Here is a 288358-nt window from a genome sequence, read left to right as displayed (position 1 = left end):
CACCACCGCAGGATGATGAGGCAGGTCACCACCGCAGGACGATGAGGCAGGTCACCACCGCAGGACGATGAGGCAGGTCACCACCGCCAGGCGATGAGGCAGGTCACCACCGCAGGACGATGAGGCAGGTCACCACCGCAGGACGATGAGGCAGGTCGAAGCCGGCCGAGTGCTCCGGCCGAACTCGCAGCAGCGTTGCCAGGCCTGTCCAGGTTCTAGCCTGGTTCTGGTGGGCTTCACGCCTCAGAGCCAGCCAAAGAACTGTCGCTGGTGCTCCGCGGCTCGAGGTCTACCGCCGAGGGAGCCCTGGACGTTGCTGGGAACTGCACAGCCTGTGCAAACCCAGAAAGCCACTGGGCCACGTGCGCACACGCGAGCCAAATAGCAAGGAAATAGAGCCCCACTATTTGACTCCTTCAGGTCTGAGAGCGGGCTCCACTGCCTCAGACGCTGGTAGAGTCTTTAGGTATGCAGACTGAGCTCAGGCGGAAAAGCCGCGGCCTAAACTAAACTTCCTAAACTATAAAAAACTATAAGCCGTGCAAGCTAGCTCAAGCGGAAAAACCGCTGATCTACCTCAAAACTGTGCCGTCCGCCGGACAATAAAAAACTATAAAACTGAAACGTGCTGTCCTTTATCCGGGCGAACTGCAAATCCCTATAAGCTGTCCTATAGATATTGAACGACTGAGTCTGGATAACTTCAAAAAAGGATGTTTATTCATACAAGGTTGTAAACCTGGCACAGATCTTAAAGTTGCAGAAAATGAAACAAATTTCCATAGGTTTTAGTTGCAGAATTATCCCTGGTTCCAGAAGGCAAAGGTGATTATAAAACCACTATACCCTAATCACGCTGTCTATATTAGAAGGAGAAACTCTTTCCTTCCCTATCTTTACAGCAAAGATTAGTTCTAGAAGCGATGGAATAACCCTGCTCCTCTAACTAGATTTCCTATTCCAGATCAGTATAATTCAATACTTATCTAATTTGGATAGGCTTAGATTGGCCTGGTTTTGAGGATGATTTGTCCCAGTTAGCCTTGCACAGCTCCAGCACGTTGGAAGACTATAGCCAGAATGAAGCTCCAAAATGGAGACTAGACCCTGGTAAAAAGGGCGGTCCTAAGATGTTGCATTCTTTGACCAATCACTGCAAAGAAAACTGCAGCCAGCTCTTGCAGATTCCAAGCCACTTTTCCTAGGCTTTTGCAGCCAGAGGCTCAAACAAAATGTAAAGGAGGGAAAACAAACAAACGACCAATAGGTAAGGCAAACCATCGTCCTGGGGGACGGAACAGTAACATTAGAAAATGTTGACTATTTCCACTACCTTGGCAGCCACCTCTCCACAAAAATTAATATCAACATTGAAATACAACACTGTCTGAGTTCTGCAAGTGCAGTATTTTTTCAAACGAAGCAGAGAGTGTTTGAGGCTCGGGACATGTGTAAGGATACCAAGATGCTTGTCTATCAGAAGACGTCAGGAGAGAATGCTTCTGGAACATGGCCATACATCCTGGAAAACTCACAGTAACCCAAAACAAACTCAGATGTTGTGCTTTGAAGCTGAAGAACATCTGTTTGCAGCCTATCTCAACTTCACAGATTCAAAAATTAGATTTGGAAATGCCAAAGATCTTGTGGTTGCAATTTCCCCTGAGTATGCAACTATAAGGTTGCAGACTGCAAACTTATGGTCCTATTGTACTGTGTAGAATGGGGAATTACTTGTCTCCATAAAACTACACACATGATTCTTTTGCACATGGAAATGGAACTTCTGAATAAATATGTACAGTTTGTTGTCTATCAGTCATGAAATAATGACTTTGGGACTAGATTCCAAGTTTTCAGTTTTTGTGGATTCTCTGCAGGCAAGAGAAGATAGTACAGATTCTCCATTTTGATGGGCTTAGATTTTCATAAAAGGAAAGCGCTTTATGCAAGTCTCCTGCTCAACTAGTAGAGGTGCTACTTTCTACAGTTTGCAAGACTTCATTTATTTATTACTACAATGTTGAACATGGTCTTATACCCCGTCTCTGATGCCCTTTGCATACTGGGTCCTATGGGTCCTATCACATCAAAAATAGTCTATTTCATCAGAAACCCATAGGCACTGGTATTTAAAAAAAATCTGCAGCATGTAAGATGGGATTCCAAGCGTCTTGACTCATCCTTATTTCTCTGCATGCGTTTTTTGTGCATGTGAATGTACCCTGTCTGTAGCTTGTGAATGTACCCTGTCTGTACATTTAATGTACCTTAGGAAGTGAGAGAGAACAAGCCCCTCATTTCACCCAGTTAATTTTAAACCATGAATTCAAATTTGCATTCTTTTGCTATTATACGAATTTATAGTAATGTGTTTTGTAATGTTTTAAAATATGCATTTTATTGTATGTATTTTATGGTGTTGTGTTTTGACTGTGTTGTGCCCCACCTTGAGCTATGAGGAGAAGAGAGTAACAAATACATTTATTATTATTATTGTAATCATTATAATTATGGATCAAGGAATTGCCCTTTTAACTAAGGCCCCTTTAACACTTCTAGATAAAATCCAGATTATCTGTTCTGAGCTGAATTGTATGGCAGTGTAGACTCAAATAATCCAGTTCAAAGCAGATAATGTGGATTGTCTGATTTGATCATCTGAATTTTATGGCAGTGTAGAAGAGTCCTAAGATTTTTGTCTTCATTTCCAAACACTCAATAAAATGATGCTTGTTCCTTATAATAAGAGTAGTCTGATGAAATGGACTACCGCTGAAAACAATGGACTCCCACTGATGGCTTTTAAATGGAGATTGGAGGCTCACCTTTCAGGGACTATGATTCTATGTGTGTTTTTGTTGTTTTTGTTGTTTTGTTTTTTACAGGAATTATAACATTAAAATGTAATAAAGAGAACCATAGCTGGTTTCTGCTGTGATGTTGACACTAGGCTGAAAAAAGCCTTGATGCAATACATGGTACACTATCTGAATCACTTTTGTTGGGTCAGTTTTTGCTCATTCAACCAGAAAATGTAGATCAGTGATTTGCTGCAATGTGTCCAGCCACATATCTTATTGATCCTTGCCAATCCTGGTTTGTTAAGACTAGTGATTGTGATAGGAAACTGGACAGGTGGATCTAGGGAATGGTCAGTTTGTCTTTACATAAGGGTTTTTTGTCGGCTGCTTTTAAAATTTCACATTCCTTCTCCTTAAAAAAAAAACTACCTAAACCCAGAGATTTGTAAAAGATTTGTAAGAATTAGCTGTCAAAACCAGTTTTGAATATTCCTTAAAAAAACCAATAAACTCATGAAGTCGCCGTAAGTTGATAGGTGACTTGAAGGCACATAAACACATACATTGCTCATTTACAAGTTCTCCCTTTTTACACTAAGTGTTTGAGAGTAGGATGGCCACAACTGCAAAGAATCTTGGAAGATATAAATTTTCTAAATCCCCATTTGTGTCTGAACTCAGACCACGTTTGGGCATGTAGTTAGTCTTGGTCAACTCCTTTATGGGACAGAAGCATTATAACCCCTTTGCTCCCCCTCAGTCTCTCAGCAGCTTTTGATACCATCAGCCATGATATCTTCCTAGGCTAGCTCCAAGAGGTTATCATAGAGGTGACTCTTAATGTAATCCTGATCCAACATCCAGTTTGATTTCCTGACGGTAGCACTGGATCACCGTGTTTCTGCCACCTTGACAATTTGATTATGTGGGGTGCCAAGTCTACTCAACACTATTTAAGATCCAGTTCTGGGCACCACACTTCAAGAAGGATATTGACAAACTGGAATGTGTCTAGAAGGGGGCTGCCAAGTCACCCAGTCTGGTTATTGGCAGGATGAGAGTTAAGTCAGGCTTTCCATCACTATATCCTGTACAATGAGCCCATGGTATCCATTAAGGTTTGGTTCCAGGACACCTGTGGATACTAAAGTCCATAGATGCCCAAGTCCCATTGTGTACAGTGGCAAATAAATAAATAAATGGCAGGCCTCATATAAAAAGGAAAAATCAAGATTTATTTTGTGGCTTAAAAAATCCCAGCAACATTCAAGCTGTGGATGTTTGAATCCGTGGATGAAGAATCCATGGGTATAGCGGGCAAACTGTACTGACTCATTTACTGTAGTTCTGGTATAACATTCTTGTTTTCAAGGATTGTGTAAACCATCTTCCTACCTTCTCTTTCTGTGTATTGATTGCAGAGAGGACACAGAACTTCTTTTCCCAATAAAGTTAACTTTCCTTTGTTGTGGCAAAGTGAATTTTTAAACTCTGAATATTTTTGTAAGCAACAAAATCCTTCAAACTTGCTCTAAGAGGGTTAAAAAATCCCTTTCCCATCATTTCTCCTGCCCCCCTCCCTTAAGGACGCCATGGTTAAAATAAGTCTATACCCAGAGTAACCCTAATTTCCATATGCAGATTTCTCTCTCCACTAGCAGCCTCTTTCTCCAGTCTCCCCCTCTCTCTCATTGTGTCTGTCTGATTTTTCAGACCATCTTTATTCCATCTTCTCTCTTTCCCAGCCTAGTCTTTTCTGCAGGACAAAGCTATAATATCCTCCAAGCAAAGATTTTAAGGTGGTTGTTCCAGGCATGAAACAATGAAGCAGCAGGGGAGTAAGAGTAGAAGTAATACTCTTAATTTGGGCTTCCTCTGCCTCCCTTCCCAGTAAAGTTGCCCAGGACAAAGTACCTAGACAAAAGAGACTCTATAGTGGACCCCTCAGAGGAAGCAGATGTCCTGGACTTTTGATTATCTTTGGCATGAAAAATACAACAAGCAGAGGAAACACATCGGCACAAAAGCCTGCAGTCCGGCAGCTACATTTTCTCTGTGGGAGCAGATTCTCAGTGTCTTCCAAGAAGGCGCAACATGCTGCATGCCCAGTGAGTTGGATTTAGTAGCAAAAGAGGTTGGAGTTCTCCGGAATGACAAAGAGACCAGAGGTAAGGAATCTGCTTCAATCTTGTTGGTCCTGTTTTGTTGTTTTAAATGGCTGTCCTTTCAAGGTTTGAAGCCCAAAGGAACAGAGATGAAATGTGCCTTAGCTGTGCTTCCTGAGCCTCAGAAGTTAATGTACAGCCTTGCATCCATTTGTGCGGCTTGTAAACATTACTTTGCTGGTTGCATCTTTTCAAAATGAAATGAATCTATTAAGAGTTGCTGGTTTCCATCAGTGACATCATGCTTAGAGCTAAAAGCAGGTATGTAAAGTCTCACTCACACAGATGGAATTTGCTTGAAATGATTTGATCTGTAGTAGATTTCTCTTAGGTGTGCTTTGATTTAAATCCATACATTTAGAAGAAGAGAATCTCTCTCTGTTTCTTTGTATATGTGTTTTTTTTAAGAGACACACTTTTAGTGCAGAAGCTGCAAATGGTGGATAATTAAATACAGTATTTAGCCTGACTGTTTTGAAGCCAAGGAATAAGGTAATAAATTTTATTGTACTAATCAGACACAAGATGTTCCCTGTGTTAATTGGGTTAAAAATTGCAGCACTTATTAGAAATTCTAATTTCACAATGCAGCACTGACAATAAGCTCAGCCAGTGAATTATTCACATCTCTAATTTGCTCACTTAATGAGAGTGTGCTGTAATCAGAGTGCAGAGAAGCCTTCCTATGCATTATGTATGATGCTCAGGACTTAAATGCAGGACATTATGAAGCTCTCAGTGGTTCCATAATTAGTTTTCCATAAGATAGGTCCTAGATACTCACAGATAAAAGTTATACAGTTGAAATACTATCAAGGTGTCAACACACACTTGTAAAAAAATAATACTGAGTCTTGTTTTAGTTTTTTCAGACATGCTTCTTTTTATTCAATTTGTTAACAGAAGGGGGGAGAAAGTAGTCCAGCTATTGTTGGAAAATGGCCCCACAAAAAGTTCCTTTGATTTTACTTCCCAAAGAAGTTTGTGCTTGAAGTTTTTGTGGGATGTTCTGTTAGCTATTTGTCTATATTTTACATGTGTTTCATCTGTTATGATGCTAATAGTTGATGATTCAACAAGTGTTGGCAGCTGTATATTGTACATTTTATCATGTAATATGTATAATGTTGATGATAACAAAGGATTAAATATTAGCTGTTAGAACAGTTAGTTACAGATCTCACTGGAAACCTAAAACAATTTTAGTTGTAAGGATGCAGTTTCTTGACAAATACCTCAAAGACATGATAGCAGTCCAAGCAGCTGGGCCTACCAGTACTTAACATTTCCCACGATGCCCTATAGTAATGCTATCTATCTATCTATCTATCTATCTATCTATCTATCTATCTATCTATCTAGGTATTATGAGATATCCAAATAGTGGCACCATGGAATTTCCATAGCATTTTCTGAGTTAAGGAATGCTCAGAACTATTTTTGCCAGTTCTTTCATTTGAAATATAGCCTCCAGCATCTGCTATTCACCAACCAATTCATGGGGTTGCCATAAATTGACAGGTGACATGAAGGCACATATGCACTCACACATCCATATGGGAATGCAACTCGGGGAAATATCAAGTATCAACCTCTGATTTCTTTGCTCAGTCTCACTCTTGATGCCTTGTTTTTGATCCCTTTTAAAAACCAAAGTGAATAGATCATTTGAACAGGGTTGAGTGACTGGGTCTATCTGCCATTTGAATTTTCTGAAAAATCCTGATGTAGCATTGGTACAGGGCATTGTGGGAAATGTTAAATTGTGGTAGGCCCAGTTACTTGGACTGCACAGCTATCCCTTAACATTTCACAGAAGAATAGTTGAATTGCAGATAATTCCTAAAAGTCTCAGTTTTCAACTGATTAGATCCATTTTCTAAATTTCCATTAAGAACTGATTGATATATTAATTGTTAAGTCTGCTTATGCTAATCATTCCTTCATATCCTATCATGTTCACATAAAAGAACATTGAATTTCAAATATCTATGATGATGATGATGATGATGATGATGATGATGATAATGATGAGAAGAATAAGAATAAGAATATATTTTATGTATTACCCGCCTCTCCTAATGGCTCGAGGCAAGGTACAACAATTCAAATAGAAATGAACATAAAAATACAATACATTAAAAAATTCTATGGATTAAAAAAAACACACTCACCCACACATATATGAAAACTTATACCAAACACGGCTACAGAATTGACATATATTGGTAATAGAATGCAAATCAAAATTCATGATTAAAAGTTGATTGTGTAGGCCTACCAGAAGAGTTGGGTTTTAAATTCCTACACCTTGTTTAGCTGTTAGATCTCTACTGGCAAGTCAATCCACAGTCATGGGACAGCCGTTGAAAAGGTCTTCTGGGTGACAGTCGCCAGTCGAGTTCTAGCTGGTTAGAGTAGATGCCCCCAAGAGAACCTCAGTGTCCTAAAGGACGGATTGTTCAGGAGAAGATGATCCTTTACGTAACCTGGACACAAACATGTAGGGTCTTTAAGATCAAAACCAACATTTGTACTTTGCCTGGATATGAATTGGCAGCCAGTGGAGTTACTTTTTAGGTCCTCCAGTTCTAGGAAGGAGTGCAGCTGACGTATCAGCCGAAGCTGGTAGTAAACACTACTCATGGTTGTATCTACCTGGGATGACATTTAGAGAGATGGATCCAAGAGCATTTCCATGCTGCGATCATAGTATTTCAGGGGGTTGACACACACAGAATTGGTTGACACACCTGCATTCCTAGGTTAGGACTCTTGATGGCAAGCACTTCTATTTTGTCTGGATTCAGTTTCAATTTGTTTTTCCTGATCCAGTCCATTACCTCATCCAGGCATTCATTCAGAGGATACATGTTATCCTTAGCTGAAGTTGTTTTCAAAGACATGGAGAAACATATTTGGGTGTCATCAGCATACTGATCTCTCTCAGTGGTTTCATATAAATGTTAAAAATGATATGTTGAACATGCATCCAGTTCCCCAAATATCTCTCTCTGTTTCAAAAGAGCATATGACATCGCTAAAAAAAATCATTGAATCCTGAATTAGCAATATATGTAAATTTACCCCAGAAGTTCTGATGACTCTCTTTCAGGAGAAATAAAGTGGGGTATATTATTATTATTATTATTATTATTATTATTATTATTATTATTATTATTATTATTATAAGGAGCAGACCTGGCTATGGCTCACGAATGGGACCTTGAAGGAGGAAACAGAAGGCCTGATCCTTGCAGCCCAGGAGCAAGCCATCAGGACAAATGCAATTAAGGCCAAGATTGAAAACTCAGCTGATGACCCAAAATGCAGACTGTGCAAGGAAGCTGACGGAACCACTGATCATATCCTCAGCTGCTGTAAGAAAATCGCACAGACAGACTACAAACAGGCACAACTATGTGGCCCAAATGATTCATTGGAACTTATGCCTAAAGTACCACCTCCCAGCAGCAAAGAACTGTTGGGATCACAAACGTGCAAAAGTATTGGAAAATGAGCACGCAAAGATACTGTGGGACTTCTGAATCCAGACTGACAAAATTCTGGAACAGAACACACCAGACATCACAGTTGTGGAAAAGAAAAAGGTTTGGATCATTGACGTTGCCATCCCAGGTGACAGTCGCATTGACGAAAAACAACAGGAAAAACTCAGCTGCTATCAGGACCTCAAGATTGAACTTCAAAGACTCTGGCAGAAACCAGTGCAGGTGGTCCCAGTGGTGATGGGCACATTGGGTGCCGTGCCAAAAGATCTCAGCCGGCATTGGGAAACAATAGACATTGACAAAATTACGATCTGTCAACTGCAAAAGGCCACCCTACTGGGATCTGCACGCATCATCCGAAAATACATCACACAGTCCTAGACACTTGGGAAATATTCGACTTGTGATTTTGTGAAACGAAATCCAGCATATCTATCTTGTTTGCTGTGTCATACAATAAAATAATAATTTAACTGCTCCTACTATAAATGGAAGAAGGAATTAAGAAGGAAAACCCTTTAGGTCAATCAGGGCCCTCAGCGAAGGCCACATGCAGGCATAGATTGGATCTGCGCTGACTATATAATGCACTTCCAAACTGCATTGTATGACAGTGTAGATACAGCCTTAGCTAGTTGAGAGCCTTTCCTAACTGTTCCAAAAGCTAATTCACCTGGAAGCCATGGAATCACTCAGGGTGCATCTGCATTGTAGAATTAATGTAGTCTGACACCACTTTAACTGCCATGGCTCTTTATATTCTAAAATCCCATAAAATATATTAAAGGAAAAGCATGCTATCAGTCTCCAGGCTCACGGTATATGGTTAAAACAACAAAGACAATACTCTGGCAAGTATGGTAGCCATATTTTACTACCACCAGTTGAGGACTTCAGCTCATGCTGAAGGCATCTCCCTCCAGTATCAAATGAATATAAATTGTTCTGATGGGAGAGGAAGTGACCTAAAATGATCTTCAGTGGAATTCCACTTCAGTGGAATTCTACACATTTGAACAGGACTAGAAGTTGGTTCACATGGCTATTGGTCTACCTGACCTATGGCGAAATAAGTACTATATCTGAGGTGGAAGCAATTGCTGCAGATACAGGAACCACACTTCTCCTGATGTGATCTTATAAGGGCTGCATGCACTGCCAAAATATGTGCCCCTTTCCAACCCAAACTCCAGCCAGTGCTACCTTTGTTCACTTCTGGTCCTACTGAAAAAGAGGTGTACAAATAAATTCAGAGGCTTTGAAGATGGATACAACTAGATGTTAGTGTGTGAGAGAGGATGGCCTATGAGGAGGTGACAGAGAAAAAAAGAAAAAGAAAAGATGCAGAAGAAAGGACAAGAAAAGAAGGGCAGAGAGGGAAATTTACTTTGTCACAGTATTCTTAAATGAAAATAGATTTCATGGGCAAGGAAAAGAGTGTCAAGCGAGCTCTGAGATCAGCTGGGGAGGCTCTCTACTTGGTCCCACCTCTGTCTCAAGTACAGTCGGTGGGGACGAGGGAGAGGGCCTTCTCGGTGGTGGCCCCCCGGCTCTGGAATGCCCTCCCCAGGGAGATCAGGCAAGCCCCCACACTGTCCTATTTCCATTGGGACCTGAAGACCTGGCTGTTCAAATAAGCTTTTGAGAACGCCTAGGCCCCAATCAAACAAGTTTCTGAGAACACCTAGGTCCCCAGTTGACCAACATCATTTTTATAGAGCCTTACACTTCATCCCTTGTCCCATGGTTGTAGTTTTGTACTTACCCCTTGCCCTTGCACTAGTGTTACAGCCTGGCTATGTTTACCACAGCTAATTGTTATTGGATTGTTGAATGCCGTTTAAACAGAGCTTTAAGTCATGGTTTTATATGCTTGTTTTATTCAATTTGTGTTTTTATTTTAGATGTGGCGGGCTACAAGAATAAATTTATTATTTATTATATTAATAATGAGAACTGATATGGCAGTCTTTACAGCTGCTGGGGAAAAGAAGTGGTGCCAGTCTGAATTAGGACAAGGGAAGTGTGTGGCTATCAATAACATTTCAGTGTGGTATATTACAAGTAGGGAAGAATCCATGGCAGAATTCTCTGAATTGCAGCTGGATTATTTTGCTGATGTGGACAGCCCCTTATCTCACTGGAGAAAGTAACAGATGCATGATCTTCTAGGTGTGCCTCCATGTATATGTTGTATCTCTCTACAATTAATATTTACACAAATATTATTATTTACGGATTTAAAATATATGAGGTATTGGTTTTCCTTCTCTCCTTAAGGTATCTATGAGAATTGGGGGAGGGGGGAGGAGTATTAAAACACTATACATGTTAAATCAAAAAGAGAATAACCTGAATTAAATTGGTAGTGACAATTAAAGTGGACCCATTGTAGAATAGTGATCCAACATTTATGTGAATACAGTTAGTCTAATGCACTTATTCTAGTAATAGTTGTATTCAAGTCAGTCTAGTAGCATTCATCTAAGTCTAGCCAGAAACCTAATCTGAAAACCATGATAATAGTAGAGCATTGTGAACATGCAGCTTAATGTGATCAAATATCAGTGTTGGTCAACATTCAACAGAAGTCTCCAGTGGAAACTCATGTGTTGGGAGTGCATGCAGGATTCTCACTATTTAATATGCCTGTTCCTTTTCTTCTCCTTCCAGTCTGGAAAATGTTCTGATTGTTGCCCTGGATTGAGATTAAGGGATGCAATGCTCTAAAAAAGATCAAACTCTGCTTTCAGTAGACTTTAATAGAATGCTTTTGTATGTATGTCAGACTTCAATATTTTGGAACAAATATTCCTAATTATATATTTGCATAAGACAATGAACATATATAGCAGTTCCTGTTGACTCAGTTAATGCTACATTTAGAATAGAAATGACATGTTTTAGAATGGAAAAATGAAGATATATCTGCCCCAAGTTGTTTCCAGAGTTGGATTACTGTGAGTGCACTAGTTAAATTTCAATCTCTGCAACAGATTTTCTTTATAAATTTAGACATTCTTGGCCTTTTAAAAATGTAATATGTGTGTCGTCTTTTGTTCTCTTGAGATTTTATTGCATTCTCACAATGACATCTTTTCATCCTTTTTTCTTTTGAAATAAAGATAGCTTTGTCCCCGAGGATTGCTTTTAGAGAGCCCTGGGAAATTGCTGGTGTTTCTTTCTATTGTTATTAATTTTAAGGAAATATTTCATTTCTTCTTTATGAAACACTTGAATTGTACATATCCAGACATAAGACCTATGATGTAGAGTTAGTGCTCAATTTAAATCTTAGTGGAAACAATGGTGAGATTCTGTTCAGACTGTTCCAGGCATGGATATTTACTTTATATTGTGAAAGAAGATGTGCTAATACTTATATCAAGGTTTGTAGATGTTCAATGCAAAACTTTGAAAACTTACATTTGTTCAATCACAGATACAGAACTTCTGGCTAGCATGACTGTTGACCATGCTAGTTGAGGGAATCTGGTACTTTGTCTCTCCAAAAAGTTACTTTTCAAATGTTTAGTATAATGTGGCACCATCTCTATACACAGTGTTTTCTTGAGTTACATACGGAGTATAGGCAGGTACTATAGGCAGGTACATAGGTGGGTACAAGGAATTTCTTTATAGAACACTGAAGAAACAGCAGAAACAAGTAGGAAGATTGAAAATAAATACTGTTGCGTCAGATTGGAGAACGCTTGGACCATCATCTTCTACCACCTCCATGGTAGCAGATTCCTTCACACTCCTAACTCATGAAATGAAATATAATCATTACAAATGATGGTGTCTAGTCATGTTTAACTGCTTCAGGGATCTTCAGTAGAACTTTATCGAAAAGGTAAAGTACAGATGCTAAATAGAGAAACGAAGAATTATCTGAAATAATGTGCTGTCTTGGCTATACACCTGGGCACCCATTATCTATAAATCCAAAATATTCCTTAGTATGAGTGGCTGAGAGGGTGACACTTTGTTTTCTGGTGGATCAATGCAAATGAAACTTGTACTTCACACACAAAATTATTAAAACCATTGTATACAATTACCTTCAAGCTATGTATGTACATAAGATGTGTACGAGACATACATAAATTTCATGTTTAAACTCAGGTCCCATTTCCAAGATTATGTATTTATATGCAAATACAGATATTCTACATTTTAAAAAACAAAACAAAAACGAACCTAAACCCCTTCTGATCTTAAGCCTTTTGGATATCAGAAATGAAACTTATGCCTAAAGGAGACTGTAGTGTAACATAGATGTGAACTGCACATAGTACAATCCAGGCTTGGCTAACGTCCTGTGTCTGGAAGCATCAAGTGTCGGGAAAGGCAGATCATAGAAGAGGGAAGCAATTACAGGGGAGTCATGCTAGTCCAGGCCATAGTCTAAGGATTTCACTAGAGATAGATGTGCACTAGGAAGGCTTCAGCCATTCCAGAATCAGTCATGAAAATAATCCAAAAGGGAAAAATAATAAGACATGTCACTTAAGACAGGAATCAGAAATCCAAGAAAATCCAAGAGCATAAGAATACTGTGAGGCAGGTAGAATAAACTGTTTCATATAACAAGAGCACATTGGGAGCTCTCCAAGGTCCTGCTAGGATATGTACTGCTGCCTGACCTTGAGGTGTGAGGTGTTTAATCCCTCCGTGTTTCTGATACAAGCTTGAACAAAAGACACTGATTCTTTTTGGTGATGATGCTTTTTTGGCCAGTGCATGCAAATGAAGTGAGTGGTCGCTTGTTGCCCACTAATTCCAGCTGAGCTGGTAGCTTACCTTGCTGGATGCCCTCATCAGCCGTATGTGCCACCAGCTGTTCAGATTCTGGGAAGAAGTCATCATGTGGAACCAGAAGCCCTTCTGACTTACATACACCAGACTCCACAGGATGAGCCATGATAAAAGCAGCTATTTGAGAGAACCTGAAAGCCTTCCAATCCCTATTTTTTATTTGTTACTTCAAATGATCTTAGATAATAAGGAAAGAGAAGTTCATGGGCTTCATGTGGCTCTGGGGGTTATTTCTGTGGCTTCCAGGAGCCTCCTTTGCTTTGCTTTGCTTTGTTTTGCTTTGCTTTGCTTTTCTGTCCCCAGACACCACCTTCCCACATTCTACCATGTGGCCTGGTCAGTGGAGGCCAAGAACTGCCTTTTTCTCAAAAGGAAGGTATCCCCTGTCCCTAAACGTTAAGAATGGACATTTGGATCATTTTTATTCAGGCAATGCAATAAGTGTGATGACTCATGGGCCATGTAGTCCCGTTCCTAACGCTGTTGTGGCAGATGAAGAGGAAAACTTGGGTTTTCCACCATTTCAGCCAGAATTGGAACTTTCCCAGCCTGATTTGGAGCCCTTGCACCTGCAAGAGGTTTGCCTTCCAGAAATCTGCCAAACAAGCCCTGAGTCAGAATCTCCCCCATTTTCTCGCCGTAGTTATTATCAACAACAAAAAGGAGTTCAGCAGGCTAATCGCAGAAGCCTGAGAATCGCAGCCAAGCATTCAGCTGATTAAGACTGCTTCCATGAGAAATTCTAGGGAGTCATGCATCTGGACACAGAGATTGACTTTCGGTTCTGATTCCCCAGAGAAGTGTTCTTTGGTGGGAAAACGAGACCCTATTTAGGTTCCTTGCCCCAAAGGAATCTTGCGGAGTCAATTCGTCAGCAACTGGAGTAGATTGTGTGTGGACAGCGCTACTCCCGTTCCTGTTTCCAAGCCTTCGTTCCTGTTTCCAAGCCTCGTTCCTATTTCCAAGCCTTCGTTCACGTTTCCAACCTTGCCTTGCTTCCTGGACCTTGCCAAGTATTTTACCACGGATCTTGTCCTTGTTCCTCGTTCCTTGCTGCCTTGTATCAAGCCTTGTGTTCCAAGAATCAAGTTTACTTCCTAGCCTTGCCTCAAGTTCCTTGGACTAAGAACCTTGTCATCTCCCCTCACTTTGCTTGGCAAAGTGAGTGTTTCGGTTATTGGATTACCACTTTGGACCTTAATATTTTATATTGGACATTGTTTTCCTGGACTATAATTGACCTTTCCTGAAAGGTCTTCTTCTGAACTACATTCTACACTTATTTTATTGACTTTATATATTTCCTTAATAAAGATATTAGATAGATTCTGGCCTCTGTGTATGGTTATTGGTGCTCTGCAGCCTGGGTCATGACAGTTTGACTCCGCCACCCTAAGCACCAATTAACCTAGGCCAGAATGTCTACCGGAGCCGGACCGGGGGCCCAGCCACTCAGCTACACCATCGACAAGGATGAAGTGGACCGCATCCGTGATAAGCTCAATGCGCAGGAAGGAGAAATAAGGGGATTGAAGGAACGCGTAATCCGTCTCCCGGCCCTGGCGTTGCCAACCAAGTTTTCTGGAGAAGCTTCTAAGGTTCATGTTTTCCGTCGCCAATGCCAGGCTTATATAGAGGCCCGTAATGCCGAGTTTCCCCAAGAAGACATCAAGGTGGCGTGGATCTACAGTCTCCTAGACGGGCCAGCGGCCAACTGGGCGACGGCACTGTTCGACCAAGTCTCCCCACATCTAAGATCAGCGCAACACTTCTTGGATCACATTAAGGCGACTTGGGGGATCGAAGACAATTTGGAGGCAGCCGGCCACAAACTCCGGCGCCTCTCCCAAGGGGACAGACCCTTGTCCCAGTACATAGCCGAGTTCCGAGTGCTGGCCCATAACACCGGCAGGAACGACATAGCCCTCAGAGGACAATTTCGGGAGGGTCTCAACATCGAGATGCTGGAGGAAATCTCCAAGGTGGATCCTCCACACTCCCTTGAAGGACTCATTGAACAATGTTTACGGGCTGAAGTCATGCTTGCCAACAGAAAGCAATGGATCCGAGGCCAGAGCGGCAGGGCTGGAGCGAAACCTCCCGCTCCCACCGGCGTCCAGCCGCGTCCAGTGTGGAGAACCCCGCCACCAGCCCCATACCCCAGAGGAAGCGAGGAGGTGCCGATGCAGCTGGGCAATGTGCGACCCAGATTAGATGCTGCCGAGAAGGCCCGCCGCCAACGCCTAAATCTCTGTTGGTACTGCGGGAACGGGGGCCACTTTGCCAGAGAGTGCCCAGCCAAGGGGAAGCCCGCCGCCCGTCTGGCGGCGGCGTCCTCCACGGAGACGAAGGCGTCTGAGGCGGCTGGCGTGAAGCCGGCGGGGGAAGCCAGCGACCGGGCGTAGAGAGGCTCGCCAACCCGGTCAAAAACCCCACTCAAGAGCCGCCAACCGGGGTCCTATTTCTCCTAGTGGTCACCTTGTGGTCAGCGAAAAAAGGACCCGTCATGATCCATGCCATGATAGACTCAGGAGCCACAAACAATTTCATTGATAGAGAGTATGCCGACTCTCTGGGATTACAATATCACGATTTCAAGAACGCCCGTGTGGTGCAGGCCATAGACGGCCGCCCCCTCAAGACAGGTCCAGTAAGCCAGTGGTCAGAACCCACCAGAATGTGGATAAGGGAACACATGGAAGAGATTTCCGTCTTTGTTACCGAGGTTCCCCACTTCCCTGTGATTTTGGGAATCCCATGGCTGACACTCCACGACCCAAACATCTCCTGGTCCAACAGAGAACTGCAGTTTGCTTCAAAATATTGCCAAAACCATTGTCTTGTAGCCAAGGTCTGCCATGCCACAGACGCTGAACCCATCATCACCTTGCCCAAGAAGTACTCAGAGTATTGGGACGTATTCAATGAAAAAGAAGCCGAGAGACTACCCCCGCATAGACCTTATGACTGTGCCATTGACTTGGTGGAGGGGGCCCCGATCCCGCGAGGACACCTCTACTCCCTGACTGAACCGGAGCAAGAAGCTCTCAGGGAGTTTTTAGAGACAAACCTCCGCAAGGGGTTTATTAGACCCTCTCAATCCCCAGCCGCTTCCCCAGTGATGTTTGTAAAAAAGAAGTCAGGGGACCTACGCTTGGTGGTGGACTATAGAGCATTGAACAATATCACTAAGCGAAACCGGTATCCCCTGCCCTTGATCTCGGACCTATTAGACCGGCTTCGAGGGGCCAAGGTTTACACCAAACTGGATCTTCGAGGAGCTTATAATCTAGTTCGCATCAGGGAAGGGGACGAGTGGAAGACCGCCTTCCAGACTAAATTCGGTTTATTCGAAACCCTGGTCATGAATTTCGGTTTGTGTGGAGCTCCCGCAACGTTTCAACATTTTGTCAATGATATCTTTCAGGATTATCTAGACCGGTTCTTGATTATCTACCTGGATGATTTTTTGGTGTTTTCTAGATCACAATCAGAACATGAGAACCACGTTAGAATGGTGTTACAACGATTGCGGGATCATGGACTTTATGCCAAGCTGGAAAAATGCGCTTTTGATCTACAAGAGGTAGATTTCCTGGGATATCGTGTCTCGCCACTAGGGCTCACCATGGACCCGGCAAAAGTTTCAGCAGTATTGGAATGGCAGGCGCCAACCAACAAGAAAGAGGTGCAACGCTTCTTGGGGTTCGCGAACTACTACCGCAAGTTCATTCCAGACTTTGCCCGCTGGTCTGATCCAATCACCAGCTGCATCCGTGGGAAGCAGCCTTTCCGCTGGACAGAGCAAGCAGAGAAAGGATTCCAGCAGCTAAAGAAATTATTCACGTCCCAGCCAATCCTTCAACACCCAGATCCTGAAACCCCTTTTGTCGTACAGGCGGACGCCTCCGATGTGGCAATTGGGGCTGTACTCTTACAACCAGTGGGAGATCATCTTCACCCTTGTGCCTTTTACTCCCGTCAACTGACCGCACCAGAGAGAAATTATACTATTTGGGAAAAGGAACTTTTGGCCATAAAGGCAGCCTTTGAAACTTGGAGACATTGGTTAGAAGGGGCCAAATTTCCCATTGAGGTCCATACTGATCATCGGAATCTAGAGCATCTAAGAACTGCCCGCAAGCTAAATCAGAGGCAACAACGCTGGGCTTTATTCTTTGAGCGTTTCAACTTCCAAATCCACTATGTAACCCCAGCCCAGACCAAGCAAGCAGATGCACTGTCACGGAAACCGGAATATGCTGCAGGGCGCAAAGAGACCTTTGAATCCCAACTGCTGCAGCCCGAGAACTTTGCCACGCTCACTGTGGGAAATACCAAATCCACTCTAATTGATTCAGCTCCTCTACTCCAGGGCCCCTTTGTGCTCAGGAAATCAGGGCCAGTCAACAAACAGATGCCTGGGCTCAGGACCAACTTCGCCAAGGACTACAGTTTCCCTTCTCGCTTAAGGATGGGTTACTTTGCTATAGAAACCATGTCTACATCCCTCCAGGACCGGGCAGGGAAAAGGCACTTCGTCTGTGTCACGACTGCAAGCCAGCAGGGCATTTCGGACTATTTAAAACCATGCATTTGATCCTAAGAGATTTCTGGTGGCCCAAGATCCGCAAGGATGTGGAAAAATATGTCAATTCCTGCCCAGTATGCCAGCGCTCCAAGACAAGAAGAGAGAAGCCCTCAGGGCTTCTGCAACCCCTTCCTACCCCATCTGGCCCATGGGAAATAATCTCTGCGGATTTTATCACTGATCTACCACCTTCCTGTGGATTCACCACGATCCTAGTGGTGGTGGATCTTTTTACCAAGCTAGCCCATTTCATTCCCTGCGATGGCCTCCCCACGGCCAAGGAGACTGCAGATTATTTCCTTCAGCATATTTTCAGATTGCATGGTTTGCCCAAGAGTTTGGTCACAGACCGTGGGTCTCAATTCACCTCTCGTTTCTGGAAAGCACTACAAAAACTATTGGGCATAGACTCTCGTTTATCTTCGGCTCACCATCCCCAAACGGATGGGCAAACTGAGCGCACCAATGCCACTCTGGAACAATACCTTCGCTGTTATGTAAACTATCAGCAGGACAATTGGGCTTCCCTGTTACCGCTGTCAGAGTTTGCCTATAACAATGGTGTCCAGGCTTCAACTAAAGAAACCCCGTTCTTTGCAAACTACGGCTTCCATCCACGTTTCTTCCCTTCTATTGTTGAAACCTCAGAAGTTCCCGCAGCAGAGGACTGGCTGCAGGAACTCACAGCGGTGCAACAACTTTTGCTCCAGCAACTAGACCAAGCCAAGGAGGACTATAAACGCCACGCTGACAAACATCGCCAGCCGGGCCCCGAAATCAAGGTAGGAGACCGGGTTCTTCTGTCCACTCGCTTTTTGCCCTCCCATCGCCCTTGCCGGAAGTTAGATGCCCGCTTCATTGGTCCCTATCCGGTGGTGGCGCAACTTAACCCCGTGACTTTTAAACTCCAACTTCCGCGATCTATGCGCATTCATCCAGTGTTCCATCGCTCCCTGATCCTTCCGGCGGATGGTGTGCGCCCTGATGCAGACCGGCCGGCCCCCCCTCCTGTTTTGGTGGATGGGGAGGAGGAGTTCGAGGTTCAGGACATTTTGGATTCTCGCTTCCACCGCCGCCGCCTGCAATATCTCATTGACTGGGTGGGTTTTGGCCCCGAGGAACGCTCATGGGAAGACGCTTCCACAGTCCATGCCCCCGATTTAACCCGCCGCTTCCATCAGACCTACCCCACCAAGCCGCGGCCTCGCGCCTCGGGGAGAGAGCCCTATTTTGAGAGGGGGCTTGAGGAGGGGGATAGTGTGATGACTCATGGGCCATGTAGTCCCGTTCCTAGTGCTGTTGTGGCAGATGAAGAGGAAAACTTGGGTTTTCCACCATTTCAGCCAGAATTGGAACTTTCCCAGCCTGATTTGGAGCCCTTGCACCTGCAAGAGGTTTGCCTTCCAGAAATCTGCCAAACAAGCCCTGAGTCAGAATCTCCCCCATTTTCTCGCCGTAGTTATTATCAACAACAAAAAGGAGTTCAGCAGGCTAATCGCAGAAGCCTGAGAATTGCAGCCAAGCATTCAGCTGATTAAGACTGCTTCCATGAGAAATTCTAGGGAGTCATGCATCTGGACACAGAGATTGACTTTCGGTTCTGATTCCCCAGAGAAGTGTTCTTTGGTGGGAAAACGAGACCCTATTTAGGTTCCTTGCCCCAAAGGAATCTTGCGGAGTCAATTCGTCAGCAACTGGAGTAGATTGTGTGTGGACAGCGCTACTCCCGTTCCTGTTTCCAAGCCTTCGTTCCTGTTTCCAAGCCTCGTTCCTATTTCCAAGCCTTCTTTCACGTTTCCAACCTTGCCTTGCTTCCTGGACCTTGCCAAGTATTTTACCACGGATCTTGTCCTTGTTCCTCGTTCCTTGCTGCCTTGTATCAAGCCTTGTGTTCCAAGAATCAAGTTTACTTCCTAGCCTTGCCTCAAGTTCCTTGGACTAAGAACCTTGTCATCTCCCCTCACTTTGCTTGGCAAAGTGAGTGTTTCGGTTATTGGATTACCACTTTGGACCTTAATATTTTATATTGGACATTGTTTTCCTGGACTATAATTGACCTTTCCTGAAAGGTCTTCTTCTGAACTACATTCTACACTTATTTTTATTGACTTTATATATTTCCTTAATAAAGATATTAGATAGATTCTGGCCTCTGTGTATGGTTATTGGTGCTCTGCAGCCTGGGTCGTGACAATAAGAGATTGCAGCTCTCCCAGGTCCTGCAAATATCAACCTGCTTGATAATGTAGCCTTCTCAGTCATAACAAGGTTCCGCCCCTAAAATTTGTGGGGACAATTTTGCCATGTTTTGCTATTCCAAGCTCTTTTTTTAGTTTTAAATTTTTGTTAAGGTTTTGCCATACGATACATATTGGGGGAAGAAAACAAACCAAAACATAAAACAAAATTTGGGAAGGGGGCAAGGAAGGACGGGAAAAAACGGTTTGGGGACTGGACGGTTTAGACATGGGGAAGGGAGGAAGGGGTATGTCAAAAGGCTGGAGGGGTAGGGGGTAGGAAGGGGGGGAGTACCTGGGAACTAATGGGTGAGGGTAAGGTAGGGGGTAGGAAAGGGAGGGAGGGGTAGTGAAGACTTCCGATCTTTATTCTTCTGCATTCTTTCTCTTTTTTCTTCGCCTGTCTCCATTTATTTCCATTGTCTCTGCTTCTTTAAATAGTCCTCAAAACTAGACCAATCCGTCTCTCTCACTCTTCTACCCTCATTCTTCTTTAATAAAAATGTTAATTTGTCCATGTCTTTTATATCAATCACTTTATCAATCCACCAGTCTTTCGTCAGTGTTTTTTTTGGATTTCCAGTGTTTGGCGATCACCATTCTGGCTGCCGTGATAAAAAAGGTGAAATGTTTGTCTGTGTTAACATCTATTTTATCCTGTTGATCATAGAGCCCTAGCAGGAGAAGCTCGGGTTTTAGTTCAAATTGTGTTTTCAGTATTCTATTACATTCCCCTAAAATCATTTCCCAATATTTTTTAATTTTCCTACAGCTCCACCACATATGGGTGAAGGAACTTGTTTGTTCTTTACATCTCCAGCAGTTTGTATTGGCATTTTTATACATCTGTCCTAATTTTTTTGGTGCAAGGTACCATCTATGTATAGTTTTCAACTAGTTTTCCTTCATGTCTGTAGAATAGGTGTCTACTCCAAGCTCTTTTGATTCAGCAAGTTCTTTTTAAAAGTAGCCTTTAGTTTACTTTCTTTTTCTTTTCTAAAAATCTTCTGCCCCTCAATCAGCAGAGAAGGGGAGAACATGGCAAAAAAAACCAAACAAAACAAAAACAAAAAAAAAGAGGTTCAGGAAGGGTGAGATTTTGTTGTGGATTGTTTTTGATAAGAATTTATCAATAGTTACACATTTCTTTACGTTCTAAATGAAAAGCACTTGAGTTTTTTGCGGGGAAGGGGTTAAAATGAAAATGGGAGAAATCAAAGCTGACATTTTTTTTCTGGATACGTGACACTGAGCTTTAGTTCCTGAAAGTCTGGGTTTGAATCTGTATATATTTAACCACATTTGTGATCCCAGCTCTAATTGACCAATAGATTGTACTCAGCACTTTACTCCCAGCCCTGGCCCTATAGTCTGCTTTTTGCATAAGTCCATGTCCAGCCCTCTCTAATTTCTGATTATACCCACTATATTACTTTTTACTGGTTGTTGAGGTTTGCTTTTGATACATTTTAATAATGTTTTTATACCCTGCTGTTTTAAATTGTTTTATTAGATTGTGATATGTTATTATGTTTTTAACTGTGTTTTAGCTGGTAAACTCTTTTGTTTGCTCTGGGCTTGGTCCCGCATGTAAAAAGCTCCGAATCCCTTCGGTAAGATTTTGGCAGGATATAAAAATAAAGTAGTAGTAGTAGTAGTAGTAGTAGTTATTATATTATCCTGAATAACTCCCTTTAGTCTTTGAGACCATCATCTTTAGGACATCTATAGCAGGTCAGTATAGCATTTTATAATCATGCTATTCCAATCTATCAGTAGAATTGGGCTGCTGCAGAGAGGGGAGAATTTTATTTCACTTTATTTTGTGATGACTTTACCAAAATTCACAGACCTATCCATATTTAAGACAAAAGTAACTTTTAAAAGCTGGATCTCAAACTTCCTTGAATCAGGAGAAAGATAGGTTGTACATTCATTCATTCAATCAATCAATAAACAAACAAATCAAACATGCGAAATGAAAGAGAATGTAAAATGGATAGAGTATTCTATTCCTAGTGGAGATTCTTGAAGCATTCAGGATCTACATGAAGAAATTCATAATCATTCATATTTGAGCTAAATGAATCTTTAATTTAGAGATTTGAAATTAAGATCTGTGCTAATTGCCAGGAATGGTAGTGGAAGAGAAAGTTTAGGCTGACTGTGCAAGTCAGGTATTGATGGAAGACATGGCTGAGGGACCTAGTAGTTATGCTGCATTGAAGCTTAACAGTTCTACTTCTTGTTGTTAATCTTTTATTTCTTTAAAATATTTTTGTATCGATTGGTGGCATTGTGGGTTTCCTTAAAAAAATGTTTGAAGCAAATACAGTTTTGAAAGTTTATTTGCACCACTTTGTGGAAAAGAGAATCAAATTCATGATAAGGCTTATTTAAGACAGGCTGACCTTGGCAATTATGGAAAAGAGTTCCCACTCAGCACATTCAGTAAAGGCATAAAGGGAGTTGAAGGGATTCATAGGCAAGTCCCAGCCAGTAACATTATGCAATCCCACTGCCCTGATGGCAGTCTGTAAAAAGTTTGTGAATAGGATTTATCTATGTCCACAGAGGTATATATGAACATCTCAGATGCATCCGTCAGGGCAAGAGAGGAGCCAGAAGTTGGAGAGATGATGGGAAAACCCATTACTTTTTGAAAAAAGGTAATTTTTAATTCTTGTATGCCTTATATCCCTTCACAGCATCCAGGTGTCATTACCATGGCAAAAATATTAATGAAGAAGAACATAGAAGTTAGGAAAGTCTACAGTAGTGTCAGTAGTGACCTTTTGCCTGAGCCGTCTGGAAAGAGCAATATTTTGCCTCTCTCTCTCTGTCCTTGTTGAGTTAATAAAATGTAAATAGTGTTCAGTTTGCAGTAATTGAAGTAAGCTGATGATATAGGGTGAAAGTGGGAGGAAGAGAGAGAAACTGGGACATTTTAAAAGCAACTGAAAAGTGGGATGACACGGGATTGAATGGGACATTTGGAGAGTATGTTGTGGTTAAAGATGATGTATTAAGAAAGTTCTTCACTGCCCTGGTTTCTTTCTTTAAAACAATACATAAAATTCCTAAATAGATATTATTATGAATCATCCAACTTCAGTAAAATGTGTCTATCTTTACCCTTCTACCATGTAAGGGGACACTTGGATAAATCACCATAGCTTGAAATCATTAAAGCATTTCCCTTTTTCCACTTTGATCTTGACAATAAAATAAAGATGCGGCAATGAAATAATCAAGTTAATATATTTAAAGAGCCAACAAAAATTTGGATAATGACTCTGAATACACAATGGCCAGCTTTTAGATAAGATCATGTCTAGACTGAAGCTGTAAGTACTTTCAGTTATGGAAGCAAGCCAGAGATCTTTTAATAGATCTGTGAGGTTACAGGAAAAGTGAATGTCTTCTGTTATTCTCTGGATGGAACATGTTTTTCCCTTTGAGGTTATCTTTGGATGGGTTTTTTTTTTGGATTCTGTCCAATGATGGAAAAGAGAAAGAAAAAGATTTGTTCACCTATGATAAAGTGAATAGCTACCTTGTTCTGATGAAAGACAATTCACTTCCTGTTTTAGATGCTTACTTTTATGTAAAACAAATAATGAAGAATATTTTTTAGTTTTAAAGTGGGCCTTTTGGTTCCAGGTCCCCTGTGGATCCTAAAGTCTGTGGATGCTCAAATCCCATTATATGTAATGGAGTAGTTATATAAAATGACTGTATCAAGGTTTTTTTTGGAATTATTTTGAATATTTTCAAGCTGTAAATGGTTGAATCTGTGGTTATGAGGGGTCATTTGTATTTATTTATATGTTTAATTCATATGTCATTGCTTTGAATAAACTTAAGATTTTGCTTCTTGCATCCACCTTCTCCTCTCCAAGTGAAGTTGATCAGTTTCCGAATTATTGCTCCAACATCAAGCCAGTTTCATGGGTCAATGGGGACTTAAGCCTTTACGCCCCAAGTTCCATTTCAGTGTGAGATGAATACTTGTTTAGTTTGCACATTTAAAATAGGTGTTGGCAGTGGATCAATGACAATTTTTTAAACCAATTGTATGGATACATACACAAGTCGAAAAATGACTTCTCACACAACTATTTTGCACATCTTAAGATTTTGTTGGAATTTATAGAATGAAGCTTAATCTTTCAGATGAAAATGGTCTGAACATCTCAGTGCCAGACTTTATGCAATAAAATAACTGTGGCATTTGAGGATCACAAGATTCAGAGGGTCCTAAGATAAAAGTTAAAATTTGGGTTTTACATACTGTAACTGTTAGATAAATACCAATATAGTGATAATTCTATGGGTCCTCTTAAACTAGCATGCCTTTCAACATTTAACAGATGAAAGCTGGGACATGTGTGGCCAAGCTACTTGAGAACATGTTCAAAATAGCAGCAAGATTTGAATGAAGAAGAACACAATCAGAAAGTCTGTCAAGAAGAGAGTGAAAACTGAGATGTTTTGAAAGGAGCAGAGAGAACTGGATGATAAATGATGAATCAGTACTATCCCTCTCCTATTAGGACAGTTAGAGGGTATGGAAACTTAGGTCATTGTTAAACTTGTTACAATTTATGTCTCGTATCATAAGCAGAGTTAAGGAAGAAACCAAAGACTGGATGATAACTATGAAGACTGTAGGCTCAACTTGTAGCTTTTATTCTTTAAAGCTTTCTTGTTGTATTTTTCTCCCCCCCCCCCTTTTAATAATGTGATGACCAAAAAATGAAATCCATTTTCAAGGAGGAAATGTACTATTAATTCTTAATGTAATAGTGTCATCGTTTTTCATCCTTTAATTACAGGAAGTTTAAAACTTGGCACTATAAACTATTTGCAACATGAATTAATAATGCTAAAAATGATAAAGTCATTTAAACAACTTTAAGAGAACACTTTCCTTTCCCTGATTTTTAATAGTGCATATGACCTGTGAAGCCATTTCACAGGTTGCCTGGTTAATGGAGAATTGTTTTAATTAAAATAAAATCAGGAAGCTGATATGGAAACATGACTCTTAGTTCTTCCACCAATATAATGAGAAATAAAACTATTTTTGAGAATGGCAGCAGAAAATAACATTTAAAAATGTCTTGTCTGTAATGCATGCAGTAGGAAAGACAATTCTATTTCATTATTTCACACCAATATAAAATAGGACTTTTCAATTTTCTAAAAGATCTGGTTGAGGAGACCAACAAGAGAAGAATAATTTTAAATTCAGGCCATTTTTTGTTTTTCTCTGTTTCATATTGATCATCATTGGACTGATGATTCCTTGGAGTTGCCTGTTACTAAAGCCTTCTTGTATATTCACATGGTAGTATGTACCACTGGGTTCAAGTGCAGACACATGTCTGTAGACTGTATATTATGATCAGTAAGCCAGCAGAGCCATCATTTATTTGCTTAAGACTTTATTTTTAGTTTATTAGTAGTTACTTGGTTATCTTTTTGCACCAACCAAAGATTTACCTGAACATTAGAAATCTGACATCATATGATAATTAAGAATATAATGGAAAGACATCTTCATTAAGCCAGGAAGGTGGGCAAGGATAACTGCTGTCCCCTAAATGGATCTTCTGGGAGCAAAGCAAAGTTGTGGCATTTTAGGGAATTTGACACCATAATCTTCTTTGTGAAGGCTAATGAGTCATCCTAGTATGGTTCATCAATGACAAATGTGTTAGAGTTGTGGATTTTATTTAGCATGTACATCATGCCCTTCCATTGTCCTGACTGATTTGGTAGAGACAGTCCTAATTCATCCTCTGTCATCCCACCTTTTCAGGTGTTTTTAAAATGTCCTTGTTTCCCTCTTCCTCCCACATTACCTCTTTTCCTCGGCTTACTTCAGTCATTGCAAACTGAGCTGAAAGTGCAGAAGTAATTTGCACACAATTTACTCAATAGGAGAGAAAGAAGAGAAGGAGATGAAATCTTGCTTTTTCAAAAAGATCCAGATAAAAACAACCTACAACAGTGTGTCATAGTTTGTGTGTTCTTATTAATCACTTGTGCAATCTTGACCACACCTTAATGTTGCTTAGCCACACATGTCCGTTTTTGTCTCTGAAATGTCAGAGGCTATGAGATACTGTTACAGTAGAGTCTCACTAATCCAAGCTAAACAGGCCGGCAGAAGCTTGGATAAGCGAATATCTTGGATTATAAGGACTGATCAAGGAAAAGCCTATTAAACATCAAATTAGGTTATGATTTTACAAATTAAGCACCAAAACTTCATGTTATACAACAAATTTGACAGAAAAAGTAGTTCAATACGCAGTAATGTTATGTTGTAATTACTGTATTTACGAATTTAGCACCAAAATATCACGATATATTGGAAACATTGACTACAAAAATGGCTTGGATTATCCAGAGGCTTGGATAAGCGAGGCTTGGATTAGTGAGACTCTACTGTACTTTTATATCTTAGTGATCAATCATTCAGTAATTGAACAATATTCTACACAGTTTTTGTCCAAATCCTATTTTTCTGCATTGCAACTTAAGATCTTATAAATTGAGTCCCTAGGAAGCCTGTCATTCAGCTGTTGTTCAAGTTGAGCACTACTTAGCTTTAGCCACTGATAATGCATCATGTGCATCTTTATACATACCTCCTTTGCTTGTTGAACATCCATCTTGTCTCGTGGCAAGTTGTACACCATCTTGGTGTCAATACTTTTAGTGTAATTTTTAAGAGTTTTAAAAGCTTATCAAGTTGTAAATGTTTGGGATGTATCATGTCTGTTTATTTAAGTTGTTATTTTATAATTTTACTAGCTGTGCCCGGCCATGCGTTGCTGTGGCGAAGTATGGTGGTATGGGAAATAAAGTACTGAGGAATTGGTGGTAGTTAAGGTAAAGGGTAAAGGTTTACCCCTGACATTAAGTTGAGTCGTGTCTGACTTTGGGGGTTGGTGGTCATCTCCATTTCTAAGCCGAAGAGGTGGCGTTGTCCGTAGACTCCTCCAAGGTCATGTGGCATGACTGCATGGAGCGCCGTTACCTTCCCGCTGAAGGAGTACCTATTCATCTACTCTCATTTGCATGTTTTTGAACTTTAGGGTTGGCAGAAGCTGGGGCTAACAGTGGGGGCTCTGTCCGCTCCCCCAATTCAAACTTCAATGAATGTTGTAATTAGGGAAAATGATTAGCATGTAATGGTCTTGCAGCTTTAAAGCCTGGCTCTTTCCTCCCTGAGTGAATTTTTTGTTGGGAGGTGTTAGCTGGCCCTGATTGATTCCTGTCTTGTTTTCAGAGTGGTGTTGTTTGCGATATTTTATGTGCTTCTACTGTCTGTGGCTCTCAGAAAACAGAGGATTTGCCAGACTTTGGTGATGGGAAGACTTTGTTGGGAGGTGTTAGCTGGCCCTGATTGTTTCCTGTGTGGAATTCCCCTGTTTTCAGAGTGTTGTTCTTTATTTAGTGTTCTGATTTTAGAGATTGTATTGTTCTGTTTTATTATACCACAGTAATTTTTATATATTCTGATTTTAGTGTTTTTGAATACTTGGAGGCAGATTGTATTCATTTTCACGGTTCACAGCAACACAATAATAATAATAATAATAATAATAATAATAATAATAATAATAATGACAATGACTTTGGTAATACACACTGCTTCACTCCATTGTCAGCTTCCTTTCTGGAAGAATCCTTCCTTGGGTTAGCTGGCCCTGATTGTTTCCTTTGTGGAATTTCCAATTTTCCTGCTTTCAGAGTGTTACTCTTTATTTACTGTCCTGGTTTTAGATATTATATTGTTCTGTATTATTCTATCACAGTAATTATTTCATATTACAGTAGAATCTCACTTATCCAACATTCACTTATCCAATGTTCTGGATTATCCAATGCAGTCTGCCTTTTAGTAGTCAATGTTTTTGTAGTCAGTGTTTTAAATTCATTGTGATATTTTGGTGGTAAATTTGTAAATACAGTAATTACTACATAGCATTACTGCACATGGAACTACTTTTTCTGTCAAATTTGTTGTATAACATGATGTTTTGATGCTTAGTTTGTATAATGATTACCTAATTTGATGTTTAATCGGCTTTTCCTGAATCCCGTCTTATTATCCAACATATTCACTTATCCAACGTTCTGCCGGCCTGTTTATGTTGGATAAGAGAGACTGTACTGTATATTTATAATATTATATTATCTGCTTAGAACTGGATTATATGAGGCCCCTTCTACCCAGCTCAGGGGTCCCCAAACTAAGGCCCGGGGGCCGGATGCGGCCCATCGAAGCCATTTATCCGGCCCCCACAGCACAAGGGCAGAAGGGGGTTGGGCTAAATGACCGAAGGGGTCTCTTCTTCTCTTACAACCCTTATTATTATTATTAACATTGAGGCTGGGTGGCCATCTGTCAGGGGTGCTTTGCTTGTGCTTTTGGTGCACAAAGGCAGAAGGGGGTTGGACTAAATGGCCCAAGGGGTCTCTTCCAGCCCTCTTTATTAATATTATTATTATTATTATTATTATTATTATTATTATTATTATTATTATTGACATTGAGGCTGGGTGGCCATCTGTCAGGGGTGCTTTGCTTGTGCTTTCGGTGCACAAAGACAGAGGGGGAATGGACTCAATGGCCCAAAGGGTCTCTTTCAACTCTCTTTGTTGTTGTTGTTGTTGTTATTGCTCGGTGGCCAATTATAGTCCGGCCCTCCAACGGTCCGAAGGATCGTGAACTGGCCCCCTGTTTAAAAAGTTTGGGGACCCCTGACCCAGCTGGATAAAATGCACACTGAAGTGGATTATATGGCAGTGTGGAGTCAATATAATCCAGTTCAAAGTAGATAATATAAGATTATAAATGGGTTATATAGCTCTGTGGAAGGGCTTTGAGTCTACACTGCCATATAATAAAATCTGATAATCTGTATTTTATAGGCAGTGTGAAAGAGGCCTAACTCTGCCTGTCTCCTGCACTGAGTAGGTTGCTAGGATACCAAGTGGGCAGAGCTTAGTCTTCTAAATGGCAGAAATTGGATAAAAACAATTATTCCTTTCCCTCTAATTAGGACTTTATTTTTCTTTTCTTTTTGTCGTATCAACCTAGAGGTGTGGATGATGGATTGTGTTGTCAAATTTTGAGGTTAGGGGGTCTGTAGTTTTGTTGTTTTGTTGGTCGCCAGGATTCCATCACTCTTTTATATATATAGATTGAGTCTGTTTTTACCTGTTGGTTTGATCTGTCATTTGTTGTTTGGCACTGAATGTTTATCATTGTGTTTATTTTATTGGAAACCACCCTGAGTCCCCTCGGGGAAATAAGGTGGGTTATAAATAAACTATTATTATTATTGTTAGTATTGTTGTTGCTGCTGCTGCTGTTGTTGTTATTATTATTATTATTATTATTATTATTATTATTATTATTATTATTTTAATGCCATGATCTCAGCATTGTTTCTAATAACTCTTCCCACCTCTCCTCCATAATTCAAAAATATGAAATAATACAAAACAGCTGCTCCAAAAGAAGGCACAATGTACTGCTGATGTGGTGATGTCATATTTAACGGGAGATGGACTGATATGTCTGACTCTTTACGAAAAACCATAAATAAAGGTACCTGATATATAGACTGGTGCAGAAAATACAGAGCACAAAGCCATTTATCTTGTTATTTTGACACTATTGTTAGGGGATTAGGAAATGAGTAGACTAATTTCATTGGCAAGAAAGCACACAGGAAGGAACAGTCAATGATGCCCCTAGTTTTGTTCAAGGACACTTGAATAAAGTAGAATGACTGAGATTATCCAGTGGACCTTCATTAATCCACTAACTGTGCAAAATATTTATGGTCAATCACAAATACATACTGATATATATATTTGTCAGCCCAATATGCTTTTTATTTGCTTTGGCTTTTCTCCCTTAAACACTGTACATGTCAGGACTTGGATGTGTTGCTATTTTTTGTTATCTGTTTCCAAAAGGCAGCATTTTTCCTAACATTATCAAGATGTATTAGCTGATACTAAGCTATCTTAGACTAAAAGGTAGCAGTTCTTTAGACGTTACTGAAGTAGCCCGTGTAAATTAATGCTACTGAAGAATGCATCAGGTGTAAGATCAAGGAACTTCAAGGATGATTTGGAATCTTCCAGTTGTCCTTACGTCATAATCCTAGTTCTAAGACTTTAAACATGCCAATTATTAAGACTTAAGGGAGATAAGAACTCAGCTTCGTGCTAAATGTGGTACATTCTTTAAAAATTTTTTAAAGGAATAATCCTCCTCTACAAGTATAAATGTCAACACTAGCTTAACCTTCAAGTTACTACAGTTATTTCTAGTAACCTTACAGAAGACTGTTTATAATATTATTCCTAGGAATCTTGGGAACATGTAGGAACTATTTCTTTGAGGAAATAGCTATAGAAAGTGATTTATTCTTCTTACTTCCAACCCAGCCTGCTGAATGTGAAAGAACAGAATTCTGAATACTTATTCATTTCCCTAATGAAGAGGAACAAAAATACCCCATGCAAAGGATTGTTACCTTGACGTGGTCCTGGGGCCTGCGCACCTCGATGATGCCATGAGCTATATCGTGCAGGGCCACCCAAGACGGGAAGGTCATGGCAGAGAGGTCAGACTAAATATGATCCCTGGGGAAGGTAACGGTAACCCACCGCAGTATTCTTGCCATGAAAACTAAATGGATCAGTACAACCAGATAAATGTTGGTATACCATCGGAAGATAGAACTCCCAGGTTGGTAGATGATAAAATGCTACTGGGGAGGAACAGAGGACTAGTTCAACTAGCCCCAGATGTGACGACGCAGTTAGCTCAAAGCTGAAAGGAAGGCTAACGGCCGACAGTGCTGGAGGTGAACGACAAATCCGATGTTCTAAAGATCAACACATTATAGCAACCTGGAATGTAAAATCTATGAGCCAGAGAAAACTGGACGTGGTTATTGGTGAGATGTCAAGATTAAAGATAGACATTCTGGGAGTCAGTGAACTGAAATGGACTGGAATGGGCCACTTCACAACAGATGACCACCAGAACTACTACTGCGGACAAGAGGAACACCGAAGAAATGGAGTAGCCTTCATAATTTACAATAAAGTTGCTAAAGCAGTGCTTGGATACAACCCAAAAAATGATAGAATGATCTCAATTCAAATTCAAGGCAAGCCATTTAACATCACAGTGATCCAAATATACACCCCAACCATAGCTGCTGAAGAAGCAGAATTAGATCAGTTCTATGAGGCTCTGCAGCACCGACTGGCTAATACACCTAAACGAGACATTATTTTCATTACAGGAGATTGGAATGCTAAGGTGGGCAGTCAAATGACAACTGGGATCACAGGCAAGCATGGTCTGGGACAACAAAATGAAGTGGGATGTAGGCTGATAGAATTTTGCCAGGAAACTCACTGTGCATAACAAACACCCTCTTCCAACAACCTAAAAGACGGCTTTACACATGGACTTCACCAGATGGTCAACACCAAAATCAGATTGACTACATCCTTTGCAGCAAAAGGTGGCGGACATCCATCCAGTCGGTGAAAACAAGACCTGGAGCTGACTGTAGTTCAGATCACGAACTTCTTATTGCAAAATTTAGAATCAAATTAAAGAGAATGGGGAAAATACACAGACCAATTAGATATGATCTCACAAATATTCCTAGTGAAATGCAGTGGAGGTGAAGAATAGATTTCAGGGACTAGATTTAATAAATAGAGTCCCAGAAGAACTATGGACAGAAGTTCACAACATTGTTCAGGAGGCGGCAACAAAGTACGTCCCAAAGAAAAAGAAAACCAAGAAGGCAAGATGGTTGTCTGCTGAGACACTGGAAGTAGCCCAAGAAAGAAGGAAGGCAAAAGGAAACAGTGACAGGGGGAGTTATGCCCAATTAAATGCACAATTCCAGAGGTTAGCCAGGAGAGACAAGGAACTATTTTTAAACAAGAAATGCATGGAAGTGGAAAAAGACAATAGAACAGGAAGGACAAGAGACCTCTTCCAGAAAATCAGAAACATTGGAGGTAAATTTCAGGCAAAAATGGGCATGATCAAAAACAAAGATGGCAGGGACCTAACAGAAGCTGAAGAGATCAAGAAAAGGTGGCAAGAATATACAGAAGATCTGTATAGAAAGGATAATAATATCGAGGATAACTTTGACTGTGTGGTGAGTGAATTAGAACCAGACATCCTGAGAAGTGAGGTTGAATGGGCCTTAAGAAACACTGCTAATAACAAGGCAGCAGGAGACGACGGGATCCCAGCTGAGTTGTTTAAAATCTTGGAAGAGGATGATGTCAAGATGATGCATGCCATATGCCAGCAAATATGGAAAACACAAGAATGGCCATCAGATTGGAAAAAAAATCTATTTATATCCCCATACCCAAAAAGGGAAATGCTAAAGAATGCTCAAACTTCTGTACAGTGGCACTTATTTCCCATGCCAGTAAGGTAATGCTCAAGATCCTGCAAGGTAGACTCCAGCAATACATGGAGCGAGAGTTGCCAGATGTACAAGATGGGTTTAGAAAAGGCAGAGGAACAAGAGACCAAATTGCCAATATCCGTTGGATAATGGAGGAAGCTAGAGAGTTAAAAAAAACAACAAAACATCTTTTTCTGCTTTATTGACTATTCTAAAGCCTTCAACTGTGTGGATCATAACAAATTGTAGCAAGTTCTTGGTGGTATGGGGATACCAAGTCACCTTGTCTGTCTCCTGAGAAATCTGTATAAAGACCAAGTAGCCACAGTAAGATCAGACCACGGAACAACAGACTGGTTCAAGATTGGGAAAGGAGTACGGCAGGGCTGTGTACTGTCACCCTACCTATTCAACTTGTACGCAGAACACATCATGCGATGTGCAGGGCTTGACGAACCCAAGGTGGGAGTTAAAATTGCTGGAAGAAACATTAACAACCTTAGGTATGCAGCTGATACCACTCTGATGGCTGAAAGTGAGGAGGAGCTGAGGAGCCTTATCAACAAAGTGAAAGAAGAAAGCGCAAAAGCCGGGCTGCAGTTAAACACCAAGAAAACCAAGATCATGGCAACCAGACCAATTGACAACTGGCAAATAGCGGGAGAAAACGTGGAGGCAGTGACAGACTTTATATTTCTAGGCGCAAAGATCACTGCAGATGCAGACTGCAGCCAGGAAATCAGAAGACGTTTATTTCTTGGGAGGAGAGCAATGGCCAACCTCGACAAAATAGTGAAAAGCACAGACATCACACTGGCAACAAAGGCCCGCATAGTCAAAGCAATGGTATTCCCTATAGTAACCTATGAATGTGAGAGCTGGACCAAAAGGAAGGCTGAGCGAAGGAAGATAGATGCTTTTGAACTTTGATGCTGGAGGAAAATCCTGAGAAGACAGGAAAGCTTGGAAAAGATCATGATGCTGGGGAAAATGGAAGGAAAAAAGAAGAGAGGCCAACCAAGGGCAAGATGGATGGACGGTATCCTTGAAGTGACTGGCATGAGCTTGAAGGAACTGGGGGTGGTGACGACCGACAGGGAGCTCTGATGTGGACTGATCTATGAGGTCACGCAGAGTCAGAAATGACTGTGCGAATGAAGAAGAAGATTCATTTCATTCGTACCCCACTTTTTCCTAATCTGGGACTAAAGGTAGTTTACAAAACATATAGTCTTAAAGTTTGTATAACTACATGGAATATTCCCATACCTTTCTATCCAAAATAAACATACACATACACACTGGCCATTGATTTTTTAATATTTTTTATGTTTTCATGTATCACTTTAGAAGAATTTGATAGAATCCCTAATTAATACAGTATGTAATGTGAGAAAAAATCCTTCTCCTTCTTGAAACCACAATTGGAAAACAGATGCAACCATTTGAAAAAATGGTTGGGGTACGTTTTGGACTTGGATGGACAAAGTGATTTTGACCCATTTAGATTTTTTAATGAAAAATCACCCTCATTAAGTTTTCTTTGGGATGGGGTGTCTTTGGGAAACATCAGCAGGCACCCATTGTGACCCCCAGATTTAGTTATGGCATCCCAAATGGATTCGGGATCCCAGGTTTAAGAAGCTCTGGTCTAGAGCAGAGCTTTCCAAACTGTATGTTGCAACACATTAGTAAGGTCTGACTAACTGCATATAAAACCTTGCATTCTTCATTCTTATGTTAGTCTGACCTTAATGATTGAAATAAACAGATATTAAAAGAAGCTTTTCTTTCCCTTTTATGCTTTCTGCTGTAAGCAGAATGCCTGAACTTTTAAAAGATCATTTATCTATAAGCAAATTATTTATTCCAGATTGTAATACCAATAGTAAAGCTGGCCTTTTATAGTTTACAATAAATTAGAATTATTCTGAGTTTGATTGGTCATCTCCTTCACTCCAGAGGCATCATTTAAGGTCATTATTGCTCCAGTAAAAGAAGTTACAGCTGCGGCTTGTATCTATAAATTACAGGACTTTGCCTGTGCCTCTAAAAGATTCATTGACAATACCAGGGCCATATTTAAGTTGGCTTCCCTTTACTACTTAATGCATGCAAGTGCAGTTATAATTATTATGTGTACTTATGTAAATGGACTTTAATAAATGATTTTAGTGCCAAACTCCTGTTTTGTATTGTATGATATTAACTGTTTGGGAGAAATGTTATCACTGCCTCAGTCTTCACTATGTATTAACACAATGAAATTAAAATTAGAATATAGTGAAAATATATATTTGGCATGGAAAATATATGGGTCCCTTCATGAAGTAAGCCCAAGATGATACAGTTATTGGTTGATTTTTGGGGCTAATGCCTGGCATTACTGTGGAAATTAATCTTAGTCAAGGATTGTAGCTGCAGTTGTGTTTGAAAGAACTATGATTAAACCCCAAACTTGCTAGGTAGAGAGCTACCAGGGTTTAAATCCCCACTTGGCCATGGAAACCTACTGGGTGACTCTGGGCAAGTCACACCCTCTCAGCCTCAAAGGAAGACATGGACAAACCCCCTCTGTACAAATCGTGTCTGGAAAACCCTATAATAGATTCGCTTAGGATCATCATAAGTTGGAAAAAACTTGAAGGCACACAACAACAATAACAACAACTTGCTAGTAGATGGCCATTATAGTGTCCTCCCACTCAGGTTGGGACAAAGTCTTTGAGTTCCTATAGGACAATAGTTCTTATAAGGGAGCCCTGCTACCACCAGCATGATCTACGGGGCCTCTCCACCGCCACGACTGTGTTGACTGTGCTTTTCCTGCATGGCAGAAATAGGTTGGACTGGGTGGCCCCTGGAATTGCTCCTATTATGATTATGATTATGATTATTATTATTGCAAAGGCTGGATGGCCCCCGGGGTCTTCCACTGAAATAGTGTTAAGTTTATGTTGGTTAAAATTGTTCTTCATTTTAAATATTGAATTCTTTCTTTTGCACTACAAACAGGATATGTGTAGTGTGCATAGGGATTTGTCCATGTTTTTTTCAATTGGTTCACACCAATATTCTCCATCCATTTGCCACTGGCCTGGCCCATCGGTCAAATTTTAAAATGCAGTGTGGCCCCTGTGTCCAAAAGTTTCTTGGGGCTCCACGAGAAACTTTTCCTTCAAAAAGGGCTCTCGGGCTGGAAAGGATTGAGAACCTCTGTTATAGGTCATCCCTAGGCTCCAAAATAACAAAGAGCAAAATCCTGCACCCTTCATTTTTACATGAGACAAAACAATAAACAATACACTCCATAAACTTGACAGCAGTGATCAAGTTGTGCTGATTAAAAGACAGCTGTCTTTCTAATAACATGCATGCACGCACGTGCACATACAAGTGCTAAAAGAAGTAGATTTTTTTACAAGGTGTAGAGAATTCAGAATGCATACATTAGACTATTTGGGGATGCACACATCAGATGATAATAAAGAGGCTCACCAACCAAAGCACAAACTTCATAAAGGAAAAATGTTGGAACTAAAGTAAGAAAATATAAATCACAGTCAAAACAAGATGGATTGCAGGGGCAAAAGATTAGATCCACTCTTATGGCCAAACCCAATAATAATTTATGTGGGCTTTGTCAGGGGGCATAAAAAATCAAACTGTCTAACATCCTGGTTTATGTGTTGGCTCCTATTTGAATGCCGATAAAGTCATACCTTCTCCCATGAGAAATTGAAAACAAGAGTTAGCTCAGGTGATCTGAGAGCATGATGTGAGGTCTGGAAGCTAGAAATTACTTCCTCAGGATGACCCAGAGAAGGAGCATAATTCCTGTTCAACCATCATCATAATGATTGTTACCATCATCTTCATATATATCATTTTCAGCCCTGAATTCTTAAAAAGGACACTATATATATGCATACATAAGCCTAGAAGTCTTAGTTTTAAAAATTGACCCAAAAGCCCTGATTCAACTTATTTACAGATCAATATAAACCATGTACCTTAACTTTTATCGAAAAGGAACCATCCCTTTATCTGAGAGGTAAAAGGCGAGAGCTTAGTTTGTCCCAGGAGAACCCAAAAAGAGCACTGATCCTTTCTACTCTTTAGGTGCTTATTTGAGGCAAAGCACCAAAGAGCTCCCGCCATTGTTGCCATTTTACTGCCCAAGCATTCAAAAGAGGCAGAAGCCGTGCTATGGCAGAGAGCGTAGAGGAGATCAGTGTTTCTTTTTAGGTTCTCCTGGGGCAAAGTAAGCTCTCTCCTTTCACCATTATACTCAGAAAAGGAGATGGCTCATTTTTTGATCAGAGATAATACAATACTTTAACTTTTATCAAAAAGAAACCATCTCTTTCTCTGAGTAGAGTTGCCTCTGAGTAGAGTTGTCATTTTTGAATGCCTGGGTGGGAAATGGCAGCGGCCAGGGGTTGCTGGTCTTTCAGGCAGCACTGGCACTTTCCTGTCTTTGCAAAACGACCATTGACTTATCCATGGGTCATATCAAAATCCATATTTTTGGCCCCAAAACCTGACCTCAACTTTAGACATGAAGTTGATTTATATACATTATTATATATGGAACATATTCCCAGTTTCCCAGCTTCTATTATTTTCTTATTGGTATGTTTTGAGAATTCCTTGCCTAGGAAAACCCTATGAAATTCATGGGGTTACTATAAGTTGACAGGCAATTTGAAGGCACGTATGTGTACACATTCAGTTGGTATTCATGTTGGGAGAGAGAAAACTACTTCTCCTCCTCTTGTTGGCAGAGCACACAGTAATAATACATCATCTTAAATGTTATATGTTACATGCACTGGTAGAGAGTTGTTATCCAAGTGTGTTTGTTATGGAAGAACTATTGGGGAAGGAAATTTTGCAATTAGCTGATCCCAGCACTGAACAGTCAAAACCAAAACAGAGGTGATAAGATCCCTGTTTGTCAGCTAGGCTGAAATCTTATCATGCAGAAAAAAATTATACTGATATATGGAAATATTTCAGTAGAAACTACCTTGTTGGTGCCTTTGATTTCCTTAATCACAGATGCAAAGCTGAGCCAGAACCTAACACTCAGCTGGAGGCTGTCTGGAGCTTTCATTAGCTTCCTTGCCCCTCTTGATAAGAAGTGATGTATCCCTGAGCATAAGATACAGATGACCTTGAGTTATCCTGGAATGTGGTTAATGCTTTCAAAATGCACCCAACAACAAGAATTACTGGGCTACCCCGGTTGTTGCTATTCTTGTGTTCTCATCAGGCATCTTTGTGGAGTGAAGGTCAGAATGGGAAAGGCAGCAATGAATGGAACAGTGAATGTAAAATCAAATTATTTTCCAACCCTTTTATTCCTGCCTGCAAAATATTTTGTATACCTTGCCCCTCTCTATCAGTCTGATCTGCGCTGACAGAAAGATGAAGTATGTTAACAAGTAATAATCAAGTACCAGGACTCGTTCACACAAACAGGAAGCTTAAAAGCACATAGGTAATTGTTTGAGCCATTGTTGTCATCACAGCAAGTATAAAGTCAGAATTACTTTTTCACATTTAATAGTATAAAGGTCTCTCTGCTTGAAAACATGTACCAGATGCTGGATTTCCTCAAGGTTAACTGTGATTATAACGCGCACACACACATTGCAGGCGGAGATTAAATCACAAAATAATGAGATCCCCTCACAAGGTAGTGTACTACTGTGATTATCCTCCTTATGCCTCTAAGATATGCTTCTGTTTTAAATTCTTTCTACAGAATATTGGAAAGCAGTATTTAAGGGAAATCTGTGGAACTCCTTTTGAACATTGATCAGATGAGGTCAACCTGAGAGGGTTTCTCAGCATTATCTATCTGCCAGTTGTTTTAATTTTCACCTTTATATACATACTCATATACTTTAGTGACCGCAAATAATTACTCAGTTAAAAATTATTATAGTACAACAGGTTAAGTGCAACTTGTTATTCAATCAGATTTGGTTAATTTATGCAAAAATATCTGGTCACAGTTTCAAACAGTATTCTATTAAACCAGGAAATGCAATTTTGAGTTAAGAAGGACTGGTTGCATTTGAAGGTTTAAACTGTATCTTGGGAAGTTGAGCGAAAGGTCAGACTTAAGGAAATCAGAAATGATTAAGCAGGTGGGTGAGTATTATAAGGCTACTAATCACTGCTTTTGCTATAATTAATTTTGATAGAAATATGTATCAAATACAGTGTTGTAACATTTTTTCAGTAGCTGAAATTGACAAATCACAGTGCTGAGGTTTGTTTCATGGACTTTCTGTCGATGCCAAAATCTGTGGATACTAGGTCCCATTTTATACAATGACATAGTAAAATGGTTTCCTTTATATAAAATGGCAACATCAAGGTTTATTTTTGGAATAATTTCAAGCCATGGATGGTTGAATCCATCAATAATTGAATCTGTGTGTACAGAGGGCTGGCTGTATTTCTTATTTCCTATTGCTCTTTTAAAATTGGCAGTAATGACAATATTTTTGGCATTTTTGCATATTAAACTTTAGTTTGGTATAGAAATAAGCAAGATGTGGCTTAGTGCCACACATAGTCCTCCCACCTCTATTTGTGTCCAACACTGCGCTCTCTTATCTGTGACACAAAGATTTCCTCCCATCTCTTTCCTTTAGGCAGCAAAACAGGCATTTCTGTGATGTCTTATAGGACTCTTGTATAACAGAAATGAGCCACAGTCTTCCTGTACCATAGAAAGCTGCCAATGATTTTGTAGCTTACAGCAAGGAGGTATGGGTTGCTCTGAATTAAGAATTCTGTACCTTCCAAGAAATTTTCTGTTAGTCCTCAAATTTATAGCATTGAGGTAGTTTCTATTTCAATTAAGACATTAAAATGGGTTAGAAATACTAACAAGTGAATCCAAATACAGGAAAAATAGAGTTATGGATTCAGTTTTCTCTCTGAAATGATAGAAATTTGGGGGATGAACAGATTTTTTTTGGGAGGGGGGGGGAGGGCAGAGTTCCCATGGAGGGAATATCCTGTCTGCTACTTCCTTCATAGTTACACTTCTGGTTGCTGTCTTTAAAATTTGTAAGCAAGACATCCTGATATGATGCTGCTTCTGAGAAAGAATGGAAGACCAATGTTTTCAGAATGGCACTCATGCATGATTTAACTAAACAAAACAACAACGAAAGAAAAACCCTTCAAGAGCCTTATATTTCCAAATATTTCTGGTCCTCCTTGGTCTCTTGCAATGAAGAAATGATAAAATTCTGCTTCCATTTCAAACTGTTTGTGTCACCCAGACTGGGGAAAATGGAAGGAAAAAGGAAGAGGGGCCAACCAAGGGCATGATGGATGGATGGATGGAATCCTTGAAGGGACTGGCTTGACCTTGAAGGAACTGGGGGTGGCGACAGCTGACTAGGAGCTCTGGTGTGGACTGGTTGATGAGGTCACAAACAGTCGGAAGCGACTGAACAAATAAACAACAACAAATAGTAGTTTTATTTTTTTCTATTCTCAGCTTTTTATGTATTATCATATATAGATAAGATGGATATCCACATGTTTGCACTACTCTGGTGGATTTGCATTTTTTTTAAAAACACCAAATTTCCAGCTCTCACTCCTATTTTTCTTACAAGCAGCCCTTGTCCTTTAATTCACTCATTCCTTACCCTTTTTGGTCCCAGTGAATCATGGATTTGTAGTTATAATTATTTCATGAAACACTTGGGTATAAAGAAATGTCTATGCTGTATGTTTATAATTTGACAGTTGGTATAATACCTGTATCTGGAGACATATAATTTTAGTGATGCACATCTGTTGGTTACTCTGTGAATTCTAGAGAAAACATATTAACCAATTAATGTATGCAAAAGCCTTTGAAGATGTAAAGCCCAATTAAAGAGCTGAGGGATACTAGCAGCTAAGCAACATGCATTTTATTAACTTATATTGCTAAATATTTTTAGTAGTAGTCTCTTGAATGTACACAGCTGAATTTATGTGAGAAAGAAAACATCAACTAATAAGTTTATGAATGGGAATCAAAGAAAGAGTGGTCATTTACTATTTGAAAACCATCCTTTATTGCACTATAATGTTTTTAGGCAGAGCTATAAATGTCAGTCACAAAATTCTTAATAACCAGTTGTTGACTGCATGTCCTGGTCAGATGTGTGTATATAAAGCTGCATGTGCTGTACAGGATGACTATCCCTTACAGAAATTGCTTAGGAACAAAAGTGTTTTGGCTTTTTCAAATTGTTGTACACCTGTATTTCCATATACATAAATAATGAGTTATGTCAGAGATAAGTTCAGAGTCTAAACCTGAAATTCATTTATGTTTTATATACACTATACACATATAGCTTTAAAAGTAATTTTATGTAATTTTGTACATTCCAGTGTGCCTTCGAATAATTACGCCCCATGACAGGCCCCCTCCTAAGGAATATTGATTTATTTTGCACTTTATTCTGCTCCTGTATTGGAGAAAAATTTGATCTCATACTCCACTCCAAATTCTCACACAGAATATTTCAGCACTTCAGTCTTGACCGCTCCCTCCTCATTTTAACCACTAGTGGTGGTGTTGTTGTATGTAATTTTATCATATTATTTTCACTATGCCTGAATTATATTGTTATTATTGTGTCTTAATTTGCTTTATTGTGTTTAATCTGCTTATTGTGTTTTAATGTGCTTTTTTATCTGTTGTTGAGATTGTTTACATATGTTTTTAATCTTGTTTATGTTTGGTTTTTGGGCTTGGCCCCATGTTAGCCACCCCGAGTCCCTTCAGGGAGATGGTGGCAGGATACAAAAATAAAGTATTATTATTATTATTATTATTATTATTATTATTATTATTGACACAACAACATTGTATGACACAGCAAACAAAATAGATATGCTGGATTTTGTATCACAAAATCACAAGTCAAACACTTCCCAAGCGTTTAGGACCGTGTGATGTATTTTCGGATGATGCGCGCAGATCCCAGTAGGGTAGCCTTTGGCAGATTGTAATTTTGTCAATGTCTATTGTTTCCAAATGTCGGCTGAGATCTTTTGGCACAGCACCCAATGTGCCGATCACCACCGGGACCACCTGTACTGGTTTCTGCCAGAGTCTTTGAAGTTCAGTCTTGAGGTCCTGATAGCAGCTGAGTTTTTCCTGTTGTTTTTCGTCAATGCGACTGTCACCTGGGAGGGCGACATCAATGATCCAAACCTTTTTCTTTTCCACAACTGTGAGGTCTGGTGTGTTGTGTTCCAGAACTTTGTCAGTCTGGATTTGGAAGTCCCACAGTATCTTTGCGTGTTCATTTTCCACGACCTTTGCAGGTTTGTGATCCTGCCAGTTCTTTACTGCTGGGAGGTGGTACTTGGGCCACATAGTTGTGTCTCTGTTGTAGTCAGTCTGTGCGATTTTCTTACAGCAGCTGAGGATATGATCAATGGTTTCGTCAGCTTCCTTGCACAGTGCATTTTGGGTCATCAGCTGATTATTTTTAATTATTATTATTATTATCATCATTATTATTACATTTGTGTACATTTATGTCACTAGTTCAGTCAACCATATAGGCAACTTAAGATTTTATAGTATTTCAGATTATGGAATTCAGGGTAAGTGGTGTTCAACATGTAAAACTTTCATTTACCCAAAAAAATATGTGGTAAAATTACCAATTTCTCATAAGCTCATTTGATTGATGGGGCTGAGAATTGGATCTGGGTCATAGATCTTGAATGTAGGCTGCAATGCTATGTTTCTAGGAATACATCCTAGGAAAAATAAGGAAAACACAGACTCCCCCTCCAAGCTTTTTGATGATATTCTGACTCCTATGAATATGATCTGATGTCACAGTCCTTCCTTCTGACCTCAGCTGCACCCACCTCGTTTCATCCCTGCTAAAGTTTCGGCTTCAGGAAGAGACAAAGGCAGATCCATCTGCGCATGATGATGGGCAGGGAAAACAAGGACCTAGGTCTGCTGGAGCCCCATTCCTATCAGTCCCTGTAATGAAGATAAACATTCAGTCTAATTCCTTCACATTAAGGCAATAGGAAAATGTCTTCACCACCCCACCCCACCTGCATAATTTGGGAAAAACCAAACCTTGTGAAAGGAGGAGAAAGCTGAAAAATTGATTTCACCAACACTTCACTCTGTTGGCTAGAGCTTGGCAGCACATTGGACATATTGGAAACTCCAGTGTGAGATGCCCCCTCCCTTCTGGAACTAATAATATTGAACATTGATAGTATCATATTAATATGTTGTCACATAGTATTAGAATAAAATGTTATTTGAAGCACCTTTAGTTAGCACTTTGGCATTTATTTAAACAGAAATCTCCACCATCTAAACCTAACATCATGGTTGTCTTTATTTTTTGAAATTAGCTTTCTCAGTGCAGTGGTATGAGTTAGTAGGTTGCAGAAATCACTGTGGAGTGATATGAAGCAGATTGATTCATTCTCCTCTATTTATTCTGAAACAAGAACAGATCCTTGATCCTTTTTGTTAACATTGCATCAATGGGACTGGTGGCCTTGATGTCAATTTGTTGGCATATCTCCTTCAAATTGTAATGTCAATTTTAAAGGACCTATACAGGATTCTAAATCTATTTAGAGTTCAGCAGCTTGGGTATCTCCTTTAAAGTCTGAATTAAAACTTGGAGAAGATTTACCAGTCCTGATAGAATTACCGTAGTATATTTTAAAAAGGGACTGGACAAATGCTGCTCTTTTATTATGTAAGAGTGATGATGTATACTGTACAATTATTATTGCATTTTATTTCCTAAGATTGTAGCCCTTAATGGATATGATAAGGCACAGCAAAATGCTTACCAAAATTTCTGTTAAGTGGAGGCAAGTTACACTACAATACAGAGTACTCACTATACCCGAGCTTTCCAAACATTTCATGTTGGTCACACACCATTTTTATACACATATTTTACTACTCAGTACAGTGTTCCCTCACTTATCATGGGGGTTACGTTCCAGGACCACCCACGAAAAGTGAAAATCCGCGAAGTAAGGACACTATATTTGTGTTGTTTACAATCTCACTGATGCTGTCCGACTGTGTTGTTTACAATCTCACAAAGCTGCTTCAGCCACCTTTTCTCTCCCTTCAGCTTCTCCTTCCTTCCTTCCTTAGGCTTCTCCTTAGGAAGGAAGGAGAAAGAGAGAGGAAGGAAGAAAAAACCTTATTTTTTATGGTTTATTATATTCTTTTAGTGTTTATTGAAAAACCACAAAACAGCGAATCCGCGAAAAGTGAACTGTGAAGTATTGAGGGAACACTGTAATTCAATTTTATTAGCAAACTGGAAGTTAAAACTACCCCTTATAAGAGATACAAACACACACACATATATTGTAATAACAAAATTTCTAGAGCCATAACATATTGATATTTTAAAATATATGACTTATTGCTTATTCAATATAAACTCAGAAGTTTCTTGTTATGTTTGTGTGACACACTTACACACTGTAGGCGACACAAAAACATGTTATGACACACAGTTTGGAAAGCTCTGCTCTATACATTGGGTTTGATCAGCAGTTCTCAAACTTTGACATCCCAACAGTTTTGGAGGTCAACTCCCAAAAGCCCTCGTTACCTTGGCCAACAGTTAGCTAGGAGCTGGAGACCAAAACAACTGGAAGATCAAAGTTTGGGAAACATTGGGTAAGATGGTGTGCACAGTCTCATCCAGTGTTTAGAAAGTTACTGTAAAACAGAAATTAGTTAAATTCGCAGTACCAAGCAACTCTAATGTGTCCATGTCAATCCATAATATTGACAGGTAAGCAATGTCTTTGTTAGCATCAACTTCAGTGGATGCAGAAATCTTTATTTTTTTTTTCAGCCTATACATTTGAATATTATTAGTTTTTTAAAAAAAATCTCATTGTGAGATTTTAGAATCTGTCCCTGGCAAGAATATTTCAGCTTTGGAACATTCCACAACTTGAGTATATAAATAATAGCATGAAATAATTGGAGAAGTTGTGTCTTCCACATTCAAAAATAATCAGGAGCTGGAAAATAGTTGAAAGTCAGAGCACAATGGCAGTTTAATAAAGTTATAATTTGTAATATGAGAACCCCCCCATGCATGTAATAGTGTAGGGTTTTAATGGGGGCAGAACATATTTAGCCACAGGTACTTTTCACCTGTGTTACTAAAGAATAGTTCTTTATGATCCTTTTGTTATCATTTGGTATAAAGATGTCTTCTGCTGTTTATGTCTGGAGAACACATAGCTTGATAACAGAAATATCTCCACATTTGCTGGGGTTAGAGGCACAGGACTCCTTTGAAAGTGGAAAACTATAAATTAAATATATGAACCACAGTTGCATTTCTGAATGGTATAAATAAGGGGAACAAAAGCACCACACTTGTAAAACAAACAAAAAGTTTCCAGAAAGGTAACTTCATCATCCAAACATGACAGAACTAGTTAGGGGGCAATATTACCATCTTGGAATCAGAACAACTATATTAGGTTATCTTGAAAACAATTTCAGTGTGGTGCAAATCTTCACAGGCTTCTAATAAACTGAAGTTCAGATTTGCAAAGTTGCATTTAAGAGGTAGCTTTTTTCACTTTTAGGATAAAAGTGAAATTTGGTTGTTTATAAGTTATATTGTGCTTATTTTATTTTTGTTTTGCCGTGATTGTTGTTATTTGTTGGGCATTGAATGTTTGCCAATTTTGTTATTTTTTGTAAACTGCCCTGAGTTCCTTCAGGGAGAGAGGGTGGGTTATAAATAAAGTTTTATTGTTATTATGATAAAGGTATGGATATTTTCTTGATATTATGACTATCTTAATAAATGGCTAAGTGGCATTGCAATAACCTTTGGAAGCCAGTGGTAGGAATTAGCTTTAATCTAGGTTAGATTGTTATCAGAGTATCATTTACAAAGCAGACCTCATATTGACTGGCAGTGAGCATCCATGCTTTATTTTTTAATGTGGAAATGGCAGTTTACATCCACAGAATAAATTATCTCTGTAGCAAATGCTAAATCATTATCAGGCATAGACTCATCAAGTTGTAAGGGGACCAGCTTTTTTTTTTTTTTTTTTAGCAATGTAGGAATCCCTAACTGAAGCCCTTTTGATAGATGGCCACCCAGACTGTTTTAAACACTCCAACCAAGGAGAGCTCACCCACCACCTTTCAAGATAGCCTATCCACCATTAAGTATCTCTGAACATCAAGGCATTCCCTCTAATGTTTCATTAGAATCTCCTTTCTTATAATTTGCATCTGTCGGTGCTGGCCATACCCTTTGCTGTAGCAGAAAAAAGCTGGTTCCATCTTCTACATGACAATGGCTATCATATCACTTTTCAAGTCTTCCCCAAGCAAAATATTTCCGGCTACTCAAAATATTATTTATAGGGCTGGGTTTCAGGCCTTTTGTTATATTTATCGCCCCTTTGGCTCTTCAGCTTGTTGATAATCTTAAACTATTATGCCCAGAGCTGGACACAATTCTGCCTACCTACCATTGTATTGGAGGTTTTTTTTTTTGCTATCAATCACACTGTCAGCTTCTGTTATATTTGTGGTCTACTAAAACTATGTATCTTTCATGTGTACTGTATCAAATCAAGTATCACCCATTATATATTTGTGTACCTGAGTTTTTTCTTATTGGGGTTGCCACATTGAAAACTGGAGCACACTCCTATATCGTTAATGGTTGTGTAGAAGAAAGAGTTTCAGCAGATGTTGCATTTTATCTGGTTGCCGAAATTCCCTCTTCTGTATAACTATTAAAAGTACAGGAGCATGCTCCCATTTTTACTCTGGCACTTCTGTGTGTGATATAGAACATTACATTTTTCTCTGTTCAAATACATGTTGTAAGGTTTGATCCAGTTCTCCGGTGTATTAGAATAATTCTGATCTGGTCCTCTGGTGTACTAGCCACCACACACACAAACACAGTTTGGTGTCACCAGCTTGCTATCCACATAATTTATAAACATTTATCAATACTGGACCCAGGAAAATAGTTACAGATCCACCTAATAGTAATGTAATAATGAACATGTCTTTTTTTGCCTGGTAGTGTCATAATGTGAGTTTCCATTTTATATATTTATTTCAACTTGCTTCTTCTCAATACCATCAGTGATAACTGCAGCACTAAGTTGAACTTTCTCTGTGTAGGTGTCTCTTTCTGTCTCCCTCCCTCCCTCCTCTCTTTGGTGTGTGTGTGTGTGTGTGTGAGAGAGAGAGAGACAGAGACAGAGACAGAGAGAGATCATACAGACATCCTGATGTGGTGGGACTATAGTTCCCAGTGGCCCTAGCCAAGACAGCCAATTGTGAATTATGTTTGGAGCTGCAGTCCAAAAGCATCTGGGGGGCTTCATAATTTCCACCCCTGCATGAAGCAGTGTGAGCCGATTGCCTCAGGTAGAATTTGCCAGTAAGCAGTGGCAGAGGAGAGGCAGAAGACCAGAGGAAAAGCATTAGAGGAAATAGCCAAGGGCCATGCAGCCGAGACTATATTCCTAAATTAAGTTGCTGATAATGGAGAAGATGAGACACATTATTTTTCTTTCTCTTTTTCTTTGTGTAGGGGAATCTGAGTATTTAATTTATTGCACTGTGACTAAATGGCCACTAAAACCTATTTATTAAGAGGAACAAGTTAAGTACTGTATAATGAAAAGGATGTGATAATTTTAATTGCCAAGTACAGCTCCTTTTAATTACAGGATACAGGTACTCAGCATCTTATTGTTTTCTAAGATGCTAAGACAACTTTACCCAACCATCCCCACTGTCACAGATATTTGGGATGCAAATTCCTCTAGCTGGCTTGACCAATGATCAGGAGGACTGGGAACTTTAGTCCAGAACTTCTGGAAGACATCAATTCAGGCCAGGCTATGTAAAACAAATTGTTTTACAATCTGAAAAAAAATGATATTTTGGTTTTTTAAGCACTGTATTTCTTTTTATTATTTCCTCCTCTGGACTGTTTTAATACTGGACTTGTGTTTTGGTAACAATTATCATTGTATGCCTTCAAGTCATTTCTGACTTATGGCGACCCTGTCACAGGATTTTCTTGGCCAGATTTGTTCAGAAGGCATTTGCCTTCTTCTGGGTCTGAGAGAATGTGATGTGCCCAAGGTCACTCAGTGGGTTTTCATGGCTGAGTTTGGATTTGAACCTTGGTCTCCAGGGATGTAGTCCAACACTCAAAGCACTACACCTTGCTGACTCTGCCTTGTGTAAAAAAGGTGGGGGTGAAAATATCCTCTCTGTGGGGGCAGGACCCTTATCACTTCCAGAAACTACTCTTCAGCATGTTTTTGAATGCTTGGGAATATGTGCAAAATTCCTGACACTACCACCAGTGTCACATTGCAGAGGGACAGGGCCTTCTCGGTGGTGGCTCCCCGGCTGTGGAACATCCTCCCCACAAATATGCGACAAGCCCCAACTCTTCTGGGTTTCAGAAAGGCTGTGGAAACATGGCTGTGTGCACAAGCTTTTAACGAGTAATATGATAACGTCGACATGGTCCGATTGAAGGCTGAAGCATGAGGTTTTTAGACAAATGGATCTAATTTACTTATGTTTTAATTTTTATAATGTATTTTAATGATGTATTTTTATAGTTTTAATTGATTATATGTACTGTTTTTTGTTTTATTATTATGTTCTTGGCATTAAATGTTGCCAACTGTGTAAGCCGCCCTGAGTCCCCCCGGTTGAGAAGGGCGAGGTATAAATTCTGGAAATAAATAAATAATTAAATTTACCATATATACCCGTGTCTATATCGACCTCATGTACAAGTTGAGAGCAGGTTTTGGATCCAAAATGAAAGATTTTGACATGATTGGTGAATAAGTCCTGGGTCATTTCACAAAGAGGGGAAAGTGCCAGCACTGCTTCAGGGGAATAGGTGCCGCTAGTTGCCATCACTGCCATTGTTTTTGCTCAAGCATTCAGAAAGGCCAGAAGCAATGACACATTGAAGATAATAGATGGGCTGGGTGTTTTTGGTCTCCCAGGACAGACTAAACATTCGCTGCTCAGGTCAGAGAAGGATATGGTTCCTTTTTTGGAACAGTGAAAGTATAATACTTACATTGACCTGTGGATAAGTTGAACCAGGTTTTTTGGATCCATTTTTGACTAACATTTCTAGACTTATACATGAGTAAGTCTATCTTTCCTCTTTCCCCTTTTCATAAGACAAATGTTCTTTTAGTATTCCCCCCCTTTCTCATACACAATACCATACTATATCATAAAAACTATTGCTTACATTTTTATAAACAAGATATTATGCCTGATGGGCTCTTTGTTTTACATTTCAGAGCACCGAACCTATGGCTGCTTTTGCCTTTGCTCCTCTCTGTGTAGCGATGCCTGTCAACATCCACCAGAGAGCAGAGCAGCTCTGAAGACCCAGGCCTTTTATGCTTTGGAAATCAATGGAGACAACTACACAGCCAGATCTCGGCCAAACAACATGGATTGCAGTTCATTTCAAAGGTCAGCGCATATTTAAACTTGCTTCATTACTTCCACCTTTATGCCTGAGATTTTCATTTTTTGAAAATCAGTTTACCTAGGTTCCTTTAGAGACAGAAAAAAAATGAAAGTGCTGAGTCCTATTTTCATTTGGAGATATCAAGCTTTTTATCAAATTATAGTGGTGGCGTTTCAGAATATTTCATATCTGATCAGAAAGAAAATCCAAAAATAATTTTCTCTTTATTCAGGAGTCTTTCAAGCTCTAGGACTGTTTTATTTATTACTTGATATCTGTGCACTAGTCAATCATTTTTGAATTCAGACTAGAAAATAGAATTTTTTATTTTTAACTGACTAAATATATAAATAAATAAACAAACAAATCATAAGAGGTGTAGTATTGAAATGCTGTAGGTTGTATTTCTAGAATAAAGTGGGAGCTTTGCTTCCCAGTCTTGCCAAACACCTAATGTTGGTTTTAACCACAATAGATGGTAATGAAGCTGTACTTTTAGTGAAACATCTTGCATTAGTTAATTATGGGCACTATATACCTCCTGTGTATTTACACAGCAACATTTATCTTTTAGCTTTCAGACTCCTGGATGCCTTGTATCATTCCGAACACTTCCATGTATCTTTGCAGCAAAACACTGGTGCTTTCACATTGTGTGCCCATGCATATGCCAAGCAGGTTTTTTAAAAAATATATGTTAATGCTTCATCTGAATATGACTCAAAATAATGGATCATCTCTTTTGTTTGTTAACTCAATAGAACCACTGCACTGCTACATAACTCAAAAACATTGACTTGAGGGGCTTCAAGTCAAGTAGGGACTTCAGGGACATGATTTCAGATCTTGCAGTCCTTTTGTTTTCTATGAATATATGAAACAAACCTAAACATAAGTCTTCACATAGTAATTTCCCTTTCTGTGGTTACCTTCCCTTGGATGTGTTCTGCAACCAATGCTTCCTTCAGTCCCCACAGCCCTCCTTTCAGATTTCTCATCTCTCATGCTTTTCAATGGACTCTGCATTAAGAACATGATGAGAAGGATGCTGATACTGATCCTATGATAAGGAGAAAATGTGGTGCTGATAGTCTTTTCATTCTACTACTGTCTGGAGTAATAATACCGTTGCTTCATTGGGGATCCTATAACCCACCAGAGTTCATTCAGCACAGAAGTGCCAATTTCAGCATCTCTATGGGTACATAGGTTAAACCGCTGAGCTGCTGAACTTGCTGACTGAAAGGTCAGTGGTTCGAATCCCGGGAGTGGGGTGAGCTCCTGCTTTTAGCCCCAGCTTCTGCCAACTCAGCAGTTTGAAAACATGCAAATATAAGTAGATCAATAGGTACCACTTTGGCAGGAAGGTAATGGCGCTCCATGCAGTCATGCCGACCTCATGGCCTTGTAGGCATCTACGGACAACGCCGTCTCTTCGGCTTAGAAATGGAGATGAGCACCAACCCCCAGAATTGGACATGACTAGACTTAATATCAGGGGAAAACCTTTACCTTTACCTATGGGTACATCTACATCATAGAATACAACTTGATGCCACTTTAACTGCCATGACTCAAAGATGTGGGATTTGTAGTTTGGTGAGGCACCAGCTCTCTTTGGCAGACTTTGTAAAGTAATTCTTATGATTCCATAGTATTGAGCTATGGTAGTGTAAATTCTGTCAAACTGCATTGATTCTACAGTATAGCTCAGGCTTGGATAAACTTTGGCCCTCCAGGTGTTTTGGACTTCAACTGCCAGAAATCTCAGCCAGCTTACCAGCTTTTAGGAACTGTGGGGGTTGAAGTACAAAGCACCTGGAGGGCTGAAGTTTGTCCATGCTTGGTATGTACCTCTGAAGCTGTTCTTTACTAATGCTCTTCCTTCATACACAACAAAGAGGAAGCTACCACAGATATCTGAGAAGCTTTAGATGCTTTTAATTGGACCATCAGATGGAAATAAATTACCATATTGCTGGGAATTTCCCTTTCAAAGGACACACAACTGTTGGCTAACCACAAACTCCAATATTTGATGTTCCTTCTGGGAACTTTGTCCAAGATTTTGTGTGAGGCGGAAAAAAAATGTATCCTGGAAACATCTATTTAACTATTAATTATAGTAGTGATTCAGAACACAAAAAGTGCACTGTATTTGATGAATAATAGGACCAGAGCAGTTGGGGTTATTACACTAGTATTTTATGTTAGTAAGGAGGATTTTCTGAGATGACAACATTCAAGAAAGGGGTATCCTTTGCTCCTGTTTTAGACATAATATTTACATGAAAGGATAGAGTTTCTTAAATATGAATTTACTAAGTACAAACATATCAGCAAATTATATCATTTCCTTTAAGAAAAGGTGCTATAGTAGAATCTATAGCAAACACTTTTGCAGTTCATATAAGCATTATCTTGTTCAAAGCCTAGTTATTGTAAGCAATACGCACACTAGAAAATGAAATGGAGAAAAGCAAAAGCTAAAAGAGTTACTAGTTCTTAAAAATATCACTGCCTTCATGGCTTTTAGTATGTGGTATAAGCAGCAGATACCTTCCTTAGTATTCTTATTTCAAATACAAAGCAGCAGCCGTTGTGGAATTGAGGGCTTATGGACTTTAAGCCACCAGGAGCATTGATGCAGACTTAAAGATTCAAATATGATTAAGCTTATTTTTTTTTCAAAATTTCTTGTGGGTTTGCAAGAAGCTTACTCTGTATGTACTACACAATAAGACAGGAGGATGCAAGAATGTACAGTTGACAAAATACCTTCCCCAAAAAGATTTGGCAAAACCTTGCTGCTCATAAGAGCTAACATAAGTTTGACTGTGTTTTTAAAGGCTGCACAAAGTCACACACTTACCATTGTTAGAATGCATGGGAATTGTTCATAATTTCTGGAAAAACTGGGATGGGGGGTATTTATTGATTCTATTCAAGAATAACAGTAGACAGAAAGAGTTCTGCTAATGTCTGACAGATCTTTTAGATTATTATTATTATTATTATTATTATTATTATTATTATTATTATTATTATTAACAACTGCATTTCTATACCGCTTTTCTCACCCCTGGGGGGACTCAAAGTGGTTTACAACATAATAAATGGCAAAATTCAATGCCTTACAAATATATAAAAATATATAACATATCTAAATAAGATACATACAACTGTAGATTAAATCCATTAAAACTATAAAAACATCAAACAAAGACATATGCATAAAAACATGCTATTACAGCAATTAACATAGATCCCTTCTCTTCCCCCACCACCATCTCCCTCTCCATAGAGTTTCACCCTTTCTTTATATACCCTCCCTGCTCCCCCAGGGAGCAAGATGATGGAGGCCTTCGATGTTAGCACTTGATGAATAATTGTACAATACATAGCTAAAGGATCATGGGGGCATCTACACTGTATAATTAATGCAATTTGATATTATCTTAACTGGCTCAATGCTATGGCATCCTGGGAGTTTTAGTTTGGAGAGGCAACAGAACTCTTTGGCAGGGAAGGCTAAGACCCTGCAAAACTAGTATTCCCATGATTGAACCAAGACAGTTAAAGTTGTGCTAAACTGCATTAATTGTAGTATAGATGCATCCCAGAACTTCCCTTTTCAGTACATAACCACCTCTTAGAGAGGTATGTTGAAAATCAAACAGGATCACAGGGAGACAGATCACTGCAGTCTATGTTGTGGAACTAGAATAGATCACGTAACACATCAGTTTGAGGCTTTGAATTCATACTAGTTATTTTTTCCTCATTTTCTGTCTGCCAGTTAGCTTAGAAAGGTAGGTTTGCTCTAGCCAGAAGGGAAAGGGTTGCTGAAAGTGGAGCTACAAAAAACAGAGGCTGGGGACTTGTCTACATGAGCCCCAAACCCCAGACTTAACCCAATGGACCACTGGATGTCTGCAAAATGCACAGTGACTTCTAAGTATGAGCAAATTCTCGATTTGTCTCTAATTTTGGATTAAAATCGTTTTGTTCTCACTTTTTGATCTGCTATCTGACACGTGTTATCACTGCGCATCAAGCATTGTAATATGAAGCAACGTTGGCCCTCTCTCGGAATGTCTCTTAATATGTATCTTTTTTCCCCAAAAACAATGTTTAATATATTTTAAAAAATATTTTTAATTTTTTTGCTACTGCAACCTATCTTGAATGGGAGAGCAGCCCAGCTTAACATGGCTGCTGCTCTCCGACCAATCAAAGGAGTGCACATAGACGCAAAGGTGGGGGCAAACGTCCTCTGCATGTCCATGCAGCACTCCTCTATAAAATCCCGTGTTGGTGCTGGCTGGAGCCATTCGGGGGTTGGCGAGCATGCGGGAAGGGTGGCTAAGGGTGGCTCTTGGGCAGGGAAGCAGCGGTAGGTTGCAGAAGGCGAGAGCAAGGGGAAGTGATGCGAAGCTGCAAGCAAGCCTAATAGAAGGGAGAGAGAAGGGTGGACAAGACTTGCTCTGGGCAAGTCAAGCAAATAGAAGGGAGAGCAGACGTCAAACCCCCAGTCTTGGGTGCCCCACTGCTGCAGAAGGGAGAGGGAGGTTATTGTCAAGGCTCAGCTGTGACAGGGTCTAGTTCGCTGTGGAGCTGCTGGCCCGTTTTTTTGGGTGTTTTTTTTGCAAAAATATCCAAAAAGGAACATATAGTTTTCCAAGTTACATTGCCTTCAAACAGTGATCCATTTCCAAGCCAAGGGATTTGGGTTATCAAATCTGGTAGCGCTTGGCGAGAACCACTATAGATTTCCAGGGTTCTTTAGGCAAAAATATCCAAAAAGGAACATATAGTTTTCCAAGTTACATTGCTTCGCCTTCTTCAAACAGTGAACCATTTCCAAACCAAGGGATTTGGGTTATCAAATCTGGGAGCGCTTTGTGAGAACCACTATAGATTTCCAGGGTTCTTTAGACAAGAATATCCAAAAATGATGGTGGGTGTAGGGTTGCTGCTGGCTTGGTTTCTGTCCATAACAGACTGACCTTTTTTTTTTGTAACCCCCAGTTCTGAAGACATAAGCTCAGTTGAATGTTTTGAATAGTTTTTTATTATTTTCAAGATGCAAAGTTAGTTACCTAAGTAGAAGAAGAACTTTCACATTGAAGAAAACTCAATGGAAAAGGAAATAAGTCTTTCAATGCTGGAATAAAAGGGTTCTTTGAAAATTCGCCAAAAATGAGAGGATAAAGGTAACGTTCTGCAATTTTGTGAGCTGGCAGGGTTGAATGTGTTCTCCCACTGTACCAAATTTGATCAGAATAGCTCAAAAATTTAGGGTGGGAGAGCCCTGTAAAGCCCCCCCCGGCGTTGTTTTTTGGTGATTGTGCATGCGCGTCCGCCATTAACGAAACAATTTAGAGCATTACGAATTTTCAGAAATATCAGAAATGTTTTGGGGGGAAAATCGGAAATAGTAAGCATTTCCCTGCTTACAGCAAAGTTGGGGGATACTACCAAGCTTGCTTGAAACTCCAAAGTATATTGTGGTTTCAGGGCCACTCTGGAAAACAGGTTTGTGTTAGATTTGACCAGTTCCGCTGCCCAGATTGGACACCTGCATTGATCAGCAGAGGGAAAGGGTATAAAAGGGAAAGAGAATGGATTGTGCCTGTGTAACATGAAGGAGGGAAAAATGACCTCCTCCTTCTTGCTGGTAATAACATCAGCATATAATAATAATAATAACCGGGATGGCATCTAGACACCCCCCTGGGAAAGCCCAGGTTTTTGGGAGTGGGGGTGGGGATTTAAATTTGTGCCAAAGTGGCTTTTAAAAACCTACTTTGGCATGGATTTGGGTGCTGCCTGGAAGCATCCCCAGTCCTTGTGTGATCCAATGTCTCTCTTGCACCCCCATTGTGCCCTTAGTCACTTCCCAGATTGGTCATTTATGTCCAGAATGTATCAAAATGTGTAGTGGGGGGCATGAAAAATCTCCCAGCCTTAAATGGGCCCCAAAGCCAATCAGGAGTGATGTGACATTGCTTCCACTTGCCCTATGGTGTACTATGGCTCTCCAGACCTCTGGGAAAGTTCAAAATTGGTTAGCAGCCATTCAGGCTGTGGAGTTGTTAGAGGATGTAGCCATTTTGGACTGCTGTGAGCCATACAGCTGCCCTCAGCTACTATTACCAGTGAAAGAGGGTGGTGTCAGCTACCAGATAATATGACTATAACTTAACAGCTTTTGGATATATGTTGCATACCTACTTTTTGGAGTGAAAATATAAAAATGCCCAGTTCTCACTCCCCTGTCCTCTTTATCACTGCATATTAGAACGAACTGCTGTTGGTCTGGAATATGAAGATAGAAACTTGCCTCTTGAGTAAAATTGAAACAGATTACAAAATTCTGTACCAAGCTTTCTCTCCAAGAAAACATGTGTTATGATAGTTTCAGGTTCCTCCTGAGGCTAACATGCAGGTACTGAAGTACCATCACACTTCTTAATTCCATTAAGGTTGGCAGGCATCATACTTATCCACTGCTTCCATGGATTTGAGGATTTTTTTTCCAGATGTGCAGTTATGAACCTGTTGGTGTGAAAAGCTCTTCTGATTTGTGGTGGGCAAACATTACTGCATAATAGAAGAAAATAAATTATTTTAGCATTACAACCTAGTTGGATTACTCCCAGTTATTTCCTGGGTTCAGTCCTATGTCACTTACCAGAAAGAAACTATTTCTTGCAGTCAGTGAATAAGAGGCAAATAATTAATTATATAGTGATTTCAAGTTATGATAGATAAATAAGACTTGTAAGCAAACATTCAGGCAGGGAGCTGCTCCTTGCCAGAAATATGAAAAATAAGAGGCAGGGTAGGGAATGATATCCTGAATTCTTTGCCATTTTGGAAGAACACAAACCTCATTTTAAAGTATGAACTGGAATTTTCCTTTGAAACCCTTCCATCCTGCTGACAAGAAAATGGTTCCACTGTTGCATTCAAGAGAGCAATCAGTGATTATCTCTCTTGTTTATTTCTATTGAATCGGTGATTTCACTTAGACACCTCCCTATTGAACAGCTTCCAGAGTTGTGCAATCCTGTTTGTATCTGGAATACTGTAAATGTCAATAATTGATTGGCCTTGGCAACGGGGCAAAGCAAAGGCAGGGGCAAGAGAGGATTTTGCAAGAGTGTCCAGAGAAAGGGAAGCAGGTTCTCCAGAAGCAGTCTCCAGACAATTTGTCAGTAAGAGAAGTAGAAATCTCCAAAGATTCCATAGAAGAAAACAGATTCAGTAAAAGCAAATAGGAATCTGAACATGGACAAAGAAAAGCAGAAGATCTTCTTTATTCCCCCTCATCCAATACCTGTGTCCCTGCCTTTTTTGGACTTTTCTTAACAGGCTGAGAAAATTCACATGTGTTTTAGTTTGAAGCCCCTTTAAGCTTAGCTGCATCCCATAGTCCCCTGAGATTCTCAGTGGTAGGGTTTTTATCATACATCTTTTTGCTTTGAGAAACAAATTTGAATTAAACATAGAATATTTTGTTGGGTGTCTACTGATATCTCTTTCTGCACTTTGGATAAAAAAAATGTTTTTGCTTAATATCAGCTTGTCCTTGATCATTCCATTCATTCATTCATTTTAACTACTCTGGATAACCTTTAGCTGCAAGATCCTACAGAACAGTGGTTCTCAACCTGTTGCTGCCCAGGTGTTTTGGCCTACAACTGCCAGAAATCCCAGACAGTTTACCAGCTGTTAGGATTTCTGGGAGTTGAACCCACAGGTTGAGAACTGCTACTACTTTGAGTTTTCCCCAAATGAAAATTCAACACACTGATCTTATCATAGTTGAACTGTTGAATTTATGGTCAAATACCTAAAGGGCCACCTCTGTTCTACTCTCACCAACCCTGTTTGTTGACCATCCTGGAAAGTTGAGAAATGTTTGGAGATTTGCAAGTTCCACACTTTTGATACAGTTGAAAGTTGAAGGACTATTCTATTTTTATTATATTCATTATGAATTTTGGATATTTGCTGCTTTTGGAGAACTTTTAATTCGCATTTCCTCCTTAAAAACACACAGAGAGACAAACTTCTGGTTCTGTATTATGTGATTTAAACCTTTCGGTTCATTGCTCTTTCTTCATACTTGAGAGTTTAAAGGATATTCTTGTTTTCCTATTAGAACAAGATCAAAGGGCAAAAATTAATTAGTTAATAAATAAAACCATATTTTTTGCAGTTGACGAGCACTGGTTTCTATATGAAACAGATAAATGTAACAAAAAAGTATTGTTGTTGCTTTAGTAAAGAAATGCTTTGCATATAGAAAGCGCAAAGAATATCTAGTTGAAAAGATCATATTGTGAGGAGCCACTGATTGTCACAGTAGATAACACTGGTTGTCTTACTATCAGTCTAAGCCTAACATACATTTATAGCCTTTCTCACACATTTGTGACAACATTGGAAGCTACTATAGGGAGGTGAAAATGAGGATATACCCATTGTGGTTGTGTGTCTTCAAGTAATTTCCAACTTATATGGATCCTGAGGAAAAGCTATCACAGGGTTTGTGAACAAACTTGTGGAGAAGTCTTGGGCAGATTTGTTCATAAGGGGTTTACTTCTGTCTTCTAAGCTTGAAAGTGTGATTTACCCACGTTTCAAGGGGTTTCCATGGCCAAATGGGGCGCAAGGCTTAGCATGCAATAGAAGCTTGAAGCCACAATTTCATGCCTATCTCCAGACCAAGCCATTGCACATTCTTAGGAACTTATGAAGAATATATATGTTGTTGTTGAAGGCTTTCATATGTATGTTTTCAGATATATATTCAAAGTACCCCTCCACTGCTAGGTGAGCACAGCGTTGGTAACCCCATAATTGCTTCTGCTTATTGTTCATCCATAAATTAGGTCACTATATCTCATATGGAATACAATGTGAGCTTATTCTGATGCTTTCATTTTTGAATTACAACAAAACTCCCGTATCCATAGGACAGTATATATAGCTTCTTTTATCTACATCAAATAAAATATGCCTGGTAGGTATTTTCTAAGGTCTCTTCTCCACTGCCATATAACCAATTCAATGCCAATAATCTAGATTTTATATGCCATTGTAGAAGAGGCCTATGTCCTGCCTCTAGCATGACCCTATGATATTTATGGGCCAGAAATACTTCCTTTTGATAGTGTTCACAATTATCAGTGAAGTCTGGGGACTTTTCCCCTGTAGATATGGGGTTATAGTGTACTTTGGTTTTTTTAAAATCTTATTTAACTTGGTAGTCACCCTTCTTGGCATACATACCATCTGTTCTCTTCCAGTCCTTTGACTCTGAAGTAATCCTACTGTTTTTCAGTGAGCCCTATAGCCCCAAAATGTCTTTTGGATCGGCACTGCCTTGGCTTGAGAGCTTTCCTAAACAAAAAACAGCCTAGGGCAACTCCTCATTACAAAACCAACCTTGTCTTTATTTGTATCTTACTGCACAGCATGAATCCTTGATGGTGGCCCTGGGTGGGTGAGCAGTGCATTCCTAACTGATGACTCTGGATGAAAGTCAGTAATACTGAATCTATCCTTCTACCCCAGAGCACCAGATTATTAAATATATTTGGTCAGTGTCTGTATATCTCTTTTAGTGCGTTTGTGTGCACTGGTGCCACTCTCTCACACACCTGTCCATTTGGTGGCTGGCACTTGGTTTGGCGGCTAGCACAGCTTCATCTACCCTCTGTACATGTGATTAAATATTAATTAGGCTTCTAATATAAGCAAGTGAGTTCACAGGCCCAAGTGCCCCATGAATAATGCATGAGGTACCCGAAGGCTCAGCCTGGAAAGCTGATTGGCCACCTTGGATTTGTATAATTATGAAGTTTCATTATTAACAGTGGAGGCAGTGGAGAGATTTGCCTAGCTTGAGGGACTTTGAAAGCATAAGCTGTCTCATTAGGGAAAAAGGGAATAAGGCATAATATGCAAACTTGTTAGCAGGAGGGAAAAGGGGGAAAATATATAAAAAAATTAAGCCTAGTTCTCCAGCAGGAGCGATGTGTGTATATGTGTGCGCACGCATATGAAATAATTTAGGCGTGTGGGGGGAAAATGAAATTCAAATATGAGATTCCGTGGCTCTGCCTTTCATCACTTTCCTTTTATTTGGAAGGCTCTTTTTGCTTCAAAGCATTTATGCTCCATATATATATATATAACAATCTTTAATATTTTACGGAAAAATCCACAGGTAGCTTAATGGGTTCAGCAAAGTGAAAGGTATAGAGGTGTGAGGGAATGAAGACCATCCAGGGTTCTTGCTAGAATGTGTGTTGTGCATGCAATTAAATCTCAAGGTCAAACAATTTACAGACAATTACTTTTCTAACATCTCCAGAAATGCCTGCTTACACATCTTTAATTTTAAATGATACTGATATTCCAATTCTCCCCAAAGGTTAATGCTGACTAAATCCAGCTGTGACCTGACACGATGCGACAGCATACTGCCTAATTATCCTCTGGATAGTCATTTACTTTAAACCATTAAAGGAATAGGCTGAGAGGATGATTTAGAACTCGGCAGAAAAAGAAATGTTTCCCTGACTTCTATCCTGAAACTAAGATGGACTGAAAAATAAAAATAAAAATATCACTAAATGTTATCCATTTGCTTGTGATGGCTGAAGATTTTCAACCAACTCTTCACATTTTTTTTCCTTCTCTCCTTTGAGAAAAAAAACAGGTTAAATTGCTAACTAGTTCATTTTATCTATTGCTGGTGGCTTAGCGCTAAATGTCAGTGACAAATTTGGTACTTGTCTTGAAAAATGAATTAAGTTATGCACAAAAGCTGTGGTTCTCCTTTTAAGATGAGTGAATTGCAAAGAAAGAAAGGAGGGTTGGACTTATATCAATTAAAGGCCTTTTTATTGTAATGGAAAATAAGTCGTGGTTTTAGATAATTCCAAGAGTTACTCCCAATGGAGGCTATAGTCCTTTGCTAGAAATTTTTAAGAGCTCTCATGTCACTTCATATAGCATAGTTATTATTATACAGACATTTGTGATGATACCATAAGAGCAAAACCCTTACAAAAAGAGACAACTGTTATTTATTAACTAAAGTTAACACTTGCTTTGTCTGCCGATCCCTCCAATGGGACAGTTTTTTATTTCAATTGTGTACATTGTCTGTTCTTGTGTTCCTTCAAGTCATTTCTGACTTATGGAGAGCCTAGATTGACCCTTTCTTGGGGTTTTCTTGACAAGACTTGAGATTTGCCATTGACTTCTTTTGAATTTGAGACTGAAAAGATGCAACTTGACTAAGATCACTTAGTAGGTTTCCAAGGCTGAGCAGAGATTTGAACCTTAGGCATGCTGGACTTCTAATCTAACATTCAAACTACTGTTGGGAGTAATTTCCAAAAAGGAAAAAGCATTTGAAAATGTAAAGCAGCAACAACAGCAGCATTAGCAGCAGTTCCGCGACTTCCACAGCTTAGCAATAGAGTAATTGGGTTTGAGCAATTTAGAAGCAAAGTCAAAAGTTATAAAAATGTTTTTCAAAGAACTACATATCTAGATAGGAAAGTTAATACAGGGCCTAACTATCTAACTAACTAATTCACGGCAGACGTGTTGTCTCTCTCTCTCCATGCTCACAAGAGAAGAACAAAAATGGAAGACTCGGGGCTTGCAATTTGCTTGGAAAAATAGACTTTTCAGTCCCTGAGAAGTATCAGGCCCCAGTGGAGACTCATATAATCCAGTGTAAAGTAGATAATATGGAATCAGATCCTGGAATATAAGGCAATGTGGAAGGAATCTCAGGGCCCTTCCACACAACCCTATATCCCAGAATATCAAGGCAGGAAATCCCACAGTATCTGCTTTGAACTGGGTTATCTGAGTTCACACTGCCATATATTCCAGTTCAAAGCATATAAGGTGGGATTGTATTCAACTCTGTGGAAGGGTCCTCAGTCTAACAAGAAAGGTGATAGGAGAGAACAGAGTGACAGGCAGACAAAGGGCCCTTCCACACTGTCATATAATCCAGATTATCAGATCAGATAACCTACATCACCTACTTTGAACTGGGTTATCTGAGTCTACACTGTCATAGAATCCAGTTCAAAGCAAATAATCTGGATTTTATATGGCAGTGTAGAAGGGGCCAGAGAGGCCAATGGGAGAAGGGCTTTTCCCTGCCAGCTAACTCATCTGCCTATCTACGTCCATGATGTGGTTGAGTTCCAACAACTATTGCACCATGGTGATTTGAATGTATATACTTTGGGTTATATCAAATGATTGTCTTAGCTAACATTAATACATGGGACTTGTTAATCACAAGTAACCTAAGTCCTGTTGGTTTCATTTCATCTACTTTAGTTCTACCATGCTTATTGTATTGAGCTCCTTGGAGGTACACAAACACAATGTAACAGCACTTTTAAAAGCAGTAGTAACAGTATTGTTACGCCACTGTGCCCCTTCCTAGAACCAAGGGATTAATAAATAGTAATGCATGTTCTACTAAGTTCATGGCTTGATTTCTCCAGTGTGCGAACCTTGGGCTACTCCTGTATCAAGTTTGGAAACTTCAATTAGTTTAAAACATGGCAGCCAGATTGCCTAGTGGCCAATGGTCATCTAGAGCAGAGATTCATAAACCTTTTCCACTTGTAGCCCCTTTTAGCCCAATACGGTTTTACTTGACCCCAAGTATATAGGTGCATATGTAAAATAGGTATAAAAATCAAACATTTACTGATAATAAATAATAAAGAAATCTATTTTAAAACAATTTTGGTGTATATATAATTTTAGCATTTATGAAAGATTAAAACAAATTTGCATACTAATAAGATGGATCTGCTTGTTTATTTTTACATAAAGAATGATATCTTGATTGAATATTTGAAACTGCAGGATATACGACCTTATTTATTTATTTATTTATTTATTTATTGGACTTGTATACCACTACTCCCAATTTGGCTCGGAGCGGTTTACAGAAATAAATTAAAACAATACAATTTGCTTTAAAATAACAATAAGAACAGACATCACAAAGGCCATGAGAAGTGTCCTGCTTTGCAGAGGAAAGAGAATGGCTGTGGGGCAAATCTGTCACATCCTATATGCAGCTCCCTCTTGGCGACGCTTTGTCATCACTCTTCTGGGGAGGATCCGTGAAAAGCCTCCTGTGTTGTGAGGGGTGCATCCAAGGATGCTTGGGTGCGGGGCCTCACCAGAAGTCATATGACACCCTGTGATGGCCAGCAGGGGCTCCATCCCCCAAACAGGCTGGAAGCATCCTAGGATGCTGAATTTGGTGCGAGTGCAAAAGCTGGGTTGCAGTTAAACGTCAAGAAAACCAAGAACATGGCAACTACACCTATTGATAACTGGCAAATAGAAGGAGAAAACGTGGAGGCAGTGACAGACTTTATATTTCTAGGCGCGAAGATCACTGCAGATGCAGACTGTAGCCAGGAAATCAGAAGACGTTTACTTCTTGGGAGGAGAGCAATGGCCAACCTTGACAAAATAGTGAAGAGCAGAGACATCACACTGGCAACAAAGGTCCGCATAGTCAAAGCAATGGTATTCCCCATAGTAACCTATGGTTGCGAGAGCTGGACCATAAGGAAGGCTGAGCAAAGGAAGATAGACGCTTTTGAACTCTGGTGCTGGAGGAAAATCCTGAGAGTGCCTTGGACCGCAAGAAGATCCAACCAGTCCATCCTCCAGGAAATAATGCCCAGCTGCTCACTGGAGGGAAGGATATTGGAGGCAAAGCTGAAGTATTTTGGCCACATCATAAGGAGACAGGAAAGCTTGGGAAAGATCACGATGCTGGGGAAAATGGAAGGAAAAAGGAAGAGAGGCTGACCAAGGCCAAGATGGATGGACGGTATCCTTGAAGTAACTGGCTTGACCTTGAAGGAACTGGGGGCGTCGATGGCCAACAGGAAGCTCTGGCGTGGACTGGTCCATGAGGTCACGAAGAGTCGGAGATGACTAAACGACTGAGCAGCAGCAGATGAGGTCAATAGAGCATCTTCCTGCCAAGCTTGGTTTGCAGCCTCAAATGGCAGAATATACCCAGTTAGCTCTCTTTTTTGGGGGATTTTATACAGCTGCGTGGAAGGGGCCTTAGAGCAACCCTAAACTGTGAAATGGCCTAGATGAGATTTGATAGATGAATAAACTGTCTGAATTTAAAACAACATTAAAGACCACCCCCATCCCGCAGGCCTAATCCATTGGTTTTAAAATTATGCATTTAAAATTACAAGTTTTAAATTACATACTAATTGTGTGGAAATCGGTGCCTGCGTTTTAACTGGTTAATGTGTTTTATTGTCACCCTCCCTGGATTCATGGGGGAAGATGGACAATTCTACTACTACTATTACTACTACTAGGATATGATGGGTTTTACAATCCACCTGGCTCTTGGTTGTTTTGCAGTGGCTCTGCTTTCTCATTTCAACATAGGCAAACTTTCAAAGAATTATTTTAAATATGATATTGTTTGAAATGACGTGTAATATGATCATGTGCTTTATCCCCAATGGTGGTAAATGTTTTGTACTGTAGTGCCATGGGTGACCAACAACTCAAAATATAATAATGATGGGAAACCTGTAACCTGTAAGTCACTAGTTTTTCATGGCCTCATCCTATTTATTATTAGTATTAGTATTCATATTATATTTATTTATTCCCCGCTTTATCTCCCCTGAAAGGGACACAAAGCGGCTTAACATAAAAGCATCAGCACAATCAAAATATATACTAATATATGAACATTAAAACAGGATTAAATGTAACCAGTATTAAAAATATTTTAAAATTTCCTTCTCCCCATGAGATATGCAGAAAATGAGTTAAGGCAAACCCATACTAAAACTCACAAATTCCTGGGTCCTTCTAGGCACAGTGTCTTTTTAGAGGAAATCCCAGAAAAATATAAACCAGGGTATCAGAAGCACACTGGGTATCTCTTACCTACTTGTCACATAGATAGCTTAAAGTATATATCAGAAGGAAGGTATGTCTCTGCATGAGTTGCTCCCTTTTTGTCTTAAGGCAACATCACATGAGTTCTGCGTAATAAGATACCTGCTTTGTTTTTTGTCTCTAAAGTCACCATAAAGTCCCAGTGACATGTCCCTGTGAGTATGTTTGGTTATTGTTGCTTTTACTGTACAAATTTAAAATGCTTTCCTAAATATAAGGCCCCCTGATGGTACAGCGGGTTAAACCGCTGAGCTGCTGAACTTGCTGACCAAAAGGTTAGCAGTTTGAATCCAGGGAGCGGGGTGAGCTCCCGCTAGTTAGCCCAGCTTCTGCCAACCTAGCAGTTTGAAAACATGCAAATGTGAGTAGATCAATAGGAACAGCTTCTGTGGGAAGGTAATGGCATTCAATGCAGTCATGCCAGCCACATGACCTTGGAGGTGTCTTTGGACGATGCCAGCTCTTCAGCTTAGAAATGGAGATGAGCACCAACTCCCAGAGTCAGATATGTCAGCAGAAACCTTTACTTCCCTAAAAATCCTTTCCCCTATTTTCATAGGCTATCAAGCTTCCAGAATTCTCTCAGCATTTTAAGGTCTGTTTCCTCACACATGGACTGTCCTTGGGTTATCTTTAGGGATATAGGGAGCTGACAGTGATTGGATGTTGCATTATTATAAAATTGAGAGCTGCTCTGAATTTCCTCCATATCTTTTGGACTACATATCCCAATGGCTCCAACTAGCATTTCCAGTGGTCAAAGGATGATAGGGGCTGCAAGCAAAAGAAACATTTCAAAGAAAAAGGCTATAGACCATGAATGGCCATTCTAGTTTAAGCCTATATTATATAGTAATTTTACATTATAGTGAGCAAACTACTCTTTCAGTAAACTAAACACTCCTACTTTCTACAAATTGAAATTGAGTATTTTTTTTTAAATAGTTAACAGTAACAATTCTAATGTTACCAAATGGAACACATGGTTTGGGGATAAAAGTATGGAGGTTGCAAAATGATTGAAGCAGCAATGGCCCTTCTTACAAAAAGGAAAACAAAAGTCTTGGTGACAATGGTTTTCTTTCATATCCTCCATATTTAATATCTTTCCAGCTACTGCATTAGGTTTTTGCAGTGAGCATGTCTATTAAGTCAAATACTCTGAGAGTGAATTACTTATTACTGGAAATAAACTGTTTTCATCCAAACCAGCAGCCATGTATTGTTTCTCCACTCTCTGCTATAATATCTAATTCTTCCTATTGAGGAATCCTCAAGAAATGCATCCCCCTCCCCTCCTGAATTCGGAAGTAAATTGACCTAGCTGTTTCTAATGTGGGAGTGAAGCTCAGCCCCCCAGCAGCTTTTCTGTTTTCCAGTGCAGTTCTTGACTCAGTTCTTGACTTCTCAATCCTTTTAGTTAAACTGTTGTTTTCAGTTTGTGTCAGTCATGGAAGAAGGTGAACTAAATTTTCTACTATTGTGTGTGACTTCTAATGTTTTTTACATCATTAGGCGATTTGGGGGTGTTCTGTAAAGGTTTGCTGGAAATGAAATCACATACACTTAAAGAGGCCAAGCTTTTACGGTTAAAAGGAATTCACAAGTGCCAATGCCATGGGGAATGTTTTTGTTTTGAGTAAGTTTCCTCCATTTAGTGGGTGGTTGAATTCTGGAAACTCTTATTATGTTTTACCCATAAAATGTGTCATGTTCATCCTGTAATTGTTTCCAATTGTAACTGGCCTCTTTGCAATGAAGTCAAGCTACCTGTGAGAGATATTTGTTTGGTCATGAACTATCAGATGCTTTTGTCATCATTTGATATCATTGCTGAGTTGGCAAATAAAAATATTTGTACAATTTTCATAATCTGTTTCCTGGTTAGATATAAATGTTAATGGCCTGTGTTCTCCATCTATATATATAAAAGAGTGATGGCATCAGGGCAGTGGACAAAACAACAAAACTACAGGCCCCCCAACCTCGAAATTTGACAACACAACCCATCATCCACGCCTCTAGGTTGATACAACAAAAAGAAAAGAAAAATAAAGTCCTAATTAGAGGGAGAGCAATAATTGTTTTTATCCAATTGCTGCCAGTTTAGAGGGCTAATCTCTGCCCACTTGGTTGCCTAGCAACCAAGGGACAGCCAGGTTTCAGTTAGGGGACAGGCAAATTTAGGCCTCACTTAGGCTTCTTCCACAGATTATCTAATTTGCACTGGATTATATGGCAGTGTAGACTCAAGGACCTTCCACACAGCTATATAACCCATTTATAATCTTACATTATCTGCTTTGCACTGGATTATCTTGACTCCACACTGCCATATAATCCACTTCAGTGTGCATTTTATACAACTGTGAAGAAGGGGCCTCATATAATCCAGTTCTAAGCAGATAATATAAGATGATCAATATACAGTAGACTCTCACTTATCCAACATAAACAGGCCGGCAGGATAAGTAAATATATTGGATAATAAGAAGGGATTCAGGAAAAGCTGATTAAACATCAAATTAGGTTATCGTTATACAAATTAAGCACCAAAACATCATATTATACAACAAATTTGATAGAAAAGGTAGTTCCATGCGCAGTAATGCTATGTAGTAATTACAGTAGAGTTTCACTTATCCAACACTCGCTTATCCAACGTTCTGGATTATCCAACGCATTTTTGTAGTCAATGTTTTCAATATATCGTGATATTTTGGTGCTAAATTCATAAATACAGTAATTACTACATAGCATTACTGCGTATTGAACTACTTTTTCTGCCAAATTTGTTGTCTAACATGATGTTTTGGTGTTTCATTTGTAAAATCATAACCTAATTTGATATTTAATAGGCTTTTCCTTAACGCCTCCTTATTATCCAACATATTCGGTTATCCAACATTTTGCCAGCCCACTTATGTTGGATAAGTGAGACTCTACTGTACTGTATTTACAAATTTACCAGTAAAATATCACAATGAATTTGAAACACTGACTATAAAAACATTGATTATGAAAAGGCAGACTGTGTTGGATAATCCAGAACATTGTATAAGCGAATGTTGGATAAGTGAGATTCTACTTTGATATGAAATAATTTCTAGGATAGAATAATGCAGAACAATATAATCTCTAAAACCAGGACAGTAATAAAGAAATAAAGAAATAAAGAAAGTAAATAAAGCAAGGAAATTGGAAATTCCACAAAGGAAACAATCAGGGCCAGCTAACACCTCCCAAGAAAGGATTCTTCCAGAAAGGAAGCTGAGAAGGCAGTGAAACACTATGTATTACCAAAGTCATTATTATTACTATCATTACTATCCTTACTATTATTATTATTATTATTATTATTATTATTATTATTATTATTATTGTGTTGCGGTCAACCGTGAAAATGAATACAATCTGGCTCCAAGTATTCAAAAACACTAAAATCAGAATATATAAAAATTAATGTGGTATAATAAAACAGAACAATACAATCTCTAAAATCAGAACACTAAATAAAGAACAACACTCTGAAAATAGGGGAATTCCACACAGAAAACAATCAGGGCCAGCTAACACCTCCCAACAAAGGATTCCCATCATCAAAGTCTGGCCAATCCTCTGTTTTCTCAGGGCCACAGACAGTAGAAGCATATAAAATATTGCAAACACCACCACTCTGAAAACAAGGTAATTCCAGACAGGAAACAATCAGGGCCAGCTAACACCTCCCAACAAAAAAATCACTCAGGGAGGAAACAGCCAGGCTTTAAATCTGCAAGGCCATTACATCCTAATCATTTTTCCTAATTGCAGCATTCATACTTGCCTCCAACAGACAAAAAAAAAAAACAATCAGAAATATTGTATATTCACAACCTTTAGGAAATAATGTCCCCTGATGGCACAGCATGTTAAAGCGCTGAGCTGCTGAACTTCTGGACCGAAAGGCCGCAGGTTTGAATTGGGGGAACTGACAGAGCCCCCACTGTTAGCCCCAGCTTCTGCCAACCCAGAAGTTCAAAAACATGTAAATGTGAGTGCATCAATAGGTACTGCTCCGGTGGAAAGGTAACGCCGCTCCATGCAGTCATCCCACATGACCTTGGAGGAGTCTATGGACAACGATGGCTCTTCGGCTTAGAAATGGAGATGAGCACCAACCCCCAGAATCAGACACGACTGGACTTAACGTCAGGGGAAAACGTTTACCCTTTACCTTAACTACCACCAATTCCTCAATACTTTATTTCCCATACCACCATTCTTCGCCACAGCAACGCGTGGCCGGGCACAGCTAGTATTCTATATAATGTTTAAATGGGGGAGCAAAATGGATGAAGCTATGTTAAGGTGGGAATGAATACTATATGCCATTGTTTCATCAATTTTCAAAGAAAAAACAATTACAGGCTGAGTTTCCCTTTTCTGGAAATCTGAAATAATCTGAAATTATCAACATGATACAAACGGTTTATTTTATGGAAAAATATTTAAAATAGTGTATTAAATTATCTTCATGCTTCTTATACAAGATGTTTAGGAAACACTTGTTTCATGTTCACACTTGGGCTCCATCTCTAAGATATCTGTGTGTGTGTGCGCGTGTGTGCATGTGCGTGTGTGTGCGCGCACACACACACACATGTATAAGTAAATACTGGTATTCTAAAATTTGAAAAGAAAATCCAAAACACTTCTGGCCCTGAACATTTTGAATAAGGGATGTTTAACCTGTAATAAAAGGCAATCTTGAACCATTGATTTCTTTGTTCCCCTCCTTTCACCCGCAATGCGTAGTATTCTTGGAGAAATCTCTCCAAGGAGTTGGTGTGACCTACAGAAAATTGTGATTTCTGCTCTGTCAGGTTGCAGTGGGATAGAGGACCTCATACAAAGATTTTGAGTACTTCCCCTCTTCTCCTGCACATCAGTAAGACATGCTCACCATGTTCTGTAAGTTTTCTCCAGGCTCTTAAAGAGGAGGGGAAAAGGAGGTCCGTGGGGAAGCTCCTTTTTGCTCATTTGCCCAGCGCATTCAGGTAAAGAAAGATCAGGTCTTTAGATAAACTATTGATGTCTCCTGGGTGTTGTTCTATGTGCTTTTTAGATTGGAGCAAAGGCAAAATATGAGATGCTCTGAGATTAACTTACGTTTGCTGTTATTTCAAATTGTCTATGTACAACAATTTTAGACAGGCTTTTTTATTCTTTTTTTTAGCAGAGAATCCAAAAGGGACTACAGCAAGAGAAAAAAACAAAAACAAAACAAAAGCTGAGATTTCTTTAATTTGGCTTTTTCAAGTGCTATTTTGGCACATGAAGTATTCTGACTCTGAGGGCATTGTATAAATAGAATCTGCATTATGTTATGGTATTTACCAAAATCCTCCTTGTCTCAGGTCCCTGTAAACCTTTGATGGTTTTATTATGGGGGGGGGGGGGGGGAGGAAGGAGGGAGTGGGCTGAATGCAATGGAAACTACAGAATGATTTAGCACTGTGGGAACCTAATCAATAAGGCTGTTGCAGAGAGCTCCCAGGAAAGAGAGCCGTTTTCCATCCAGATGATAATGAGGCAGACTAGCAGCAACCTCTAGAGATAAATACTGAAGCTGCAATTTTTGTGGTGCTGCTTTCCTAGCTACTAATTAATAGTTTTGAGGCCAGAAAGACACCTTTGGCCTCCCTGATACCTGCAACTTTCTTATGGTAAGTCTCACTTGGCTCTTCTACCATAAGGGGTCACTCTAGGCTGATGAAATCCTGCCAAATCTTAACAGAATTTATGCATATTCAGGCAATTAGCTCAGAGTGCAAAGCCCACACAGGCTTATTTAATTTCTATTAAGCAAATTACTTAATTTTAATTCTGATCCTAGGATGACTGAGGTGGTGCATCTTTATGTTCCTATTTATCATTAATCACAAAGTGTATTATCACAAAGGGAGGAGAGGAAGTGGTATCAAATCTGTGAATAGGATAGGGAATTTAAATACTGCACTCAATCTCCAAATTGTCTCCTTTTTGGTGAACAAATATTTAAAACCCAGCCAGAGGTGCTAAAATAATGTTGGTGTTATATTGTCAGCGATTGACTCTATCCTCCATCCCACAATCAAGCTTCAGAGGCTCTTTCCACACAGATGAATAAAATCCCACATCATCTACTTTGAACTGGAATATATGGCAGTGTGGACTCAGATAACCCAATTCAAAGCAGATATTGTGGGATTTTCTGCCTTGATATTCTGGGTTATATGGCTGTGCGGAAGGGCCCTGAGAAGATTTTCAAAGGCACTATTATTTAAGGAATCAGTTGCTTTCTTGGCCAATGACTCCCATGTCAGTGGGAAAGCGAACTCAGGTTTTAGTTGAAACATCAAAAAAGCCAGGACTTTGTTTTAGGGATAGAGTTTTAGTACTTCAGATGGCTTTTTAAAATTCCATGCTAAAACCTAGATGCTGCCAACTACTATTGACCAGCAGTCTGTATTTTGATACATTCCGAGATAGATGGCATTGTTCTGGAACTTCTCAGACACATAAGACCTACTGTCAGTGCAGTGTCTACTAGGCTTGCTCAAATAATTCGTTTTCCCCGTTTACCGTTATTGATTCGTTTTTTTCGATTGTTTTGAAGCAATATCGAACCTTGGTTGTCCACACGTGTGGATATCGCGGTTTCGAATCGCGAGAGGCCGTTTTTTCTTATTTCTTCGTTTTTTTCGAAAAGAAAAAAAAGCTTTTGCAAAGCACCCAAACTCCTTTCCTTTTGCCCCTCAGCCAATGGGAGGCTCAGCCAATGGGAGGGGGCGAGGGGGAAGGAGGCCGAGGAGGAGGAGGAAGACGGAGGGGGGAAATGGCCGCCGCCGCCGCCTCGCCTCAGCTCAGTGCATTAATTAATTGGGCCTTAATGAGCCCCCTTCCAAGCCAAACCCACCAGAGAAACACCCTCAATGCAAACCTTGCAACGTCCTTCTCTCCTTCTTGGACACAAAGGCAAAGGGAGGAGGCACTTCGGGTTCCCAAGCGACCTGAAAAGAGCCATAGAGAAAGGGAGAGCCAGTGCGCATGCTCCACCCTCCAAGGCACACAAGGGGGGAGTTCGCATGGGAGCCGGAAGTGTTGGGGCCTCCGTCCCTCCCTTGCTTTTCCTCTTTGGTCTCCCTATCTTGAACACAGAACACGCATGAAAAAAAACACACCATAATTTCACAATATATAGTTTAAATAACAAAAGGAAGAGGAAGGAAGAGGCCCGGGATGCGAGGGGGTGTGGGCCAGGCCCGTCCTCGGCTGCTCCCAGGGGCCCAGATTCGCACCCTCCCTCCCCCCAATACAGGTCTCCAGTCCATACTACGCTACATGAACTTGAATGGATACTGTGGTTGTGTTGTCGAAAGCTTTCATGGCCGGGATCACACTGTTGTGGTATGTATTCCGGGCTCTATGGCCATGTGCCAGAAGCATTCTCTCCTGACGTTTCACCCACATCTGTGGCAGACATAGAGGTTTTGACGTCTGTGCGAAGCTAGGCAAGTGGGGTTTATATATCTGTGGAAGGTCCAGGGTGGGAGAAAGAACTCTTGTCTGTGGGAGGCAAGTGTGAATGTTGCAATTGGTCACCTTGATTAGCATTGAATAGCCTTGCAGCTTCAAAGCCTGGCTGCTTCCTACCTGGGGGAATCCTTTGTTGGGAGGTATTAGCTGGCCCTGATTGTTTCCTGTCTGGAATTCCCATTTTCTGGGTGTTTCTGGGAAGGTAATGGCACTCCATGTAGTCATGCCGGCCACATGACCTTGGAGGTGTCTATGGACAACACTGGCTCTTGGGCTTAGAAATGGAGATGAGCACCAACCCCCAGAGTCAGACATGACTGAACTTAACGTCAAGGGAAACCTTTACCTTTACCTATACACACACACACACACACACACACACACACACACAAGCAGGGACTATATATATATATATACACAATATATATCACACACACACCAATTTAACAAAGTTTCAGCCACAAAAACAAAGTTTCTGAAGTAGAACAATGACTTTCACAGTAAAGACAACCCAATTTAACAGGAAATAAGACTTTCAAACCAGGAACAGATTACTGCAATTATTAAAAAAAGGTTTATTATAAAAGCTATGAAAATTTGCCAAAAATCAGAGGATAAGGGAAACGTTCCACATTTTGGTGAGCTATCAGTGTTAAATGTGTTCTACCACTGTACCAAGTTTGAAGAAGATCACTCAAAAAATGAGGGCGGGAGAGCCCCCTAAGTCCCCCCCCCCTTCGGGCTGTTTTTGGGCCACCGCGCATGCGCGTCCGCCATTAACGAATTAATTTAGAAAATAACGAATTTTCGTTAATTTCGAAAAATTTTGGGGGCCAAATTCGTTATTAGCAACAAAAACGAAAAAACTGCCCCCTCTAGTATTGAAACGAGTTTAGAATCAAATTTTTCATGGATCGATCAAGCCTAGTGTCTACCATGGATGAGTTAAAAGTTGCATCATATACTATGAGCATAGGGGCTCAGGAAGGTTTACTTTCATAGTGCTTTCCCTTTAGAAAGCCACAGAATGCTCAACAACTGTATTTGTGGGAGAATCGGCATTCTCTCTGAGTGCTGTCCAAGGTTCTGACCAGGCCTGGCCTTGCCTTGCTTTGCCTTGCTTTACCTGACATGACTCTGGTTCAAATTATGTTACTCAGATCACTACGTATATGCCTCTGATGCATTCAGTTTCTCCTGTGCCTTGTGCCAAGACAGAATAGGACTTACTGGTTGGCATCATATTGCATAGACTAACAAGGTTTCACAGATGGATATTACCATCTTAAAATAATTATATGCTGGTGCTATTGTAAACTTCCATCAAGCTCAGTTTGACTTACGGTGATCTTGTGAATAAGAGATTTCCAAGTCATGCTATCATCAACAGCCATGATCAAGTCTTGCAGACTCTGGATTGTGGATTCCTTGACTGAAGGTTCGTCTACACTGTATAATTAATGCAGCTTGGCACCACTTTAACAGCCATGGCTCAATACTATGGAGTCATAGCTCTTGTAGTTTTGCAAGGCCTGTAACCTTCTCTGCCAAAGAGTGCTGGTTCCTCACTAAACTTCAGCTCCCAGGATTCCACAGCATTGAGCCATGGCAGTTAAAGTTGTGTGAAACTGCATTAATTCTACATTGTAGATGCTAGGCATGTGCAAAAAAACATGGCTCTAAACTGTGTTCAAAAGTAGGGGGCACTGGCGCTTCATTTCTAAAGTCCTTTCAGAATTTTAGGGGTAAACATTTTGAAACTTTACAAAACTCCCAAATCTTTGTAAGTACCTCATTAATGGTAGTCACACATGCGCATTAAGGAAAGCATTATTGTCAGTGGGGAAACTTGAGGGGCTTATTTCTCCCTCATTTTTAGCTATCCTGAGCTATATAGCTGTTAGAATTGTGGGAGTTGAAGTCCAAAACACCTGGAGGGCAGAAGTTTGCCCATACCTGATCTAGATTGACTCCTTTCTTCCAGGCAGAAAGGCACAATCCAAACTCTCCTGATGTCCAATTAATATGCTTCCCCTATTGACACACAACCAAATAACTTCAATTTAGCACAGATTTATACTATTACTTACTTACTTTAACCCTCTTTGCAGTTTCCATGATTTTATTTATTATAGATTGCCTAAAAATGTGCTTACAAATAATAGTTTAGCCCCAACCATGGCTGCCTAGTTCTATTGTTGTTTTGGTTCTTCCTGAAGTTTATTCCCAGCCCCAGCCCTATTGTTTTGCGTTTTGCACAAGCCTCGCCCACCTCTCTCAAATCTGAAGATGCCCACCTTTTCGAGTTCTTAGTTATGATGCTGATGTTTTTACTTTTCTGGTTTTAATTGTTTTAATTATACTCTTTTACTGTTATAATTATGTAATTTGTATCACTTGTTTATGCTGGGAGTGGTCCCCATGTAAGCTGCCCTGAGTCCCTTCGGGGAGATGGAAGCGGGTTATAAGAACAAATTATTATTATTATTATTATTATTATTAAAAACCCTGGCTTGCTGCTGCTGCAGCCCAATGCATTCTGGGAAATGTAGTTTAGCGCAGCATATGGCTTAAATCTATATATATAAAAGGATAAAGTTGTGGGCGCAGTGACTATAACAACAAAACTAAACATCCCAGAAATACGAAACTTGGCAACACAATGCAAAAGCCTTGCCTCCCGGTTACAACAACACAACCACACCACAAAACCACAATCTGGACCCACAAAACTCACAACAACAAATCATGACTATAACAACATAACTAAAGGCCCTAGAAATACAAAACTTGGCAACACAACGCAAAAGCCTTCCCTCCTGGTTGTAACAACACAATCACACCACAAAACCACACTGGACCGACAAAACTCACAACAACGTATTGTGACTATAACAACACAACTAAACGCTCCAGAAATACGAAACTTGGCAACACAACGCAAAAGCCTTCCCTCCCAGTTGTAACAACACAACCACACCACAAAACCACAATCGGACTCATAAAACTCACAACAATGCATCGTGACTATAACAACACAACTAAACGCCCTAGAAATACAAAACTTGGCACACAACTAAATGCCCCAGAAATACAAAACTTGACAACACAACACAAAAGCCTTGCCTCATGGTTGTAACAACACAAACACACCACAAAACCACAATCCGGACGCACAAAACTCACAACAAAGCATCGTGACTATAACAACACAAGTAAAAGCCCCAGAAATACGAAACTTGGCAACAAAACGCAAAAGCCTTCCCTCCCGGTTGTTAACAACACAACCACACCACAAAACCACAATCCGGACCCATAAAACTCACAACAATGCATCATGACTATAACAACACAACTAAATGCCCCAGAAATACGAAACTTGGCACACAACTAAATGCCCCAGAAATACAAAACTTGACAACACAACGCAAAAGCCTTTCCTCCCAGATGTAACAACACAACCACACCACAAAACCACAATCCTGACCTACAAAACTCACAACAACGCATCACCTTCATGACCACTACAACAACAATAATAATAAACACCTACACAGGCAAAACAAAAAAAAGACTATTGTACCACAATAAGATATAAACCGCACTCAGCAGAATCAGACGTCACGATTAACAACAAACCAAAGACAACAGGGATCTCAAGCAATTATCAATCAACACAAAAATTGAAGAAGGTAACAGACTTCAAATACTACTACTAATGTGAGTATAAAGAAGGTGGAGGTCACAGCATAAATACAACCTAATGTAGACTGAACAACACCACCAGACTCAGACACAGCAACGCGTGGCCGGGCACAGCTAGTCTATATATATAAAAGGATAAAGTTGTTTGCACAGTGACTATAACAACAAAACTAAACGTCCCAGAAATATGAAACTTGGCAGCATAACGCAAAAGCCTTGCCTCCCGGTTATAACAACACAACCACACCACAAAACCACAATCCGGACCCACAAAACTCACAACAACACATCGTGACTATAACAACATAACTAAACGCCCCAGAAATACGAAACTTGACAACACAATGCAAAAGCCTTCCCTCTCGGTTGTAACACAACCACACTACAAAACCACAATCCGGACCCACAAAACTCACAACAACGCATTGTGACGATAACAACACAACTAAACGCCCGAGAAATACAAAACTTGACAACACAATGCAAAGGCCTTGCCTTCCAGTTGTAATAACACAACTACACCACAAAACCACAATCCGGACCCACAAAACTCACAATGATGCATTGTGACTATAACAACACAACTAAATGCCCCAGAAATACGAAACTTGGCACAGAACTAAATGCCCCAGAAATACAAAACTTGACAACACAATGCAAAAACCTTGCCTCCTGGTTGTAACAACACAACCACACCACAAAACCACAATCCAGACCCACAAAACTCACAACAATGCATTGTGACTATAACAACACAACTAAATGCCCCAGAAATACGAAACTTGGCAACACAATGCAAAAGCCTTCCCTCTCAGTTGTAACAACACAACCACACCACAAAACCACAATCCAGACCCACAAAACTCAGAACAACGCATCGTGATTATAACAACACAACTAAACCAGATGGCCATCTGTCTCAGGGGTTTGGGTGGGGTCTTCCTCCATGACAAAAAGAAAGAAAGGGGTTGGACTGGATGCAAACTACAAATCCCATCACCCTATGGCATGGAGTCCATGCATTTCAATTAGAGGCCTCTTCCTTCTCCCTTTCCCCACCATCCAACCCACTGACCCAGTTCCATGGCTCTGCAGGCAGGAAAGGCTGGGACGGATAGAACGAAGGAAGGAGGGAGGGAAGGGAAGTGAAGGAACGCCAAGGACAAGAGCCCTCCCTCTCTGCCCGGAAGGCCAAGAGCAAAAGGGAAAGAAAGACCATTGATCCAGTTACAGTTACCCTCCTTTCTGACCAGTGTGTTCTTACCAGCGAGCTCAGGATCAGAGCAGAGAAAGGGAACAGCATAGGAATAAAGGAAACAAGGAGGGCGACTAAAATGATTAAGGGTCTGGAGAACAAGCCCTATGAGGAGCGGCTTAAAGAGCTGGGCATGTTTAGCCTGCAGAAGAGAAGGCTGAGAGGAGACATGATAGCCATGTACAAATACGTGAAGGGAAGTCATAGGGAAGAGGGAGCAAGCTTGTTTTCTGCTGCCCTGCAGACTAGGACACAGAACAATGGCTTCAAACTACAGGAAAGGAGATTCCACCTGAACATCAGGAAGAACTTCCTCACTGTGAGAGCTGTTCGACAGTGGAACTCTCTCCCCGGGGCCGTGGTGGAGGCTCCTTCCTTGGAGGCTTTTAAGCAGAGGCTGGATGGCCATCTGTCGGGGGTGCTTTGAATGCGATTTCCTGCTTCTTAGCAGGGGGTTGGACTAGATGGCCCATGTGGTCTCTTCCAACTCTTCTATTCTATGATTCTATGATTCTATGAAGGAGAGCACCCACTCTATCTATCCATCCACTCATCTATCCATCCACTCACCCACTAATAATAAACACCTACACAGGCTAGAATCAGCCATGCACTGAGGCTACAAGGCCATTCAGTGCTCATCCACCTCCCCAATCCCTACATTCACACTTGGCCTCCAAAAACACAAATACAATAATAACAATGACAGCAACAACAATAAGAATGAACACCATCACAGGCAGGAAGCAACCAGGCACTAAGGCTGAGAGGCCAGTCAGTGCTACACTGACCCTCCAAAAAAAAAAAAAAACAATACAGTACATCTAACTTATCCAACCTTCATGACCACTACAACAACAATAATAATAAACACCTACACAGGCAAAAAAATATATATATTGTACCACAATAAAAATATAAACCGCACTCAGCAGAATCAGACATAACGATTAACAACAAACCAAAGACAACAGGGATCTCAAGCAATTATCAATCAACACAAAAATTGAAGAATGTAACAGACATCAAATACTACTACTAATGTGAGTATAAAGAAGGGTGGAGGTCACAGCATAAATACAACCTAATGTAGACTGACCCACACCACCAGACTAAGCCACAGCAACATGTGGCCGGGCACAGCTAGTAAAATTACTAAAAATGGGACTCCTATCTCCCTCATTTTAAAAGCTACTGGGGTGAACCTTGCTATAATGATAGTGTTGCACCCCTAGGCTGCATAGGCACCTCAAACCACACTGAAGCCTCAGAATATAGCAATCAAGCTGTTTTATTATATGCAAGCAATAGCAACATCAAAGTTCAAAGTCAATAAAATGGGTTTGAGTCCACAAAAACAAAGCACTTGAAAATCTTGAAGCAAGAGTCTATAAAAGTCACTCAAAAAACATAGTCCAAACCGGATATCAAAGTAAGTCCCAAGAAAGGTATCAAGAATCATCCAAACAAGATATCAAGGATTAATTCCAAAGCATGAGACAAACTGGAAACACAGAAAACAAGGCTAGAATGCAGGATCAAACTCCAAGGTAGTCCAAGGTACAAAGTCAATGCGAAACACAAGGCCACAGTCTTGGCTAGAATAGAAATCCAAATGGCAAAGTCACTGGAACATTCAACTGGAATCAGAGGCAGAAGCGAGGCTGGAACTTGAAGCAAGATACAAGGCTGCACAGGAACACAGAGCAAGGATCTTTCTCTCTTGGGTTAGCAATGTTATTCGCCTCTCAGAAGGGTTTGGTTGCCCTGTGAATTTTAGCTCTATCACAGCTACGTCCGAACACATCAGAGGCTTAACAATTGAAGGCTCCTTTTGATTCAAATTCTTAATATTGGGGGGGGGGGGGCAGAAAGCAGTCGTATTGGAACTCACTTCAAATGTGCTAAACGTCCGAACACAATTCCAAATATTTCTGCATCATATGCACAAGTTTAATAGATGCACCCAAAGTCTGTCCATCTGTAGTGACCATGTAATGTATTTCCCTGCTGGTCATGTAGATCAATTCTTGGCTTAAATTTCCATGTGATTTCTTGTATCTTCTTGAATAGGGCTCTTGTTCCTTTTTCTTGTTGTTCTTTGTTGTTGTTATCTATTTCTTAGCATTGATTAGACTAGTTCTTACTTGTCCTTGCACATAAATCACCGAATGATTGCATTTAGGGTTTTGTCCCTACTTCAGTCACCTTTAGTTTTTATCTGTCTGTAACTGCTTGTAGAATCTGTCACTCATTGAGGCTTCTCCTTCTTTTTGGCTGCAGATAGTATCTTTTTGCATTCTTCCCTGTCACCCTCTCTGGTCTTCTGGGTCCAAGTCAAGTAGACCTAATCAGTTACTAGTTCAAATCCATTTTTACATTCTTTTAAAATTTTATGGGAATGTTCTTCTGGTTGTTTTTTTAGCATGGCAGTTGGTTTAGTGTTCTTTAGTTTTACTCTGTTTTTTATATTAAGATTTCATGGTCTGTGCCACAACTTTCTTTGTCTTGTTTTTGCAGAGAGAGTAGAGCTTCTCCAACTTCTGCTTCCATTTATATAGTCTATTTGATTAGTATATTGGCCATCAATCACTTCTTCCATTGCCTGAAGAATGTGTTTGCAACGAATACTGTTGGCTTCAAAATATTCAATCAGTCACTCTCCTGCTTTTCTGTATCCTAGGCCACTGTTTCCTACAATGTTTAGTTCTTCTCAGTTTTCTACTTTTCATTCCAATCAATTGCCTTGTATAATTAACAAGAAAAGTCCAGTTTTGGTATGTGATCAATTTCCTCCTGAACTCCTGTACAGAGTCTTTCAGTACCTTCTTTTTCTGCTTCTGTACTTGAAGCATATACTTTGATTAAGATTAAATTGATGGTTTTACCCCTCACGTCTTATTGATAGTTTTGATCAGTTATATCCCTTTACTTCATTACAGGCTGTCCCAAGTTATTAACAAAATAGGTTGTGTAGGTTTGTTCTTGAGTTTAATTTGTTTGTAAGTTGGAACAGGTATATTCTTTAAGTGTAACTTCAGTCAAACACACACATGCACACGCGCACGTGTGCGCGCGCGCGCACACACACACACACACTTTGGATAGAACAGGGAATGGTTAACACCCCTGTGGAGTTTGTTTTGCTGTCTGTGCTCCTGTTCAGAAGATTTCACCTCATTATCTGTCCCTGTAACAATTGGAGTTTGAAAAAATTGCCTTGTTGTGGAAACAAGGATTGATGATAAAGCTTCAGTAGAGACCCCCTTTCCCAATTTCAGGAGTTAATTTTTCTTCCAAGGATAGGTTTCTCTCACATCCTGTTTTCTCACCCTTGTTGTTAACTATGACTTCTTTATAAGTTGGATGTTTGCAACTCGGGAACTGCCTGTATATCCTTTTTCTGCTTTTGCAACATCGCTCCTCACTATTAATGTCTCCCCATTTCTTCTTTTTAGAGTTTTAGTTCCTGAGTAAAACACTGTAATTTTCTTATTCAAAATGCCTCGCCCTTGTCCTTTTTAGCAATATGCCCCAAGAATTGCAATGTTTACATGTTCCATTTCTTGTTTTACAAATGCCTAGCTTCCCCTGATTCATGATTCCTACATTCTAAGTTCCTATAATATGTTTTGTGCAGTTTTGAGCTTTCCCTTTTTACCATTCACAGCCTTTCAACTTGAGTCCAGTTGGGTCATTAGTCATTTTGGATAAGCTCCTCATAAGGTATGCCATTCTACATTTAATTTTATCCAAAAGGCAGAGAAGCAATTTGAAATGTGGTGCTGGAAAAGAGTTCTACAGATAACATAGACTATTAAAACAAGAAATGAATGTATCTTCACCAACTTTCATTAGAAGCCAGGATGGCTAAAACTGGAAAAGATAATAATGCTTGATAAAGTGGAAGACAGTAGGCAAAGGGGAAGACTATAACTCTGAGATGAGTCTGCAAATTCTCAGCAGGAGGTTGATGACCAGGATTATTGGAGGTCTCCCATTCATTCATAGGGGTACATAAGTTGAAGTCAATTTGATAGTACCACCACCACCTATAATAACAACAGAAACAATTCCATAGCTGTGCTGAAAGAGAGATGTTAGAAACACCATACTAAATGTATTAGAAGTGTGTATATGTGAAACACCTGCATGACAAATGCATGTTTGGAAACACAGCACACATAGATATACACACCATGGTTCTGGAGTTGCTTGTCAGTCCTTGTCTGGTGTGTCATAAATCTGGGCCTGTTGCTGAAAGAGAATGTGTGCCATGACACTTAAAAAGGAAATGCTCAAACACATTTCTCTGTGCAGGAGAAGATCCATGAATTCTAGATTCTTACAAGCACTGACTTTATACTGTAGGTAGATTTATGCATTTCTAATTCTCACATTAATTTGTCACTTATCTTCAGACAAAGAGGAAAATAGAGAGAGTGCCTCTATACTTTTAGCATAAACAGCCTTCAAGTGTGAAAAATAATAGGATTTCAGTCTAAAAATAATTTCCCCCCAACATATCCTGTAAATTTGGCTTGTAAATATGTCTGTAGAAGTAAGATAGCAATAAATCAAACTACACCTATATGTCAGCGTAATCTCCCCCACCCCAGTTTCACAACAAAAGTCCCTTGAGAGTGTAAGCATTCATTTGATTTTTGTGATCTTAGATACCTGTGTCATTTTTGATAATTCACCACAGCAGATCAAACTTTACTGCAGCGTGCACTGAAAACATCACATTAACTAGGTCTTTAAAGGCTCTGTTTTTAAAAGACACATAAAAAGTATGTGTTTTGATGTAATGTAAATTGGTAACAAATCTGTGCACTGGCATTCAAGGAAGCACAGTTTCTGTTTTTATACATTTCTAAGACATTGCGTGTGTGCATGCATTATATCTTAAACATATGGGTTACAACCCAGGAAGTCTCAAAAATTACTTTACATCTTTTACCTATATTTTAAATAGGGCCTCGCAAGTCAAGTAATCTGAGGCATGAAGATAATTCTTTGAGCCATGGCCTTTATTATACAGACTGGTAAAGAGACTTTCCCTTTAAGCCAGGGCTGGGGAGCTCTGTCCCTTTAGGAGTGCAATTAATGCAGTTTGACACCACTTTAACTGTCATGGCTCATTGCTATGGAATCCTGAGAGTTATAGTTTTACAATGTCATTCACCTTTTCTACCAAAGAATGTTTGTTCCTCACTAAACTTTAAATCCCAGGTCTCCATAGCTTTGAGTTATGACAATTAAATTGGTGTCGAACTGCAAAGATACACCCTAGATGCAGTTGACAGTAGCTTCCACTAGAATTAGTCAACATAGGATGATGTGAGTTACCATCTGACAACATCTGCAAGGGGCCAAAGATTCCCATTGGGGTTTGAGTAGGAGCTCTTTCAATGGAAGAGAATTGAAGTAAAGTATTTGCAGGTTGCAGCATGAAATTTTCTGTTCTAGACATCTTGATTTTACTGATCAGAAAAGATGAAACTGGTTACTATGATTGTTGTTGTTGTTGTTGTTGTTGAAAATGAGTTTGGATTTGTCTGGGAGTAGTCTCCTCTTCCCTCCCATTTTCAAATCTGAGATTGGCTCTTGAGTTTTTCCTTTTCTTTGAAATGTCTTCAGCTCTGTGCTTTTATTTAGAATTGCAAACTGACCCTTTGTGCATGTAAGGTTTTCAGATGGATATGTGGACCTTGCCTGGGACCAGTGGGCTTGAACTTCTGTTTCCCATAATATTATTTCTGTATGTAGAAATGAATGTACTCCACGCGTGCAGGCTCACGCACTAACTCCAAGAGTTTTGCTTACTTGTTTCAAATGAATTAAATGAACCTCCTCTTCTAGGTACTAAAAACACAGACAAAGCCTAAAACTTTTAAAAAGGCTGTGAAAATTCTTCAATTTGAATTGTTATTGCATTTCCCCGGAAATAACCTAAGGACCTCATCACACTAGAGCTTGGATCCACTTGTAATCAACTTTAGAGAGGGGGCTTTAAAGAGCTCAGCCAGACAGGTCCTGAGCCTCACCAAACTGCAAACCCCAGAATTCTGCAGGAGGCAGAAACCGGATTTAAAGTGGATTCGTGCTCTAGTATGATGAGGAAGAAAGCTGTGCTAGTTGCTGATTTGATAAACTAAGAGTGACCATGAGTCCTACTTAATGGAGGATGATTGGAAGAGCTGTCAATCAACACTCTCCCTTTTAATTTGTGACTTGTGTCCAACTTGGGTTCCATAGTATTCAGACAAGAAACAATTCTTGGATTTCTTGGAGTGCTGTTCCATGAGGCAGGTGACTGAGAAACCTCTAACACACAGCATGAAGAAAATCTGAAGCAGCAAGCAAAGCCAAATTTGTACAGTGCTACCCAGTTTCTGGTGATATTAATGAGATTCAAACATTACTGCAGAAACACTATATTGCTTCAGCAAGTTGACATTTAGGAACAGCAGTTTAAAAGACAATACTGAGCACATCTAGAAAAGTGGTTTGATATTTTGTTGGCTTTGTTTCCACTGGGAAAATTACTGTATTTACAGTAGTCTATAAATAACTTAAATATCACTGAATTTGGTCAGGTTCAAAACAAGTTGCCACTTTAAGCAGATGAATCACTTCAACCAGATCCAGGTCTTAATTGTAATTAAATTGCATGTCTGTTCATCCAGATTAGTGACAGCATATTGGTACTCCACAAGATTCACCAACATTATCTCCAAAGCAATCACTAATGCAAATTATAAAGGCATTTGTATATGTGTATGTGTGGGGCTGGGGCTGGGGAGAGGGATGAAGTATATGCTCTATCCATCAAGAAGAAATAAATCAGGAATATAAACTAGATTGGATCTTAAAATGCAATCTAAAACTCAACACTTGCTCTTATTATGACTGAACTTCTAAGACATGAGGCCCAGAGCCTTACCTAATTCTTTACACTACTGACCAATATTGGTTTGGTGTTACCTACCTGAAAGGTTTTTTCTGAATATTGTTACTTCAAATATATGATCTCCAGGTAACTGATAGAAACCCAAGCTATTGGAGTGGTGATTAATATCATTAGAAGAATGCTAAAATGTGAATCAAATCCTGATATATTGAGTTATCTTGAGGATAGGACACAAGTCTAATCACAGCATTTATGTTTCCTATGCATATTATACACATAGCCTGAAGTTAATTTTATACACAACGTTTTTAATAATTTTATATATGAAATAAAGTTAGTGTACACAGAATTTGTACCTTGAGTCGTATGAAGGGTTGCTCAAAAAAGGTTTTTCAACCAAATGTTTATATTGTTATATAATTGCTATGATAAGATGTGTTAGCTTACAATAGTGGGGATGTTTGCCAACAGCCCAGATAAAACTATAATGGACTGGAATTGCAAGCCCCACAACTTGTGTTCAGAATTTGAATACCTCCCACCTTCCCACAGCCTCTATGGCTTTTCTAATATAATTTTGTGACAGACACTAATGAAACTATAGTATTTTCAGATAAGGCTTATATTTCATACACAGGTACAAGAAGTAATTTCCTTATCTAACTCCTTAATGAGTCTAAATGTTGGATGTTAGCTTTTCCTCATCTGTAAAGTTTCTTTTTCTATTAGGTTGGTTAACAGCATTAAATGATCCAACTACATTTTAGGTTAGCTCAGTACTTCATATTAGCTTGAAATTGCTTTGACAATATGAAAGAGAGGTTTGAGTGTCACATCTCAAGTGTAGTTCCTGCTGGAAAAAGCCTAATATACAGTAGTTTGTCTCTTTGCTTTGCACTTTTAGTTCTCAAGGAAGAAGTGAATTTTTATTTTGGTATGAACACTATATACCATGTTTTCCCTCACTCGATTTACTTTCTTTTATGTTGTATCTTTTTAGATTGGATACCTCAGCGTAGTTTTGTCCTTTTTATGGATATGTTGTTTTTGTCTAAACAAATATTTTAAAATAAATATTACTCCAGTCAAAAACTGATGACTAGTATTGTTTGGTATGTGTGGACAGAAGAGGAAAAGAATTTTGTTAAGGACTCAGACTAGTTAAATCTGTGATAAACTGGGCAGCTATCAACTTTCTAAGAGCAGTTCTACAGAAACACTAAATATGAATTAAGAAGTGGATTAAACCGAACTAGTTCTGCTGAGGAGTACCTACACAAACTCTCCAGGAATGGGTTTGAGGCTGTGGTCGTGTCCACAATATCCACTGATTGAGGATCAGAACTGATCCCAGGAATGTTTTTGTCTTAACTAGGCCACTGAGATGCACCGATGCACCTCACCATGTCCCTGTGGGATCAGTGGCAGGTCACAGGAAATGAGAACAAGAGGCAGAAAGCGAGAATTCCCAAGGGAATGATGTGGCTTCTCTCTTGGGGGAGTAATTATTTGTCTTCTGGCCAGATGAGTTTCGGCACTTTTTAAAGTGTGTTAGTGCTAGAGGTGTCCTGAGTAGTGTTAGTGCTAGCGGTCTCCGCATTTTCCCATCCCAGTTTCAAACCCTGCACATGGGATATACTCTGGTCAGCTGCAGCACATTATCTGCCTTATTCTGGACATTCTGGTGAGGTTTTTTTTTAATGTGCTGTTTCATGCTTATTATGATAAGTGATGAATTATATCCCTAACTCTGTGTCCTGACATCATCTCATTGAGTGCTTACTTGTAGTGACTAACAATGTTAAATGTGGAAAGGGAGGAGCAGATGCTATGATGACATCATATAAATAATCATGTAAAACATGATTTATTTTTAGAGAAGAAGAGAAAATTTAATACCAGAACATTGTTCTCATACATTAGAATAATATTTCATAACTTCAAAAGGACAAGTGTTTCTTAAAACAACAACAACTGAGAAACACAGGTATAGTTCAGTTTACTTTTTTATTAGTGCACTTTTTCTTTTATACAGCTTCTAATTTAGGCCACCGACAAAAGGAAAATGTATCTTGAATATGCATCACAGGTTCCAAAAATGAAAAGAAATTGCATTTGGATAGCACTTACTCAATAGACAGAAATGATACATGGTAAGAAGGTGCACTGTCTGCCCTGTGATAGATTAAACTACTTTGTAAGAAAATTACTGTGAGACAGTCACCACCACCACCAGCACCGTGGCTAAATCTTTAATAAAATTCTCTTCCATATTCAGGAGCAAGGTATGAAGTACACAATAAGCAGAGTGAAGTAGAGTGCCATTTATCAAACACGGCAAGGTCTGTAATCTCCTGCTTTATCTTCTTCTCCCCCCTCCTCATCCCACCCCTTTGGTACTTTATTGTTACAACAAGTCACATTTTCCCATGCATGGGACATGCAGCCATAAACCACTACCTATGTATTGCTGCTCTCTGTGTGTAGTTAGATGTGTGTGTGGTCACTATATTACACTTCAAAAGAAACTCACCTGTTGTTTGTGTTTTTATATGTTGGTGGGGAAAGGAGTGGCCAACAGGCATATGCAATCACGTGTCTCAAGGACAGAAGGACTACACAGGACAACTGTCATGACTGTCTTCTGTATCATGTTCCAGAGAAGTGGAAACATGAAACAATGTTGCATTCAGCCCCTTGGTGGCACTACGTGGCTAGAGCTGATGAGAACCACCTAAAGCATTTCAGCTTTCAAAGCCAGCAAGTGCCCCAGGACTGTTTTCCAACTTGCTTGAGTGCAGTAATGATAGCGAGATAACAACTTGCTTTTTTTGGAAGGCTTACCACATCTTAGTATATGCTGCTTTTAAGAGATGCCTGAACAGCTTTTAGAACCACACTGCTGTTAGTGTTTACATACAGATCTGAAAGTTGAGAAGGTTTATTATGGGGAGGAGATGCCTGAGACTTTGTTCAGTCAGTGCAGTGTTATATTTAGTAATATTTATTGTCTGAATAACAAGCATTTGGACAAAATATGTCTAAATATCATTCTTGCCTCTCTCTCCTTGCCTAAAAACAGTGATCTGTGATGAGAGAAGGCAATAATGTTAGTAATACAGATTGACTATACCTTATCTGAAATTATGAAATATGAAATACTCCACGGTCTGAAATTGTATACAGTCCTTTGATGGCTAAGACAGAGATACCTTTGCTGTCAGATAGTTCAATGTACACATACTTTATCTCATGCACTAAATTATTACAATATTGTGTATAAAATTACCTTTGAGTTATGTACATAAATTGTATATCAAACACAAATAAATGTTGTGTTTAGACTTGGGTCCCATTTCCAAGATAACTGAAATATTCCAAAATCCAATAAATCCAAGATTTTGGGTAAGGAATGCTTACCATTTGTGGAAGCTTTTGGGCTGTTCATGAGAGGTAGAAGGCAAAATGTGGATTTCCCCTCCAAATAAGAATTCTGCTTGCAAATGAAATTCACTTTCTTTCCAAATTTCTAGCATTGCAATTACTTAAGCATCAGTTAAGTATTTAAAATTACAGTTTGGACAACTAAAGAATATGGGCAGGCAAGGTTTTATTTATTTTATTTATTATGGAGATTTCTATGCTGCTTTTCTCCAGGACAGACCCAAGGCGGCTTACATCATGTTGAAAATTTACATACAAGTAATTGCAAACTATAACTAGACAAATATTAGAGATTCAATAATCCTTAAAACCTTCCATATTATTAAACAAAACCAGTCTAAAATTCCCATTCTATTGTATCCATAAGTGCCTATCAAGGAAATGCAAACATGACAAATATTAAGAGTTCTAGTTGTGGACAATTTTCAGTGTCTCATCTGCTGGACTGTTAGAAATTTGGGAACTAAAGAAAAATGACATTGAGGAGAAGAATTCTTTCTTAGAAGAATGTTTTTATTCACCCCTGCAATTATACTAGCAATGAAGAGCTGCCCAGAAATTGACCTCTCTGTAATTTTCTGCCTGAGCCTAGTATGGGTTGGCCAAAAACATGTAACAGGATAGGAATTTTTGTAACTTCCAAATGTGAGGGGCACATTTTAAAGTTGTGTTCCTCAGAATGTGAGCAGGTTGTATTTTGGTCATTAGCGAAGCTAGAAAATGTGGCCGATGTAAAGCTATGTTTGGTGTAATCATAATCTCATTTAGTACATAACCTTGAAATGCATAGTTCATTTTGAGGAAAGTTTGGCGGTAATTCCATCTTGTAATTTAAAAATAAATAAATAAATAGAGGATATATTTTGTACTGGGGCCCAGAGCCCCAGGAATGTTTTTAAAGGGTGAGGTCTCAACATTGACAGGAAGGCTGTTATCAGTTTTGTTTACTTGCAGATATGTTTTTACAAAACAATGAAACATTATCCATTCTACTAAAACAATCATCATCATCATCAACATCATCATCCAGGTGAAGGTTGCAATAATATTCATACCTTGAAAGCAATTGCAAAATAAGGCTCATTTGGTACATTTCTGATTGAACATTCCTGAGGAGGCTCAGAGGAGTTTGGTGGTTCAATTTTGTCTGATCATTTTGATCATCCCATCAACCTAGACTGAGGGAGGACCCTGATACCAAACCTACTCTACCCTTCCATGGGGTAGGCTGCAAAAAAAAGAAAGACAAAAAAAGAAAAAAAAAGGTAAGACATGGATTTAGTTAATGTGACTCTTTATTTGTGAATATATAGTATTCATTATTACTTTCCTGTATGTATGTTTGTTGGTTGTTATATTTAGTATCTGGTTTTATTTCTGTTCTCACAGACTCAGGGCCCTTCTACACAGCTATATAAAATCCAGATTATCTGCTTTGAACTGAATTATCTGGCAGTGTAGACTTAGGGCCCTTCCACACAGCCATATAACCCAGAATATCCAGGCAGAAAATTCCACAATATCTTTTTTGAACTTGGTTATCTGAGTCCACACTGCCAGATATTTCAGTTCAAAGCAAAAAATGAGGGATTTTTTTCATCTGTGTGGAAGGGGCCTCAAAACAAAAGCAGATAGTGTGCAATATCTGCCTTGATATTTTGGATTATATGACAGTGTAGAAGGGCCCTCTGTCTAGGTTTTTTTGTATGTAGATCGTATTTTTTGTTTCTGTGTAATAATCCCTCAATGGCCTAAGGCAGTGATTCGGTGGTGATGGCCACAGGTGCATTTGGGGGTGATGAATAACTGTAAGGGGGAGATGAAAGCATAAAAGAAAGAAGATTTAGAAAAATCAATTTATGTATTCCGCTCATAATGCTTAATTTTTCTTTGAACAACATACTGGAAGTTTAATTGATATTAAAAAATTTTAAAAATTAATTTCCAGGGGGCGCTGAGTAATATTTTTTCTGGAAAGGGGGCGGTAGGCCAAATAAGTTTGGGAACCACTGGCCTAAGGCCTTAATTGTTATATGCCATCAAGTCAAATTCAATGTACAGTAACCCTATGAATAAGAGATCTCCAAGAGCCTCAGACATCAACTGCCCTGCGGAGGCCCCAGAAACTGAGGGCTATAGGACTCATGATTAAATCAATCCACTTATAATGCAGTCTTTCTCATTACTCGCTGCCTTCCACTTTTCTGGACATTTTCCTCTTTTCTAATAAGTCATGTTGTGTTATTATATATCTAAAGTATGACAGCATCAGCTTAATGATTTTGTCTTATAATAAGATTCCAAGGACCATTCACATTAAATTATTATAACATCATTACTCTGTTTAACTGCCATGGTTTCATTTTATGGAACAATGGGCTTTATAGTTTGGAGAAGCTCTGAATGAGAACTATAAATACCCCTTACTGAGCTGCAAATCCACACCACAATCCAAATATATTACTATTAAAAGAAACAACATTTTTAAAGTATGTCAAATGTGATTTTGGCTGCAGAATTCAACTTGAGAAGAATCCAAGTATTCTTTCAAGACATTTCTAGCCATTATAGCTTGGAATATATACCTGGCAGTGTCTGTGCATTGCCTGGTACAATCTCAGAAGCCAGAACATTTGCTAAATATGATTTCAGCATTAACCTTTCTATGGTCCATATGAACTTGGTACCGAGGTAGCTCAATGTATAGCGTATTGCAGTGGTCTATCCTTGAGGCTACCAATATATGCACTACCGTTTTAGATACTTCCGCTTTAATAAAAGATACAAACCCACTGAACAACTTTCTGACCAAATTAGTGAAAAGGTGATTGGCCTTTTTTCAGAGAAAGGGACAAGAGATGCTCTCTTGACAAGATATTCACTTGTCTGGGAGCAGCCATTGAGAAAGCTCTCATCCTGTGTCCCACCATATAAGGCTGTGAGGGTTGTAGAACTACAAAGATTTTGCAAAGATTGTAGACTCAGGCTGGTACATATGAAGAGAAGAAAGCCTTCAGATTGCATGGTGCAAAATCCTGCATACTTGAATATTAATATTGTCAGAATGAAATTTTAAAATTTACTTTTAAATAAAAAAAACATTGAATGTATTTATCAATAAATGTTCTTAAGTATTTGCATAGTTTTGGAATTAAGTGCAAGGAGAGAATGCAATTTTAAAAAATACGGAAGGCTAACATGAAAGAAAATGCTCAGTAAAACTACTCCAGGTTGTGCACTTAATATAAGTATATGCATGCTTTATTTTACTGTTTCCAAAAGGCACAAATATAAGAAAATGTATCTGTAGAATTGTGAATATACAACTAGATATCCATGTTATGATTTTTAGTGCTTTCTTGGGCTATCATTTGGTTTTCAAAGTACTTTTAAAATACATAACATTCTTTTTGCCAAAAGGAATGCATGTGACAAGGAGAGGTGGGTGAGTGGGAGAATCGTGTGCTGTGCTCCCAGCATTTTATTGAAATAACAGATGCAAAGATAAGTCATTTTCTACGAAATGTCTTTCTAATTCTTTTTGGATAAGGTATTTTTCCTCCACTTTCTCCCCTTGTCCCATTACCTATTATGGAAGACACTTTTCCTTTTGAGATCTGGGAGGAGGGGAGTGCAGCAACATTTAATGTACATTTTTAAAACTGTGGATGGACTACTTACGAATATGCATGCTGAATATTAAACAAACACCTGAACTTCCTGGTGCTGTTGCCTAGAACCAGCACTTTGTTATCTCCTACGTGCAGTGACTTTAAATTACTTATTAGGCTCTGGTCTCTTGGTCTAGGCAGCTTCGGCATGATGTATGTGAGAAGGACTTCCAGCAGAGATACTTATCGCACATCCACCTAAAAACTGATGTGTAGAATTCTTTTTTTTCATTCATGCATCCAAGGCACATACTGATAATAAGAGATCTGAATTAAACACTGAGTGAAATAGTCTTGTGTCTTGCTTGAAGTCTTTTTCCATACATTTCAGGCAAAACTTCTGTGCACTTCATAGGTACACAGTCATAACAATGATGTCCAGTATCCTATGCTTACACCACTGTACATGTTAGAAGCAAACCCCACATGTTATTAATGGGTGGATCTCCAGATACTGGAGTGCTACTCCCAATATACCCCACCTTTGGCTATTGTGTGATATTCTCATATGGGATCGTGTGTAAAGAGGCACATAGCCAGAAAAGAAAAATCAAGAGTGGGGGTTTGAAATACTTTTTAATTTTTTTTGGTAAATGATGAAGAGTAAGTCCGTAACACAAAATAATTTAAATTCTCTTACTCATTATATATAAACATAATTACATCAAATTTCTATTTTATGTATAAAGTTTCAGATCTAGAAACCCTGAAAATGACTCTTTAACTGGTAATTTAGGGTTTACAAAAGACTACCACAACGCCTGTTGGAAACACTTGAAAACAGTGCCAATACACTTTGACAGAAATCAAGTTCCATCAATAAACTCAAGAGTGCAAGCCCAGTCAGTCTTTCTTGCTGCATAGTGCTTCTTATGTATGTTTTCCAATGTTTCAGAGTTTCATTTGTAGTTGTTGACATTGGTAATGTTGCAGAAATCTGAAGAAGTTTTTTAACATTCAGAAAAAAAGGTCTATCACAGATAAGATATGCTTCCAGTGCATTTGATGGTTTTCTGCAGATGTAATTTTTTTTCCATTTTCTACACCACAGGTCAAACTCTTCCATCAGTGTGTCAGTATCTTGAAGGCATTCATTGCAAAGTTTTGTGCTCTAGGGAAGAATACTTGCAATTTCTGAACTACTTCCCTGTGCCTTGTAAACTTTTCTTGAAGTTATCTGCAGAAAAAGTCCAGAAATGGAATGTACACACACGTTTACAGCCTTATCACACAGGGCAGAAGAAGCATCCCAGGATGCTTCTGCTCCAATTCACCCATGGAACCCCAAGCTTTCCATCATACGACATAGGATGACTTCTGGTGGGGCTCTGTGGATGAACTGGGGTGGCAGCATGATGGGATGCTGCTGCTGCCAACACAGAAGCTACCCCGTGTTCCGTTAGGAACAATGACTTCAGCGGAGTGGCGACACTTTCTCACATAGGATAGGAAAACATCAGCCGGTCGCTGGCATTGCCCAGATACCACCCAGATTTGCCACGGAGGCTGGCGAATCACTACATTAGACCTCATCAATGTGATGAGGTCCTTAGCCTATAATATTCCATTGGTGTTGGAGAAGTTGCCTGGATGTTGCTTTTACAAGTCTGCCTTGAATAGATATTTGGAATTCTAACTTCTTCGGCCATAGACTCCACCACTGTTCTTGCTGTGTCAAAGATCTCCTGAAATTCTTTCACAGATTCTATGTACATCTCCCTGGGTTTTTTTCCTAAGAGACTGTTGACGTGTTGCGGATTATAGAAAATTTCCATATCTACTTCTTGTAACATTTTGCTAAGTTGAAGGGATGATGATTACTACAAATGTAGTACTCAGAACAGCTAAAAGAAGATGTCCCGTTTGGGGAAAAGCCTCACTGTTGTACAGAGGACTCTCTTTTAGTTCTTCAAGTGTTCTCACCTCCACACTGTAAAAAACATAAAACTGCATCATGTTGCTCAACCCAATGGGTTTTACAGAGAAACAACAGGTTGTTTGCTCCTGATTCAGATAAAAAGTCTTTTATATATTTTCTTGAATAGTTTCAGTCTGAAGGATGATGATCTGAAGAAAATGCACACAGATGATATTATTCCTTGGCAGTTTCTTACAGATGGAATGCTTCAAGTTTTTGCTGGACTAGAATTAGTGAGTGAACACTGCAGTGGATGTAGACAGTGATTGAATACTTTTGCAATATATTGCCTGTACACAACTAATATGACCACTCAGTGTCTCTGATACAGATTAAAATGTGTATATTCATAAGACAGTATGCTAGTATTGCTGAGTATTTTCTTTACAGTCCCAATTGGGTACTATCTTATTATGTAACACATACATCAATCTCGAATGGAAAACAGTCCACAAATGTGTATATACAAACACAACTATACAACATTCATAAGACTGGGACTGTAAAGTAAATACTCAGCAATACTAGCATACTGTCTTATGAGCTGAGATGTTGAACTTGCTGACAGAAAGGTTGGTGGTTTGAATCCGGGGAGAAGAGTGAGCTCCCACTATTAGCCCCAGCTTCTGCCTACCTAGCAGTTCAAAAACATGCAAATGTGAGTAGATCAATAGGTACCACTTCTGCAGGAAGGTAGCAGCGCTCCATGCAGTCATGCTGGCCACGTGATCTAGGAGGTGTCTACGGACAACACTGGCTCTTCGGCTTAGAAATGGAGATGAGCAGCAACCCCCAGAGTCGGACACGACTGGACTTAATGTCAAGGGGAAACCTTTACGTTCATCTTTACACATATAACTTTTATACATATATTTTCACTTTATATTAGAATATCTAAAAATCAAGATCTGTGACCCACACATATTTATTATATTTTAAGAAATAGCATAAAAATACCTTTAATCCAGTACTTAATTATTAAAAAATACTTGATAGTTTAGGAGAAATTAAGGTATAAACATTTAAAGCAAGCACAAATGATCATAGTTATTATATACCTGGAAACATTGTAAATTGTATTTAATAAGTTTTTCTTATTTAACCTGGGGAGTCTGATTCTGATGTCAGTTTCAGTGGATTATATCATCTTCACATCAAAAATGTTGATTAAACAGTTGTTCCACCAAATTACTGTTAAACTGTTGTATCATAGTCCAAAGCAACCTGAGCTCATCTACAGCAGTCAGCCAAAATTAGAGTGAGGCTTTAGTCCAAAGTCCTTTCCAAAATGTTCAAAGCTAAGTAATCTCATCAGCACAGAGGCTGCAGGCCAAAACGTGTTGTTGTTAAATGGCTAGATCTATTTTCCTATAGATATCTGAAGAGATAAACTTGTCCTTTGCTCTCAGTGTAAATATCTTTCTTTAGACATACTAATAATCTAATGACTTAGCTCTTTCACTCTATATACTACTCGGAGTTTAGTCTACAAGTGTAAATCTACATCATACAGTTATGGTTTGATGACACTTTACCTGTCATGATTCCTTCCTCATATGTATGGAGTTTGATTCAATACAATTATCTGCTAGTAAACTTTACTGTAATCCCTACCCATAAAACCTCTCTAGCAGAGAAGTCCAAGAACTAGCAACCCCAGAATTAAAAAGATGGTTGTGTGGCAGTAAAAGCAGTATTAAAACTGTGATTTTTGGGTAATATAGATGCTCTTTCTTTTAATAAATACTTTTATTAAATATTCAATAAAGGGTAACCATTGTATTTATTACAAGAGGATTTCCCCCCTTTAGGTTCTGCTTGATGAAAATGCCAGTGGGTGACATGCTGGTGATATTAATGAGTAAAAGTTGCCCCCTCACCTATTTGTTTTTTTCTGGTAATCCACTTTTTTAGTAGCAGATGTATTTGATTGGGTAAACCAGGTCTTAGAAGATATTTCTTGTAATATGGTTAGTGTGGCTGGTTACCCAGTTTAGATCGATGTCTGAATTCATGAGTTTGTTATTGTTATCTGACTTTTTATATAGGTCAGTGGTTATTTTTTTCTGCAGAGATAGGGACATTAAAGAGAGGGATATGTGGATTTTTAATAGTGTTGCCTGACTAGAAATATAACAGTTTGAAGTGCTCTAAGGTTTTTTTGTGCTTTGTTCAGACTATAATATCATCAAAGTATTGTCACCATCTAAGCAGATAGTTAGTGGGTTCTTTTTAAATGTCCTCCTCATATTTTCTCATGAATGGCTTTACATAAGATGAAGTCATGTGAGTGCCATGTGAAAATTGTATATCCCACTAAAGTTATTACAAGCGAAGATCTAGTGCTAACCTCTGTGGGAGGATTATTGCAAGTTCTAGAGTTGAGAAATTAGGTATGATAGAGCTATGCCTCTCGGTTCTTCTTCCCTTCCAGGATCACCAGTAGTGGCAATAGTACAAATATTTATTTATTTATTACATCACTTCTACCCCGCCCTTCTCACCCATCAGGGGACTCAGGGCAGCTTACAATATAAACATACACATAAAAAAACAGATTTCATCCAATTTAAAAATCCATCGAGATTAAAAATTGCAATAAAATTAAGAATATACATTAAAAATATACATAATTATACATTAAGGCACTTTCCATGTCCAGGTGGGGTCTGTCAGTAGGTCATATATTCATATCTCATTTTTGCTGCTACTCATGCTCAAATGCCTGGTCCCATAACCACGTTTCTGTTCTCTTTACAAAATACAAGAAAACTGTATTGAGGAGAATGTTTGCAGGTCAGGACTTATTCTGCACAAAATTTCCCAGGGACTTTGCAGAAAACTGCATTTCATCCAGGAAACATTTTCTGTGCAGAAAATATTTTTGCATAGAAATATTTCTGAAACACACAATGGTACTTTCTTTGCAGATAAATACCATTTTTAGGCAAAGGGTCCCTCTATGCATTTTGTGTAGAACAAGTCCTGAATTGTGTAATTTTCAATTTGTTTATCACAATAGGAAGAACATTTCTCAAATTACTTTCTTTGATAATAGATTTAATTACAACGTACATCTCTATGTTAGTGGTGTCCAAAACAACATTTAAATAATCAAAAATTATCTGGGTAAAATAGATAAACAAAAAATAAATTAATAGAACTGGCAATCTGTATTGCATGTTACAGATCTGTCACTGATCCATATTCAGCAACACTATGTAGTCACATTTGTGATACTGTTGCAGCTCTCATGAATACTAGCCAACAGCTGCATTGAGCAAAGATGGTCTTTTTGGTTGCTAACTGGACCCCCACGTGCCAGCAATACTTCAACAACCAGAAGCCGGACTCCTCTTACAATTTCTAATTTATAGTTGGGAGGGAACTGGAAATATCATTCTCTTTGCATTCTAATCAAAAACGGAACAGACCTTCTTTCCTCAGTGTGGCTGCTGGCTATAAAGGCGGATTTGGGGAAAACATTTACAATTTTATCAAAATCATTAAGACAGGCTGGGAGAGGTCATGTTAAGAGCCATTACTGAGTTATGCATTCATAAACATATACCTAAGGTAGGATATCAGCATTGGATAAAACAAAAGTTTTTTTTTTCTGGTTTCATGCACTCATCACAGAAGTTGCCAGGCTAAAGTTAGAATCCCACCACATAAGAGGTCCAACTTGGAAAATGACCATTTGTTGCATCTCAGATGATGAGAGACCCACAGAAAGACTATTTCTGCTAGAGATGTTTTCAAAAGACAGGCAAGGACATACAGCACCAAGTATTTCTTCATGTCAAATGGAAAGTGCTAAAATGAGATACCATTCAAAGCATGAGTCCGGCATATTGAAGTTTCAACTAAAGTTCAGATTAGATGTGTTGCCTCACTGACATGGGAACTATCAGTTGCTGTTTTTTAATTATTTTCATTTGCATGTGTACATGTATGCAGGGGAGGGCAAGGAAGAAGCAGCATGGATGGATAATGACATTAAATGTTTTGAAGTGAAACAAAAGAGTGAAATCTGAAGGGATTGTTTTCTAATATGCTTAGAATTAATAGAAAGACCATTCAAATCCATGGTTTGGGAGCACATAAAAACATATTTAAGACATTTAAAACTTTCTGCAGTATTGCTTTGTAATTCTCCTTCCTCATAGCAATTAGACCTTAGGTTTCCTCTCAAATCTGTCTTTCCCCGTTCTACATAGCTTTGACATGGTTGGCATTCCTCCTTTGATCACAGCAGGGAGGGTTACTGTGTATCTTGTGGCATGAACCAGTTTTCCATATACAATATGAAGGCTGCTTGAAATTGTCTGCTTATGTGCACCAGTTAGCAATTATTTTGGGGACTGCTAAATGCTATGGTCGCCAAACAACTCAATCTCCACAACCTGTAAAACAAGCTCAAATGAACTACAGGTAAGTTTTCGGACATCAGTCATTTCCCCATTTTTAGATATACATCAAGACAGGATGACAAAAAGCAACAGCTGGCCTCAACAAACTGCATAATACAAAGTTGCCCATCTTGCATATAATCAGATTGCTTTCTGCCTTTCACAAAAGCAAAGGTGACTCTGTTCTTGAAAACTTCTAACTGACCCCTGACTAATGTAATACAGGTCTTCATTCATAATAGACAGCATAAATTACCACTTTAAATTATCGCTTTGACCTTTCCTAGACTATGGCTAGTTGCTTGTGATAGATAACTTGGGATAAGAATTGTAATGCATGTTGTATACAAAAAAATGCAATAGAAAATGTAATCGGAAGCGGAGAATACTTTTGGTTCTGAGTGTTATGTTCCATAAACCTTGCCCTTTTCTCATGTGAAATATGATTCCTCCACCATTACGCATGCTGCTTTCTGCTCTCATTACAAAATCGGGTGTACATTCATTTGCAGTTCTTTACATGGAAGACAGCCATAAACATTTGTTTGCCAAGAGGTGACCTTAACATTTCGGATACTGACCATGTGCTTTGAAAAGAATCCAGACGTGTCCAGGAGACAACCATGGACACTTTCTTTTGCACACAGAAAGGTACCTGTCCTGTCAGGGGGTCATAGTTTTGAGAGAAGAGTTACATTTCACATCATGACATTTTATGAACTCTTCTGTGCCAAAGGCACTTTCCAGTTGGGCAACGTATATGTGGAATTAATGAATAAATTCTCGAAACACCAGTTTTCTCTGTAGCCTGATCTCTATCTGCTACTTCTCCTCCCCTTTTGCTGCTATTTGCAATTTACAAATGTGCATATTAATTGCTTTAATGACCAGTTTGGTTTGCAATATTCTCACTGCTAAATTACATGCTATATTGAATAATCAGCATGAATTTTAAAAACATTCCCCCTTTAACTTTTGATAAGTATGTGCTATCCCAGTCTGAATTTGGACCATTGGAAGATAGGTTAACATTCCCTCCTCTCCAACATTTTTATTTCAAAATCCCCATATATATACAGGTTTCTCTCTGTGTTTTAAATTATTTTTGGTTCTAATAGGTTTTTTTTTCTTTTCTTTTAACCCCTTGCAGTGATGGCAGAGGAGATTGCGAAAACACTTGACCGTAAACCTCTCTCAAACACTCATGCATTTCTTGACAGCTAAAAATTCTCCTTTAAGATCTGCACTCTATATGTATAATGTAGTGTTCAGTTTAGCTCAGGGCTCATCCAGACAGAGCCAAAAAACAGGACCCAAGATCTGCAGGGGAGGATCCTTCTCTCTCTTCAACCACCGTCTCAAGCGTGTTTGGTGGGGATGAAGGAGAGGGGCTTCTCTGTGGTGCTCCCGTCCCAGCTCTGGAACTCTCTCCCCAGGGAGATTAGACTTGTCCATGTTCCACAAAGATCTAAAAACGTGGGTGTTCCATTGTGTTTTTGATTAAACAGTCACAGGAAATTTGGCCCCAACTATAACTACCGTCAGTCCTCACACTTTATCCTTGTCCTTCATCCTATAGGTTTAGCATTAAATGACATTGCTCCTTCCTTTCTAATTTATTATTCTCCTTTATTTTGTTCTCCAGTCCTTTTCTGGAAGTATATTGCACAAGTCCCTTTTCTCGTATTTCAGTACTCATTACGGGATAGATTTTTGGTTGTTGACGAGGCTGTTTTATGTTATATTATTGTCTTTTGTAATGTTATTGATTTTATTGAGTTATATTTTAATCTATGGTTGATTTTAATTGCTGTTGGATTGAGCTTGCTCCCCATGTAAGCTGCCCTGAGTCCCTTTGGGGAGATGGAGACAGGATATAAAAATAAAGTTATTATTATTATTATTGACACAACAACATAGTATGACACAGCAAACAAGATAGATATGCTGGATTTTGTATCACAAAATCACAAGTCGAACACTTTCCAAGTGTTTAGGACTGTGTGATGTATTTTTGGATGATGCGTACAGATACCAGTAAGGTAGCCTTTTGCAGTTGACAGATCGCAATTTTGTCAATGTTTATTGTTTCCAAATGCCGGCTGAGATTTTTTGGCACAGCACCCAGTGTGCCAATTACCACCGGGACCACCTGTACTGGTTTCTGCCAGAGTCTTTGCAGTTCGATCTTGAGGTCCTGATAGTGGCTGATTTTTTTCCTGTTGTTTTCATCAATCCAACTATAACCTGGTATGGTGACATCAATAATCCAACACTTTTTCTTTTCCATGACTGTGAGGTCTGGTGTGTTGTGTTCCAGAAGTTTGTCAGTCTGGATTCGAAAGTCCCACAATATCTTTGCATGTTCATTTTCCAATACCTTTGCAGGTTTGTGATCCCACCAGTTCTTTGCTGCTGGGAATTGGTACTTGTGGCATAAATTCCAATGAATCATTTAGGCCACATAGTTGTGCCTCTTTTTGTAGTCTGTCTGTGTGATTTTCTTACAGCAGCTGAGGATATGATAAATGGTTTCGTCAGCTTCCTTGCGCAGTCTGCATTTTGGGTCATCAGCTGATTTTTCGATCTTGGCCTTAATTGCATTTGTTCTGATGGCTTGCTCCTGGGCTGCAAGAATCAGGCCTTCTGTCTCCTTCTTCAGGGTCCCATTCGTGAGCCATAGCCAGGTTTTCTCCTTATCAGCTTTTCCTTCAATTTTGTCAAGGAACTTTCCATGCAATGTTTTGTTGTGCCAGCTGTCAGCTCTAGTTTTTAGTGCAGTTTTCTTGTACTGATTCTTTGTCTGTTGTGCTTTGAGGAGTTTCTGATTTTTGACTTCAATCAAAGCAGGTTCTTCACTTTGCTTTACATATTCTGCCAGGGCATGTTCTTCTTCTTCTGCCACCAGATCTTTTAGGCAGATATAACTTATCAACATCACTGCAGGGGTATAGTGAATGATGAATGGCCATGAGTTTTCTTGTTTTTCTGACCAAATTGTCCAGTTCCGCCTGTGTCCAGTTTATGATGCCAGCAGTAGTATATCTTATGACAGGTATGTGCCAGGTGTTTATGGCCTTAATGGTGTTGCCTCCATGGAGCTTGCTTTTGAGAATTTTTCTGACCCTTTGTGTGTATTCTTTGCTGACCACAGTTTTCACATGTTCATGCTTGATGTTGTCCAGCTGTAATATGCCCAGATATTAATAGGCCTCTGGCTGATGACACTTTATCGTTTGGCCATTAGGCATATTTATGCCCTCACTTTCAATGATTTTTCCCTTCTTCAATGCCACTGTTGAACATTTGTCCAAACCAAACTTCATGCTGATATCAGTGCTAAAAATTCGGACAGTGTTAGTTAGAGACTGGATTTCAGTTTTCCCATACAGCTTCAGGTCATCCATGTACATCAGATGTGAAATTTTGTGAGATTTCTTGGAGGTTTGATAGCCGAGGTTTTTTTGTGTAAGATTGTTGTCAGAGGGATCATGGCAATAATGAAAAGCAGAGGGGACAATGAGTCTCCCTGGAAAATTCCTCTTCTGATATTCAAGGGTCAACATGTGGCTCAATAAAAAAAATCAACGGTCTAGTTTTTAAATAGACTCTTCATTGTGAGACTTTGTTTTAATGCTGTGATCATTGTGATTTGTGATGGGCTGCATATCACAAAAGTAGGAAGTAATGTTTTTGCACAGAGACTGGCAGTCCTGATCAGGCGGACTTTAAACTAGATTGTTTGGGGGAGGGTGACATTCTCCTTGGGAATAGTTGTTTATCAAGGCCAGGAGTGAGGCTTGGAGGCTCCTCCAAAGAAGGTAGAGGCTCCTTCTTTGGAGGCTTTTAAACAGAGGCTGGATGGCCATCTGTTGGGGGTGCTCTGAATGTGATTTTCCTGCTTCTTGGCAGAGGGTTGGACTGGATGGCCCATAAGGTGTCTTCCAACTCTAGTATTCTATGATTCTATGAACAGACAGAAGGCTAAAGACAGGGTTGCACAAACACAAGTACCAAGCAGCGAGGGGACAATCTCAAATATACAGATAAGGGGAATGTCCCTTGGGCTTAGATGTCTTTACACTAATGCCCGGAGCATGGGAAATAAACAAGATAAGCTGGAATTCCTAGCACAAAAAAGTTACAATGTAATAGGCATAACTGAAACCAGGGGGGACGAGTCCTATGATTGGAATGTAGCAATGGAGGGGTACAACCTATTTCAGAGAAATAGACCAAACAGGAGAGGAGGTGAAGTAGCACTGCCTGTCAAAAATATTTACACCTTTGAAAAGATGCAAGACTTCAATTCTGGAAACCAGGTTGAAAGCATCTGGGTAAGAATTAAGGGAACAAGAACGGAAAAAGATGTAGTTGTGGGGGTCTATTACAGACCTCCAAGCCAGACAGAAGAACTGGATGAAACCTTCCTTGACCAGATGACCAATCATGCAGAAAGAAGAGATTTAGTATTAATGTGGGAGTTCAACTACTCTGATATATTTTGGAAAACAAATTTTGCCAAGAGTACAAACTCTAACAAATTCTTCACTTGCCTTACAGACAATTTTATTGTCCAGAAGGTAAAAGAAGCAACAAGGGGATCAGGTATGCTGGATCTAATCCTAAAAAACAATAGGATCTGGTCAACAGAGTGGAAATGGTAGGATCCTTAGGTGGGAGTGACCATGTGCTTTTAGAATTTGTGATACAAAGGAAGGGTGAAACTAAGAGAAGTCAAACACACATTCTAGATTTCAAGAGAGCTGACTTCAGGAAATTTAAGGAAATACTGAGCATGATTCCATGGACAGGAATACTATAAAAGAAGGGAGTTAATGATGGATGGGAGTTTCTTAAAAGTGAGATGTTGAGGACACAATTGCAAACAATGCTAGCAAGGAGAAAAAATAGGAGAAGTGTAAAACAATCAGAATGGATGTCCAAAGAACTTTTAACTGAGCTAAGATTTAAAAGAGAGTGTTGTGACTCAGCTTGAATCTAGGATTGACTCTGATGAGAAAGAGGGGTTCAGGTTCAGAATCTCCCTGAAAGGCCTGTAACTTTGGAAGATGAGGAACAGAGAGTGCAGATTCAGTTTCCGACAGGGGAGGGTTGGAGTTGATGACCCTGAAACTACTGAAGCCAGCCAGGTGCACACTGACATGGGAATGGAGAAAGGGAGGATAGAAGGTTCCCAGCTTAATAATGAGTCTCAGTGAAATAACGAGCAAGCTGACCTTGATGGGATGGGCTCCTTAGATAGAGCCGAGCGTTTGGAATTGAGGGTACAGCATAGTGTAAGAATTGCAAACAGACAGGGGGAGGCGAGAAGGCAGAGAAATGCTTTCATGTTTTGCAAAGAGTGTTAAAAGGGGTGCGTTTGGGGAAAAGCTTTTATCAAAGCAACTTTCTCGCTACTGGAGAAGCAAGCTCCAGTTTTCCTGCTGTGCTTTGGATTATATTGCAGCCATGTATCCATGTTCCTTGGACTCTGTCATGCTCTCCTTGGATGTTGTTTATTCCTTGTAAGCTCTGGACTTATATGTCAAGACTATATTTGTAACTGACTTTTGATGCTTTACTTTTGCTTTTTGAAGAACTTTTACTATCTATCTTTAATAAACTAAGAAGACTCAAACCTGCTGTGGAGTTTGTGTGCTAGAGCAAGGTGAATCAAGGCTGAGATATGACAGAGACATGCAGAAGAAATGGAAAAGGGAAGAAATCACCAAAGAGGATTTCAAACAAATAACCAGCGTATATAGGTGAAAAGTTCATAAGGCGAAGACACAAGATGAACTCAGGCTTGCCAAAGAGATTAAAACCAATGAAAAGAGGTTATTTGATGATGTCAGTAGAAAAAAAGAAGAAAAAGGAAATGGTAGAGTCTCTGCATGGAGAAGGTGATGAAATGCTAACAGGGGATACAGAAAAGGCATAGCTGCTCAACACTTTCTTTGCCTCAGTCTTCTCCGAAAAGGAAATTGTTGTTCAACCTGAGCAATACAAAGCAGATGAGGTAATAGGAGAAATGCAACCCAAAGTAAGTAAATAAGTAATCCAGGAATACCTGGCAACTCTAAATGAATTCAAGTCTCCAGGGCCAGAAGAACTAAATCCAAGAGTATTGAAGGAACTAGCAGAGGTCATTTCAGGACCACTGGCAATAATCTTTGAGAATTCTTGGAGAACAGGAAAAGTACCAGCAGATTGGAGAAGGCAAATGTCCCAATCTTCAAGAAAGGAAAAAAGAGGACCCAAACAATTACCATCCAGTTAGCCTGACATCAATACCAGGAAAAATACTGGACCAGATCATTAAGGAGGCAGTCTGCAATCATTTAGAAAAGAATGCTGTGATTACTAAAAGTCAACATGAATTTCACAAAAATAAATCATGCCAGACTAATCTTAACTTCTTTTTGATAGAGCTATGAGCTTGGTAGATGCAGGAAATGCTGTGGGTGTAGTATATCTTGATTTCAGTAAGGTCTTCGACAAAGTCCCTCATAACATTCTTGAAGGCAAACTAGTCAAATGTAGGCTAGGCAATACTACTATTAGGTGGATTGGTAATTGGTTAAGTGACCAAACCCAAAGATTGCTCACCAATGTTTCCGCTTCATCCTGGAAAGAAGTGACAAATGGAATGCCACAGGGTTTGGTCCTGGGTCCAGTATCATTCAACATCTTTAGTAACGACTTGGATGAAGGTTTAGAGGTCATGTTTATCAAGTTTGCAGATGGCACCAAATTAGGCACGATAGATAATACTCCAGAGACAGGATCAGAATTCAAAATGACCTTAACAGATTAAAGAGCTGGGCCAAAACTAACAAAATGAATTTCAACAAGGACAAATGTAAGATACCACACTTAACTGAAATGCAAAGATGCAAAATGGTTGATGCCTGTCTCAACAACAGTCCATTTTTTAAAATTTTTATTACATTCCAACAATTAACAAAATTTTAGCGATGCATGTCTTATTTCAATATACATAATACCAAAAGTAACTAATGCTTAAATGACATTTTAAACGATCCTTTGGAATGTAACACCCACCCCCCTACCCTCCCCCGTTCCCCTCCCCCCTGGAACAGCAATTCAATATATTATCATTGTATCATTTTAACTGTGTGGAACGCCTGGTTCAAGGTAGTGTATCTTTCATCTCCATCTATTTTGTTAATTAGGATTGACCATTTCCTGAACCAGTCAGGTTCTTTTAGACTATTTGTATATTTTCTTTTCCTTTGATTAATGAAATCATTAATTATATATTCTGATATATAAGACCACCAAGTTTCTACGTCCCATTTTGTCTCATCCCTCCATCCTTGGGCTATTGTGGCTTGTATTGTGGCTGTCATATATTTTAGAATCTCGGTCCAATTATTGTTATCGTCACTTACCTTTATTGTGAGGGACATAAATCTGGCTTTGTCCCATATTAATTCTTTCCCTATTATTTCTTCCATTTCTTTTCTTATTTTACTATAAAAGATTTGAATTTTTCTACAGTCCCACCACATGTGGGAGAATGAACCTATTCCCCCACATTTATGCCAACATTTGTTCGAGGTACTTCCCGTTATATGAACTAACTAGCTGTGCCCGACCACGCGTTGCTGTGGCAAAGTATGGTGGTATGGGAAATAAAGTATTGAGGAATTGGTGGTAGTTAAGGTAAAGGGTAAAGGTTTTCCCCTGACATTAAGTCCATTATAAATGCATTATATAGCTGTGTGGAAGGGTCTTGAGTCTGCACTGCCATATAATCCAGTTAAAATCAGATAATTTGTATTTTATAGGCAGTGTGGAAGAGGCCTAAGTGAGGCCTAACTCTGCCTGTCCCCTGGGCTGAGTGGGTTGCTAGGAGACCAAGTGGGCAGAGCTTAGCCTTCTAACTGGCAGCAATTGGATAAAACCAACTCTTCATCTCCCTCTAATTAGGACTTTATTTTTGTTTTCTTTTTGTTGTATGAACGTAGAGGCATGGATGAGGGGTTGTGCTGCCAAGTTTAGTGTTTCTGGGATGTGTAGTTTTGTTGTTTTGTCCTAGGCCGAAATTTCATTAACCTTTTATAGATATAGATTTATAATGTTATATTAGGTGGTTAGAATTGGATTATATGAGGTCAGTTGTACATAGTTGTATAAAATGTAGACTGAACTGGATTAGATGGCAGTGTAGAGTGAAGGCGATGTCATAGAGGAATATTATTTAGAATGCCAAGGTAGATAATCCAGTTTAAAGGAGATATTGGCAGATGTGCCTTGGTATTCTGGGTAATATTGTTGTGTGGCAGGGGTTTGAGTGTAGACTGCCACATAATGGAGTTGAAATCAGATAATCTGTATTTTCTAGGGACAGTAGTATGGATGAGGTCTAAATGCAATTTGTCTGTGCCCTGGGATACAGGCATGGGCCAACTTGGGCCTTTCCTGCAGGTGGTTTGGACTTCAACTGCCAGCATTCGTAACAGCCTGAGTCCCTTTTGTTTTTTCTCTCAGAAGCTTAAGGTGTTAGGAATGTTGAGAGTTGAAGTTGAAAACAGCTGGAGGGAAGGCTCAAGGGTGGGTGAAGAGTACCTGGTCGCCTGTTGTGGTTGTTGCTGTTGTGATTGTGTTTTTAGTGTAATTGTGTTGTATCTTACTTGAGGTGGGGATGATTGATTGTGTTGGCAATTTTTGAGTTTGGGGGTTTTGGGGTTTTGTTGTTTTGTGAGTCGCCGTGATGCCAAAAGCCTTTTATATATATAGATTGTAGGAGGGTTCTATACCATTTTGAGATTATTTTCCTTTGTGTTTCTTTGATCCTTATATGATTAATTTTATGAATATTATCGAGCCAAGACCCAATTAGTTTCTCAGTAAAGTTTTTTTTTCCTGTTTCCAGATCTCTGTGTTTCTTTCTTATTATAAGTTAAGGTAATTAGTTCATCATACCATAGCCCAGTCATTCCTTTATCTATTTCTAATTTCCTTCTAATTATTCTATCCAGTGGGGTTTCACCTGATTCTCTTCTTTTCATGGCCTGGGCTTTACTGGACAAACCTAACCATGCTATCCAGTTCCCTTGGCCACATTTATCTTTTATTTTATCCCACTTTAATATTTCTCCATTGGGGTCCATAAGGTCCCCAATCCTTTTAATACCATTTTCCTTCAGTGCCTTAATTATATTCCTAAATGTCTTGTCCTTATTTTCCAATAAACTGAAATGCAAAGATGCAAAATGGTTGATGCCTGTCTCAACAACAGTCCATGTGAGAAAGATATTGGAATCTTCATGGATAACAAGTTGAACATGAGCCAACAGTGTCATGCACCAGCTAAAAAAGCCAATGGGATTTTGGGCTGCATCAAAAGAAGTATAGTCTCTAGATCGAAGAAAGTCATGGTGCCTTTGTATTTTTTCTTTGGTTAGACCTCACCTGGAATATTGTGTCCAATTCTGAGCACCACAATTCAAAAGAGATATTGATAAGCTGGAAGGTATCCAGAGGAGGGTGACTAAAATGATCAAAGTCTGGAGACCATGCCTTATGAAGAACATCTTAAAGAACTGAATATGTTTAGCTTGCAGAAGAGAAGGTTGAGAGGAGACATGATAGCCATGTTTAAATATGTGAAAGGGTGTCATAAGGAAGCGGGAGCAGATTTGTTTTCTCCTGCCCTTGAAACTCGGACTAGGAGCAATGGCTTCAAATTACAGGAAAGGAAATTTCACCTGAACTTTAGGAAGAACTTCCTAACCGTACAAGCTGTTCAACAGTTGAACTCTCTACCTTGCAGTGCAGTGGAAGCCCCTTCCTTGGAAACTTTTAAACAGAGGGTATATGGCCGTCTGTCAGGGATACTTAGTGCTTTTTCTGCATGTCAGGGGGTTGGACTAGATGGCCCATGTAGTCTCTTCCAACGCTATTATTCTATGATTCTATGATTCTTCATCCAGCAGCTTGTATGTTTTTTCATCACTGAATTATCTTTAACTTATGCTCTGTAGACTGCCATACGTAGTACTATGGTAGTGCTCATATCATAAGGCTCTCCCAGATTCTCAGTGGACCTTCTTTCTTTTTGAAAACCTTATAGAGTCATAGTTGGAAGAGACTTCATGGACCAGAAAAAAACACAATCAAAGCACCCCCAGGAGATGGCCATCTAGCTTCGGTTTAAAAGCCTCCAAAGAAGGAGCTTCCATGACACTCCAAGGCAGAGAGTTCCACTGTTGAGCAGCTCTTATGGTCAGGAAGAAAAGGTATAGCTACACGGTTTCATTCTTGTAACTGGTCAACAGAAAGCTTCCTAACTGAATATGTACACTACACAGTTTCAGAATGTTCATACCATTGTGACTATTGTGGCCCATCTGTGGCATATTGGGATTTGAAGAGTGTCAAGTGACTTAAAATTATCTGCTAGATAATTCTAATTCAGTCTCCTGAATTAAAACATTAGAACTATATCAATTTACAAGAATCTTGGCCAATTAAATATCCCAAGAAGCTATTGGATGTTTCAATGGCAGTTACATACATATCTAAATAACTTGATCTAAACTTGATCTGCAAATATAGTCTAATGTTCATGTTATGTTCATGTTAAATATGTTTTCAATGGCAGAAAGCTGTAGCAAAGAATCCCTAGAATCATAATTTGGGGGCGGGGAGGGAACTAATCTACATGTGGCTTCAGGTGCTTTGATTTCAGTCTTCCTTTGTGTTGCATTGTGTTCTACTGTTGTTGGGCAGAAGTTGAGTCCATTAAATAGAAGCTTAATTTCATTATGTGATATTCTGTCTGTAGCAAGATGCATGTGCATATGCAAAACTCTATAGAAGATGTAATGTGTGAGACCCCCTAAGTTGAAATGCATCAGCCAGAAGAATGAAACATGACAATGTCTTGGAATAAAATGTCAATAACTGATAACATTTATGCTACTTGTTTTCATTTTTAACCTTCACATTTGTATAACATATTAGGAAAAATGAAACTAACATTATTACATCTCTGTAAAATAGAAAAAATGGCTAGGCTGAAGAAACAGCACTTGGGTCAAAGGGATAGGCCACCATATCAATAGATATATAAAACATTTTTTTCCAATATACATAATGAAGGAATGAAAGTTTGTTAAGAGTATATATTTATCCCTGTCCTGAATTCTCCCTTTATTTAAATCACTCAAACCAGCCAACCAGCCAAGGATACAATCCTGGCAGCATTAAGCAACTTTAGTCCTGATAGTTACAGCAGTAAAGATAAACTGACAATGCTCTGTTACTGAAAAACTAGAATTAAAACTAGAAATCTAAATGTTAGTCCAAATTACAGAAGACCTACTGAATCAATTTTAAGCAATTTCATAGTTTTACTGGGTCTGTTTCAAGTGGGACTAATGCTGAATTTAGTCCAGAGGTTGGATAATATTTTAATTTATTAATGTTATAGAAAGAAGACTGTTTTCTTTAAAACATTAATTATAATGTTAGTTTTCTATTTTATAATTTTATGAGGGGGATTTGTTGTGATAAGTTTGATTTAACTGTCCTGGACTCTTTATAAGACAGAACCCTGTGACACAGCACAGCCATGGGTATGTCCCCAATAACACTTGCTGGAACCAGCTGTCCAGGTAGGAGCAAAACTACTGTAGAAAAGTGTCTCCTCCCCCCATCCCACACAGCCAGTTCATTAAGATACAGGCAACCCCCAAATTATAAACTAAATGGGTTCTGTAGGTTTGTTCTTAAGTTGAATTTGTATGTCAGTCAGAATACGTACATTTTAAGTGTAGTTCCAGCACTATATATATATATACACACACACACACACACACACACACACACACACACACATACATACACACACACACACACACACACACACACATATATATATATATATATATATATATATATATATATATATATATGTGTGTGTGTGTGTGTGTGTGTGTGTGTGTGTGTGTGTGTGTGTGTATATATATATATAGTGCTGGAACTACACTTAAAATGTACGTATTCTGACTGACATACAAATTCAACTTAAGAACAAATATATATGTGTGTGTGTGTGTGTGTGTGTGTGTGTGTGCGCGTGCGCAAAGATGAAGTACTGGCCACATAATGAGAAGACAGGAAAGCTTAGAGAAGAGAATGATGCAGGGGAAAAAGGAAGGAAAAAGGAAGAGGGGTTGACCAAAGGCAAGGTGGATGGAGCTGGAGGTGGTGACAGCCGACAGGGAATTCTGGCATGGGCTGGTCCATGAGATCACGAAGAGTTGGAAGCAACTGAATGAATAAACAACAACACACACACATATATTAAAGCTTTAGATAGTATAGGGAAGGGATAACACCTCTATGGTGTTTGTTTTGCTGTCTGTACCCCTGTTCAGAAGATTTCACCTCACTTTCTGCCCCTGTGATCATTGGAATTTGACTTGTTTTGGAAACAAGGATTGGTGCTAAAGCTTCAATTGCAATGCCTTCCCCCAATGATAACTCTTCCAGGAGTGAATTTCTATTCTGATGAGTAGATTTCTTCTCATTTCCTGTTGTCTGAGCCCCATTCTTAGCCATGGGTTGTTTGCAAGTCAGATGTTTGTAACTCAGGGAATGCTTGTAATCGATGGTATCAAAAGTCACTCAGAGCAAACCCTGGCTTTGCCCAGACACCACACGCTCAAGCATCCTGCCCCAAAAGGGGATATTTGCAATAGGGTAGTAGTTCTTATATACGTTTGGGTTCTGGGTGACCTTTTTATGGGAAGTTATCACCACTGCCCACTTCCAGGCAGCAGGCCCTTCCCTCTGACATAGTGAAACAAACATTTACCATCCTCTGGACTCACCTGGTCAATTAATTCCTGGTTAGGCTAAACATCTTCAAGCATCTTGTCCACATCATCAGGCTTCAATAATTGAAACTGATCTTTTAAAACTGACCAGACAGTGTACATTCCCTAGGCTCAGTAAGTGTGGTGTTGAGCTAAGCAAATGCAAGAAACTTTTTTTTCCACAAGTAACTAGCAAATTTTTTACAGCAGGAAATGTGGGTTGCATACTTGAGCTCCCTGGGCCCATATCCAAAATAATCTTTTTTGCAATTTTTGTTTTTGTTTTTCCCTGCTTTGGTAATCTTGTGTTTCAAAACACTGGAAGAATAAACATTTTGGGGGAAAATAAATTATTGCTACCTGAAATGTTGAAATGTCTGTGTTTATTACTTGTCATGAAGACTATCATTTGGTTTGATAAGCAGATTAGATCTTACAAAAATTAAAAAGGATTATGAAGTCTTATCTATTTTAAGAACCGTTGTTTCCCATTCCTGTCAGGTGAATGAAACCAAGAACTTATATTAATAAGAAAATCTTGGAGTGAAGAATTGGAAAACTGCCCAGTTTTGTAATAAGCTGCTGAATTAATTGTTTCCAGTTTCACAGAGTAAATTCTACCTGATAGAATTTATCCTCATATTAAGACACATTTCTATTAAGAGTCAGAGGTGTTGTGAATGAGCCTTCTGGGGTCAACGATACTACTGATAGTAGCAGGAAGAGGAGAAAGACTCCTCAGGAGCAAGACTCATTTGAGGAGTTACAGAGAAAGAGGCTTAAAGAGATATTTGAGGAATCAACAGAGGAGGATTCATTTGAGGGTTTTGAAGGAGAGGATGGGCTTGAAATGGACGTTGGGGATGTGGTACGGGCAGAAGAGGATGACATGGAATGGACACTTGCTCCAGAGGGTTGTGATGGGGAGACTGGGCTCACTGGTAATGGAGATGCTGAGGAAACATGGGGTCCTTCAGGATCAGACCCAAGGTGGTCTAATTGAAGGAGTGGGGATAGTTCCACAGCTGCAGGTAGGTCTGGGCGTTGGTAGGATGGTTCCACCTCGGATGAAGAATGGGAGCAACCTGTGGGAAGGGCAGTGCCCGACTCGAGTTCTGAAGACTTGTAAATAAATTGAGGGCCATTGGGCCCTTGCATGTGGCAAGGTGGTTGTTGGGCACCATTGGGTTTCGTGTTCGTGTTCCTGAAGACTGACTTGGGACTGTGCAACCGACTTCGCCTCCATAGTTTTGGCTACTTGTGTCAACCCATTGACGAGGACTTTGCTGTGACGACTTCTCATCTTGAACCTTGGACTGGACATAGTTTTGGCATTACTCTTCACTCCCTATTCCGGCTTGGCTTCATTCTCAACCCTGTAACTACTCTCCGTTACCGACCGTTGGCTTCATTCCTGACCCTGAAGTAACGCTCCGCTCCCAATTCCAGTTTGACTCCTGGTTCTGCAGTTACTCTCCATTACCGACCGTTGGCTTTGTTCCTGACCCTGAAGTAACGCTCCGCTCCCAATTCCAGTTTGACTCCTGGTTCTGCAATTACTTTCCATTACCGACCGTTGGCTTCATTCCTGACCCTGAAGTAACGCTCTGCTCCCAATTCCAGTTTGACTTCTGGTTCTGCAGTTACTCTCCGTTACTGGTCACTGGCTTGGCTTCTGACCCTGCAGTAACTCTTTGCCCTTCGTTGCCTTGTTTTTGGCACCGGTTTGTTTGCGCTGCTTCTGGTGGCAAAGTTTGGCCTGGTTTGGGACATTGTTTTGAACCTTAAAACTCTATTTTGTAACCCAGTTGGGATTCTGTTTATTTTGGACCCTTGGGAATTTGGCCCATAGTTTGTTTTGCCTTCTCCAAGTTGTCCTGCAATTTTGAGCTGAATCTAAGCAGTTTTGTTTTAATCCGGATTATATCTCTGGTTTGGTTATTTGGAGTTTTTTCAGTTTTAATGTCTTTTTCACACTGAAGTTTAAGTGTTGCAAGTTCCTGTGTTTGTTTTATGAGCTTTTTTGAGTTGTTTATACAATAAACTATATTTCCATCCATTGGCTGGCATCTTACCTTGACAAGAGGTCTATAATTTTTATAGGAATGTGGTTTTACATCCAGATTAGTAACACCATGCCTTATAAAAATATGTAATACTTTTCCTACTGTCTAAATAGAATAAGTAGTTATGATATTAACCCTCCCCAAATATACATAATAATAGATATCTGTGAACACCAGTAAGCAGAACTTGGGAATTTAGTTTTCAGGTACAATTCAAAGGACCTACAGTAGTTGTTTGATATTATAATTTTAATAAAAAACATTCCCAGTCTTCAAAAGTGACTAACATACTTCTCATATTAGGGCATACCTGCCAGTATTTCTGTTAGGAAAACTTGGACCCATGTCAAAACAAAGTCAGATTATAGTCCAGTTGGAAAAAGTTATTAAGAACAAACAGGTTAGGAAAGGCTGCAGTCATTTGCTCTTGCTTGAGTCTACTGAGAGGAAAATACATCACTCCTCCTCCCCCACCCCCAGCCATTTGTTACCTGACTACTTTGAACTTCATTTGCAGCAACAAAGTAATTCAAAAAAGAGGTAATCTGGGGGAAGAGAGAGAAACTGGGACATTTCAAAGCACTGAAAAAGGAAGAGGTGACAGTAAGTGTTATTTGGCATGCTTTTCCTGCATCGCAGGAGGTTGGACTGAATGGCTCTTGTGTTCCCTTCCAATACTTTGACTATGATTCTAAGTAGAGTGACAGAGGATTAATCAGGACTATCCCTGCCAAATTAGAATAGTTGGGGGGTATCTTAGGACACATCTGCACTGACCACAGGTGATTGGAGGGTCTGATTAACTCCATGGTGACTAAACGCTGCACAAAGCTGATCTGGGATGATGCAGGGCAAGGCTACCTTAACACAGCCTTGTCCCATGTTAACCAACAGAATCCAGACTATTCCCCCAGCTTCTGGGCTATTGGAACAGTTGGGCTAGTTCCAGAGCAGAAGTGGATGCAGCAGTCCCCATTGCCACCCTGTGCTTACCAACTCAGGCAGCCTGAGGGCATGGGATGGCATTCACTGTCCTCTCCTCGCCTTCTGTGTTACAGTGGTCTCTAGCTTCTACCTATTGGCCATTTCTTGCAGTGATGTTGGACAGGATGATGGGGGGGGGGGTTCTGGGAAAGGTGAGGGAGAGCAGCAGGGTTTCCTTCTCTTTCCCTCCCTCCTCGCCCATTGCCCTGGCCAATATCATTGCAGACAATGGCAGACAGAAAGGACACATGTTGTGGCCAGAAACCACTATGACATGGAGGGCAGGGAGAGACAGGAAGGTTGGCTATCCAGTAGTGTTGAGCTGTGTTTATCATTTCTGGGCAGTGGAGACTCCTTCCCTCATCTGCAGCAACTAAGGGACTCTGTGTAACTCATATTCAGGGCCTGTTCAACATGCAGCACACCAGGTTGGCCCCAGAGTATAAACTGGTGTAGATCCACCATTTAAAAAGCAAACACCCCAATGCTGTAAGGCATATGCTTTCTAAAAGACGCTCTAATCCTCTCCATATTTTTGTGGCCTCATCACCCACTACAAAGAATGTCATAGCGACATAAGTAAACAGTTGAACAAAATACTTATTGTTCCAGCATTTTGCGAGGCCACACTCTAGTAACTATTTTTTTTAAAAAAAACACACAACAACAACTAAAAGGTGGAGTTATACCCCAAAGGGTATTTTTTATCTAGGTCAAATTACAGTCATAATGTATATCACTAAGGTTGATTCTTGTGCTTTCTCACTGGTCCTCTACAAGAGTCTGCCAGAAAGAGAAAGGGCAGCCCACTGCAAATTATTTTTATTGGCTTAGAAATTCTGCATCATTTTGTTTTGTTCCTGTTAAAATGGTGTCGCTGAATTACTTTCTCCTTTAGCGCAGCACACGGTTTGGTATATGCAAGACACTTCTACAAGGAGTTAAAGCAATACAATATGAACAAAGAAGATAAGAAGACTACATAATTATTAGTGATAATGATGATCTCTTTATATGTTATCACAGTTTCTCTTAATAGAAAAATGAAATATGTAAAACATAATGAGGAACCTTTAATATTAGGGCAAATATTAAGCATTGGTAGACAACTAATTCACATTTGCTTTTGAAACAAAACAAAAATAAGCAAACTTGGTTCAACAGAACTACAGGAACTGCTCAATAAAGGTATCTTAATAAAGGTTCTATTATGCACATGAAAGGACTCAGCTGACTTTAAAATCTTTCAGATTTTTCTAATGCAATTTTTGTTGAAGTTTGTGATAAATATAAAAACAGCTTTATATACCATCAAAAGTACTCTTGATAACAAATGAAATCAAAATTGATGATAGAAATCAAACCAGAAAGAAATGTTTTAAAAGTTCAAAAAACTTTTAGCAATTCACAATTATACCAGTAATTGCTATTTTAAAATGTTGTGCTTATTTTAAAAGAAAGCATGTGCTATTAAATGAAATTCTAGGCATTTTCAATCACACAAAATCCTTTTTCTAGTTGTTGAAAGTTAAATATACAGGCAATCAAAACAACCTATTATCTACATATTTTAGTTGATTTTTTAAAAGGTACTTTTTGGCACTACAAGAAATCGTTTTACTGTGTAATATCACCTAATTAAAATATATTTTAATAAGGCAAAAACATTATGATTGTGTACTTCACAGGTAAGGAGCTTTATAGCTGATCTGAAGTTTAATATTTATTCAAAATTGCTATTCCTGTATTTTTCCCCTTTATGGGCATTGCTTTAAATTTCGGTTTACTTTCTGGTTTTTCAATATTGAAATAAAAGTAAATAGATATATCTGTAGCTGGAAAGAAAGAAAAGCATCGATAGATGACAGATGAAAATCTTCAAGCAGTTAACGGCGGAAAAGAAGCAAAAGTAAAAGGTGACTGAACGAGTCAGATTCCTGAATGCAAATGTTCAGCGAATTATGCAAACTATTTTAATAGTCACTGCAGAGAAATAGAAGATAACAGAAAAGTAGGAATAGGAGACCTCTTCCAAAAGATCTGAGAAAAACAGAAATTTAAACCAAAACGGGTCCCCAAAGGCCATCTGCTCCCATTCAGGAATTTACAGATAAACCACTCCTGAGAAATGGCCATCCAACCATAAAGATTACCAAACAAGCAGCAAACAGTCCATCCACCTCTAAAATACACCCTTAATATCTTTAATATCGTGGGGACACTATCCTGGATCCCACTACACCAACATGGGGGGGGGGGGGGTGATCTGAATCCTAGAGTAGGATTTGAATGTTCCCCAGTGTTTTTATAATCTGGGGTGCAGCTGCATTAAGCATTTTACCCCAGGTTAAATCGCATTAATCTCTGTGTGTTGTATCGATGCACACTGGCTAATGCAACTCTACACTGCATTATTTGGCAGTGTAGATGCAGGTCCCATCTATGATGTGATATAAATGGGCTCAGTTATGCACTTCTCTGAACTCCAGCATCGCTGTACATCCAAATACATATATACATTTGCAAACACAAGAATGTGTATGAGTGATTCCATAACATTTCTTTAATTTAGAGGTCAGTACTTTAAAAGCAGCAATGTCTGGATACAAACTCCAAAAGAAAGAAAGACCTAGAAATTTTCCAGAGATCAAAACCCCCACCCCAACATGGTTGGGCAGCAAACAGTTTCAACTTGCTAGGCTGGTCAAAGAGCACAACCACAGAAAGCAACATTATGAACTCCATAAATTTAAAATACACATTCAAGTGCAATGTATTTTAATGTTAAGTTTGATGTTCAGTTGGTATACATTATATTCAAATTAGGTTTTAAGACAGTGATACTTCAGCAGTTTTCCTTACAAAACCTCCCTTTCCCCCTTAACCACCGAGTCATGTCTGCTTCATATGCAGTGGAGTGGAGCATTGGTGGCAACCAGTGATTAATTAGTTCAAAAAGTGTGCATTCCCTCGAGACATCCTTGGAGATGCTTTCCAGGCCTTGTTTAAAAGAAACATATTGCTTGCATTTACAGGTGTTGGTAGGCTGAATTTAGATTGGCTATCAACTATGCTTTGAGTTTATTACAGCTCCTGTACTTATTTTTCTTATCCTGTTACAGTGCAATGCATTAATTGGGTTTAATGATCCATTTGTCAAAACCCACAGTGTGTGTATGTATTCTAACTGTAATGTGACCATTGCTAAATTGCTTTGCCTTCTCTATATAAAGTGGAAACAATTTAGGGGTGTATGCAGTTGTGTCCCTCTACTGACATACTCTCATAGGTCCTCTTTTGGCATGGAAAGTCCTATTAATCCTCTGTTGTCCCATTTTTTTGGCTCTTTTAAAAATATGCTAGTTGCTCTCTCTTTCTTCCACTTTCCTCCTTTGTCCTCAATTTTTTTTCTGTTGCTACAAGTTGAGGTCAAAGTAAAAAAAAAACTAGTTTGCATCCAATTTAGGAGAGAGAGAGAGAGAGAGAGAGAGAGAGAGAGAGAGAGAGAGAGAGAGAGAGAGAGGAGTAGAGGACAGAATTTTGTTCTTTCCTGTAGACTCAGGCAAAAGCAAATTGCTGAAGCCTCTATCTTGTCCATCTTGATCATTAATAATATTTATCATCTGTTGTGACTCAGCTGGAGACTCAGAGTGACTCTGATGGGGATTATGGGATTCAGGTTCAAGATGATGGGGTTCAGGTTCAAGATGACTCTGATGGGAATGATGGGATTCAGGTTCCCATGCTGGGAAGACAGAAAAGGTCCCAGAAATATCTATTGGTGTCTGAGATTCCAGCGATCATTGTCTCTACAGTCAAGACCCAGTATCTGCATAATACTATCATTCATCTTTTCAGAATCTCATTGTCTTCAGCATTCCATTGCTACACACCCAGGGTGGACACAACCCCCTGAAGACCTCTCCGCCCCAGAGACACCTTCTTTGACTCATTGGAAACTTCCATGTCCAGCTGGGAGAAGATCCTCAGCAGTGTCATCAACTCCTCAACCAATCAGCGTGCGCACCGGCTAAGGCCTGCTTCTCAACCAATTAGAGGCCTGAGAAATGCCGGTTGGCTTTCTGGCACTGGCCAATCAGGGAAATAGGAGGGAATTTCAAATTGTAGCAATGTTACTGCATGAACATTCTTATGTATAAAGATGACTGCTTTTTACATATAATTTGTGTTTGTATCCTTTTACCACTCATTGCTGTACAAATGTCCCTTCTGTGCAGACTGAATAAACACTTCTGTCATTTGCCTTCAACCTGGTGAGATTCCTGATTCCTGATTTGAAATATTCGCAGTTAGTGAAGCTTGCCCGGCATCCCTTGGTATCTGCTGGTCCTTGAAAAACCTCCAATTTCCGGCATCGTGTGTGTGAATGAGAGAGAGAGGGAGGGAGGGAGGGATATGGGTTGGTTGTTATTGATTCAAACTCTCCTTTTCTTCTCTACTTCTGCCTGATTTTTCAAGAGCTCCCTAATATTGGTTTAGAAACATAAATATACAAGAAGAGCCATGTTGGATCAGATGAAAGAACTACTTCATTTTACATTTTGTTCACGCAGGTTTCTCTTTTAAGATTTCTAACTTATGCAACACAACCCACCGCTTAATATATAGAATAACATCATCTTCAGTATGCCTGTCCCTGTCACTGCTATGGAGTTAGTATCCAGAGAGAACAGTATTTCATTGGTTCTCTCTGTTTTGCCTGCCATACCCAAGTTTCCCTTTAAAACAAAGCACTCAACTCCCTCTTTGTGGTTCAGAGATGTCTGGCATAAGCATAGAAACAGCCATGCATCACATCCATATTTAGATGTCTCTGTCACATTCATTTTCCATTTGGACCCTAGACCTCTTTGATTGGCTGTCATGTTCTACTACATGTTCATGGCCCATTTCTATCCAGTCCCTATTTTGCCAATCACAAGCATTTTCATTTTAATCCATTTGGAATGGATAAACCAAAACCAGATCTCGTTGGTGTTCCTCTAGTGTCCAGTCTAGATTGTTTAAATCTTACACTCCGACAGTAGTATTTCTTTGCGATTATGCTGCCTTGGCAATCCCAAGCTTTCATTCTCCATCCTAATAAACTAAATTTTGCTCTTTGAACTTCACAACTATGGCCCTTTCTGCATTGCCATATAATTCAGATTATCAAAGTAGATAATCCACTTTATCTGCTTTGAACTGGATTATATGTGTCTACACTACTATATAATCCAGTTCAAAGTAGATAACCTGGATTTTATATGGCACTGTAGAAAGGGCATATATTGTCCCATATTGTTCACAACCAATGTGCAACATCACAACTAATTCCTTCTGGATGCTTTCTAGCAAGGTATATACAGTGCATGGCTTCTCCTCATGGATTCCAATGGCAACACGGGAGCCGTCCGTGTTGCTGTGGCAGTGGCATGCACCAGATCCATTTTCCTTCACCTTTGGAGTTGCACTGACATCGTTTGATGGGAGCCAGCGGGCTCTGTGGGTGACTTGAGCTAAAGTGGTACATGGTGCTGATTTTAGCCCTGTGTGAAGAGGTCATCAGTCTACGCTGCAATACAATTCAAAGCAGATAATGTAGATTTTATATGGCAGTGTAGAAGGGACCCCTGTCTTCACATCACAAAGAATTCACCATACAATCCACAGCCCCCCCCCCCCCAAACCCTGTTTATCTGTGTTTCTAATGATTAATCTACTCTTTAATACAAGCCTTCCACATCCCACCCAGGAAGTTGAGAAGCGGTGACAAGGACACCTGACAGGGATCAGCCTCATTCATTGGTGGGAAGTGTCATTTTCCTTGGAAGCATTTTTACCCAATCCAGCTGGTGGTTCTTAAGGTGGCCAAGATTGCTATTTATGTACACGTAGACTACATGCTTTATTGCAAGAGGCAGGTAAACTGGCATTGCAGCTATCACATGACATCATGTGCATCCTGCTGCTGGTCTGCTTCCTCCCTTTGGTTCTCTTGTGATTAGCTATTAACAGGTAAAACCTACCAATAGCTCCCAATCCTGCAATGTGCCCATAACTTATCTTGATGTAATGGGTTCCTTCCATGTCTGTGCCAGCATATCTGTAGTAAAGAGAATTATTGGTTGCTCTCTCCCCTCTTTGGAAGAACTTTATAATTCCCGCTGACCTAAGAAAGCTCAAAATATTCTTAAGGATACATTTCACCCTGGATATTTTTTTTAATCATTACCATCTGGCAGACAGTATACTTTACTTACTTACTTACTTAGGCGATCCCTCGTAGTTCGAGGATGATGGTCTTCCATCTTCACTATCTTGGGGATGGATCCGTAGATGGCTGAAGAGACCTATTCTTGATCTGCATGTTCTCCCGCAGTGAGGATATCGGTTTCCAGGTGGAAGGTGGTCTCGGTCAGGGTTGGCTTGACGGGCCTTCATCTTGGCACTTTTCTCCCTTAAGCCCTCCATTTGTGCCTCTTCGAACTCTGCAGCACTGCTGGTCACAGCTGACCTCCAATTAGAGTGCTCAAGGGCCAGGGCTTACCAGTTCTCAGTGTCTATGCCACAGTTTTTAAGGTTGGCTTTAAGCCCATCTTTAAATCTCTTTTCCTGCCCACCAACATTCCGTTTCCCGTTCTTGAGTTCGGAGTAGAGTAGCTGCTTTTGGAGACGGTGATCGGGCATTCGGACAATGTGGCCAGCCCAGCAAAGTTGATGGCATAGGAGCATCGCTTCAATGCTGGTGGTCTTTGCTTCCTCAAGCACGCTGACATTTGGATGATATGTATAGGATGATAAAAAACAAGGACAAATAGGCTAAGAGATAGCTTTTATCCTAGAACTATGACTATATTGAACTCTATGGTTTCACACTGATATGGCCATTAGGAGTTGAACAATAGTGAATAGAATGCAGGAGGATGGATGTTTTGTTTTGTAATTTTGCATATATAATGTGATTGGGGATGACATTTAATTTCATTGTATGAAGTACAATGACAATAAAGTTATTCTATTCTGAAGGGACATCAGTGAACAGGATTCTCTTTCTTTCTACTCTCTTTCCTCATTATTCCTGAAGGCTCTTTCAGACAGGCCAATATCCCAGGACCTGCCTCAGTTTTACCTGAGGTGTCAAAATGACGGCTCAGGTAAAACCAAATTAATCCATAGAAAACTGGGATATCCTAATTTGCTCTGGATTAATAAAACACATGGAAAGGTCTGGACCTTAAGCTAAAGTCTGAATCTTTCCAGGTGAGGGCCCTTTGGAGATTGACTCCTGTGACTGCTTCCACAGTCTAAGGGGGCCACAGCTATCCTGGTTCTTTGGGCTCCTGGAGTCTGAAGGAGCAGGGTGGCACACACCACTAACCCCCAGTCTCCCATTTTTCCCAAGGGGCTTGCCGGCAGGAGACCCCTCTGCAGAGGACTCCTAACATTTTATTTATTTATTTATTTTTCAAACTTATATGCTGCCACTCCCCTAGGGCTCGGAGTGGCTTACAAGAACCGGCTAAAATCAACAATAAAAAAAATCTTAAAAACATCTTTAAAAAACATCTTAAAAACATCCTAAAAGCACCTTTTAAAACATCAACAACGGAACTCAAAAGCCTGTCGAAACAGATGTGTCTTACATGCCCTGCAGAAGACATGTGAAAATGATGTGTCAGGAGGTGGGGGATAGCATCTAGCCACTCCCTGAGGAAAACCCAGGGTTTCAGTTGGGTGTGAGGACAGAAGCCCAGGAGGAACTGGGTTAAAATAACCCAGTTCCTCCCAGATTTTTGGCCTGTCTGGAAGAGCCTTTAGATGGCTATTTTCCTTTTATTTTATTTTTTATAGTTAAAATTCCTACCTTTTGTTTTTAAATGCTGGAATTGCACAATTGTGTTAAAATAAAACAGCAGAACTACAGGGAAGTCAGTTTATGAGGCTATTCAGAAGTCCAATTATGTGATCACTAACTGACAAATTGGTGCAATTGCTCAACTGAAGAGAAGTGAAATATTGAAGGTGCTCAATTTGGTTTTTATTCGTTATCAGTGATAGTAAAATAACAAATTCATTTGATAAAGTTCTACATAGGCTCCTCTCACACTGCTCCTAAATCCCAGGATCTGATCCCAGATTATTTTCTGATCCCAGATTATCTGGCAGTGGAGACTCATATAAGGCAGTTTAAAGCAGATAATCCAGGATCAGATCCTGGAATATTGGGCAGTGTTGAAGGGGCCATAGTCTTACTGAATAACTTGAGATTACAGATATGTAACAGCAAATCTGAATGACAAGCAGTGTATGCTTTGATTCACTTCAGGCATGATGGTGTGATAAGGTAGATAAAGATAAGATGCTAAGATAAATCATGTGACAAACCATACTATTTCTATTCATGTACCATACTAAAGCAAAGAGACCATCACGACTAGGCCTCTGTCTATAACTCTGGGTTTACTAGTAAAGTACAATGAAACTTGTAAACAGCTGTTTTGTTAATATGTGAACTCATCTCATGTTACCACTGTGACAGAGAAGCTTCAAGCAACACACAATCTCTTCCATCTAATGTATATTGTATATTTTACTGAGGCTATATGACTGTAGCCATGAAAGAGTAAAACATATAAGAAAAACTGCTTCCAAATATTTTTGTCTCCCCCCCCCTTCCTTGAACTTTACGATTGATTTGTCTGCAAATAGAAGCAGCCACATTGTATATTTTATAATGAAAGCTCACAATCAACAAACCTGTATGAAGCATGGAGTCAAGAAGAGTAGTCAGTAAGAAAGACGAGGTGCATGACTTTTGGTTTCAATACAACATGGTGACATTTAAGGTAGAGAGCGAGTGTCAAACGGGAGTCAGAAACAAACCCCAAACCCAACTTCCGTGCCTCCTCCTCAGTGCAGAAGCCCGCACAAGGTTGTACAAACTGGCTTCCTCCCAGTGGACTGGCTTCGACCATTACAATTTTGCATAGCCTTCTGTTCTGCAGCAGACAGATGGAGATTTTATTAAATCAGGCCTTAAGCACACAGAGATGATTCTTGCTAACAGCAGGCCATGTGTCTGGAGAAGACTGAAATATTTATCTGCTAATATTAAAGTCACTGTTACAGTATACAGTGACAACTTGGAAGCAGATGCTTCTTTAAAACCTGTGGGAAAATAAAGGCTAAAAGGTAAAGCAAACATTCCAGTAAAAATACTAGATTTGTAAATGGCCTAAACAAGTGTGCATGTACTTCCAGAAAGTGATTCACTGTTGAGAAAATAAGTTGACAATTTGTTTTTGCGCTGCTTTAACAGTTGTGGGATGTGTGTTTTTCATCATTTTCCATCTTTTTTTTAAAGTTTCAGTGTTATTAGGTATGATGCACAGAAGCAGGCTGAGAAAGCGATTTCATGCTCTATTTATTCGGATGAAGTTTGGAGGTTTGCTGATGAATACTGTCATGTAAACCCAAAGAGAAAACCCCAAGTCGTACCAATGGTACAGAAACAAACAAACAAAAAAAAGGTGTCTATTCTGCTTATACAATTTGTCACAAGTTTCACAAAATTGTTTAACTTGGCTTATGTAGTGCAGTGCATCGCTGGCTGGCTGGAGGGGGAAAAGAGTACCCCTGCCAACATCTCTTTAACAGTGTCAGCTGTGAACTTAATCAGGTTAAATTGGTCGATGAATTATCCCCCCAAATGACCTTTTCCCCCTTCCCCCCTCCACTGCTGTGGCTGGTGCCTAGCAGTATCATGGGAACTGGAGCGATCCCTGGATAGAGGGAGGTGAGTACACACCTTGCTGTCTCTACAATCCCAATATGTTGTGGTGTGCAGCAACAGCAAGCAGGAAAGGCAAGTGGAGTGAGATAGTTCATTGAGGACTGCGCTGTTCATCATCACTGTAAAAAAGATTTATTAATTGTATTTATATGCCACCTTGTTCCTTCTGTGGTACAAACCTAAAGCAGGCAGGGGCAACTGTGACAGGGAAAGGGACCATTCTCTCCCATCTCCCGCCCCCCAAAATGGCACTCGCATTTCAGTCTACCAGAGGTAATGTAATGTCACTTCTGGCTGCTGATTTTTTTTCCCTTTTGGGGAATGAAGGGTTGGATAAGCTCTGGGGAGTGAAGGAAGTAAACCCAATTGCATTGGTAGGCCTTTTCTTCAAATGTTGTCCCGGTTTCCGTTGTATGATACTGAGAGCACACTTCCTGGATGGAGCACCTCCGGAAGAAGCTGTGTGTCATGTGAAGGGATCTGGTGGGTTCTGTCCAGAAACTGTGCTCTCAGTGTGCTGCGACAGGCCTAAAAGTTCATATGATTAAGTGGTAAGTCTTTCTTATGAGTGTTCTATGTTTATATTAACTGGTCCAATTTATTGGTGACTACATGACATTCCTGACATGTGTTTCTGGATTATGATGTCATCAACGTAACTCAGGTAGAAGAGATATATTGTGATCAGCAGGATTATCTTAAAATTATCATATCTCTGTTATGGTTATAGCACCATATGATTTCCTGTAGTAACGCCACCAATCTGTAGATATGGGCTTATCTGGAACCCTTTTTCATGAATACAATTAGAGCAATTCAATTCCACTTTAAGTGTCATGGGTCCGTCCTATGGAATCATGGGATTGCCAGCTTATGGAGGGCCATTGAGAATTCTCAGACAAAAAGCTTTAATGTTTACCAACTACAAACCCCATCTATATATATAAAATGATAAAGTTGTTTGCGCAGTGACTATAACAACAAAACTAAACATCCCAGAAATACGAAATTTGGCAACACAATGCAAAATGCTTGCCTCCAGGTTACAACAACACAACCACACCACAAAACCACAATCCGGACGCACAAAACTCACAACAATGCATCATGCGATAACAACACAACTAAACGCCCCAGAAATACAAAACTTGGCAACACAATGCAAAAGCCTTGCCTCCCAGTTGTAACAACACAACCACACCACAAAACCACAATCCGGACGCATAAAACTCACAACAACGCATCGTGACTATAACAACACAACTAAACACCCCAGAAATACGAAACTTGGCACACAACTAAACGTCCCAGAAATACAAAACTTGACAACACAACACAAAAGCCTTTTCTCCCGGTTGTAACAACACAACTACACCACAAAACCACAATCCGGACCCACAAAACTCACAACAACGCATAGTGACTATAACACAACTAAACGCCCCAGAAATACAAAATTTGACAACACAACGCAAAAACCTTGCCTCCCAGTTGTAAGAACACAACCACAACACAAAACCACAATCCGGACCCACAAAACTCACAACAATGCATCATGACTATAACAACACAACTAAACGCCCCAGAAACACAAAACTTGGCAAAACAATGCAAAAGCCTTGCCTCCCAGTTGTAACAACACAACCACAACACAAAACCACAATCCGGACCCACAAAACTCACAACAACGCATCATGACTATAGCAACACAACTAAATGCCCCAGAAATACGAAACTTGGCACACAACTAAACGTCCCAGAAATACAAAACTTGACAACACAACACAAAAGCATTTTCTCCCGGTTGTAACAACACAACTACACCACAAAACCACAATCCGGACCCACAAAACTCACAACAACGCATAGTGACTATAACACAACTAAACGCCCCAGAAATACAAAATTTGACAACGCAACGCAAAAGCCTTGCCTCCCAGTTGTAAGAACACAACCACAACACAAAACCACAATCCGGACCCACAAAACTCACAACAATGCATCATGACTATAACAACACAACTAAACGCCCCAGAAACACAAAACTTAGCAAAACAATGCAAAAGCCTTGCCTCCCAGTTGTAACAACACAATCACAACACAAAACCACAATCCGGACCCACAAAACTCACAACAACGCATCATGACTATAGCAACACAACTAAATGCCCCAGAAATATGAAACTTGGCAACACAACATAAAAGCATTCCCTCCCGATTGTAACAACACAACCACACCACAAAACCACAATCCGGACCCACAAAACTCACAACAGTGCATCGTGACTATAACAACACAACTAAACGCCCCAGAAATACAAAACTTGACAACACAACACAAAAGCCTTTTCTCCCGGTTGTAACAACACAACTACACCACAAAACCACAATCCGGACCCACAAAACTCACAACAACGCATTGTGACTATAACAAATGCAAAATTTGACAACACAACTCATCCACCTCCCCAATCACTACATTCACACTTGGCCTCCCAAAAAACAATTACAATAATAACAATGACAACAACAACAACAATAAGAATCAACACCATCACAGGCAAGAAACAGCCAGGCACTGAGGCTGAGAGGCCAGTCAGTGCTACACTGGGCCTCCAAAAAACAATACAGTAGCATCTAACTTATCCAACCTTCATGACCACAACAACAACAATAATAATAAACACCTACACAGGCAAAACAAAAAAAAGGACTATTGTACCACAATAAAAATATAAACCGCACTCAGCAGAATCAGACATTACAACTAACAACAAACCAAAGACAACAGGGATCTCAACCAATTATCAATCAACACAAAAATTGAAGGTAACAGACTTCAAATACTACTACTAATGTGAGTATAAAGAAGGTGGAGGTCACAGCATAAATACAACCTAATGTAGACTGACCAACACCACCAGACTCAGCCACAGCAACGCGTGGCCGGGCACAGCTAGTTATCATATAAGATGTAACCATGGCAATTCATGAGGACTCCTATTGCCATAACTAGATGCTGTGAAAGGACCTCTGATTTGGAGCAGGCCATGTAAGGCAAAACTCAGTGCCATAAATATGTATTGTTGTCTGTTGTAAAGAGTACATGGATGTATTGTCTTTCCATTTGGTTTATTTTAATGGGATGAGTGCCATGTAATACCTATCTGTACCCATCATAATATAGGTTATCTTTATCCAGGTGCAAAATGAAACCATTCCTTAGTAGTCCTTATCTGAATTAGAATTATGGGTAAAGGATCTGGTCCTTTTTTGCAAGTGAATGTTGTTGAGGTATAATTCTTCACATTGGCTGGTTGCTCCCAGCGAGATGGTTATTTAACAAAAACACTCCACCTTACTGAATTATCCACACATACTGTACCTCATCTTGCTTACTTCTCCATGAAATGTCAGAAGTACCTCCTACCGTGCTATGTCGGCAACTCCTGCAATACTGATTAAATTTCTATATAATATCAAATTGCTGAGTTCTGCGAACCATAAATTATAAAATCTGCCTTGTACTTCATAAGCCGCCTCCTAAATGTGCATTTTTCGGCTTAGCGAGGTCGAGTTATCTTTTTATTTACAGGTAAAAAAGCGTATCCCTGTGTTTTAAGCTTTAAAATCTAGAATAGTTTTAAAACTGTATTTCTTTTAATGAAAGAAGTAAACAGAACAATGTTGTCACCTATTATTGTGTTTCAAGTCGCTTGAGGGAGGAAAATTACATTGCTGCATTTGAATGCAGTGTCTCTGGTGAAAGAAAGAGTAGAATATGAAGAATATGTATAGAAGAGAGTCCTTACTTAGATTCTATCTGCTGTGAAATATGATCTGTAGAACTGTAATCAGGAGCTGAGCATTATAGTAGATATTGCTGCATACGAGGAGATAAGTATTAAAAGGGCTTGTGGTCATTTCACACATCAAATGAATATGTGTGGTCTCTCTAACCCAGGCTGCACATTTTAAATCACATTCACCGCTACTGACCTTTTGGCCCCAGACACTAAGAGCGTAATGTGAACAGTCCATTCCTGTTAGTTTAAAGGCTGTGGCTGAAACTTCCTATGCAGAGCGTTCACTCTTGCTCGCTCCCTTTCTTTCCTTCAGTCTCCCTCTCCCTCCCTCTCTTTCTCCCCATCTCCCTCCCCCCTTCTCTTTTTAATTAGCAGGGAGGGGTCAATAGAAATAGAAACTGAATTTTCCTTCAATGTGCTTTTATAGCTCTATTCTCCATATGACCTGTATTAGCAGGATAGATGTATGCTCACCTAGTAGTTTAAAGGCACCATAGAGCAGGAGAGCATGGCTGGCATCCTGCACTGCAAATATGTATTTGTAATTTAGGGCCCTTCCAGACTGGCCTTTAATGCAAAACCTGTCTCTCTTTTACCGAAGGCATCCAAATGATGCCACTGGTAAAAGTGAACCGAGTGTTATTAGATTATTTCGCATTAATTAAACACCTGGCAAGATTTGGACCTTAAGTGTAGGTCCAAATCTTACCAGCTGTTGGCCCTGTGTGGATTGACTCTCAGGACCCCATCATGTGATCTCGGGGGTCAATCTACACAACCATCTCAGACTTTTGGGCTCCTGGAGTCCAAAGATGCAAGAGGGCACCCACCCGTTCCCCTCCAGCCCCCATTTGGGCCCCAAAATGTACAAGAGATGGCAGTCACAGTACCTCTCCAGAGAGTCCTCCTGAGTGGAAGAAATGGCGTGCCAGGAGGGGGGGAGTGGGAGGAGGGATTTCCCTCTGCATCCCTCCCATCTCCTGAGGTGCCATTTCCTCCACCCAGGAGAACTCTCCAGAGAGCCTCTGTTCCTGTCAAGCCATCTCTTGTATATTTTACGAGTGAAATTGGGGGCTGGAGGGGAGTTGTATGACATCCCAAATCAACCTTTACTTGATCCAGATGCCATGTAGCCACCTTCTGAGGAAAATCCCAGGATTTGGGTTGGGAGTGGGGACACCAAACCGACTGGAAGTGGATTATTTTAATCTGCTTCCACTTGGTTTTTCCACATGTCTGAAAGCACCCTTAGACTCATTTATTATTTATTTTATTTTCAGCATTTTTATTCCTCCCTTCTCACCCCGAAGGGGACTCAGGGCGATCACATTGCACACATAAAGCCAAACATTCAGTGCCATAACATAGAACAGAGACAGAGACAAGACGCAGGCACAGGCTGGCCTCGAACTCATGACCTCTTGGTCAGAGTGATTTGTTGCAGCTGGCTGCTATCCAGCCTGCGCCACAGCCCAGCCTGCGCCACGTGCATCTGTAAGCACTCTCTATTCAATATTTTCACAGTTGGGACACTGTTAGCACAATCCTAAATTCCCGTACAACCTATCATAACCAATTGCCACATTGAGCAAAGGAAGTCTGGTCATCTAGAAATTTTTAATAGCTGTATGTATGGTAGAGGGCCAGGAAAGGCAATATTTTAATACATTTTTATTTATTTCTTGAATTTTTATCCCTCCTTTCTCTCAAAGTGAGATAAAACATGGCACCTGTTGATAATACCCAAATTCATACAGTGGTAGCGGATGGCTTCCCTGTTAAAGGGGTAGTAAATCTACCCCAAATTTTAAGACAAACTTTGAAAAAGATTCCATTCCTTGTATAGGTAAAGGTAAAGGTTTCCCCTGACATTAAGTCCAGTCATGTCTGACTCTGGGGGTTGGTGCTCATCTCCATTTCTAAGCCGAAGAGCCGGTGTTGTCCATAGACACCTCCAAGGTCATGTGGCCGGCATGACTGCATGGAGCGCCCTTACCTTCCCGCTGGAGTGGTACCTATTGATCTACTCACATTTGCATGTTTTCGAACTGCTAGGTTGGCAGGAGCTGGAGCTAACAGTGGCTGCTCATGCCGCTCCCTGGGTTTGAACCTGGGACCTTTTGGTCTCCAGCTCAGTGCTTTAACGCACTTCACCACCAGGGCTCCTCCTTGTATAGTGTGGAGAAAAACCTGGAGTGGATTCACTACAGCACTGACATAGCATCTGATATTGGCTTCACTGCACGGTAGAACACATAACATACACAATACTGACTTCTAAGCTCTTACAGTAATTCCCGTTCTACAGTATTTGCTGTGGGAAACAGATTTTACACTCAAGGGAAAGATGGGCACAATAGCCATGGTGATAAGAGGATAGTAAGCAGTACTGAAACAAAACAAAAAAAAGCTATCAAGAAAAGTATTTTTAAAAGGCTAAATATTGGGGTAGGGACTCTTTCTGAAACACTGCTGAGTAAGTAATTTTGGTTCAGCTGAGACATAAGACTGCAGGGGAAATACATTGTAATCATTGTATGAAAAAGCCAGAAACTGTGCTATTGGTTTCTATGACTGATTCACTTCCTTTGTGGCTCAGCAGAAATTGTCTCTAAAGAGTTGTGTCTTTATGGCCAGACCTTTGATCCAAAGACCTTAACAAGAATTGAAATCCTGACTACAGTTCTAAGTATCTGTCTCAAGTGAAAATGAATATGTTTCTACAAGCAAAATAATAGAAATTGGGGAAGGAATTACAACAGCACTCCTGCTGCCTGCCTTCTGGACCACAAGAACTGCAGAAACTGCTACTGAGTAGGCCTACTTGCAAACTGGGCGTGGCTCCCTGCACCTGCTGTGGCCTCCACCTGGGGGCTGCTGCTCTTGGGTGTGGGTCATTGGACCCTTTAAGAGCCCCCTGACTCCAGTGGCAGAAAGAGTCCAGAAGGTAAGAGCCTCTACAACAGCACTCCTGCTGCCTGCCTTCTAGACCACAAGAACTGCAGAAACTGCTGCTGCTGCTGCCTATTAAATATTCTGCTGGACTGGCACTTTTGAGCACTGGAGCACCTTACTGGAAAAACTTTGATTGATGGAATTGAGTTGAACCACCTTATCTTATACATCGTTCAACTCCTGCTGACCTGTAAACTGCCCTGTAAACTAACTATTAGACTATATGCGAGCACTGAAGCACTTTAGTTTATATGTGCTGCTGTCTCTACCATCTGTTATGAGTTCCATCTGTGCTATTAATTAAGGCATTAATTTTAAGGGGCAGGGAAGGTGGGTAGGAGGGTGGGAAAAAAATGGATTCCTTCTGATCTTATCTCGTAAGTACATTTTAGCCTTAGAACTAACTTGAGTACCTTACTAAAGGCTGTGGAATCATCCCCTTTATTTAGCACATGTCACGTTAGCGGTATGATAAAATCTTGTTCATATTTAACTACTAGCATTACCGCTGTGATGGACCATGGAGAGAGGGGGGCATGTATCGGCTGGGGGGCCCCTATTGAAGTAATTCAGGGAAGGGGGAGATACGGGAAAGGGAGGCATAATTTAATTCGGCCTAGGGTGAGTAACAGAGTGCTTGTAGATTTAAAACGGCCTCCTGACACAGTAAATTTGGGTGCCCAGGGTGGCGGGTCCTCCGATCTGAAGGTGGTGCTGCTGAACGCCAGGTCTGTCAATGGTAAAGCTGCAATCATCCAGGATCTTATCCTGGATGAGCGGGCAGACCTGGCGTGCATAACGGAGACCTGGTTGGATGAGGCTGGGGGTGTCAATCTCACCCAGCTTTGTCCACCAGGTTATGCCGTGCAGCATCAACCAAGATCTGGAGGCAGGGGAGGAGGGGTTGCAGTGGTCTATAAGGAGTCCATCCCCCTGACCAGGTGCCCCATCCCGCAGTCTACCTTGTTTGAGTGTGCTCATCTGAGGGTAGGGGGCCGGGACAGTTTAGGGATTCTGTTAGTGTACCGACCACCCCGCTGCACTACAGTCTCCCTGCCTGAGCTAGCAGGGATGGTCTCTGGCCTGGCATTGGCGTCCGAACGGCTCATTGTGCTGGGGGACTTCAATGTCCATGCCGAGACCACTCCTTCTGGTGCAGCTCAGGACTTCATGGCCGCCATGGCAACCATGGGGCTGTCCCAATTAGTATCTGGCCCTACCCACAGAGCAGGGCACACACTTGACTTGGTTTTCTGCCAGGGAGGGGAAGAAGGTGGCGGTGTGGAGGAGCTCACCATCGCTCCTTTGCCATGGACCGACCATCACCTGATCAGGTTTAGAACCACTGTGCCCCCCAACCTCCGCAGGGGTGGAGGACTCAAAATGGTCTGCCCCAGGAGGCTTATGGATCCGGACGGATTCCTGACGGCTCTTGGGGAGTTTCCCGCCACCTTGGCTGGTGATTCTGTCGATGCTCTGGTCACTCTCTGGAACAAGGCGGCGACTAGGGCAATAGACACGATCACTCCAGAACGTCCCCTCTCGAGTACCCGAGCTAAACCATCTCCTTGGTTCACTGAGGAGCTGGCAGCGATGAAGCGAAAGAAGAGGGAACTAGAGGGCGTGTGGCGTTCTGAGCTGAGCGGGCCAAACCGAACACGGCTGTGTTCCTATCTTAGGGCATACGCCGCGGCAATAGATGCTGCAAAGAATGTTTTCTTTGCAGCTAATGCATCTGCAAAGAACCGTCCGGCGGAGCTGTTCCGAGTTGTCAGAGGTTTGTTATATCCCGTCCCTCAAGACGGGATCCCTGATAACTCGGCAGCCCGCTGTGAAGCATTTGCTCGGTTCTTTGCGGACAAAGTCGCTTTGATCTGTTCTGGCTTTGACACCATATTAATGGCAGCTTCTGAGGATGTAACACGAGCACCTGCTTGTCCCATTTTGATGGATTCTTTTCAATTGGTTGAGCTCGAGGATGTGGACAAGGTGCTTGGAGAGGTGAGGGCTACCACATGCATCCTAGACCCCTGCCCATCCTGGCTGGTGAGAGAAGCCAGAGGGGGGTTGGCCGAGTGGGTGAAGGTGGTGGTGAATGCCTCCCTTCGGGAAGGCATTTTTCCAGCGAGCCTCAAAGTGGCTGGGATCAAACTGCTGTTGAAGAAGCCATCACTGGACCCCACTCATTTGGAGAACTTTCGGCCTATTTCCAATCTCCCCTTTTTGGGCAAGGTCGTGGAATGTGTGGTGGCCGCACAACTCCAGGCATTCTTGGTTGACACTGATTTTCTAGATCCGGCACAGTCTGGTTTCAGGCCGGGGCATGGTACCGAGACAGCCTTGGTCGCCTTAGTCGATGATCTACGCCGGGAACTGGACAGGGGGAGTGTGTCCCTGCTGGTTCTGCTGGACCTCTCAGCGGCCTTCGATACCATCGATCACGGTATCCTTCTGGGGCGCCTTGCCGGGATGGGTCTCGGAGGTACTGTTTTGCAGTGGCTCCGGTCCTTCCTGGAGGGTCGTTCCCAGATGGTGTCATTGGGGGACACCTGCTCGACCCCACAACTATTGTCTTGTGGGGTCCCGCAGGGGTCAGTACTGTCCCCCATGTTGTTTAACATCTACATGAAGCCGCTGGGAGAGATCATCCAGAGTTTCGGGGTTCGGTGTCATCTGTACGCAGATGATGTCCAGCTCTGTCACTCCTTCCCACCTGTCACTAAAGAGGCTGTTCAGGTCCTGAACCGGTGTCTGGCCGCTGTGTCGGACTGGATGTGGGCCAACAAATTGAAATTGAATCCAGACAAGACAGATGTCCTCCAGTCGTAAGGCTGAACAGGGAATAAGGTTACAGCCTGTGTTGGACGGGGTCACACTCCCCCTGAAGACGCAGGTTCGCAGTCTGGGTGTGATCCTGGACTCATCGCTGAGCCTGGAGCCCCAGGTCTCAGCGGTGGCCAGGGGAGCCTTCGCGCAACTGAGACTTTTGCGCCAGCTGCGCCCGTTCCTTGGGAGGTCTGACTTGGCCATGGTGGTCCACGCTCTGGTTACAGCTCGTTTGGATTACTGCAACGCTCTCTACGTGGGGTTGCCTTTGAAGACGGCCCGGAAGCTCCAACTAGTACAACGGGCGGCAGCCAGATTAATAACTGGGGCGGCATACAGGGAGCGTACCACCCCCCTGCTAAGCCAGCTCCACTGGCTGCCGATATGTTACCGAGCCCAATTCAAAGTGCTGGTTTTGACCTATAAAGCCCTAAACGGTTCTGGCCCAATTTACTTATCCGAACGTCTCTCCTCATATGAGCCAGCTAGATCCCTAAGATCATCTGCTCTCGGTCCCACCTGCCTCGCAGGCGCGCCTGGTGGGAACGAGGGACAGGGCCTTCTCGGTGGTGGCTCCCCGGCTGTGGAACACCCTCCCCACAAATATCCGACAAGCCCCAACTCTTCTGGGTTTCAGAAAGGCTGTGAAAATATGGCTGTGTGCACAAGCTTTTAACGAGTAATATGATAACGTTGACATGGTCCGATTGAAGGCTGAAGCATGAGGTTTTTAGACAAATGGATCTAATTTACTTATGTTTTAATTTTTATAATGTATTTTAATGATGTATTTTATAGTTTTAATTGATTATATGTACTGTTTTTGTTTTATTATTATGTTCTTGGCATTAAATGTTGCCAACTGTGTAAGCCGCCCTGAGTCCCCCCGGGTGAGAAGGGCGGGGTATAAATTCTGGAAATAAATAAATAAATAAATAAATAAGGAATATGAAAGTGTAAAGGAATAGCAACAAGTTCCTTTGTGTCCTAACTTACTAAAAAAAATAAGGTATTTTCAAACAGAATTATGTTGTAGCTGCATAATTAACAAATCCACATTGTCATGCCCCCTCTCACAGAGGCTTTTATTGTTTTATTTGTCAAGCTTCAGTAGTCCTCTTAGTTACAATGGATTTAGTCCTCTTTTGTATAGTTCTCTTTCTCTCTCTCTCTCCCTCTGTGTGTGTGTGTGGGGGGGGGAGGAACCTTATTTAGACCCTGTCCCTTTAACCTCCCCCCTCCCAAGAGGTGCAGATTGCAGTCCTCCTTAGCAACTCCTTTGCAGCAATTTAGTTAGTCAAAGAGTGCCAGAAGTCTAGAGGCTGCAACATATTTCACATTTAAGCTTGAGGAAACAAAGTTTAAGAAGACAAAGCCAGATAAAGGACACAGGAAAGAGGCCAGAAAGGAAAATATCTTTGTAAGTAATAAAGAGAATATCAGTTAAGTTCTGAGCTCCCATCCATTCCTTCAAAGTATTCGTTTATCCGTCAGAGGAGTTAGGGCATGTTATTATTTTTGTTTATTGCACCTTTTTGTTGTGAGTTTCCAACTCTGCTCTCACTGAGAACTGGGCACCTGAAAGTTAGCTCAAGGGACAGAACACACATATTAGAACTTCTTTGGGAGCTATTTTTCATGCTATTTTGTTAGGTATCTAGAAAACATATTACATGGTTCCTTCATTATTGTTCTCATCCTGTGTTTCTGAGGCATGGTTGTTTGCATGAGAAAGAATCACAATGCAGACCTCTAAGATTTCCTAGAGAGCTGATGCAACCCCCTGACCGAACATGATCCAGTTGCTCATTCCTGAGTTAGATAAATGGGAGATTTGTTTACTTCATTCAGCTTACTTTTTTATCAAGTAAGGCCTATCACATTTTGGGATAGCATGGAACAATGTTTTGAGAAAATGACTCCATTCCTCAATGGCCATTTTATTATTACCTGCTTTTTTGTTCCCAGCTCAGAACTTCCATTGACCTATTTCTCTAATGTAATTTACAGATGTTTGGAAAAAAATTGTTTGGTCTGGAAGACTAGTTTGATTTGGAAGACTAAGACCTGCATTGAATTACATTCCATGGCTGTGTAGATTAATATAAAGCAGTTCAATGCACTGAAATTGCATTATATGGCAGGGTAGATGGGGCCAAAAACTCCATTGTTGTTTTGTGTCAGCCAGAGAATGCTTGGTTGGGCTGAAGGAGAGAGCAAACCAAAAGTTACAGAATCATAAAGTTGGAAGAGACCTCATGGGCCATCCAGTCCAACCCCCCCTGCCAAGAAGCAGGAAAACAGCCATCCAACCTCTGTTTAAAAGCCTCCAAAGAAGGAGCCTCCACCACACTCAGGGGCAGAGAGTTCCACTGCTGAACAGCTCTCACAGTTAGGAAGCTCTTCCTAATGTTCAGGTGGAATCTCCTTTCCTGTAGTTTGAAGCTGTTTTTCCACGTCCTATTCTCCAGGGCAGTAGAAACTTGCTCCCTCCTCCCTATAACTTCCCCATTATTTATACATGGCAATCATGTCTCTTTTCAGCCTTCTCTTCTGCAGGCTAAACATGCCCAGCTCTTTAAGCCGCTCCTCATGGGGCTTGTTCTCCAGACCCTTGATCATTTTAGTGGTCCTCCTCTGGACACATTCCAACTTGTCAACATCTCCCTTAAATTTCAGTGCCCAGAATTGGACACAGTATTATAGGTGTGGTCTGACCAAGACACAATAGAAGTGCAGCTTCTGAGCTAGCAAGCAGGAAATGCATCTATACCAACTGGGACATAGAAAACATTGATGTCCTTTCCGTGGCTATAGCTGAAACTGACATTTTCTATCTCGCCCTCATTGCCTATTCTTGCTGATCTCAACATCTGCAGTGAATACCAATCTTTGTCCACCATTAAATTTATTTATTTATTTATTTATTTGTGGTACTTTTACCCTGCCTTTGTCAACCCAGGAGGAGACTCAAGGCAGCTTCACAACATGGCAACAATTCAATGCCTTTAAAAACATAGTACAAAAACAACCATTTAAAAGTAAAACATTAAAATTCAATTAAAAGCATTAACCTTTTGACTCTGAGCAACAGAGTAAATCACATGATCCATAGTCGTAGTTCAGGCTGTTCCACCTGTCTGTTCTGTATCTTCATATCTATTACTGCACCAGATTTCCAAAGGCTTGGTCAAAGAGCCATGTCTTCACCTTTTTGCAGAAGATCAGGCGGGAGGGGGCTGATCTAATCTCCCTTGGGAGGGAGTTTGATAGCCGAAGGGCCACCACTGAGAAGGCCCTGTCTCTCGTCCCCGCCAATCATGTGGAAAGAAGGTGGGACTGAGAGCAGGGCCTCCCCAAACGATCTTAGACTCTGAGATGGTTCATAGAGGGAGATACACTCGGACAGGTAAACTGGGACAGAACCATTTAGGCCTTTTTAGGCTAAAGCCAGCACTTTGAATTGTGCTCGGTAGCAAAAATGTTTATAGGGACATAGAGTAAAGGCCTCAAGCTCAGGCAGCAGAAATCAAAATGCATTCCGTTTTGCCCCATTGCTACCACTATTCCAAGAAGGACATCTTGATATCTTTCCTCCCTTGCTTGCCCCTTGAGAGAGAGAGAGAAAAAAGAGACAGACGTTTTGTCTGCATATGTGGGCCATTAGAGCCACCTCCATATCGCTTGTTCCTTTCTCATCTCATAGTAAGGACTGCAGATCAGGCAGGAATAGCCCTGATTGACTTTTTTGCTACTTTTATTAACTTTGACTCATGTTTAAGCAATGCATATGAATACATAGGTTAATAAGGTTGATTGAAGCAGCAAGGATTAATTAAAATGCACATACATTTTTCAGTTGAGGCTGCATCCAAATAAACTTGCATAGGACTTAGCTGTAAATATGACAGCCAGAACCACCTTCCCTTTATGTGCTTGTTTGGAATATTGCTGGAAATCCCGGATGCTGCTTTTCTCAAAAACAATCCTCTTAGAAGCATAATTTTATTTGCCAAAGCATACAAAGCCACAGCCCTATCATCCCTGCTAATTGGGGTTTTTTGTAGTTATGAAAGGGACTTTTTAAATCTATACAATGTCATTAGTTATATTCCAGTTAGCTATATCCAAATATGGCTTTCAGTGTAAGCTTGTATCTATGTGAGAAGGTGCAAATATATAAAGAGCTTGTAGCAATTGCTGAAGATTTTCTGTACACCTATGGGACATAGAGGGTGTTGATGCCATTGAACCTCCATGAATTAATTAGCCCTTAGTTCTTACTTTACTGTGAATACCCTCTCCTATGGGTTTCTGAATTTACTCCCAAGGCTGTGTCAGGCAGGCGACTGTTTAGCTGAGCTTCTATACCAGCTGGCAGCCAATGGTACTCTTCGGGGACTTGAGAACGGGAAAGGCAGCCAATCATGCATGGTGCAATTTACATCTGATTGATGAAGATCTTAGAATCACAGAAACAATTAATTTGTACCAGGGCTCCTGTGGGTCCAAATTTGAAAGATTTTGCCACTGGTAGAAACATTAATTTTCATCTTGATCAATCTTCCATCTTTTCATATGTCACATTTGTTCAAGAGGCACCTTTAAAATCATGCATGTTAAGCAGCAACTTGGCCACAGTATGTGTATGTATGTGTTTCAGGATTAAATAATCTAGTTAAAAGGATTAATTGATTGAACACATTTGTGGCTAGTCAAAGGGAATATTTTAGCCAGCTTCTGTGAAATTTTGAGGTGAAAGTTTGCTTTTTGTATCCTGCCCAACAGATAAGGTTGTTTTTATTTACAATCAGAAAAGTGACAAGGATTCATAAAAGGGCAAAACCTAAGTGATTAAAATAAAACCCAATGATTGTAGTTAAATAGAACTCTTAGGAAATTGAGTGAGGACAAGGGAAGCCATACATATAAGTTGCTTTGAAAGCAAACCCCATTGCACTTAGTGGGATTTAATAACTGTTGAAATGCTGACAGTCAATACAACACATCTTCCTTCCCACTTGTTCTAATAGAAACAAAAAGGAAAACCTCTTGCTTTCCAAGAAGTGTCAAAGATTCCCCCCCCCCCCAACCAATATAGTATGGGATTTATTGTGGAATTTATTGGACCGATTAGGACTTACCTTGTCAAAATCCATTAAACATATTCAAATGATTGTTTCAAGATTAGCTGCTAGGGCTAAATTGGAGAGGGAAAATGCATGCAAATTCTTCCCCCAGTTTTCCCATGTATCTGGCTGCTCTAGAAATGTCCATGATTTGAAGGGGAAATTGGCAACAAGGAAACAAGAGTATTGTGTATCATTGATATAATACCTGCCATTCAGGGAACGTGGATTGTTTTGTTGAACAGTTTTGACTGTGGATCCACCAGAGGTGGATCTAACAATTTATGGACTAAAAGATAAATGTCCATGCTGTTAGTAGATGACAAATATATAAGATTAATATAGTAGTGATGTGTGGTGCTGCAATGCTAAGACATAATATTCTGTGACCCACTTAACTGTTTAAGCAGCCTGGTACAACCAAGGGGATTCCAGTTTGGCCATAGTATGGTGATAATAGTAGCTGAACTATATTTATATGTTGGATGAAGTGTAGTGGGAGACTCTTTTTCACCACCGTAGAGTTGGTAGATAATCTAAACAAAAATGTAATGAGCATTGGAATCATTTGATATGATGCACCATAAACTCCCCCTTATCATTAGGGTAGTGGATAAAATGTATGACAGACAATATTTGACTGGGTATATGCCTTCTGTGAAGGAATAGTGGCTTTGGATCTTACAAACAACCCTAGTTACCAAGTACATTATTTTGCAAAATCCTTGATCACACCACATGTAGAATGCCAGGGAGAAGACTAAATTCATGTTTAATTGTATGGTTTAAATTATCCTTAAAGTCTTTGATAGTTTAATTTTATTTTACCTTTGAATGCTTTAACTGCATTTATTTTAATCTGTAAGCTACTTTCCCTTCTGGTTCTGGTGAAGAGGCAGAATATGGATTGAAATCTACCATGAAGAAGAGAATAGCATTGCATAGGAGGGAGGTTAAAATGTTTAATATATAGTTCATCGTTTCAGAATAAACACTGAAAAAAAACCCCAAACTATTTGCTAAGAGTGACAATCCTCAGATTTGACAGTGAGGCCAATGGGTGAGAAAATTAGTCTGGATGATTTTGATGGAAAATAGAATAAGTAAAACCAGGTTTAATTTGAGATGATAAAAAAATGCAGAAAGAAGGGAGGCAAAAGATAAGAGGGAAATAGCAGATAATAAAATAAGAGGGAGGAAAAAAGGATCAATAGAAAGAACTCCAAGTAAAGATAAAACACGAAATTAAACTGTGAGGGAGAAAACAAAGAGTAAAGCATGGTGGGGGGATAGAAAAAAAGTGAATGAGACACCCAAATGAAGACCATCTTGTTTTAATTAAGAATGAAGATGGATGACAGCCTGTTTTCAGGAGTGTCTCCTGGCATGAGAGTTGTTTTGTAATTCAATGAACATGTTTTGGGTGACAATGACACATATTTGTGTCATAGGATGGAAAGCAAATACATGGAGCAAATGAGGTCCTACCCATTGATAGTCCAACCCTCTATTGTTTGTGCAGGACAGCAGAAGGGATCATTTAATCTATAGGCCCAATTCACCCCACAAATGGCCCCGGTTTGGCTTGTAAGAAATCTCAGGATGTCCCTCTGTTACATCTCCAAACCCCCTCTCTCCCAAATAGAGTCAGATTGTGGAGAGGGAAACTTCATCTGGTATCTCCACTTGGAAATAACAGTGGGTCTCCTTTCCTCCCACAATGCTCCTAACCTAGACTATTTGCTGTCATCTCTGATTATTTCTTGTGGAAGCTTTTCCTGACTTGCCTTTCCCCAGTGGGGGAAAGTGCAAAATAGGCAAAGCTTTCCAGGCACAAGCAACCATGTTGTACACCGCTCTGAGTCCCCCTTGGGATGAGAAAGAGAGGTATAGAAATAAATAAATAAATAACATTTGCAGGAGCACTTCCTCAAAAGCTACAAAACCCAGTTTCATCTATTGCATCCTTCCTGCATTGAGAGAAAGGATGAAATGGACCAGCTTACCCAAACACAAACACAAGGTGTGGAAATGCTCTCACAGCTGATGCCTGAGTCCCAGTGCATATTTACCCTTTCCTTACTTTTCCCCATTGGGGAGAATATGAGGGAACTAAAGGTGAGGCAAAACCCTCACAGAACCAGGATGAAAAATTTACTGAGAGCTCTGAGCCAGTTCACCAAATGCTGTCTGAATGCATATGGCCTGTTTCCCCTCTTGTCTTTCATTGCTTTGGGAAGGTGAGGCGGGAGTACAGCTAGGTGTCTGGCCACAGTGCCACCTAGTAATGTAGTCAGAGCACTTGTGACATCAGGGAGTGTCAGACCTTATAACATACCCCTGAGCTCATGTAATCTGAATAGATTTGGAGAGCTAGTGTTTGACTCAGGACTTGCCGACATAGGACCATGGCATCCTTGATTGAGTCTGTTCGCCTTTTAAAAAGATAATTCAACTACAAAAAACCAAAGCCAGTTAAAATGTAAACTATTACAATAACAAAAGCCAATAAAAGTTCACATCCAGGCACAATCCTTGATTGAGTCTATATATCTTTTTAAAAAGTAATTCAATTATCAAAAAAATAAAACCAGTTAAAAAGTAAACTATTGTAACAGCAAAAAGAATAAATCTCCAGCACATTGTCTAAGATATATTTTATACATTGTTTTTTCAAAAGCTTGCCATTATAAAAAGACCTATACCTTCTGGTGGCAAGATGCTATGGAAGGTACCAGTCTAGCCTGTCTGGCAAGGGAGTTCCAAAGTCTAGGCCCACTCTTGGATTCCCACCAGGTGTATCTATGAGATTGGATGGGCAGAAAGAAGGGCCTCCCCAGATCTCATGAAACCAATAGACTCAATATTGGAGTACTTTGGGGGAGGAGACTGCTTCCTTCAAACCATTTCATGGAGAGGGAAGCACTCTGTTTTTTTTCCAGTTTTGTGAAATATTATTTATTTATTCATTTATTTATTTACACTATTTCCATCCTCGAAGGGGATTCAAGGCGGCTTCACATAATGGCAGCTATTTGATGCCTTAACAAACAATACAGAATTAAAATAGACATTTAAAATAGTATAATAAAATACAATTAAAACAGTTTAAAACATTTAAAAACCATACAATCATAATATTTTCACAACAGCTACTTTGTCTCCCGCTTGGTAACTGGTCATGAAATTCCTTTACAGAAAGAGCGTAATCTTGCAGGCTCTTTTATAAAATAGCAGTAAATGAGATCCTTGCATAGAAAAATCTAGTGTTAAAATGTTAATGTACTATAGAGAAGAAGCAAATAAATTGCTATCAAAATAACAAAATTAAAGAATTGCCTTAGTGAATATCTTTCTTCAATGTTTGATGTGAGTGTTCCATGGCCCAAGATCAGATCTTCTGAAAGCCCTTTGCTTCAAGACATTTCAGAGGGCACAAGATGCCATTAGATATCTGGTTTCTTGGGCAGGAGGAACTCCAGCTAAATCATGTATCCTTGGGCAGGCATCAGGCAGAATGAGAGACAAATCAATGTCTTGGGAAACTACAGTGCCATTTTGTTCACTTCGAGGTCTTTAGATTACTGAGCCAATTACAGAAGGTGAAATTAGAAATGACATCATATGCTAGAGGCTGGTAAATGCAAGGCATATTTCATAGCATCTAAATTAGGATTTCCAAGAATAACAAAATGGTTAGAAGACACCCTCCCCCTTCCACCATGGCCAATTCCTTTTGGTCATGACAGATGATTCACTTATTTGTTGGACTGGCTGTTTTGCAAGTTTCCAAAATCAAGCTGGGGAGATAGCAAAAATGGTAGTAGTTATGCCAAGCAGGCCGTATTAATCCCAATTCAACAAAACTATTATCAGTCCTCATTGAAATTCTCCATCAAGCAAGATATAATTTCAACACACAACATACGAATGGCATTTTTTGTTTACAAATTCTATCTCTATCATCTATGCCCATAAGAGCCATTCAATCAATTTTTCAAAATATAATTACTCTTATGGGCAGATCTATGAACAGCCATGCTATCTACACTATAGTTCACTAATTGCACTTCTGGGCCATTATAATGAATTATTCTTCCACGTTCTTTAAGAAGATCAGTTAAAGCTAATCACTTCCATCACATATATCACTTCTAAGAGATCCATCTATAGCAGCCTTTTCATTTTCACAGCTTCATTTCTTTTTAATTTTCTAGCATTCCAGGATATGGCCATAAATACATACATCATAATCTGTTAGTACAGTAGATTTAGTAACTAAGAAAGAACAGAGTGTATAGATTAACCAATGAGATATGTAAAGCTATGGTACATACTGGAATAATAATCCACCCCCCCCCCCCCCCGACCTGACTGAAGTTGTAGCCAAAGATCTGGCATATTAAAAATGAAGGCTGACATAGGGATAGTTGCTTCATTGTATGAATATTTTGGTGAAGGATTAGGTTTTTAAAAGCCAATTTCTTCATTATAATGATAGTTTGGGTAGTTTTCTTGTAGAAAGGCCAAAATTAGATGTCATGATTTTCAGACCTTATAGAGTGGGACAATCTGAAGACAAGGCTGACACTGCTTCCTCAATGGAAAAAGCACAAATAATTTTTAGAGGTCTTCTCTGTCTATGGACACCCTCTGCTACTTTGCTTGCATTCAGAGAAAGTATCTCTGCAGTACTTATGCCTCTTTAATACTATAGATAACAAAGGCTGCAAACTGAAGCAAGAGCCTTTAACCAATGCAGCAAATTCTCTGTGGAGTTGAGGAAAGTACCAATCACACCACAGTGTCTTGAGTGCCTTCTTAAGATGTCAGTTAGTTTTTAACGTCTTTTTGAGATGGATTTATTTATTTATTTATTTATTTGCAGTATTTATATTCCGCCCTTCTCACCCCTAAGGGGACTCAGGGTGGCTCACATTACACACATAAGGCAAACATTCAATGCCTTAACATAGAACAAAGACAAGACAAACATGGGGCTCCGAGCTGGCCTCGAACTCATGACCTCTTGGTCAGAGTGATTTGTTGCAGCTGGTTGCTCAACAGCCTGCGCCACAGCCCGGTGCTGTTTTTACTTTCTTTAGTAAAAACACCTTTTAAAAACCCTATGTAGCCTGGCTCCAGACTATTTGAAAAAATCTTCATATATAAGCCTGCCTGTGTTCTAACCACCATCTTAGGAACATCTGGAAAGGATATGAAAGAGGACTGCATCTGAATTATGGGACTCCCTTCCTGGGAGGCTCAGTTGGCCCACTCCCTGCTTAAATGTGTTTTTTAAATGGGCAGGCAGGCAGGAGATAAGACAGAACCTCAGCTTCACTTAGACCTATCCAAGGTCCTGTTTCTACTTTATTTACTGCATAAAAGAAACTTGTCTTTGTCTTTGTAGTTTTCCTGGGTCTTAACCTTTCCTAGCGTGACCTCCCTTTACCTACATTGACTGAACTTACCTGTCTGTATTTGACAGTGCCAGCTTCCTCCATAGGCTTCAAGTGCCCACTACATAATATTAACTCATTTCACCTAAGAGACATATCTACTACCTAGTTTCTGTGCTATGTGAAAAGTATAACTCATAAATACTTTATCTTGAAATTCCATTTGTAATATTGTATTGTGCAAAGAGGAAGAATAGTAAAGTGTACAAATCCATGAACTAAGCCAACAACCTATACATTTTCACAGCCACATAAGATTTTTGATGTTCCTCATTTGCACTAAACATTGCAAAGTGACATACAACTGAAGTTTTCCACCAGTGTGTCACCACTCAAAATTATCACTGCGATTGCATATGCAAAGGTGCTCCATGGCTTTATTCATCCAATCTTGTTTGTATTACTGTATGAGCCCCAGAAGTTCTCTCACGTGTACAAGTTATTCTTCTAGCGGAAGTCACTTGCATGCCATAAGACTCAAAACATATTGGCACTGAGTTGATGCCAGAAACACTCATCTTTTGCTCCTCCATTGTTATTACTTTTGCTTATGCACACCAAATGTGGAAATAAGAATTTGGAGATACAGCAACACTCTTTCCTTGTCTTCTGCTCAGCATAGATTGATTGTGCATGTTAGGCTCAGGATGAGAGGCTGGCTAAATGGATAACCTAAATGGATAAGTCTATGATTGAAAGAATTTGTTTAGAAAAATGGATCACTAGTAAAGCACAAAATGTGTTTTGCAGGCATCAAGAGACCCTAATTAGGCAAATTCTCTAGTGTCAAGAATCTTTGCATTTGGGGACATTTTTGAACCAGAATGGCACTTCTAATGAAGTGTAATATTTTTTGCATCATTTTGTTATGGAAGACTAACAAAGTCAATGCAAATAAGTGAGTAGCATATGTACAGAGAAAATGGAATATATATATACCTGATCCTTGCTTCACACTTTGAATAATTGATTGACATGAATCCAAGTTTGCCTGGGTTACTCTTTTCTGCACATGAATCTTGTTTTCTGTGGGGAAAACACTGGTTTTGTACATAAAATGTGATTTTTGTGTGCAGAAAACAATATTTATGTGATGAAAATACACAAAAGACCATGAATCATAGTGGTATGGAAATAGCTAAAATTACTCATTCCTCCCTTCAAGAATGAAATTAGCAAAGATTGTCATCCACAGCAGTGTTACGGGTAAATAAAAGGGCAGGGCTCAGAGAAATGCAAGTAAAGGCATCTTGTCCAAGGGCATCCAAAACATGAAGCTGACACTTCATCTGATGCTAAACCTCTGAAGTCCCACAACCTTCAGGAGCAGCTTGCCGGGTGGTGCAAAGAGCTGAGCTGAAGAAATGGAAATGCCATATTCAGCACTTTGGATCCTCACCTATGTTAAAAGCAATGCTTAAATTATATTTTCTGTTGAAGACCTGTCAGGTTATGAGCAAAGTCTCAGGTCAAAGAGGAAAAAACTTAAGAATACATTTGTTATGGAAGACTGACAAGGTCAATACAAATAAGTTAGGAGCATATTTACAGAGTAAATTCAGAGCATGCATACTCCTTGCTTCAGAGTTTGAGCAATTGAATCAGAGGGGTGCTAATCTTCATTTGCTCAGATTCAATTTGGATTTCATATTTGGTTTCATCCCATCTTTTTCTGACTCTTGTACATTTTCCTATCTAAACTACATACTGTTACCACTTCTCTCTTCTTATCTCCTCTCAGAATGATCACCCAAAAGGTGCCTCTTTATCCTTTGCTCCCCTAATTGGCTTTATTTATTACTTTCGACCCACCTTATACTTCATGCAAACTGTCAGGTTTTATCAGCAAATCTCTCCTTTTCACACTCTCTTTGTTTGTCTTTCCTGTTGGGCTGATTAGTGAACTTTTCAGGAAACCTTCAACCTTTGGTGAAATTAAAAGTGTTCTGCTTGGCTGCAGGATGAGTTATTTCAGCAAGGTGCTAAAAATGTCAGCTTAGGGAAAATATGCACTGCTGTGGTCTGCTTTTTGCTCACTAATCTTTATTGGTTGTGGAGGCACCCTGAGTGAGATGGGGTAGTGTTTTATACATGACATGGTATTATATGATAGATATGCGTCTCAGAGACTGATGATATTTTTATAGATTCATAGTAAGGCTCCCTGATATTATTTGCTCAAGGAAAGGCAGACTACAGAAAGTTTAGAACAAATGTAGAGTGACAGAGAATGGCCTCAAAACACCTGATTTTTAGAATTCACCTCCTTTTTAGAAATCACATAAAATTTATGTATGCATTTCTGATTTATATTCTGCTCTTGATTCAAGGTGCCCAGGATACCATATGTTGTTTCTATTCCCTTTTATCCTTACAACACACTTGTGCAACTTGAATTGGGAAATAGCACCTTTGGACTGGCCCACATTCACCTAGTGAGCCTAGCAACTGGATTTTTTTGTGTGTCAGGAGTGACTTGAGAAACTGCAAGTCACTTCTGGTGTGAGAGAATTGGCAGTCTGCAAGGACATTGCCCAGGGAACACCTGGATGTTTGATGTTTTATCATCCTATGGGAGGCTTCTCTCATCTCCCCACATAGGGAGCTGGAGCTGACAGAGGGACCTCACCCATATCTTTCCGGATTCGAACCACCAACCTGTTGGTTAGCAGTTCTACTGGCACAAGGGTTTAACCCATTGTGCCACTGGGGGCTCCAGCAACCAGATAGGTATTGGGGGATTGAATCTGGGCCTCCCCAACCCTAGAATCTCTAAGAAATGGAACTATAAATAAATAATCAATAAATATGATGATGATGATAATCATCTCAACCTTTTCCCAGTTCAGTATTCAAAGTGACTTACAAAATTTAAAACAGATATATAAGTTCCATCATACAAAGCTTTAAAAGGTAATTAAGCTATCAATAAAATTAAAAGCAGTTAAAACCATAACACTGGCCAATACACACTTTGAGTCTCAAATGTTAGCCCTGTTTCTGGGTATATTGACACCAGTTTCTCCCTATCAGTTCTAGTTTTTGAGATACAGAAGATAAACCATCTATCAGTTGCCCAGCTGCTTGCCCATAGAAAATTGTGAGAACGTAGCTAAGAAACTAGAGCTGATGTGGTCTATCCAATGCAATTTTCTGAATCAGCACCCCAAATAACCCCAGGAACAGGCCTAAAAACCAAGATACAAAGAAATTTGTTTTGTTGGGCTTGTAATCATTATTATTACAACTACCACTAACATTATTTCTTACACCACCTCTTCTTGTCGAGAACAAACATAAACAATACAGCACATGAAAAACCCTCTCGCCCCAAGTAGTCAGACTTCAAAAGAAAAAGGTCTTCACCTGCATAGAGTTTCAAGGAGGGTGCTAATCTGACTTATAGGAAAGGCTGTTGGATTTGCCTCCCAGTGACCAATTAGTAGGAGCATGAAACATAGCCTGTATGCATACAGAGGTACTTGTGTGGGTTCCTGAATGTGTGGAAGAGCCCTGTGTAACCTTCCTTCTACACCAATGCCAGCTGCATCACCTCCACATGATCAGAAAACTCAAGTTCTCTTCATGCATGAATATGGGTATTTACTATTTGCCAGCTGCTGTTTTGTCATTAGGTTTCTTTTTTTTACTGTATATAAGACATATAGATTGACTTACATATATTGACATATATTATGCAGCTGATCTCACTGTTTCTGTCACTAGTAACCTACTGGTTTTAGTTCTTTAATCTGGATTTGAAAGATCCAGGTTTTAGGGTGCATCTACACTGTAAAATTAATGCAGTTTGTCACCACTTTAACTGCCATGGCTCAATGCTATGGAATTCTGGGAGTTGTAGTTTCCTGAGGTACCAGCACTCTTTGGCAGTGTGTGTCATCTTGAGCTCCACTGAAAAGTGGTATATGAGTTTAATGAATGAATACTCAGTAATTCTGCTTTCTAGATGTGTCACCGGATCAACTATGATGACTTAGGGCCTCATCGCAGGAAAGCAGGGAGAAACAGTCTTACCTCATTCCCTTTTTTCTTTCTTTGTCTTTGAGATGGCTAGCCATCTTACATCTTTACCGTGTCAATGCCCATCTTTCCTCCACTTTCTGCTATTTTGAGTCAGGTAACATGCAACTCATCCCACCGGAAGTGCCCTTACATCATGTGATGGTCTCCGTGGGACTCTTGTGTGGCTCCATTTCCGAAGCACATGGAAACTTTGGGATGAAGTCTTTAATCACTGTCTAGCATATCACCGAATGCACTAGTATCACTCCATGTTGTCCTACTCTACAGCACAACCCCTCTACTGATGTCTTTATTTTGCTGCATTACAATTTTGGAAGGAGTGTAATTTTGGAAGGTCACTGTATACAGATCATTCTGCTATCAGTATTATTTGTCCCCCCCCCCTCATTTACACCCAAAATCAAATTCTCATGCCCCCCAGCCGAAGTCAGCTCTTTAAATAAACACACCTTTTACGAAATGATTCTGTGCTGCCTACATCACATCTTCTAGTGTTTGCATGCAAACAATGTCTTTTTGTATTTTTCATTTGTAATTACTAGCATTACCGTTGCTAAAAAACTCTCTAATCTTTGCAATGTAGATTATAAAGGAAATATGAACTCTACTGCTTGAAATCAATGCGATAAGTTTATTTCATACAAACACACATAGAAAGTTCTCGTGACAGTCTGAAAAAATATCAAATTGCCTGAAGAGGATATGAGTGTATTGAATTTTACCACTTTACTGTTTCATAGACTCTCTCCTAACTAGATGGTATAATCTGATTGCATCAACTTAGAAGGATATAGGATTTTATTTTAATGTTAAAAAGGTCACTAGCATTGGATCTTAATTTCTTTCTGTCTTCTATACTGCACTAGAATTGCAGCAGTGAAGGCAATGCAAGATAACTTTAATAAAAAAGAACTTGAATTTTATGGACTTAAATTTACTTATTCATTCCCTTCATATACTGTTAAATTCTATAGGTGCTTTCTAAGTAAGTGCCAAAGCAATATATATTTTATTGAATGATGGGTGAAATTCATATTAATGCAGTTGATGTGGGTATAAGATTTCTGCTAAAGCATTTTACAGATTCAATGTTACGTTTTACCCTTTTAAAAACATTTCAAGCTTCCTCCTTTTTTGAAGTTTATTCTTAAAGTGAGCATTACTTGCCATGTTCTGGGAACTTTTAAACATAACCACTTTATCTTTTTATGTATTTAGCACTGCATAATCCACACAGTCCAAAAAACAGGTTCAAGTTTATATATATATATATATATATATATATATATATATATATATATATATATATAAAAATGATAAAAAAAATGAATAAAAGCTTTATTTTAAATGAGTGCTGTTTTTAATAGGATACCTCACTTAGCTGGACCTCTTTTTAAAAAGTTTATATTACAATCTTGTAAAATGATATCTTACTAGAATTTATGTTGTGCGCTGCCTTGAGCTTCACATTGGGGGAAAGTGGTATGTATAATGAAGGAACCAATACATCAGAGAAATTACTGTAAAAATCTATATGAAATGACATAATATTACTCACAATGTGATGTCATATTCTGTGATGTCATTAAATATGACACTGAAACAGTACTATGGAACCAGAGTATACCATACTTCAGTCGAAATTATACTGTACTTCAAAAACCAATTTTGAAAAATGTTGCCTGTTGATAAAGCTTCATTGGAAACACTTTTCCCTCATGATAACGCTTTCAAAAATGAATTCTTCTTCCTATGGGTATATTTCTCTCATTGCCTATTGTCTCAGCCCTGTTCTTAATTATGAGTCATATGTACATTGGATGTTTATAACTCGGGGATTTCATGTCCCAGAATAATGAGGTATGGGCACAGTATAATGGGATATAACACTGAAGGTGACCTTGATAAAAGTATGGCACATGCGTTTGTCAAAACTAGGCTACCCAATTGTCTTACACAAAGTATGTTTTTCTCTAAGGCAAAGCCAATATTAGATGCAGCTAACAGAACAAAAAGTTATTGCCAAAACCCAGTATTATCTACATGATAGTACTGGGGCTTTCTTCCTCACTCAGTTGTAGTGATCAGAAGTCCTAAACCAGATCTGAAAGGCTTAGGTAATTGCCATCCACAGGCACAAGCATCTCATCAAGGTGAACTAAACCACCTAAACTGGGCTCTACAGGCCAATGGATACTCCACCACAGACATCAGAAGAGCTGTAAGGTCAAGAACAAGCCACGAGAGGAAAGACAAAGATCCACCCAGAGGAAAAGTGTTCTTACCATACATCAAGGGAACCACTGACCGTATAGGAAAGCTGATGAAGAAATACAACCTACAAACTATCTACATACCCACTAAGAAAATCCAACAAATGCTATGTTCAACGAAGGACAAGAGGGATCCTCTCACCTCTGCAGGAGTCTACCTTATAGCATGCAGCTGTGGACAAATCTACATAGGGACCACCAAACGCAGCATTGCCCAAACACGAGTCAAGAACATGAAAGGCACCGCAGACTAACTCAACCAGAGAAATCAGCAAATCAGCCATAGCAGAGCACTTGATGAACCAACCTGCACATAGTATATTATTTGATAACACAGAAATGCTGGACCACTCTAACAACTATCATGTCAGACTACACAGAGAAGCCATTGAAACCCACAACCGTGTGGACAATTTCAACAGAAAGGAGGAAACCATGAAAATGAACAAAATCTGGCTACGGTATTTTAAAAAAACTCTAAAATCAGAACAGTAAATAAGGAGCAACACTCTGAAAACAGAGGAATTCCAGACATGTATCAATCAGGGACAGCTAACATTTCTGAACAAAAAGATTCCCCCCAGGCAGGAAGAAGTCAGGAAATAAATCTGGCAAGGCCATTAATGCTAATCAGGGTGATTAATTACAACATTCATACTGGCCTCCAACAGACCAGAGTTCCTTTTCCCACCCTGGACCTTTCACAGATAGATAAACCTCCCTTGCTCAGTTTTTTCCAATATACCTCACAACCCCTGAGGATCCCTGCCATAGATGTGGGTGAAACGTCAGCAGAGAATGCTTCTGGAACATGGCCATACAGCCCGGAAAATGCACAACAACCCTGTGATTCTGGCCATGAAAGCCTTCTATGCTTTTTATATGGAAATAATGGGAAAAATGAAATGGCAAGCAGACTTTTGTTTTGGTTAGCTCATTTTCAGACAGGATTTTAAAAAGTACTGTTGGATGATAAATCCCTTAAGAGATTTTTAGATCCCCTGGACCCTCCAAGGGAGCGTTCCCTATTTTTTTTTCAGGGGGAGGAGAAGGTTATCACTGCATCTTTTATATTAGAGAGAGGAGCAAAAGAGATTTACATCACCAGGGGAGGATGAAGTTTACATTCATTTTCTGTTATACGAATGGGCTTATTCAGAGCTTTTGCTATAGAAAAGGTTCTGCAATAATAATGCTACTATTATAATACAATTCCTGTAATAATAGCACTTCTGTTATAAAATACCATTATTATAGAAATGCTATTATGAGGCAAGCACGGTTGTTTAGTATTGCTCCTGCAATAAAGGTGCTAAAAAGTCGGCGTGTGTTATAGGAAATTATAGCAAATTTTTCTTGTCTGGCATGGAAAATTTTTCATCCTGAATTTTGTCTGCTGCAGTCTCTGGAAAGCTACCCTCATACCTCACCATGATGTTTCTTTGAATTACAGTAAACATTGTGCATTTGTAGCAGGAAATTATTGGACAGGCGGAAGGCGAGTCTGCCCCCCTTCCCCATTCACTCTCTGCTTATCTTAATTCCCCTTCTTTTTGAATATATATATTTCATATTGAAAAAAAAACTTGCATAGATTTATCACATTTGCATAGTCCCCTGTTAGTGCTTTGAGGGAGGGAATAAAACAAAAAAGATACTATCTTTTTTCTCTGAGCAGCATCCCCTTTAACAGACTGCATTATTTTTGTATGCCTATTGTAGTTTTTCTGTGGTTGTGGTAGCTACATTAGATTTCTCTTCGTTTAAAATTATTTTCCATTTTAATACAATAGTTTGCCTTGCTTGAATCTTAAAGGGATCAGAAAAATCCAAGTCCAGTGCAAGTTTTTAAATAACTTTTTAAAAGTTTTTAAAGAATTTGGTAGTTAAACATTTCAGTGAAATCAGGAATTACCAACATAATTAGTACTCTCTAAATTATGGAAAGGCCCACAAATGCATGTGGGTCTTAAGAGCCTTCATGAAGATCTTTAAATTAGAAACTTCAACACCCCCAGCATTCCAGAAGCTGATTTCAGAAATTCAGATCCATCCAGTTGGAGCAAGTTGTTCTGATATGATTGAAATAGTGAGTCATTTTGTGTTTTAGTCTGAATTCCAAAGGAATTATCCAAGGTGCTGAATCGTACCTCTCCCTACCCCTCCAAAGAGTTGGATGGCTTGGACGTCTCTTTTAAAATGTGTTCTAAAATGAAAAATGAACTTACCATCACACTGTCATTGGAACCACCAAATTCCATTGGAGCCACCCCTGAACAGGCTTTCTACTCTTGTACTACTACGCTTTTAAAAATGTTAAGCTAGAAAGGATGTGGCCCCAGACCCACACAGTGAAACTGCCTTTATTGGCATTCAGCAGAGACAGGTCAAGTAGTGTTATATCAGGCACAATTGCACCTGGATGTTGGTGTGAAGCTGGAGGGCATTTAAGGTCCTCCAGATCTTTTTGTGGTTAACCCTTGTATTTCTAGTGTACTGTGTGGTTTGCACTCTTTTGGTGAGCCAGAGGGTTCTGAAACTCCCTCCTTGTGTCCTGAGACCCAGAAAGTGGGGATGGAAACTATTGGTGTCAGCCTGATGATTTTTTCTTACTTTAAGTCCTGTGACCATGTGTGTGTGTGTGTTCCCCTGTATTGCCTTCCAGTAGAATCATAGAACCAAGTTTCCCTGACAGATGGCTATCCAGCCTCTGTTTAAAAGCCTCCAAAGTAGAAGCATCCACTACACTCCGAGGCAGAGAATTCAACTGCTGAACAGTTCTTACAGTCAGGAAGTTCTTCCTAATGTTCAAGTGGAATCTCCTTTCCTGGATTTTGAACCCATTGTTCCGAGTCCTAGTCTCCAGGGCTGCAGAAGACAAGCTTGCTCCCTCCTCTTTATGACATCCATTCACATATTTAAACATGGCTATCACGTCTCCTTTCAACCTTCTCTTCTGCAGGCTAAACATACCCAGCTCTTTAAGACACTCCTCATAGGACACGGTCTCCAGACCTTGGATGCTTTAGTCACATTCCTCTGGACTAAAATGATGACTGGAAGGAGTCAACATAGCTATTGGGTTGTTCTTGAGGCTCAGGCGTTTTGTCCAGGAGAAGACTGAAGAGGAAGTCAAAGATTGATGCCTGCTTCAGTTTATCTTGCATTAAATTGCTCTCCTGTCTTACTCCTTTCCAGGTTCAATGCAGTTAAATAGGTATCTGGACTCATTATTCTATGGTAGGTCAGCTATGAACTATGTGTATGGGGTAGAGTTTGGAAATGTTGCTATTCTGGTCCACAGTGCTCAAATTCTCCCAACTAGCACTGGACGTGTTGGTTGGAGGATTTTTTGGAAGTTTTTCTGCAATATACATTCTTCCAATGTTGTAACCCACCTTGAGCTGTGAGAATAGGCAGGTAAGAAATTAAATATTAAAATAATAATAATAATAATAATAATAATAATAATAATAATAATAGAATCATTTTTAGTTATTGATTCACAAAATGATTCTATTATTATTTTATTGTATGATCCAGCATATCTATCTTGTTTGCTGTATCATACAATAAAATAATAATAATAGAATCATTTTTTTAAAGTTATTGATTGACAAAATGATTCTGGAGAACTGTAAAAGCCGAAAAGTTAATCTTCACATGATGTGGATTGACTACAAAAAGGCCCTTGACTCACTCCCACACAGCTGGATCATCAAGTGCCTGGACGCCTTTGGGATTTGTAAAACATTGGCACCTTTATTGAAAACATGATGGAGCACTGGAAAACTGAACTTTTGTTGGAAATGAAAGCTATGGACTTGTCAACATCAGAAGAGGAATTTTCCAGGGAGATTCTTTGTCCCCTCTGCTTTTCATTATTGCCATGATCCCTCTGTCAACAATCTTACAAAAAACAAATCTCGGCTATTAAACATTAACAAATCTCACAAAATCTCACATCTGATGTACATGGATGACCTGAAGCTGTATGGGAAAACGGAAAATGAAATTGAGTCTCTGACCAACACTGTCCGAATTTTTAGTACTGATATCAGCATGGAGTTTGGATTGGACAAATGTTCGACAGTAGCAATGAAGAAGGGAAAAATCATTGAAAGTGAGGGCATAAATATGCCTAATGGGCAAACAATAAAGTGTCACCAGCCAGAGGCCTATAAATATCTGGGCATATTACAGCTGGACAACATCAAGCATGAACATGTGAAGACTGTGGTCAGTAAAGAATACACACAAAGGGTCAGAAAAATTCTCAAAAGCAAGCTCCATGGAGGCAACACCATCAAGGCCATGAACACCTGGGCCATACCTGTCATAAGATATACTGCTGGCATTATAAATTGGACACAGGCAGAATTGGACAATTTGGACATAAAAACAAGAAAACCCATGACCATTCATCATTCACTGCACCCTCGCGGTGATGTTGACCGGCTGTATCTGCCTAGAAGATCAGGGGGCAGAGGACTCTTACAAGTAAAACAAGCAGTCAAAGAAGTACAACATGCCCTGGCAGAATATGTAAAGCAAAGTGAAGAACCTGCTTTGATTGAAGTCAAAATCAGAAACTCCTCAAAGCACAGCAGACAAAAAACCAGTACAAGAAAACCACACTACAGACTGAGCTGACAGCTGGCACAACAAAACATTGCATGGAAAGTTCCTTGACAAAATTGAAGGAAAAGCTGATAAGGAGAAGACCTAGCTCTGGCTCACGAATGGGACCCTGAAGAAGGAGACAGAAGGCCTGATCCTTGCAGCCCAGGAGCAAGCCATCAGAACAAATGCAATTAAGGCCAAGATCGAAAAACCAGCTGATAACCCAAAATGCAGACTGTGCAAGGAAACTGATGAAACCATTGATCATATCCTCAGCTGCTGTAAGAAAATCACACAGACAGACTACAAACAGAGGCACAACTATGTGGCCCAAATGATTCATTGGAACTTATGCCTCAAGTACCACCTCCCAGCAGCAAAGAACTGATGGGATCACAAACCTGCAAAGGTATTGGAAAATGAGCACACAAAGATACTGTGGGACTTCCGAATCCAGACTGACAAAGTTCTGGAACACAACACACCAGCCATCACAGTTGTGGAAAAGAAAAAGGTTTGGATCATTGATGTCGTCATCCCAGGTGACAGTCGCATTGACGAAAAACAACAGGAAAAACTCAGCTGCTATCAGGACCTCAAGATTGAACTTCAAAGACTCTGGCAGAAACCAGTGCAGATGGTCCCGGTGGTGATGGGCACACTGGGTGCCGTGCCAAAAGATCTCAGCCGGCATTTGGAAACAATAGACATTTACAAAATTGCGATCTGTCAACTGCAAAAGGCCACCTTACTGGGATCTGCGCGCATCATCCGAAAATACATCACACAGTCCTAGACACTTGGGAAGTGTTCGACTTGTGATTTTGTGAAACGAAATCCAGCCTATCTATCTTGTTTGCTGTGTCATACAATAAAATAATAATAATAATAAAAATATGTGTCCTATGGAGGCAGAAATTATTGCCATCTGATGAAATGGATGTCAGTCTTACATTTACACTTTGAATTGAGTCATCCAGTCCATTGATGGACCTGATCTGTGCCCACATCAGCTTCCCAAGTTGTTATTACTTTATATTATCACAGAAAATATAACCTAAGGAAGAGAATGTTTGTGGAAAGATTGGCCTTTTGCATAAAATAGTAAGTGTATAGACATTTTTTTAAAAGCCAAAGCTCTATTTAAAAGGGACATCACTTTCCATTTCATGTTCAAGTGCCAGCTCAGACCCCACAGTCAATTTGAAAAAGAGAAGCAAAACACAAAATACAAATACAAGGCCCTACTCTATTCCTTCACACAGACAGTGGGTGGAAGTATCCAGCTTCAAGGCAACACTTCACAGTGCCTGCAATGCGTTGAAACATACAACCTTTTTCAAAATTCAAAGAAAGATGTAAAATGTAATGTATATTTCATCATGATGAATATTTAGGAGGGAAAGCAGGTATTCACATTAATATTACTGTATGGTTCATATTTCCCTTTTCTGAAATATACAGAAAAAATCTTTGTTGGCACTAGCAATGATAGGGAGCTCAATTGGATTGAGTCTGGATCCCCATATATTGTTGTTGTTATGTGCCTTCAAATTGACTCTGATTTAGGAATGTATTCTCATAATGTGTCCTTGGCAACATTTATCCATAGGAAGTTTGCCATTGTCTTCATCTATGGCTGAGACAGCATGGCCTATCCAAGATTTCCATGGACGGGTGGGGATTTGAACATTAATGTCTAATGATGATGATAATGATCAATTTGTTACCCGCCCCTCCTTTTGGGTCTTAAGAGTCTTAAACCAGTACTCAGCTACTACACGATGTTGGCTCCCTCATCAATCCCTGTCCTGGTTCTCTCATTGAGCCTTGTGTCTTCCCACCAATTCTCTTGATGCCCAATGCCATGAAACTCCCTGAAACAATTGTGAGGAAATCAATAAATAACGACAACTATTATGCTGCTGATGCTGATGTAGTAATTTCAAAAAGTAATAGTGCCTGGAGTATGCCACACTATTCAGTGATATTCCTGAATGGAATTATGATGTTCTAAAACACTAGTGAATAACGCCTGGGAACAACAAGACCAGAAGAAAACAGATGTACAAGCACCAAAACAATGCTCCTCCTCCTTTGCATGTACACCTCAGATGGATCTCAGCAGGGAGTTAAGCAAAACTTTTTTCTCTATTTCTCCCATGCTGTTTTGTTATAGATTAAAGGACCTTCATTGCCAATACATCTGTGATGTGCATTGCTTTTAAAGAGGCCCTTCATCCTACATTTTGCTGAACAGGTTTGAGAAAATGTATGTATTTGTGATTGTTGAGGCTTTGTTTTTCCTGCCTGTCCTGTGAGCTGCAATGATCTTTGTAATCCTTGTGTGGCAGAAAGTGGGTAAATACCTCATGCTTAAATATAAACTCATTTATTCAGTTAGTCAAAAAGGCTTTACACTTTTATTTTATTTTAAGAACCAATGTACGATTAAGTAAGGAATAAATTACCTGTGTGTGAGCCTGGAAGTTAGGAAAAGCAGCCAACATTTGGAAAACATAAGAAAATGAGCATGTCAGGCAGAAGGCTCTGAGGATGCCTGCCATAGATGTGGGCGAAACTTCTGGAGAGAACACTTCCGGAACATGGCCATACAGTCCGGAAAACATACAACAACCCTAGATTCAGATAATGTCACTTTGACTTTCCATATGCAGGAAGCCCCTCTCCCCTAAGCAGCCTTCAGAAATCAGCCAAGCAAACTGCTTCCTTTACAACAAAGGCATACAATCAAGGGAAGACTATAACTACTAAGTTATAGTAGTTTACCATGTTGCATGTGGACCCCTGAGCTTTAGCTTCAAATGCATTCTGAGTTATGAACTCATAGAAATGCTTAGAAGTGTCACAAGTTCTCAGCCTCATTTCACAGCCTCTACAACGGGAATAACAACTACCCTTCAAAAAGTGTTTTACGTGATGAACAGGATAGATTACAAATTTCTTTGCATGGTTGCATGGTAAATATAAGTAAAGTGTTCTGTCTATTCAGGAAAATGTTCTGTTCCATCTTTGACCCACGCAAAGCCATGACAGATGCCCTGATGACTCCCAGATGTATTTCACAACTCTGACCTTTCACCTTGTGTTCACTTCAATATCTCTAATGTTCTTGCTGACATCTCCCTCTGGATGTTTAAATGACATATCACACTGAATACTGTGAAGTTAGAACTCTCGTAAACCCTCCCATTTCATATACTTCTGTGTTACTGTCAGAGTTATAGTATTTCTCCCCTTCTTGCTGGACATTGTTATTAGTCCTCTGACTCTCCCATTCCTTCTCAGCCCACATCCACATTGCTGTCAAATTCTGCAATGTTCTTCTTTGCACAGTATAACAAATCCTTAATCCATTATATTGGCTGTTTCATTGCTACATTGCTACATTGAAGCTTTTCTTGCTATACCTGTTCCAAATCCATTCATCCAATGCTTTTGGGTTGCTTGTGATTTTTTTTTTTAAATTTCCATTATTTGAAATGTACAATGCTTTTGACACAAAATAAATAAATAACCTGTTCCAAAGCCAATTGCTTCTCCCAGCTAGAGTAGACCCATTAAATTGATGGGATTTATGTAAGCACTGACTCACTGTATTCCCATTGATCTAAAGGGTCTTTTCCAGTTGAGACTAGCAACCTACTTTGGGGCCAAATAGGTTTGCCTGAACATTTAGCATAATGTCAGGATCCTAGAGAGTGGGGATCACTGGTATAACATTGCTGAAATCAGTCTCTATGACATTTCAGTAGTAGCTGATTATTGCCACTGCCGACTAAAACAGCATTACTCTACTTCAGTAATTAAAGCCATTTATTTAACTGTTGACATTCATCTCCAAGGGTCAACACAATGCAATTGTATGGGGCTGGAAGCCCATAAAATCTCTCCATCTCCCAGTACCTCCCCGAAGAAAGCTACATGATTAGCTTTCCCTTTGGCTAACCTCCAGGGTGAGGCCTTCCTTTAAGTGGTTCAAGAAGAGGAACCCCATTCTGTGATTTCCAGAAAAAGTCCTCTCCCTGACCCATGGCCCCCAAAAGACAGACCAGAGGTTAAACCTTCTCTTGTGATTAAACCCTTTTGGGTACTTGCTGATGTATTCTGGGCTGCAGTTTCTCCTAAAAGTTCCTACTAAATGGCTGCATTTTTTTTTTAAAAAACTATACCTTCCAAGCAAATAGTCCTAAAATTCTCATCATCATTCAGTGCAGGGTAGATAACCCCCACAAATACATAAAGCATGGATTCATACACAAGGGCAAAAAAATTCTACCCAACATTTTGGTGATCAGCAGAACCCCATATTGATAGCTAGGGAAGGAGAGTAGTGCAGATTCTGAACACATACTCTTTGTGGGCTAAACATTTGCAAACTCACAGTATAGTAAGGAGGTGCATTTTCACCTCCCCTACCCCCCAGCAAAGCACTCCCTACTTTGCACAGAAGCACATGTGAAAAGTGGGAAATCACAAGTGCTTTTCTACTGCTTTGTTCAATTGCTGGTTCTCTCTTACTACCTCATCACACAATGAATTTTTAGCATCCTAGGATGCTGCCACCCCAGTTGAATGACAGAGCTCCACGCCGCTCATCACATAATGTAGCCTCACTTCTGGAAGGGCTCAGTTGCTCAACTGAGGTGGCAGCATGATAGGACGCTGCGCCGCCAGCCCAGGAGCCTCCCCGTGTTCCATTCGGAACAACTGGGCTACCATAGGGACAGGCTGTGTGGAGGAAGCGCTGCTGGGCGGGGTGTGGGACGCCAGGATTGCTACGCTTCCCTGCCAATTCACCACAGAGGTTGGTGAATTGGCATGGGTGACCTCATCAATGTGATGAAGCCCTTAGGCATAAAGTGAAACAGAAGAAGGTTGATGTTGGTGGCTCTGTGACTTCTCGTATGAGCCAGTTATGCTGGTTTCCGTATGCAACTCAATCAGACAGCCACCAAACTCAGTTTACAAATGACTGTTTTGTCTCTGGCAGGTGAGCATGGAGCTCTCCAGTCCAGTCTGGCAGCAGCAATGCCTGCTGAAAGACAGCACCATTTAGTCTTCTGAGAGCATCTGAAAAAGTATCTTCCAGCATAGGTCTAACAGCTACTATAGTAATTTGGGATCCTAAATGGAAGCAAAGTGGAGAAATTCAAGACGGTGGAGTGAAAATTTGGCTACAATATCAGCAGATGCAGTTCTGCTTGAGACTACTGTTTTGTTGGTAAAATAGTGTGCGGGTGTGGAGGGAGTACTTGGAGGCTCAGACAGCTCTTGGGTTGAAGGACTCTGAGAGCCATAGCTAACCACTAGCCTGTTTAGTGTGCCACCTAGAATCAAATGTAAATATTGTTGTCATTGCTTCTGCTGTGTTCCCCCTTTTTTACATGCCCCTTACTGCATGGCAAAAAGCAAAAATGAGACCCAAACTCATTTCCAAAAGCTTTCCTTAGAAGCTTCCTCTGGTCTACCTAATTTCATGTTATCTACAGCGTTAACATCGTCCTATTACTGTTTTGTACGGTCTGCCTACAGGCATACCAAGTTATGCCTAACTGTTTGGCAAATCTTTGCTTGATAAATATGGCAAGCTTACCTAATCTATGATGGGAAGGGTGTCCCCCCCCTCTTTTTCAAGTAAGGGTAGTTTGAAATGGTAACACCAAGACTGCAGTGCCTTTCCCTGTTATTTCAGACTTGACAATATGGCTATCATTGCTGACAGCTTGACATGATATTAGCTATTCCAAGTGTCAGATGAGAATAGCTGATACTGTGGTGTGCTGTGTTGGAAAATTAGATGGGAATCTCTCTCTCTGTGTGTGTGTGTGTGTTTTAAAGCAGCTGCTTAAGTCTCTGATTAGCTGGGTTTTTCTATGCTGCTGTGTAATTTGAGTGAGCACTAGCCAACATGCCTGAGGTGTTAAGAGGATGATGTGTTTCCTGTAGGCATGAATGGCCAGCTAACTAATGCAGGAAATCCTTACCGCCATTTGTTATTTTTCAGGAAGGACTATATATATATATATATATATATATATATATATATATATCCCCCTCCAAAGGAAGCACGACCAATTAGTCCGGAAGTTTAACCTCTTTTAACTTTGGTTCTTTTATGGGAGCTTTTTCACCTCCCTCCTCCCTCAAATAAATCATTTTCTTTATTCTTCCTTTTGTCTCTTCTCCCTGAATCACTTCCTAATGTTTCTCATGCTGGGTCCAAGGAGTTGGCTGCTTAAATTCAAGAATGATTTGGATGGGATAACGTGTACAAGATTTTTGAATTCTTGCCATAAGTCCTTGGCAGGCAGCCAGGCAGCCTCGGAGGAGTAAAGCTAATGAAGGGAGGGTAAAGACGATCTAGAGAGTGTGGTTGGTAATGCAGTATTCATTTAATTGGGAGCAGGTATCGGTGCAAACTTCTCCATTTTAATTGGGAACGGAATGGGGGAGGGGGGAGATGACGTTAAGGGAGAAGAAGAAGGGAAAAGAATGCATGAAGTTTTCAAGCTGAAGAGCCAAAGGAAGGCCTGTATATGGCAGAGAAAGAACTCAATTTAGGGCAATTTGCTCTGCAAGCCAGGCTGTGATCTCCCCTGGGGATGGGGATGAGAAAGAAAATGGAACCAAAAGAGAACTTGATAAAATCACCTTGCACAGACAATCTCAGCAGAATAGGTTTTTTACCGAGTTAAATCTGCCCCAATCAATGTGATTCTTTTCATATAAGTTACAAATAAAGCGTCATAAGATTACAATAAAAATTGAGGATGTAAGCCTGCTGATAATGCACACGGGAGTCTTAAAAGCTCATGGAATAGAGGTAAGAATGTCTGTATCTATTACTAACTTGTTTGCTTAATTTGATCATTGTTTTCTTCAACATGATGTCCTTTTCCCTCTATCACTGCTCCACAGAGCTTGCCCCAAATATTTTGCTTCCTAGGTACCCCTCTCCAGCCCATATGCACAAGGTGATTGTTTTAATGCCAGAGATAACATCCTACATCACACCTGACTTCATGTTAATTTCTGAGACAAGGGCAGGCTTGCAGTATGCTTTTCTTCAAAAGAGGAGGTTAGCCAAAGAATCTGTTATGAATAGGTAGGGATCTGCTCACCTCCAGCATCTGCCAGCTAGCCCTTTGCTTTCCTCTAATTATAGATCCAGGCCTGTCGTCCCCTATTATAAATCATGGGCATTGCTAATCACTGTTCATTGGATTATCTGATCCTTTTGCTGAGACTCATGTAGACATGTTTTTAGAACTGAAACTTTCTAAAACCGATCTTTGGTTCCATTGTAAACAGACTCATAAAAATAACCTCGTTAATCGGGTTCCATGAATATATTTGTAAAGATTCAACTTCTACCTCTATGTATCCCACTTTCCAGTGTTGTCGCTGCCACCACCTTTGAAAGATGCTTTGCTCAAATAATAAGCAACATTTGAAGAAACAGTAACTTGTTTATTTATGGCACAAAGCTTGATAGTCGCAAGAATGTTATATCTTGAGGTGAACGATGTTACTTCTGTACAGTAAGTGTTGCAAGATTCCTCAATAGTTTCACTGAGCTTAGTATGGTATCAGCTTTATATGACTTGTTTCTTTCAGTTAGGAATACTGTCCCTCTTGAACTTAGTTGATCTGTACCCGATCAAACTTGGACTGGGGAGTTTAACTGGTTAACCCTAGTCCTCCTTGACTTAGGGAAGTAGTCTCAGCTCTTTAGTTATCCCTACTAAAGGCTCAGCAACTTTAATTTTAGCCCTTCTCCGCTAAAACTTTCTAGCTGCTCAACTTCCTCCCACAATCTCTTCTCTCGATCTCACTCCTTTCCCACTGAACAGAACCAACTGCTCTGGTCAACCGACAAACTCCAACTGCCCAATTCCAACTGCTAAATTTGAATTCTAAGGCTTCCACCAGCAAGGTGAAGCCACGCCCCTTTTCCTGGCCATGCCTTAGAGGCTCCCAACTTCTGTATAAGAATAGCTGAAATATATAACCTTAAACAGTCAACCTAAACATAGCAATCATGAATAAAACACAATGATCATGACATCTTTACAATATTATTATTTAATAACAAATATATTATTATTTAATAACAAAATAATTATAAAAATTGAATTGAAATGAAATGAAAACGTTTAAGAAGTGTATTACATCCCTTCATGTTTCTTCCATTACCTGTGTTTGTCACAGAGCACATAGATAGTAATCTTATTCTTTCTGAAGCACTTTACAAATTAATAAAACCAAATCCTAATAAATTTGCAAAGTACTAAAGCAAGACATGCCATTGACCTTCCCCTAAAATAAAATGGCAAAACAAACATGGATGTACTTCCTTGGTGAAAAGATATACCAAGCTAACATGGAACTTAAGGATTTTGTTAATATCTATGGATTTCACAATGGCCTATGACTGGTTGAAGTTCCTAAAAGTCTTCATGCCAGTGGTAAGCAAAGTTGTGCCATGGCTATTTCTCCAGCACCACCTGATATTGTATTAGACTCTGATTTTTCTATGCACTTGGACATTGTAGACAAGGCCTGGGACTAGCATGTCCACTGAGTTTAGTCTAAAATGGAAGTTCTGGGGGAGATTAGTTTTAAAAATGATAAAATTAGTAACATTTATCACAGGGATTCTGGACTTATCTATGTAATTAATTTGCTATCCTTATATAATAAATCTACCCCTTTTTCAATGCATTAGGGTTAAATTATCCTGGAGAAAGTACTATACATAATTATTTGTGTGTTTTGGAATTTCTTGATAAGGGAGATTACGATGGCCTCTTTCTTGCTGTTCCTCTACTGACAGGGAAATATTTTTTTCAAAATATTCTAATAGTTTTTTGAGAATTGAATGTTTTTTTTTTAAAGAAGGGGCTTTTAAATGGGATAATCTGCTGTTTTAACTGCACTTTTAAAACTGCTTTTTATTATTTCTAATTGTTTTAAATTGTTTCAGCTTAGCAATTGTATTTAACAAATTGCTGTTTATAGTTTAATTCCATTAATGTTGATCTTTGGTATGTTTTAACTATACCTCAGCTGCCAGAATCACAGTTTTGGGAAAAGGGATTTTTTTAAAAAAGTTCCCCTACTCCCCATTTATTTGTGGTACTTTTCCATGCGCTGGAATTAGCTATTGGTAGAATTTCCAAAGTCAGACAAACTTTTGCTGAGGGGACAGAACAAAGAGTGACTCACACCCATTAAATATGCTGCAGAGACCAAAAGCAACCCTATAGCAGGTCAACAAAGATGGTGTCCTGACATCACCAAAAAAATGGTATACAGGGCTCTATCTTTTGCTAGGCAACCAGAGCAAGATGCCGTAAAGCTATTGGAAGACTAACCACAGCAGAAGAAATGAACAGCACCAGGAAACAAATTAATAATGGAATCCTATTATGAAGCAAATCCATCAGCCGAAGGTCACCAAAAGAGAATTATACTATCTGGAAAGAAACATTCCCAGCCTCTAATGCACAAACTTGAAAACTTGTAAGGAAAGATCAATAAAGCAGAAGAACAAAGAGGAAAGAGTGAGAGGAATCAATGTAAACTGCTAACTTGGAAAAAGGAAGTATATGGATTACTAACTGAAAATGAAGCTAGTATTGGAAATTTAGAAAATGAGGAAATTTCAAAATAAAATGTACAAAGAAAAGAGGTATTAATTATTATTCTTTAAATACCCTAAATTTCAAAGGATAATTACTGAGGAAATAAGTAACACTCAAAACTGAAAAAGGCTGCCATATTTAAAACTTGCACCAAAGAAAGAACTGAAATAATTTACTGAACATGTCAACTTGGTGGTTCAAGCCATTTCGACAGTCATCTTCCAGGATACAAACCAATTTCCATATAGTGTAACAACAAGAAGAAATCTAGAGTATGCGATTGAGGAACCGAAGAAATCACCAAAAGATGGGAAATCAAAATGGTCAACTTGACCTGAGTTAAAATGTGGTAAAATTAAAAAGAGTAACTTTAAAAACTTTAGTGGATAAAAGGTTGAAAAATGAAACCATTAAGATAAAACTAAAAAAAAAATCAATAAAAAAATTGACAGAGATGCAACAAAAGTGCAAATGTGTGCATGTATGTGCCTTCAAGTCATTCAAGTTAGTATTTGGGTGGAAGACTACCAGTAAATATCAGGTGCTGTAGATTCTATTTGAGAAGAAGGATCTGGTAAAACCACCTCTGAGTATTTATAGGATTGGTATAAGTTTATAGGAAACTGTCTTGAAGGACCCCCCCCCCCCCAATACACACACAAGAACAGAGGGGTAATTGCCCCACGTTTGGAGAAATGAAAGAACAATTAGTAATTAGGTAAAAGGTAAAGGTTTTCCCCTGACGTTAAGTCCATTCGTTACCGACTCTGGGGGTTGGTGCTCATCTCCATTTCTAAGCTGAAGAGCCGGCGTTGTCCGTAGACACCTCCAAGGTCATGTGGCTGGCATGACTGCATGGAGCGCTGTTACCTTCCCACCAGAGCGGTACCTATTGATCTACTCACATTGGCATGTTTTCGAACTGCTAGGTTGGCAGGAGCTGGGGCTAACAGCGGGCGCTCATTCCGCTCCCGGGATTTGAACCTGGGACCTTTTGGTCCACAAGTTCAGCAGCTCAGCGCTTTAACACATTGTGCCACCAGAGGCCCCTCAATTAATAAAGATTAATTAATAATTGATAAAATGATATTTAAAAACTGTGAAGGACAAATTACATTTTCTATATTTCACAGACTGGCTACAAAAGAAATTCTTAACATTTTAAGATTTTAAAAGATTCTAACATGAATCAAAAAATATCTTAAAACTTTAGCAATCCTCAAAAAGATAACTAATCTCCAGTCCAGTGAAATCATGGACTACAAGTTTAACAGCAGGTGGAGAAGAATTTGGCAGAGTTAATATTAGTTAATATTAGGTATGCAATTTTCAAGGTGATTCTTTCTTTCTGGTATTACTTATTATTGAATTGATACCACTGTCATAAAATTAAAGAAAACAAATCAGGGATATGAAAGACTGAAAAGAAAAAAAATGTTTTTGAATAATCAACACTTGGAAAGTTACCATCAGAAATTTAATTCGATGTTTTAATACCGTGTTGTGTGTGTGTGTGTGTGTGTGTTTTTCTTTTTTCGGTTGCTGTGTATATATTATTATTGGTTTTGTTTTCTGATGTTTCATATTTTATTTTGTATTGTTTTGTATCCGTTTGTGCTGTAAGCCGCCCCGAGTCCCCTTCGGGGGAAATGGAGGCGGGATATAAATAAACTTATTATTATTATTATTATTATTATTATTATTATTATTATTATTATTAAATTCCTGTTGAAGGCAATAAGAGTATCTTGCCAAGACACCTCAATGGAATTTAGGATTAAGTATGTTACACTACTCATAATTGGCAAAATTGTTGAATCAGAGAGAATGAAGCACCCTGGTGGAAATATCATTAAAAGCCTCAACAATGATGAAAACTACAAGTATTGCATTTACTCGAGTCTAATGCGCCATTGAATCTAAAGCACACCACAATTTTCAAATCCCTGAAACCCAAAAGTATTTACCATATTATGCAAATCTAATGCACACCATAATTTTGGGAAGGTGATTTAGTCAAAAAAGGTGAGCATTAGAATCTAGTAAATACGGTATTTGGGTATATTTAAAGCAGACAATATCCAACATAAGATGGTGAAATAAATCACTAGTTCTGAGTATATAAAAAGAGTACACAAAGTCTAAAATAAAAACCATAATGATAAAGTATAAATGTGTAGACTCAGGCATGTGAGTTTCCATTATTCTAGATATATTCATTAACATATGTAATATCTGTATCGAGCTGTTTGAAGGTGTTTGCTCTTTAATCCCTCCTTTCCCCCTCCCCTCTCCGAGTTGCACTGGTTCTTTTCTAAGCATCAGCAAAGGCAGCGAGTGGAGCTCCAGAGCCAGGACAACAGAGGGTAAAGCAGGTTCACCCTAGTGTGGACTCCCTCTTGCCACCACAGCAGTACAGAGGCAACCAGTGTGGATCCCATGAGACATATCAGTACTCTACTCCAGATCAGCTCTAAGGTCTTTGGCTCATTAAGATGCACCCAAGACACAAAGCAATGGGTCCAAACTAAAAGAAAAGAGTTTCTACCTAAACAGTTGGAGAACCTCCTGATAATAACAGCTGTTTGACACTGGAATTCATTGTCTTGGAGTGTGGAAGAGTCTCCTTCCTTGGAAGTTTATAAACAGAGACTAGTAGAGATGATTGTGTAATCCTGTATTGGCCTGGATGGTCCTGTGATCTCTTTCAATGTTATGATTCCAGGTCTGCAGAAACACTCCCAAACTCACTCTGAAAGGAACTGTGTGCTATCCTAGTATAGCACTATGGTGGGATATGTAGTCCCAGTCATTTCCTAACTTAGGAAATTGAGTAGTAACACAGATGTTATCATCATCTGTGTTATTGCTTGTATCTTCTTTTCTCCTTTTCTTTCCTGGGTAAGGTTTATATGTCCTGAAATGTGCAAGAAATTGATAGATGTAAGCAATTGTCATGGACTTTCAAGACCCCTACAGGTAGCAAACCTTTCTTACCAAATCTGAAATAAACACAATAGGATAATGTTGCATTTTTTAGAGGTGGAGTCCCATTACACCATAACAGCTTTCGTGATCGATTGTTGTTTACCAGGATACCGTTGCCTTATATATGCTTGTATAAGTTTGGAAATTTTAGTCAAAAAAGAAGCTATATCATAAGTCTTCTGGAAAAGAAAAAAGTATTGGTGTAAAAGTTTGAATGCTGGACTATAATTCTAGGAGACTAGAGTTAGAATTCTTTTTCAGCTATAAAAACTCCTGGAGTGACCTTGAGCAAGCCATACTCTCTCAGTCTCAGAGGAGTGCAATGGCAAACTGCCTCTGAATAAACCTTATCTATAAGGTCACAATAAATCAGAAATGACAAAGACATGTAATAATAACAACTAAGATTTTTTTTGCCCCTTCCTCTCAACTCCTTCTGCTGAGTTAACTGAATGCAAACTACTTTTCCATTTTGAACTCATTCTGCCACAACTAAAGTAAGCTCAGGACAGTGGGAGGAGGAGAGAGAAGCTGAGACATTTTGAAAGCAGCTGAAAAAGTGGGATGACAGAGGATTAAATAAGGATTTTCACTGCAGTTAGCTGGGAAAACTCAAGATAGAAATTGAGATTTCACTACCTGAGTATTTGTTTCTGACAGAAACAGCTGTTCCAATAAACATGTCGATATTTATATTTCTTATTCATTTGCTTTCCATTGTCTGCCTGACAGGAACCTTTGGACACCAAGGAAGAAAGAAGTGGGACATGACTCCTCCTGAAAGGTGAGATTTAGTGTGTGAGAGGGTTTTTAACTTTGCTTTACCTGCAACTCACTTCTTTTAATGCTTGGCACCTTTAGGACCAAGTAGGAATAAATTTTCTGGTGGAAAGTTAACAAAAGCTTGAAAGAGGTTGGTAGCCACATTGACTTTACAGGTGCCAGGCTCAAGTCTTCAGGATGGGCATTGTCTGATTGCTAATTATTTTTTTGGTTCAGGCCCATATAAAAGGCATCATTTCAAGGTTTCTAGACACAATGTCCCTTTTATGTGTACAACTTGTAAACAAGAGAGAATTTAGTGGTAACCATTTATAATTGCTCTATACCCTAATTGCTACTCATTTAATTTTATACAGTAATGGCCAAATCTTCCATCTGTCCCCCCTTTCAGCAACGATAACACTTTAGTGAGAGCTTGAGACCAAACTAAGCTTTTTTTAGTGGGCGGGTGGAGGGTTTCCAGATTTTTGCCACCTCAGGCTTTGATTAAATGACAGGTTTTGTTTCTATTGTTTTCTCTTGTTTCTCCATTCAGCTCCTGACAGCATTTCCTCTCAACTGAATACTCTTATCACTTTTTTATTTTAATCCTCTCCCTTTGCTGGCTATATTATCACACACCCCATCCTCATTTCAGTAGGTTCTTACCCTTTAAGCCACTAATTGGCTTTTTACCCTCAGATCACTTTGTCTCATATGTGTACAACCTGACCTGCTTAGATATGGCATAGCATTGCTATTCCCTGCCCTTCACTTGTTCATTCATTTTATCACTTTCCCCTCTATCCCCATGTATTTGTTTCTACTTTCTCCCTGTCTGAACCAAACTTGGATGCTGAATTTCAACCCTCGAAAACTAGAGTCTCACCTTCCAATCTCCTGTAACATTCATTTTCTGGCATAGGCTTCTGTGGCATTTATGAAGGGAATATCTCCTCAGTTATAATGCCATCAGGCTTCTAAACAGTGCAAAAATAATGTAACCAGCTTTATTTCTAAATTGCTCACTGTATCTCCATATAGATGTATTCATCGATATTGTATAGAGCATAGATTATACTCAGTGAAATGGGAGACTTGATTTATTTTATTGGATTAGCCTGCATTTGTGCGATAGTTCATAAAGTAGCACAACACTATTACAGCCCAATCCTTCTACCGTGTTTCCCCGAAAATAAGACAGTGTCTTATATTAATTTTTGCTCCCAAAGATGCTCTAGGCCTTATTTTCAGGGGATGTCTTATTTTTCCATGAAGAAGAATTCACATTTATTGTTGAACAAAAAAATGAACATTTATTATATACTGTACAGTAGTTGTCATCATAAACCAGCATAACCAGACAAACTGTGAATCCTATCAAAAATTTCTTGTTACTACCAATATTTCCATGTACAACACTTTATGGTATGTACATTTACCAATCCTGCATGCTTCCAAACAAAAACTTTGCTAGGTCTTACTTTCGGGGGAGGCCTTATATTTAGCAATTCAGCAAAACCTCTACTAGGTCTTATTTTCTGGGGATGTCTTATTTTAGGGGAAACAGGGTATAGAGAAGTAACTCCCATTGAGTTCTGTGGGCTTTCTTTCGGGTAAATGGACCGAGTATTGCAGCCTGTATTTTTTTTTACATTGATTTTGCTAATCTGTCTCCTTATGTTCCCTCTGATACAGTCTGTACAACTAAACATATGACATACTATGTAGAAGACAGAAGAGGTGATAAAGGGGATGAGATATACAAAGCCATTGCACACAGTCATGGTTAATGTCACTAAATGGATTTACAGAAATGAGTCTAGACTCTGGTTCTTTCAGCACCTGCCTCCCCCCTCTCCCCCAAATCTTCAGTTGCTTATTTTGGTTCCGCAACTGCAGATGTTGAGCTGGGATTTATTTGGGATGAGAGTAAAGTAATGGAAGGAATATTTAGAATTGCATGGAACATATGCCACTGCCATTTGATACTTAAAAGCAAATTCTATTGTTTTCTGGGCAACCTTCCACTTCAGTTAATGGTGTTAAAATAGAATCCTGTTTATGAAAACCTTCACTGTGAACTCATCTTTTTTCCTTAGCAGTCTGAATCTATTTCATTCTTCTTTACTTCATTCTTAATTTTTAGCATATATTTTACACTACTGAAATTGGGAAAATTAATCACAATGGGATAATTTTACATTCAACTTGGATTTGGATGAGAATGATACAGAAAAATACTAGAATAATCTCTTTGAGTTATCTAGGTCAATTAATCTACCATCTACTTCTGCAGCTAAAATTCATTCCCTGAATATTTTTGTGGTCATATTGCAACACAGAAGGTGCTAGTTCATGCTGATCTCTTGGTTCAAGCCACCTACCCCTAATAACATGTGGAGCCATTTTCATGTGAGTCTTTTTGAAATTGTAAGAGTTTTAGGTCATCCAGAAGACAATATAGTCACTATTCATTTTTTTTCACTGAACCAGAAATTATCCAGGGCAAGTGCCATTTTATCACTACTTCTGGTAAAGGCTGAGTTTTCCTTATGAAATGCTTGGGACCTGAAGTGTTCTATATTTTGGATTTTTTCCAGATGTTTTAATACTTGCATATACATAATGAGATACCTTGGTGTAGGATCCAAGCCTAAAACATGAAATTCATTATACACATTATAAACATAGCCTAAAGGTAATTGTATGAACAATATTTTTAATAATTTTGTGCATGCAACAAACTTTGGGTATACTGAGCCATCAAAAAGTAAAAATGCCACTTTCTCATTCATACATGTAGATGATTTTGGATTTGGGAGTGTTTTGGATTTTGGATTTCTGTATAAGGGATGCTCAACCTATATAACATGATAAAGCATACATGTAATACAATGTTGAAGTGTAGACATAATCATTGTCATTAAAGTACATTTGGGTCAAGCTGACAAGCAGGTTAACAAGGTTCTAGCCTAGAGTTGGCAATGTTAATAATGTTCCATTGGCACAAGTCATTGATTTCTTCCTCCTCCTGCCATATTAGTCAAAGAGACTACTGTGGTTGGCATCATATTGGTGAGATAAGCAAACATAGGTCAATCATACACATCTATATCTTTTTTGGGCATTGTGCAGGCTGATGTTTCCTCTCACCATCAATGGGTGTGTGATGGGAAAAAAAGATACATTGTGAAGTCACTGCAGTGCACTGGCCCACTGTTGTGAGTGTGCAATTTAATTTAAGTTACAGTTGTTGAGTATCATTTGTTATGTCTGAAATAGGAAGGGTAGATCTTTACTTTCTCATACATTCTGTAGGTTTGCATAATTTCCTTTTTTCTTTTACTTCCAAAAGAAAGCTACATCACATTTTTCAGAATCTCTGACTCTCCTTGCATGCTTCAGAACTCGTTCCTGCAAAGAAGTCATATATTCCTGTAAGATGAGAGCCACATGAGTTTCAACGGAGGAAAGGAAGTCTCATTATGTAACTCCGATATCTAAAATGTCTTTAAAATGTAACATCAGAAAAAGATTTCATTAATCCAGCTAGAAAATCCTACACTTGCCATTGAAAGGGGAATAAGTGTTTAAAAAATATGGTGTGAGACTGTGTTACCCATTTTTGAAGGAACATGTCCCCTTTGTTACATCCAGTCTGTTTATTTATATATCATTGGGTATTTGAAGTCTGTTACAATGAGTGTTCTCCTCCTTCAATTGTATATGCAAATCTGTAGATTTCCTAACGACAACTGGATAGGGATGTGTATTTCATCTTAAAACAAAGCATGTTGGGGGGGGGGAGAATAAATAAATATTAGAAAGTTATTCAAAGGATTGAGGAAACAGGTGTTCTAAATCTGTGCTAATTGGATTTCAGTTAATTATTCCTTTTACAACAGGGAATATAAGATGTAAGTATAGGGGAAATCATCTGAGCAACCTCTCTGACATACTAATTGATTGCATGCTACATAATCTATGGAGGCATTTTGACCACTAGCACTGCTGTAAAGTAAGTGCTTCTCAGCTTTGGATAGAAGAAGCCATTGTACTAATTTACAATTCTTTCCTCCCTGCATCACACAGTTGGGGAGGGGGTTGGGAAAGACTGCGTCCTCCCTGCAATCATAGTGCATCTCTGGAAATGGAAATCTACCACATATTGCGGGATGCTGAAAACCTGCCTGTCACAGGCTCTTGTTGGACCAGCTCTTCTCTTTCTGTTTACTTATGCATACCCACATTTGGGCATTTTATTAATGCTTTGCTATAATTAGTAGTTTTTGTCTCCAGTGGATCAGTTTATTCTCAGCTTAATTCATTCTGGCTTCTGCTTTTTGATCTGAAAGTCCTATTTTGTTTATCAGTATGCTGAAGCCGTTGTGCTAGCTTATTATTGTCAACTGAAAAGATATCTTTTAAGCCTTCAAGAGTTAAGAGAGAACTAGAATGACTGCTGTCTTTAGAGTTAGATCTGCTCTGGGATTTATTGGTTATTTGATCTTAATGGAAAGGTTTAGATTTTATATCTCTCCCTCTCAACAGAGACACATGTGCACACACAGTTGGTCGGATCCAGATATACTTGCACTTAAAGTAAAACAATGGAAATCAGCAAGGTTTCACTTAACCACACTAAAAATGTCAGTGAGTTTACTTCAGTAGTGACTAAACAGATCAAATGACATTTTAGGGATAAAGCTATATATATATATATATATATATATATATATATATATATATATTTGAATATTTAGCTAATTGCCTCAGTTTACCAGGCGCTTATGTTTGATGTAACGATGCTGCCATTGAAAATGAACTCAAAAACCTAATGATGAGTTATATAATATGTGGGACAATAAATTACACAATATGAACAATACAATCCAGTCAATAGCTACTCAGAAATAAGTCCCACTGAATTTAATGGGACTTCTGACAGAGCCAGCTTTATCATTAGGCAAAAAGTTGCTGCATGAAGCAGATTTTCATATTTTTATGAAAAGGTAGCTCTTTAATTTGTTATTTTAATGGCAGGGATGGGAAATAGCATTTGCTGGATTTTGTGTTTCATGGAGCAAAGTAATTAATACGTATGGTTTTAAGCACCAGGCAGCTTCACTTAGATATGTGTGCAACAGGGCATACTTGCTGCTCTGTCTCAGCAACAAAATGTATTGTTTTTGTCCTGACCAGGCATGTAGCTGAGGGGGGGTGGGGGCGAAATTTTCAGAGTGGTCCGCGAGAAGGCCTTACATTTATTATTTAAACTATGTTTATTCATATCATGATCTGATCAACATGCTCAATATATCCCATATGCATGGGGATATTGGGATAATGATACAAAAGGTTTGCTAGGGTAGATCCTCCCCCACCCAGACTCAGCCCCCCTCCCCAGAAGCAAAATCTCAGCACCCCCCGAATCAAAATCCTGGCTACCGGCCTGGTCCTGACTACCATTTAAATGTGTTTTGCAGCTTGTGACAACATGTAACCCATAGTTGATGTAGTTGCTGTGTGTCTTCAAGTTGTTTCAGGAACTGCATCTACACCTACCACATAAATCTGATATAAGGCACTCTGGAACTGATTTAATGTAGCAGATGGAATGTCCCCAGAGCCCTTTAGCTATTGACACAACCAGTCAGTCCAAGGGTGTATTAGGGCTGTTAACTGATGCATCATCACCAGCAAGCAGCTCTCTCCCAGAAGCTTGCTGGTGATGTCTCATTTCTAGACACATGGCTCATGAGCTCTATTCTAATTATTGCTTTACCCCTTGATGATTGGTTCCATTCTACTTTTATATATTCGTCTCTTTGAATATGTAGGTCACATACTACTTGAATGCAAGCAAGATTTGCTACCTGTGAATAGGGACAAAAAGCTGGTATTGGAGAAGTCTGGAATTCTTTGTCCCAAAAAGGACATTGTTGTTTGCTAAGATTTACTTTAAATATGTTTTTCCCTGGTTTTTGCTTACATGCAAAAGTACAATTAATTGCAAGCTGTTATTGTTGGAGGTGGTGTCATATGTGGGTCTCACAGAGGGGCAAAATGGCTGCCTGGGCTTACTAAAGTTGCCTTCCCCTTCTTTAATGGAAAACACCAGGGTGCTATCACAGCTCAAAACCAGTTCAGTGAGCTACAGTTTTTAGGTACAAAACTAAATTCAAATCAATTTGCATACATCCCTAAATATATCCAAATGCTTTAAACAAAATAACAACAACTTACAATTGAAATCATGATATGATATGGACATACATTGATGTGGGTATCTCTTTTTACCTCAGTAATGAATAGTAACAGTTTAGTACTTCAGAAATTACTTTTTGGCTAAAACCAAACCAAAACAAAATCATTCTAATTTGTCATACATGCAACTAACAAGACTGTAAGTTGTAGGTGCCCTCAGGCAGGCTTTTGGTAGGCTTTTTGAAATCATTTTTTTAAAAGTTGTAATACAAATAAATGCACGTTATATCTGACAAAAGCAAAAATATTTCACAGGAACTTCAAATACAAGCACAGAAAAGCATTTGAAAAGGAAAATATTCAGGGCAAAAACTGCATAATGCCATTTAGCTATCATCATAAATAATATCAGTGGGGAAATGTATATAAAAGTAGACTCAGAATTGGTGAGGGCCATTTAATTTACTATTTTTGGCTTATGTTGATTGACCTTGTTTTATCCTGTTCCGATGGCACACTTGGTTTCACAAAACCTGTTTGTAGACAACTCTCGTACTGTCCCTTAAAACTGACTGAAACCTTAAGAGAAGAAATAGGCAATATGTGTTCCTCCAGCTTCTGTTTGATTGTAAACCACATTGGCCCTAGCCAGCGTAGTCAAGACAAGACTGCCAAGGTAACCCTGTGCCACGGCTGGAGTTCTAATTCACTAATAGGTTCCAATCCATCATCAGAGGTTTGAGATAATCTTTTTTATCTCTACTTTGTGTATTCAGACAACAATTTTTCAACCCAAGAACACAAGAAGAGGGAATCTATGACTTCTATTTCAGACCTGCCTTCTGTACTATTGCCCCCCTCCAAATGTGTTAACAGAGAAGTTTGCCATGGCTGCAACACCAAGGGTTTGTGGTTTGGTCATATGTGCCAAAGGAGCTCTCTAGCCAAGATTCTGAATGCCCCTCACTAAACTGCAAATCTGGACGTAAGATGTAGACATGATAGTTAAAGTGGAATCAAAGTGCTACAATGGTGTAGTATAGAAGATTCCATGCCTTAACATTTTTAGTTGCATGAGCCAAGGGAGCTGCTGAAGAGAGTATGGTGCACTCTTGCCTTCCCTCAGAGAAGCTGCTTCCTTGGGTGTGCATTGATAGTACTGATGACTGAGCATAATGATGACCCCTCATTATGCTTACTATAATCTTTCTCCTCAGATATCCAGGACACCTCATTTTGCTCAAATGTGAAAACTGTCAGTCATTTCTAGAGGACTTGTGATGTTTGTAGTGGACAGTGACTGTCTCTTCAGTCTCATGGCTTCATGATGCTGATGGTGGAGGGGTTTTACTACTGTTCAGCTCCACTGAGTTTTAATCTATGCCAACCCACGGTCCTGTGCACCCCCAGTTTGGGGTCAGATTCCATGAGCACTAAAAGACTCGGGGGGGGGGGGTCAAAATTCTCACCGAGCCAGTTGTTATCTGTGAGAGGAATCCTTGCAGCAACTCACCATCCTAAGGCTGCTGGATGCCTACTCCAAGTGACCATTCCAGTTATGTTTTTAATGTATTGTCTATGTCAATGGTTTTCCTTTTCCCTCCTTTGCTGCTATGCCTCAGGGAAGACCTCGATACAGATGGCTATTGGAACTATTAGATCGGGCTGCCTGGTTGTTGCCACTGCTCCGGCCACTGTATTCATTGCTGCTGGTGTTTTGTGCACCTCCTGAAGAAAACAGAGCTCCCCTTGGCAAGCCAGTTGAAAAGGATGACTGGTGAACATGTTGGGGAGTGTTCCCTGGTGGTCAATTGCTCTTTATTCTTCTTTATTCCACCGTGTCTCTGCTGGCGAGGTCGCTCCAGAGGCTCTCCCCCACCGCTTCTCTTCACCATCTTCATCACCGACTGGCTGTTGGCACCATTGCTGGGAGGGTGGTCTTGCCTTCTCTGCTTGTTGGAGCTGCTGGCATACTGATTGACATCATCACCATCCTCAGCATCCTGGTCGGCTGGCTCCTGTCATCATTTGGGGGACCGTGCCCCAAGACATGGGTCTCCCTGCTGGTGGGCCCAATGGTTGCGGGTCATTGGGGATTGCCCCAAGAGGGCGCGGAGTGCCCTCTCCAGTTAGGCTGCCATTGCTGTTCCTTTTCACCTTTCTGGTTACCTCGGCATGCCTGCTGCTGTTTCATCTCCATCGGCTGGCCATTACAATCATTAAGGGGCCATTTCCCTAGGTACAGCAGCAGCGAAGAGAAACTGGACAAACCTCGACTGTCTATCCCATGGGTCAGCATTAACATTGTGGTTATTCACAAACTCTGTGGACTGGCTGTGTTGTCCTCAAAAACTGTGTTAACAAACTGTGTTGATCGATTGTGTTCTCCCTACAAACTGTTGACTGACTGCGCTGTCCTTATTGAGAAGAACAAAGTGGAAACCAGTAGTCTTATGCTTTTGTATAGAATTGCTATCCATTTCTGTTTGTTTCATTCTTATGGCCCCATTTTTGTTTTCAAGGGCTGTTTCTAGAAACGGGGCCTTTTCCAAATAAACTGTTTCATTCTTTCATCCGAATGAACGAAAATTTTGTCCATTGGTCAACATGGGAGGATTTCCAATGCTCCCCTTCCCCTCAGTTTTAGGGATAGAGGGTCTCACAATTTCACTGATCCTCAGGCTGTCTCCAGCATTCATTTGAGCTGTTAGGGTTGGTGGGGTAAACCCTTGTCTCTGAATCCGGATAGACAAAATGCAGTCTGTGGCTCATTGAAACTGTTTTTGCAGCCCTTGTTAGTTCTTCGGGCTCCATTATCTTTTTAAAAGGGTAGCAAGACCCCTCTGTACTTTTCAACAAACAGTAACTTGGAAAGAGACTCTCTTTAAGAGGGTTTATGTGTGGCCTGCAGGCCCAAAGCCTCAGTGACTGCCAGGGTTTTCAGCTGAGTGCCGAGTGCTGAACACCTCTTACTAGGCACTTGGCACTCGGCACTCACCTTCAAGTCCTGGCACTCATAAGACAGAACACGGCATAGGGATACAACCCATGTTGGATAGGGTTACACTCACCTTGAAGACACAGGTTTGCAGACTGGGGGTGATCCTGGATTCATCATTGATTGTGGAGCCTCAAGTGTTAGTAGTGGTCAGGAGTGCCTCTGCACAATAAGCTTGTGCGCCAGCTGCGCCCATACCTTGAGACACCAGATCTGGCCATGGCAGTACATGCCATAGTTACATCTCGATTGGACTATTGCAATGCTCTCTACATGGGGCTGCCTTTAAAGAGCTCTCGAAAACTTCAGCTGCTTCAGAGATCAGCAGCCAAGTTAATAACTGGAGCTCAGTAAAAGGAGAATAATTCCCATGTTACGGCAGCTCCACTGACTTCCAGTTTGCTACCGGGAGAAATTTAAAGTTACCTTTAAAGCCCTAAACAGTTTGGGTCCAAACTACCTGACAAACCACTTCACCTCATATGAACCTGCCCGGAATCTGTGGACATCAGGGGAGACCCTCCTCCCGATCCCACCCCCATCTCAAACCCAGTTGGTGGGGATGAGAGAGGGGGGTCCTTTTCTGCAGTTGCCCCCCCCCACACTTCTGGAACTTCCTCCTGAAGGAAATTAGAATGGCCCCTTCACTACCCCCTTTCAAAAAGTTATTAAAAACTTATTTATGTTCCCAGGCATATGAAGAGCCTGACAGCTGAAGGATTGCTTTACCAGATATAGCTTTTAATTCTGGAGGTGGCTTTTAACTTTGTTTTATTGTTTTAATGTGCTTTGTATAATTGTGTTTTATTGACTTTATGATGATTTTTTAATGATTGATTGTTTATATTCCCCATTTGCTTTTTTATTATTTTATGTTGTTAGCCGCCCTGAGCCTCAGTGGGGAGAGGGGGCAGGATACAAATAAAGTTTTGATTGATTGATTGAAAAATGTGTTTTTGCTTCAAGTAACCATAATAGCCCAATGTTAGATAAAATTTACATTCTTCCTCTCCTTTAGTGCTGACAGTTTATCCAGCAGTAGTCTGTTATTTTGGCGGAGTAGCACCTAAGAGTCCTCCTTTCTCTATATTGGAGCTAGTGTTTTTATGCAGAGAGAAGTAATAAAAGGAGAAAATACTGTAGTTCCCTCTTCAGAATTTGCTACCTTATGTGATGTTTTGTGACAAGGTCACCTTGATCTCCTTTTCACACATATCTCATTATTTTTAGGTCAAAATTAAGGCTTGTATGTGACTCAGATGCACTACCATGCTTTTTCATGCCTGTCATGGTTTTGGTTACCATCTGAGACAATAAACCTGGGCCCCTAGGATCGGAAACAGGACCAGACTTTATGGAATCAGAGGTAAATGGGTCCCTTCCCCAAATTATGCTAGTGTGTAGACAATGGGTTAAAAGCAAAACCATCTTAATTCTTGAAACCCTGCTCCTTTTTCTTTTTTTGGAACCATTGCTAGCATTATCATATCTTGCAAATACTTCCTTTATACACAGGTCATGTAAATGTAGTGGATAGAATCATATTAAGAAACATACAGGGAGAGGAGATGTATGTTGTTTTTGAAATAAAGTATTGCAGAAAATATATATAAACACCATTGGGGATAAAATGCAGAAACTCATCGCTACCAAATCAAAATAATGTGATACTTCAGCAGTGTTTAATGCTATCATTGCTTGATCTATGCATAAAGAATTTAGGAGCCATTTATCATGACACGCTGCATTGCTCATTTCCTAAAATACTTGCTGCTTTAGTTTTCCTTTCAACTTGAGTTACAGGTCAAGTTTTAGATGTTTAATAAAAGGAAAACCCAGAGAGTTCTTCCAATGTGGGATGGGGGGAGATTTGGAAAGTGGTCAGAGGGAATGAGGAGATGGATTTTCAAATGCCTATTAGACCATCTATGGCCTCAACTTGAATTTGTTGGGAGGTGTGTGTGTGTTCAAATGCATGTTCCCAGAAGCCACTGCTTGGTTTCTGCACCAGAGGCAGGTGTTCCCTTGTGCTGTCAGCCAGGAATGATTAATGAGGATTTGCCCCTACTGAAAGCAGTCTTTGGAGCATTGTTCAGGGCATCTGTGGAACTGTCTGGGGAGACAAGGACACAAGTGAACAACCAATTATTTGGCCATCACTGAGGCAGCATGAAAAAGACATCAAATTGGACAGTAGAGCTAAGCTTTTGTTTTGTGAACATTTTTAAACAGTGTTAATACTAGTAAGATTTTACTTGATTTTAAAAAAAAGAAAATAGCCTTAAAAAGTGGTCTTGTGTAGCTGTTAAACCATAGGTGTTTTAGTTTTTCAGATCTAAGCGCTTCACATCCATCAAGCTAAGATACAGTTTTGTTGGTTAACATTGGGAGTAAAGCTCCTTTGGGCAGGAAGATCTTTAAGTGAATAACATTTTGGGACACTATTTCAAAGGATTAGGATGTATGGAAAGTGAAGATATAAAGTATTTCCTAAAAGTTGTCAAAAAGAAAACATGTGGTCTCTGGTCCAAATTTTGCCCATTGTTGTCCTAAATCCAGAAAAGTGAATACCTTTGACTTGTATTCACTTCTTTTCCTATTACCTTTTAAATATCCAAGCATTATTGTCCTTCTGGTGAGTCCTGTCTTCTCATGATATGCCCAAAGTACAACAATCTCAGTTTAGTCATTTTGGTTTCTAGGGAGAGTTCTGATTTGATTTGCTCCAGAACTCATTTGTTTGTCTTTTTGGAAATCCAGTGTATCCATAGAATGCTCCCCATTTCAAATAAGTTAATTTTCTTCCTATCAGGTTTCTTCAGTGTCCCACTTTCTTAATCCTATATACAAATAGAAAATACAATGGCACGGATAATCCTGTATCTTTATAATTCAGGATCTTGTGTAGTTCATTTATAGCTGCTTTTCCAAGGCCCAGACCTCTGCTTTGTTTTGACCACTGTTTAAAATCTATGAAATATCTGGAAGAAGTGTGGTAGGTGGATGCTAAGTATAGGGTTGTGAGGAAACAGCAATGCACCAATCAAGGTGTGACCACCTGGACCCCTTCCACACAGCTGTATAAAATCCACATTGTACTGGATTATATGGCAGTGTAGATTCAGGTAATCCAGTCCAAAGCAGATATTGTGGATTATCTGCCTTGATATTCTGGGCTATATGACTGTGTGAAAGGACCCTAGATCTCCAGAAAAAGGCCTTAAATAGAAAGCTTAATACATGGTCAACTTCGTGTGGAAGAAGGTCAACCTAATGTCCCACTGCATGTAAGCCTGTCTGGAATTAAAATCATAGAATAGAATTATAGATATAATCAACAGAAGTACCGGTGTGTGTCTCCCCACTCTGATAAGCTACATTGGTATAAGGAGGCAGGAATTTATCTGGGGCAGCATCTCAGTTCCCAAACCACCATCCCTGGATTAAGTTAGGCTGATTGAATCCCCGCTACGTTTCTGGCAGGTGGCCAAATATTTTGCATGGCCTCTGGTCTTTGAAACTAGGTTTGAACTGGCTTTTTGGTTATTTCTAAGGAACCTGGACATTTAAATTTTATTTTAACATAGTTTTAAAATGTGTTTTGATGTTGTTGTTTTTTTACTCTTTTAGTTATCTATTATTTTGGTGAGCAGAAAAGCAATGGGTCAATGTTTTCAATAAGTAGATGCATACATATTGGCTATTGCACTCTAGGTGTGTGCATCTCGAGTCAGGATTTAACTGACTGTGCGGAATCCTTGGGCTTTTAGACTATGTGATCTTCAGCTGTACTGTGCGTGTAAAACCAAAGTATATCTTGGAAAATGTTGAAGGGAAGGGCTCTGCAATTTCCTTGAGGCTGCCCATTATGTGTTTCAGCATAGACAGTCTCATCGACACTATAAAATAGCTCTTGAATTGTACCTAAATGATCCATATGAAAATGTGCTTATAATATCTTATGCACTTATAAACCTATTCACTCTACCTGTTTCTCCCACTCACAGACATCTATAGCTTTTACTAAGACTAATTGGTTGCATTCAGCTTTTATTCTGCCTTCCTCCTGAGCATCAGGCTCCAGATAGAAGTGATGTGTGTGGGACGCCCCTTTGACTGTGAGTTCCTTATCCAGTCTTCCCCTTCATCCTTCACTGTCACCTTAATATCCTCCTTATCTTGAATTCCTCTCTTTCTCTCTTACATTTCTATCTGAGCTTCTTTCATTTCTGTTCCTTATCCAGCCATTAAAACAATCCGTTGTTTCTCCCTCTCTTTTTCTCCTTTCTCCTTTTTGTATTCTTCCTTCCCTCTTTATCAATTGTCCCATACCCAATTTCTTCTTCATTCACATATTTATCTTTTTCACTCACTCCCATGCTTACTTCTTCCCTTTGCTTTGACAAAAGAAGAGATGGGGGGGGGGATGGGACATGAATTTTCTTCTCTTGGAAAGATTAACGAATGGTGATTATCTTATAAACCTGATGTGTAAGCCTGGTGGGGTGCTGTGCAATATTACATGTTGCCTGGGAATATTTGAAGGGATGCTTAGTACATAGATCATCAACCTAAATCCTTGTTTCAAAATATGGAGGTGATATCTTAACTTTTTATAACACAACAAAAATGTACCTAATGCTGCCTAGAGATTAACATGTAAGATTGTTAAAAAATTGGTTAAGATCTACATGTCTGCTCACTAAAAAGTAGACATACAGACATTGTACTCTCGGTATGAAACATTTTGCATTCTAAGCATGTTTAAATGACATTAATGACACCATGTTAATTACAAGTTCCTAATTAATTGCAAAATCCCTACCCAAACAATTCTGGTCCTCATCTGTTTGGATGTTTGCCTGCCAACCTACCTGCCTTCTGTATATAGGATTCTTTGGCCTAAATTCAATTGTTTGTCTCAGCTAAAGAAGATCAATTGAATAAATAGATCTTATGTAAGCCCTGATACATCTAGTTCCTATGGATTCAATAAGCATTTTCTGGTTGAAACAACCAATTGGATTTAGCCTGACTTGTTTAGAACTGAGAAAGGTTTTGTGTGCATGTCTGTGTGCGCGTATGTTCATACCTATTTGTATGAGTATTGACAAGTGTCAGAGTCCAGTTCTGCATCAGAAGGACTGAATTCTCCAGCATAGTACACTGTGTAACAAAATTTGAGAAATGTTCTGTTTCTGGTCTTAATGTGTTAATCCTGTTTACCTGTGTGGGGTTGTTATACTCCAGAAACGTTTTTGTGGCCGCCACAAACTATGTTGAATTGGTTGAGACTGTATCAGATATTCATTGAAAAACTATAGCGAACTGTGCTGTAGGATATTCCACGAAAACAAAGTTTTTGCAGTTTAATAAACCTTTCCCAGGTTTTTATGATAGAACCAAGTAGGAAATGGCATTTATAACCCAGGAACAAAAATCGTGCTACATAAGGTTATCAGATAATCTTGTTGTGTGTGGCAGCCCTTAAAATGCTTGTATACCAGTACAATAATCACACCTGAAAGTAGCTGGGCAGAGGAATAAGTTGGTGAAGAACAACACAACAAATGTATATGACCACAAACCTCATATTGCACTACAGAAATAATGCCTTCAGAATTGTACTGAAGTTTTATTGAGAGAAAAGACACTTGGTATTTTGGCTTGAAGTTTTAATTGGGAGTGGGCATGGCTAATGTAATGTAATTAATATTAATATATTAGCCCTGTAGTCTAGAAAAGGGGGTAGGAAATATATCTTCCTTTGTATCCTTACAAAAATTCTCTTTTTGAAAGTTGCCATGCAAATTTTAAGGTATGTTCTTGTGGACAGGAGTGGAGGCTTCCCTTGAAATGGAAATAGGAACTTTGGGAAGCAAGAGAGAGTTCCTCTTTCCACACAGCCCATAACAATTCTGAGGTTACTGTGGCATCTTTCCTTCCCCACATTATCCGCTGACTATGCACCATGCATTCCAGAATCTCACATATAATTTTGCCCAGACTGGGCTATCAGATTTTAAAATTTATTGTTGTGCCTTTGTGACGGCGCGAGTGGCGCCATCTATATGTTGAACTATAAGTTGCAAGATTTGAATTGTATCATGCCTGATTTTGTCCTTACCCTGTAAATGTAGTTGGATTGGTTATTTATATCTGTCAATCAATGTTGCTTGTACCTGTTATATTGCTCACTCAGCTAAACTGTTTGGCTCCACCTCTTCCTGGAGTAGGACTGTGTTTCCTCCTTTCATTCCACCAGCAAGCTCTCTACCAGATGGACGTGAGAGAGAGACTTGGCACTAAAAGCCCTTTAAAAGTTACCTCTCAGCACCAATTCTGAGGTTCTTACCCTTGGGACTCACACTTCATGTTCAGGGCCAACCTGAACAACATTGAGGAGTCTCAAGCGCCTTCACATCAGTCCTTTGGCAACAGAGGAAGACTTTGTCTTCAGATATAGGTCATTGGACTGAGGCTGAGTTTGCTCCGGCATTCACAGCCAGAGAAAGAGGGATCTGGAAAAGCTCCACGGACTTAAACAATCAAAGACTGTAATGTATATTTTCTTTTACCCCCTTTGTGAACAATAAGCCCAGTTTTTGAGTTATCTACAGTGTTTTGGTCCTTGGGAGTTCCAGTTTCCCTAAAGGAGGGCAAGAAGCAATCCCCTGGGGAAAGATGTCACGTCCATGCCTCTTTCACTAAGAGTATAGCCCCAGGCGTGACGGCACAGCCTTCAAGTCATATTAGATTTATGATGACTCCATGACAAACTTATCAAGATTTGCTTAGAGGGGTTTGCCTTTGCCTTCCTTTGAGACAGCATAACTTGCTCAAGCTCACCAAATAAGGATTTGAACCCTGGTATTCAAGGTTGTAGTTCAATGCACAAACTACTCCACCATTCTGGCTTTCAATTCAAGAATTAGTGGTATAAATATAGGCTAAATATCCCTTTATTTGTCAAGTGTATCAGATTCTGTTTACTGTAAAATCCATCTTAGAATCTCCAGTTGGTACAGGAGACTGCAGATCAAAATTGATGAGGAAAGATAGAATTATCAAGAGAGTCTGAAAGTATCTATAGGCAGTCTCTGAGTTACAAACATCCGACTTAACAAATGACTTATAGTTAGGAATAGGGGTGAGACAACAGAAAGCGAGAAAAATCTACCCCTTTGAAGGGAAATTAACTCCTGGAAGAGTTATCATGGGGAAAAGGTGTCTCAGCTACAGCTTTATCCCCAATCCTTGTTTCCACAACAAGCCATTTATTTTCAAAATCCAATTATCACAAGAACAGAGAGTGAGGGGAAATATTCTGAACAGGGGCACAGACAGCAAAAGAAACACCTCAAGGGTGTTAACTCTTTCCTGTTATCCAAAGCCTGTCCCCCCCTTCTATATATATAGGTTGGAGTTACACTTTACACAACTTACATATACATTCAACTTAAGAACAAACCTACAGAGGATACTTGTTAGTAACTTGAGGACCTGTGGTATAGCAGCAACTGTCTTGTAATGTTCATGGTTTCTAGAGGTGACTTCACTCGATGGTGGAGGAGAAAGAGAAATCTCACATAATTCTGTGCTGTATCTTGTGTAGTTCCTTCATTCTTAGTGGTGGATGTTGAATTAAACAGGTTGATAGGAGCTATCTATATTCATAATGCCAAAGCTAGGGTATGTGGCATTTATAGATGAAATGGTTTCTTCCTTTCAATGAAGTAAAGCACTATATAATATCTTCAACTTCTAAACTTTGTATGTGTGAGGGATAGGGAAGAATCCAGTGCCAAGTACATGTCTCCTTTTTATTTCTATTTCTGCTTAAGACATTTGGGAATAGTGAATAGTTAAATCTAATTAAAATCCTATTGAGCTAATTTACTGAGTGCTCTGAGTGTTCATGAGTTTGTCAATAAATCCTATAAACTAGGTAACATGTGTAAAGACATATTTTATCTCTCTGTTTTCGAAAGGATTGCACAATACCTTTAAAACTATAATTGCTGATATTATGTGGCTACCTTAGGGAGCGCCATGCTAAGTTAATGTAACATGTACAACTTGGGAAAACACAATACTGCATTTCTTTTGACTGTGATCCACATTATAATATTGTATAGCAGGAGTGAGGAATGCGTGCCTCTTCATATGATGTTGAACTATTTCTTTTATTTATTTGAAGAATTTCCATATTTCCTCCTGCAGTGTTCCTGCAAAAATGAACAAATAAAAATCATTTACACTACAAAGATTAAAAACATTTAAAAGTATATTAAAATACTTTAAAAACTCCTAAAAGCAGTCTAAAAACAATCAAGTTTTCCAGCAGTTAAAATAGCACTTCCAAACATTGAATGGCATGCAGAACACTGCTGATTTGGCTATAGTAATCAACCCATGTGCTTCACTGCCCTAACCTCAGAAGAAAACCAAGGCATCTGTGTTCAGTCCCAAGTGAAGGATATTTGGGAAAAACTGTTAGTTCTTCTGGTCATCTCTCTATTCCACAGATCAACAAGAGCATCAGTAGAATTACCAAATGTAGTACCAGGAAAGTCACTCAGAGCCGTTCCACCTATAAATCTGGCGAGCATAACTAGGCTAAAGTTGACACCTCCTTCTTCAGTTAATCAGGTTTCTGTTGTACATATACTGGATCATATTGCTTGTTACTGGCCTGGCATACAGCAGTAGTATTTTCATTTTGTGGTCTGATGGGCTTCTGCTAGAGTAACCATGCATCTGTTGGTTGGATGGTGACTGTCTGCTAACTACACATCCCATCTTCTTTCACCATGGACCATGCTGGCTGGAAGTGGTGAAAACATATTCCCATATGTTCCCCAACCATTCTGTATAACTTCTAAGTATACATTGTTAAATTTGCAGAATAGTTTTGTTAGTTTTATCTCTGTGATTTACATGAATAGATGGCAGTGGTGAGAGGTAATGCATAAGAGAACTAAAATATATCATTTCTATTTTCTGAGAAAATTTAAATGGGATTTTTTTCCACTGGAAAGGTAGGCATCTAGCTCATGTATTCTGGAAGGAAGGCGTCTTCTCCTCACTACTCACTACTCTCATTCTTTTTCACCTTTGGTTATTCTGGCTAAGGTTGATAGGAAATTGAGCACAAATACCTCTAGATGGCCACAAAACACAAGCCCAGATGTAATCCACCAGAAACACAAAGCACAACCACATTATCCAAATATACTTTTTGTTGCTTTTAAAGTTGTGTTCTATTTTTCATGTTTGCCCAAAAAGTAGGAAAGAAATCATGAGACTCTACTGATTTGTTGGGACTGTCACTTATCCAGTTTCCTGAGCTAATTTGCTTGAATCTATTATTTGCACAACCTCCATGCCGTAGTCTTTGTTCTAGAGACGGTAGGGGGTTAGACTTCTGGTTTTATACATCCATAGACATTGGGATAACAGCTAATATTATCAATTGCAGGTTTGGGTTTATACAAGTTGCACAGGTCAAATATCCCATCGCATTTGCACCAAGGTCTCTTTGCATGTACTAGCTGAAAGTGTTCAGAAATGCTGCCTTTTCCCGTTATTGTTTGGTATACTAATTCATTTTTCATTTTCATTGTCTTCTCTAATTTTATTATTTCCAGTTTCATACATGATGTGATATACAGGATGTTTGAAAAAGAACTCCCTAGTTTTAATGTGTTTTAACTTAAAACTAGGGAGTTCTTTTTCAAACACCCTGTACAATGCTGCCAGAGATGCAATATGGACTACTTTTGGTAGTAGGTGAAGAAGAATGAGGCTATTGATTTTGCTTCCAATAATTTTGGCTCCTCTTATTGAAAAAAGGAGGAAATATCTATGCATACATAGATATTTCCTCTACTCTTGTACAGTTTGATTTCTTTTTTGAGAAGCATATTTGTATTCATACTAAAATGCAGTCTACATTTTTACATTGCTAAAATAACTCTGAAGACAAAAGAGTCTAAAGAAAACATAGATCATCTCAGGTGTGCCACCCTTGTTGTAGAATGCCCTCACTTTGAAGATATTATTGAACTGACCTTGGTCTCATTCCAGTGCCAAGTGGCTTTCTACAAAGGTATTGGAGGATTGATATGCATACATAATTTTATATTGTTTTTATTTCAACTTTTTGAATAATGCAAATATTTAACATGGTTCTAGAATGTTTTGATTATTTTTATTCATTTTTATTTTATTGTCCTATTGCTCTACATTTTCAATCACTCAATCAATGTTACTGTAAGTGACCTAGGTCAGATCTATACTAATACTGCTGGGCCGATTGGTGTGCTCTACACCAGATTGGCCCCAGGTACGGGGCTCATAACCACCATTCGAGCTGCTGTAGAGGCAGAAAGGGAGTCCTGCTCTCACCCAGCCATGCCAAACACGGTTCAGTAGCACTGGGCAGCCACCCTTCCTGTCTCACCACTGCCCTCCATGTTACAATGGTCTTTGGCCACAACGTAGGTCCTACCCACCACTGTTGCATGCAGGGATGTCACCTGTCACTGTTGCATGCAGCGATGATAGGGTGCTGAGGCCGGGGGGAGGGAGAATAGAAACCTCTGCCTCTCCCCCTCCCTTCCCAGCAATTTGATAGGTTGCCTGGAGCTACTGAATTAAGGTGGTTACAAGGCTAAGAAGGTGATATAGAATCATAGCAAACATAAATAAAATAATAAAATAATATTTTGTTCAGTATCTGAAAGCCACTGTACCTTTGCTGACAGGAAATGGTAGACATTATAGTCCAACATATCTGGTTAGTACAGAGAGAATAAAAAGTTACAAAACCGAGAATTATTAATTGAGGCTGTAATGTTGTCTTCCTGAAGATTATAGTGCTGGACAAATAGTTTCTCTGTTATTTCAGTCATACCTTTGGATGATTTTCTAAACTTTCCCAAATAGAATGTCCCAATAAGAACATATTAGTAGTACTAATGTTCTATTAATAGGAAATTATATTTTTTTGAATATGAAAAAAATACTCTTTTGAAAAATAACTGATTCTAGTTCACATGTAATGGAGAACAATTGAGTTGTCTTCTTGTCATGCATGTAACTAGGATTTTGGTCAATGATCTTTGAAACCACTAATAGTAGTTGCAATTACTTACCTGGGAAACATGGAATAATTGTAGGATATGATGAATGCTGAGTTAAGGAGAAGTGGAAGTAATGCTTAATTTGAGCTGCCACTATTGTCATGCAGAATATTCGTCACAGCTGTGCCTATCTGCCTTCTTCTCCAATATCATACATAGTTTCCGTTATACTTAAAAAATTACAAAATGACATCTGATTCATATTTAGAATATATTAATATGTACACTCCAAGGCTTCAGTTCCTTACTGGATTTGCCTTTGGACGTGGAACTGAATGTCAAGTTTTATGACAAAGGCCAAGAAATAGTATTCTCTCTTTTAAAAATAATAACTCAGTCCTATGCACAATTATTCAGAATGATTATGTATAGACATTTTCTCAAGTTAGCATTCATTCCAAATGTATTCATGATTATTTAGAATTATTGTTTATGATTTTTTATCTGAAGATGGAATTGAATGTAAATTTTAATGACAAAGGCCAAGAAGTAGTATTCTCTCTCTTTTTAAAGAAACCAAATGTGGATCCCAGTCCTATGCATGACTTTTCAGAATCATTGTGTATAAGAATTTTTCTCAAGTTAGCAGGTTTAGGGCTAGAGCGTTTATGACATAGATATTGCTTTTGTGTAATTGCTGTATGTCACCCTTGGCTATCAGGCAAAACAATACTGTGACTAAATTTAGTACAATGTATGTCAAAGTCAGAACATTTTTAGCTGAAAAAAGGAGCAAACATATCGAAAACCAGCCTTTTTTGTCTTATGAAAGAGACACAAAATTGTACTACTTTCACTGCTTTTGCATTACCTTTTGCTTCTTTTCAGTCATTATTTTGCAAGGCTTCCTCTGGTGACTGGAATTATATGGCATTGTTTTCATTCATTGCTGGGTACTCACAATTCACAGTAATTTTTTAAATGTGCATATTTGTTTGCCTTCTGTCCCTTTTAAATGGGACTACTGTAAACATATAAATATAAAAGCCACACAATGACATGAACAAAATCACAAAGAGAGAGGAAAATATTCTCAGGAATATTCTACTAGAGATAGTCACACAGTCTCATCACCAGCCCAGAAAGCAAATGAGAGATAAGGAGAAAAAAAGTTATGCATGACTACTGTTTCAGCCAGAAACCACAGAACAATGGTCAAAATAAAAGCCTTTTACATGTGGTCTATGTAGGGAGGGAATAGACATTGTCTAGAGATGGGAAATCTCAGGGTAGAGCTCCTTGGAGGGCTTGTTAAATCTTTAATTTGGATGACTTGACCTGTCACTTATTAGGCAGCAAGAGTGGCAGACATCAGTTGTGGAGGCTAGGCGGGGCTATAATGACATGAAAAGCAGAAATCTCTCTCACACACACACACATATGCACACAAACCCCTAGGAAATAGAGGAAAACTAGTTTTCCTTTGTGCTTGCATAGCTTTAACAAAGCTTTCAGAGGTTTTAACAATCAATCAACGAGGGTGGAAAACAGAAGCCAACATGACTGCAATATTCTTCCAATTTCATATGTAGTATGGAAAAATTGTATTTTTCTTTGCCATCTTTTCATTGAACTCACTCTTATTCATACACAGTAAATAAACAAATCCTTGCACATAAGACTGGTAATAAACTTAGCCGCTTTGAGTGTTCTTTGTGGAGAGAAAAAGCAGGGTGTAAACATAATAATAACAATAGTAATAATAATTTTTACTAACCATCAATTGTGATAGAAAGTACTTGACACCTGAAATGCCCAGAGCATCTAATTTGTTCACTTGACTTTCTTTTGCTTAGTTTTGAAATACATTTTTAAAATGTCCTTGGAATTGAGAAGAAACTTACTTCTAGTTGCAAAGTAGGAACAAAGGAATGAGTTCTGAGTTCTGGTAATTAAAGAATTACTGTGAGAAGCGTTTGTGAAGCAAAAATATGCAAATTAACTAATGTTTCTAAAAAGAATCAGAATTTATGATATGTAGCTACATTGTTAGATCTTTCCTGTTACCAGATTATGGCATGACGAATAAGAAATCCACTTTCATTTCCTGAATTATTAGTGTATCATTGGTGTAGAAATCTATCTATCTATCTACGTGCGTAAGGTGGGTCTTGTATAAAAATTTAGAAGATAAAAGTATGTTCAATTTATATTAAAAACAGATGTACAATTGCAAATACAAGGTAATTGTAATATTCTGAGCACATATTTTAGGGACTTCCTCCCTTTTCCAAATCTCACTCATGTGGAACATACACTCATTTCTGTAACAAAAATTCTTTCTACTCTATTGGCAAAATGAATAGCATCAACTCAAAATATTTAAAAATTTAGTCACATCCACATCTTGCAGCCTATAAGGAGCTTTCACGCTTTTGGGCTCGCTTTAGATCTTTAATACCCTTTCCTTTTGTGTCAAGGAGCTCACGAGGCGTAAAGAAGCGCTGATAAACCCACTTAGATCCCTTCCTGGGCTGTCACCTCTCCCTGCCAAGCGGCTTTAGGTGGTAACTGATCTGTGACAACCTGCCAGTCAAACAGAGCATTTCTGAAAGCTGACACAAAAGACTGAGTGCTGGAAAAAGGATAGGAAATAAGAAAAGAAACCAAACTGTATCAGGCTCTGTCTCTCTGTCTCTCCACCTCTCTTGCTCCCCCTGTCTCCCCCCTTTCTCCCTTCCCATCCCACCCCCCAAAAAACACATTTCCCTCTTTCTTCCCCTTAGTCAGGTTCATGGCAAGGGCAGTTCATAGGCTGTGAGATAGAGATCAGTCACCCTTCCCAAGCTGGGGACTGCCCCAGCTTACTGCTGATAATAGAGGCAAAAGTGAGAATGACAGTCAGACGGAAGCTGACACAGGGCTTCTATGAAGGTTGCTTCTTCCCATGGGATCAAGGGAGAGACAGAGAGAGAGACAGAGAGACAGATGGAAAAGAGAAACACAAGAGAAAGAGAGAGAGAGGAGTTCAGTTGAATGTCGCCCCCAAGAGCTTCAACAGCTCTTCCCTTTCCTCCTCATTTGGGGTACTATGTAGCTGAGCCATGTTGGAGATTGACTGTGGACCCTTATTTCTGCCACTCACCCAAACCAACCATGTTTTGTATTTGTTTTTGGCCAGCAAAGGATTCATAAACAGGAGGCTGTCACCCAGCGACATTATTTCTTAATTTCCCCAGGTCTGACTATATGCCACTTGTGCCACAGTTGTGCTTAGAGGGTTTTTTTGTGCTGTCATTTGAGCTCTTCAGATAAAGGAAACTCATCCTGCTATAACATGCTGATCCTTGCTCTTTGAACACTCTCTTAGGGCAGTTCCAGGTAGCAGTAAAATCCGCTTCAACCTAGGTTAAAAAAACCGGGTCGAGACAGATTGTAGTCTGCACACCACCAAAAAAGCCTATCATTTCCATGGGTGTTGTCTACATGTCCTCCCAGTACCTACCGGGAGAACAGGGAGACAGCCCCCCCTCCCCAACCCCCCCCCCCAAACCCCTTTAAAAATAAAATAATTTATCCGGCCTCCATTAGTGTGGTACCGGAGCTCTCCTGTCATGTTAAGAATGATACACCAGGAGAAAAGGGGGCCAAGAACAATTTTCCTCCTCCCCCTTTCTCCTGGGTGTCATTCCCATGCACCAGGAGAGCTCCGGCACTATGCTAATGGAAGCTGGGTAAGTTCTTTTATTTTTAAAAGGAGTTTGGGTGGGTTGGGGAGGGGGTTAGAGCCCTCTCGTGTTTCCTGGGTCTGATTCAGCCCAGAAAACACAAGAAGGGTATGCGGACAGTCCCTTCAGAACTCCCAGGACTTCTAATTGGCCAGTCCAGACAGAGGTCATAATAGGTCTGCCTCGTGCCTTCCAAGAAGCCATAGAACAAACCAATTGAGAAATAATCTTGACACAGAGCAGAGTTTTCTTGCTTTGTGCCGAAACCCTTCGTGATATTGTGGCGTCATCTGGATGTCCCCCCCCCCCCACAAATATTCAGTAGAGTGCGCATTTTGTGCCCTGCCTGGATGTGCCCTCAGTAAAACCTTCCTTGCTTAATGACTTGAGTAGGAAAACAGTGGTGGTGGTTATATGGTGTTGATGAGGATAATAACAAATTGTCAGAATTTCATATAAAATACATAATGTTTTCTTGAAGAAGATATGTTTCATGAGTATGTATTGGTTTAGAATCTTACATCCATATACCATTTCTACAAGCAAATAATAATGAAAAACAACAGGGCCATAATTTACTTTTTTATGGTTTTGGCTGCTTGTTTGCCTAATATAGGGGTTCTCAAACTTTTTCAACAGAGGGCCAGTTCACGGTCCTTCAGACTATTATGGGGGGGGGGGGCGCGGGGAAGCAGACTATAGTTTGAAAAAACTTATACATTATGAGCTAATTTTATGACTATATGAGCTCCTATGCACACTGCACTTATCTTATTTGTAGTGCAAAAAAAGCCAAGAAAGAACAACACAATATTAAAAATGAAGAACAAATTTAACCAACATAAACTTGCCAGTATTTCATTGGGAAGTGTGGGTCTGCATTTGGCTGATGAGATAGTCAAGTTATTTAGGATTATTGTTGTGTACCTTCTGGTTGCTTCAAATTTAGGGCGGCCCTAAGGAGGGTGCAGGCCGGGTAAATGGCCCTGGAGGACTGCATCTGGCCTGTCGGCCTTACTTTGGGGACCCCTGGCCTAACAGATCTTATATATCCAGGTTCTTAATTTTGTTAACTCTGAAACATTTTGAAGTATAGTTTTAAAATAACTTTGTTCAGGATTTTCCAGAGCAGCTGAGCACAAAGATTAAAGGATAACTTTTCAAAGGATTGCATATTTCAAACCTCCATAGATTTGGAATGAGTGGGTAGATTGCTAAACATCTCTCAATATCTGGCATATACATATTTCAATGCAGGTTGGTTAACAAATTACTTATACTATTCCTTTTGCCACCAAGAGCAATCTAAAAGCATTAGACTAAGGCTGTGTTATGATAGTAGTGATACATTGTAGGTATTTGTTCTTATTTGATTTATATTGTAGTTATATTTGATTTTAATACCAATGTTAACAAATTTTGCTACAGATGAATGTGAAGGGGAACATCTGCATTTGTTAATCTAATTAGTGAAATTGTTGTATTTGTCAGTATGTTGTTATTCCTCAACTTTTAATGTGTTGCAGAATGACTTAATGGATATTTTCAGAGAAGAAAGCACCAGCATCCAGATACTTGGATTGAACCATGTGGACGGAAATAGAACTAGGAATATACCTTTCCTTGTTCTTCCTTCAGCCATTCTTTTCTTTGAAGTCAGTCTCTCAGCGTCAGAGAAAAGTACACACACACACACACACACACACACACACACACACACACACACCTTCCAAAATATAAATCTTTACTAAATTGCTTACTTCTTTATGGGGTGGATGTTCCAACTGTGGCCTTCAGGGCTGTGTTGTAGGTCTCATAGTGTGGCCATTTTGTCTACTTGTAGCCAATCCTTTCTATCTATATGCTGCCATTTAAAAAAAAACTTTTTGACCCTCCCTTCCCAAAATGAGGTGTATTTTACAGTTTAAGCCCCTCAATTATTTTAAGTTGGATCATCAAGAGTATGCATGCCAAGTTTGGTCCAGATCCATCAAGCCATGTAGGAGTCTTTGTGATACATACATATATACTTTAACATAGATAGGCAACCACAAGCCTTTGTTCTTAATTGCTCATCTTTTTATTGGATAGCCCGTCAGATAAATTGCTATATTCAAACCTAGCACTTGACCATCCTGTACAGCAGATGCAAGAAGATGCAGATTTGCAAGAACTGGGGGTGAAAGGGAAGAGAACCAGCATTTTTTCTCAGCTTTCAGATATTGTTAGCCAAACTGATAAACTGAATATAAGCAAATTAAATCTATGTGGGCAAACTCTCAAAATGATGAGATTTCCACTGTATTGATTCACAGGAAGTCAAAACTGTCAATTTCCCTTTCATCTATCAACATTACAGGAGGTGCTGGGGTACATTTCCAAGCACACCTGGATTGGTGATCAGGATGTTGTATTTGTTGAGGGAAGATTCATGATTCATATATAGTAAGCTATTGTTTTTAAAATGAAGAAATTGCTTAATTAATGCAATTAATTAAGTCTTCCTTCTTTTCCCCCCCCCCCCATGCTGTCCTAAAAAGTTTATTTTTTGTTCTGCTAAGAACATTGAGTGAATTTCAACACGAGCATCCAGTCTTAGTTGTAATGTGACATAAACACTGAATTTGGAGGTTGTTACTTTGTGGACTGAAACTCCAGAACTCGCTATTCAACAATGACAATGTTGTGCAATACAACCACTGTATCTGTGTGACCAATATCCATGGTTTCACATACCCATATCCAACAAAGTATTTCATTTCTAGGAATTTTCTAGGTCACCCCAGAGTGACTGTATGGTAACTTCTATTGTAAGTTGTTCATTTCAGCAGGTTTCACTATTATCAATACTTTCCTATTTCTATGGTAAATTCAAAGAATGTAACCCTCACAGATATGAGGATGATACTATATATGTATCTATATCATAGCACTTCATATTTTTAAGAAAGCTGTAGATGTGGAAATCTCTCTTTCCTTAACTAAAGTATAGTGACACTTCAGATTTGGTCTAAAACACCACACATGAAAAATTATACATGAAACCAAAGCATCATATTGTTTATATCTTTTAAGGAACATTAATTGAAAAAAAATAACAAGATTAACAGACAATATCTGCCTTCCCAATTGATCTAAAATATGTACTATGCTTTGAAATCTTTTAATGAATTCTCCTTTAGCAATGGCAGGTATTTGTACGTTTACTTTAAATGTTGAAAAAGATACAAAGGTTCTGTGTGTATCATGTAAAGGACATTTCTCTTGGGTTAGCAGGAGGCAAAGAATATTTGTGAGCAAATATATGTTTAATATATACAAGAATGTAGCTGATCTCATAGGCTCATGACTTGGAATGATCTGGATATCTTTGTGGATAGAAGTGTATTTTTAACCACCTATTCAAAACGCATCCTGTATTGCAGTTACAGATTCATAACCTAGAGTTATGGATCTGTAACTGCTCTGTATTATATAGCCACAATTATTGCACTACTGGCATAATAGTAAATGCCCACCCTTCCTAAATCATATTCTAAACTTCAGTACAACACTGGAGATCTGTTTTGCTGGCCATTGGGGATCAATTGCATCACATTTCCATCTCCCTGAGACAATCAGGATCCCTATCTCAATTTCTCAACCCATTGCTATTTGCTGATGGGAAGGAGCTGGAAACGTCACCAGAACAGGCCTCTATTGACTTGGAATAGCTGCTGACCGCTAAGATGGTTTACAAGTTGGTAACGCAGGATTCTCATCTAATGATAATAATACAGCTAACTGCAATTACTCAAGAGCTGTGGGAAGCTTCAGATAAGATGAGCAGCAGATAAACTGTGGCCATGATCATGAGGAGGATTTGTGATAAATAAGAATATGACAAACAAGACATATTTGCACTTTCCATCTCAGAAATTATTGCAGTCTTCCAAACTACAATGAGACCATCTGACATTCAGCATCTGTACCATAGATAATTGTAGTATTCAGTGAAGGTAGCTAAACATTCTGATACAAAAGACTGTGTGAGTAGTTAATTTTTCCCATGGTGCTTTAATGAATTTTAACATGATTCTTTTAGATTAAGGTATATCTGTTTTGTAAACAATCTTAATAATTTTTATCTTTTGTGGTGATGTTTCTAACTTTTTTAATTGCCACAGAGACACAGCTGCCACTGTTAAAACAGATGTGCTGTTCCTTTCTTGTCAGCCTATTTTTGCACAATTTGCTTTGTATCTAAACATCTGTAGAATAATGGAGACCTGCTTCTCCCCCTTCCCAGTACTATTGCCTGTAAAACATAAAAAGTCGTAGCATTGTTATATATTGTCTGTGATGCTGTTTTCATCTCGGCCAATCTAAGAAATAGGAACAGGACATCTTGAATTAAAGCAAGGCTGAACCGACTGACTTCCACTCTTTTTTTAAAAAAAGAACAATTAATAGATCAGTGAAGCTCAGTCTAAAAAATTGTGTGGCACTAGATCTTGTATTTAGAAATGTGTCAGGAATGTCTGTGAACAAACATGAAAGAAACCCATGAAGTGAAAAGAAAGCCCTATCTCTGCTATTGCTTCCCATGGGGCAGATAATATAAATGTTATTATTTATATTATTTTATTATTGCTGACTCTGCAGTCCAGAAGGTGTTATCAACTGAAAGTTTGGGACCATTAATGATTCAGATTGTAGCCAAGAAATAATTGTTGTCCAATATTCTACACAGACTAAAAAGGCTGAATCTACACTGCCATATAATTCAGATTATTATCAAATCAGATAATCCATCATATTAGTCAACAAAGAAGAAAATGAATGAATTCATTCCATTGAAAGATCTACTAATATCATCTCTGTACAGTGGGCACTTTCTAATCTCCTTAGAAAAGACAAATAATAATTGCACCAAGGCTTCTTATTTTGTTTAAAAATATTTTCACATGTAAAAGAAGAACAGAATACATTCAAAAGTATGTCTATGTACCCAACATTAATTTTAAGTGTTCTGATTTTTTTTAAATGTTTGTTTCAAGTCCCAAAGAGTCAATGGTAGGCAGTTATGATGTTATACGCTCACACTCGTAACTTCTTCCTATTTACATTTATGGTCATGATACCATTGTCACAATGATAAATGCCCCTAAGACCTATTTTCTTGCTGATTGTCCCATTCTGACTTCAGCAGCTCATACCTTTCCCTGACAGGAAAAGGACTTCAACCAGTATTCTAAATATCATTTAAACCATTTCAATAGTAATAATAGAAATTATGAGTGGTTTAATGTATTAGTAATGTAGGCATCAACAGAACACTAACATTTTTTAAGTTGCACCTGATTTTGAAATGAAGAAGCAATTTTATCCTTAAAACTTTTCTATATATGTTTTGTCCCATACCTGGTCACACCTACTTAGGACAGTGTTAGAGGTTATTATTATGGTGGTGGCTGTGATAAAATGGTTGAGAGAGCCCTACAGTCAAGAAAATGTAGTCACTTTGTGGTACCCGGACCAAGACACTCTGGGCTGATCCATGATTTTTCTGTTTTATCTAACTGTTAGACAAACACGTTGGTGGTGATAGTAGTAGAGAGAACCAACCTGTTTAAAGAGACACAGACATGTAAAGATCTTTAAAGAAACCTACTCCCCAAAATAGCTTAATAGAGGTAAGTATGATTAGAGGTAGTGGGATACTGAAAGTCTTTTAGGGTGGGAAGATAGAAAACTAGGATACGTGGAACAGAGTATTCTGAAAAGGAGCATGGCTAGTTGGCTGGAAGCCATTATAGCAGCATTCAGCATAGACATGCTGGGAGCATTATTGGCTAAAGGATAGGGTATAAATGCTCTAAATACAGACATACGTTTGTTGAAGGTCCCATCTGTTTGTTCAAAATTTTCTTGCTATAGGTTGATTATCTTTTATCCAAAATACTTGAAGCCAGAAGTGTTTTAGATTTTGGAATAGCTGTATCTGCACATACATACATAATGAAATATATTGGAGATGGGAACCAAATCTAAAAATGAAATTCATTTATGTTTTATACACACCTTATACATATAGCTTGAAGGTAATTTTATGCATTAATAATTTTGTGCATGAAACAAAGTTTGTGCACACTGAACCATTAAAACAGTGTTTCTCAAGCTATACTCCTCCAGATGTTTTGGACTTCATCTCCTACAATTCCTAACAGCTGGTAAGATGGCTGGGATTTATGGGAGCTGAAGTCCAAAACACCTGGAGAAGCACAGTTTGAGAAACACTGCTTTACAGAGCAACCTGACACTCTCAAAATGGACAATTTCACATTTTCAGAGGATTCTGGGTAAGTGATGCTTAACCACTACTATTTTTAAAAGAAATGTTTTTCCATTGGATGTCTTGTAAGAGAATTCCCATTATTCAAAGACCTTTTATCAGAAACATTTGCTAGACTTGTGCTTTATTGTAATTTCTGTTGAATATTTGATAAGCTATAGGCCTGTTTATACAACCCTCTAATTCAGTGGTTCTCAACCTGTGGGTCCTCAGGTATTTTGGCCTACAACTCCCAGAAATCCCAGCCAGTTTGCCAGCTGTTAGGATTTCTGAGAGTTGAAGCCCAAAACATCTGGGGACCCACAGGTTAAGAATCACAGCTCTAATTACACAAATGTTCAAGTACTGTTGAAAGTACTCAGAAAAACAATGCTGTTCAATGAAACTTGAAAATAAACTTTAGCACCGTTTAAAGACAGCATTAAAGAGGAAAGAGGTAGTTTTAATGTACTAATATATAACAGAATTAAAATTATCTTGAATATCAGTCTTTCATGATATAACTCCTAAGTAGAAAAAAAAGACAAATTGACTAATTTGGTCCCCAAATTGTTAAGGTGAGATTGATTTTATGTTGTGGGTGGGCCTTTATATAGTTGTGAATTTGCAATGTTTTTATTTAAGGGATAAATTGGATTTCTGGGCATGTGTGATATATAGCAATTTAAAATTATTGGAGTTCTTCATATTTTGTTAAGTATGCTTCTGTCTGAAAGACTGAAGCTTTCCTACAAATGCAAAGTAAATTGCTCTGTAAGTCCAGAATCCCTGATTACCTCAGAATTGAAATGCTTACAAAAATGCTGAAGTGTTCTAATAATTTCACAGCTCTTTATGATTCGCGTGCTTAGAACCCCAATCATTTCTAAATTGAAGTGCTCTCATTATTTTGAAGTTTCATGTGCTGCATAAAACGATTTAAGATTATTTCCCAGTTTTTCATATTTTATTTTATTTATTCTTTTAAATAGTGGGCGGGAAGACTAGTTCTTTCCTTAAAAGATACAAATGGCTTTAAGTATTTACTGTTTAAGATGGAAATTGAACCAAGTTCCTCAAAATACGATGAGTCTGGCTGGAGTGGTGAAGGCATATTGGAAGCAGGGAAAGCACTGCCTCAAAACAACAAAAATGCTAACTAGAAGGCTGTTAATTCTTGTTGGACAAAGTGAAAGGGACAAGAAACATATAGTGTTGTGCAGATGTGGACAAAGTGAATTAGGGAAACATTTTGTTACCATATATGCATATTGTAATTAGTGCCTCTTGTCTGTCCGTGTGTCTCTTTTTCTCTCGTACCTCATAAATCCATATATTTGATCATGGAAGTAGTAAATTTGGCACTTTATACAACAAAGTAAAAAATGGAGATTGTAGTAAGGTTTTGGACTCTGTTCAGATACCTTAGTTGTCAACAATTTCTGAATTTCTTTGCTCTACAATGCAGTTATGATTCAGTTTTGGACAAACATTATGTAGACCAAACATTTTTGTTAAAGTTCAGGAATGGCAAATTTTTGTTTTGACTAAGAAAATTGCTGTATTTTCCCATTTTGCATGCAACATGGTGTGAATCAAATTTTAAGGATTGTACATACTACCATGCAACTTTTGTTCAATTCAAATTATAAATAAAATAATCAATATCAGCTTTTGAAATGCTGGATACATTTCCTAGTGTCTGGCAGCCATATTTTTATTCTTGATGAGAAGAAAGGAAAGATAACAAAATATTTATATATGGTTTTCTTCTTAGCTTTGCGGCTGTCTTTGTTGTAGGTAGTGCTGCTTCATACAATCATATTTATCCACAATATAATAATGATGAGACCCAGGGTGGTATCAGGGTTTGAGCATTGGACTATGACTCTGGAAACCAGGGTGTGAATTCTCGCTCAGCCATGGAAACCATTTGGATTATTTGGAGCAAACCACATACTCACAATCCCATAGGAAGGCAACAGCCTTTAAAAACTAATCTTGTCAAGAAAGGGCTACCTTTAGATCTCCATCAGTCTAAAATGACTTGAAGGAATGCAGCGAAAACAACATCATTGAATGATGGTGAATGAACTTTCTTTTGTCTTTAAACAGCAACAGTGCATTTATTATTGAACTGGCTAAAATACATTATTCTGGACAGATTAGAATAGTCCTTAGTTTTATACAGTGAAGCTTTCAAGTGGAACTATGCAGCAGATGGAGTTGGAACATTATGCCCAGAACTGGATACATGTTGTTTTCATGAAACCACAGCCAGTGAAACCATTGACTACCCTCATAGTGTGGAGAAGAATTGGCAGCTCATTTCATGCTAAGAAAGGGTTAAGAATCCTGACAGTAGGTGGGAGAAGTAGTCTTGTAGGTATCCCTTGGATTTCTCCCCAGGCTTCAAACTGTATTGATTTTACATATTAGGAACTTCTGCCATCTAGTGATTGACAAAGGTATTTCAGGCTTCAAAAATTATTTAATAAAATACATTGGTTTAGAAAATGTACATTCCTTTATGACACTATCAACACGCATTCCACTTTTCAGATGTTTTGTTGTCTTGGAACCTTGGGTCTGTCAGAGAAACACAAAGTCTATAATATTATTTTAGTTTTAGCTTATAAGTAGACAAGCTTCTTAATTAGCTTGCTAGTTAACAGGTAGGATTTTATCCAACTATTGTCTACAAGAGAAGATTAAGTGTATAGCATAAGTGAGCAACCACCTCCTTGTTGGACTAAATCTTAAGACTTCCCTTGTTAACTTGCCAAATATAGATAATACTCCTAGAAATAAGAATTCCCATTCCAAGTTCCTCCTCTTTATTTCTTAGAGGTGCAAATATTATGTATGTATATGTGTTTCCAAAAGGTCCCAGGTTCAAATCCCAGGAGTGGAATGAGCACCCGCTGTTAGCCCCAGCTCCTGCCAACCTAGCAGTTTGAAAACATGCAAATGTGAGTAGATCAATAGGTACCGCTCCGGCGGGAAGGTAATGGCGCTCCATGACCTTGGAGGTGTCAATGGACAATGCCAGCTCTTTGGCTTAGAAATGGAGATGAGCACCAACCCCCAGAGTCGGTCACGACTGGACTTAACGTCAGGGGTAACCTTTATCTTTTTAATATGTGTTTCCGAGTTGTCAGTTGACTTATGATGACTCCATGAATTTCATAGAGTTTTCCTAGGCAAGCAATATTATGAAGTGGTTTTTGTCAGTGTTTTCCTCTGAAATAGCCTATAGCATCTCATGGTGTTTTTTTGTGGTCTTCCAACCAAGTACTAACCATGGTTGGTCCTGATTAGTTTCCAAGACCATATAGGACAGTGGATCTCAACCTGTGAGTCTCCAGGTGTTTTGGCCTACAACTCCCAGAAATCCCAGCCAGTTTACCAGCTGTTAGGATTTCTGGGAGTTGAAGGCCAAAACATCTGGGGACCCACAGGTTGAGAACCACTGATATAGGATCTGATGCCTTCAGGGTTTTGGGTGGATTTGCCAGATCCATATATATATTTTTAATCTGGATTCAGAATTATAATCTGAATTTCACCCAATCCGAGTATATTGTTTCATCCTCTTTATCTCACTGGGGTATTTTATGCCTAGGAGTTGAAATTTTCCTGAGTGGAAATGACCTGGAAATTTTAAAAAGCTTTCCTGTTCTGAGAGACAAAACCCTTGCAAAATTCCCCATGTAATCCCTAAAACAAAAGAATTATCCAAGATTTTTCAGCCTCAGGGACAGAAAATAGCCACAAGGACCTAAAAAAAACAATGTGGACTACATATGGCCCATGAGCTTCACTTTCCCAAGTCTGCAATAAACACGAAATAGGTGTGCTTCTTGTATAAATTGTCTTTCACAATGGACCTCTTTTTTCTTTCTTTCATGGTGTATCTGGGTTCTTTGATAGAATGGTAAGTGGGTCACCCGTAAGAAAGTTTGTGAGCAAACATCCTAATTCAGGTTCTGATCTTTTTTTCCTCCAGACTTGTGACATTTCTCTTCCACAGTCCTACCAGCTTAATTCTCTGGATTGCTGAAGGATAAAGTTAAAAGACAAGAAAGGTATGCTGTGAATAGGCTTTGTCATTAACTCTCTTGTATACTTTGAAGCATAGTCTGGAAGTCTTTACCTCCTGGAATGCACAGAATGTAATTTACAATGCTATCAATTATGTGAATGGAATAATAAAACAGAGGACACAGTCATTCCCATGCATTCTGGCAGGTAGTGGCATTTATAGAGGATCCCATGAAGTGTTCAGACAGTGTGGGGCTTGCGAAGTCTTTCCTTTGAATATCAAACAACTTTTCTTCTTGCTACTTCTCACTGGCATATGAAATAGCCTTGGTATATGGTCAGATGTTATGTTTGTAATTGCTTACAAACAGATACTGATAGAGGCAGGAAAAAAGGAGAATATTATAAATGGATGCTTGTATCACAGAGTTACATTGGCTTAGCACAGTGGGTTAAACCACTAAGCTGCAGAAAATCCTACCGATCAAAGGGTTGGCAGCTCGGGACAGGGTGAGCACCCACGGTCAGCCCCAGCTCCCTGCCCAGCTAACATAAATGTGAGTAGATAAATAGGTACCATTTTACACGAGGAGGTAAAAAGCGTCTATAAGGACATGCCGGCGATTCAATTGGGAGGACATCTAAGGATGACAAAGCTCCCTAGCATGGAAAATGGAGCAACAGCAACCCCCGCCCCCCCCCCCCCCCCGCCGCGCCTTTGACCAGAGATGAGCACAGTCTCTAGATGCTGGAGATGGAAAATATGGGAAAAGCCTTTACCTCTGTTTATGTATTGTCTGCCCTTGTATAACGGCATTGAATGTTTGCTGAATATGTGTTCTGTAATTCTCCCTGAGTCCCCTTGGGGAGAAAAAGTGGAATATAAATAAAGTATATTATTATTATAGGAGAAAAAGTGCTGTCATGTTTTAAAAGGTTAGAAAGGTAAGAAAAAGGTTATTGGATTGGTTTTAATCTAGATACCTGGTAGCCTACATTGCATTTATGAATTCATATCGTGGAGTTACAGAACTGTAACTGCTCCATATTCAGTCGTGTTGTGTTTTCATGGTCATAGCACTACTGTCATGATTGTAAATGCACTACCTTCAACCTAAGTTAATATCTTGCAATTGTACCTTCCTTCCCAACCTTCCTAAATAACTAGCAGTCGTATCCAGTGATAGAGGTTTATTCTGATGGTGATCCAGGTATAGAGGATGATATTTCCCTCCCCTGCCCACCAACAATTTGTGATGTGACAAGGATTTATGACATGAGTGCTATTTTTGGTCCCGGGTCACAAGCATAATGGACCGTAATCTCTTAGTGTAGTTTCTGGCTGAGATCATTTTGGGGAGTTGCATTGGAAAAGGAGACATAGGGCCTTTCTGGACAGCATAAAAATGCAGGACAAAGAAGTGGGGCAAAAAATCGCGGTGCCTTAAGGAGAGTTCAGACACGGAGCTGTCAGCCCTGAGAAGTGAAAAAGACAGCAAGCATTCAGCAGTGGGACCAGAGCTGAATTCATTGGAGAAGCCAAGGCTGAGAGGGTCCGTTCCAATGGAATAGTTAGCAATATTTTTTGCAGTAGACCGAGAAACAAAGGGGAGTGTGGGAAGTGTTGAGTCCAAACTGTCCTTTCTATGCTACAGAGAGAAACATTTCTGAACAGTCATCAGCACTGTGATGTCCTAGGACCCATACTTGTGGGTTAACTAAGGTGGAGTCTGGGAGAGAAGGTAGTTGTTAATGTGGTAGAACTTTGACATAAAAGCCATTCCATGTGGCCATTCAAAAGCAGTCATAGGAATGACAGCATAGCTGCATATCCAAATTAAACTCTCAGTTTCATCTATTAACATCCAACAAAATATGTCCTCTTGGGAGCATGCAAGATAGATGCCTGTGAGTAGTGTCATTCAGCAGGGACTGGGACTGAAGCAGTTGGTATCAGGTGACACTCATTGTTTAATGGGACAGGCATCATATCTACATCCCTTCCTGGCACTGCTGACAAGTAATTCGAAATGGGAGTGGAAGAAAAGCCTCAGTGTTTTGTAATATCACCCACTAGATCATTGCTAGTGGTTGAGCAAGAAGTCTAGACACTAAATCTGGCGACAAAGAGGAAAAAAAAATCTGGATCATTTGGTATACAAAAATTTAGGCCTTATATGTGTATATGAGTCCTGTGCAGGAGATGACAATTAATTGTGTGTGCTTAACATTCCAAAAGGGATCAATATGTATAATACTACTGAAAATAATGGCAAAGTGAAAATCTTCTCATCCAAAATTATTTTTGTCTTGGTTTTTGAAAAGAAGAAAGATAGCGATTCTTCACTTATTTTTAAGGTGATGTCACAGACCCTTTCTATTTCTCAATGTGTTTGTAGGTATGCAAGTGGTATTTATTCTAACCCTGTTTTGCTGCCTCTTGGATTGTGGAATAAAAGTGTCGCAAGAGGCCAGTCGCCATGCAAATTCATATTAGCGGGCTGAATCTCTCATTTGTCATTCCTCAGATGAGTTTGTAAAAGACCACTGAATTAAACCATATTTCTTTAGATTGGCTCCTATGGAAGCAATTTCAAAATGAGCAATGACACCATATGTTATTAATCATCACTGTTAGGTTGAGCACTCAATAGACCAAAATTTGCTTTTGTCAGACATAACACACTAGTACAAAAACCATTATGTGTGTTTCTGTTTTACTGCAAGAGGAGCACTTAATCCTGGCTTGCTGTCTATTGTTATTTAAGATACATTTATAAACAGAGGTCTTCCTGAGGGATCCATAAATCATACATTACTACTTAGTTATGCCATATTTTAGCAGAATGTTAACATGCAAAAAAAATAAAGGTTTGTCACTTACAATGCTAATAAACTTGCCTCACAGTGTTGTGCCGAGGCTAATCCATGTACCGCCCATACTGACGGCAGATATTGAATATGCAGGTTCACTTTACCAGTAGCTTTAATATGCTGCCATAATGAACTTCAAAGCACACAAAGACGCCAGCTCTTCCCCCATATAGCCCCTGACCTCATAGCTCTGCTTTTTATCTTTATATAAAAGGGAAATATGTTTTTCAAACAAGTCTCGCTTAGACTCTAGGTATTGTCCACTAAGGAATAATAGCTTGTGAAAGCTATCTATGTTTTTTTTATTATTATTTTGTTCTGGAGTGTTTTTCTTCTTTCATACCCTTTATAATTTTGGAGAGCAGAATTCCTTGCTTTCAGATGTGGTAAACACATTTTCACAACGGTGAGGTCCCTTGTTTTGACAGCTCTATCTATTGGAGAGATTTGATCCATTCCTTTTGTGCTGTTTGTTTCAGAGGGTAATGTAAAAATATTTGGCACGTTTTAGGTCTAGTCCCCAGTAAGGTTACACACTTGTTTGGTTGTCTGCTCCTCCATTTTTTAACACACACACACACACACATAAATACATACACACCATAGCTAGCACTACTTATATATATAGTTACTACCTTGCTAGTCACCTGGGACAGACCCATGCTGCTGACATTGTCAGAACATCAGTAGGAGAGACTATCCAATCAGCACCAGTGTGCTTGCATACAGCTGCCACCCTTTGAAGCTTCTGCTTCCATTTCCCCCTCCCATATGTTTATTGGAATGGATGGGGATTCCTTGCCACCATGTCCAATCATTACATAGGGGATGTTGGCATTATTGCCTTGCACACCTCTCCACCAATCTTCACTGGTGACAATGAAGCATTAATTCAATTAAGTACTTATTAATATGTACAGTAGGGGCCTCCGGTGGCACAGTGTTAAAGCACTGAGCTGCTGAACTTGTGGACCAAAAGGTCGCAGGTTCGAATCCGGGGAGCAGAATGAGTGCCCGCTGTTAGCCCCAGCTTCTGCCAACCTAGCAGTTCGAAAACATGCCAATGTGAGTAGATCAATAGGTACCACTCCAGCGGGAAGGTAACGATGCTCCATGCAGTCATGCCGGCCACATGACCTTGGAGGTGTCTACAGACAACGCCGGCTCTTCGGCTTAGAAATGGAGATGAGCACCAACCCCCAGAAGTCAGACACGACTGGACTTAACATCAGGGGAAACCTTTACCTTTACCTTTTTAATATGTACAGTCTTTCTTATCCAAAAGCAACAAACAGTTTTTCTTATTCTAGATTGTTTTCAGATTTTCAAATGCCTGCATTTGCTTATACATTGTGAATGTGGGATAACAACAACAACAACAACAACAACTTTATTTTTATACCCCGTCTCCATCTCCCCGAAGGGACTCAGGGCGGCTTACATGAGGCCAGGCCCAAATGATAACAGACATTATAAAAACACATGCAAGTAAGACAAATCAATAAAACAGAGCAATAAAACAGAGCAATAAAACATGGCTTGAATAAAAACATGAAAAATGCATAACAATAACTGACTGTAAAGTGTGTACAGTGAGGAGTGTAAACAAAGAGAGGTAAGTAACCCAAGACTAAAATCTTTGGTAAGGGGCTAGCGTGAGATAAACATGGGAACTATTTCCAACTAGAGGAGTGGAACAAAGTGCAACAGATATATTTTTGTTCACAAGGACAAGCCTTAAGAGGGCGAGGATCATTCACCAAAAGCCTGTTGAAAGAGCTAAGTTTTTAGGGTCTTCCTAAAAATTAGCAGGGTAGGGGCTTGCCTAATCTCCCTAGTGAGTGAGTTCCAGAGTCGGGGGGGGGGGGCACCATGGAGAAGGCCCTCTCCCTCGTTTCCACCAACCGAGCTTGTGACGGTGGTGGGAGCGAGAGGAGGGCTCCCCCGACTATCGAAGAGACTGCGGGTTCATAGGGGGAAATGCGGTCACGAAGGTAGGTGGGTCCTGAACCGTTTAGGGATAAGGGGAGAAAGAGGGTTAGTCACACATCCAGCACATGCTGAGCCCCCTCAAGGAGTTTTCTCCAATGGGGGAAAAGAGAAGGACTCGGTTTACACAAGACCCCTAAAATAGCAAATAAAAAAAAGCCCCAGGTGGCAGTCAGCACACTTTCCACTGTATTAGCAAAGTAGCTAGGAAGGAAGTGGAAAATCTTCTCTCCCTTCCCCATTAGTCTTTTTCATTTTCTCTGCAATGGATGCAGGTGACAGCTGATGGGGTCGCCCTGTGTTCACTGTAGACCACCTCCAGGGCATCTGCCCCACCACATGCTGCCACTGGACAAGCTGAAGGTGAGCATGGAAGCATGTGGGATGTTTTTACAGTGGCAGTGTGCAAGCAGAGCCCTTCCCTCTGATCTCTGTTCTCTTTAAACCATCAGGGCTTCTTCAGGAACACTCTGTGGGTGTTGAATGTGTGCTTGGCCCCCTTAACCCAAAAGCAGAAGTGAACAGCTGGCAGCAAAAATGTTTCAGTTTTGGATTTTTTTGATTTTGGATGTCAAGATAATGGAGGCACATCCTATATTTATTGAATAAGTAAAATAAATAAAATGATACTGCAGTCATAGGCTGAATGGTCATTAATAACATTTTGTGCCTGCCAGGGTTGGGAAAAGATACCTTCAGGGAATTAGAATGATCACAATCCCATAACTAGCATGGCTAAGGCCACTGGCAATGTTGGCTATGGGATTTGGGGAGTAATACTTCCACACAGGGCTGTAGCCAAGGGGGTTGGGTTTAGGGGTTCAACCCCAGCCCCCCAAACATTTTCAAGTTTTTTTAATTAAAAAAACCTGGTTTACTCATTAATTTTAACTGGTTAACCAAATCCCCATGAGTGTCCACTGAAATTTATCTGTCTTGAGTGTCCACTGAAATTGATTGATGGATTTCTAAATTATTTTTTGTTATGGAACTATTTTTCATGATTTGCTAAAAAAAAGCTTCAAACCAGACCTGAAATATTTTTCTAGCTACAGCCCTGCTTCCAAAAGAGTAACTTTCTGAAGTTTTGCTTCATATCACAAGTGATCCTCCCACATGATTGAATGGGATGTTTTTGAATAGAAGAGAAAATCTGTCTTCACAAGAATTTTCAGAGATCCCTGCTTTTTGTTACCCCTGTCCCACACAACAATCTACCTTGTGTAACATTTCAGAAGGAGGTGAGAGGAGTTATCATAAGGAGAAAGATATACCGAAGTCCTTTTTCACTGGCTCACATAGGTATACTAGCATCTGGATTCAAAATGATATCCTTTAAATTTAGTCCAATATGCTGATGACCTTGGCCTTACAACACAAGCGAAAGATTTTGAAACAGTTCAAAACCAACTCACTAATGCCTTGAAAGATCTTTCCAGCTACTACAAAGAGAACCACCTGAAGCCTAATCCTGCCAAGACACAAGTGTGTGCTTTCCACCTACGTAACTGTGAAGCCAACAGGAAACAGGAAGTTACTTGGGAAGACCAAGAGCTCGAACACTTTTTCCATCCTAAATATCTTGGTGTCACCTTAGATGAAACACTAACATATAGGAAACACTGCACGAACACCAAGCACAAAGTAGCTGCACGCAACAACATCCTGTGGAAACTGACTGGCAGCGCATGGGGTGCAGACCCACAAGTAATAAGAACATCAGCCCTGGCCTTGTCTTTCTCAACTGCTGAGTACGCCTGTCCTGTCTGGCAAAAGTCTGCCCATGTGAAGCAGGTGGACATAGCACTAAACGAAACATGCAGAATAATCACAGGATGCCTTAAACTTACACCTGTTGATAAACTCTACAAGTTAGCTGGCATTGCCCCTCCTGACATGTGACAGGAAGTTGCTGCTAATTGCGAGAGAAATAAGGTTGAACATTGTGAAAGCCACCCATTGCATGACTATCAGCCTCCTCCCAGTAGACTCAAATCAAGGAAGGGCTTCATGAGAACCACCACTCCTCTTGATGTTCCTCCAGCAGCAGCAAGGGTGTCCCTCTGGGCAGCTGAACCAGGCAATTCCAACTGGATGGCCCCCCATGAGGGTCTTCCTCCAGGGGCAAATCAAGAATGGGCAACTTGGAAGTCCCTGAACAGACTCAGAAGCAGAGTGGGCAGATCTAAAGACAACCTGGCAAGGTGGCACTACCTGGAGGAATCCTCCACCTTGTGTGACTGTGGAGCAGAACAAACAACTCCGCATATGTATGCTTGCCCACAATGTCCTGCCTCATGTACAGAGGAGGAGTTGCTTAAAGCTACGGACAATGCAGTTGCTGTTGCCCGCTTTTGATCTAAAACTATTTAGTTGCTTTGATTTCCCTTTTTTCCCCATCATTTTAAAAATGTATGTGTTATGCAATGCTTTTGACACGAAATAAAATAAAGTCCAATATGAATATATTATAAACAATATACAAGTGTTTACAGGAATCATATATCATCTTTTATGTGCTGTAATTTTATCTATACTTGGCGAGCAGAAGTGCTAAGAAACCCTGGTAGTGAACTACAAAGACACCAGCAAGAGTGCCTAAAATGCAATGTTGTGCAAGGTGCAGTGACACACAATGTATATTGGGCATTTTGCCGGCTCTGCTGTATAGTTAGTGTAACAACAGCTCTCTACTGGTTATGGACATTGCAGAACTGCTCAGTTCTAATTTATATATATGAACTCCTGCTTCTGAGGCCCTGTTCTCACTCCACTGGCTTCACATGCATGGCTGGAGGGGACGAGAGACAGGGCCTTCTCGGTGGTGGCCCCTTATCTGTGGAACTCCCTCCCTAGTGACATTTGCTCGCCCCCCTCCCTTCTAGCCTTCAGAAGGAAAGTAAAAACTTGGCTCTGGGATCAGTCTTTCGGTGATTAGTACAATGCAACAATAGACTTAGAATAGGTAGAATGATAATGGAATGGCTTTGGACAATGAATTTTGGGTGGTGTGTTTTTAATATTGAATGTAATGTGTATAAATTCTTAACATTTATTAGTTTTAATTTAATTTATTTTAAGCTTATTGTTGTATGTGTTTTAAGGCATCTAATAGTTGCTATATGTAAACCGCCTTGAGTCCCCTGCAAGGTAGAATCATAGAATCATAGAATAATAGAGTTGGAAGAGACCTCATGGGCCATCCAGTCCAACCCCTTGCTAAGAAGCAGGAAATTGCATTCAAAGCACCCCCGACAGATGGCCATTGAGCCGCTGCTTAAAAGCCTCCGAAGAAGGAGCCTCCACCACACTCTGGGGGAGAGAGCTCCACTGTTGAACAGCTCTCACAGTGAGGAAGTTCTTCCTAATGTTCAGGTAAAATCACCTTTCCTGTAGTTTAAAGCCATTGTTCCGCGTCCTAGTCTCGAGGGCAGGAAACAAGCTTGCTCCTTCCTCGCTATGACTTCCCCTCACATATTTATACATGGCTATCATGTCTCCTCTCAGTCTTCTCTTCTGCAGGCTAAACATGCCCAGCTCTTTAAGCCGCTCCTCATAGGGCTTGTTCTCCAGTCCCTTGATCATTTTAGTCGCCCTCATCTGAACACATTCCAGCTTGTTAACATCTCCCTTCAACTGTGGTGCCCAGAATTGGACACAGTATTGCAGGTGTGGTCTGACCAAAGCAGAATAGAGGGGTAGCGTGACTTCCCTGGATTTAGACACTATTCTCCTATTGATTCAGGCCAAAATCCTGTTGGCTTTTTTAGCTGCCACATCACATTGTTGGCTTATGTTTAACTTGTTGTCCACGAGAACCCCAAGGTCTTTTTCACACATACTGCTATCGAGCCAGGCGTCCCCCATTCTGTATAGAGAAAGAGGGGGTAGAAATAGGGTAAATAAATATATAAATAAATCCAAGATAGGATTCTAGCCACTGTTTGTTTCATTTCACATTATTTATCATACTTTTTGGATGACATCATTTAGAATGCAATGTCTTTCAAGGCAGCTTACAAACACAAGAGTATCCAGAATTCCAAAATCCCAAATATCCCCAAAATCCAAAATGTTCCATGTGAGTGGCTGAGATAGTGACATCTTTCCTCTCTGATGGTTCCTTGTATACAAACTTTGTTTCATGCACTAAATTATTTAAAAATATTGTATAAAATTACTTTAATAATTAAATTTTGTGTTTAGATTTGGATCCCATCTCTAAGATATTTAATTACAGTAGAGTCTCACTTATCCAACACTCGCTTATCCAACGTTCTGGATTATCCAACACATTTTTGTAGTCAATGTTTTCAACACATCATGATATTTTGGTGCTAAATTTGTAAATACAGTAATTACTACATAGCATTACTGCATATTGAACTACGTTTTCTGTCAAATTTGTTGTATAACATGATGTTTGGGTGCTTAATTTGTAAAATCATAACCTAATTTGATGTTTAATAGGCTTTTCCTTAATCCGTCCTTATTATCCAACATATTTGCTTATCCAACGTTCTGCTGGCCCGTTTATGTTGGATAAGTGAGACTCTACTCTATATCCATAAAACAAAAATCCAAAATCCAAAACAGTTCTGATCCCAACCATTTTGGATAACGAAGGCTCAACCTCTAATATAAAGATGTGTTAATAATATCTCAGTAAATAATGTTAATATTTAGCCATTGATACTTCTTGTAGGATATGTGATAGTAGACAATCTGTGAGGAAAAGGTGGACCAATAGGAATATGTGCTGAGAGGTGCTCATCTGCCTGTTCTTTCAAAGCTTGGAAAAGTTACTTTTTTGAATACTACTCCTAGAATTCACCATAATTCTCCCATATTAATATATTTTCCCAAGCTCTGTTCTCTCTATTCTTCTGGAAGACATTTGACAGATCAATTGTTGGCTGTGTAAACAGAATAAAGAACACTTATAACCACATTGTTTTTCGTTCTTTATGCTAAATCTATTTCTTTCTTTTTTGCATAATTTTGCATGTTATATGATCTACAGGATAATGTAATTGTCTGTGGAATTATGTACAAATGTATTCTTTCATTGCTGAAGGTTGAAAATGTTTTGCAGCAAATGTGCAACATTTGTGTGTGTGCATGTTTGTGTGTTCTGTGTAATAGGGTTGTCATCTAATAAGAGAATTACATTTTGATTTATGATCTGCCCTTTAACCAACTAATCCATCAATTAATTGATTAAATATATTGGCAAATGACCAAACCCGTTGTTGTAGGCACCTTTTTAAAATATTGAAGGGAAGTATGAGATAATTTACAATTTAATAAATAAAAATTACTGCTCATTAGAAAGAAAGGCTGTCTTTAACATTTTGTCATTCTTTATGTTCTAACATGCCAAGCCCAAATTAACTTCCGGCCAGAAACAAGTGTGTCCTTAGCTTCCAGTGATTAATTGAATAAGTTCTCAATCAAGTAAATAAAGCATGTGGCTGCCATGTATCTGTTTGCATGCATTGCATGCATGTATGTATGCAAAAGAAACATTGACAAATGTATTATAAGATTAAGCTTTGTACATGCACTTAGAATGCTAACTTATGGCTACTTACAATTTTACCTCTGTTTTCACAGGTGAAATGGGTGGTATATCAGACAGCTTATTAAAGAGACAAGCTTGCTGCTTTCCCAAAGTGAGATGACAGAACCAGTCATGGTATGTATTGTAATTTCAGTGCTGCAATACATCTTGAAGCTGTCTTAGGTAAAACGCTTGCTAAGCATTGCATTGGGGCTGTCAGAATGCTTCATGGGGTAGTAATTAAATTGAGGCAATTCTACAGTTCATTTTATGGAACCAAGCCAAAACTATATCTAGCCTAGAAATATTTTCCATAGACCTTGCTTTTTGTTTTGTTTTTTTGGGTTTGTTTGTTTGTTTTGCTTTTTAATTGTGAGAACCAGATGTCTTTCACCTAAGGATATATTTTCACCCTAGTGGAATGTATCCAGCTCTTATTGTCTGCTCTGCTTTTTTTGTTTGTTATCTATATTTTCTTTCACATTATACTTGAAAGAAAGAGGGCATTGAGAATTTGAAATATAATTGCTCTTGCAGTATGCATGGACTTTAGTTGCCATTAATATAAACTCTAATCTGAAGAACAAGGACGACTGTAATTTTGTGTTTGGCAACAGCTAAGACAATTTGAAGAAGTATTGATGTTGGATTGCCTGCTAGAAGCAACATAATATTCAGAAAATATAGGGCCCTTCCACACAGGCCCAAAACCCATGATGGGTTTTGGATTAACCCAGAGTAAATTGGGATTCCCTGATTTACTCTGAATTTTTAAAAACACCTGAAAAGATCTGGACCTTACTGCAAGGTCCGGGTCTTTTAAGGTGGTGGGCCTTTGGAGATTGACTCTTGGGACCACCTTCCACAATCCCGAAGGTCAATACCTATTTTTTGGTCTGTAAGATGGCACCCCCACCCTCCCCTCCCAGCCCCCTGTTTTCCTTCAAAACTTACTGGGGGGGGGGGGGGGCTGGATGCATTTTGATGTGTCAGAAGCTTTCTTCGAGGGGCCTGAGGATGCAACCAGGCCCCTCTGGTAAATTTAGGGGGAGAAAGGGGGAGGAGAGCTGACTAGATGCCCTCCCGGGTCAACCTCTGGTCAACCCAGGAGGGCATATAGCCACCCCTACAGGGAAAACCTGGGGTTTGGGGTTGCTGTGTGGCTTAAATCATGAAAGGAATTGGGATTTTAAATCCCGGTTAATTTTGCAATTTGGGCCTGTCTGGAAGAGTCCATGGAAGTAACTAGAAGTCCAAATCAATCAAAACTGGAATATTCCTTTGATCTCTGTCATTCCATCATGACTTTATTTGAAACCTGTTTTGCTTCTGGTTTACAGCCAGCCATGCTCTTCTCCACAGAATTCAATTCCTTTTCCCCAACCAATTTTTTGTCTGGCATTCCCAATATATACTCAGTGTTACTGTGGCCACTGAACGTGATCAGTCCTCACAAGCCTGTTTTAGGAGATTGCTCCCATAAGGTTGCGGTGTATACTCGCTTAATTGCTTTTTTCTGTAAACTCAAACTTCTTCCAGGTGTACATATAACTTGCCTTGGACTGTGAATGGTTCTGTTTTGGTTATTTAAACATTTCCAGTTTCAAGAAGGGGTTGACTGTTTAGATCAAGTAGGACCAGCATCATGATATTGTGAGAGTACTCTTGTTTACATTTTAGCTATCCAGCTACAGTAGAGTTCCGGTTATTCGACATAAACGGGCGGGCCGAATGTCGAATAACTGGATCTGATGGATAATAGGGAGGCCCTATTATCCAGCAAGCCGGTTGAAGGAAGTGTCCCGTGCACATTGCTAAGTAGATAGCAAGCTACCTAGCAACGTGCAGGGGCGCTTCTGCCCTGCCTCTTGGGAGGTGCCCGTGCGCGTTGCTAGGTAGATAACAAGCTACCTAACAACGCTCAGGGGTGCTTCCTAAGCCGAGTGCTCACCGCTCCACCCCTTGGGAAGCACCTGTGCGTGTTGCTAGGTAGCTTGCTATCTACCTAGCAACTCGCACAGGCGCCTCCCAAGGGGCAGAGCAGTGAGCATTCGGCTTAACGAAGCGCCCGTGCACGTTGCTAGGTAGCTTGCTATCTACCTAAGCAACGCGCACGGGCGCTTCTCTGCTCGCCGCCCTGCCTCTTGGGAGGCGCCTGTGCGTGTTGCTAGGTAGATAGCAAGCTACCTAGTAACGTGCATGAGCGCCTCCCGAGGGGCCTGGGACGTCGGATAATACGGAGTGTCGGTTAACCGGAAGTCGGTTAACCGGAACTCTACTGTATGTCCAAATTAATAAAACAGCAGTTAAAATGACTAGGATCAGTAAAAGTATCAACATTGAACACTGCCTCAAAACACTTAAACAAAAATTCCTCTTGTTTAAATAGGGTGAATACAAACTAAATGCACCATAGGAGGAAATTACCAGCCTGTCTTCTTCTTGATAGCCACCAATGGGTATAAATGAACAAAGGTCCATGATCTGACTTGGAGGCAGACCACTATACATGTTAGGCCCATTTACCCTGACCATTTAATGCAGTTTCATACTGGTATTGGAATAGGTGGTTTTGCTGTAAGGATGATTACTTAAGATAAATCTTGAAATCACTTTGAGGCCCAGAGCACTGCTGCACATTACGGGCTTTCTTTTGTGGAAGTTTGTTGTCTAGTTTGATGCTAGCTTCAAATTGCAGTAAATGGTCAGTGAATTTGGGGCCTTACTTTGGGCAAATTTACATGAAAGCAAGAAGTGCTTCAGATATCTTGGTCCCAGTAAAGCTCTCTTGTATCTATTCTCAAATTGAAGGCACTCTCTGTTTGAAGGACTGTCAAGTTCGAGTCCAGAGTAATAATAATGAGCCACAAGAAGGGAGCAAAGAGTCCTATCAGATGCCCATCAGTAGTTGGTAACTAGATAGCAGATTGACTCAAGGCATCACTACTCTGGTTAGATGGCATGGATTTTTTTTTTAAAAAAAACATACAAATTGTTTTGTGGGGGGTTTTTTTGGCACATGTGGTTTGTTTTACCTATATTTTTGGTGTTTTCCAGTTTGGATGGAGTGGGAAGTCAGAACCCTTTTGAGTCTTGGTGTTTGATGCTTTAATTAATGTTTAGTGTTTTAGCTTAGCATCTTAGTATTGTGTATTCATTTTAGTTCTAGTTGTATAAAGATAAGTTTTTAATATGTCTGTGTATTTCTTCATTATTTTCCTTCTGTTCCCTTTGTTCCCTTTCTTCTCTCTTTTCTCTTTTTGAATATTTATTATTTTAGTTGTGTATGTGTATGTCATGCTGTTTATGATAAAATTAATATTTTTCAAAAAAAGTGACAATCTCCTGCCTCTTTAACTTCTAAACTTCTAGACTAGGGTTAATAGGTCACTCTCAACTTATACTCCTTAGATTTTAATTATTACTGGATCAAAACAAAGAAATAAACCCCATCTTACCCATATAATCCTTTTAATTATCAGATCCTTTGTCCATTTTTATTGTCTTAATTGATGATATTGTGTTCATGGATTTCATTTCTCTTTGTACCTCTAACAGAAACAGAACGTACCATACACAGAACTTGTGTTCTAATCACCCATTGTAATTCATCAGGCTATGTGCCTCAACACTATCATTAGTTTGTGGCATGAAAATGGTTTTAAATACATTGATTGAAAGAAACGTCAAAGATTTTTGGAGGAGGAGAATGAAAAATTGTAAATATAAGAAAAGTATATATTTATGCTCTCGGCAGCCAAATGTGCTTTTTAATGGAATTTAAATAAATGGAATTTTTATGACAAAAAAGCAACAGTAAAAGCAGTGATTATATTTTTCATAGTTCATTTGCCTTCTTTGCCCTGCAGATCTTGTATGGAAGGAAAATGAGATCCCTAGTGAAGTCTACAGTGTGATTGACTCTGAAGAAAGACTCTGAGACCCCTTGGTGCTTAATGACCCTTATTGGCCTGTTCAATGGGAACTGGTATGATCTTAAAAATAGACATATGGCTCTACAAAAATGATAAGAAATGTCATTTTTGATGTGTTCTAATGGGGTGCTTGGGCATTTTAAATGCTACTGGCTTTTAACAATTGATTTGTGGAAAGGCAGGGTAACCAAAGATAGTTGTTGATATTATAGAATTGACCCAGAGGGGCAATGCAGGCAGTTGAAATTGTTTGGCTTCTGTGGATGCATCTCTATACTGTAGAATTAATGTAGTTGGCACCACTTTAACTGCCATGGCTCACTATTATGGAATCTTGGGAGTCTTCAGTTTCTCTGATAAAGGGTCCTTGTGCCTCTCCAAACTACAAATTCCAACATTCCACAGCATTGAGCCATGGTATTAAAGTGGTGTCTTAATTCTACATTGTAGATGCATCCTGTGTGTCTCCCGGGAGAACCGTGATCATTATCTCTCTTTCTCTTGCTCAATTCCCCTTCCAAGTTAGGCATAGATGTAACACACACCTGTTTTTCTAAACTTGTGAATGTCAAAGGTGTATCCCCTGAAATATGCATTTCTTAACCCATTAAAGAAATTGCAGTCTAAATCCAATTGTTTATCTCAACCAGAGTAGACCCATTAAACCAATTGCTCTTACATAGATGTTTACAAGGTCTTTAGCCTTCTCTGCCAAAGAATTCTGGTGCCTTACCAAACCACAACTTCCATTAATCCATAGCATTGAGTCATGGCAGTTAAAGTGGTGTCAAACTTCACTCATTTTACAGTATACATATACCCTGAGTCAATGCCAAGGAGTCTGTGGAAATAGGTCTCTAGCAAGGCATTATGGCCTAACATTTGTTATCTTTCGTATCATACATTTCAAACTTTCTTTTTGCATCCATTGTAATTTCTGTTAAAAATAGAGAGGAAATGATAGTGCTTCATTTCGTTCATTCTATGTTGAAAGAAGAAGAACACATAAAAGTAGTAATCTTTTCACTATCTTTATATTTTCAAAGTTTTCCGTCTGTCACAAAACTGTAACCTTTCTCTAACTTATTTTTCCTGAAGATTTCTGTTGGACATGACTTGCCAAGGTGTGATGACTTAACTAAATGTCACTTGAAAAAGATGTATGAATAATAATTAGGAGACATTTTATAGCATACCCGATCAGTAGCCACTTAAAATTTATTTGGCCCTGTGAGCAAGATGTGATAAGGTGACAAGAAAAGATCTTCATTTATAAGGCCTGGCATAAAAAAGGGTGTTTTTTTTTGCATTGGTAATCCCTTGCTGCATAGCAGTAAGAAGTACTGCATTTTGAGCTGGGTCACAGTTCTTCCTTTTTCATTTTCCCCATTTCCAAGATATTATGGTTCTCCATCATTTTCTACATTTAAGAAAAATATGGAATTTACTATTTATAGGTTACTATACAAGAACAGGATGTTTCAGCGGCAATGTTTTTAAAAAAATCCACAATATGAGATGAGGCATATAACAACTATAAAGGTTCTATTACCTGGTTTTGTAACTGAAATGTCTCTCCCTCCCAATTGTCTTCTTATGCCAGTATCAGGGAAGGGAGTATTTTGATTATAATTCTCTCTCTTTTGAAAAAGGAACATATGCATAAAGGGAGATGACTCCTCATCGCCACTTGATATCTACAGAGGGAAACATCAGAGAAGACCTTTCAGGTGAAATTTCCCTGTCTCCTGAGAAGGAAAATGCCTCAAAAATGAAAGACAACAATTACAGATGAATAGTTTAATTCATGCCTCTCACACAGACTGGTGAAATTCTTTGCAGATGACTTAACTTTTTACTGACGGTAACATACCCTTCAACAGTCCAAATTTATCACACATTCCTGATTAACCTTCTGATACCAACTATTTGAAGAGCAGAGACATCACACTGGCAATGAAGGTCCACATAGTCAAAGCAATGGTATTCCCCATAGTAACCTATGGATGTGAGAGCTGGACCATAAGGAAGGCTGACCCAAGGAAGATAGACGCTTTTGAACTCTGGGGCTGGAGGAAAATCCTGAGAGTGCCTTGGACCGCAAGAAGATCCAACCAGTCCATCCTCCAGGAAATAATGCCCGGCTGCTCACTGGAGGGAAGGATATTAGAGGCAAAGCTGAAGTATTTTGGCCACATCATGAGGAGACAGGAAAGCTTGGAAAATATCATGATGCTGGGGAAAATGGAAGGAAAAAGGAAGAGAGGCCGACTAAGGGCAAGATGGATGGACGGTATCCTTGAAGTGACTGGGTTGACCTTGAAGGAACTGGGGGCGGTGATGGCCGACTGGGAGCTCTGGCATGGACTGGTCCATGAGGTCACGAAGAGTTGGAGATGACTAAACGACTGAGCAGCAGCACCAACTACTTGAAAAGTGTCCCAGTTTGTTTTTCCTCCCAATACTTTCTCTCTTTGCCCTCAGTTTATTTCAGTTGCTGTTAATCAAGTTCAAAGTACCAAAATAGTGCAAACTCCTCAGGGAGGAGAGGAGTGGTCTTGTCCTTCCAAGTAAACTCAGGCAAAAGCAAATTGCTGCAGCCTCTCTTACCTTGTATGTTCTTCATTAACAACCTTTGCAATCTTGACCTCCTCTGATGTTGCTTAGCCACATGGAGCCCTGGTTTCATCTGTGAAATATTATAGGGTACATAGCAGCAATCCGGCTGCTTCCAAGGCCCCTTCCACACAGCTGAATAAAATCCCACATCATCTGCTTTGAATTGGGATATATGGCAGTGTGAACTCAGATAACCCAGTTGAAAGCAAATATTGTGGGTTATCCTGTCTTGTTATTCTGGGCTATATGGCTGTGTGGAAGGGCCCCAAGTGATAACGGTCTCCTTCTTTCTTTTTCATCTCAAAATTGCTCGTAAGTGCTTTTGTCTCTGGAAAGCTATAAAAGTCAGAGATCCTTCTCAGGTAGGATGGATGCAATGAGAATGGAAGTTCTCACCTTCTGGGCTTTTGAATGATAATTTTTATATCTAAAACCCAATTTGCTTCCAGTGTGCCTGAAACTCTGCATTAAAGAGCTGAATGACCTACGGTTGGATGGTTTGGGATGATTTGTGGAAGAAAGAGACTGAAAGAAAGATTTACATCTTCTTGCTCTACACATGATTATTCCACATGATGATAGGTGCCTCACATGATTATTTTCAAATAAATAAAGAAAAGCACAGCTACACATTATGTAATTAACATAACATGTGATTTGATCTTAAGGAGTTGAAATCAAAAGGCAGCTCTGCAGAAACCCTTGTAAATAGGTTTTAATAAGCATCTGTTATTAATATGAAACATTCTCTTGCTTCTAATGTCTTAGGCTTACCCACAAAATAATGCAAATATATTACTTTGAGCCATAGCTGCCACATTACAAGGAAGCAATGCAGGTTTGACTTAGGGTTTGTTCCCAAGTCGGATTGATCCTACAAAATATCACAGCAATATATGTTAAAATAGTTCCTTAGTAACCAGCTTTAATTTGTTCAGAAATATTTGTGAGAATAATACTGCAGATTGTATATTCTGACAATTTGGTGCACTTAAGGCATAGTTTGCTTTCAGTTTCTTGTAAGACTGAGTTTTCATATTTTGTCTGAAATTTTCATGGGTTTTATGAAAGGTAACAATTGATATTGAAAAAAGATTCTTCTTGAAAATCAATTTAGCAGCATGAAGTAATGTACTTGCCATGTGGGAATATTAATAGGAAAGAAAAATGACAAGGATATATAAGAAATTAAACTCGATCTCAGGAGAGTAGATATCTGTGAACATTGCTATGAATACTGTAAAACCTATAGCTTACTATTTTACAATTGGGAAAAAGGCACATGTAAAAATTATTTTTCAGTCTTACTCCTTTGATAAGATACATAGGTGGCACAGAATAGAAGAAATCCCAAGTCTGGAAAGAAAATAGATATAATTTTGGCTAAAATGTCACCCCCTTTTAATTATGCATGTGAAATGTGATCTGAAACATGATCTGTCTTACTCTCTGGTTTAACTTCTGAAATGTGCTTGTCATGGGTTAGAGAATATGTTTTTAAGCATGAGTCAACTTTGGAGTATATGAAGCTGTTGTGGTTTCTCAATTGCTCCTTATGAAAAATCAAGGAGAACCTAGACTTTCTGTGATAAGGACTTAGAAAATCAAACAGAATAATTCCAGGTCTGGTGAAACAGACACAATGTGGGTTACTTGCTATTAACCAAGAGAAGAAAACTGTCTCAAAGCTAGGTTGCTGTGAGTTTTTCAGGCTGCAAGGCCATGTTCCAGTAGCATTCTCTCCTGATGTTTCTCCTGCATTTGTGGCTGGCATCTTCAGAGGTCTGTTGGAGGGTTGGAGTTTGTATGTATGTGTGTGTCTGTGTGTGTATCTATCTATCTATCTGTGGAATGTCTCAAAGCTGATTTTAATTTGTGATACTGATGTCAATTAAAATGTTATTTCATGCCAAAAAGAGTTGTATCATCACTAATTTGTAAAATATTTCTTCATAGTAAAATCACTTTTACTTAGAAAAACAAAATGGTGCTTGAGAGTATCACTAAGAAGGAAATTTGAAATTTTCATTTTACTAGCTTTTCTTATTGTGAACAAATGAGTCTCATCATTCCTGTTCTACAGCGTTTCTTATTGTGAACAAATGAGTCTCATCATTCCTGTTCTACAGCATTTCTTGTTGTCACCAAGCAATCTAGTTGCATCATGACCTATGAATTACAGACCTCCAAGTAATTCTGTCAGTCGTTCTCCTCAGGTCTGGAATGCAGTCTTCCTCTTTTTCTACCTTCCCAAGCATTCAAATAAGCTATATCTACTCATGATATGGACAAAGTAGCTCTTCATAATTTTTCTGTACTGGAACTTGTGATGGCCCTCAGATCTTCATAATCTGCCATAGGACAATTCGACACATAATCCCAGAGCCAATGTGGAGCATCAAACTCTGGATTCACCCCTTGTTGCTCCTTAGTACCAGCCTCCAGACCATTGTAGAGGTGAAAAGAAGTCTTTACCACCAGTCCACAGGCTGCTGTGGAAGTGGGAAAGAGACCTGATTGACCAGTAGCACAGAATCCAGTTTGATGCTGCTAGACAGCCGTACTTAGAGTCCTATTCTCATCATAGCAGCAACCACCCTCCACCAGCGTGAAAGTGGGGCACAGGGGAAAGGAAGAATGGCTTTCCCCTTTCTGGCCTCCATTCTCTGATTTCCCTTGCACCTCAACTGACTTCACTCCGGGCCACATTAAACTGAATCTGCTTTGTGCATCATGTAGCCATAACGTAGCTTATCTCTGTCCCACCCCTTCACTTCATGGGAAAATATCCATGTATTGTGCCCTTCATTTCACTGTTATCCAATGCCATGAATGCATTTGCAGCGTAATAAGAAGATTAATATTTAATTTTAAAGCAGTATTTATAAGCAAGATAAATAATTTGTGATTTTGATTAATCTTTCTCTTGGCTTCTAGTTAGCCATTTTGTTTTTGTCTTTTTAACTCAATTGGGAAGGTAAAGTTATAGAAAAAAAATCTGTGCTCATGGAAGAGAAATGTTGTTTACTGCTCAGTATTAGAATAGGACGGTAGAGAGCCAGGTTTAAATCCCTACTCAGCCATGAAGCATATGTGGGGCCTGGAAATAGCCAATCTCTCTGAGGCTAATGGATTTCACAGAATAGAATTGTCATGAGAACAAAATAAATGAACAGAAAGACACATTCTGCCCTACAGCCCATGCAAAAATATAATTAATGAATAAATACTATGCTGTTGGTGAGTGTGTAGTCTGCAGCACTAAGAAGATCAATGTTGCCTAGAGTGTCTTTGGACAGAGGTCTTCTTCATGTGCAATTCCTACTTGTCTACTGATAAATTTGTTTATACCATCTAGATTAGAGAAAAGGTCATTGAAGTCAAATGGAGAAGCAACTGTATAGGGGGGGGAAAGAGTTCGAATGGCCTCCTTCCTTATTATAGAAAGCAGTAAGGAACAATCTGATTTATTTTTTACTTTTTGTTTTGTAAGAGCAGAAATTGTCCATCTTCTAACAGCTCACACACAATAGAACCACAATTTGTTTATAGTCTGAAGATGCTGCTTGGGTGCCTCCACAGTTTATTAAAGAAGCACTGGCTATTAGAAAATTGTGTTAAACAGGCACAAGCTATAAAATATGTGTCCTCTACGACTTAGATCCTAACCCCAGCCTTCACATACACACAAATACAAAAAAATGAGTCAGATTCCAACATTTTGTTCTTCAACAATAGTAGAAAGTTAAGGGATAGTTCCCCCCTCCCCAGCACATTGGTTCTCCCCCACTACTCAAAAGTGACCCAATGCAACCATAGGGGGCAATGCAAGCTCATTAATGGAGCTCCATGCTGTATGTACTGTCAAGAGTCAGACGCCAGTTACAAAACAGAGTTTATTCTGAAGATAAGTCAAAAAATAACATAAACACAGGAAATATCCTTGAAACACTTCACATATCAGTGTTTCGAGAGTAGATTGGACAATAGTAACTCAAAAACGAGCCACGCTAATTTCCCATGCTGGCATTCAATAAAAAAACTAAATAACGCTTCAATTCAGCTTTGGAAAACAAATAGAGTTAATTGCTGGAAAATAAACAAACTAGAAAAGCAGTAAAACTGCTTCCACGGTGCAGCTAAGCTGAGAGCCTCAAAGGGATGATGAATAGCCGTCGTCAGAAGAATCCAAGGTCAGGTCAGGAGGCAGCAGAAATTCCGAAAGACAAACCAGTAGTCAGAAGCCGGGAGAAGTAGTCAGTCAGAGGGCGAAGACAGAAGCCAGGTCAAATACCAATCCAGAGTCCGAAGAGGGTGCAGTCATCCAAACCAGGTCCACGAAAAGGCACAAAGATGGTATCAGCAGATCCGAATCACAGTCCAAGTCCAGTCTTCACGAAAGCACAGAGATCCCAATGGCGCCTCAGCAACACCTTGCCACACGCAAAGTGCAGTGGCCAAACATTCCCATTTTATTCCCCTTCCTCCTGGGTGACCAAACACTCACACCCAAACACCAGGTGTCCAAAATCTACTCAGAGTCTGAACTCCACACAGCTAGAGCTCGTGGATCTGGAGTACCTAGCAATTCGTCGGAGTCCCAATCATCCTGCCCACACTTAGCCCCATGAACACTTAAAGAACCATCCTCCCTTCTCCAAGCATCCCAATTGGGATCAGCTCCTGCAGAAACCCCAGGTTCAGAAGTATCCATAGACCCCAAATCCCCAGACATCTCCGGTGGCTGTGCCCATTCAGTGCCCGCTTCCCCAGCCACCACCTGTTCCTCAGCATCCATCTCCCCATCTGAATCTTCCTCAGAAGATCCCCCATATAGCTCTCTAAGTCGCTTCCTGCGCAACTCCTCCAGTGAACCCTCATCACGAGGGTTTTTTCTTCCTCTTCGAATTCCATCACCATCAACCATAATCCCCGAAGGCGCAGTCACAACATGTACAGTGCATGTGTCTACAGCTTATTGCTCTTGGTTTACATAAAATAAGTTATTACAGACTGCAAAACCACAATGTACTTTTGTCTCTGAAAGTTCAGTTTTTTCATTCATCTTTAGTCTTCTCGAGTTGATTTGAAGAAGCCAGCAATTTATTTTGCTCTGATCATTTGCAGTGCTGCACACAAAGCAAGCGAACATGTAATTTTGATGGCATCAAAGTTGAAGCAGGATGGTGTTAGTGTGAGACTCTCTTGTGTGCTCCAACTACAATCTGTTAGTATTTCTGACATAATTTAATTTTTGCAAGTGCATTTCTTCCTGACATAATTTATACACCTGAAATAAATCCCAAGTCTTAAAATCGAACCTGTGCCTAAATTGTATTGAAATTTTCATTGTATCTATTTATTACCAAAAAAAGCAACAACACTGAATAAAAGATAATTGTCATAACAATAAAACAGTATTTATATCTTATATTATTCAGTTGCATTTGTGCTCACTGATTGGAAAGCTCTTTACAGGAAGAGAACGGAGAATGAAAATAATGATAATTTCCATCTCCTCCAGTGTAATGCAGAGCTATGAGCGTAGGCTTCCCTGCCCCCTCTTCTGTAATACAAGATTATGTAGAAGAAACATAACTGAACGACTATTAGCATGATTAGAGGAGCTGCTCTTACTGCCTATTTTCTCTTATTTTCATTTTGTTTCATTGTAAAACATATTTTAGACAATTACTATTTCCCAGAGAGTTCTTGCAGGTAGTGGGGGGAACTAACGTTCAACCTGAATGTTAAAATGCTCTCTCTGTTTCTGAAACTGACAGAAATACCATTTAAATTGTACTCTTCACGTTAAAGTATAGCAGATAAGTCACTTAAGAACAAACACTCCATCAGTTGCAGATTGGAAGTATCCCTCGCTTTCTTGGAAATATATGCACAAGTAAAGCTTTGCTCTAAAGTATTCGTTGATGTGAGTCTGACTTACGAGCACAACCTATGACTCTGAAATATAAATATGTATCTAGCATTAACATCTCTTCTCTCTGTTTCTCTCTGTCTCTCTACACATACAAACACACACACACACACACACACACACACACACACACGAATTTTGATCCCAAGATATGACAAGATCTTAAGTCAATGACAAACTATTAAAAAAGGAAATGGAGGTTCAGAAGATATGGAGGAATTTTAAGGTTCTATTATAAAAAAAGGAAAAGCCAAGGGAGGAAAATATTATATCTTTTCAATAGGCAAATAAGAATTATTGTGGTACAGTAGCCACAGACAAAAATAGAGACTTTCACTTGTTGAAATGAGACATAAAAGTGGAGTGAGAGGAATGGAATGGGGTATTCTAAAAGAAGACCTGGTTGGCTGCTTAGAACATAGAATAGTAGAGTTGGAAGTGACCTCATGGGCCATCCAGTCCAACCCCCTGCCAAGAAGCAGGAAATCGCATTCAAAGCACCCCCGACAGATCAGCCTGATTCTAGACCATCAGCCTTATTCTAGACCACAGCATGACCTCTTTCTCCACACTACTGCATAGTTAATAATGAAGATATGACCACAACCTTACAGCTAGAATATACCGACTGCTAAATGTATCTCTGTATTTCAATCTTTTTTTGCCAAAACACATCACACAATCCTGTGACTATAGCTAAGGCCTATAATACAACTGCAATTCCGATTGTTGGGAAAAGATTGCTTCCTCTGTTCTGCGTCAGTTTGGAATCTTGTCAAGCTAAGGCAAGATAACTAAATGCTTTCACTGAATAATATATTAATAAGAAAGTGTAAAGATTTACACTAGGATTTTTAATACTATAATATCCACTCAATGAAATGAAAAACTGCCTCAGGAAGCTCAAAATATTACCCAGAATGGCACCCAGTAGAAATAATCTACTATAATAAATTAATAAATAAATAAAACTTTATTTATACCCCGCCACCATCTCCCCACGGGGACTCAGGGCGGCTCACATGGGGCAAGGCCCGACCAGCACAATTTACAAAAACAACAGCATAAATACATTGAACAATATACAAAAAAATTAAAACACATTAAGACAATAAAACAAGAGTTAATACAGTAGTAATAATATCAATCAACCACCATGTACAATTCAGTTGACTTCATTGGTGGGGGGAACTGCAGCAGCAATATAAAAGTAACATCATCAGTTAAAATACTAGAATAAAAGGGACGCAATAAAATTCAGGATAGAATTATAATGCCAACTGAGGCTGGTCATCCAGTGACTGTCTCACCAAAGGCCAACCTAAAAATCCAGGTCTTCAGCTGTTTCTTGAAGGAGAATAGAGAGGGAGCCAACCTATAGGGCTACTCTTCAGGAGAAATGTGCTTAAAGGCCATTTTCCATCCATAGCACTTGACTGAACGATGGCCATGACTGAAACATTTTCAAGTAACTGCAGTCAATACTGTACAGTGAGATTTCTCTTTCCTAAGGCTTGAGTATGAACCTGAACTTTGAGCATAGAGTTAATCTCAAGCAGCTATTCATCAGTAATAGTAGACAACAAAGGAGAGACACAAACATAGAGATCAGATTCTGCAACAAACCCAGATGACAACACAGTCTCTATATTTGCTTAGGTATGACTATTATAGAACCTATTATTTTCAGATGTAACATCCTATAACAATAGGTTTCCCTGGATATTCTGCAGCTGACTTTTACATGGTATTTCTAAAGCTGATTTCAAGGGTAAACTGCAATGGGAAACCGCTGTATTATTATTAAGAACTTCAATTTTTGTCATCTATGGTTTGGATCAAGCTAATGGAATGTGAATGAATCTTCATAAATTAATTAGCTTGCCAATATAATTATGATTGTTTTTGAACACTTACTGTTAACTAGTTATTGTCTACTTGCTATAATTTATTTCAGCTTTGACCTTAAATCCTGCCCCCCAGTCTGCAAATTATGTGTGTGTGTGTCCTGGATAATACTTGGTGCATCTGATGGAGTGGACTAGTCCAGAAAAGCTCATATGATATAAATAGTGTTACTAGTGTTTTCAAAATAATTCCTGCATGCCCTCTACTTGTCATATCACTTATATTCACAAGGCCTATAAAGTCTGCTCTTATTCTTGCAGCTTCAACATCAGCATACCTTACTGGGAATGATAATTGTTCTGGGGTAGAGACCAAATTGCCAATATCCGCTGGATAATGGAGGAAGCCAGGGAGTTTCAGAAAAACATCTACTTCTGCTTTATTGACTACTAGCTGTGCCCGGCCATGCGTTGCTGTGGCGAAGTATGGTGGTATGGGAAATAAAGTATTGAGGAATTGGTGGTAGTTAAGGTAAAGGGTAAACATTTTCCCCTGACATTAAGTCCAGTCATGTCTGACTCTGGGGGTTGGTGCTCATCTCCATTTCTAAGCTGAAGAGCCGGCGTTGTCCGTAGACTCCTCCAAGGTCATGTGGGATGACTGCATGGAGCGGCATTACCTTCCCGCCGGAGCAGTACCTATTGATGCACTCACATTTGCATGTTTTTGAACTTCTGGGTTGGCAGAAGCTGGGGCTAACAGTGGGGGCTCTCTCCGCTCCCCCAATTCAAGCCTGCAACCTTTCGGTCCAGAAGTTTATTTATTTATTTATTTATTTACAGTATTTATATTCCGCCCTTCTCACCCCGAAGGGGACTCAGGACGGATCACATTATAACACACATAGGGCAAACATTCAATGCCCATAAACACATCAAACAGAGACTGAGAAACACACGCAGAGGCAAGTTAACCTTCTTCTGAGGGGATGTTTGATTCTGGCCACAGGGGGGAGCAGCTGCTTCATCATCCACACTGACGGCACTTCCTCATTCCAGGTCGTAAATCAGTTAATCTTGCCTCCCCACTTTTATAAGTGGTACCTTATCTCCTACTTGATAGATGCAACTATCTTTCGGATTGCTAGGTCAGCAACGAGCAGGGGCTATTTTTTATTTTTAATTGACGGGTGCTCACCCCGCCACGGGCTGGCCTCGAACTCATGGTCAGAGTGATTTAAGGCCTCTCCATGGGGACAAGGACTGAACCAGGAGGCGTTTGCAGCGCCTCCCGATCCAGCCTTCTTACCCATGGAGAGGCCTCTCCATGGGGACGAGGACTGGACCGGGAGGCGTTTGCAGCGCCTCCCGATCCAGCCCTCGTCCCCATGGAGAGGCCTCCCCACGGTTGGGAGCACCCCCGCAATGAAGGGGCTCTCCTTGCCTTTGGCGGAGGCCTGGAGCCAGGGAAGTGACTCCCACTTTCCTGGCTCCAAGCCTTCGCCAAAGGAAGAAACCCCCTTCGTTCGACGGGTGGGTGAACGGGCAGGGCCGCAAAAGCCCTCTCCGTTCACCCACCTACCCGCCCGCCCGTGCCTCGGCTCCTTCGTCACGCCGGGGCGGCAACACCGGTGCCTGGCGAGGTGAAGGAGTTGGACGTGCTTGTTGCTAGGTAGATAACAAGCTACCTAGCAACACGCACAGGGCGCTCGCCCCTTGGGAGGTGCCTCCTGCGTGTTGCTAGGTAGCTTACTATCTACCTAGCAACATGCAGGGGCCACCTCCCAAGGGGCGAGCGCCCGGTGCATGTTGCTAGGTAGCTTGCTATCTACCTAGCAACATGCACGCCAGCGAGCAGGTGAACGGGGAGGGCCTTTATGGCCCTCCCCGTTCACCTGCTCGGATTGCATGGAGGCTCGAACGAGCGGGGCTCGAACGAGCAGGGTTTTACTGTATGATGTTTTGGTGCTTAATTTGTATAACGATGACCTAATTTGATGTTTAATCGGCTTTTCCTGAATCCCTTCTTATTATCCAACATATTCACTTATCCTGCTGGCCTGTTTATGTCAGATAAGTGAGACTCTACTGTATATTGATAATGTTATATTATCTGCTTAGACCTGGATTATATGAGGCCCCTTCTTCACAGCTGTATAAAATGCACACTGAAGTGGATTATATGGTAGTGTGGAGTTGATAATCCAGTTCAAAGCAGATAATATAAGATTATAAATGGGTTATATAGCTGTGTGGAAGGGCCTTGAGTCTACACTGCCATATAATCCAGTGCAAATTAGATAATCTGTGGAAGAAGCCTGAGACCTAAGTCTGCTTGTCCCCTGGGCTTAGTTGGTTGCTAAGAGAACAAGTGGGCAGAGATTAGCCCTCTAAAAACCTAGAGGCATGGATGATGGGTCGTGTTGTCAAATTTCGAGGTTGGGCCCCCCGTAGTTTTGTTGTTTTGTCGGTCGCCATGATGCGGTCACTCATTTATATATATACATTCTAAAGCCTTCGACTGTGTGGATTATAATAAACTATGGCATGTTCTTGGTGGTATGGTGATACCAAATCACATTGTCTGTCTCCTGAGAAATCTGTATAAAGACCAAGTAGCCACAGTAAGAACAGACCATGGAACAACAGACTGGTTCAAGATTGGGAAAGGAGTATGGCAGGGCTGCATACTTTCACCCTCCCTATTCAACTTGTACGCAGAACACATCATGCGACATGCAGGGCTTGAGGAATCCAAGGCCAGAGTTAAAATTGCTGGAAGAAACATCAACAACCTTAGGTATGCAGGTGATACCACTCTGATGGCTGAAAGCGAGGAGGAGCTGAGGAGCCTTATTACCAGACACTTTTGCACTCTTGTGCTGGAGGAAAATCCTGAGAGTGCCTTGTACTGCAAGAAGATCCAACCAGTCCAAGCTCCAGGAAATAATGCCCGGCTGCTCACTGGAGGGAAGGATATTAGAGGCAAAGTTGAAGTATTTTGGCCACATCATGAGGAGACAGGAAAGCTTGGAAAAGATCACGATGCTGGGGAAAATGGAAGGAAAAAGGAAGAGAGGCCGACCAAGGGCAAGATGGATGGACGGTATCCTTGAAGTGACTGGGTTGACCTTGAAGGAACTGGGGGCGGTGACGGCCGACAGGGAGCTCTGGCGTGGACTGGTCCATGAGGTCACAAAGAGTTGGAGACAACTAAACGACTGAGCAGCCACAACTCACATCGGAAGTTTCATCTGCCAAAACAGAGAAACAATGTGATGCATTGCATCTTACAATAATTTTTTTGGACTACCTTGTCATCAGAAATGTCTATTAGTTCATTCTGTATTTGAGGACTAATATACTGGACATTCATAGATGCAGTTTTGAGATGACTTTTCGGGTCAGTGTCTACTGATCTGACATGAGATTTCAACAAGGCCCCGAAATTCGCATCATTGGAAAAAGATTCTTCATAGGTAATAGGTCCTAAATCATTGCTCCCTCTTAAAGCAAGTTTTTGCTGGCCACAAGGACAATAATTTCCACAATTGGCAGAAGTTTCTTTTGTTTTCTTTTGCTTTCTTCTTGTTTCCCTTATCATGATGGTGGATTACATCAAGATACTTTCCACTGTCAATTAGCAAGACCTTTTCAGACAAGCACAAGGTGTTTTGGTGGTACTCTGTTTTTTTGTGTCCATTGAAGACTTGTATTGTATTTTTCCGTCACACAAATCGTTTAGCAACCAATGCACCAAGCTTCTGATGACGACCTTTACCCCCAACATCTCTTCTAAACCCCACATAATGCACCTTGTACATGAAATGGGTAGGCTAACCAGGGAAATCTATTGAACCATTTGGGCTGAATACTTAGATGCCTCTTCTTAGCCACAGGAAATACATATCCTGGCAATTGTGTCAGTGTATTTTGCACTAATGGAGTTTTCACTTTGTCATCAGAAATAGTCTTGTTCAAATCAAGTCCAAGTCTAAGACAGCTTCTTGTTTTAAATTTAAACTGCTATTGCTATGTAAATTGGAGGAAAGGTAGGTAATGATAGTGTGAATAAATAATTAAAAATTGGTTTAGATAATATTTGTAGTTGTGTAGAAACTCTATTTTTGGCTTCTCATAGATTTAGCATGGGGATTTGGTTAACAAAAAATCATGAATAAACTATGTTTTTAACCAGAAAAATTAGGGGGTGGGGGAATTGAACCCGTAAACTCTCTCCTCTCCCCCCCTCCCCCCAGCTATGGGCTTTGGCTGTTGAGTGAAGCCCAGAGTTCTCAGAGCTGGCCCTAAGTAGCTAATAGCTTAGATCTGGAAGTCAAAGGAGCAAAGCTCAGAAACAACAAGTTACAAATAAATAATTTTAGCTCATAAGAATTACCTTTTTTAAAAATTATGGTATAACTGAGCTTATTGTGAAGACTTGATGTGATGACAGGGATGGAATCTTTTTGGATCCCACCGCTGCCACCAAAATGCGAAGGATTCAACTTCTGCCTCTATGTATCCCACTTTTCAATGTTGTCGCTGCCACCACCTTTGAAAGATGCTTTGCTCAAATGATAAGCAACAATTGAAGAAACAGTAACGTGTTTATTTATAGCACAAAGCTTGATGGTTGCAAGAATGTTATAACTTGAGGTGAACGATGTTACTTCTGTACAGTAAGTGTTGCAAGATTTCTCAATAGTTTCACTGAGCTTAGTATGGTATCAGCTTTATATTACTTGTTTCTTTCAGTTAGGAATACTGTCCTTCTTGAACTTAGTTGACCTGTACCTGATCAAACTTGGATTGGGGAGTTTAACTGGTTAACCCTAGTCCTCCTTGACTTAGGGATATAGCCTCAGCTCTTTAGTTATTCCTACTAAAGGCTCAGCAACTTTAATTTTAGCCCTTCTCCGCTAAAACTCTCTAGCTGCTCAACTTCCTCCCACAATCTCTTTTTTTCGATCACACTCCTTTCTCACTGAACAGAACCAACTGCTCTGCTCAACCGACAAACTCCAACTGCCCAATTCCAACTGCTAAATTTTGAATTCTAAGGCTTCCACCAGCAAGGTGAAGCCACGCCCCTTTTCCTGGCCATGCCTTAGAGGCTCCCAGCTTCTGTATAAGAATAGCTGAAATATATAACCTTAAACAGTCAACCTAAACATAGCAATCATGAATAAAACACAATGATCATGACATCTTTACATACCTTCCAACCCGGAAAGATTATTTTTGCTTTTTCTAGACCCAGAATAAGCAAAAATAATAGAGAGTAACACAAAATACATATCTATACATAAACATAACATCATACCTTAAACTCTAAATACAAACCTGTAAGTCTTCCGATCAAGGTGCTCTGGATAGAGCATCAGCTACTACATTACATTTGCCCTTTATATGTTTAATATCAAATGTAAAGTCCTGTAGTGATAAACTCCATCTCAATAATTTGTTATTGGTCCCTTTTACATTATCCAACCATCTTAGGGGTGCGTGATCAGTTTGTAACGTAAACTTCCTTCCCCACAAGTATGGTTTCAGTTTCTTTATGGACCAAATTATCGAGTAACATTCCTTCTCGATTGTGGACATGCTAAGCTCATTAGAATGCCACTTCTTACTGAGGAATAGTATGGGCCTATCCTCTCCATCTTCATCAACTTGACTTAGGACTGCTCCTAGTCCTCCCTGAGTTCTAAAGGCCGTTTTGGACTGGTCTTCAGGTGCCATAGGCACTTGCCAGAACCCCTTAGTCAAATCAATACTACTTATAAATTTGGCTTTTCCAATTCTTTCTAGTAAATCATCCAAACGGGGCATCGGATACATGTCGTTTTGGGTGATTTTATTTAACCGCCGGTAATCTATGCAAAACCTTACGGTTTTGTCTGGCTTCTTTACTAACACTATGGGCGAAGCCCAAGGGCTGTTAGATGGCACGATTATATCCAAATCTAACATCTCCCTGACCTCTTGCTCTATGCATTCGCTTATCTTACCTGTTACCCTATAGGGAGGGGATGCTATCGGTGCGGCGTCACCGGTGCATATTTTATGTTGCACTCCCTGCACTCTCCCGGGTAAATCCGAAAACATCTATATATATAAAATGATAAAGTTGTTTGCGCAGTGACTATAACAACAAAACTAAACATCCCAGAAATACGAAACACAATGCAAAAGGCTTGCCTCCAGGTTACAACAACACAACCACACCACAAAACCACAATCCAGACCCACAAAACTCACAACAACGCATCATGCGATAACAACACAACTAAACTCCCCAGAAATACAAAACTTGGCAACACAATGCAAAAGCCTTGCCTCCCAGTTGTAACAACACAACCACACCACAAAACCACAATCCGGACCCATAAAACTCACAACAACGCATCGTGACTATAACAACACAACTAAACGCCCCAGAAATACAAAACTTGCCACACAACTAAACGCCCCAGAAATACAAAACTTGACAACACAACACAAAAGCCTTTTTCCCAGTTGTAACAACACAACTACACCACAAAACCACAATCCGGACCCACAAAACTCACAACAAGGCATCATGACTATAACAACACAACTAAACGCCCCAGAAATACGAAACTTGGCAACACAACACAAAAGCATTCCCTCCTGATTGTAACAACACAACCACACCACAAAACCACAATCCGGAACCAAAAAACTCACAACTGTGCATCGTGACTATAACAACACAACTAAACGCCCCAGAAATACAAAACTTGGCACACAACTAAACGCCCCAGAAATACAAAACTTGGCAACACAACACAAAAGCCTTGCCTCTCAGTTGTAACAACACAACCACACCACAAAACCACAATCCAGACCCACAAAACTCACAACAATGCATTGTGACTATAACAAATACAAAATTTGACAACACAACTCATCCACCTCCCCAATCCCTACATTCACACTTGGCCTCCAAAAAAAACAATTACAATAATAACAATGACAACAACAACAACAACAACAACAACAAGAATCAACACCATCACAGGCAAGAAACAGCCAGGCACTGAGGCTGAGAGGCCAGTCAGTGCTACACTGAGCCTCCAAAAAACAATACAGTAGCATCTAACTTATCCAACCTTCATAATCACTACAACAACAATAATAATAAACACCTACACAGGCAAAACAAAAAAAAGACTATTGTACCACAATAAAAATATAAACCGCACTCAGCAGAATCAGACATTACAATTAACAACAAACCAAAGACAACAGGGATCTCAAGCAATTATCAATCAACACAAAAATTGAAGAAGGTAACAGACTTCAAATACTACTACTAATGTGAGTATAAAGAAGGTGGAGGTCACAGCATAAATACAACCTAATGTAGACTGAACAACACCACCAGACTCAGACACAGCAACGCGTGGCCGGGCACAGCTAGTGACTTTATACTTAGCCAAGATTCCTTTAACCTCTCTTTGTTGTGATGGAGATAAGTCTGAATTTATGGTTACTTTATCCAAGTTTCTATGTATCTCCCTGTTACCTTCCCAAAATGAAAAAGGACCTGTATCTTCCTCTGATACTATACAGTAAACATTTGCCGACCTATTTACATACGGCTTAATCATGTTTACATGCACCCGTTTCTCAATCCCCAATCGTTCATCTAGGATGTCACAGTTCACATGGTTCTGCTTCCTGACGATCCTCCACGGTCCAGTCCAATCCATCTGTAGTTTGTGGTTCTTGTTGGGTGTTAAAAACAGGACCTCATCTCCGACGTTGAAGTCTCGGGGTCTCGACGTTGCGTCGTACCGGATCTTTTGTTGCTCCTGGGCCGTCATAAGATGTTCCTGGGCGATGTCCCTGGCCATCTTTAATGTTGACTGAAGATCTTTGATGTAGTTGTCGACAGGAACAGGATCTGGCGTAGGGCTTGCTTCCCAGTGCTCTCTGATCAAATCAAGGGGTCCACGAGCCTTCCTTCCGAATAACAATTCAAAAGGCGAGTAACCAGTGCTGTCCTGTGGGACTGATCGATATGCGAATAACAGCTGCTGCAACTTGGTGTCCCAGTCGTGGGGTCTCTGCTGGCTATAGGCCTTGATCATTTTCACTAGTGTTTTGTTCAGGTTTTCTACTAGGCCATTCGTTTGCGGATGATAAGGTGTGGACGTTAGGTTTTTAATTCCGCACAACTCTAATAACTTCTTCATTAGCCGCGAGGTGAACTGAGTCCCCAGGTCTGACACAAGCTCTCTGGGAAATCCAGTCCTTCCCCAAATTGATAACAGCGCATTGGCTATGGTGAAAGTTTCAATATTGGTCAAAGCCACTGCATCTGGATACCTGGTTGCATAGTCTATTACTGTGAGGATATATTTGTATCCTCTCCGACTGGGCTTATACAAAGGACCAACTAGATCAATCCCTACCCGGAAAAAGGGTTCCCCAACAACCGGCATGGGAACTAAAGGTGCTTTGGTCTTATCTCTTCCCGTGCTAAACCTTTGGCAAGTATCGCACGACCTGCAAAACTCCTTGATATGTTGATACATGCCAGGCCAGAAAAAGTTCTTGCTGATTCTTTGGGTGGTTTTTCTAACCCCCAAATGCCCTCCTTGTGGATTGTCATGGGCCACATCTAACAGTTGTTTCCTGTAGTTTACAGGTACCACTATTTGGGTACGTGTTTCTGGCTCATTCAAAGTCTTATGGCTTGTACTTTTCCTGTATAAAACTCCCTCCTTAAGTACGAACTTAGGAGTTTTACTTTCTTCTGTTCCTGTGGCGCTCTGAGCTTGCAAGAACAAAGGTTGTAATGTTTCATCTGCTAGCTGCTCTCGCAGTATCTCTTGTTTTCCCTCTATTCCGCTGACCAACTCAATGATGCTCGAACTAGACTCAGGAAGTTGCTCTGAGCTAGCTTGGATGGTCAAACACTTGGCTTTTGGAGTGTGGACCTCCATGTTGCCTTCATGTTTATCAGCTTCTTTCTGCCAATTCCTAACTTTTCCATTTAAATCATTCCCAATCAAACATTTGTATGGGATGTCCGCGCAGACAGCGAAGTCCCATAATCCTTCCCAGCCTTTGTACTTGATGGGTAAGGATACTACAGGGGTTGGTATCGACGGACCTATCCCCTTTAAATTTATCTCTGAAGAGGGATGTTGGTATCTCTGTGGGACCACTTCAGGACGTATAATACAGACATCCGACCCAGTGTCTCTCCATCCCTGCGTGTGTATCTCATCTATTACAATAGATTCTAAATAATCTTCAGAGATTTCTCTTGAAAGGATAAATAAACATTGTTTTTCTTTTGGCCTCTCATCAGGGCTTCTAGACTTAACTTCAGGTTCCACTTCTTGTTCTATTGGAGCTCTATTTACAAAGAAAGTAGACCTGTCTTTCTTGATTAAGTTACATTGATATCTAAGATGCCCTGGCCTTCCACAATGGTAACATTTTATCTTTTCCTCAGGCTTGGCTTGGCCTGCAACTGCCTCATGCTTCTTATAGGCGGTGTTTTCTCCTGAACCTCCCCTTTGCATCTGTGTGCGTGCGTGAGGGTAAAACGTCAGCTTTAGAGGTTTTTTCTCTTTTGGTTCTTCCTCCTTCCTAAAACCTTCTTTCAAGGTAATTAGCTGGTCAATCATAACTGCAGCTTCGTTGGCTGTCTTTGGGTTTCGGTCTTGAATTAGCCATCTGTATTCTGAGGGAACTAGGTGAAAGAGCTGCTCCAGCTTCAATAGTTCCTTAAGTTGCAGAAAGGAATCTACTTCAGAAGTCCTCACCCAGCTGTCAAAGTATTGAGCTTGCTTTGAAGCAACTTGCGCAAAACTTTGGTGTCTGTCCCTCTTTAAAGTTCTGAACTTTAACCTGTAAAATTCAGGCGTCAACTGAAACTTTTGTTGTACCTGCAGTTTAAACATCTTATAATCTCTGTGAGTGTCTTCAGCCATATCACTATATATTTCTAGAAGCTTTCCACTAATTTGTGGCCTCAGATATAACATCCATTTGTCTTCACTCACTTCAAAATCTTTACAGCACCTTTCAAAGGATATAAGGAACTTTTCTATATCATCTTCCTTGTTATATCTGGGAAACCTTTTTAAAATTACATCAGGTGCTTCAGCTCTCAAATCCCCTTCTTGGGTATCAGCGTGAGGTTGAGAGTGTGTCAATCTTTGCTTCTCCAAATCTATTTCCATTCTCCTCAACTCTCTCTCCTTCTCTCTTTCCTCAACCTCCATCTTTTTCATTTCCAATTCTCTCTCTCTTTGCTTATCCTCCAATTCTAATTTTCTCAATTCAATTTTATATTTAAGGGTTTCCCTTGTCTCAGGGGTTTGCTCAGAGTCCGAACTATCTCCTTGGTATTCACTAGCCTCTCCTGCTAACTTCTTCTGTTTCCTGGTGGCCATTTCCAGACAAGTTTTACCTCAGCCCTTTTACCTAAAGCTGATCTCCGGCACCAAACTAACCTTTGCCAAACGAATTTCAGGCACTGAATCAGTTCTTGTTACACGGATCCCAGGCACTGAATCAGTCTTTGTTACACGTATCCCAGGCACTGAATCAGTCTTTGTTACACGTATCTCAGGCACTGAATCAGTCTTTGTTACACGTATCCCACCGCTGCCGCCAATTGTGAAGACTTGATGTGATGACAAGGATGGAATCTTTTTGGATCCCACCACTGCCACCAAAATGCGAAGGATTCAACTTCTGCCTCTATGTATCCCACTTTTCAATGTTGTCGCTTCCACCACCTTTGAAAGATGCTTTGCTCAAATGATAAGCAACAATTGAAGAAACAGTAACGTGTTTATTTATAGCACAAAGCTTGATGGTTGCAAGAATGTTATAACTTGAGGTGAACGATGTTGCTTCTGTACAGTAAGTGTTGCAAGATTTCTCAATAGTTTCACTGAGCTTAGTATGGTATCAGCTTTATATTACTTGTTTCTTTCAGTTAGGAATACTGTCCTTCTTGAACTTAGTTGACCTGTACCTGATCAAACTTGGATTCGGGAGTTTAACTGGTTAACCCTAGTCCTCCTTGACTTAGGGATATAGCCTCAGCTCTTTAGTTATTCCTACTAAAGGCTCAGCAACTTTAATTTTAGCCCTTCTCCGCTAAAACTCTCTAGCTGCTCAACTTCCTCCCACAATCTCTTTTTTTCGATCACACTCCTTTCTCACTGAACAGAACCAACTGCTCTGCTCAACCGACAAACTCCAACTGCCCAATTCCAACTGCTAAATTTTGAATTCTAAGGCTTCCACCAGCAAGGTGAAGCCACGCCCCTTTTCCTGGCCATGCCTTAGAGGCTCCCAGCTTCTGTATAAGAATAGCTGAAATATATAACCTTAAACAGTCAACCTAAACATAGCAATCATGAATAAAACACAATGATCATGACATCTTTACACTTATGATCATAATTTAAAGGGGAACAGCCCTTTTCCTTTCTCAATGTTGGAACAATCAGTTATTATAAAAGTGTAGTGTAGTGGTTTGGGTTATGACTCTGGAGATCAGGTTTTGAATCCCATTCAGCCAGGGAAACCCACTGGTTGATCTTAGGCAAGTCACATTATTCTCTCAGCCTCAAAGGAAGGCAAACACAAATGCTCTCTGAACAAATGTTGCCAAGAAGCCCTGTGATAGGTTTGCTTTAGGGTAACCATAGGTTGGAAATGACTTTAAGGCACACAACAACAAATGGAAGCTTGTTTTTGAGTTTGCAAGAACAAGGCAGAGTGGTTGATGGCTAGAATTCATGGAGGTCACTCATTCATAGGATTGCCATTAAGCAAATTGAAACCAGGATGAACAACAACAAACAGAACAGTTAAACTGTATTTAATAGTTGTGGGTTTGTGGAAGAGAAATATCACACAGATGCCTCATACTGTGTTTGATCTGCTGAATAGGAAAAATCTATTAACCCATTCCAAAAAGAACTAAATAATTTACCCCCCGCTTTCTCTCCTCACCTTCCTGAATCATGCAGTTGCCTTTGCTTACACCAACAAGGGCACTGAACAATGGCTATAAGCTCTCTGGAGCTCTGAGGCCATTGTGATGGTGACAAACAGCAACACAGGTTAGGGTTACTGTTCAGAAAGCCAAACTGGGTTCAGTCCAACTGGACAGTGAGGACTCTGTTCCTTCAAATGACACAGTTCAGGAGCAGAGTGGCGTGAACACCAAGGAAGGATCCTGGGCTTTTTGTTGCTTGTGCAGGTGTGTCCTGAGACTTACACTAATTACAAATTATTTGCCCAGTTGATTTAAATAGCTGTACAACCTTAAGTTCCATAAATTTCAGTAGATCTGTTCAAAATATGGTCAATACTATATCCAATCTGCTGTTTCATAAAGTAAAGTAAGAGAAAACTGGGCACCCTTGCAAGCAGTGGGCTCTTTTACACAGGCCCTAAAATGCAGAAGAAACTGGGATAAAAGACTGGGGAGGGTGGCTACGTGACATTTGCTGAAAATGCATGCTGGATCGAATTAATGGCTGAAAAGCATGTGTTTTAAAAGTGGGCTTAAAACCTGATTTTGGCCAAAAATGAGCATATTCTCATCGTTGTATACCCTTGCACTCAAGAAAAACACATGACTTCTTTGCTATATGCTGGTGTGGACTGCTCCAACACATGTACACATTTTAAGCTCCCAAAACAACTTATGAGGGCTATAAACAAATGGAGCTATGGACACACAGGTGGCTAAATGGAAACACAAATGGAAAGCTATTCCCATGAGAGCGCTCAGCAAGCATTCCTTTGTTCTCATGCTTATGAAATTAGACAAAACTTGAATTTACACAGTGGGCACCAGCATGGCAGGCAAGTGACCCCAAAGGGAAAAAGTAAATGCAACAGGAGGGTGTGTAGAGATAATGACAAGAAATCTGTTGTGCACATTCTTATATCTGCATCACCGCTTATGAAATCCAGTGCATCTCGGAGTGTCTATTTTAAAAAATAGAAATAAACTTCCAGTGGATATCCCACTCATCCATCCTGTGGATTTCTAAAATCCACTACAACTGAATCTGTCAGGATGTTGGGGGAGCATTTGTCGGGACTGACAGGTCTGTGTCTGGACTTTCTGTAAGGTCCCACTATTTTTAAACCCACTTATTTGTCCCGGATTATGAGATTGTCTGTAAGGGCCCAATATTTATCACACACACACATCACAGAAATTGGTCCACGTGAAAACTCCATGAAATTTAAGAGCTGTGGTTGAGTTTGAGAGATTTATTGCATATGAGTAGCTAGCTACAATGTGTCTCTTACTTTTGCAAACCTGAAGACACAACCATAATATTGTTTCACTATCCAGTAATTAAAAAATGGCTGTGTGCTTCTCTGTTGTTTCAAATACTCCCCATCATTGCAATGTCTTCAGCACAGAAAACTCAGGATTTATTCACATGGGTGTGTCTATGTGGTCATTGTGTAATCCACACAAAATTCATATCTCTACAGTGACAAAAAAGTTCAGATCCAATTACAATAAAAAATTTGTCCAAGTGATGTCTTTGCCTTCCTGAGATGCAAAAATTGGTCAAAGTCATCCAGTAGACTTATGTGACCAAACGGGGGCTTGAATCTTGGTTTTCAAAAAACTAAGGCCCCTTCCACACAGCTGTATAAAATCCCCATTGAACTTGATTATATGGCGGTGTGGACTCAGATAATCCAGTTCAAAACAGATATTGTGGATTATCTGCCTTGATATTCTGGGTTATATGACTGTGTGCAAGGGTCCTAAATGTATATCTACACTGCAGAATTAATGCAGTTTGATACCACGTTAACTGCTATGGCTTAATACCACGGGTGATGCACCCAGCACTCTGGCAGAGAAGGCTAAAGACCTTGTAAAACTGCAATGCCCATCATTCGATAGCATTGAATTATGGCAGCTGCAGTGTCAAACAGCATCATTTCTACAGTGTAGCACTACATCACAGTGACTCCCATAAATAATGGAGCACTGGAAGATGAAGAATGTGAGTAGTGCTTTTTGCTAACTGGTGACATGAGAGTGAATTTCAGTTGTGGAAAATGGGAAATGTCATACAATTCTTAGCAAATTACCTTTCCAAGGATTAATTCTGTATGCAGTGCATCAAGATAGAATCTTTCAATTTATATTGGACAAATATGCCTACTGTATTCTATTGAAACCAAATCTAACGCAGTTTTTTTTTTAAAAAAAAAAGATCACTAAGGAAAGAGATAGCATATTTTGTGTAATCACTGCCATAGTCAGAATTCATTATCCCAACAGTGTAGTAGTAGTAGTAGTAGTAATAATAATAATAATAATAATAATAATAATAATTACTTTATTTATTTTTTATTTATTTAGTCATATGGAAATCTCTGTACTTGTGCTTCCACAGCAATATCCATATGTAGCGCAATACATATCTGTTAGCAAATGAAACTAAAAAAAAAAAAAAAAACAACCTTGGGAGAAAAATCATTTTTGAAAAATCCTGCCCTAAAATCAAAAATTGAATTATCTTGGTCAATATTTCTTGCTTTTAATTTTAATGGCAAATATTAATAGAAGCCTCTAAATAAAAACCAGGGCTGAATTTGTCCCCTCCCCCTCCCCATCTTTTGTTGTTGCAGCACTGTTTGTATTTACATCCAGTCATTTATTGCCCATTAAAGAAGTAATGCTATGTTAATGTAAGGGGAAAAAATCAATGCTACTCAGATCAGTAGCTGTGGGGAAACAGAGCAGCAGCTGGTTTGCAAACAGCAAGCCCACATAGATCAATGAAATTACAAGCTAAATCTGCTGATGCTCACAAACTGCTCCAGCATTGTGAAGTCTAACCTTTTCCAAGTTCAAGATCTCTGGCAAGGCAGCAATTGCTAAATGAAAAGGAGGGGTGGGGTGGAGAGAGAGGGAAGAAAGAAAGAAAGAAAAAAGAGGAAGAACACGCACATATTGAGGGACTTGTGGAATTTTCAGCTTCATATGTAATATTCTAGTTTTGAAGTTATCAGGATAACTGCATGCTTGTAGCAGATATAAAGGCCTCTGTAATCTTTAAGTGAGCAATGCTGCAATCGGCACACTTGGGAGATTTTCTTCTTTAAAAATGTTCAAATCTGTCACATATTACCTTGAACTGTAACACTGGAGGGGAAGAGAGCACTTCTGTAATGCGTTTGGTAATGTGAATTCCAGAAAATAATTTATCAATGAACAACAGCATGACTTCTGGGATGTGCTCAGTGCCTTTTGTTTCATGCTTTGCACTGTTGCATTTAGAACATTTCTTTAGCTGTGTTCTGTTAAACATCTCTGCATTGCAAGATAGGTTCTTTGATACTTTACATACATTTCCCATATCAGGAAAATGGGAAGAAAAATAAGAACTATAATATATTACTACTCCATTACAACAGAGACACATCTGCTACTGTGCTATTGGACATATTCTGCCTTTAACCTTCAGACATACGTTCGTTTTAGTGTGTATGTGTTTTTTACTGGTTTTAGGTTTTATTTAAAAAAATAACACAGGTTGTGTTTCTTTTATTTGAAATGCTTGGGAGCAAAATTTCAATTCCCCACCCCCATCTGCACCTCCGATTTTGCAATATTTGTACATAATGAGATATCTTGGAGATGAGATTTAAGTCTAAAACACTAAATTGAGTTATTCATATACCTTATACACATTGGGTATCTTGGTATTCTATGTGGACAATTTTGATTTTTTTATAATTATGGATTTTGGAATTCTGGACAAAGGATTCTTAGCCTGCATTATTGTTTCATTCTTTTTTTACTTTTATAAACTAATATTTTAGCTTAATTTTAATGTAAGCTTCCTTGTATCACATCCTGGGGAAAAGAAGGGATGTAAATTCAGTAAATAAATAAATAAATAAATAATAATAATAAAACTTGATTTATACCCCACCACCATCTCTCAAAAAGGACTCGGGACGGCTGCCAGAAACAAATACAAGTGCCATAACCACATAAAATACAGGTACATTCACATCAATATATTAGACAATGATAATATCAATTCACATAAAAATAGCACATTACAAAAATAAAAACTGATTCCAATTAAAATCAATAAAACATATTACTAATTGGCATTAAAATGAATTGTACAACATCCCAGCCAAAGCCCAAATTCTACCATGAAAGTGCCAGTGTCAATATTATACTGTTTGGTCCTTAGATTAGCAGATGTCTTAATCATTTCCAAAGGCCTGCTTCCTTGCGAAAACACTAATTGTTACACCCCTAGGCTGCAGAGACACCTTAAAACCACACTAGAGCCCCAGGCTATAAGCAATGCAAGCTGTTTATTGAAGATAATATGTAAGCAATAGCAAATCAAAGTTCAAATTCAATAAAACAAGGTTTTAGTCCACAAGGTATGAGACACTTGAGAAGCAAGGGTCCAACCCCCCCCCCCAAAAAAAACAAAAACAAAACACACACACACACACACACACACACACACACAAGAATAAACTTCTATCAAGGTAATCAAAATTAATCCAAGGAACAGGATCATAAACTAGAACAAAGAACAGGACCAAGGACTGAAGCAAAGAACAGATTGATGAACTGGAACAAAGGACAGGATCTTGAACTGAAACAAGGGATTCACAATGCAAGGCTTTCAGGAATATGACATGATAATCCAAAGTACCTAAGAACAGGAACAAGAACTGGAACAAAGCTCAAAATACAAGGCTTACAGGAACTTGACATGAAAGTCCAAAGGTAACATGAAACAAGAGTCCATGAAACACGAACAAATCTCTCAATGAGCAAAGTTACCACCTCTGAATTCTCTCTCAGAAGTGGTTCCTCTTAAAGCCTCTTTCCATGGGAAGTTTTCTCAAAACCCTTTCTTATTAGTAACCATTTGCTCCTTCTCAAAACCTCCCTTTCTTGTCTCTGTTGACATATTGCTTTCTTTCTGTCAACCTTATTACTCTTATCAAGACTGGAATGCCCATCTGCCAAGGGATAACTCGACCTTGACTCTCCCAAGGAATGAACTGTTGCAGGAATGTGGTTCAAGCTGCCATTGTATGCCTGCTCGCAGAATCCTCAGGAATAGCAGTCTCATCTAAACTCTGGCTGTACAGAATCATTTACCTCTGACTGCATGGGAATCCTAGGCCCCAACTCAGATTCATCTGACAGGTCAGGTGCCAGTACAATCACAGGCTGAATAGGCCCAACCTCAAGCTCACCTGACAGGTCAGATGCAGGCTGGGATACAATAGTAATGTGGGGGCAAGCCTAATATCATTGGGGAGGGCATTCCAAAGCTGGGTGTGTGTGTTTCTCTCGTCACCACCAACTGCACTTGGGATAGAGATGGGACTGAGAGTAGGGCCTCCCTGGCAGATCTTAGGGCCTGCGCCAGTTCATAGAAGGGCTGTTCATAATAGTTGGGTTGTTTTGCAAGAGAATATACATTATGTTTAAGTCTTGAAACTTTAGTCAAAAGATTGATCCTAATGTAAGTACTGCTCTATAACTCCTATAAAAAGGAACCATCCCCTTTTCTGAGTGGCAAATGATAATAGCTAAGTCCATCCCAGGAGAACCTAAAAGATGAACCAAGCCCTTCTACTCTCTCTCCACCATGGCACCACTTCTGGACTTTTTGAATGTCTAGGTGGATAAATGGTAGCAGCCAGGGGGCCTCTTTGCTATTTCCCCTCAAAGGAGTGCCAGAAGACCAGAGAGGGGCTGTTCTTCTTTTAGGTTCTCTTGGGGTTGAACTTAGCTCTCACCTTTTGCCACTCTTCTTAGAGAAGGGGATAACTCTTTTTTTAAAAAATAGAGTTAATACTGTACCTTAACTTTTATATAAAAAAAAAAAAGGAGCCATCCCTTAGCTGAGCAGAGTGGCAAAAGGCCATAGGAAAATGGGGTTTGAGAAAGTATGATTTGTCCAAGATCACCTGGATTGTCGATCAAGTTAGGAAATAGAGTGCCAGTGTTACATTTTCTGACCCTTCTTATTGTGGCCATTCTGGCAACAGTGATAACACAATTTATAGGGTTGGTAACAGACATTTTTGTGAAGCCTTATAGGATGGACGCTTTTAAGGAAATGGGCATAACCAGTGTATAAGCTGGTTCTGTGTTGCTGTATTATTACCTAGGATGCTATTAAATTGACTAGCACTTGTTATCGAACCCAAGCTTATTTCACAACAAGCATGTTTCAGACTAGGGAAAAACTGTACAGGTCAATTCTTCATCTGACTGAGCATATTGAGGAAGGCTATGAGAAAGGCTGCATTACGGGAACAGTTTTTGTGTACCTTATGGCAGCCTATGACACAGTGCAACATAGAAAAATGCTGCATAAAGTCAACCATATCACCCGGGACTTTGACTTTACAAAAACTGTCCAGACCCTCCTAGAAAACCGCAGCTTCTATGTGGAGTTTCAGGGCTGGAAAAGCAGACGGAGGAGGCAAAAGAATGGTTTACCCCAAGGCAGCGTTCTTGCACCGACCTTATTTAACATCTTCACGAACGATCAGCCACTACCACCACTCACAGAGCTTTATATATATGCTGATGACTTTGGCCTTACAACACAACCGAAAGATTTTGAAACAGTTGAAAAGCAACTCACTAATGCCTTGAAAGACCTCTCCAGCTACTACAAAGAGAACCACCTGAAGCCTGACCCTGCCAAGACACAAGTGTGTGCTTTCCACCTACGTAACCGTGAAGCCAACAGGAAACTGAAAGTTACTTGGGAAGGCCAAGAGCTCGAACACTGTTTCCATCCTAAATATCTTGGTGTCACCTTAGATCGAACACTAACATATAGGAAACACTGCATGAACACCAAGCACAAAGTAGCTGCACGCAACAACATCCTGCAGAAACTGACTGGCAGCGCATGAGGTGCAGACCCACAAGTAATAAGAACATCAGCCCTGGCCTTGTCTTTCTCAACTGCTGAATACGCCTGACCTGTCTGGCACAAGTCTGTCCATGCGAAACAGGTGGACATAGTACTGAACAAAACATGCAGAATAATCACAGGATGCCTTAAACCTACACCTGTTGAAATACTCTACAAGTTAGCTGGCATTGCCCCTCCTGACATGCGACGGGAAGTTGCTGCTAACTGTGAGAGAAATAAGGTCGAACATTGTGAAAGCCACCCACTATCAGCCTGCTGACACCTGACTCAAATCAAGGAAGGGCTTCATGAGAACCACCACTCCTCTTGATGTTCCCCCAGCAACAGCAAGGGTGTCCCTCTGGGCAGCTAAACCAGGCAATCCCAACTGGATGGCCCCCCATGAGGGTCCTCCTCCAGGGGCAAACCAAGAATGGGCAACTCGCAAGTCCCTGAACAGACTCAGAAGCAGAGTGGGCAGATCTAAAGACAACTTGGCAAGGTGGCACTACCTGGAGGAATCCCCCACCTTGTGTGACTGTGGAGCAGAGCAAACAACTCCACATATGTATGCTTGCCCACAATGTCCTGCCTCATGTACAGAGGAGGAGTTGCTTAAAGCTACAGACAATGCGGTTGCTGTTGCCCTCTTTTGGTCTAAAACTATTTAGTTGCTTGTGATTTTTTTCATCATTTTAAAATGTTTTAAAAATAAATTACCTTGTTAAACAAGATTGGTGCAGATTATGAGGAGAGTGGCTAACCCAGGCATGGGTAAACTTTGGTCCTCCAGGTGTTTTGGACTTCAATTCTCACAATTCCTAACAGCTGGTAGGCTGTTAGGAATTGTGGGAATTGAAGTCCAAAACACCTGGAGGGCTGAAGTTTGCCCATGCCTAGGCTAACCTCTCAAATGCTTTTCAACAAAATATGTTTCTCCACTCTGTGAAGAAACATCTATAGAAATTAATACTTTATACACACTGAGCACCCCTAATCCGGAAATCCAAAATATTCTAAAATCCAAAGTTGTTCTAATGGGTGGCTGAGATAGTGACACCTCTGCCTGCTCATTTTTATTGTACAAATACTTTGTTTCATGCACAACATTATTAAAATATTGTATAAAATTACCTTCAGGCTATGTCTATAAGATGTATATGAAACATAAATGAATTTTGTGTTTAGCCGTGGGTCCCATCTCCCTAGATATCTCATTATGTACATATATGCAAATACAGGTATTCCAAAATTCCCCCATCAAAAAAAATCAGAAACCTAAACCACTTTTGGTCCTAAGCATTTCAGACAGAGGATCTTCAGTTAGTATAGCTATAAAGTGGATAATAAAAAGAAATACATGTCCTTGTCAACAAACGATTGAACGGTTTATTTATTTATTTATTTATTTATTTATTTATTTATTTATTTATTTATTTATTTACAGTATTTATATTCCACCCTTCTCACCCTGAAGGGGACTCAGGTTGGATCACATTATATACTTATAGGACAAACATTCAATGCCCATAGACACATAGAACCGAGACAGAGACAAACGCAGAGGCAATTTAACCTTCTCCTGAGGGGATGTTCGATTCTGGCCACAGGGGGGAGCAGCTGCTTCATCATCCATTGTGATGGCACTTCCTCATTCCAATGTTGTAAATTAGTTAAATTTGCCTCCCCACTTTATAAGTGGTACCTTATTTCCTACTTGATAGATGCAACTATCTTCCGGGTTGCTAGGTCAGCAACGAGCAGGGGCTATTTTTTATTTTTTAATTGACGGGTGCTCACCCCGCCACAGGCTGGCCTCGAACTCATGACCTCGTGGTCAGAGTGATCTATTGCAGCAGGCTGCTCACCAGCCTGCGCCACAGCCCGGCCCCCAACAGTGTTTTGTTTCAATTGAAAATAAGTACATTAGTGTCTAATAAGAGAATAAGGAAGAAGTTTGATATTTTGGGTTTTCGCCTCTTAGTCTAGAATCTGTTGAGCATCTCTTTTTGTGTACTACTGCCTTTTCTAGGAGTTTTATCTTTTTCTTCACAGCAAGAGAAATGTAATAAGCAGGTCAAGAAGACTTGTACAGAAATATTTATTTACTATATTATTGCAAAGTACTCTGGGCCATGCACAACCTAAAATGGTAACACACAATAAAAATATAGTATAAAATATATCTGCTACATAAAGATTTCCAAGAATGAGAAGAATAAACATTATGTCAGGAGCATGCAGTACAAAAATGGTTAAAACAACAGTAACAGCAAACTTTCTTAAAATGCTTTGGCAGGACATATGACAGGTGTCCATCTATGGGAATTATAATAGGCATGCTTTTATTGGGAAATGAAGATATGTAATGGGACACCAGCAAGAGTACCATTGTGCATTGACCCATTATGTCTTGGACAGTAGTACACATGGTGTACTTTGCTGGTTCTGCTACATTGTAATGTAACAACAGTCCTCTACTGGATATGGAAGTTATGTAACTACATAATTCTAATTTCTACACTCATAAGTCCACTTATGAAGCCTAAGTCCTCAACAGGACTCCAGCCATATGATACTAAACCTTTGAACTGATGTGTATGCTTAAAAAAAACCAATGGACCAACATAATATGTCTTGGTAGTTGTTCTATTAGTAGAAGTCAAAATTATATATTTTTATTTTAAATTTGTGCAGTCAGATATGTTGTGCCAAACATTGATGCACCTGTCACTGAAACATAAAGTCCCTAAGGTTCTAGAAGAGGACCTTAATAGCCTTGCACCCACAGGAAGGGAGATATTTATTCTTGTTTGGTTGTGGAGACAGAAAAGAAGGCAGCCCATGGTTTGTAGGTGATCACAGAGCCAGTGAAATACTTCAGAATTGTACCTTTTATAGTTGATTGGCTTTGTCCAATGTGTTGAAAATCTATAGTTTTATCAGAGGGGCATCTATGGTCCTCATCATAAAGGCCAGGTGAGGTGTTTTGTCTTGCCTGGCTTTGCAAATCTGTCGCCCCATGAGCAGCTCCTTCTCGGTAACGTTTTCTCCATAACACAGGAGAAGCGTCACCCAAGTGCCACAGATCCATGCTGCATCCATTGAAGCCAGCACAACACAGGAAGCCTCCCATGTCGAGAAAGAGGCCTCTGGTGACGCTTTCACCACGGTAAAGGGCGAAGCCTCACCCAGAAGTCAATGTTGTGTGATGGCCGGTGTGCAGCTCTGTCCCCAAGTTAGGGTAGAAGTGTCCCAGGACACTGTTTAAGGTAAGTGTGATGAGGTTGTAGGAGCCATTAGGAGCCATTATAAACAAAGAACATGTTTCCATTTGCCCCTCTGCACACTTACCCTTTTTCTGAAGACATCACTTTATGTAATGGAGCCTTTTCTTTCAGACTCATAAAATAATATTAATATTAATGTTTATTGGGGAGAAAAACATGGTTTGCATAAATCTGTTTCTTGCTCCTTTGAAAATGTTGGTTTCTCTTTCCCCTCTTCATTTTGACATTGTGCTTCTTCTTTTCAGTTGCACTACAAAATCTACAGACAAGGAAACTGCCTTATATCTAATCAGACTCCAGCTAGCTCAGGACTGTAAACTCTTAGTAACATTAGGATTTCAGAAAGGATTTTTTCTTAGCTCTTCTTGGAGATGCCTGGTATTCCCAGGTCATCTTGTTTTTGTTGTTGTTTGCCTTCAAGTTGTTTCTGACTTATTAGGAGCCTAGAGTCATGAGGGATTCTTGACAATATTTATTCAGAGGAGGTTTGCTCTTGCTTCCTCTGAGTCTGAGACAATCTGACTTTCCTAAATCACCCAGTGGGTTCCCAGAACAGAGGAAGGACTCATCACTATTGCACTGGCTCTCAGTGGTCACCTACAAACCACAGGCTGCCTCCTTTTCTGTCTCCACAACCAGACAAGAATAAGTATTCAATTTACAGTGATACCTTGAGTTTAAGAGTTCAATTGGTTCTGACTGAACTATTAACTTAAATCACTCTTATCTCAAAGCAAATCTACTCATTGAAATGCTATTAATCCATTCTGCTCCCAAAATCTCCCATTTTGCTATGTGTTTTAAAATAAGAAAATGTACTTTATAAATAAAAATGGCGTATAAATGCACATGCACATGGAACAATAAAAAAAGAAAGATCAACTTTAAAATGATAGAAGCACAATGTAGTGGCAAGGAGGCACATATGAGGCCTCAAAATGTGTGTGCCAGTGCAACTGCAAGGCAAAACCTTGCACTAGCGCTTCCTCTGGTGCTAGTTCTTAACTCAAAATGCTGTTTGTATGTCTAAGCAAATCAAGCTCTTAACTCAAAATGGCCTTATGTTGGGACTCTCTTAATTGAGGTTCCATTGCAATCTGAACAGCACAGCTCTCCCCCTTCATTTGCCCATATGTTAAAGCTCCAAGGATGCTTTATTCACACAAAATCACATACAAGTAGGAACCTCCATCCTTATCTCTAGCCAGTCAATAGCATTCACAGAAGTTTTCTGGATACTGGATGGAAGAAGGGTTTTTTTTTTTTTTGGTAAAGATCCACATGCTCAAAGGAATTCTTAAGTTAATACTAGCACTGTGATATTTTAATTTTTTATTTATTTTATTTGAATTACTCCCCACTATTACAAGATTATGCTCAGAGCAAGCCACACTCCAGCTGACATTGTTTTTGTGCCCAGGTCAACGCTGTAGCATAATGCTCTCACTCTAGGACATTTCTAGTTGACTATGATGTAAGATTCTATTGGTATTAAAAGCAGAAAACACCAGGAGTAGCTTGTTAGATGAATACAGCAGCAGGGAAGCCTGCAGCTCATCAACCTTTTCTCCTCAAAACAGATATTTACTGCAATAAAGAGGAATTATTGCTTAGGATCAAATGGTCATGGTAATGTTGTAGAGAGAGGGAGGTTGGTGGTGGCTATGAAAATAATTTTGGGAAAGTGTTTTTTTAAAAAACAAAAAACAAAACGCAACCACATATCTGCCTTCCTCATTATTTTCATTGCACTTTTTCACAGAAAAAAAGAGAAAAAGAGGGCAGGAGGGAGAAAAAGAGAGAAAATACTTATCCACCCACGCACTCACAGGATTTATGTTTGCTAGTAGGCAACAGAAATCGTTTTTCTTATTTGCATATGGAATGAGTTAAAGATTAGTCTAAACTTACAGTGAATAGATGAATGACAATGATTCACCATTCTGGATTGTATTTCTTTCTAAATTTAAGGTATTCTATATCTTTGAGGATAAATGGAGACACAAAATGACTTAGGACCTCATCACATTGAGGCCAAATGTTTTTTCCTTGCTTCTTTGCTGCCAGAATACTGCCAGCACAGAGTCCCGCGGAGCCCATCATATGATGCAGGGATACTTCTGTGGGGCTGTGTGAGGCTCCACACTGGCAGCAGTGGGAATGTTGTGGGAAGGGAGACTATGGGTACCAATGAGAAATGGCTCCCTCTGGGATCCCACGACTGCCCCACAATTTCACCTGTTATCCCCTGTCTGTCTCTGCTTCCTCTTCAGCTCCTCTGCCTTTTTGCCCATGTGATAAGGTCCCTAATATGGAGAAGATGGAGGGCATGGAAGCTGGAAGTCCTGGCATTTTTCAAAGGAGAGCTTCCAGTTATTGTTGATTACAATTTGAATATAATGTTTAAGAAAATTTCTTAAACATAGTTTAAGAAAACTATGATGTAACATATAGACTTCTGTGGGTCACAGAATCCTGCAGTTTATGAGCTGCTTTATCTCTTGATTCACAGAAAAGAGCAAGGTTATAATAATAATAAGCCCCTTGTAACCCCTTGAAGAACCCATTAATGCCATTGACCCCCCCCCCACAAGATACCCATGGTCCAGCCAACCTACCAAATTTCCATCTAAAAACAATTACAGAACTTGTTTCCAAAAGGTACCAAATCCATCTGTACAAATTTTGCAGGAATCAAATAAATGTACTGCTATAAAAATGCCATTTTTCAAGCTCAATACCCAAGTGATTTGATATATTTTGATTTGTACATAATATTCTACTTTTAGTCAACAATGTACTGTTTTTAGAACTCATTTTTGGGGTTTTTTTGGATTTGGTATCTTATGGAAACAAACTCCAAAATTGTTTCTTAGTAGTAAGAAACACATGCAAACTGCCAAAATCAATCAATCAAACAAACAAAAAGTCATCTAGACCCCCTAATAGGCATCTTTCTTGCTTTTATAGGTGCATTCACTCTGTGCTTTTCCCCTAACCTAAGAGGTGACCTCAACATGTCACTACTAATCTCCCCAAATGGAAAGTTCAACAGTGCAGTTAAGACTTTTAATCAATTTAATGTCTGTAATGGCGCTCCATGCAGTCATGCTGGCCACATGACCTCGGAGGTGTCTATGGGCAACGCCGGCTCCTCGGCTTAGAAATGGAGATGAGCACCAACCCCCAGAGTTGGTCACGACTGGACTTAACATCAGGGGAAACTTTTATCTTTACCTTTACCTTCAAAGCTAAACATTTTTCTTGGATGTCATGAGGATGAGATGCTCACCACCATGGGTGATCTTACTGTAATAACAAGAAGAATCAATAGGTGTAGTATCTATGAAAACAGTTCAGAAGCTGTAGAATACATGCCTTGCCTGATAAAAATTTCCTATAGTGGATTTGCATGGTTCCATTTGTCAGTTCTGTGGAGAGTTAGGGAACAAGTATGGGGAGAAGTCATTTGCATGCAGATTTCATGGAGCCTGTATGGTGAAGGGTCTGTGTTGTTAAAACAAGTGTTTTTGAAAGAATCTCTTTAAGGCCTGTCAAACTTTTTCTGTCAACCTTCAGAGGTCAAAACCGCATGTGACACCTACAATTCAAATATAATTAGTAGGAGATTTACTGGGATTGTGTGCCAATCTCACAGTAGCTTAGAAATGACATAGAGTCTAACCTCTGGTGATCCCAAGAGATTCAGGTGGATGTGTGGATATAGTAACTATACTGTCCAGCATGCTGTCATTGAACAGAAGGTATGGGCATTTTTCTTTTCCATAGTAGAATTACATAATTTGCACAAAAACAAGCTCACAGTGCTTGGACTTTAAATATAGTAAGTTATATTTATGCAAAGTATTTTTCACATGAAATATTTTGGTTTTGGATCATTAAACTTTGAGGACTCGTGTCATTTTGTTTTTTTAATGAAGCATGATTGATTAATTATGATAATGCAGAATACACTAAAGCCAAATGAAGCATTCAAAATTTCTGTCGACAGTTTCCTGAAGCTACCTTCCCAAAGCCTCATCTTCTGAACATACAGAATATATGTCTCTCCGCTGTTCACGACGCATTCACTTGGCACATAGTGTTAAAAGAGATAGAATTTACACTAGAAACAATGTACTTCGTGTTGCACCTCTCCAGTGAACGTTATATGGGTTTGAAGATAATACAGCTCTACCAGGCACACTTGCCTAAATACAGTCTACAATCAATATTGCATTCTGCCTTGACAGAAAGCTGAATTTTTATCTGTTAAATGTGTGAGCTTGGGGCAGCTATGTGTCTGAAGTGGTTTAAATCTGAAATGTGATGCGTTGCGCAGAAAGTTGATTGACATCTTTGTTTATTGAAAAGTATTACATGAACAACAAAACACAGGCAGAGACAGAACACTCCATAGCAAAGTGCAGCTGTATTATTTTTCAACCCTATGTGTTCTGCCTCTTTGATGCTTGTCTGATGTAATAAAGCCAAAGGATATAAAACAAACAAGAATCTTTTGTAACACGGTAGTCAAAAAATTTGGACATGATTTGGGAGGCAAGGGATAAAAAAAACAGTGGCAGATGATCAAGGTGGGAAAAGAAGTAACCTTGCAACCGGTGTTTTGTTCTCAGAGTTTTTCAACTTGAAAATAAATTACAGAGTGTGTAATGAACAGAATGTTACTAAATCGAGACATTTTTACATATGTGCCTAAAGAACTAGGGGGAAATATGCTGATGATTAGTTTTAAAGCATCAAACATGCAGAATAAAGGATTACGGTCATTTAAATTTTGTGTTAGAATAATTATCCTTTTCACTGAAATCTGCCCATGTCTTATTAAAGCTTTAGTATGTTAAGGTAAATAGAGGTTAATGTTGCTGATACTTCTACCAAAGAAGTATGATCTCTAATCTTAGTTTGATAAAATATTAGTGAATTGTACACTAAAGCTAATCACCATAGGCTAATTTAGAGAACTGTGAAATCCTCCCCTGAAAAACTCTTGATTTCTTTTTTTTTTTAAAAAAAGGAAAATCTGAAGATAACATGAAGATAACACATGCAGACAAATAAATATATAATAATAATGTTAATGATAATGCTTAGGAGAAATACCTTTTTCAATATATTGAGGCTTTCTTTCGTGAGGGTATTAAAATTTCAACTTTTTATTTTAGTATCAGTGGAAAAATCATAATAATTGAGATTGCTTTGATTTTAAAGTCATCCCCAAAAGAATGTTAGTCTTTATAAAAATTCATTTATTATTATCATATACACATATTTAGGACTGAACTGAGTATTTGTATGTTTCAATTTCCAAAATGCACAACCAATATTATAGTAACTCAGCAAATCCAACTGTGCATAGTTGTATATGTTTTTTAAAAAATTAGTTTGTGTTGTCATCAACAAATATGCATGAGCAGTCAGAGACCCAAAAAGGGCACATCTGTGTTTCAGTGATAAAAAAGGAGCTGAATTCATCATTTTTCTTCATTTCTTACTTTCTTTCAACTTTTGCTGAAATTACACTTTTAGTAGAGACAGTTGTTTAATAGCCATTTACTCATACCACTGATAGTGCCTAATTTATTTTCTAATGTAGCCACTGTAACTTGTAAAATTCTTACATTGTTTTTAAAGAACAAATACCAATAATAAAAAATATTACTGGAAGACAAGCACTATGAAGTACTCTATTATCATGATTCCCATTGGCCAGAAACACACACATGGAATAATTGCTGATCTATTCAAATAGTAACTGGGTATGGTAGTTAGTGAATTTGGTTCTAAGAGGAAACAAAGAATTAGAACCTACTACTGTGATGACACATCAAATTGTGGTGGCAAATACTCTTAGGGGTTTAGAGATCCCAACAAAACTATTTCCCAAGGTTATTTCATGTTTATTATTTATTTTGTCATTGTTATCTACTGTCAATTTGATTTTGCCTTATGGTAAATCTATGAATGAAATACCTCCAAGACACTTGATCATTAACTGTTCTCAGATTTTGTAAACTCAGGCTTGCAATCCATTTCTGGTGGACTGCATTTCCACTGCCTTGTGAACTGATTTCTACCTTTTCATGTGTGTGTGTGTGTGTGTGTGTGTGTGCTCTAAAGACCAATCAAGGTAGTTAGCATCTCCTTAAAATAAACAATACATCTCTGAAACAAGTGAAACACTTAATTCCTTAAAATAATAATCAATAAATAACAAAAATATTAAAGCAGTTTAAAAATCATTCTGAAGATGTCTTCACATACTTCTTCAAAGCAGTGAGAATAGGAGCTGATTGCATTGAGGATATTGCATTACTAAATGTAGAAAAATGCAGGAGAAAGTCCTCTTCTGCATGCCTATCAAGCAGGTCAAATCCAACACATCAATGTCTTTGAGATACCTTGTCTTTCTCTTTCTAAGCTTTTTAAAAGAAAATTCTAGTTTAAAATGTTATAATTGATTCTTTAGACCAGTGTTTCTCAAAGTGTGCTCGTCCAGGTGTTTTGGACTTCATCTCCCAGAAATCGCAGCCAGCCTACCAGTTGTTAGGAAGTGTGGCAGCTGAAGTCCAAAACATCTGGAGGAGCACAGTTTGAGAAACTCTCCTTTAGACTCCGGGCCCTTCCAGACTGGCCCAAAATGTGGAACCTGTCACGGGTTTACCTGAGGCGTCCAAATGACACCTCAGCTAAACCCAAATTAATCCATAGTAAAATGGGAATTCCCAGTTTACTGCAGATTAATTATACACCTGGAAAGATCTGGATGTAAGATCTGGACCTTAATGTAAAGTCCAGATCTTTCCAGGTGTGGGCCCTGTGGGGACTGACTCCCAGGATTGCTTCCGCAATCTCGAGGCTCAATCCTCACTGCAATCCTGGTTCTTCGGGTTCAAAGAGCCTGAAGGAGCAGGACGGCACCCCCACCATCCTCTTTCCTCCCATCCCCTCATTTACTCCCAAAACGTACCTAAGGAACCTGACTGTATGCTCAGGCCCCTCCAGCGAAAGCTCCTTGTGTGTCAAAATGAATCGTCAGGAGGTTGGGTTCCCCCCCCCCCAATCCTGACACAGCATTTTGACATGTCAGGCCGCTCAGGTAAGTTTTGGGGTATATGGGGGGCATGGAGCCACCCCCACCTCCCAGAGAAAGCCCGGGTTTGGAGTTGGGGTAAGCTCAATTCCTCCCAGGACTGAAACCTGTCTGGAAGGGCCCTAATAGGCAATTTGACCATCTGCACCAAATCATTTCTACCATTGGTGAAGACAAAGGAAACAATTTTTCCTAATGGGGCTTGATAGGACAATTAAGTATTTGTAATTAGGTTTAGTAGAGCATATTAATATTGGTAGAACAATTAAATATTGGTGATCAAAATGAATAGTACCATTGCTGTTATGTGCCTGAATTAAGACAACCCTAATATGATGTCACTATGCAAGAGTTATTGAGAGGAGCTTTGCTATTGCCTCCCTCATAGATTGAGAGAAAGTGATTTTCAAGGTTATACAGTGTGCTTATATGGCTGGGCTAGGGAACTGAACCCTTTTATCTCAGATTCCTGGTCTAACACACCACTATTCTGGGCTAGCTCTCTAAACCAAGTAGTACTTATGCTTTTCTGCAACATAAAAAAAAACTTAACTAGACACCATAAAGATGTAGAGCAGAATTGTATACATGTCTATACAGAGGAAAATCCTCTTGTTCTCAATAGTGTTTATTTCCTGGGGTATGTGTATCAACATGGACAGTTTAAAAACTAGCAATGTAAACACTGTAGTGTCCATACTGCATTAGCCTTTACCACCTGAAGTACATATGCAGTTGTATTAAACTGATTGGATCTGATTCAAGTATATATTGCAACCCCCCCCCCCCCCCAGAATTGATTTGAAGTCAAGAGTTTAAAGGGTTATAAAAACAGATCTAACAAATAGAAGATCAAGTGAAGACAGAGAACTGTACAGTACATATAATTCATTGACAAGTTGATCACCTGATCTTATACAGATGAACTATATAACTCTCTGACTCTAGGTATCTTGACAGCTCCACTAAGTGATGGGTACATTTTTATCATGTGTCTTGCACAGATGTGTGATAAAATGGCCATCTGTGTGCCTCCTCTACATGGTCCTCTTTTACCACTCTCTTGCTTCCCAGATTTATGATCAGTTGCAGAAGTGTGGTAAAGTCCCCATCACTTGGCAAGACAACAGTGGTGGTACTGCCAGACTGTAAGCCTCTCAGCAGTTAACATGGTTTGAAGCAGAACGAGGACCTGCCATACTGTGTCAGTTTCCAAGTCCATGAACAATAAGAGTAAGCTGAAAACTTCTAGTGTAGCAAGTGATTTCCTTCCTCCCATGGCTTTCTCTGCTGTTACCTTGCTGCAGAGAAAAAACCCTCATCAATTCCCAGTATTCATGCTTCCTTCTTCAACCTGCTACCCTTCAGTTGTGTTTGCCAAGCAGCATTCCCATATTAGGCTAAAGAATTCTGGTAGTCCAATATATCTGGGGACCACAGGTTGGCTGATGTGGTGTGTGTTTGAAAGGCCTCTTATGAGATGTCCCAGAGACATCTAATGTGTCTTCAAAGGACTTTGGGCATGTGCAAAAGGTCCACCTGCTAGGGATTTTTTAGAAAAAATCCTGAAACAGACTGTAGAATCCAGTCTTGTTTTATAAATTTTGTTCAGTGCTTTGACAGAATAAAGGTTCCTCTAGAAGGTGATACAGAAAACTAACTTCCCTTAGCTCTTACAGTCATACTGAAGCAAACTACATATTGGTTCTGTATTATATATTTCCCAGTATCATCTTAAAGTGAATGCCTCTGATGTTGTTAGTATAGCAACTGTTTCTCTCCCACGTGCCACCTAATGATAATCATGTTTATTCAAAAATATCCCATGGTTTTCATGGGATTTACTTCCAAGTAAGTGTGCGTAGGAGTGTCAGTCTTAGTTATTCTACACTCAACATAAGGAAGCCTGGGGGGAAAACAAGGAGGGATTTTTTTTCCTCCCTGGATATTTTTTCACAGGCAAAAAGACATTCTCTTCAGTGTTTCACAAGGTTTAGTGCCAGCAAGGTGGTACATAAAGTCCCACTGACTATTGAAAGCTGTTTTTATCCTGGAAATATTCAAAGCATGCAGGAGTCTCTAAAGTGTCTGTTCCAGGGGTACATTAATGCATTTGAAAGGATATTAAAGCTTAACATACGGGGGGAAATCCTAGCTGCAAAATGTAAAACTGCTTAACAGAATTACATCCAGAACTTTGTGTATTATATTTGAAAATAAATCATCTTATACTTGCTCATATTAAAGCTGCATGTCGTTTTGGGAGACTTTAGAATATTGGACAGGCTTCATTTTTTTCTAGTTCTGAACCTTTTTATAGTGTATGTACATGCTCTGTGCAGAAGATGGCTGATGACCTATTTTTCCCATCACAGATTCGTCTCATGTACAAAGTCTAAAAATAGAAAAACAATAATATACATACATCCCCAAGCGTCTAGTACTTCTCCCCCAATATTCAGTTGCAAAGAGAGTCGTGTTTTAATTAATATACCTTCTCACTTTAAAGCCTCCAATTAACCTTTACTGATTTTATGTTCTTCATAATGCAACAGATTCTTCTCAGGCAGAGAGTTGATCTGACTTCTGAACGAAAAGCTTGGAATGTTTTTCTTGAACTCCATAGTGACTCCTATTGGTCTGTTTTTGAAGAATTGACCAGATTGTTCAACAAGAATAAGATTTACATGGAAGGACCATAAATCTGTCTTGACCACCTTTTTAGCTTCCTGGAGCATTTTGGGGGGACAAAGAAAAACTGAACACAAATAAAAATGAAATGAAATACAATCAGTGTTAATGAGAGGACATTCAATCACTTCTACAAGGAGCAGGTCTGAAGGAGCAGGTTTGCAGCTTGGAAGTTCTCCAGGACACAGATTTGTTGCTATTCCTCTAATGGTGTATAACATTAAAACACTGTGAAATTACTGAAAAACAATAGTAAGAGCACTATATCAAATGTAACAAAACCAGCTAGTACCTTTTGAGCAGGAGCATTGGCCTAGTGAATTGGTAGGTTTCTATAGGCTTAAATTAAAACCTCACTTATAGACCAAAAGTTAGTTCTTCAATTCTGTTTGAAATCTGCTAGTGATGGAGTCTGGCAGAAGTCAGCAGGAAGACAGGAGCACAGATCAAGAAACAATGTACACAAATCTTCATACAGACTGGAAATCTCGCGTTTGTTCACTTCAGGTACAGGGATTGTGAAAGTAGCCTTAAAGGGAATCAGGGGATTCAACAGGGAGATCTTTGCAATTGGACTAATGGCAAAACATCCCCTCATCACATTTATTTCCTTATGCTGTGTAACTGAATCTGATAAGCTGGTCTAATGGCAGAATAATTCAAACCATGGCCTCCTTAAGTAACTTGCTATTGTCATATCTAATCAATAGTTAAACTTTAATAGGTTTGGTTGACCAATAATCTCTACTTGTTGTCTTCATTCAAGGAGCATCTGAAGGCTGATGCGCTGCTTCCCTCCTTGCCCACCCTGCCAAGTTCAACTGCCAATGCACCCTCTACCACACTGCACATTCTCCTCCATTGGGCTTATGTTAAAATGTTTGCATTTACCAATCCAAGTTGAGTTTCCCTTATATGAAATGCTTAGAATCAGAAGTATTCCATTTTTGGTTTTAAAAAAATAGAATACTAGTATATACATACCTGAGATATCTTGGAGATGAGCCAAACACAAAATCCATTTATGTTTCATAAACACTTTATACATATAGCCTAAAGGTCATTTTATATGTAATATATTAATAATTATATACATGAAATAAGATTTTTGTCCACTGAACCATCAGAAAGGAAAATTATCATTACCTCATTCACCAGTGTAGACAATTTTGGATTTTGGAATCTGGATAAGAGATGCTCAATTTGTATTGTTTTTAAATTATTTTTTAAACTTTTATTTAAAAAATTAGCTTATCATGTAAGACAAGAGACTGCTAACCTGTATTATGTTATTTAAACATTAACACTTGAGTCACTATATTTAAGAATACTGTTTTTGACCCAGGTACTGTCAACAAACATGCTACATACAATGAGATTCTTCTATAGTGTCCTCACAAATAACGCCTGTGTCCATACGTGATTGTTGCCATCTAGAACAGGGAAAATGATACTATTTTTAAAGCACATGCCCCAAACTGTAATTAGGTGATCCACACAACTGGAGTTATCATATGAGAAAGAAATGTAGGAATACTGTCAGAAGATGATGATTTAATTGCTTTTTCAATTCTCTATTATCATTTAAGAATATACAATAGATACTTCTCAGCTGAGTCAATTTCTGGACTGAGCAGAAAAGAAACCAAAGTATTTCTAAGGAAAAGAAATTTCAAACACAGAAGGAACATCTTTCTTAGTAGTTTTCAATATTTTTAGTACCTCAAAGCAATTTGCCCTTAGGAAAAAGGAATTTGATCTTTGCTTGGCCTGACAGTTTCACACCAGGTGGGCTCCTATGACAACAGTCAATGAGAGAAAGAAAAGGTTAATTTTCCCAGTGCAGGACTAAAATGTGGAGCTGCCCCAGTGTGGAATATTGGAAAATTTTGTGGCCTACAAAATAATATCATCAATCCAACAGCTACAAAGAATTGTGTTTAAGAAGTAATTTGATTACTCTTTGTTCATAAAATATATATTTTCTGCAAATATATGTGCAGGAGACATCTCAATATCTCTTTGTATATAAGCATGAATGGTCTTGTAAACATGCAGTGGATTATTTTGTTTTCAGCCTTCTCTCCCAAAACAGTATTTGTAATCAATCCTTAAGCTCTTCTTTAAACTTGGAGGAACTAAAACCACAGCTTAGGGATGGCTTTTGTTCAAAAAAGAAAGTGAAAAGATAGATGTGTACACCAGAGATCTCTATATGCCTCTTATGTTGTAAATATTTTGGTAATTGATTATTTATTATTTTTGATGATGGTATTTTTCTGCAGAAACTAGTGTTAGAACTCTTTTGTTTGTATTAGTGAATGCTGTGCTACAAGTTAATACAATGATTGATGATTCTTTTGATAGTTCATTTCCTTTAGAATGTCAACTAACAATAATCCTGTGCCACAAGCTTCAGTTATATATTATTTGAAGTTGTTGTTGTTGTGTTCTGATTGTTCCAATGCCTGTTTGGACTCTATGGGTGTGCCTTATGTTGGCCAAAAGATTGTGCGTGTCACATGCTACTAATCACATGCAGTTGTTTGCTAGGGCAGTAACCATCAATGTAATCATATGATAAATGTTGTAGAGTTGGTGTAATCATCTGGTCAATGTTGTAAAAGAGTGTTACAGAAACATCCACATGATTATACAACCTGCAATATATATGGAATTGCTCTGGATTCTTAGACTATTGGAACTGTGAGTCACTGGGGAAAAACATAAAATAGTATTAATTGCTTGTTAAAGTGAGATTAGGCCTTTAAAACGTGTTCTAGGTTTAGTACTACAGACAGATTAGAAATGTGGTGTAACATTGATATGTAGTTCCTTTTTAGTTCAGGCAGGAAATTAATTTCATTGAAACATTACCCTGTTCCTTCTAAACTAAAATTAATTAAGATGTTTGGTTTTCCTTTCCCACTCATCAGAGAAGAGAAGGTGGAAGTTTCAAGGGAAATATTATCTAGCTATCCCTTGCTAGGGAATTTGGATAATGTTGCAATTTTCCAGTTCTTCTAAGACATACATTGTTATTTTCTGGTCAAAAGAATCTTCTATATTAACACACCTTTCATTTGCCCCTATAAATGCCAGGCAGAGTAAACAATGGGATAGTTGGGAAATAATTGAGAAATGGATCTGCCATTGCATTCTGTGGTCTGATATCTCATATTGACCTATACAGGATCATAGAATCTTCCATGCACGAATACACATCCAAAGGTACTGACTGATGGCCACCCATACTCTATTTAAAACCTCCAGAGAAGAAGTTTCTACCACACTCCAAGGCAGTATATTTCATTCTCAGACAGCTTTTACCATCAGGACATTTATTGCAATATTCAGATGATGCTAATAGCATGATCTTAACTTCTGTAAAGCTGTAGTTTCTGAATTATCTGTTATTTCATTGACTTCTCTCACATGAACAGTGAGGAATGAATGAACCAATGTACATTTGATTCATAAATCTGCAGCAAGTAGGGCTTCATATAGACTGTATTTGTATAGAAAACTGTATTTTCCAGAAAACACTGCTTCCTGCACAGGCATACTGTTTTATACTAAAAACACAGACACCAATGTATTTTTGTTCAAGCACTTTTTCATATGAAGTTTCCAAATGTAAAAAGAATCTCATGGTAGTTGGCCATATCCTTGATGAGGTGTTTTAATGTCTTATGAAGTATGAGAAATTCACAAGCATTTTGAAATACTCTTATAACATTTCTGTGAATGCAACTCCATTTTCTCTCCAGTTCTTTCTTATCATCATGGGGAAATTGGGAATGCAGGGAGTGGTACTGAGAAATATGGATATAACTGGCTCTACTGTATTGGGGGGGGATATAATGGCATGGGCTACTGTGGTTGAATTTTGTTGGGTGACTTTCCAATGTCTTGGTGTTTCTAAGCTGCAGTAAATTGAATCACAGAATAGAATCTTAGGACCTCATCATATGTGGTGAGTGAAGTGTCTTCTCCCTGCTTCTCTCCACTGCCGGCATGGAATCCCCTGGAGTCCATCACACGATGCAGGGCTACTTCTGGTGGGATTCCGTGAGGCTCTGTGTTGGCACTGTTGTGACAGCAGAGCCCAGAGAACAAAGCAAGAGGAGCCAAAGAGGGAGCAGAGACAGACAGGGAAATGTTGTGAGAAGGGAGACAACAAGCCTCGACAATAGGGAGCAGAATGTGATGGTTCCCTCTGCTGTCCCATAGTTCGCCCCGCTGCACCTTGCTTTACCCTTGACCATCTGATAAGGTCCATAAAATTGGAAAAGGTCACAAAGACCATCCCATCCAAACTCCTTCCATGCAGAAAAATATACTCATACCACTCCTGACATACAAAATTTGCAAATATATGTTTAAAAAATTATCCAATGGGCTGAGCCAGTATAAACAGCTCCCAAAGGAACGAGAGGGAAGCCTTGAAAAACTCGCTGTTTGGGTTATGTGCCTTCCTATGTTGAAACCAGAAAAAGAAGATTAATTCTACCCCTTTCTTCCCTTCCTCCTCCCCCCCCCCCCCAGCAGTGTGCTCATCATCTTCTCAGCAACAGAGAAAAAGCAATACAGTATCCTACTTCAATTTCCTACTCGGAGCAGCCCACCGAACTGGAGCATTGTTTCCTCCTTTCAGCTGTTCTGATTAAAGAAAGTGTGGAGATACTTTTAAAGTAAGACATTTCTACAGGTGGAAAAAGCAACCAAGAATGATGTTCCGTGTCCTTATACAGCAGGAATCGAAAGAGGAAAATCACATGGTGCATCAAATTAACAGTATACCTGTGGAAAGAATCTAGTGGGCCATAGGAAACAGTTTTTCCAAATACTGCTGAGATTGTATCTCCTTATGGGAGAATTCTGTGTGTTGTGTGTTTGATGTCCATCTTATTACACAATTAAAAAATCTTTACTTCAATATTGTAGCTGGTTTTAATATATTTTGGGGTGCTGAATTTGCAAAAACACATTAAAAATTTGCCTGCCATCCCCCCGAAATAATGAGACAACACAAGTGAAATGGGTTTAAATATGGGCAACTCTATTCATTGTTGCCTATTTAACTCTGAAACTCAATGTAACTCTATTCTGGTGAAGAATCTGGTAGAAAACCCAGCTGAGGTAGTGTCCCTACCTGGCCTACCCCTGGGCTGATAAGGGCAAAAACACCTGGTCCCTGGTTAACCTAAACCCAAGCAACCTTTAAGGGGAACGTGTTGGAGAAGCCTCCCTCTCCACATTCCAAGGGCATTTAGTTTCACCTAGATCAGCCCCGCCCCCTCCAAACCAGTTCCAGCTGGAACTGCATGCCACTCTTCAAGGGAGGAGGCAAGTGCTGTGCAGTCGCAGGAATCAAATGAGGGCACGAAACTGGCAGCACTGAAGCCGCCCACTCCCATCATGTGCCTGAGCCAAAGGATCACTAGGCCTCAAACTGCTCCCCAGGTAGGACCAAGAGAGGCCTGTGGAGTGGGGGGGGGGAGGAGGGGGTGACCCAGAATACCCCTTGCCACCTGCCCCACACCCAGCCAGTAACACCCTTTCCTATCGTCGAGTATCCAGGGAGAGCACAAGGCCAAAACTCTGCTTCACCCTGGTCCCACTGGACAGACTTTCCTCTCGATGTTCTTCCTCTGAAAGTCCAAAAAGGAATGAAGCTGCGGGGGCTGGCTGATCACTGGAACTGCATGTCTCTCCTCGGGGGAGGAGGCAAATCACTCTCCTCCACCAGCTTTGTTGGGGGAGGAAAGTCCTGTTTCACCACACACTATTATTTCATGAATTTGATATTTTATCTATTCAATTGTTACTGTCTTAAGTGTGGGCACTGATGTTTTAGTGTGAGTTCTTTTAGTGTCCTTTGAACAGATTTTTGTGTTTCATGTCAGTGAATTAAAGTGTTTTGAAAGTCTATTCAAATACTTTAACTTTTTTTTACATATCAATATCATATTATAAATAAAATATTTATTATAAAATAAAAAGTCAGAGTACATTGTAAAAAAACCCATATATGATGGAGCAAATCTGGGGTCATTTTTTGTTTCAGAATACCAAATCAATTTTGAAGAACTGTTTTATTTAATCTTTCTCTTGGTGACCTTGATTGTGGGTTTCCCAGAAGGAATCAAGTTGACCACTGTAGAAAGCAAGGTGGTGAAAAAAATAAAAATAAAATGCTTCTTTTTTTTGCCAAGAATTTTTATTGAAGGATTTTCCTAGGGATGGGAGGGGGGGGGGAAGAAAAAAAATCCAAATGGGATAGGAGGAGCAATATGATAAAAACTGGAAGAAAGAGGGAAGGGAAAAAGAAGAAGAGAAGAAAACAAAAAAAATCGAGAGAAAAGAAAAGTAAAAAAAAAATGTCGAGCTTCCTTTCTTCATTAAGGTGGGAGTGGTGTACGAAAAAACCCCCCCAAAAATTCAGCGAACAGAAAAAAGTCCATCATGCTTCTCTTTACTATAGCCTATTGTGTCTCCAGATTCGTTGTGTGTCGAATTCAGATAAGCAGCTTAATCTTGCTTTCTTTCATCCATTCTTTAAATAAAGACCAGGCAGTCTTTTTTCTATTCTTTAATTGCATTGTTGCAATCCGTGAGGTCAGTTCGTCCATGTTCATGACGTCCAGCATCTTCTCCAGCCATTGGTCCTTTGTTGGTGTCACTTTCTGTCTCCACATTCTAGCGTATACGATTCTCGCGGCAGTAATGATGTAGGTAAAAAGCTTGTTTATGTTCATACTCCAATCGGTGTTTGTTAAACCGAGTAGGAAGAATTCCGGTTTTAGAGGGATTTTTGTTTTCAAAATTCTCTGACTGATCTCATGTATCTCTTTCCAATAGAGTTTAGCCATATCACAGTTCCACCAGAGGTGGTGAAAGGTTCCTTCGAGTTTGCCACATTTCCAACAATTTCCATTCAAATCTTTCGACATTTTCGCCAATTTGTGTGGGGTTAAGTACCATTGATGGGTCAACTTAATTAGATTCTCTTTTAATTCGTAGGAATAAGTGTAATTCATTTTTCTTTTCCAAATTGTGTCCCATTCCTCTAATGTAATCAATCTACCTATATTCATAGCCCAATTTATCCTTATTGAAGTACTCTTGCAGTTGGTAGTATTGAAGCCAAGATATCTTGGTGAGGTTTGTGTTAATTTCATCGTGTGATTTCAATCTGAAGTCTTTGTTTTCTCTTCTCAATATGTCCTTGTAAGTTGGCCACACATTCCACCCCATCTCTCTTCTTTGGAACAATTTAATTGATGAGACCCACAATGGGGTTTTGCTGTAGAATCTTGTTTTATATTTCTCCCATGTTCTCAATAGGGCAGACCGGATAAAGTGATTTCCAAAGTTCTTCTCGGTTCCCCCCCCCCCCCCCCGTACCATAGGTACGCGTGCCACCCAGCTCTAAGATCATGACCCTCTATTGCAAGTAGTTTTTTTGTTTTGTAGTATGATCCAATTTCTAACCCATTCTAAACAGCATGCTTCTGCATATAATTCCAGGTTAGGCAGACCCAGTCCTCCTCTACGTTAGTTGTCTGTTAAAATTGTATAATTGATTCTTGGTTTTTTATTGTTCCATAGGAATTTTGAAATATCCTTATTCCACTGCTGGAAGATTCTTTTATTTCTGATTATCAGTAGATTTTGAAAAATATACAGCAGTTTGGGGAGAATGTTGGATTTTACAGCGGCTATCCTTCCTAGCAAGGATAGTTTTAAAGATGACCAGTTAGTTAAACTCTTCTTTATTTCCTTCCACTTGTTTTCATAATTGTTTTGAAAAAGCTGGCAGTTTTTTGCAGTGATGAAGATTCCAAGGTATTTTAGTTTAGTGGTAATATCTAGACCCGTGAGTTCTTTTAATTTTTCCTTTTTATCCTTCGAGATGTTTTTCATCAGTATCTTTGTCTTTGTTGATTTTGAAGCCTGAGACCCTTCCAAAGTCTTCAATTTTTCTGAGCCATTTCTGAATATTATTTAAAGGGTTCTCAATTGTGCAAATTAAATCATCAGCATATGATCTGAGTTTGAATGATTCTTTGTGAATTTTAGCACCTGTCAGTTGTGGGTCTTCTCTGATCGAGTTTAATAATATTTCCATAGCTAAAATGAAAATCAGCGGGGAAAGGGGGCAACCCTGTTGGGTTCCTTTTTCTATTTTAATTTTCTTTGACTCCTGGCCATTAATTTGTAGTTTTGCCTCTTGCTTACTGTAGATGGCTTCAATTGCGTTGTAAAAATAATGGCCTATATCCATTTCCTTGAGGATCATTTTGAAGAAGTTCCAATCCAACTTATCAAACGCCTTCTCAGCGTCCACTGATAATATAGCCAGTTCCTTCTCATTATGGGCTTCGTAGTATTCAATAGTATTTATAATACCCCTTAAATTGTCTCTGATGTTTCAGTGTGGGAGGAAGCCTGTCTGCTTTTCTTTTATCCACTGTGTTAAAAACACTTTAAGTCTATCTGCTATGATATTGCTAAAGATGTTGTAATCGATGTTGAGAAGCGAAATTGGTCTGTAGTTTTTAATGTTAGTTGTATCGAACCCTTCTTTATGGATTAATATGATATTAGCCAAATTCCATGTTTCTGGGATTTTTCTGTGGTGCAATGCATCATTCATTATTAATTTAAGGTGTGGTTTTAAAACCTCTTTAAATTGCTTGTAATAAATTGCTGTTAGGCCATCTGGTCCTGGTGCTTTGCCTATAGCTAATTTATCTATTGCTCTTCCAATTTCATCCTCCGAGATATCTTTGTTAAATGCCTCTCTCTCCAGTTCTGTTAGACGGGGAATCTTTTGTTGCCCTAACTATTGGTTAATATCTTCCTTTTTAATGTTGTCCTTCTTATATAGGTCTTCAAAGTACTTATTAAATTGTTTTAGAATATCTTGATCCTTTGTATAAGTTTTATCCCCGATAATTACATGCAAGATATGTTGTTTTTGTTTCTTTTTACCCAATTTCCTTGAAAGCTATTTTCCGGGCTTATTAGCGTTTTGAAAATGATATTGTCTTATATATTTTAGTTCTCTTTCTATCTGATCCAGTTTCAAAAAATTCTTTTGTTTGTGGAGAAGATTCAATTCTTGTGTTAGTTTGTTATTTCCTGGGTTTCGCTTCAATTTATTCTCCACTGTTTCTATTTCTTGATGTAGTTCTTTTAATTTCTGAGTTCTCTGCTTGTTTCTAATGCTGTTCTGTTGAATAAAGTGGCCTCTCATTACGGCTTTACTCGCCTCCCAAATGATTTTATTATCCATGTCCTTCGAGGAATTTATTTGAAAATATTCTGTTAGGAGTTTTTGATTTTTTATAACATCTTCTTCTGATCTGAGCAAATTGTCATTTAATCTCCATTTCTTGTTTGAGTTCCTCTGATTTATAACAATTTCCAGGGGGCAGTGGTCTGATAAATTTCTTGGTAATATTTTGATTTTGTCAATTTTAGAGGTGAGTGTCAGACCCTAGGCAGCGGAGCACCAAGAACCAGACACGGAGGCCAATAACTATCTAATATCTTTATTAAAGAAGTATATAAGAATAATAAAAACAAGTAGAAAATATAGTCCAGAAGCAGACCTTTCAAATGAGGCCAAATATAGTCCAGAAATAGTTTGTCCAATAAGTGATATTAGAGTTCAAAGATAAAATCCAATAAACCGAAACACACACTATTGCCAGGCAATAGTGTGGGGAATGTCCAGAGTCTTTCAAGGCACAAGGTAAATCCACAAGAAGACTGGGAATGAGGCTTGAATCTAGGTGACAGGGTCCGTGGCTCAAACAAAGCAAGGCAATCCAAAACTTGATTCTAAGAACAAAATCCGTGGCTAGAGGCAAGGCAATTCCTGGATACTTGAATAGGCAAGGCAAGGAAACAAAACAGCGGGCTTAGCGGAGTCCGCACTGGAAGCATGAATTCACTCCTGAAGCTGACCTGATGAATTCACTCCTGAAGCTGACCTGATGAATTCACTCCTGAAGCTGACCTGTTGTCTCCGCAAAGAATCAACAGAGCCCGATACTTTTATCTGGGTCTCGTTTCCCGCCAGCGTTCTCTTTCCCTAGAGAACAGGGAATGAAACCCAACTTGCAGGTGTGAGACTCTCTGGATTTTCCCAGGGGAAACATGGCTAATCAGTATCTTGCTTGGCAGCAATTCGGGCACTCCTGCGAATTCTCTCTTTCACTCCCCTATCTGCCGAGAAGGATTGCTTTCTAGCGAAGGGAGGTGAGCGTTGGTCAAGGTCAGTTTTAATTGGTTCTTGGACAAGAACATCAGGCATCTGGAAAGACTCTGGCTGTTGATCCGGAGAAAACCCCATGTTTTCATCCTCATCTACCACAGTGACACTAGGCACAGGACTACAAGGCCCATGAGGCATCACAGTGAGGGTCTTGGAGGTCCATGCCATATCAATCCTGGACCAAACTTTATGTCTTTCTGAATGGAATGTATAATCTTGATCATTTTTTGGTGTATTCTCCAGGCGTCTTCCAGCAGGAATTCTTTTTTAAGTGTAAAAAATTTCTCTGGCAGTTTTCCTAATTTTAGTGAGCCCTTTGGATTTCTTATCGGGTTCTTATCTAATTTTACTTCCATCACTCCATTGAAATCGCCCATTAGCAGTATTACATCTGCTTTTTGTTCTGTGAGAAGTTCTATAAGTTTTCCTATGAATTTTGTTTTGGGTCCATTAGGCACATATATATTGCAAACCAGTAATGATCTTCCGCCTTTCTTTAGCCTCACTCCAACTATTCTGCCCTCTGAATCTTTAAATGCTAAGCTTGCTTGGATTGTATCTTTAACATATATCACTACACCCCTCTTCTTTACTGGTGCCCTAATAATTTTTGTATTAAATGAGCAGAGTGTTTTTGGGTAATATGTATTTCCTGGAGGGCTATGAGGTCATACCTTCCTTTCTTCAGATGATTTAGTAGTTTCTTTCTATTATTGGGTGAGTTGAGCCTGTTTATATTGTTTGAGTAACATCTGAGAGACCACTCCATGACTCTATTTTCCTTCTTCCACCTCCGCCACACTCTCCAGTGTCGACTTGGCCAGTCCGGTTGGTAATTGCACCTTTTCCGGGGGTACAGTTCTTTCTCTTTTACTTGGATTCACCCCCTTCTGCCGAGTTGCCTTCCATATCTTTCTTTAATCTGTTGTAGAAGACTTTGGCCTTCTCTACAGAGGTCAGTCTGTATTGTTCATCTTGGTATGATACCGACACTCCTTCTGATCTTTTCCAGCGGAATCGTATATTATATTTTTTTAATTCCTCAGTCAGGAACATATATTTCCTCCTTTTTGATAAAGTTGTTGCCGGGATTTCTTTTAGAATCACTACTTTCTTGCCTTTATAAAATGTCTGGGTCATGTTGTTCCATTTTAGTACTTCATCTCTTGTCCTCCTTTTTGTGAAATGAACCATCACGTCCCTCTCCACTTTCATTTTTCTACCGTAACTAGTTGAGATCCTGTATACTCGGTCTCTTTTATCTTCCATTTCTTTCTGGTCACATTCCATCCGTTTGGCAGTCATCTCAATTACTATTTGTCTTATGTCTTCCTTGCATTCTTCCAAAATGTTCCTATATCTAAGTTGTAATTCCATTTCATGTTGCTCTAATCTTTCCTGTTTATCTTCCAGTCGTGTGGTTATGTCCCGAATTTGTCCAATGGCCTCTTGTTGCTCTTCTTGAGTAGCAGCCAGTTGGAGTCTTTCTGATTTTATCTCTTTAACATCCTGTTGAAGATTTGAAATATCTCTTTTCATCGTCCCTAGGTCCTCTCTGATTTCCTTTTTCATTGTTACAATTTCATTATTTATCGATGTTAGTTGTTCTTGATATGTGTCCTGTTTATCCGCTATCCTCTGAATTTCCCTCATCACGTCTTTAAGTGTAAATTCCCCCTGTAGAGAGTTTCTTCTTGCTAGTCCTGGGGTTAGGAACAGTTGTCTTTTCTCCTCTTTATTGTCTTTTTCTCCTTTTGCTTTCTGTGCCGACATTTCTTAGCACTAGATCAGTTTTGTCTTGATTGATAAATTTAGAAATTGATTGAACTTTGCTGTATTAATCTTAGTCTTTACTTATCTTTGTTTTGTTTTTGTTTTTTTCCAAGTTATTTTTTAATTTTTAAAATTTTTAATTTTTTAATTTTTTTAATTTTTTAATTTTATATTTTATTTATTTATTTATTTGTTTGTTTAAACTGTGGGTGTCACTGTAAAGAGTGGGTGTCACTGTAAGGTTTAAAGTTAATTAAATTAACTGAATTAATTTGATTATCTTTCCCAGCTGATGCAGGGGGGGGGGGTAATTTATCTGGGTAAAAAAAAAGTCATAATCCCCAAGTCAGTTGGAGTGCTTCTAGCATTAACTTGGTAACCGAGTTAGTTAAGAATGGGAGCTGGTACGGAGGTTGGATTGTTATTAAATTAATTGGCACTAGCAGCGAAGAAAGACAAAATGTATCAACATCAGTCAATGGTCGTCTGTTCCAATCTGCTTTGTTAATTGGAAGGTGGCTATATCAGTGAGGCAATTGTTTGTCCGGGTGCTGGCAAGCTGTTTGTAGGAGTTGTCGTGGTTTACTTATTACTAGCTCTATAATGCCTCCTCAATGCCGATTGTCTTCTCAGTGCTTCCTTGTTCTGCCCTTCCTAGCTCTACGATCATCCACCATGTGGTGCGTCTCCTACGACTGTTTATGACTGTGCGTCCTTGCGTGTTGCTGCCCTTTTACGATAGTCTCTTTTTGCCTCTCTCCCCCGCGCCGCGTCACTACCTTCCTGGAACTTTGTTTATGTTCCCTTTACTCCTCCTTCAGAGACAGCTCTTTCTTTCTTATCTTCACTGGCCACCCTCCTCTCCCTTTGGATTCGCCACCTGTAGTCTAAACAATTCATGCTGCCAAGGTCAGTGCTTATTACACGTCTTCTTTACTTTTTTTTTCTATTGTGTCATTATTTTGGTCTTAAATCTTAAATTAAATATTTACATGTTATACTTTGGTTTTCCTTGGCTTTTCAACTGAAACTTAAAGTCTTAGAGTCTTGGGGGGGAGGTGTTGGGAAGGGTTGTGTTTGTTTAAATTTTAGGACCCCAGCCGGTGGTGCTTTCTTCCTCCCTTCCAATGGCCGCGATTTTGTTGCTCACATGGCAAGTGGGGTTCCCTCCCGGTACGTTTCTTTGTGCTTTCCTTAACTGTCTTGCCAGGCGCAGTTAGGCGCAAATTTGGTTTTAATTGACCCAATGGGGAAATCTGTTTCAGATATTTCCAAGATTCCTTCTGAATTGACTCAGTTCCCCCTTATACTTTAGAGTTCTTTCCCCACTTTAGATGAAGAAAAAAATTCTTTTACTCACATTCCTGTTGAGATTTCTGCGGTTAAAATGCAGGGGGTCGGCAGATTCCCTGGAACCCTCTGGTCCTCGGGGTCGCTCTCTCAGAGATCCGCGTCCCTATGGGGAGTCTTGTCCAGGTCCGTGGCCCCCTCCCTTGAGGGGAAAAGGGCTCCTGGAGCATCGGTTCGACCCCCCTGGTGGGTTTGCAGCCTTTCTGGAATCTATCAACCAGAAAGGGGGAGACTACAGCTCACCCGATCAGGTGCTGAGGCAAGAGAAGGGAGCTCTCACTGCCTCTGTCCTGCCGCCATGCTTCCCGCACTGAAACATTTTCTGCATGGAAACATTTTCTGGACAGTAAACAGTGTAACTGCTGTACAGTGCTTTGTTTTTTACCCAGGTTTTTTTCTTCCAATCCCAATACACAAGTTAAAATGGTGTCAAACTAAAATGAAATCAAAAGTAGCAGCAATAAATCGCATGGAGATCTTAAAGTCCATTATAATTACTTCTGGAATTTAGCTTAAGGCTCAGTTATAATTATAAGAAAAGTTGTTTTTAACTTAGAGAAAAAAAGGAAAATAATTCATGTTTCCTATTTTTTTTATTGTAAACCCTGTTTATTTTATTTAAAACAAAATTGTCATAGGCTCTCCTTGTGACATGTCAGCATTTCAGTGCCTGAAGACAAAGCATTCAAACTATAAACCTAAAAGGTTGTGGGTTGTTTTTTTTTTTTTGCGAGTTAAAGAAAAGATACTGCCTTTTTGGCTCTTCTGTGGAACCTCTGATTCTTCTGTGTTTTAATGTTATAACACAAATATGCTTGCGTAAAAGCTTATTGATTGGAAGAATCACTTGCTTTTTATGCATTAGTTAATCAGGCTACTGCCTTGAAATTGGTCCAGGAACCCACAGCGAAACCCTTCATTCTCAGAGGCTGGTTTTGTTCGGAACATGAAAACATGGAGAGAGAAAAAAATATCACCAGTCCATCTTCAGAGTGTTTTCACTGATGGAATAATGAACCATAGTAAGACAGGGAAGCAAATTAGGCTGAAATGGGAAAACCAAAAAGGTGAGATTGCAGTAAGATAAGGTGAACTACAGAAGGGAGGCCATCACCTCAGAAGCCAAGGAGGAGAAAAAAAATAGTATTTTGAAGGGTTTTACCTGCCTTTTCTGCAGAATTAAGTAACCGGGGTGGGGGGGGGGGGGACTTTGATTAAATTTGTCTGAAGGCATATTACAGCAATCAAGAATGGAGCTATGGATCTCCTTGAATACATTATACACACATATGCACAACTGCATGCCAGTTCACTTTTCAGACAAAGATGCTTTTGTGGATACAATAGATGAGTAAATGGTTAAAATAAATCACAAAAAGCAAACTATAAAGGAAGGGGGGATGCAAATAGTCAAATGAGAGAAATGTTGTCACAGAAAAGTCTGTATAATGGGATTTATTTACCAGGATGATGGTGAGGGCCCTGATCCATTCAGATCCGAGAGGTGTGTCAATGTGCTCACATATGATACAAAGCCGGCAAAGGGAAGCTCTTGGAGCATGTCAGCAGACTTCATATTCAATCCGCAGCCTTATAAAGAGATGAAAAATGAGCCTTGTCCAGAACTCTCCCTTCAGCGCCCAGTGGCAAAAAGAAAACGTGAGCCTGGGACTCAGTCTCTTGGAAGCTGATCTCCCCCCCCCCCCCCCCCTTTCCAAACTCTGTAACAGCCCTCTGGTGGTTACAGATATCGATCATCAGAAAGTAATCTGCTCAGGTTTGGGGGCAATGCCAGTACAAATTGTGAAGTGCATTCCCTTCCCTCTACGAACATGCTGAGTTTTTTAAATATTGTCCACCACAGCTTGCTTGTCAGCTGTCCCCTTTCTTTATCATGACTTATTTTTTCTTAGTGCGTCTGCATAGGGCTCTGCAAAAAAATTATATACTTAATGCAATGCAGTTAGTTGGGAATTTTTTAATTTCAGCCCCTCCCTCCCCCGTATTCCGCCATCCCATTTCTCTTCTGTAATCATGATTTGGTTCCCTCTGGCTGCTAGCTACTTATTCGTGGTAGTACCATTCATCCACTGAGACCTTTCCATCTGTCACACAGCTTTGCTTTCTCTCCCAGAAGCTTCAGTTTTTCAACTGTGCCACAGCTGAATTTGTACATTTTTTTCTCTCTTTCTCTCTCTCTTTCTGTGTGTGTCTGGTGCAGGTGTTCTTTTTTAAAAAGACGGTAAAACAGTGCTGGAGGAGATAAAGCACAGATACAGAAGAAATGTCTGTTTTACTTCTGGGGCTGTCACCATTTTTCTGGGAAACCTCTGAACAGTGAGATGACAGCAAAAATACAGAAAAGGAAGCTTGTCAGTTCATAGAGATGAAGTTTTGGGGATCACTATTTACAGCTAAGATTCAACTGAATGAAATAGTTGGCAGTTATGTCACTTGAAATAGAATCTCTGTGTGCATGTCTCTGTACATGTGTGAAAGAAAATAAATAAAGTATCACCTTTTCTGCCCAAATAATGGTTTAAAGGCAAGACAACTTTCGACTGGAATAAAGGAAAATCTCACCACAGCCTTGATGTCCAGTCTTCACTCTCTGTGGGCCAATTCACACAACTATTTCTTTATGTTGGAGTCTTCTTAAAAAGCCATTTTAAAAAACTGTTGTATTTTAAGGCCTTCTGAAATGATGGGATTTGTCAGTTCAATGGAAAAAAATAGCAAAGTCACAACTGGTAATGATCTGAGTCAATTTGTCTTTCAGACTTTTCCCAGAATAAAATGAGTTGTGTTCTCACCACATCAGTATATTTTCAAGATGCTAAAATCAGTAAAAATGCCAATGGGTGATTATCATTTCCCTTGCTTTTTTTTCCAAGTGTACGAGCAACATTAGATAAAAAATGAAAGCACAAAAGCATTTTCAGCATACCTTAATACAATTTGCCATACTTTAATTCGTCAGACTTTTTTGTGATATTCTGATTTTCAATCTCCATTCAATTATTGATGTATTTTGTTTCTTCTGGGGTTTTAAAGTAAATTGAAAATATTTTCAATTTATTGATGTACATCAAATGAAATTATAATATTGGACATTCTCTATCTATATAAAAGGGTAATGAAATTTTGGCCTAGGACAAAACAACAAAACTACACATCCCAGAAACACTAAACTTGACAGCACAACCCCTCATCCATGCCTCTATGTTCATACAATGAAAAGGAAAGAAAAATAAAGTCCTAATTAGAGGGAGAGGAATAATTGTTTTTATCCAGTTGCTGCCAGTTAGAAGGCTAAGCTCCGCCCACTTGGTCTCCTAGCAACCCATTCAGCCCAGGGGACAGGCAGAGTTAGGTCTCTTTCACACTGCCTATAAAATACAGATTATCTGATTTTAACTGGATTATATGGCAGTGTAGACTCAAGGCCCTTCCACACAGCTATATAACCAATTTATAATCTTATATTATCTGCTTTGAATTGGATTATCTTGACTTCAGTGTACATTTTATCCAGCTGTGTAGAAGGGGCCTCATATAATCCAGTTCTAAGCAGATAATATAAGATTATAAATATACAGTAGAGTCTCACTTATCCAACATAAACAGGCCAGCAGAACGTTGGATAAGTGAATATGTTGGATAATAAGAAGGGATTCAGGAAAAGCCGATTAAACGTGAAATTAGGTCATCATTATACAAATTAAGCACCAAAACATCATGTTATACAACAAATTTGACAGAAAAAGCAGTAATGCTATGTAGTAATCACTGTATTTACAAATTTACCACCAAAATATTACAATGAATTTAAAACACTGACTACAAAAACATTGACTACTAAAAGGCAGACTGCGTTGGAGACTCCAGAACACTGGATAAGTGAATGTTGGATAAGTGAGATTCTACTGTAATATGAAATAATTACTGTGATAGAATAATACAGAACAATATAATCTCTAAAACCAGGACAGTAAATAAAGAGCAACAATCTGAAAGCAGGGAAATGGAAAGGTCACAGGTTTGAATTGGGGGAGCGGAGAGAGCCCCCACTGTTAGCCCCAGCCTCTGCCAACCCTAAAGTTCAAAAGCATGCAAATGAGAGTAGATGAATAGGTACTGCTCCGTTGGGAATGTAACGGCGCTCCATGCAGTCATACCTATGGCCATATGACCTTGGAGGAGTCTACGGACAATGCCAGCTCTTCGGCTTAGAAATGGAGATGAGCACCAACCCCCAGAGTCAGACACGACTGGACTTAATGTCAGGGGAAAACCTTTACCCTTTACCTTAACTACCACCAATTCCTCAATACTTTATTTCCCATACCACCATACTTCGCCACAGCAATGCGTGGCTGGGCACAGCTAGTTATCTATATTAAAGTGTGGTTTGTTTTAAGGAAAAAGGCTTAAGCCTTGAAGTTTTGAATGTTAATCTGTTTGAAGGCCAATAAGATGTATAGATTAGTAATTGCACAACATGCTCAACTTTCATTCACTACATTTGTATTTTGTGAGTTGTGGGAAATCCGATCTCAGTGAAAATTCCAATTTAAGTTTAATTAGAGTCATACATACACATACATGTCTCATATTGTGGGGGCATTACCAGACCCCAGTGAGAATTCCAGTAAGCCTTGGTTATAGTCAACCCAGTAATGACCAGAGCATGTGAGTTCTGCTGCACATCATCATGGTTCACAGCATGGGGCATGTTTGACTCATTTTCTTTCTTTAGTCCTAAAAAAAAAAAAAGCATGGGCTCAGATGTTGATATGGGCCACCTTACATGAGAAAATTAACATCTCAGCCAACCACTTATTTTCCTAAATTTGTCCCCAACCTGGCTGTGTGGGTCTTTGCTTGTAATTCACTGAATGAGAAGGGGGGAATTCGTAGAATAGTTGACCAAGTCTGTACTTTCACCATTCCTGCATGTTGTCAGTGGAGTGAATTGGAGCCCTCTTCACTTAAATGTAGAAAGCCAGTGTGATGTAGTGGTTTGAGTGTTGGGCTACAACTATAAAAGGCAGGGTTCAAATCCCTGCTCAACCATAGAAACCCATTGGGTGACCTTGGGAAAGTTACACTCTCTCAACCTCAGAGGAAGGAAAAGTAAATCCTCTCTGAACAAAGTTTGTCACTTTGTAGGGTCACCATAAATCAGTAGTGGCTTAAGAAAGACCACCAAAACACTGGGGGGGGGGGATAAGTTTATGGAAGATATTTACTATAGAATTCTTATTACTTCAGATTTTCAATCATCCCCTTTTATATTGAAGCAGATTATCTTGACCTGCATTGAAAATACAACAGCAGCCATTTTACAGTCATTTTCTATTTACACAACATGGAGTATCATGATGAGGATTAATGGCATGATTGGTTGTATCAAGCCATCTTGTCAAATGAATAAAAGAGAGCTATCCAAATACATTTTATCACATTTATTTCAGGAAGGCATTGAAGCCATTTGAAATCGTTAGCTAATTTAGTTATTAATTTCTGTTTGTAAGTCCTACAAAAGCAGAGATATGCTGAAGTTTAAGCATCATTTTGGCTATATGTGAGATACTGTGTCTGAAATATGCATCAGTCACTGAAGAGATAGGAGCCCCCAGTGACACAATGGGCTAACCTCTTGTGCTGGCAGGACTGCTAATCTGAAGTTTGGGTTGCTGACCTAAAGGTTGCTGGTTTGAATCCAGGGAGAGCGTGGATGAGCTCCCTCTGTTAGCACCAGCTCCCCATGCGAGGACATATGAGAAGCTTACCACAAGGATGGTAAAACATCAAAACATCCGGGCATCCCCTGGGCAATGCCCTTGCAGATGGCCAATTTCTCACACCAATTGCAACTTGCAGTTTCTCAAGTCACTCCTGACACACACACACACACACACACACAAAACCTGCCTAGATACATTTTACTGAAAAGAACAAATGGAATTAAACTTTATTTGTTCATTTCTTTGCTGGGAAGAACAAATAGATGTACCCTCCTTTGTTGAGAATGCAGCTATTTCTGATGTATGAAGTTATTTGTCTCTTTACAACCAATGCAGTTTGCTCTGGCCACTTATGACAAGAGGCTTGGATGGGGACTTGGATGCCACTTACGTTTTGTAGCAAAAGCTTGATTACATCAGCAAATGGGTCAAGTTGTTCCTCCTTACCCTAAAAGATATGCAACTTTTATCGCTGGACATGATTACGTGTACTGGGATTAAAAATATACAGGGGATGGAGAGGATTTGACTCAAACAACTACATCTCACCTCTTCTACTCGGGCAAACCTTGCAATTCTAACTGGATGGCCCCCCATGAGGGTCTTCCTCCAGGGGCAAACCAGGAATGGGCAACTTGGAAGTCCCTGAACAGACTCAGAAGTGGAGTGGGCAGATCAAAAGACAACTTGGCAAGGTGGCACTACCTGGAGGAATCCTCCACCTTGTGTGACTGTGGAGCTGAACAAGCAACTCCGCATATGTATGCTTGCCCACAATGCCCTGCCTCATGCACGGAGGAGGAGTTGTTTAAAGCTACAGACAATGCGGTTGCTGTTGCCTGCTTTTGGTCCAAAACTATTTAGTTGCTTGTGATTTCTTTTCTTTTTTATTTTATTTCCATTATTTGAAATGTATTTGTTGTACCAATGCTTTTGACACGAAATAAAAAAAATAAACCTCTTCTACTTGTGCCAGCAAGGAGTAACAACTTGAATGTAGCAAATTAACACTTGGATGATAACTCAAAATGACACTGATCTTCTCAAAAACAGCCTGCATGCAAAGACAAGCTGTTTATCCAATGCATGACTACACATATATTCATTCAGCATCTGACACACAGCATTTTAATCCCATGTTCTTGTAATAATAATAATAATAATAATAATAATAATAATAATAATAATAATAATAATAATAATAGCCTTGATCATTGTGAAGGTAACATAAATGCCGATTCTGGAAAGTGACAACAAAATCTTTTGTTCCAAAGAGCTTGCTTTTTCACTCCCTCCTCACTCTCCCCTTAAGACTCTAGTTCCATAACCCAGCCTGCTGGTGTTAAATGAATATATTTGGCAGGAGCTGGGTCTGTTGGGCATTGCAGTAGGTTTTCCTCATCTTGGCATGTGAAGATTGAGAGTGTACTTTGACATGAGGAGCAGAGGATGTGAACACAGCAACTTTCAGGGCATCAGAAATGTCAGCCAAAGGAGGAATCACCAGTGTAGACTGTGCTGAGGCAATTTTCCCACACTATGCCATGAATCCAGTCAGCTCCTGCTCTTGTGAATTCTGGCTTGACAGACTCTCCCTTGTTGGTGGTAAATAATACACAAAGTGTTCTGTCAGCATCAAGATTTCTCCAGTCCCCTTACGTAGTAAAATAAAAGTATAATCCTTGTGCCTCTGTGTGAAATCTGACAAAGTAAACACACAAGCCTATCCAGCAGTTTTAAGGCTCAGCTCTCAAAGTTTTATTTCCTTGACATTTTTTTCTTTCCTGGCAGAAGAATTTGTTAGCAGTTTCATAGTTTAGCATGGCATAGCTTCCATGGCAGAGGGCAAAATCCAATGGAACTCAGACTAGCCTATCTCTTCCTAATACAAAGAAGACCAGCATAGCTCTGAGGGGCAAGTCCCTGCATGCACTTGTAGGCATGTATACATACACTTCAACTGCCAATGGCATTGCTATTCTAGAGGATACCATGACCACACAGAGGGACTTTCAGAAGGCAAATAGAATGTGATGGGAGAAGAGGGCAGAAAAAACCCTTTGGCCCAAGTTGTCTAACTTGTGCTAGGTTGGACCCAACCTTGTGGTTTGCTGCTAGCTATTGCTAAGAATTAGTGATTTAAATCTCAAGCAGAAGGAAAAGCCTGTGCTTTTTGGAGAAAAAAGAAGCACGAAAACATCAAATATGTGTTGATAATAAATATTTCCTAGTCCTGTGTTAGGGTTGCAGTAGAACTCCTTGAGAAATTTGACCATTGGGTAGAGGCTTTTAAAAGACATGGATGGGAGTAGAAATCACAGACAGCAAGGACTAATGCTATGTTGTTTACTAATGAGCTATCTACTAGTATACAGCAGACCTAAGTAATGTTGACTCACAATTAATAACAATCATCATCATCATCATTTTATTTCTTACCGGTTTCTCATTGTTTCTCAAGGTAGGTTACAACCATAGTTAAAACACACAATCATTGTAAACATTTTATAAAATATAAAATGTGTTTATATATTTAAAAAAGCCATATGAAAATGCTCAGAACAAAGATTAAAACACAGGCCCTGAATTTAAAATTAATGATTAAAACAATTAACCAACAGTTACCTAATCATATGTTCAGTATGGCTTATTTCCTTAGTTGTGTGTTATAAACTGCAATCATATAGTAAAATCCTATGTAAACCAATTTGGAAATGGGGCTTGTTTGCAATATGTATTTAATATGCCCTGATGGTCCACTGAATCAGATCAAGCAAGTAGCCAGGCAGCATTTAACAGATCTATTAGCAAGTGGCCAGGCAGCATTTATGTAGGTTAACAGAAAGACTATATAGTCTTACTGAATATAGATAATCTAATTCTAGGTTAACTCTAGGCTACTGAAATGCTGAATACCAACCATTCAGAAAACTAGATTGCTGGAATAAATATAATAAATATTCTTTTTTCTGGCTCTCTTTTGAAGTGTTTCTTCTGCTTGCCTCTATGACACCACTGTGCAGTGACACCAAATTTCTACACATCAGAGTTGACAATCTCTGAGAGTGTTTCTGGTTTGTTTTTCCATCTAAATTCATTGTTATCTTCAGTAGCTTTTTGAATGTGAAAAGCTAGTCCATTATTAATTCTTGGGAGTGTCTGGATGTTGAAGAAGATTATTTGCCTTGAAAAAGATATATTGAGTGGCTCCATTCCTGAATGTGTGGTTAGCTCTTTTTCATGCTTCCCATTTGCACGCCATGTTGTATTTTACAGTTATTGTTTTGACACTGGTGATTTCTATTTTAGACAGAATCTAATATGACTAACACAGTTATTTTTAGCTTAACTTTTTAATAATGCTTCCACTTGACTCAACATTGATATTTTGTCCTGCACACTTTGAAACTAAGTTTCACAAATATAGACATCAGACATTATTAAGAAAGTAAATACCATATGTTCAGGTGTACATATCTGCTTGTCTTCACTAATGCTTATGTTTTACTTGTTTTAGTTTCCCTCGTGAAATTTGTATGCTTGTCGAAAAGGATCTTTTGTCATATAGCATGAAAATCAAAAGTGCTTTTCAGCTTTGTATCAACATGTACACTACCCACAACTCAAAGGGAGAAGACAAACTGATGAGTTTTAAGGTTCTAGAAATATGAGATCTAAATAGAGAATTAATAACCTTTCATATATTGATTAATTATTACAACTAATTGTTGCTACCATCATAACACAAGCTGGCTAGTCAGAGTTAGGGTTAGGGCGTGGATTTTGATTTAACAACTTATGGACTTCAGTTTCTTCACTCCTTGCGTATTTCAGTTTCCATTGTGCAGTAATATCAATTTATCCCAATTTGTCAATTTAGTATTTTTAAATTTTATTTTATTACTAGATTTATATAAAATTATCAAACCAATGCAGTTGGTTAGGTTGCAGTTTCTGCATGCGGGAGGACGAGAGGTGAATTCTGTTTGCTTGATATGGATGTCATCCATTTTCATTTTCATTAAACCTTGAATACTTGTCAACTGACAAATGAGCAATCAAAGTGATATGAGAGAAAACTCTGCATGTCACAAGGATTTAACTTTTATCAGCTTATCTTGAGGGCTGTCAATCTCCCTGGAGAGTTATCACTGTCTGTAGTAAAACCAGGCCTCTGTAGAAAGCTTGTTATCTTATTGGACCTAGACATCCCTTATTGATTGCCAGCAACAGGAAGTGTATTTATTTCCAGATTCCCCTTCCCTCCAGTGATTCTAATATTCCTTTGTATTAATGGTTCCCATTATTGTTGCTACCATTATAGCACAAGTGAGAGTTCATTCCATTTCTGTGCTGGCATGCCAGCAGTCATGTGACTTTAGTGGGTGGATTATCCTCCTCTCCACACTTAGTATTCCCAATGTTGCTATTTTGTTGATTTAATATATATGTATTTGCTGATTGTTTTTATTTTTTAAAACCTGAAATTGCACAGTTGCACATTTAAAAAATAATAAATGAATTGCAAGACATGGTGAGCAAAGAATGAGGCAGGAAGGTGGGGTTACAGCGAGTGTGCAGAAAACGGATTGCAGGACCACATATTAGTGTAGTTGTGCTAACTAAGAGAGGTAAAATATTCAAAGTTCTCAACTTGCTAATATCAATTATCTAGATTTATTTACTTTCACATCAAATTGAAAATTTAGATTTGTGCTGTATTGCTTTACATCACTAGCTTCAAGTTATCTGTGGATACAGCTGGTTTACCTATGAAGTGTGAGTTAAATGCACAGTATATCAAGTGAAATGGGAAATGGCCTATAGCTATTCTTTGCTTTTACCCTGAAGGTTTTTGCATTCCCAGCAACAGAGATGCAATATTTCTCTATCATAGTTTTGATTCCTGCAATTCAATAAGATCTCTTTTCCCTCCTGTCTGCAGATTTCACCTTTTGTAATAGTTTCTTTTTGCTTTCTTCTTTGGTGCAGCATGACTGTTGTTATAGGTTATTAGATATATGCTGTGGTGTCCTTACAAATGCTATCACAGTTTATCAGTGTAATCCTTTCAACATCTACTCAAAGGGAAGCACTGTCGAGATTCACAGGACTTATTTTCAGGTGTGTATGGAGATGTAGTCTCACACCTTGGTTGCATACCATCAGAATGCCCTTCTCTTTCTCTTCGCTCTCCTGCTCTCTTATCAATCCAAAAGAGTGAGTAAATACACAGCAGTTTTTTCTCAATAAAATAAAGTTCATTGTTTATGGGGATGTACAGTATCTACATCAGAGAGAAATTGTGCTTTCTTCACTTCTTACCTTTAAAGATCTAAATAGTTTGGGACCTGGAAAGTCTTAATGATTATATTTTTATAGACTAACACTGTTATGATGTCCTTTCAACATCTGAGGTGTTGTTCTATGTTCATCTGCCAGCTGTATTCTGCAGATGACCTACTGGGAGGATTGCCTTTTTGCTTGTGGTGCCATTGATATGGAACAGAATTCAGATTTTTTTCCCCCCCTCAGGACCTCATCACATTGAGGTCAATAAGCCAGGAGGCAGTGGGGGGATTTGCCATGCAGAATGACGAATCCAGTGGGCAGTTGGGGGCAGGGGAACCATTGCCCTGTGCCCCATGTCACCCGCTGCACCACTTTCCCCATCTCATGGGGGAAAGCATTGCCATCTCCCCCCCCCCCCCCAATTCTTAATGAGAACACGGGAAGTCTCCTGTGTTCTTAGGGAAGTGTCCTAGCTTGCTGTCAGGACACTTCCTCTATGGAGCCCAGCTGGAAGAAGTCTTACATTGTGTGATGGTGTCCAGTGGACTACATCAAGGAAGCTTCTTGGCAGCATGCTAAATGCTACCAAGTCTCCATGTGATGATATGGCAAGAGACTGTATTATTAAGTTTATTTGGTCCAACAGGCTGGGTTATTCTGTTTGTCGTAAATAAAATTAGTAGTTTTTTCCTGACCTTTATGTGGCTCTTTTTTCAATTGTTGCTTTTGTCAGGTATAATTTTGAAATGTACAGCCCCATAATCTTCAGGGGACATACTTCCAGACTTTGAACAAAAACTAGACATAACAGTTGTCACTACTGACATGAAGGAATTTTGGCCCAAGAATGCTATACAGTCATGCTGGAAGAACTTGAAAATGAATAGAGAGGACATATTTTGTCAGACGTGGATAAATGAAATCATAGATACCAGTCATGTGGATACTGGGGTCATACTGTATTGTTAAGTACTCTGTACTTTTATTTCTTTGTTTTTTAGTCATGTTGTATAATCTTTTTTAAGAAAATGGTAATGGATTATTTTAAAACAGGCATAGTAAAATTTAAGTTAGATGGATTGATAGTATCCTTGAAGTGACTGGCTTGACCTTGAAGGAGCTGGGGGTGGAGACAGCTGACAAGGAGCTCTGGTGTGGGCTGGTCCATGAGGTCATGAAGAGTGGGAAGCAACTGAAAAAATAAACAACAACAATGAGAAAAAGAGGTAATTTCAGGTCCAATTTTTTGTTCCAAAATTCTTATTCTTCGAACAATATTTGGAGTATGACAGTTTTGGGTTTGCAAATTAAAACACAGAAAAGTAAACCAAGCAATGCTATGGATATATATATATATATATATATATATATATATATATATATATATATATCCATGTGTACATACTTAATGATCTACAGTTTTAAGGTGAAAGAGGTAGATGGTAAGAGAGAGCACACTGTATACTGATTAATGGATGCCATAGATATCTCAGTGTGCTGTTTGCTTGGCTAGCTTTGTTTCAAATCTGATAAAGATCTCATACTGCATGGCAGATCCAGAAACAGTGCATGTTCCTTTAAATTCAAGCAATGTATCACTTTCTATTACCCCATGTCACATCAGTCTGTGACTAAAGGATGAGTTATGTGGACCTGAACCAGCATGTGGCCCCACTGCAGAAAAATATAATGTAAGAAAATGTTGATAAGGAAAAATATAGGTTACTGCTACATATCAATATTCAAAGCGATGGATTAATGCATGTGATGCATGCACTTAACATACATATTGGGAAAGTAATATGCTTTCTGCATATTATAATAAGCATGATGTCATTTAATAAACCTCAAACTCTAGTGTCTTTGGAAAACAGGCATTTTTATAGAGTTGGAAGACACCTCATGGGCCATCCAGTCCAACCCCCTGTCAAGAAGCAGGAAATTGCATTCAAAGCACCCCCGACAGATGGCCATCCAGCCTCTGCTTAAAAGCCTCCAAAGAAGGAGCCTCCACCGCAGTCCGGGGGAGAGAGTTCCACTGCCGAACAGTTCTCACAGTGAGGAAGTTCTTCCTGATATTCAGATGAAATCTCCTTTCCTGTAGTTTAAAGACATTGTTCTGCGTCCTAGTCTCCAGGGCAGCAGAAAACAAACTTGCTCCCTCCTCCTTATGACTTCCCCTCACATATTTGTACATGGCTATCATGTCTCCTCTCAACCTTCTGTTTTGTAGGCTAAACATGCTCAGCTCTTTCAGTTGCTCCTCATAGGGCTTGTTCTCCAGACCCTTGATCATTTTAGTTGCCCTCCTCTGGACACATTTCAGCTTGTTAACATCTCTCTTCAATTGCAGTTCCCAGAACTGGAGACAGTATTCCAGGTGTGATCTGACCAAGGCAGAATACCAGGGGAGCATGACTTCCCTGGATCTAGACAGTATACTCCTATTTATGCAGGCCAAATTCTTTTTGTGAGAAGACCGAGGCAAAGAAAGCATTAAGTAGTTTTGCTTTTTCTTTATCCCCTGTCACCATCACCTCATCTTCTCCTAGAGGCCCTATGGCCTCCTTGTTCTTCCTTTTTCTACCGACGTAAGCAAAAAAGCCTTTTTTGTTGTTTTTAATGTCTCTGGCAAGCCTGAACTTATTTTGTGCTTTAGCCTTGCGAACCTTTTCCCTATAGGAGTTTCTGTGAAAGAGGTTATAGCCCTCAATAGCTACATTCCAGTAATGGGAGTCATCCCACCAGGTTTCAGTATGTGGTGTTGTGCTAAAGGTTGGAGTTCATCTTGCTTATTTCCCATGTTATGTGCATTAGTGTAAAGACATGTAAGCACCTAAGACCTTCTCCTGAGCTGTTTATTTGGGATTATTGTGCTCTCAGTCCTTGGTCCTTGTGTTTATTCAACCCTCAATTTAGCCTTTTGGTGGTTCCCCGTGGCTGTGGGTAAAATACTGTTTGCAAGGCTGTTGTTCCCCTCCTCCAGTGGATTAGTTTAAAGCAGTGGTTTCCAAACTTATTTGGCCTACCACCCCCTTTCCAGAAAAAATGCTACCCAGTGCCCCCTGGAAAGGTGGGCGTGGCTTAGAGGGGTTGGCGTGGCTCCTGCTCAAGCGGGCAGGGCTGAGCCTCTCCCATAGTCCAAGATGCAGGGCTGCGAGGGGAGGTGGGTGGGGCCACAAATGGGCAACCAGGACTGCGATGGGCGGGGTTACGAGCTCTGAGGCAGGGTTGAGCTTCTATCCCTGTCCTGTGGTGCCTGCCAGGACACAGAGGTCGGGGCTACAGGAGGAGTTGGGCCTCTTCCCATGTGCCTGATGGGGCTGAACCTCTATACCTGCCCCCGTGTTCTAACAAGCACCTCAGGGGAGGTATACAGAGGCTCATCCCTGTCTTGCGCTCTCGAGAAGAGGCCCCGCCCCCACCCCTAGCCCCGTCCTTTAGTCCTAAAAGGCCTCTCAGGAGAAGTATAGAAGCTCAGCCCTGTCTCGGGCTCTTGGAAGGAGGCCCTGCCCCCTTCCCTAGTGCTGCCCTCTGTGTCCCAGCAAGCGCCTCAGGAGAGGTATAGATTCTCAGCCCTGTCTTGGGCTCTTGGGAAGAAGCCATGCCCACTCCTCTGGCCCCGCCCCCATGTCCTAATAGGTGCCATCACCGCCCCCTGGATCACTCCAGTGCCCACCAGGGGGCGGTAGCACCCACTTTGGGAATCACTGGTTTAAAGTGTGCCTGATGAGGTTTGTGAGTCTGTGCACAAAAAGGTGTTTTCCTACTTGTGTGAGATGCACCCCATCACTTGCCAGTAGGCCATCCTCCTGGAAAAGCAGGCCATGTTCGAGGAAGCCAAAATGCTCTTCCTTACACCATACTGTTGCCCCCTAAGGCTGCGGGAGCACTCTAAGAAACAGACAGGAAACCAGTATAACACACAAGCGGTTTATTAAAGCACAGTTAGTGTCTATGCACAGTTAGCGAAATAAGTCAGTATTAAAAGTAGTCCTTAATATAAAGTCTTTAGCATTTTCAAATAAGTTCAGCAATGTCCTTTCTGTAATCCACCAGTGAAACTCGATAGTTTCACCCAAAAGTCAAGGATAGTTCTTAATCCAGAGCCAAGAACCAAACGCTGCAAACTGCAACTGTAATCCACTTGATGAGTCCCATCTCAGAACAAGGAAAGCAACATAAACAAGGCAAAGTCAGTCTAGACTCAGGAACAAGGATGGTAGGGTACAAGGCGAGGTCTACTCAGGAGTAGCGGCATGGCACGGTTTGTATGGAACTGGGAACCTGGCTTGGTTTCCAAACAGGAGACAAGGCTGGGAGCTGTATACTGGAACCTCTTCCGAGGAAAGGCAAAGTTGACACAGCAATGAGGAACACAAAGGGGAACACTTTTAAGGATATTCCAAGGTTGTGAGATTAAGGGAGTGCAGGACCCACAAAACTTCCCACAGGAAACAGTCATTATCGAGCCTCAGAGCTAACCTCTTGCTTCTTCAAACCCCCTTCTTCTTGCTACTATCGCTCGTAAAACACTCCCTCCAATTGAAAAACCCATCTTCACCCAGAACAACACTATCTGGTGTAGGCAAGATTGCCGAGGCATCGGAATGTTCTCCAATTATCGGATCCTCTTGTGTAATAATATCAGGCAGCTGCAAGGCCAAGGGGCCTTGTTCTGGGCCTGGATCCATAGCATAGTCTGCTTTCAAATCCAACTCTTGATGAACTATAGGCCGCGATGGCTGAGTCACAACACATTTTCTGAGCCAGTTATTGACCTGTACTATTTTTCTGGCCTTTGTAGAGCTGTGTCCTACAATGGGGAGGAGGGATGAAAAGATCACATGTGCATTACATAGTTTTAGCTTTGTTCCCAGAGCTCGAAAATAGTTTGTGATCTTTTGAAAAGTATGCCTAGCAGTATCATTGGTTCCTATGTGAATCAACATGGAGGGGGGGGGGGTGATGGAGCTTTAGGAGCCCGGTGAGCTTCTGAGTGATATGGTGTATTTTTGCCCTCAGGAGGCAGCATATTTCTTGAGTCATCCCATCCAGTCTGGAAATAATGGCTTCTGTTCCTCTAAGGAGGGAGTCACCTACTACCAAGACTTGTTTCCTTTGAGGATTGACAGGGCCCCTTTTGTGCAAGATAGTGTGTAGGTCCCCTGAAAAGTGTTCCTGTTGAAGTGAGTTGTTTAGGGGTAAAGTGTTGTCCTCCTCCTCGACATCCCCAGTGCATTCGTCAATGACAATCCATTGAGATGCATCTGAGAGCCC

At 39.6% G+C, this 288358-nt stretch overlaps 2 long non-coding RNA genes across 3 annotated transcripts; both read left to right on the top strand.

Moving 5' to 3' along the window:
• The first annotated feature begins 3582 nt into the window (after positions 1-3582).
• On the top strand, positions 3583-11638 carry LOC134298919 (uncharacterized). The gene is made up of 2 exons (XR_010006041.1): positions 3583-4972; positions 8163-11638. It is a non-coding gene; the product is annotated as an uncharacterized LOC134298919 (long non-coding RNA).
• A 122022-nt stretch (positions 11639-133660) lies between these two features.
• Positions 133661-263561, top strand: LOC107983466 (uncharacterized). Of its 2 annotated transcripts, XR_001730886.2 has the most exons (6): positions 133661-133858; positions 167361-167412; positions 201736-201814; positions 212250-212331; positions 216066-216184; positions 263171-263561. It is a non-coding gene; the product is annotated as an uncharacterized LOC107983466 (long non-coding RNA). The 2 variants fall into 2 exon arrangements; XR_010006039.1 differs by lacking the exons at positions 133661-133858; positions 167361-167412 and adding an exon at positions 199195-200698.
• Positions 263562-288358: the final 24797 nt, after the last annotated feature.

Source organism: Anolis carolinensis, chromosome 1 (genome assembly GCF_035594765.1).
Source record: "Anolis carolinensis isolate JA03-04 chromosome 1, rAnoCar3.1.pri, whole genome shotgun sequence".
Classification (NCBI taxonomy): domain Eukaryota; kingdom Metazoa; phylum Chordata; class Lepidosauria; order Squamata; family Dactyloidae; genus Anolis; species Anolis carolinensis.
The sequence above is the reverse complement of the archived record's forward strand: the minus strand, read 5'-3'. Positions and strand labels throughout refer to the sequence as shown.